The following is a 288358-nucleotide window of genomic DNA, read 5'->3' as shown; positions in this document are numbered from 1 at the left end:
CACACACACACACACACACATTTTCTGCCATGTTGACACTGGATTTTCTAAACTCCCACACAGAACGAGCCCACGTTTTACACTGAAGACGGCACTCCGTTCACAGCGGCGGACCCGGGTAAGGACGAGAGCATCTCGGAGACGGTGTTTCCTTTAGTCGCAGCAAGAAGCCCCGGTGTTGCGACGTAGGTCGTGATCGGATTATTGCTGTTTAAAAAAAAAAAAAATAAGCGCCCTGGGTTTTAACTGAAATTTTACACGGAGGAGCTGTGGCTTACGGGTGCACCGACTTGGGAGTTTTACGAGTTTTTGGGATTCGTGCGAAGATCTGAGTTTGTCGAAGTGGCGTTTAAAAACACTGAGACGTTTTTGTCGGTGAGATTCGGCGATCGTTTTAAAAAGAGGAGCTCCATTCTGTCCGGCGCTAAATGTAGTTTAGCATTAAGTGTGTAGCCGTGAAGTTAAGGTTAAAGAACCGAATTAAAATCTCCCCATCCTTCGCTGCCGGCATCATCATCCCATCTTCATGGTAGATACACTAAATAATAATAATAATTATTAAATAATAATGTCTTTCCTACCTGAGGCTATCAGACTTTTTAATTCCTCTCCCTTCAGCCGCAGGGAATCTCAAAATATTTGTACTTAAGACACTTTATAGGCTTGCCTTGTTACGTTGACCATTTATAGTTTTATTTGTATTTCTTATTCTCCCCCTTTTTTATACTATTTATACAATTTCCTACTATTATTTATTATTGTTATGTTTCACTTGAAACTCTGGCACAACAATTTCCTTCGGGATACATAAAATTGTTCTTATTTGTATTCTTAAAACCAGTTCATTTCATTCCATTCCCATTTATGAAGTGTTGTTATTTTTTACGCATTTTTTGTTATCGATAAAGTACATTTTTATTATTTAAATACACGTAACAACAATTTTCTTCAGGATAAATAAAGTTATTCTTAGTCTTAAAACCAGTTTATTTCATTCCAATCCCATTTATTAAGTGTTATTATTTTTTACACCTTTTATGTTATCGACTAAGTACATTTTTATTATTTAAATACACGTAACAACAATTTTCTTCAGGATAAATAAAGCTATTCTTAGTCTTAAAACCAGTTTATTTCATTCCATTCCCATTTATTAAGTGTTATTATTTTTTACACCTTTTATGTTATCGATTAAGTACATTCTTATTATTTAAATACACGTAACAAAAATCGGGATTAATAGCGTTTCAGTTCATGTTAATTGAATTTGATATAACAGGACCAAAGTGTTTCCTGATCTATTTGTTTTGAGAAAATCCCGTATTTTATCGCCTCCGCAGAATACGCCGAGAAATACCAAGAGATGCTGGACAAGCAGGACTACTTCCACGACAACTGCGGGGAGAACGGCAACGAAGTGTAAGTCGTCCTCGTGACGTGTTATTATTTGAAAGAAAAAAAAAAAAAAAAGGAAATCCCTGATTTTACTTCCTGTTTTATTCATCTGAATCGCAACGGAAGGCGGGGTGTGTTTGGCGAGGGCGAGCTCACGCGAGGCCCCCCGACTCGGGTTTTTCTTTTTTTTTTTTTTTTTGTGAACGCGGCCGGACGGTTTCAGTCCAGTCAGCAATGGAGCGTGAAAGAGGGGGGCCGTGACGTTTCTGGTATTTGTCTCGCCGTCGACACGCGCAAAAAAAAAAAAAAAAACCCCGACCCCCTCCTTTTTTTTTTTTTTTTTTTGTGCCGCAGGTACGACTACGAGGACGAGATGGACCCCGAGATAGAGGAGGCCTTCGAGAGCTTCTGTTTAGAATCGGAGAGCAAACGGAAGCAATGACGGAGGTAGAGGTGGAGTGTGTCGGGGTGTGTCGGGGTGTGTCGGGGTGGGTCTCCCAAACTGGACAGGCAGACGCCGCGGCGTCCCACCCTCCCCCTCTCGCCCCCGGAGCCGCTGTAAGGACGAAAAAAAGAGACCGGAACCGGGGAACGTTCCGGATGTTATTTTACCGCAAACAAGCATTTGAGTAAAGCCGCGCATTGCACTTCTGACACTTTGTTTCAGACTTCGACCCGAGGTTCGGGGGGGGAATCAGGGGAAGCGTCCGTCTTTTGTGTAAACTCGGAAGCTCCCGGCGTCGGTTTTTGAATTCTTCCGCTCCCTTTTTCTTCTTCTTTCCTCTTCTTCTTCTTCTTCTTCTTCTTCTGCAACCCTGTTGGCGCCGGGAGGGACGCAGTTTGCTGTGGATTTATTGCTGTGGAGGTTTTTTTTGTTTTGTTTTTTTTTTCCCCCCCCTTGGATGACTGATGGGTTTCCTTCAAACGTGTGAATAATTTTGTCAAATACTAATCCTCGCCGCCCCCCCTCCCCCGCCCTTTCATAAAAGCAGGCCATTTATTTTATCCTTTAGGTGGTGGGATTTCTTTTATTTTTATTTTTATTTTTAGCTTTACGTGAATAAAAGCATCGTACAGCAGCCGAATCCATTACCTGAATGTAGCTTTAAATCCACACATGTTGCAGTTTGTGATATTTAAAGAAAAATTAAAAAAAAAAAAGTGACAATAAAAAGGCCTCCCAGTCATCCGAAGACACAAATTCACAGATCCCATAATGAGAATGTTGTTTTTATAGTGTGTACATATTATTTATAGCATTGTTTGCCTGCAATAAATCCTTTATGATATCGTTTCGCTTGTGTTGCGTATCTGAAACGGAAGCCTCCTTTTTCTCTGAGTAAATAACTTTAAATCTAGAAAAAAAGGATGACGTCAGCTGTTTTGAGGGTTAAATCCAGCACGAGGGTGAAACGGCCGAAGTGACAGAAAGTAACAAAAGTGCTTTGGATCTTTTGGGGTCGTCGGACGACCTTTGGCGTTTTTAAAAAGTGAACTCCGCCCTCCTCTGGCGGCTTTGGGTCACTGCGGCGCTCCGGAGATAAAACCGCTCTATTCATCCATTCGTTTATTATCTTTACAGCTTATCCTGCGCTCTGGGTCGCGGGGGGGGGGGGGGCGGGCCGGGCCGTGATTGGACGATCCAGAGTCTCACCCCGGACCGGTGGATCACGAATACAAAAAAAGAAAAATCGAGCCATTTGGAGATATCTTGGGAAGATAACTTGTGGGAATCTAACCGGCGACCTTCTCGCTGCTCTGAACCGCTTCCTTCTTTTTAAAAACCTTTATCGAACGCATGAAACAGTATTTTGGATTAAAAAAAAACAAGTCACGTGCGGGTTTCCGGCCCTGGTTCCAAAACGAGTCCTTATCTCGGCAGGAGGCTGGATTTCCATCCTAGTAATCTTTTTTTCTTTTGATAAGAGTCATGGCTGGTTTAGGTTTAAGCTGCAATTTTGAAAAAAAAAAAAAAAAAGGTGCGGAAAGAGGGTGATTACGGTTATCAGACAAAGATGACACACACTGTGCGATTGCTACGCTGATAAAACCACATGATTTAAAAACAAAAAAAAAAAAGATTTCCTTCACTTCCAGAGGCACCTGGTTCTCACACTAACAAAACAAAGTCCAGTGGGTTATTTTGAAAATTCAGACATTCTCTTGTGTCAGGTGGTGTCAAGCTAAAATGTCCAATCAATTCAAACAACAGTATAAAAAATAAAAAAAAAAAATTTTGAAAAACTTAATTTCTAAAGCCCTCGCAGGTAAGAAGCCACACCTGGACAGGCTTCTTTTAGACAAGGGTAGTCTTGGATCGTGTGTGTGTGTGTGTGTGTGTGTGTGTGTGTGTGCGGCCGCTGCCCTGCGAGGCCCCGCTGGACGTCTGGCACAAAATACAACAGGGGGGAGAAAGCGGAGCCTGACATTCTCATTGGTCAGCAGATGGGTGTGAAAGAGGGATTAGTGCTGTGTTACAATCCACTCACCCGGAAGTGTGTGTGAGTGTGTGTGTGTGATCGCTGCCTAGATCGCCCAGTTTGGGTTTCAAACGAACGAGCTGCTTGAAGGGAAGTTCTGGACATTTCAATCTGGACTTGGAACCTTCAGCCTTCTTCTGTCTGCATATACCTTTATATATATATATATGTGTGTGTGTGTGTGTGTGTGTGTGTGTGTGTGTGTCAACCCTGCTCTGTAAGGAGTGGCACCTGTTGCAATAAGGTTTCTACTCATAATCCGTGCATCCGATTCAACTTTTCTCCACTGACCTGAATAAGAACTGGGTCGGTTTATTCATAAAGAGCTGTGTGTCGGAGCCAAGTTTCCGCCTTTAACCATCAACTATTAACACGGAGTGTGAAACTGCGGCCGTAAAACACTCCCTTCCAGTTTGAACTCGGCCTGTTGGAAAAGCCGTTCCCCGGTGTGTGTATATGTGTGTGTGTGTGTGTGTTTTCTGCTGTCATTCTGGGAAGTAATTGCCACGGTAACACAGTCAGGCAGTTGGAAACCCGAATAATTCTCAAATACGTCTGTAAGAGCCACCAACTCACTTTTTGATAATGACAATAATGAACTGCGTTCTTGTTTACGTTATTTTCTCCGTGATTCTTGATAGCGACGAAGCGCTCGCTGTTCTTTTCATGACTGCAATTTATAACTTCTGATCGTTGTTATTTACCATAATATTCTGCATATCATCTTGAGTTTCCCTTTTTTTTTTTTTTTTTGCAATCTTTCTACGAAACGGACATTTTCAAGTAAAGTGATTCTTTGGTATCCGCCACAAAAAAGAGGAAGTGTGTTGCAAATCTGCGTCCCAGAGACGAGGTGAGTCGGCGGTGAGTCAGTGTGATGAAGAGGAAGGTCCAAAGAAGGGCTGCCGTGTCACCGCCTTCCCCCGAATACATAAATTACTGCTTAAAGGTAAAATTCAGCTGCCCCCCCCCTTGCGACAGGAGCGTCTCGCACTGAATGGCTTGTAGAGACTAAAAAAAACAGGAGCGGATGGAGTTGTAGTCCTCCCATTTCAGATGGACTACAAATATGGCGGTACAGCTGAGGGACCCCTGCGATGACCCCTCTGACCCCCTCTGACCTTTCACGTCAAGAGACAGATGCAAATGTGATATTTATATCTACCCCCCCCACACACACACACACACACCGGTTGCAGTGTCACAAGCTCCGCCCCCATCTTCCCCAAGCTCCGCCCCCTTCTCAACAATGCCCGCTTTTACAGATCTGTAATCCCAGGCGCAGATGATGTCACCGGGGTCGCTCTCTCGGACTTCCTGTCGGGTCACAGAATCGGTGCTGCCCCTCGGACGCTCAAACAATGCCCCCTGAACACACACACACACACACACACACACACACACACACACACACACACACAGAGTTCGGTGGAAATTCCCTCTAATGACGTCTAAGGCCACCGGCTCAGGATCCTGACGCCCTGAAACAAAACCTTTGTGAATTGGCCCGACTCAAATCAGTTCTTCCTTCTTTGGTCGCCATGGCAACAGGCGCCAGGACACACTCGGGGACAAAGGGTGACCCCCGATCCGTGGAGGGGGCGGGATGTGGTGGTCACTCACTTATTCACTCATTCATTCCTTCCTTCATTCATTCATTCATTCAGTGGTTCATTCACCCAGAATGCACTGGGTTTAACACACACCTGTCAATCACAGGGATTCTGAAGGCCTTCAAGCAAACCCATGCAGGGGGAGAACACACACACACACACACACACACACACACATACGCACACACACACACACAGACACACACACCTCTTTTTTTGTTTGATTGAAACAAAGTAAAATTTTTTGGTAGTACATGTTAATGTCAGCAGTGACTGTTTTTCTGCACACACACACACACACACACACACACACACACACACACACACACACACCTCTTTTTTGATTTAATTTTAAAAAAGTTGAATTTTTGGGCCCCACATGTTAATGTTATCCATGACTGTTTATCTGCAGACACGTACACACACACACACACACACACACACACACACACACCGCTTGTTTGACGATTTGATTTTTAAAAAGTTGAATTTTTCGGTCTTGCGTGTTAATGTTATCATGACTGTTTATCTGCACACACACACACCTGTTTTTTGATTTAATGAAAAAAAGTTGAAGTTTTAGGTCTCGCATGGTAATGTTATCCATGACTGTTTATCTGCACACACACACACATACACACCTCTTTTTTGATCTAATTAAAAAAAAAAAAAAATTTTTAGGTCTCGCGTGTTAATGTTATCTGTGACTGTTTATCTGTTTATCTGTAGACACACGAATGTACAAACACACAAACACACACACCCCACATACAAACACACACACACACACACACACACACACACAAACACACCTCTTTTTTGATTTAATAAAAAAAGTACAATTTTTCGATTTGCCTGGTAATGTTATCTGTGACTGTTTATCCGCAGACACGCACGCACACACACACGCACACACAGAAATGTGTCTATATTATTACCACATTTCTGGTGTGATACATCAGTTGTGACGCGTATGAGTGTGTACGTGTGTATGTGTGCGTGTGTGTGTGTGCAGGTGCGAGGAGGAGGAGGAGCGTGTCCTGCGCGTCACCGCAGACTCCCCCACGCTCCCCCACGCTCCCCCACGCTCCTCCACGCCTCCACGCCCCCACCCAGCCCGCGGCGGCGCCACAGCAAGTGCGGCTCCCGTCGCCCCGCTCCTGCACATGGACTAACGCCGAGCATGGAGCGCCTCCTCCTCCTCCTCTTCCTCCTCTGTAAGTAAACAACTTTATCCGTGGATCTCCTTCTTCCGGGGGGGGAAAAAAAACTCGCTAAATCAATAATCAGGTGCGATCGATCGAAACGTCGCTCTGATAAATCGATTAAAAAATAGGATTCAAGTGAAATGGGGATGTTTATTGCCCCCCCCCAACACACACACACACACACACTTTAAGAGGAAGCAATCCTGTAACAAGTTTGTTGGAGGTAAATAGGCGTGGCATGCGGGGGTTGCGGGGTCTGCGGTGTTGGCGGGGGGGGGGGGTTGCCGTGTCCTCCAGAGTCCGGCTCCCCGCCACATTCCTCCCCGCGCTGCAGGTCGGGTCCGCGGCGGGTTCAGAGCTCTGCCTGTACGGGCTTGCGGGCCGTGCGGGCTGCACGGATGCACGCCGGTAAATTCCATGTCCCGGGGCGGGAGCAGGAAGGGGGAGGAAGGGGGAGCAGGAAGGGGGAGGAGCCCCTCCTCCTCCACAGGTAGGTATTTTTTATTTTCCTGATTGGGCGGTGGAGTGGAAGTGAACCCAAACCTTATATTTAATTATCTGTTCTTTCTTTTGTTCTATAATCACATTTTTTTATGTTCTAGTTAGACATCAGAAGACACCTATAGTTCTATCTGTATCTTCTGTGTCATTGTTGTTCATAAACATCTCTATCATATCCTTCCTGTAGAGTTACTGTATAAGACGGGAGAAAACACTGATTTATTCAATAGATACTGCATTTATCCTTCAATACATCTAAATTTCTGCTTTCCAGAGTGACAAAATGCATTTCTGCTTTTTGCTAAATGCATTTCTTTACTCTGTATCCTTACATGATGAGGAAATCTGATCTTACATTGATAATAATGTTTACACGTTTCCTATCAGCGCATGTACAAATGCACTGTGGACTGAAAAATACACAGGAAGACAGGTTTCTACTCCACGCGTGTGATAATAAACATTTTGAATCTTGAATCTGTATCCTTAGCATCCGTCGAGGTTCAAGGCCGGTGAGGCGCTGACCTCCCTTGGAATCGTATTTACAATCGCAAGACCTCGAAAGAGTTTTTTGTTCCAGAGACTCTGATTTTTTTGTAAAACTGAAAACAATTTGTGGCGTTTTCTTTATTTCTGTACAAGTCCACCCGAAAGTCCACCTCTCCACCTGAAAGCTCTGTTACTTTGTTGCAAACTCCTCTTTGTTTTCTCTTATTTATCTTACTTATTTGATCCTACATTGCTTTTAGAGGGACAGCTGCCGACTCGCATACCCCCCCCTACAGGTGAGGCACAGAACTGCCTGCCTCACCTCGTGACTTTTCTCTATGGTTTATTTTCCAATCGGCGATAATAATTGTATCCCTTACGCTAAAGACATTACATATATAATTACATAACAAATCTTTCTACAAACATTCTACAGGCGATGTGCCGAGAAACAGAAGCGAGCACGTGAGGCCTGTTCGGCTGCCGCACCTTGGCTTGTACCCGATCAGGAAATTATCAAATTCAGCGATTTGATCTTGGGAACATTTGAAAAAAGATTGGGATCATACAGATAATACAATTATAAATCAGATAAGAGGAAAAATGTTAATATTTATCTTACATCGTCATTGTTTTGTTTTTTTTTTCATTATGTCAGGTGAGGCGAAGGCTCACCTGCCTCCCCTGGCCGCACATCACTGCTCTCTCTCTATATATATTTATATGTATTGACAAGTAACGGTTCAGCTGCATGTGATCGGTAAACATTGAGCCTTCAGGCGAACACAGTCAGCAAACAACAACACAAGTGATGCTCTTTTATGCAGTTTATCTACGTCTGCTTTTACAGATAATCACTTTCATTTTCCGCCTGTCCCACGCTCAGGATTGGACGGGGGCTTGAGTCGATCCCAGCTGTGATTGGCTGAGAGGCGGGGGTTTGCCCTGGATCCATCACAGGGCCACAAATAGGGACGAACAACTGTTCACCCTCTCATTCAAGCGTCATGTAGAGACATACGACTATGTACATCAGGGAGCAGCTCTGAACCCCTTTTATCTTCTACCGAACATCTAGAGAGATGGAGGTATGACCTGGAAAGGAGAGGAATGAAGGTTAGTCGCAGCGAGGCAGAATGAGAGGAACCCAAGTGGAATGGAGAGGCTACAGGTCGTGGAGATGGAGAAGGTGGAGGATTTCAAGTGCTCGGGGTCAACAGTCCAGAACATGTTTTGAAAAGGGGTGAAGAAGCGGGTTCAAGCAGGTTGGAACGGATGGAGGAAGGTCTCAAGGGTGATGTGGGATAAAAGAGCATCAGCTAGAATGGAAGGAAAGGTATAGGAGACAGTGGTGGAACCAGCAGCACTTGAAAAGACAGGAGGCAGAGCTGGAGGTAACAGAGATGAAGATGTTGAAGTTCTCTTTGGGAGTGACCAGGATGGATAGGATCAGGAATGAGTCCATCAGAAGGATAGCAAATGTCTCGTAGATGGTTGGGTCATGTACAGAGGTGAAGTAGTGAATAAAATGGTACAAGGATGCTGGGGTTTGAGCTGCCAGGCAGGAGGTCTAGAGAAAGATCAAAGAGAAGATTTATGGATGGAGTGAAAGAGGACATGAAGTGAGTTGGTGTGAGAGAAGAGGATCCAGAGAACAGGGTTAGATGGAGGAGGTGGATTCGCTGTGGCCTCTGAAGGGAAAAGCCCAAAGGAAAAGAAGAAACTAAGTTCACTCGCACATTTGTTGGTGTTTTCCCAGTCCAAGCATGGGTCGGGCGTCCTGACGCCGCCAACAAGCAGAGGAAGGATGTTGATGTGGCTCCATTTCCTCTTGTCAGCTCCTGGACGTCGTGACTCACTGTCTGGATGTTTATTGTTAGACGCAACCTTGGGCCTCTTAAAAGGCTACGCAACATTTACCGTTTCAGATGCCGTCGATCGCCGCGAACGCTAAGCTATCGGAATCACTTCTATTTGTCCATTTGTTCTGTTTTGGAGTAACCTCACCTCTCTCCCCCACCGGTAGTTGGCAGGATCGAGCCCTCGCTGCCCTTCAACGTCGGCACTGCGGGCGCTAAGATTTTCAACGGCCCTGCGGAGCACGAGTTCGGCTACACGGTTCAGCAGGCCACCAACCACGAGGGCAAATGGTAGGAGCTCCGGCGTCACGTGATTTCTCGGGCTTGCCAAAAGGCGTGGGGGAGGATAATCAGTAATCGCTTACCTCATTCGCCCGATTGCTGTAAATCCTGGAGTCCTGCTCCTACATGTAAACCCCGTTTCCATGTAGAGCAGGTCTGGACCACAGTACTTAAGATGATCTGCATAAACCCAGTATTAATACTAAGAAAAAAAAATCAATGGTGGACGCCTGGCGAGACGCCCCTGGGGAAGCTGTGACGTAAAATTGGGAGGAATGAGAGATGTTCATCATGTGATGTCCCTTAGTGGTGTAAGCCAATGGCTGCATAACAAAGAGCTAGCCTAGCGCTACATATAAGCAAAAAGAGCAGTTGTAGGCCTGTTCTTGAGCAAAGATGTCCACGCCTTCGAGGCAACCACTTTAAAGGGGTCAAGGGTTTTCTATGACGGCACCATCTTGGTAATTCTGAAGAAAGGCCTTCCAGTGAAATGACACAGGTGACCTGTTGGCATCCACGATGAAGATGACCAGGTCCAACGCTAACGCCCGCACTTAGCTGTGATTTACCTCTGAATAGCCTGTTTTTTTTTTTCTGAACTTGAGGCAGAGATGAACGCATGTCGTGTTTCTGCAGGCTCCTGGTCGGCGCTCCTTGGAGTGAATACAACAAGAACAGGAAGGGGGATCTTTACAAGTGTCCAGTCGCGGGCTCCAGAAACAGCTGCGACAAGCTCAATCTGCAGGGTAACCTGGCCTGGCACCGCCTTACCTGTATTCCCCAGATCACCATGATTTGTTGAGGTATTTCCCAGGGGTTGACCCGTCTGGGTGGGCTAATTTGTCATCCATTTGCAGATTCGGCCAGGATACCAGATGTCACAGGAGTCAACAAGAACATGTGTCTGGGTATGACTCTGGCCCGGATGCCCGCGGTCAGTGGCCTGATGGTATGTTTGTACCAGTCTGACGGAAGTGGCCGGGTGGACTCTTTCTAACTAATAAATTGAACGCCATATTATTGTATCATGAGTCCTCCAAACTGTGCTCCTCCGCTCCAGATGTGCGGCCCTCTTTGGTCCCAGCATTGCGGCACTCAGGACTTCTATCCAGGAATCTGCGCAAACCTGAGTCCCCTCTTTCAACCGCAGCCTGCCATCTCTCCCGCCATTCAGAGTGAGTTGTCCGGATGCCGCGTGAGGGGGGTTGCTTCCAATCAGCCTCTTCTCGCTCATTTATAACCAAGTAACAATACCGTCTTACCGTCCATTTTCAATATCTCTAGACTGCGGAGGGCCGATGGACATCGTGATTGTCTTGGATGGCTCCAACAGCATTTACCCTTGGGGTCCCATGACCGACTTCCTCCAGAAGCTCATACCGGCTCTCGACATCGGGCCCAAGAGCACACAGGTGACGCCGCCGCTCTGGTTTCTATCAGTGAATCAACCATCTCTGTTCATTCACTCCACGCTATCGCCAACTTTATCCCTGCCAGGTCAGTGTGATTCAGTACGCCGTGGATCCTCACTTCGAATTCAGGCTGAACCAGTATCGAACCAAAGAGGAGGTGGTCAACGCCGCATCCGTGATCACGCAGAAGTACGGACACTCGACCAACACCTTCCAGGCCATACAGTTCGCGAGGTTTGTAAGGGAACCGCTAAGTTCCCTGTACCTTCATATTCGTAGACTGTCACTTTTATTGAAATACCCGTCTTGCCCCGTGCTTTCAGTCAGTGGGGGTACCGTCGGGAGAACGGGGGTCGCCCGGGAGCTGCAAAGGTCATGGTGGTCGTGACTGACGGCGAGTCTCATGACGCCGCTTTCAGGGATACGGTTATCACTGACTGCGAGAAACAAGGCATCACCCGCTTCGGCATTGCTGTGAGTGCTGCAGAAAACAAGTACCAAGTACCGTCATTGGCTCGCCTAAATCCTGAAACGTCTTGGTCTGTCTGCTCCCCCAGGTCCTTGGATACTACACAAGAAACAACATTGACACAGGCAACCTTATCAAAGAAATTAAATCCATTGCTAGTTTACCCACAGAAAAGTTCTTTTTCAATGTATCCGAAGAGGCAGCCCTCTCCACTATTGCTGGGACGCTGGGGAACCGAATCTTCAACATAGAAGGTGCGTGTTATTGTGACCGCCTCCCTGTTTTGGTGCAAGCGCTGTGTGTAATTGAGCTGACTTCATCTGAAACCTACTTGAAGACTTCACCCCAGCTTGTCTCAACCTGCCTGTTACAGTTTAAAGATCTCGAGGGGAGATCGGGAGGCACGGCGCCGTCTAAACTCACGCCGCCATTTAGCAATTCACTGCCTAACATGTTCTCTCTCTTCGCAAGGTACCGGAAAAGGGGGCGACAACTTCAAGATGGAGATGTCCCAGGTGGGGTTCAGCGCACACTACTCCAACAAACAGGTGCGGCACCAAAACTGTTCCCATGACTTGTGTTGAAAACAAAGTTTCGCCGTTCCCAGACTTGGACGATAAATGAAAAGAAGTGAAATACTTGAAGGAATGTCAGAAAATTGCGTTCCCACGGTCAATCGCTGGATCCCGAAGGTACAGCAGCAGATTGGAAAGGAACAGTTTGGCAGGTTCTCAGGGGGCGTGGCTTGATCTACCATTGCTATTTCTTTTATGAATGTTAAAGCTATTTTTGAGTAATTTAAGCTACTACCATATAACCGTCAACTCTACTGGCATTAGTTGAAAGAGATCATTTATGTCTCCTCCAACCTTCATACCCCATCTCGCCTTCTTTCTCTCTTTCCTAACCCCGACTGATTGAGGCAGAAGGCCGTCCACATTGATCTGGGATCTGCCCCCTTTTCTCTGCCCTGCAAAAGGCAGTTGTCAAGGGGAATTTGGGGTTTGGGTAAATTATCTGAAAGAGCAAAATGTAGGCATGCTCTACATGGAAAGTGTTATCAGACCACCATTTTGTGATTTGGTGCCACATAGATAAAACCTGACTTGACGTGATTGGGCTAGGAAGAATCGGAGCCGCACCTACATGTATGCCAGAAATTTCAGGAGATTGTGGTTTCAGGCCTCCAGTTATATTCCTATCTAAGCTGTACAACGAAATCAACTGGAGAAGATGGTGTCTCAATCAAATAGAAGGTGGAAAGGGTTTCCACCCGACACTGAAAGCCAAACAAAGACAACGCCTGCTTTCCCATTAAGAGAAGTAACCGTCAGAGATGACTGATCTTGGTTCCAGAATCTGATGATGCTGGGCGCGGTGGGAGCATACGGCTGGAGCGGGACCGTTGTCCATCAAAGAGGCTCCAAATTCGACATTTTCCCAGTGTCAGCCTTCATGGATATCCTTCAAGACAAAAACCACAGCTCGCTGCTTGGTAAGAAGTCCTTCTGGTGGATCCCGATTTGTTTTCTCCCTAGAATCCAGCCATAGCTCGGGTGACAAATCCTTGCCCTTATATCAGGTGCCCAAGATCTAGCTGCTGCCATCTAAGCACATCCTCTGTTGATGTTCCCAGGTTACTCCGTCAGCACACTGAGCGATGGACCTACTGAGTACTTTGTGGCTGGTGCGCCTCGATCCAACCACTCTGGACAAGTCATCGTCTACAGCATCAATGCCAGAAAGGAACTCACAGTCATTGATTCAGAAAGAGGCAAACAGGTACATTTGCTCACGTCACCTAGCGAGGCTGCGTTTCTAGCATGGAAGTAAGGAGTTCCAGCCCAGCGTTTTGCGGTAGCTAGTCTGGATCTGGCAACCAGCGTTTCATACCGTACGCTTCGTCGGCTCGAGTCAGCTGAACTCCGTTGTCGCTCCAGATCGGGTCCTACTTCGGCAGTGTCCTTTGCTCCCTGGATGTGGACAACAACGGCGTGACCGACCACCTGCTGGTGAGCGCGCCAATGTTTATGAGCGAGCTGAAGAGAGAGCAAGGCCGAGTCTACGTCTACTCTGTCACCAAGGTAACTGTCAGCACAAACCCAGGGGGAATGCAGCTCTTTCATCCAGCCAATCATCGTCCTCCATCTAACCTTCTCCTCTGCATCCTCTTTTCTCATGCCAACTAACCTCCTGTTGTCTTTCCTTCCAATCATATACCCCCCCTCTGGTCTTTCTCTCGACCTCCTACCTTGCAGTTCCAACCCCAGCATCCTTCTACCCAGATCTTCACCATCGCTCCTCTATGTGTCCAAACATTGTCTCCATCAATCTCGTCATCTGCATGTTTATTCTGCTATTTAAAGGGCATCCTGAATGAGCAGGGTTTCCTCAACGGACCGCCGGTAACCGGTGACGCACGTTTCGGCATGGCCATGTCTGCCGTACCCGACCTGGACCTGGACGGTTACAATGACGTCGTTGTCGGCGCTCCGCTGGAGGACAGCGGCCGGGGTGTCGTCTACATCTACAGGGGGAACAAGAAGGCATTAAACAAACAGTACTCGCAGGTGCGGCGGGGCTACCGTCTTTAAAATGACAAAACCGGAGAGACAAATATATTCCATCGCACGATTTGCTTTTGTTTATTTTCGTTCAGAGGATATTTGGCTCCAAGTTGGACCCCAAAGTGCAGTTCTTCGGGAGGTCTCTCGACAGCTACAAAGATCTGAACGACGACAAGCTCCCTGACATCACCGTTGGTGCGTACGGTAAAGTGGTCCAGCTCTGGTGAGTTGAGTCTGTAGTACTGATAGTCCAAATTTATAATCTTGGCATAATCTGGGTTTGGGTACCTCTGGTTACAACTCTCGGTACTTCCTGACTTCCAGGTCGAGAGGCGTGGCATCAGTCACCGCAATCGCCTCTTTCAACCCCGACAAGATCAACATTTTCAACAAGGCCTGCAACATCAACGGCCAGATGCTGTTCTGTTTTGATGCCAAAGTGTGTTTCGTTGCGGAGTTCAGGCCCGCCAACCCAGTCGGGCCAGTTGGTAAACATGACATCACGGTCTGGAGACTCGTCCCGTAGTGTAATGAACCGCCTCACACCCCGTTCCCGTTTTTCAGATCTGTCCTACACATTGACGTTGGATGCCGACCTGCAGGCATCGCGGGTCACCTCCCGAGGGCTGTTCTCGCAGAACAATGACCGCAGTGTGACAGCGGCGGCAAAAATATCATCCCCGCCTTTTTGTCACAACTACAAAGTCCATGTTCAGGTAAAGGATTGCTTCTTTTATGGTCTTTCATGGTCCACTGTGAGTTATTCATTGATCCTGCTGTCATAACACTTGTTTTGTTTCTCAGGAGACACCAGATTTTGTCAATTCCCTAAACATGAAGGTGGAAATAGAGCAGAAGAATGCAGATGCAAACCCGGTTCTGGACACCTTCTCCCCGACCGCCTGGGAGTTCTTTGTGAGTTGCATTTCGTTTGTGTCTTGTTGCTACAGGCCTCAGGGTCCTGGAGTTGTGCAGGGACAACTGGTCGCAACCAGTCGCCCTCTTGGCCCTCTTGGCCCTCTTGGCCTTCTTGGCCCTCTTGGCCCTCTTGGCCTTCTTGGCCCTCTAAGCCTTCTTGGCCCTCTTGGCAAGGCCGATGGCGGGTTCATCCCTGCAGTGGCAGCAGCTCACTGGGTAGCGAGGTAGAAGGAGGGGTTGGACTCTGTGACGGCTGTGTTGAAGAGCACCGCCATCATTTTGGCGGTTGCCATGGGAAGTGCCATTCAGCGCTATGGTTGTACTGGCGCCCGGGAAGCAGGTTGACTCCACATTGACAACTCGGAGGGGTTCAGGCTCCTCCTAAACTCTACAATCATCTCCACTGTTTGAAGAACATTGAGGTTCAAGTTGTTCCCGTTGTTACCAGACGTTCTGTCTCCCACCTGAGGAGCCGACTCATCCCCTCCAGCCGTTTTGCAGGAGTGTCAGTACAGTCATTGGAAATGACATGTTGTGTGTGTGTGTGTGTGTGTGAGTAATTGCTAGTCTGTTAAGGGCGTGTCCCTCTACAAGCCTTGCAAGTCCTCAGATTCACACGAAGCAACCAACCAACCAAACTGACCAACATGCCAACCTCCTATTCGCTAAACCAACCAACTACCAAAAAGAGCGAACTATCACCAACCAACCAGCCAACCTACTACCCACCAAATCTACCAACCAATTAGCCAACAACTAACCAGCCAACCGACAGCCTGTTTCTGGTCCTCTTGAAAGTCCATTCGTGTGTTCATGGTCCATGGTCCTATTACCTATCCTGACAGGTAATAGGACCTCAGCCAGCTTGACCATGAGCACGGGAACTCCTCAGGGACGTGTCCTCAGCCCCATCTTCTACACCTTGTTCACCAAAAACTTCGACGCCTTCCATGAGGACATCATCATCCTGATAGGATAGTGATAGGACGCATCACCGGCTGAGACGAAAACGGCCTACAGGATGGAGGTAACCAAGCTGGTGAAGCGGTGTGAGGACAACAACTTCACCTTCAACAGGGACAAGACCAAGGAGATGATAGTGGGAGACCTCATCAGTGGGAGACCTCATCAGCTACTGTTCCTCCAAGGTCTTGAGGTTGAGAGGGTGAGCAGCTTCAAATACCTGGGTGTCCACATAAGCGAGGACCCTGCTCACCTGGTCCCTAATGGTCAAGAGGACTCAACGGCGGCTTCTTGAGGAGGCCGAGGAGGTTTGGCTTGTTGTCTGAGATCCTCAGCAGCTTCCACAGCGGCATTTTTGGGGGCGTCCTGGACGGCTGCTTCACCGTGTGGTACGGAAGCACCGCTGGTGCGGCTTCAGTAAGAGGTCAAGACTGCAGAGAGGTTCACCAGAACCCCACCGCCTTCTCCGCAGAGCATCCACCACCGCAGAGTCCACAGGAGAGTAGCCTCCATCTCCAAGGACCACACCCAGCCTCAACATGGACTGTTCCTACCCTCCGGCTGGAGGTACAGGAGTGTGAAATGTAGAGCGACGCGACTGAAGAACTCAATCTACCCGACTGCCATCAGATTCCTAAACAGCTGACCCTTATTCTTCTTTTCAGCACTTTACATGCAGCACTGCACTTTTAACTACTTCTTCTTCTCCTTTGGGCATCTCCCCTCAAGGGACACCACAGCAAATCCACCTTCTCCATCTAACCTCTGTATCCTCCTCTCTCACACCAACTACCTTCATATCCTCTCTCACTACGTCCATCAATCTTCTCTTTGGTCTTCCTCTAGACCTCCAATTCCAGCATCCGTCTACCAATATACTCACCATCCCTCCTCTGTCCATGACCCAACCATCTCTGACCTTCTCGCCGAAACATCTAACATGTGCCGTCCCTCTGATGACTCATTCCTTATCCTGATCCATCCTGGTCACTCCCAAAGAGAACCTCAACATCTTCATCTCTGCGACCTCCAGCTCTGCCTCCTGTAGACCAAACTGCTCAATGTTTTACTTGCACCTCCAACACTGTTTATATTTATGATAATAATGTTTACACTACCTTTTTATCGTCAATACATCAGATCCCCTTCACCAAGGACTGCGGCACGGACGAAGTGTGCGTCAGCGATCTGGCTCTGAGCGTGAACACCAACACCAAGTTCTCCAGGTGAGCACGAAGATCCTTGGAACTTCTGCTTGTCCCCCTCGCTCGCGGATCTCAGGCGACGTTCCCCTGATCTCATCTCGCAGCGCGAAGCTTCACCTGGTCAGCGCCGGCGAACGCGAGCTGTCCTTCGACGTGGCGGTGAGGAACGCCATGGAGAATGCGTACAACACCCAGGTGGTCGTATCCTTCTCCGGGAACCTCTACTATTCCTCCATCTTTCCTCCGGTGAGTGAGAAAAGCCATCTGACGAGAGTTCCAGTTCAGATCATGAAGGGAGATGTTACAGATGGTTGTTTTGTCACGTTCTACCGCTGTCACGGCACTGCTGACCTCTGAATGTAATGTCCAATCAGCTTTCAGCGCTGCTCCGCGGGGAACCGCCCCTTTTTGGGTCCATTTTCAATCCGGTTGAGTCTCTCAGACCGCTAAGGGCATTGCTACATTGCGTTCACCTTCTGCAGTGATTTTAGATCGCGGATTCGTGATATAAATATATTTTTTCTATTTAGTTCAGTTATTTTCATGGCAAAATAAGCATTTTCTCATCAACCAGATCATGGTGTCCTGTACACTGGGCACTGATTGGCTCAGCGACGGTGGCATCCCCTTCATGTAGCCTGCATACTCGTAGTGGTACTCTGCTGTGGTGTGTTTGGCAAATTATATCGGAAGAACTTAATAAAGTTTTAAAATATATATTAAGTAAGTAAGTCATCTTTGTTTATTGCGTCCGGTTCTGGACTGTCACCCCCGCCATAAATGGGTGACTCCTACCGATGTACCGTAATCTCTGGACTATTAGGCGCACCTGAATATAAGCCGCACTGGCTAGGCAATCGCTATATTGGTCTTCCCCCTGCGCACTCCCGCGTGGGAATTGAACGGCCTCAGAATTTCACAGTAATTTCATTGGTCATGATGTGACGAGGCTAAATGTTTTGGCTTGTTAGCCCCCAAAGTTCCATAAATTAGCCGCATCGTTGTTTAAGCCGCGGTGTTCAAAGTAATAAAAGTAGCGGCTAATAGTTCGGAAATGACGGCAACTCGATGCACCTTCGTAGTAGCTTAGAGAGAACATCTTCGTGTTCGTCTTGACACCCTTCTGTCACAAGTTGTCCTGCTTTGTCATTTTGATGAGACAAACGTAAATTGTGACAATTATTGTTCCCCTCTGATTGTGATTCAGACCGAGGAAGTCAAATGCGCTTCGTCTCAAGCCCAAGTCGTCACCTGCCAGGTGGGATACCCGGTGCTCAGGAAAGACCAAGAGGTGAGCAGAACATTAAACCCCATTTGGCAGCACCCGTCACCTCCAGCCTGGAAAACAACTCCACCTCTGTCCCGTCGCAGGTCAAATTCAGGATCAATTTCGAGTACAACTTTGAGCAGCTGCAAAATCGCGTTGACGTGAAGTTTGAGGCCAAAAGGTAAACCCGAGCTGGAAAGGCTACGCGCGTGTGTTATAAATGTGTAATAAAGGTGTAATAACACTTATTACACGTGTAATAACACTTTTGTTTCTTTTTCAGCGACAGTAAAGAGAAGACACCCGCAAACAACAAAGTGGACATTTCCTTTCCCATCAAATATCTTACGGGGATTGTTTTATCAATGTGATTTTTTTTTTTTTTTTTTGCTCCCAATTTCTGTTGAAGTTTAATGTTTTCCCTTTTAGACTTAATTTTTTGTTTTATTTTGTTTCATTCCAGGCAGTCCAACACTAATTTCTACACGGCGGACGCTTCATCTCCCGTGGCGACGACGGTAAAAACGTTGGACGACATTGGACCCGAGTTCAACTTCACGGTGAAGGTGCGGCGGTCGAGCGGCTGAAAGAACAAAATCCTCACGTGATTCCTACGAGAAATCTCATTCTTGCCGTCTTTTTAAGGTCTCGACAGGAAACTTCCCCGTCAGCCTGCTGCACCTCAACATCGCCCTGCCAACGACCACGGCCGGAGGGAACCCGCTCCTCTACCTGACCGGCGTGGAAGCCCAGGCGGTGAGTAACTGTGGATGCCAACGCATTAACGTGTTATTACCGTCTTATTAACGTGTTATTACCGTCTTAGTAACGTGTTATTAACATGTTATTAACCTGTTATTAATGTGTTAGTACCGTCTTATTTACGTCTTATTAACATATCATAAACATGTTAATATGGTATAAACGCGTATGTTAACATTTTTACAAACCTGTTGTTATTGGTTTTGAAGTGTTAGAAATGTGTTATTAATTATAATAAAATACATTTTATTTAAGGTGCCTTACATACAGTATAAATATATATATATATATATATATAGAGAGAGAGAGAGAGAGAGACAAAATAGAGATTTAAAAGAAATAATAAAACATGTTTTACTAACCTGTTCTAGACTTGTTTCTAAAGTGTTTTAATTATTTTATTAATAATAATAATGAATAATAGTAGATTTGATTTAAAGTGCCTTACTCGACTCTTAAGGAAACCGTACAAACATATAGATATACACAAAATACAGATTTAAAATAAACAATAAAACGTGTTATTAACATGTTATGAACATTTAGTTTACAGGTCATTAATGTTATGACATATTTACAGATTATGAACATGTTATGAACATGTTATTAATGTGTTATGAACAGTTCTGAGCGGGTTATTAACATGTTATTAACCTGTTATGAATGTGTTATGAACATGTTATTGATGTGTTAATAACAGGTTATGAATGTGTTATTAACATGTTATTAATGTGGTATGAATGTGTTATGAACATGTCACTGTGTTAATAACAGGCTATGAATGTGTTATCAACATGTCATTAACGTGTTATGAATGTGTTATGAACATGTTAATCACACAGGTTATTAATGTGTTGTGAACAGGTAATGAATGTGTTATTAACATGTTATTGACACGTTATGAATGTGTTAAGGACATGTTATTAACAGGTTATTGACAGGTTATGAACATGGTATTAATATGTAATTAACAGATTATGAATGTGTTATGAACGTGTTAACAGGTTATGAACATGTTATTAATACACTATTAATATGTTATTAACAGGTTACTAATGTATTATGAACCATGGGTTATTGTGTTATAACATGTTCATAATGTGTTATAAATGCGATGCTGTGCGTCAAAGTGACTCTGACATTTGATAGCTGAAGAAGCAAAAACGTTTAAACGATTAAAGAGGGGGTGGCCGGACTGTTGCCATGGCGACAGGCACAGATAAGCCCCCCCGATCGTATCCGGCGTCGGACGTCAGAGCCTTTCCCCTCCCGCAGGGCGGCCCCATCAGCTGCGACTCCGGCGGCCTGGTGGACCCGCTGAAGATCGGCGTGAAGACGCACGACGCCTCCTTCTCCGAGGAGAGCCTCCGCGGCACCGACAAACTGGTGAGCTCCATCCCAGATCCGTGGAAGTCGTAGTCCAGGTACCTTCATCCGGACCTTCACGGGCGGACCGGGTTTCCATCTGTGACCTCGCCGCTTCCGACCGACAGGACTGCAAGAACGCCAAGTGCCAGACCATAAAATGCCTGGTCAAAGACACCGAACTGGCGAGCGACGTCTTCGTGAGGGTGAAGACGAGGATCTGGACGGGGACCTTCATGAAGGTGACCTCCTCGACCGCTGGAAATCGGGCGATCTCCGTCCCGCCCTGACTCCCCCGGTGTCCCCTCCAGGCCACCTTCCAGACCACGCGGCTGATCTCCACCGTCGACGTGGAGACGGCGAACCCGGACCTTCTGATAGTCGGCCTCAAGGAGCTACAGGTAAGGCGGACATGGGAGAACGTCACGAGAGGTCGGACGTCGTTCTTCTCCTAACGTGGACCTCCTCCCGCCTTCAGGTGGAGCTCACTGTCAGCAAACCCGGGGAGAAGGGCGACATCCCGGTGGGAGTCATCGTCGGCAGCGTCACCGCCGGCCTGGTGCTGCTGGCGCTCGCCGTCGGGCTGCTGTGGAAGGTCAGATCCAGTAGATCCAGGTCCTTCTGGACGCGCCCTCCACCGTCTGAACATCTCCCCTCCGCTCTCTAGTTCGGCTTCTTCAAGAGGAAGTACCAGCAGCTGCAGAAGGAGACCGAAGACGACGACGAGAGGGCGCCGGGGCGCTCGCAGACCGACGATGTGCTGTGAGGTTCGACCTTTGACCTTCTCCGCGGGACGTCCTCCGAGCTCCTCCGCCAGATGTTCGGCAACGTCTGATTCGGGAGTGGTTCTGTTTTCCTGGAGCGACGGCGGCGGCGGCGGCGGTATCCGCTTCGCTCGGACGCCGAACACCCTTGTTTGTCCATATTGTAAGATAATTGGGCTTTACCTTGGCGAGGATCTCCGTTCTTCACGCCGGCGGCCGCCGACGGACGCTCTGCGCTCTGCGCTCTGCTCACGGGATGTTTTTTATTCCAGGACCAGAAACCTGGAGACCTACCAGCTGTTTGGTGCTTCTTCGCTTGAAAACGGCTTCATTTTCACTGATTCGGACATTTCTCCTCCTCAGATGTGTGTGTGTGTGTGTGTGTGTGTGTGTGTGTGTGGATAGGCGCGGGGTTCTCAAGTTCTCTCTCACGTTCCCGAGCCGTGGACCGAACACGATTTGGAGAGAAAACCCGTCACATCGGTGGTTTTTGGTTCTTCATCGCGTCCCTCAGCTTGCCTGGCAACACAGCTGGGCTGTTTTTTTTTTTTAACTTCTAAATAAAAAACATAAAAAAAACAAGTAAATATCATGTTTACCTTCTGCCTGAAGTTTTGAGGGTGACCAAAACACACACACACACACACACGTGTGTTTTTGTTGCACAATCAGGTCCATCTGCTTCCTGGATTCCTGAGCTGTAATTACCCACATTGGCCACAAGGGGGCGCCATAACATAAATCCAAATAGTTTTCCGCAAACTTTTTCTTTTCTCTCTTTTTCACTCTTTTTCTCTCTCAAACTGTCCATCACTCCATCCTCTTCAGCGGTTGCTGGTTTGAACCCGCAGGGATGAAAATTGACTGAACACGTAGAATAATAATATTTTGTTTTGTGAGAAAGAGGGACTTGAAGCGTGTTATAAAATGTGTGCATCTACCTGGTCTGGGGAAACAGTAATGTGGACATAATGAGTGTGTGTGTGTGTGTGTGTGTGTGTGTGTGTGTGTGTGTGTGTGTGTGCAGTGCTCCCTCAAATCCACAGTGACGTCACTGCAAATTATTTTTATACCCAATTTTCACTTCCGGAGTCTCTCTGTTGCAGTAACGTTTGTTTTGACCTGCTTGTGTGTGTGTGTGTGTGTGTGTGTGTGTGTTTGCACAATCACAGCGTGGAATTTAAAAGTCCACGAGTGGGTTGCCTGCGACAGGCGCTGCGGGGACATCCGGGGCCTCCTCGACCGGTGACGCCACTTCCGGTGAGGGACGTTCTGCGCCCGGAAGTCATCTTCTACGTCCACTCGCATCAGTTTTCCATTTTTTGCAAATGCTTTTTCGTGTGTGTGTGTGTGTGTGTGTGTGTGTGTGTGAGAGAGAGAGAGAGAGAGACAGGGAGAGATGCTTTGTGTCTACACACACACACACACACACAAAACATTCAGGGCTACCTATAATTATTTTATTAATTTTCCATTCATCCTATTGCAAATGTGTGTGTGTGTGTGTGTCTGTATAGTACACACACACTCATAGACGTGCAGAGCTGAACACACAGATCACACACACACACACGCATATATATTCACAATCCATTAAATTCTGTCTAGAAACCTCTTATCAATTGACTTTTTATTTTTGCAAAAGTGTGAGTGTAGACGTAGAACGCACATGTGTGTATGCGTGTGTGTGCGTGTGCGTGTGTGCGTGCATAGCGTATTCAGGACAACAACGCCCGTTCTGTTGCAGACGGAACGAATTATAGTGAGATTATAAATCCGATATCTCACATTCGACAGGAAGGTGTGTGTGTGTGTGGGTGGGGGGGGGGGGGTCATCACCTCGGCGGTGAGTGTGAGTGTGAGTGTGTGTGTGAATCAGTGTGTGTGTTGTAACCAGAGTTCCGCTGAAGAGGTCGCGCAAGGACTTCTGAAAGACTCCAGCTGGTCCGCCTGCGTGTGTGTGTGTGTGTGTGTGTGTGTGTGTGTGTGTGTGTGTGTGTGTGTGTGTGTGTGTGTTTCATTGAATGAAACGTAACACCCCTCTCCTCTGTCTGAAGCCTCTTCGGAAACAGGTTTGATTATATTTAAAAGCCTGACCCGGGAGAGAAACCCAAACAACTGTCTGTTCTAATATTAGCCGAGCGCCATTCCTTCTATTATGGTCTGCGCTCGGATGCGCTCCAAACGGCAACTCTCATCAAAAGATTTACACTTTTGTCTCCAGTTGATGGAGAAATCAAAAAAAAAAAAAAAAAAAAAAAAAAATCACTCACCAAATCATAGTAATAGGCCTTTTATTACTCTGTAACAACAGCGTTATTACAGTGTAACAACTACGTAATTACACTTTTATCCCTATTGTTGTTTACTGTGATTATTATTATTATTATTATTGGCAGGTCTTGCGTGCAAATGCGATTTCTGATCCTCTTCATCACCTGGTCCCGCACAGCTCCTCCACTCCCGGCTGGGTTCGGACCGCCCCGCCACTCCGTCACGTTTCATTGGGAGGTGGGATGGGTGGTGTATGCGTGTGTGTGTGTGTGTGTGGAGTGGAGTGGAGTGGAGTGGGTGGGGGGTTGGATTCTGACATATTTCTAGATATTCCCCTCTCCGCGCCTGCAGCAGGAGAGAAAGTTTCTTCGCTGTCGGGTCACCTGACCGGCACTGGGGGGGAACTTTGGTAAAGAGAGAGGAGGGAAGGGAAAAAAAAAAAAAAAAAAAAAAAAAAAAAAAAAAAAAACTCTCCCCACCCCCACGGAAAAAGGAGACCGCCCACCGGAGACAGTCGACCCGAGACCCCCTTATAGATTTAAAACGAGAGGCTGCATTCTCAGACTGACACTTATCCAACACCGCCACCTTAAGCAGATTACTCCCCGCGCTGCCCCGCGTCTCCCAAGACCGTGCGTCGCCGCAGCCGCAGCCGCCGCCGCCGCCGCCGCCGCCGCCGCCGCCGCCGCCGCCGGGCTCCATCATGTTCAGGATGCTGAGGCAGCACCTCCACCCGGGCGTCCTCCTGCTGTGCGTGTGGCTGTGCCACCTCATGGAGCGGCAGAAAGTTCAAGGTAAGCCCCCCTCCGCCCGCGGCGTGGGGGTGGGTGGGGGTGGGTGGGGAGGCCGGGGCGGGACGGGACGGTGGGTGTGTGTGTGTGTGTGTGGGGGACACACACACACACACACACACACACATGGGAAGGGGGGGCGCGCACCGGCGGTGGACACCTACTCACAACTTTTCCCCTTCTTTAAAAAAAAAAAAAAAAGTGTTGCATGTGTGTGTGTGTGTGTGTGTGTGTTTCCATTTTCCCGCTTGCAAAACACACACACGCACGTTAAGCGCCCCCCCCCCCCCCCCCCCCCCCCCCCGCTGTAAAACAGGTGCGGCGGGACACCTCCGAGACGGACTAGTTGTGCACACACACACACACACACACTCTCTCACACACACACACACGTTTACGCGTACTTTTTTTTGCGGGTCAAACTTGCAGCCAGCTTTCAGCGCGTCCTAGAAATTGAACTTAAAATTAGATTAAAAAAAAAAGTGTGTGTGTGGTTGTGTGTGTGTGTGTGTGTGTGTGTGTGTTAGATTAATCGCAATCTGCGTTCAATTCCAGAGTCGCTTCGCTCCAAGTGCGCGTCACGTCACGTCTGTGTCGGATTAGACCTCACGCTGCGCGCCGGATCAAAGCATATTTCGCGCCATATAAAGAGAATCACTCCGTGGAGGAGAAGAAGAACAAGAAGAAGAACAAGAAGAAGAACAAGAAGAACAAGAAGAAGAAAAAGAAGAAGAAGAAGAAAATAAAAAGTTTGTCCTCTCGATGCGCAAACGCGTGGCGCTTTGTTCCCGGCGGCTGTTTCACGCCGTCTAGACGCTTCACTTTCAGTTTGTAATGAAACCGAGGGAATAAATGTCACCCCCACACACGCACACGCACACGCACCTCCATTCCTTCCTCGAAGCCCCCCCCCCTCCTCCTTCCCCGACTTTTCCTCTTCTTCTTCTGCTTTGTGCGCGCTGTCACTCTCAGACCTCTCAGACGTACATGTGTCTGGGAGGAGGACACCTAGGATGTGGCGCAAGGGTTGGTGTTTTCGTGCGTCTGACGTCCATCTGTGTGTGTGTGTGTGTGTGTGTGTGTGTGTGTGTGTGTGTTCCAGCTGGAAACTGCTGGCTGCAGCAGGGGAAGAACGGCCGATGCCAGCTGCTTTACATGCCCGGGATGAGCCGGGAAGAGTGCTGCAGAAGCGGCAGGTTGGGCACCTCCTGGACCGAGGAGGACGTTCCCAACAGCACGCTCTTCCGGTGGATGATCTTCAACGGCGGAGCCCCTAATTGCATACCATGCAAAGGTGGAGGTGCACTCATTTCCCTTCGTTTCCGCATCACCGAAAAAAAAAAACCGTGTGTTTGGAGTTTTTTTTTTACGCAATGGCCTAACAAGAAAATCACCTTCTATTTGGGGGTTTGACTCGTAGAGTCGTGCGACAACGTGGACTGCGGGCCCGGGAAAAGGTGCAAGATGAACCGGCGTAGCAAGCCGCGATGCGTGTGCGCGCCAGATTGCTCCAACATCACGTGGAGGGGCCCGGTGTGCGGCTCCGACGGCAAGACCTACAAGGACGAGTGCGCGTTGCTTAAAGCGAAGTGCAAAGGGCGGCCCGACCTGGACGTGCAGTATCAGGGCAAGTGCAAAAGTGAGTACACTCACACTCACACACGCACACGCACGCTTACCCCCCCTCCCCAATTCATCCCTACCCCCCCTTTTTTTTCTTTTGCAGAGACGTGCCGCGACGTCCTGTGCCCGGGCACGTCCACATGCGTGGTGGACCAGACCAACAGCGCTTACTGCGTGACGTGCAATTGGATTTGCCCCGAGGTGACGTCCCCGGAGCAGTACCTGTGCGGGAACGACGGCATCGTGTACGCCAGCCCGTGCCACCTGAGGCGGGCCACCTGTCTCCACGGCAGGACCATCGGCGTGGCCTACGAGGGGAAGTGCATCAGTAAGTCCCGATCCGGTTTTTTGCAACTCCTCACATTTGCCAACATTCCACCGAGGATGGAGACCAGGGGTTTGTAGGCCTGTTTGCTCAAGAGATGATGGACACTTTATTGTTTCCTGATGTTGGCAGAGCTGTCCCGTAGGGGTGGGGAGGGGGGGGGGGGGGGGGGCGACTGGGTAGGTAAACAGAGCGAAAACACAACCCTGCCGGAGGAGGGGGGGGGTTGCATCTCCGGCGAAAGCTCCTTCCAGAAGCTCCAACCCCCTTCCGATCTTGAGAAGGAGGCCAGGAACTCCCGTCTGAAAACTCCTCCGACCCTTTTTCCTCTCTCCTCGCAGAGGCCAAGTCGTGCGAGGACATCCAGTGCACGGCGGGGAAGAAGTGCCTGTGGGACGCCCGGATGAGTCGAGGCCGCTGCTCGCTGTGCGACGAGACGTGCCCCGAAAGCAGGACGGAGGAGGCGGTTTGCGCCAGCGACAACACCACCTACCCCAGCGAGTGCGCCATGAAGCAGGCCGCCTGCTCCATGGGGGTCCTGCTAGAAGTAAAGCACTCGGGATCGTGCAACTGTAAGTAAACAACTTAAAAAAAAAAAAAAAAAAAAAAAAAAAAAAGTGCGGGGGTGGGTGGGTGGGGGGGACAACAGAAAAAAAAAAAAAAAAACAAACAAAAAAAAAAAGAACCCACACCCACACCCTCCACCCCACTTCCTCCACCCACTCCCACTCCCAACCCTCCGAGCGAGAGACGACGTTCCGTGTCCGAAAAGACACCCCCTTCCTTCCCTTCTTCACCCCAAACCCTGCCTCACCACCGAGCACAGCTTAAGCAAGCAGAGAGAACTTGGGAATGGAAGACCTTGCATGACGTTGTCCCTGTCGCTGGCTCTTCCTCTTATTTTTGATTTTTTTATTTTTTCCTCTTGTGTTCTTCCTCCTCTTTTTTTTTTTTTTTTTTTTCAATTGTACTTCCATCGACCCTTCCCGGGAAGCAGAAGGTTGTGGCGTAGAAGGTACGGGGGGGGCGGGAATTTGTTTGCAGCGGAACAATCCTGATATTTAACCGTCTGAATGAAAGGTCACGGCCGTGACCTGCGGGAGCAGGTTGCCTTAACTCTCATAATCAGCCATGGACTTTTCTATACGGCCGCGTGCTTGTATTATTTTCTATTATTTCAGTTCTTTTTTTTTGGGGGGGGTTTATTTTTTGGGCTGTAACCAATCACCCCCATTTCCCACGCCGCCGGAAACGGCGTGCATAAGGTGATTGTAACACGGCGACCGGGCTGAGCTGCTCACCGATCCGCAGGGTGGGGGATTCTGTCAAATTCAGCCTTTTAAAGGGAAGTATCAGATTTACATTCCACGTTTTGCTACGTGAGAGAGCATCTCCGCTCTTCCCTCCCTCCGAGCCGAGTACCTTTAACGTCGCGTGCCTTTTTTTTTTCGCGATGAGATTCCACGGGGACCAACTTTGTGATCACCTCATGAGCTAACTCTCAATGTGATTTATTTTATTTTATTTTTTTTTTTGTCTCGCAGCGTGCAAGGATACCCCCGACCTCGCGTCCCGCTATTCGTTATTAAAAAAAAAAAAAAAAAAAGAGAGAGTGGGCGGGGCGGGTTTTTTTGTTTCGCGAGAACGCCGGATGTGTCGTTTGTTTGCAGAGTGTGTCGCCTGGAAAATCGCCAATCGGATTCATGAGGGACTGCCTGTTTGATTATTTTGTATTGTCACTCTTGCTTGTATGCATTTTATTTTATTTTTATTTTTTTAACATGTCCGATGTAAATCACTCCTGTAAAAAAAAAAAAAAAAAAAAAAAAAAAAGGATATACCTCAGAACTGTGTTACGGATCTTTGACCTGCTTGCTAAGGCCAGGAAGCCCTTCCTCCCTCTCATGAGAGAAAAAGCCGTGAATTTAAGAACACGAGAGCACTTTCCTTTATGTGTGTGTGTGTGTTCGGTGTGTGTGTGTGTGTGTGTGCGTGTGTGTGTGTGTGTGTGTGTGTGTGTAGAGCAAGTCTGCTTTGCTTTCAGGTGTTTGCCCCCTCCCTCCACCTTTTCCACCCCCTTCCACCTCCCCACCCACCCCCACACACACCCACCCACCCACCCACACACACACACACACACACACACTTTTCTTTACTTTTCTGACTTGCTTGATTATATAAATGGGAGTTGCATTATTGGGGATGCCACGATGATAGTTGATGGCAAGTAACACAGACCCCCCACACACAAACACACACACCCACCCACTCAAACACACACACACACACACACACATGCAGGAAAAGGCAACTAGAGGGAGGCTGTGTGCACCGGTGGCTTTTCTGTGAGCGTTTTTTTTTTTTCTTTTCTTTTTTTTTCTGTCCTGTGAGAACATTCTGCGCTTTTGCGGTCCATATTCATACAACAGCTACCATATATTCTCCCATATAGCCATTACAGAAGACCAGGAGGAGGATGAGGAAGATGAGGACTCAGACTACAAGGCCTATGTCCATTTATCTTCTATACTGGATGGATAGGCCCCCTCCATCACTAGGGGAACAGTCCCAGGGCAAAGAATCATGTCCATACTGTACATTATGTGTATGCTTATTTATTTTTTAAAGAAAAAGGAAGTATACATATAGTTCAGTCTGCTAGATGTTTATTTATACTTTTTTTGTGTTTTATAATTTATACATTTACAATGTCAGGCTTACAATCTACCATGATATATTATGTTACCACTCACCCTCCCACCATCCTACCCTTGTTGTTGTCTATTTTAACTCTCTCTTGGTTTTTTTTTTTTCTTTTTTTTTTAATCATGAAGAATTATATTTGTCCAAAGAGAAGCAGTGTTATTTATTTGTCATGTTTTCTATGTAAGTAGACGTCCTCTCCAAGCTGTAAATTGCATTCCCTAGGCTGTAAAGAGAAAAAAAAAAAGAAAAAAAAAAAAAGAAATCTGCTTGTTCCCGTCAAATCTTCTATCACAGATGTTTATGTCACACATACGTACGATGCATGTTCAGGCTGCGTGTTTATTTATTGGGAATATATCAATCTTTTTTTTTTTCTTTTTTTTAAATGTACAGAAGTGTTTCTGGTTTTGTTTACAACTCATGATAACTGACCAAAGGGATTCTCTCAATGGTTTTTCTTTTTTGTTTTTAATTTCAAAAGAGCATTCAAAGGGTGCAACGCAGCTGTGATGAAATGGAAGAGAAAGGAAGAAAAAAAAAAAGAGCCATTTGTTTTTCTTTTCCTTTATTTTATTTCTATTTTTTTTTCCCGGCGATTCTTCAGTTAGACATTTAAGAAATGCTTCCACGAGGAGACATTTTATTTTGTTTTTTTTTCTTTTATTTCATTGTAGTTAATTATATTTTATTTTATTTTCACTCTAAGAGGGATCGGTAAGTTTTGGGGCGATACTTGATTACTTCGGAAACAACGTGCCATTACACATGTGTTGTCTTCTTTGCCAACATGCTCCGTGTTGCTCTCGCAGAGCCGAGTAGGATTAACTTTCTGCAGTACTCGATGCTCTATATCACAATTCATCACTTTGTTTCTGCTTTTATTTGATTTTTTTTTTTTTTTTCTTTTTTTTTTTTTCCAAAAACACCGCAAGAGAAATACAATTCTGTTCTGAATATATAGTTTTGTATTTTTTATGTAAATGTCATATGTACATACAAAGTTTGATGGTATTTGTACAGATATGAAGAGTGAAACAATAAAAGTTTTTTTTTCCTTACGCAGTTTCCGATTGATGTTTTGCTAAAGTGTTTATAGCATGTCTCGGTATGATGTGTGAATGGGTGAATAAATAAAGTGTGAATGAGTGGGGGAATGGCTGCATGTCTCTATATAGATGGATAATATAGTATAGGTGATGAAAAACAGGAATAAATTCATATTTTAACAACAAAAAAAGCAAGACACTGACTTATACGTGAAGGATCTAAATGGCTTCATTATAACAATTCAGTTGATAGAGACTTCATATCCTCTAGTCATACTAAAAAGGAGTAAATACTCGCAATCCCGACATCTTATCCTGACTATAAAAAGGTTTAGAAGCGACGTAAACACCACAGGAGGGGTAATGTTTAATGAAATCACCCGTGCCAACATTGCAAAATCAGACTTTCAATCAACGTCAGACATAATAAACATCCCGGAGAAAGTTTTTCCTTTAAAGGTTTGCCTTTCTTTGGCTTTTCCTCACCTAGTTCCTACATCTCTTTGCAGAAACGATATGATTTTAATGCATCACATTGCAAAGGTTTGACTAGTTGATGAACCTTTGCAGTTTCAACTGTCGAAAACCAGATGCAACAGCCACTAAATTGCAGTTATTTGTGATATGACGATGTGTCCGGACATGTCTCCCCGCGGATGACGCATCATCGCCGGGTCGTTTTTAGCCGCTGGTCCGCCGTCTTCTTCTCCATTCCGCGAAGTCGCACGGTTTGTCCCTCCGCGGCCGCCGTACGTCATTGTTGACAACAATCATGGCGTCCTCAATGTCACTTCTGGGACTGAGACGTTTCTCTCCGATAAACGCGGCTTTTAGGATGCTGCAGAATCCTGTCAGGTAATCCGATATTAATTGTTTGGCTTTTTACTAGTCTCGCTTTTGCTATTACGAGTCATTCTGGAGAAATGATACGATTTCCTTGCGGTTAAAGACCGAGCATTGTGGGCCGCCTGTTCGGCAAATCATGAATTGGAGACTGCCGGCTCGTCGGTGCCGAATCTCCAGGGACCAACACATCTATTTTAATCAGTTATATTTTATTTTTCACTTTAAAACACAAAGGCAAAACGTATGTAGTTATTATGTCTGTCTAAATTGTGCTTAGTCCCTCGCTACCATCGACATTAGCCCGAGTCCTTTAAGCACTCTGCTAGCTGGCTAATTAGCTAACGACTAGCGTAGCTATATTGATAATAACTTCTATTTATTAATGACCTATTATTATCATTATTGGCTTGCGTAGAATTCACTTTTGAAATGAACACAATTTAAAAGTTACAATCCGCTCTAGGCTGCAATCCATCTCTTTAGCTGGGTGGGTGAACGTACTGAATCATAGACCTCAATGTAAAATTCTCTATGATATTATGGCTTAATACAGTGGACTGGAATAGTTGAACAGCATTATCACATTTTCAATCATTGCATTTTTACGTTAAAAGGCACATATCTCAGAAAATAAGTGCTCTATCTCCGTTGCCATGAGTCACCTGGTGATAAGTGAGCATTTGACAAGGTGTGCCGCGTATTCTTTGCTTATAAATGTATATACTCTTAAGTTATAAATTGTTACACTGGCGTTATGCCATTCTGTCCCACATCTGACTTTATTAAGTTAATCAATGCGGCCAAACTTTAAAATAAGATCACACTGACTTCTGGATCTGCACACATTGACGTCAACTACAGTGTAGAAACGTGTGTTTTCAGTCAACGTGTCCTTGTTTCCATCGATAATAACATTGCAAGACTTTGAGTATTTTATGAAAACTCAGCGTCCAGATATCAATTATAGATCCCACTTACTCCCAGAGAGGGATTTATGGGTGTAATGGATGCGTTTAATGTTCTGTCGTAAAATAGAAAAGCAATGACATAATTGTTTGCTCTCCTGGACAAAAGCATGACGCAGTAAGTTCCTGCAGAGTTCTGAAGCAGTGGTGTTTCTAACATACCACAATAATAGATTTATAAAGGTATGTGAGGTTTTGTGTTCACCAAATCAGAATCAGATCCTGTTTGTCAGACAAGTTTGCCAGCACAAAATGATGTGCATCTGCCGCCACACGTACAACAACAACAACACAATTGAAGAAATACTTGAAGCTATTGTTGGAAAATAGGATAAAGAATCAAGATGTATCAATAGAAATATTTGATTAGTTATACACTCTTTACATCTGTATAGTTGTTCTTAACAAGATGTATTTTTATTGGCTATTTTGAGATTTTATCGATTTGTTCAACTGCATTTCCTTGTCTTAACAATCACTTGTAGATATATTTGCTTTTGAAACTGTCCATCACACGCTTAATGGTGTTTTTACTGGATTTGTAAATGCAGTGATGTTCTCTCCAGTGCACCGCAAAAAAAAAAAAAATGTCCAAATTCATCAAATCACGCCGCCTTGCTCTCTCCGTTCGCGTTATACAACACAAGGAAGCAGCCGGGAAAGTATTCCCGTGACAGCCAAATTCAAGACGTGGGGTTGGACATCCCATAACTACCCTAAGGAATGTTTCCATCAAGATCCTGACCTATCTCCCTCTGATCTGCTGGTGACAGTGAAAAATCTTGAATGGTGGCGTGAAAACTGTGTTCATTGTGCTTCACCATTCGGATGACGGGAGAGAGAGAGAGACAGTTTCCACTGGGCCTCTCTCTTAAAAGATATTTAGCATTTAATGCTTCATTTAGCCTATGTTTAGAATAATTGCCACATGATTTAATATGGTTTTACATTTTTTTTTTTTCCCCTGCTCAATAATGTGGAGTAGATTTCACAGACCACGAGCTGATGCTGGTAACGTTCGGGCGGCCATCGTGTCTCACATAAAGCTGAAATGAAGCTATGTTTGGGATCAGATTGTTTGTTGTTTTAATAATACAACTGACACCAGATCAGTGGAACCCAAAAGTTGCGGTCGAGGCGTCCGGTGGTGAACAGCAGTACAAAAAAATTCAAGTTGTTGTTTGTCTGTTTTTGAACCGGCGCTGTGTTTGGGATTAGTCAGTTTGCGTGGGGAATTATGAAAACAAGCAACGGTTCAACAACACTCATGTGGGCACAAGATGAACTATTTATTCCAGCGAAGGCCGGGGTTGACGTCTTTCCCCCCGAAAATCATCGAGTCGACAGTCGGAAGATCAAGGAATGTCAACTACACTGCCTCTGCAGGGAGGAGGAGAGGAAAAAAAAAAAAAGAAAAAAGGAAGGTCATGATTTACTTTTGCAGCTGTATTCGACATCACGCGACACTCGGAGTCAAAACTGTTTTTATTCGTTGCGAACGACAATTTACGTCGCCGCCTGGAATCAAACGGGGGAGCCATCCTTTTACAAAATAACGTCCCTAATTCCGAACTATCAAACCGGCGTCTTACGCCGCGAGTTATCCGACACGTTGGCCCCCGTGGGCGCGACTAAACTAGAACGTGTCTAAGCGGAATAGGTCCCGTCTGACTGAGCCATGATGGTTGCTGTTATGTGACAGGACGCGGCTGCACATTCACAAAGAGCTACACAGTCCTCGCCTGACAGTTGACCACAGCCAACATTAAGCACGTCCTGTCATTAGGATGAGAGCGAGAGTCTGCCAAAGATTCGCCAGACAGAACTAATATGTGGCGGGGGGGATTCTCTCCTTGTCTCTTCCTTTTCATTCTGTCCTCGCCCGCCGCCTCCTCCAAGATAGTCACTCGGCTGTACGGTGTAACTTGCTTGCCTAATTGTCATCTTTGTTGTTTGTGTGCCTTTCACGGATTTTGATTTGATTTGCGTGTAATGTGTATCTAATGATTTTTTAGGTCTACAAGCGCATCGACACAGAGGCTGGCAGAGAAACCAGGACAAGACACGCAACTTATTACTGTTGATGAGAAATTGGTAAGGATGCCTCCCCGTTCAACGTGACACACAAATTGATGTTTGTCTGATCTGCTGTCTTCCAACTAGGCGATGCTTATCAGACTGTTCATTGTGTTTTCATTTTGTCGGGGGGGAAAAAAAAAAAAAAAAATGGACAAATTTTGCCTCCGTCAGCAAGTGAGGCTCCACGGAGCGTTTCGCCCGTTCTGGAGTGCCACAAAAAAATCATGACAAATTATTTTATTTTCCCCTTTTCAATTTCTAAGATTCCTAAGAAACCTCACGCCGGACCACACACTCGGTGTTTATCCCGAATGATTTCAGAGGTGATTCCAGGGACTTGATCTGAGCAGAGGTTGCCTTCAAACACGACTCTAGATATCAACAAAACACGGAGGAGGACTGTTTTCGGGCTGCTCGCGCTTGTGCGTGCCATGTTTTGCCGCAGAACCAAACAAAGAATCTTTGGATGAAATCAAGACTGGCTGGAATACGCCCGGTTTGATTTGCGTCTTTGACCGGAGCTCAGTTGGAATGAAAACATTAGCGTCTTTTGGCTACTGCTAGCTCCCGCGCCAACGCTAACTCAGTCGGATGTGAAGCGCTACGTCGCGCGCGGCTAACGTCTTTTATCGTGTCGGGCCAAAGCTTGTCAGAATGACGTCGGTTGTTCGGCGGGGGTACGTTTGGAAAAAAAATCCTCAAAACGCGGCACGTGAAACCCTCCGGACGCTGGAGAAATATCCGGTTTTAACGTCGCGACGGATACCTTTCGCCGTTCCGATTAGCGTCAATCGTCCCAAGTCTTCGGAAAAGCTGGGAGTTTTGTCTGTTGCGGCGCCGAGGACGCACGGGAGATATCCCTCTCCGTAAAGGATGCGATACGGTCGTATTCAATATTTCACCAGTCAAGGTCGCCGGTGCCCGACTTCATTAAGTCTAAGCCAAAACAATGATAAGCATGCATTTGAAGCGGCCAAGGTTAGCAACGCCCCATCTGTGGAAAACAAAGGAGGATTTCTGCAATGGATGTCATTAAAAGACGACGGAGATGGGAGATAAGGTAGACAGAGGGAGTTCGGGGAGAATGTGGGAGTCTGTTGTCTGATGTGGACTTGTTTTGGGGGGGGTTGGGGTGCTGTGTGTGGGCAGCGTCAGTGCGCTTTTGTCCCACACCAAAGCTTGACCATACTGGCAGACAAACCTTTGGCTGGGCGGAGTGTCTGTCTCTGTCCTCTCAGTAGGGGCCACTGAGAGGAACAGCAGAGGAGAGGAAAAAAGGGCCTCTAAAAGTGGGGAGGGTGGGTGGGTGAAAGAAAAGAAGCTTGCATGGAAAAAAAAGTTTGTGAGACACCCTGAGACTCACGAAAAAAAAAAAAAAAAAAAAAAAAAGACAGTGGCCACTTCAGTGTTGTCTGCCACAGAGGTTTCTTTGTGGCGTGCTGTAGCTGGCGGCGGCGGCGGGAAGTACTAATGCTCGCCCAGACAGTCCAGAAAAGAGAGGCCCTCAGCTGTTTACAGTACAGTGGTCCCCGTCTCACATGGAAGGGGGCAACGAGAGCACTTTCCCGCCGGGCGTTCGGCGTACGCCGGCGCGCTCGACGCCCGACGGCCCGCAGATAAACGCGAATTCTCCGTCCGCGGTCCCTCTCTGACGGCCCAAGGAGACACCGCCAACGTTTTCTAAATAACCTTCCGTGGATGAGATTGCGTTTCGGCACGCGCCGGTTGATATTTTGTACGACTCTCATTATCATGTCCTTAGTTCTCGTCTGTCCGGAGAGCGCGGCGCTCGCGGGAACCCGTGTCGTTGGGTCGTCTCCATTACACCGGGATTTAGGTCGTGAAGGACACGGAGATCCCCTCCCCTCTTTCCCCCCCCGTCGCTGCTTGAAAATATGAACTTCTCCCGTTAAACGGAATTCAGCAACCGTTTTACAGCAGGCGGAGAAAAATCGCCGGATTAATATTTCAAGTGATCGTAAAGTGACCGGAAGCGGTCAAAGTGCAAGAACCCGCTTTCTCTTTCTGCTTGGGGATATTTTGGTTTTGCTAGTTCTGGAGAAGTAAACAAAAACGGTTTAAAGTTCCTGAACAAAAGCCTTTTGGCTTTGAACCGCACTCTCAAAAAAAATCACATCAGAAAAACCCCTGTTTTTTTTTCTTTTTTCTTCTTAAATTCCATTTTCACCGCGTGAGGCCTTCTCCCACCCTGCCTCCCCGCGCCACGTCGTTCCAGAGCTAAAGTTTAACGAATAACGCAATTCCATCTGCCAGCTGGACGCAGAGCGAGGAGCTAATAAATGCTAATGTTCCTTGTGTTGTGTAAAGACAACTGTTTAGTATCAAACTCGCCGCTTACAATGAAAAAACGCTATCTCCTGTAATGCAAAAATAATATGATTGAATTTTTTTTTCCCTGCTCCCTCATAATTAAGATTAAAGAAATCCCAAGCCGCGTCCAGCTTGACCTTTTTTTTTTTTTTTTTTTCCCGGCCAAATCTTTGAAAGCATTGTCCGAGTATCCGAAGCGTTGCCAGAAGAGAAGGACCTGCGTGATGGAGCCCCGGTGCCCAGAGCTGTTCCCTCGATTGCCCATGCCGACCTGCTTTTGTTTGTAATTACTGTTTGATTAAGCATGCTGGGCAGCTCCCAGGGCCCGGCCGGACGGCCACTGATACACGAAATGTCTGCGCCCCCCCCCCCCCCTCTCGCTCCGAGTCTGGTTTCCGCGGAGGCGTTTCTCGGACGTCGACCACGGCGTCCCCTCGCACACGTCCCCCCCCCACATAAAGACAACACCATAATCTTAAAGTGCTTGTGAAGCCTTGTTATAGAGTTCTCTAAAGGCACTAGGGTTTTACAAGACAGAGACGGAGGGTTACTGGAGTGCAGGGAGTTGAGGGGGGGGGAAGGCGTGGAGAAGACGACGACGGGGAGCGCGGGGGGAGGAGGAACGTCGGCGTGTTGAGCTCCCTAATCTGAAATCCTCGGTTTTTCTCCGCTTGGCAAGTAGCGTCACATCTGGACAAAAGATGTGGGATTAGATTTCCAAACTAAATTGGGTCTTAAGGTGGGATGTTTTTTTTTTTTTTTTTTTTTTTTTATTTATTTTTTTATTCTGTAAATCTTAAATGGAAGTCAGGATGGAAGGACCTGAGGTCGGCGGCGGCGAAGATTCCCCGATCTGAGAGTTTTCCTCGCCTTTTTACGCAACAACAGTTAATACGCCCGGGACGAACAGGACTGCGGCCAAACTGAAATCTATTTATTTTTCCGCGGATATTTTCACAAAACTTCACGGTCAAAGTGTGTTTTCACAACCTTCGGTTCGTTTGCTTCACCGCCGGTGAGGTTTTTTAGCGTTTTTTTTTTTTTTTTTTTTTTTCGGCTCTTCTTCATGAAAACCCGTCGAAGTGTTGAAGCCACGGAGAGGGGGGAAAAAATAAATAAACGGGAGTGAGGAATTAAGGGAATTGACGTGCCGTGACGTTCTTCAGACGGTTTCCAGAAAAGAAGGGAACTTAGATATAATGCGAATTCTCTGATTTTTTTTTTCTTTGAATATCTGATATACCACTTTCACTGCTGAAACATTATATCAACAAAAGTGTCAGGATATGATAACGGATTTGACGTGAGCTTATCGGCGTAGATTTACACGATCTTTACCGTTTTGGGGTCAGTTTTGAGGAACGCTCATGTCGACGCAGAACGCTAAAGATGATTAAACTGCCTGTTTTAAGCACCGAACAGTTTCGAGATCGCATGGATTTTCGACGCGCTGATGTTTCTTCAAGGCAAAAGCGTCGGGCCTCGAGTACAGCTGGAGGTGCTTGAACGCAGTCTGCGGTAATTTATTCCGAAATACAAATCATAAGACCACCCACCCCGCTAGCATGACGTCAGAATAACCCCTGCTAGAAGTCACCGGAAAGAGAGAGAGAGAGAGAGAGGCGGTCGGCGTTTACACGAGATCACACCGGAGAACTCAATTTCCAGGTTTTTTAATTGGGCGCAAAATACCCGCGACGGTTTCGCTCGGGGAACTTGCGGTCGTGTACGACGAAGGAGCGGAATCACAATAAAACACAGGCTGTCCAAACTACGGGTTATATTTAGCCTGAGCAGTTGAAGTCTGCAGCACAGGGGTGTATATTCTCCGAGCCTGTCTAGTCTCAGACGCCCGGCTGACCTACAGTGCTGCAGACCACATTCACAACTCCACCCTCCCCTCCCGTCCTGCTCTCCCACCCTTCCTCCCTCATTCGCACATAGACAACTTAAGTGTCTGTTTTGTCTGGTTGCCCTCTCGTACGGCGCGCTTACGCCAAAAAAGAGTGGAGAAAAAAAAAAAAAAATCCCTCCGCTCAACTTTGGAGTGGCGGGTCAGAGGATGTTGGTCTTTGAAGAGCGCCAGACAAGAGGCTTTATTATGTATCATCCACTAAATAGTATTTCATTCATTAACACTCTCTTCCATAGAGACTAAGCCTCTTAAGAGGACTCCTCAGCCCCGTCGGTTCTGTAGTGTTTGCAAGAGCGAATTAAAAAAAAAAAAAAAAAAAAAAGCTGCCGGCTGCTTCCTTTCTGCTTGCACGCCCATTAATTATTCGCGAGACGGACGCTTTTTTTTTTTTTTTTTTCTTTCCGAAATAGCCGCCGTCTTTGTCCGACCCGATCGATGCCTCAGCTCATCCGGAAAATAACGACAAACGGCCGTCAGAAACCGCACAGTGACGTGTTCCTCACACACACACACACACAAGTCAGAAATTCATTTGGTTTCGATGTTTGTTAGGGAAAAATCTGGTATTAATTTTTCACAAGCCGCAAAAAAAAAAAAAAAAAAAGAAAAAAAAAGGCAATAAAGAAACCTAGCGTCATTAGGCTTAATCTAACGAAGTCACGCGGAAATAATAATATGAACATTTACAAACATGAAATTTCAGAATCATCTTTTTTGGCCGATCATTTTGCGAATCAGACCGATACCTAGACACCACCTTCCCTTCCATCCGTGGTCTTTCTGGACAATTCCGCGGATATTAGCGTCCTGCGCGCCCGGACAAAGCTAGCATTGCCGTCCCGCTTGCTAGCTCAAATGTGTTTAGCGTTGAGATGCTAACGGAGGACGGAGGGGCTCTTGTGATGCTAAAACACCCGTTCGCGTAAAGTGCAAAGAACAGCAGAATTTTTTATTTATTTTTTTTTACTTCTACTAGCGTCGTCTCATCTGCTTCGTCCTTCATGCTATCACGCCATGAGTACCGTCCCCCTGGAAATGGTGCACAGGTGATGCAATTAAGTACGATTCAAATTCTTTAATTTCGTAACGTTATTTTTTCCTGTGATCGATCGGTCGAAATTAAATAAAATGAACGCGAGGTGTTTGTATCGTTCACAAATGCCCGTCAGCTCTTCAAAATAATGCTACTTCACGAGTGAACGGTTGTCACTCTGCAGAAGAGCCCCGAGTTCGGGCCTTCACGTTCAGCTTCATAGTGCACATTTCATCCTTCCCCTCGACGCGTGGTGTTTTTCAAGATAAAACTCAAGCAAAGTTGCTTTCCAGGGACTAAACAGACACATTAGCAAACATGAGGCTAACATGTTTTGGGTTCTGCCACCTGTTGAACTCCTCTTTTCCAACGTTCTCATTGGTCCCATCCCGTAAATTCGATGTCAAACCAACTGCGCCGGAGCTTTCGGCCGTCGGTCGGTGTTTTTTTTTGTTTTTAACCCCCCCCCCCCAGAAAAAAAAAAAACAACCGGACGAGACGTTCATACAGAATCCCCTCCGTTCCCCCTCTCTAGCCGTCGTCATCGGTATGTGTAACGTGAGATTTCAGACGTCCCTCGCGCCAGCTGCTTCTCGTTCTCCCCCGCCGGACCACTCCCACACATGAGCAAGCAACCCAATATTTGTTTCTATTAGAGACGCCCCCTATGTCCAATCAGTAATTGGCACGCTCTTTGCACTTCAAAGATGTCTGAAGGTGGGAACCGGCAGAGACTGATGAGTGAGGTTCTTGGTCTGGGTGTGGGCTGGACACCGGGGGGGTTAAGGGTGATGTGTTTGGGCTTTCACCACACGCTGACTCAACATGATTCAGCTCGGCTGACCCCGTGACCCCAGACCCCCTGCCCTTTCGCCCCCCCCCCCCCCCACCATCTCCGAAACTCCCGCCTCCCTCGGCTGCCGGGCCGCGGTTTTGGCATACGGATGTTTGTGCTTTTGATAGGCTACTTGGCGTCACGACTGGTGTAGCGTTTCGTGTTCGTCCCGTTCATTTCCGTATTTCGCCGATATTCTATCTTGGCTTTTCCGCTACGGTACGTCAGTCGGTTTGAAAGACTCGTTGCTAAACACCTTGGCGGCCTGGAAGGCAAGTGTTTCTTCGCCGTTGATCCCCACACCAGCTCCGCCTCCAGATCCTCATCAATCGCCCCCCCTACCCCTGCATTTGGTTGTACAGCGATCCCTCGCTGTAACGCGGTTTACTTTTCACGGTTTCGCTACTTCACGGATTTGCGTCGTGCATCGTGTTCTGCATTCTGATTGGCTAAAAAGTCACTCCGCTTCTTCTCTACCTGTGCGTCAATAACGTCGCAGTTTAATATGTACACGTACGTAAAACAGCTTGCCGAATTTACATGACGTACGTGCAAATTCTCTTGCAATTTCGAGTTTCTCTAAAACCCATAATGTTGACAAAACGCTCTGGAGCGACAAAAGGGCCCAAAAGGCAGCGGAAGATGCTATCTATCGCAGATAAAGTTAAACTTCTGACATGCTAAGGGAAGGTCAAAGCTATGCGGCTGTAGGTCGGCATTACGGGATTAATGAATCTTCCGTTCGTTCCATAAAGAAGGAAGAAAAAAACATAAGGACGACAGCAGCAATGTATAATAGAGTATTTCATTGTATAATAATTGGAAAAAAAAAATAAAGGTTTCTACTTCACAAATTTTGCCTATCACGGGTTCTTTTTGGAACGTAACCCCCTCGAAAAACAAGGGTAAACTGTACGTTCTTTATCAAACCGAAAACCCTCCCTCTAGGTTTCACCCAATGTCTTTGGCTTCGAAAGGCACCGATAATTGAGCTGTCATTGCAGGAACAGATTTTTTTTTCATTTATATATATATATATATATATTCCAAGATTTGTTTTAGGCTGGAAATAATCCTCTTTTTGCAAATGGGCGCAAAGGGAGTATCAAATGGCGGAGTGAAAAAGACGGGGCAGAGCGGTTCACTGAGCGAACGAGCAGCAACGCGTCGCTCGAAAAAAAAAGCCGGATCGAAATCGTCCGCGGAGAGAAATTCCGATGATTTGTGTTGTTTTATTTCAAACCCTTCTCAACGACGTGTGATATTTTCTCGCCGCTTCCCCTCGTAATTAAGAGTTGCTGGAAAGATCTGTGAATCGTATCAGCCGGAGTTTGTCGGGCGTATTTTGTGTCGCCGAGCAGGAAAAGCCGGGTTCGGTGTTCCGCTGTGTAAACTGTGGGAAACGAGCTGCGGGGGAAACGCAGACGTCCACCTGTAAATCATCCGGACAGGGCGGGGACGGCGCTGGCCGGACGGCCGTCTGGTTCGGCGTCACACACGACGCTTAACAGAAGATGCTTGTCTCGGGCCCGAATTCATGATTTACCAAAAAAAAAAAAAAAAAAAAATCCACAGTTCTGAAGTCCTTTCACAATATCAGATTTTTTTTTTTTTTTTTTGACACTGCTTTTCCAATTTTGTTTTGTTGTAGTTGTTGTTGCCATGGTGACTAAACGTCTTACCTAAAGGTCATCTGCTGTACGGCGACACGTCTGATACTAAAGATGCAAATTGTCACAGCTAGCGTAGCGCTCCAGACTGGAAAGCATTCATCCATTCACACACTGATGGCGGGCGGTAGAGCTGCCTAGCAAAGCGCTAACCGCTCCCAGTGGGAGCGACAAGGGGGTTCGGTGTTTTGCCCGAGGCCGGGAATCGAACCATCAACCCTGTGTCTGATTGGACGGGCGCCCACTTCATCAACTCAACCACAGCTTCCCTAAATATATATATCCCTATATACATATATCTATCTGTGACGTGCAGTCAGAGGAGGCAGGAGAGGCTGTGCCTCACTTGCCAATCTTGGAAATAAGAAAATGTAATTCAAAATAAGAATTTAATGGTTATAGTTATCACTATAAAGGTATTTTTCATGGCTGGACTTTCACATTTAATGTTCAAATACTGAGAAGAGACATGCGGTGAGGCTGCGGACTGTTGCGCCTCAACATAGATTGAGCTATGACAGCCGTCTGCTGGCATGCTCTGCACGAAGACCGTTTTGCTGTCCCTGCATGTCATTGTTAAAATGTTTAAACACTTTTGCTCTTATGATCTGCATTTCCAATTTGTCAACTACTGTATGTATGTTACTAGTTTCTGAGCGATCATGAAACGGCTGCCAAATGCCACTAGGTGAGGCACGCAGTTCTCCTGCCTCATGGCAGGATCCTCCTTGCGACCCCTCGGCTTTTCCAGTGAATAACTGTAGGTTTCATGTGTTTATTAATCTGATTGTGCCGAAGTCAGCGCCTTACAAGCCATGAACCTCACCGCACATCACTGATACATATTAATATGTATTGCACAGCATTCACTCATAATAAATGAACAAATACGTATCGATATATATGCAGAATAGGACAGCATGGCGTTGGGAGATGCAGGATTTGTGAACGAGAGAGTGAATGGTCTTATGATGTCCGCCTCTTGCCCAATGACAGCTAGGATAGACACCCCCCCCCCGCCCTTTGGTGTAGGTGATGAATGGATGAATGAATAAATATATACAGTATAGAAGTACAGTACAAGAGTCATCTGCTGGAAAGATGCTGTAATGTTTCTCGGTTTGAGAAATGTACCGCGTGTACAAGAACGATCCTTGGGACGTTAGAACGGGTGTAGGCTTTAATGGCAGAGCATATTCCAGAGTGAGAATAAGAAGAAGAAGCCCCACTGTCGGTCGGAGGATACCGCTGATATAGTATACATATCATCAACATTAAAGGCTCAACATTAAAGGATCAAACTAAGGCATCAACCTTATGACATCAACATTAAAGGCACCAAAGGCACAGCTTGTTTTGCTGTCGGCCGTCCGCTGAATTCACGGTTCAATTTGCGTTATCCCGCTCTGGAGTCGACATCGACGCTAATTGCGATCTTTTCAAACGTCAGACGCTTCGGAAGCGGCCGTTCGAACTTCCCGTCGTCCAAAAACACGCCGGTCGGAAGCTAATCTCGCCGTCGTACCTCCGAGCGTCCCCCCCCCACCTCCTTTACATAAAGAGGCGAGCGGGTCCGGGTCCCAGTTGGAGCCGGGGGTACCGGGCTCTCAGCATTCTGGTGGGCCCGGCCGCCCCACAGCAACAAGCCCCTATGCTCTTTATTTTGGCACGCAGCCCGGAGGTGTCACAAATATCGACACGCTTTCACGTGACGGAGACTTTACCAGCCTCCCCCCTCCCTTTCTTAAGCTCCGCATTCTGTCTGCCCAGCCAGGTATTGTAGGGCCCCGTGAAGGCCCTGTGAATAGTGTCAAACTTGATAGTTCTCATTTTGCTTCCTGTACATGGCAGGAGAAAAAGTGCCCACCGTGTGGGTTTTCCCTTTGTGACGGCCTTTTCTAGTCCTCCTGGGAACACAGCACATTCCAGCCACAATCGTTCCCTTTGTGAATCTGGGCATTGTGGGCGAGTCCGCGGCGCCCGTAGCCCCGCTAGCTTTTTCCCCGCCGTGCATGCGAGTATCGTCGCCGTCTAGACCGGCATCCGCGCACCGCTAACAGGCGTGTTTTTGCTAGCGGGTGCGTTTCGGTTTGATTTTCAACGGAAACACGGACCGTCGACGCGCGGCCCGGCGAACTCCTTCGGAAGCTCCGCGCGTCGTCCAAAATGGCTTCGTCTTGCCCGACCTTCATATTTTTTTTTTTTTTTTTTTACATTTTGATTCAAGGAAAACAAACAAACAACAACGGCGCCTGTTAGCGTCTCCCTCGCCGTCCTCGGTGTCACCGTGTCGTGAACCCCCCCCTCCCCCCCTCCGGGCGAGCAGGACATGTTTTTCTCCTCTCTGTGACAAGAAGGAATTGTTAAGGTTAAGTAGATAGGGCAGCCGGAAATAATTACCAAGCACTTGTGACCCCCCCCCCCCCCCCCCCCAACAACCCCCACCTTTTTTTTTTTTTTTTTTTTTTTCTTTTCCCTCTTTTCCTTTTTAACAATCTTTTCAATGTGCAGATCTTGTTTATGATTAAATTCACCCTCGGTGCTGCGTCTGAGCACGGCAAAGAGGGGGCTCCGGTGGAGGCAGCGGCGGTTTTAAGCATGGGATCTGTAATTTACAAGGCTTAAATGCCATTGGAAGCTCCCTCTGCCAAAAGGGTGGAGGGCGGGAGGGGGGGGGGGGGGGGGGCTTTTGTGTGGGGTTCATGCAAAACGACCCCCTCTCTACAAATCAACTGGCAGATGACAGACCGCGATGAAAATTTGATTCTTTGAAGTCGTAATGGTCACTGAAACGTGTAAAATTCTTGAATTGAAGGTGGGGCGGCGGGCGGGCGGGCGGGGGGGGGGAGTGGGGGGGGCGGCGGCGGTCCCGGGTGGCTGCTGCCGGCGCGCTGGGAGGTTCGTCTGGGTTTTGTCGCCCACTTCCCATTGCTTGTTTGCTAATTCCCTGAAGAATTGGACCAGGTCCTCGATAGAAGCTTGAAGGGGCACCAGTTGCACAGGAATATGCATTTATAACCCCTCCTCCACGCTCCTCCTCCCCCTCTACTTGTTGCGCTGGCCTACTTTCTGACGGTCTGGAATAAATCACATCACGTAGCAGGCAATAAATTCATCCGTGAGATGCAAAAACACCACATTAAATCAGTCGCAATATTATTTATCCCTTTCGCAACGCCGGCGAGGAGCAAAAAGGGGGAGCGGGGCGGGGGAGACGCAAGGCGTCGCACTTTTTTGAAGTCTGGAAACCGCTTGAATTTCCAGGCTTTATATCCAAGGTCCGTGAAACACTCTTGGACGTCGACGCGCTACAATGTAAGAGAATAAAACAGTCCCGGCAGGACAGGAGAGATTCGCGCCGCGGGGAAGGGGAGGGAAGAAGAGGAGGAAGACGTCAGTCCGTTATCTCCGAGGGAAAACCGCTTCCAGGTTCGGAGTCCGGCTGGGCGCCGCTGCTCCTTAATAAATAGCTAGCATGTCGCGTTAGCCCGGTCGCTACGACAGGAGGCCACGTGAAAACACATCATCGTCACTGTTGTCCAGGAAACCTGCGCATCTCTATATATTCAGCCGCGGCGTTTCCTGCTTGCAACGAAAGTCTTGTTCCACCATTCCGATGTCGCCACGTTAAAATCGCGAGAAGCGCGGCGCTAAACAAGGAGACAGCTTTGTTTACATTCGCCAAGTTTGCTTGTGCTGCTTCTTTTGGACACTTTTCGCCCTTCACTGAAGCTCCCGCGCCTGTTTTTGTTCCTACCTGAGGTCCGACTTGCGGCGAGAAACGGGATACACTGCGTCGTAGGAAGGGAATTCAAGAACCCGGCTGTGTACACACACACACACACACATTCTGAGTCTTCCTTTTGTGTGTCTTCAGGACATCACCACGCTGACCGGCGTGCCGGAGGAGCACATCAAGACCCGCAGGGTTCACATCTTCGTCCCGGCTAAGTCCGCCATGCAGTCGGGAATCAACAGCACCAAGAAGTGGAAGATGGACTTCGACACCCGTGAGCGCTGGGAGAACCCGCTGATGGGCTGGGCCTCCACGTAAGTCCACCTTCTCCACCTTCTCCACCAGGCCTGACAGTCAGGAGCAGGTGATCTGGGGTCTGGAAACCAGCTGGACGGACCTCCTCCGCTCCTCCGACCTCTCCGGACTTTCTCATGCCTGGGCTCACTTTCTTGCAGACCGTTACTCCTCACCCGAACCCATGGGCTCACTATTTGGCAGGGGTTCTTAATCGCGTACAGGGTCTCGTCAGCAGATCGTGAAAGGAGAACGTGGAAACCCCAACGCGCGGATACGCCGCTGATGGAAATCCGCCTCCCGACTCTTTGTCTCGATCTTGTTTATCGGCGTTACATAACAGTTGAAGTCGCCCGCCCCGTCCGCCCTTTGTGTCGTTTCACCAGCTGTGTTTTCTTTTTCCCCCCCCTTTCCCCTCCAGCGCCGACCCCTTGTCCAACATGGTGCTCAGCTTCTCGTCCAAGGAGGACGCCATCGCCTTCGCCGAGAAGAACGGTGAGCGCGAGGACAGAAATCGCCGTTTTGGATGAAAACGTGAAACGTCTTCTGACATTTCCCCGACCCGCAACTCGCCGCGTCCTTGGATTCATTTATTTTTTTACCCGTTATGTAAGCGTTTGCGTAATTGCGCCGATTCACACCTAAATCACGACACGTAAATGGATAACTGACACCCTCTCCTGTTTATTATTCTAAACCAATATTAACATCGCGCTCGGCGACTTCCCATACAGCCCATAATATCCCCAGACGAGGCGGAAATAGCCTTCCAAACCATCTGGGTTAGTTTGTGGACCTCGGGGCCGACCGCTCTGTTTATCGCACCATGAAAGCGATTAGCGCGGCCCCGTCTGCAGAACACCTCGCCGGGCCTGCGGCCTCCCCATCACTCACGCCGATGTTTCCCTCCGCCGCCAGGGTGGCGTTACGACGTGACGGAGAAGAGGAGCTCCAAGCCTCGCGTGAAGTCTTACGGGGCAAACTTCTCCTGGGACAAGAGGACCAGGAGGTCGGCGAAGTAAACGGAAGACTCCCCCCGGTCCGTTCCCTCCCCCGTCAATAAATACAAATTATATACGTTTAAACCAAACTTTTGAGCCATTATCGCTTTATTCCATCAAACATTCACCTCATTACCCGCTTCCTAATGGTTTCTGCTTGATTCATGAAGTGTGTGTGAGAGTGTGTGTGTGTGTGTGAGGGAGTTTCGCAACTCAGGGATGTATTATTTTAATTACAGACCGTTTGTAAATACAGATAAATCCATCCGTTTTCGCATGTGTTTCCAGACGCTCACCTGGAGAGGCTTTTTGTTTTTCCTCAGTTTGGGAAAAGATGGTAAAACATCTGCAGGGCGTTCAGCCGTCGGCGTTCTGCTCCGGCGCTCACGGCGTCCCCTGACGTCACGCCGCCGGCGCCGTTAATCTCCGAGGGGTTCGAGCGGGGATGATGTCATGAAAGGATGACACCATCGATCCCCGTCGAGTTATTAGCGCCGAGACAGGGCTTTCCTTTGTCGACCTCCGTCTGGGAAACACTTCCACGCAGGAGCGATCGGTCTTAATCTGTAAAATCCCATATTTAAAGGGGCGGCGCGGCAGTTAGCATTTCTGCTAGCATATGTGGAGTCTCAGCGTGTCTGCGTGGGGTTCCTCAGGGTTCTCCGGGTTCCTCGCTCGGGCCAAACATATGCAGAAGGTTCACTGGAGACCCTGGATTGTCCAGATTAGAGGGTGGATGAATGAGTGATGTATTAAAGAGTATATAGTAGAATTTAATGTTTTTTGACTCTGCAAACCCAATCAATTTTTCCCGTTGAGATCGATGTGAGCCCCATTGATTCGTTCTCCAGCCCCCAAAAACATGCTACGCTCTTTTAAAACCTTTATATGGGCATATTTGTGGCAAAAATAACTTCAATTACTGCTGTGCTTCTGGTGTTCGGTCTCTTCCTGACAGCACTTGTATTCCCTTCACTAAATCAGCAAAAGTGAAGCCCTCTGGCATATGAGACCCTTGCTAACGCTAACGCTAACGCTAACGCTAACTCCACAAGCTGTCTGTCATCCGTCCAAACTAACAATCACTTTTCCACTTCTTCTGAGACTCGAGACCTTTGTTTCGTTAGCATTGTTGCCCCTTCGGCCACATCCGCTGTCTTTAGGACACATTTGCTCTTCAGGATGGTGCAGATGGTCGACTTAGCCGTTTCGTAGCGCTTGGTGAGATCTGTAACACCGCTCTCACCTTAAGCTATTATTTCCATCTTCAGATCGTCTGTTATTCTTAACTTCGTCTTAACACCACAATCCCTAGCACTTTTTTTGAGTGCCGTAATGAAGGCTGGCTTACTGAAAACAGCACAAAACAGCGTTAGAGAGCACAATGATGAATGATGTAAACAACCCGGAGTAGCACGCTACGCTACAACGCTACAATGCCAAAATGCGGAAAGCCCATGAGTTTGTCCGAAGCTTGTTTGCAGCTCGATTCAAAATGTGATTGAAATCGTATACGGATTATTTTGGGGCGCTGGTGAGCCGAGAATCTACTGTATGTCGATATGACAGGTTGCATGTGAGTGAAAGAGTGAATACTTGTATGTCTCTGTATGCAGCCCTGTGATTGGCAGATCCAGAACCCCGCCTCTCACCTAATGTACGCTGTGATTGGCTCCGGCGCTGTACATCTTGAAAGGATGAATGAATGGATTTGATGCCGCATTTTCTTAAAATAACGGCGGCAGATCGCAAACATCTGCGCCGTTTTGCACCAAGACTGATTTGTTGACCTCCAAGGCCGTCGCGTCCAGGAAGCGGCCGATCAAACATCTCCTATCTTTCCCGTTAGTTACATTTGCGAAATCCCCCCCAAAAAAGTCCGGAGAAGACGCGAACCCTCAGAACGGCGAACCCTTCTCCGCCGTAAATTCTTCGACAGGCTCACTCATTCACACTCGGCGCCGCACTTTTGCTGCCAGGCCTCGTTTGCGGTCTTTGTGTGCAGTAAACAGTGGTGTTACTCTGCGGCGAGTCCCGAATCTGCGTGACTGCACTGATATTCACATACCAATCATGGGCTCCTAATTGTCGTAGCCCTCCGTTAATTAACGCCCCGCATTGCAAATCTTTCACAGGCTTGTGCGCGCCATTTACCGCGGCCCGGCCGCCGGCACATCAAACGCCGCCGTCTGATATGAGCGTAATGGTCCGTCCGAAACGCCGGGGCATGAATGACGGCATGTGTTGCTTTTTACTCTTTGAAATGCACTCGGCGAGGGGCGGCCCTCGGCCCCCGGGGAGGAGGAGGAAGAAATCGGGGGGCCGCGGCGGTCTTGGCACGACTCGGCATCATAATAAGGTTGAGAGCGTGTCTCGGCCCGCGAGCCGGTGGATGCATGGGAAGCGTCACGTTCGGAGTCCGACCCGCTGGAATCGGAGGTCGGAGGAGGACGCTTTGGCGGAGGAAGATTCACACATTGGTTTTGCTTATTTACCAATTTTTTTTCCCCATAAAATCGGATTTTTTTAAATCCTGTAATTAACATTAGTTGATGTATTCTATCTCATATATATATATATATGAACGGATATATATGTCCTTTTTTATCAAAATTTTTCTTTTAGAAATTAAAATATGATATATATCAAATAAAAATGAAAAAAATATATTATAGGATTATTATATGATCACCTTAAAATAATTGCTTTTTTACCAATTTACAATTTTTTTTTTCCCATAAAATTTGATTTTTTTCAAATCTTGTAATTAACATTAGTTTATGCTTTCTATCTCCTTTTTTTATTTCAGATTTTTATATATAAACTTATATATATATATATATATATATATTTCTTTTTTAATAAAAAAAAATATTTTAGAAATTAAAATATGAAATAAGATAATATAAAAATAAGATTAAAAAAAAATATATTATTAGATTATTATATCATCACCTTAAAATAATTGCTTTTTTACCAATTTTTTTTCCCAGAAAATTTGATTTTTTTAAATCCTGTAATTAACATTAGGTTATGCATTCTATCTCCATTTTTTATTTTATATATATATATATATATATATGTATATATATATATATATACATATTTATATATTTCCTTTTTAATCAAAATTTTTCTTTTAGAAATTATTATATGAAATAAAATCATATATCAAATAAAAAATGAAAAGATTATATTATTAGATTATTATATGATCACCTTAAAATAATTGCTTTTTTACCAATTTACCAATTTTTTTCCCATTAAATTGGATTTTTTTAATCCTGTAATTAATATTAGTTTATGCTTTCTATATCCATTTTTTATTTCATATATATAAACGTATATATATATTTCCTATTTAATCAAAATTTTTCTTTTAGAAATTAAAATATGAAATAATATAATATAAAAATAAGAAATCAAATAAAAAATGAAACAAATATATTATTAGATTATTATATCATCATCTTAAAATAGTTACTTTGCCTAGTCCATGGTGTTTTCTGAAAAAAATAAGGCGAAAAAATGGCATGTGCAATTCATTTAATTAATTTAATATCCATAATTAATAAAATAATGTTAATATGATTAAATATTATTTGGAATTTACATATATATATATATATATATATATATAATTTTTTTTTTCTTACTGTATCGTCAAGTGTTTCGTCCCACAGTCTTTGGAGAGCCTGAACTGTGAATGAGTTTTTAAACATTTCTAACTTTATAATGTTTATTTAGCTAAACACCCTGATGTCCAATAATTGACCGCTTTATCTTTTCTCATTTACAATGTTCAATGCGCCTCTTAAAGGCCCTGATTGTTTTTAAACGATTTGTTATGTTTCTGACTTCTTCTAAACTTGACGTGTTCGGTCCGACGCACTGGAATACCTGGAGAGCTTTGTGAAAAATTTCCATGACACGGATTTTAGGTCACGAATAAATAAGTCTTGTGTTTCCTGGAAAAACATTTGACCTCCCTCCAAAAAACAATCATCTGTGTTTTGAGAAGGAAATGGGTCGATTTAATTTCCCAGACCCTTCTTATTTGATTACGCACAATGTTATTATTCAGTTTCTTCAATATTTACAATATTTCAAGGGTGAGATCAGTGATTGCCTGTTGGATTATTAGTTTGGTTATTATTTTTGTTATCTATTATTATTAATATTATTATTATCATCATCATCATTATTATAATTTTTATTCGATTTCACATGGAAATTAATACAAAGAATTTAAAACAAATCATGCTGCCAGAAAAAGAGCCCGTATGCCTGATTTATGACTTTACAAATATTCTTTTGAATATATACACATATTTATAAAGACATATTGAAACATCTAGACAATGTGATGAAACAAATTATCTTTCATATATATATTTATACAGAACAAATCATCTTTTATGTTTGTGTATGTATACAAAAGATGAGCTATACATTTATATATTAGATATGTTTTATATATATATATATGTATATATATTATCTATAGATGTGAGCTATACACATAGATATATAAATGTCCAAGGCGGGGTATATATATATGTATATATACATGTATATATGTGTATATATATATAGAACAAATCATCTTTTATCTTTGTGTACATATACAAAAGATGATTTGTGCTGCATATATATATATTAGATATAGATTTTATATATGTATATATATATATATATATATTATCTATAGATGTGTGCTATACACATAGATATATAACCGACCAAGGCAGGGCATACCATATACATATACATATATGTATATATATATGTACCAGTATGTATATGGATATATACGGGTGTATATATATATATATATATATATATATATGCACTTACAATGTATATATATATGTATATACACACACACATACAATATATTTGAAATATATATACAAAATATGATTTTTACTATACATATGTATACATATAAATAAAGGAGCATTCATATAATTCATTATTCATTGTTAATATATCTTATGCAACCAATGCACATACAGACATGAATCTGTTTATGTATTTATATATATTTATATATATGCATATTTAGTCATATATACACACATTTATGTATGTATGTATATATGATGTATGATATCTTTTATCAATATATATAATGCATTTATGACATTCATTTATTTGGCTGAAGAAACCTTCAAAAGGCTTCTTTGTGATTCTAAATATAATAAATTACAATAAACAACTACAAATGATCCAACATATCGGCTGATGTGTGATATTTTAATCCACCAGCTGAATCCACTGATGCTATTTATTTTCATATCTTGGTTGAGCCGACACGCCGGCCGAGTCAAGAGTGTTTGTGTTGTCACACACTCCGGGTGAGTAATACTCTCTTATAATACTCTCAAGTGTTTGTCAAGTACAACAAATGGATGCAAGTTTTATTTGATTTTTTTTTTTTTTCTCCAGGTGTATGAAAGAGTATGAAAAACCCGCGGATAGCGTGTATCGTTCTCAAATATTACTATTTGTTTTTTGTTTTTATCAAGACTCGATACACAAATACTTTTGAGTGCTTTTAAGTATGATTTAATGTACTTTTGTGACACAGTGATTGGTTGTGTGTTTGTATTTTTTCTCATGTGAAAAAACACATTGTTTCTGGGTTGAAATTCAAAAGCAGATGATAGAAAAATTTCCATCATCGTCAATTGCTCTCTTGAGAAATGACAAAATATTTGGTTTACTTTTGTTATTTTTAGTTTTTGCCAAGTTCTTTGTACACAAACAAAGAATGCAAAAATTGTATTTTCTTTAAAAAATTAACAATATAAACAATTTTTTATATTTCTTAAGACCAAAAATCCTAAAATCATTTTTATGAATGATATCCCCTTACATTCATACAGCTAAATACACATTGTTGTGCAATTTTATTTTAGTTCCTTCTCTATTTTTTTATTGGCCTCTTTTCCACTCAATTTTTTTTCAGTTTTATGATTTATTTGATGTCCACTCATGTAGTCAAGATGTTTTCCAAGTAAGTTTATCCATCCATCCATCTTACCCTGCTTCTCCGGATTGTTTCCTCATGTTTTATAAGTTAAATAAAGTTGAAAAAAAGGTAAATCAAGAAAAAAATAAATAAAGAGAAAATAAAAATAAAATAAAGAAAATAATCACATGACGGTATTTTGGTGTAAAAAATAACTAAAATAAAAGAAAAAAAAAACCTCTTTACCCCGAAGAGGTTGTCTTTGTTTCAAAAATGTAATTTAATAAAGGATAAAGACAAAGGGCTTCTTGCCATTGCAATAATAATAACAATAACAACAACAGCATCAACAATAATACAATAATAATTATAATTTTGTGAAAAAAGATCAGTTTAGAGTAGAAGTAGAAGTATAAATTTTACATCTATCTGATCGCGAATTTATGGATATATTTCCAGTCGGTAAGTTCTCTATCTATCTATCTATCTATCTATCTATCTATCTATCTATCTATACATACGTACATATATGATATACATATAAATATATCATATATATATGATTTGTTATTGTAATATTTAATGTCCATCTCACTGTTTATAAATAAATACCATATAAATACTATATACATTATCTATTGCTTTTTTATCTCATATGACCCTTTTTGGTGTATATATAGATATATATCATATATACAAAGCTCAAATGCAAAGTGAAAGTGAAAAAACACACTACAGGCTGATCAGACAATGATATAATGAATGAATGAATCAGTGAATCAATGAATCAATGAATCACTGATTCATTCAAAATGAATCAGTGTTGCTTCCTCAGTGGCCACATTTTGGAGAAGTGTAATTGACTTAAGTTGTTACAGTGTGTTGTTAAATGCACATACATTTATATATATGTACATATAAATACACATGCAGGTATACATATAGATATATGAATATATACATTTACTTATCCATATGTACATATATATACATACACATGTACATTTACATATGTATACGCACATACACATTTTAAAAATGAATGCAAAAATTGATCTACAAATATAATAATATGCATTAAAATATATACATATAGTTATATATACATTCAAATATTCATATACATGCATTGATATACTAATAGGAAAATATGTTTATGTACATTTATAAATGTATATATACATATACACGCATATATATAAAGGTATTTATATGTATGTATACATATTCGGTATATATACACACATATATACATGTATATATATGTACATATATGATTTACATATATAAACATTTTTACATATACCTATAAATATTTACATATATACTTATATATATTGTATATATATGCATATTAAACAGATCACCGTAATAATAGTACTAAATACTATAACTATAATAGTTTTTTCTTCCTGAGTGATCAGTTTGAATTCACGGATGTGTGATTGATTTGTAGTTGGAGAATTTGGAGAGTTGTATTGTATCGGACATTCTCTTTATTTTTTTTGTCAGCAGTACACATACATATACAAATTTAAATATGTAGACATATATGCATATATATATATAAAAATATATATATGTACATACATTCTATGTATACACATACAAATACACATCTATACAGTCACATACACAAATATATTCATACATTTATAAATATAAATAAATACATACATATATACATATATATATACACACACGAATATACATAAATGTAAATACGTATGCATCTATACATATCTGCATGTAGATATATATATGTACATTCACATGTATATTGATTCATATAAACATATGTACATATGTCTATATCAAAAATATGTAAATTCATATATATATACATATTTGTAAATACATTCCTATAAACATACATATATACATGTATGTATAAATATACATATAAGTACATATATGAACATATACATATAAATTCATATACACATACGTAAATACATTAATCCAAAAAATATTCACAGACATATTTGTTCATATGTATACACGTGATATAGAAATAGATAGAGATGTACGTGTATATATACATATACTTACACCTATATTTCTATATCTATACACATTTACATATACATGTATAGATTCATGTATACCAATATATAAGTTCATATAAAAAGATATACATTTATCTAAACAGAAACATATATTTCATATATATATATTTGTTTACAAATACATACATATACATACATAAATACTTACATATATAAATTTACATATTTAAACATATTGACATAAACATATAATAAATATATACATATATATCTGTATATATTAAATATATATCAACATATATGTATATATTTACATTTAGTATTTACATATAAATGTAGATATGTATACATATATGTATACACAGATTCATATTTATTCCTATACATTTATACACATACACACATATATGAATATATGCCTATATACAGGAATATATATTTACAATTTATTCTTTAGAAATATATACACTTGTATAAATTTACATATATATGTTTACATACATTTATAATTATACACTCATATATACATATGAACAAAAACCTGTATATATAAATATACATATCAACATACACATGCATTTATATGTAATTACATATATGTATTTATATATATATACATATCTACATATATGTATACATGAACATTTATACATTTACACATATACATTTATACATATACATATATTCATATGCGAACATTTATATATTTTTACATACATATAAATCTATACACTTATATATACATATAGTATATAAATATTTTATACATTTACCAATTTTATAAAATAATTCATGAAAAAAAACATATATACATATTGTCATAGACAAAAACATATTTTGTATGTAAATACAGTCTTTAGACACAGAAACACAAATACATATAAAGTTACAGATGTACAAACAGATATATGTTTATATATATTCACATACACGCACACACATATATATGTTTACATATATTCATATATAAACATATATGTACACATATAAATAGTTATATACATACAGCTACATAGGTACAAACAAATGTACATTCATGAAATCTACATTCATATATACATATATATATATATATGTATATATCTATATACATATATAGATATATACATACACCTATTATACATACACCTATTTAAACACATACCTATTTTTAATATTTATGTATGCATACACATATATATTCATATACATATATGCATATATAAATATATATAAACGCAAAAATATGTCTATACACACATATATGTTTATAAATAATTATATGTTTGTATACATATGCAAATATATGTATACATACAAAATTCATACATATATTTCTTTTTACAAATAAAAATATTCATACATATATATATATATATCAATAAATAAAGACAAACATATATACATAAATGTATATATATTTATATATCTATATTTACATTTGCATATTTACATACATTTATACAAACATATAATCATATATATATATATACGCATTTGTTTTATATATATAACACAGACATATATATATAGATATATATATAGATATATATATCTATAATATACATAAACATATCAGGGTATCAGTAATCGATAATTCTTCAAAGGTGGATAGTTTGATTTCACAATCGTACGATTGATTTAGAGTATGATATATATGTATACATATATATATATATATATATATATATACAAAAACATTCACATGCATATATCTATATGTACATATGTACTTATTTATCTATCTCTATATCTATATATCTATCTATATATAGATATATAGAATTGCACGTTTTGTAAGTTGCTTCTGATAAAAGCGTATTTCAAATGACTGTAATATAAGTTAATGTATACACATTTATACACTTATATACATACACATATATATACATATTTATGTATACATATAAACACTCACATACATTAATTCATATATGTTTACATATCCATATACATATATATTTACATCCATATGTATACATATGTATTAAGACACATATACATATTGATATTAGTGTATGTATATATTCATAAATATATATAAACACACACATACATACACATACATACATATATGCAGAAATATATACATATACATATATACACACAGACCTAGAGTACAGACCTGGCTCGGCCTTATAGTACATAGAATACTATAGTGTATGTACATCCATGCTTATATATAAACAAATATATGTACCCATATATACATTTATATATCCACATGTATATGTATACATGTGTACATTTACATAAATACATACACATGTATATACATCTAAACATACACACATATCTATACATATATATATATTTATATGTTGACATACACACACACACACACACACACACACAAAAACACTTACATATAAACATATATATGTATTCATGTACATAATCACATAATCAAAATGACACAGAAATGATCAACAGCAATCAAACTTATTCACCCATGTAGGTCTGGATGTGTGGAGTCATACTAAGAATTAATTTGGAAAAACACATTACAGGTTGATACAACTTTGGTTTTACATCCTTAATCAAGACCAAATCAATCAGAGTTGCTTTTTAAGGGGACAGTCTGATTTCACAGAAATCAGATTGATTTGGAATTATATTGTAGGTATATATATATATATATATATATATATATGTTTATTTAGTGTGTATATCTATACATTGATATTCATATAGATTCATATATATGTATATATCATATCTATTTGACACCTATATATAGACAAATAAACACGCAAATTTGTTTATACACACACTCACATATATACATTTATTTGTATCTATGTATTATTGTATTTTATGTTTTATTTTTATGTCATTCACTATTATGTATATATATTTTAAATACTTCAGATGTATTTTTTTGAATACAAATATAGTATATATACATTTATTTGTATCTATGTATTATTGTATTTTATGTTTTATTTTTATGTCATTCGCTATTATAGATATATATTTATATATTTTAAATACTTTATATGCATTTTTTTGAATAAAAATATAGTACATGTATATATATACATTTTAAATATGTATAAATATATATTTGAGTGTTTGAATATGTATTTGTTTATATATCTATGATATGTGTAGATGAATGCACATTTGTATATGTGCATATACAAATGTATATAAATACTTACATATATATGTATATGAATATATATGCATATGTAAAACACATAATTATATAAATATCCATATATGTATAGATATATCTGTATCTATACATATATGTACAGATGTAAATAAACATATATTAAATATTTAAAATACATATATAAATATGAGTGTCTCTATATGTATGTGTATAAATAGATACAAATTCATATGCAAACAGTCATACACTTTTATATATATATGTATTTAAAATGCATGTATATATGTACATCAAATATATATATATATTATATATTTGTATATATATATATGTATATATACGTATAAAGTATACAAAATATTTGAATATACATATGTATAATAGCTTATTAAATAAAAATAAAATATTAAATACAGTAATACTCTAATAAATACTCATACAAATATTCATAAAAAATTAATTAAAAAAAAAAAGATTCATTTATCAATCAAAAATACATCATTCACAATTTTTCCTCCTGTTTTTTTTTTTATGCCGGCATTCGATCACTAAATTGTTTTTTTTCCACTTTATGATTTTTAACTTCAGATTTACTTTCTTGTGGTGTCACACTGCTCATTCCAGCCTCTTATACATGAAAACTCACTTTATTTTACTTTAATATTTTACCCTTAAACGTGAAACTTTTAGTATATTTTACATAGATAGTAAAAATATACTTTTTCAGACAACTCCCAACTTTTTCAATTTTTGCATGTTTTTTTTTAAAAAATGGGAACGATGTCGCAAATAAAAGAAAAACCACTTTACCATAAATAAACAAATATGAAACACCCTCTTAGTGTGGTCTCCGGGACGACAATCCTCCCGGGATAATTTCATTCCCACAGGGAGCCGAGCCTCATTTCCCTAAAAGTAAAACCCGCTCAGATTTACAGCCGCGTGCCAGGAGCCGCGCCGGAGTAGCGGCAGGAAATATTCGAGGCATGCCGCTCGCTCTCGGCCCCGAGCCGTCTTCAAAGCGGCGCTTTCAGATGGCGCGACGTCCCCCTCGGCCTCCCGGGTCCCGGCCGGGGCCGAGGGCCGGGGCCGAGGGCCGGGGCCGAGGGCCGGGGCCGAGGAAGGCCCCGCTCTCCTGGGAGCGAAGGCATCCGCCGCACAACACGCTCCTGTTACGCCGTTTATCCATCGCCGGATTCGTCTTTTGCTGCCTTGCCATTCGCACCGATATCAGGTTGGGCGTGACGGCGCCCTCCCAGAAGGTCAGGACACACACACACACACACACACAAACACACACACACTCCACTGATGTGAGACAAGGGATCCCCAAAATCCCCGAACGACCTCCGGTCCGTTGCGCTCACCTCCCTTATAATTTAGACCTCTGAGCGGGTTGTCAAGGCTGAAATCTGTGATGCTGGTTCCTGGTTACCAACTTTTTATTGATTTTTCATCGGCTTTTAATAGTACAAAACCAATCACTCCAGAAAATCATCTCGCCAGCAGATACAACGTGTCCTACCTTGCACCGCTTTGCACAACCGACCACGATCGCTCTTATTTCACTTATCCGATGCCTCTTACATGTTGACTTTTTAGCACCGTCAACCAAAGCAAATTCCTTGTCGTTGCAAAATTACTCGGCGAATAAAGAAATTCTGATATCTGTCGAGGTTCTCAGTCATCCAGGTCACGGTCAGTTCTTGTCAAAACCTTCTCATGGCAGCAACCGGGCTTGATTTTCTTCCGTTGAAGATGTTTCGAATAGAAACTGGGTGCTAATGGGGTGTTGCCTGGTGGGAATGAAAGTACACCTTATCTGGATTCAGGTGCTGGTTACTAGTGTTGGATCTTTCTGGGTTGTTTGGAGGTGGCAGATGGGCCCGGTCTGTGCAAGCTAACCTGCCATGGGAAGGATGCCGACACGTCTTCGTACGTAGGCTAACGTTGTCAATCCTCGCCCAATCCTCGCTTTTTCTGATTTGACAAAGACGGCCTCTTTGACTCGTCTCTGGAACCGTCTGTCTACAAACATGGCACATACAACCTGTTTACAAACGAGTGCCAGATACAGCACGGAAAAAGGAAAGTGCTCAAGTTTGCGGACGACTCTGTGATGTGTTGCTCTTAAAAAAACGAGATGCGATCCACGATGATTTGAATTCGGCTTGTTTGACTCGCGTCCCTCACAGAAAGAGGCTGGGCAACGAGTAAAAAAATGTGTAGCAGGATGGCGGGGATCCATCTGGTGGAGCTTTCTGTCGGGCCGAAGCCACCAGGGAGGCGGTGGCCATCCTCGCCCACTTAGCACCGGCCCCTAGCATCGGATCGTCGGTACACGGTTCCGACATGCCGGCTGAAGAGGTACCGGGACTCTCCAGAACCGAATCCATCGGACGATCATTGCCGATCGCCTCGGTGTGCACCTTTGGTTTGAAATAGATGGTGGTTTCGCGGTGGGTCCGTGTTGTTGTCGTCGTCCATGTCGTTGTTTGTTTCCTGACGGGGAAAATAAAGTTAAATTTCACACGGACACAGCAGAGTAGCAGAGTTATCAGATGCTTGTCGGTCGGTGAAGAGTTCGGCGGCTGCCCCCCCCCTTATTTCAGCGAGGTTCCGCCGCCGAAGGTTAACGTCTTATTAATGTCCGCCTGGACGTTTCCGCGGACGACCCCGAAAACGCGTCCCTCCGGCGTTTCCATCAACGCCGGGCGTCGTTCCCCTCCGTCGTCCCGGACGCCGAGGAATCCGCCTCGATTAGCTCACCGCCGAAAAAACCAAATTGCAGGAGAGTCCTCAAAAGTGTCTGGAAAAGTAATTCATGGCGTGGCCGTTTGAAGTCGTCTGGCACATGGCGGGCGACGATGAATTGTCCCCCAAAGAGTTAATTGATGGGGGGGCGGGAATCCTTCGGGGAGGGAAAAGTTCAGTTTTCTACCTCCCCGTCCCGTTTGAAGGAGATGTGAGTTGGCAGCGCAGGAGAGCCTTGAAGATTAATGTTGCAAAAGGGGGCTCTGACAGCCTTTCCGCCGGTCGCGGTTCTCTTGGGTGGCCCGATTGGTCTTGGATGTCACTTTTGCTACTTAATCTTGTGTATGTGAACCCGGCTGATTCAGAGGGGCTAAGGGCGGACGAGGGGGGTGGGGGGGTTGGGGGTCCGTCCACTGGGCGGCAACACCAGCCGGGGAAGGAGGCAGGAATGTCACTCCTTCAACTTTAACCAGATACTTTCTATTTGTTTTGTCCCGCCGCCCCCCCCCCCCAGGACCCAGCCAGACGAGCTCTCAGGTGCTGGAGCCGGCGGTGTTTACGCGCCCCGCGCTCCCCGCGGCTTATCAATCAATATCATCAATCACGGCAGACGCGGTGAACCTTTCCTGGTGCATTGAGAAGGCAGAGGAACCAGAAACCATTGGAAGTACCTTGGTACATCGGATGTAGGGAGTACCTACGCTATCAGGTACTTCTTGCGCACGGTGGAGCGCCATTTGGAAAAAAAAAAAAACTATCGTCAGATGTTTTTCTGGTGACAAAATGGACAGAAGTGGTGAAAAATGGAGGAACAAAGAGATCATCTGGCCTGCTACGTCTCGGACGGTTTCCAGAGGAACGTCTATGTTTTGGCCTCGAGCTTAGCTAACGGCTAACGGGGTTCTTCACGGTGCAGGAAGAAGATAAAAACCCTTTAACCATCTGATTGTCCGTCGTTATTAAGGCAGCTTCCACCTCCATGGTTGTCCTTCTCGTCGTCCTGAAGGCGAACCTTGCAGGCACTCGAATCACGGCGGTCCCTTCCGGCTCCCTCACTGCCAGAGGGAGTGCAAAGCCCGAAGGCTTCCCCGCGGAGGAGGCAACTTCCTGGGACGGAACTGGAGTTCTGAGAACTTTTCTGACATCTGCGTCCACGATGGATCCATTAGACAGTCGAGGATCTTTGACTGGAATCATGGAATCCATTTGCTTTCAAGAAAAAGGGGGATTCAGTGATCTGGGCGAAGAGGTCAAATAGTCGTGGGCCAGTGATGGATCCAGGGTGAACCCCGCCTCTCGGCCAATCACAGCTCAGGATAGACACAAACGATAGAAATTATTAATGATGTAATTATTAACAACTGCTTAGGATAATATTCTGATAAAGTTTGGACATACCCCCCCGGGCTTCTACTATTGGTTTAATGCCATTAGAAGAGGTTTAGGCTCATACACACACACACACACACACACACACACACACACACACACACACACACATGCAAGCAGAGCGCGCAAACTGCAAAAAAAAAAAAAAAAATTATACAAATAAATATATAGTGTTACTGTCTGAAAAAAAAGACTTTTTGAAATTATATATTTTCCAATTTTTCCAATCATGTGTTGTATATTGAAAAAAAAAATCTGAGCTTCAAAAAAAAGTAATAATTTATTAAGGTGACAATATATTATGGCAAGAATAGTTAATAAGGCGAATTTCTACATTGAAAATTTATAACTATTCATTTTTTTCAGGGATTTTTGAATCGGTCGCCAAGGCGTCTAGATGAGTCCCGTGCGTTTTTTCAGCCGAGCTCCAGCCGTCGCCGCTCCTGGCCGATTGTCCGGCGATCCTCCCTAAGCCAATCTAAACTGGTCTCCGACTTGACCTCTCTGACATTTAACCCTAATCCCCAACACCTTAAACACTATTTCTGGCGGCGGCTTCTAAGCTTCTTGCCGCCGTCCAGCCCGTGTTTGCGCGGCGCTCCTTCCGCCCCGGCAGAGCTGACTCATCCCGGGTCTTGTCATCGACTCCAGACCACACACTGACGCGGCGGCGATCCGTCCGTCCTCCCATTGGACGACGGCGTTGTTTACTTGATGGCCCCGGCCTTGTTTCCCCTCGCGGCGCGTTCAGAGACCGGCGCGCCGCCCACGGACCGTCGTCGGACCGTTCCCCGTAAACTGTTTGCATTCGGAAGGGCCGATACGCCTCCGGGGGGCCCGGCCCGGAGCCGCCCGGAAGGAAGACGACATATTTACGGCATATTTAATACGTATTAGCGGCGGATGAGTCACCTCCGGGTGTCATAGTAAACATGGCGGCTCTTTTTACAGGAGATGCTTTGTTTACAGAGGAAATCTGTTTGGATCCGGTTGGTCGTCGCCAAGAAGGAGAAAACACAAAGGCAAATAAGACCTGGAACCCGAATCTGAAGAATGACCTAGAAATATACCGTGTATATATATTTATATGTGCCGTACCGCGTTATAAGGCAAATGATAAAACATATGGTATATAAAGACAAACAAAACGGTCGTTTTAGTCGAACTAAACATCTCGCTCGGTTCCCTCGGAAACTCCGTTTATTCTTCTTTACTCTGCGCACTTCATCTGGTTGCTTCCTCCACTTCCGTACCATTGATTGGTTCATGTTGAATTCTTTGGCGGCTGCTGTATTCCCAACATCTACTGCCTGATAACCTTGAGTTTGAATTCCGCTTCGTGAGCATGTCTCTTAACAGGTGCCATTTTGGGGTCCTCATTCACTCAAATGTACAGTAATATTCTGTTGAAGCAGAGTACGTACCGCTATTCCAAAAAAGTGGCAGAGGTAGGCGTACTACTTACTGTTCTCTGATTGGTTTATGGTTGCCAGCAATAGTGGACACCTGAAGTTAGTGTGAGGTTGGAACAACATTGTATTCCAGCACTACATCATTACTTGTCTGATGTTGCGACCCATATTCAACCGACTTTAACACAACGTCTCCAAATCAGGTGGAAACGGTCCGACAATCTTGGTCGCTTACCGAAGTCCCACGAAAACATTTTGATAGATGTTTGAGTGCAGTGTGCCACATAAAATTGGTTGGAGGTCATTAAGCACAACAAGAATTCACACGAGAAAATGTATGGATTCGCCTTATAGTGCGAAAAATATGGTAGTATAAGCATATGAACACATGGTGTGTCCGTGGTTCGCACCTCCAAGTCGCAGCAAGAAGGTCCCTGGAAGACGGTGGTCCTCTCAGTGTGGGGTCTCCACTCTCACCCCGTATCTGCACGGGTTCTTCCGGGTTCCTCCTGTAGATCCAAAAACCCGTCGGGCGAACGGAGCCCCGGTGAATCCTGGACAGGCTCCAGCCTCCCCGCCGCTCCGAGCGCAGGATAAGAGTTGAAGATAATGAAGGAATGAATGAAAGTATCCCAAGATGGCTCCTCTCCACCCTCCAGATCACTCGAGACGGCATTTTGGGGTTACGCTCACAAAACTCTGCGAGACGCCGCTCAAAGAGCCCTGGAAGGGGGATCACCTGCCCAGATGGGTCGGGGAGCCGCTACCGGGCCCCATTGCACGGCCCGCCGGGGCAATCGCTTTCATATGCGGCGGGTCGTGAATCAGGCGGCGTGCGGTAGGTCGACGGCAGGTGTCCGAGGAACACCGAACGCGCCGCCTCGGAGGGGGATGAATCACGAGGGTCTGCGCGGTTTAAGACCCTCCGCGGATGGAAGATCTTTCAGTGGCCGCCACGCAGGAATGCAACACCTTCTCCCTGACTGACATTTGCTTTTAGCGACTCCTGTGGGATGGGTTGGAAGGCGATAGCGCGCCGGGGAGGGGGCGAACGGAGGGGGTCCTCCGGAGATAAACCGCCGTTCGCCCCCCCCCCCCCCGTCCCTTCGCGCCACAAAGAAAAGCAGGCCACGTTCGCCTGAAAACCAGGAGCCGCCATCCCCGCTTGTTTTGATGTGTGGGCCACCTGGGATGCCGGCCTCCGTCAGCGCCGGCCTCCGGAGGAGGGGAAACACGACTCACGCAGATCCCGTCAGCAGGACAAACAATCCCAGTGACAGGGAGGCCGGCGGTCCCACGGCGGTCGCCCGACAAGACGGGTCGTTCGGACGGCGCTGGAAAAACAGGAGGCCTGGAGGACGGCCCGGACGGAGAAGGGAATCCTGATCCATCTTTAACGCCGCGCATTTCAAGAACGTCCAAAACCGTCTCCGACGCTCTGGATTTTATTCAAACGGCGCCAAATCACAGGCCGGTTGTCTGATGACACTGTCAGATGATCTAACTCAGTTTCACCGAGGGCTACATCGGCAAATGTTACATATCGTCACCCTCTTAAAATAATCACTTAAAACAATGAAGTCAATTTTTTTTACAATTTTTTTTTTTTTTGCCTAAATCATCTCCTCATGATGCTGACCACCTCTGGCAAAATTGCCTACATTCTCAGTTAAACAGATTGTGCCATTCTACCCCTTTAGTAGAAACTGCCTATGTCAAGAGTGTGTCAAATGGTTCAGTTTTTTGAAAAAAAAAAAAAAAATGAAAAAATTACGATTATTTTAAGAGGGTGACAATATGTTAGACAAAATGTCACATTATGGAAAATTTTGGCTTTTAATTCCCAGACAATCTGTTGTTTTTTTTTTTTCTTTTTTTTTGGAAGGCTAACATTAGCATACTTAGCATACGTGTTTGGTGTCAAAATGCGTAGATTGTACTCTTTCACAACTGACGCAAATGGCGGGACGGTGCGTTAACATTCTGCCTCAGCCGGCACAAACAAGCTCTTGCTGATAGCAGAAGTAGCGCTACCAGCTACATGCTAAGAGCCCAGATGAAACAATCGTAGCTTTAACGTTCACAAAAGAATAAATAAGGGCAAACGCCTGGCAAAATGGCAGGTCAAACCAAGATACCAGGTTACGATGGAAGAGTGCATCATGGGATTTCTATTCTAATATAGACATTGCCTGTTTATTTGTATCATATATCCTTTATTTGTTTACTTTTTCTACACTTCTCCTCCTGTAAGGCTGCTGTGACAACTGAATTTCCCCCTTGTGGGATCAATAAACTTATCTTACCTTAAATCCCTCAGCAGAGTAAGCCCATGACAGGCCGGCTTGGGGCTAGCTTAGCATCCGCAGCGGGCCCAAACCGACCAGACTTTAATTTCCCCTCCTGATTTGAGCAGTGAGATATCTTCAGGAGGTCGCCACATTTGACCGCTGAGGAATTACAGGTCGGCGACGTGCAGTCAGGGGAGGCAGGAGAGGCCGTGCCTCACTTGGCAAACTTGGACAAAAAAAAAAGTCAAATGAAATGGTTATACCTATCAGTGATTTGTGCTATAAAAGTATTTTTCATTTAACTTCACCAGTTTTTTCACTCAAAATGGCTGAATTTTAAAATTTACTGCTCAAATACTGAGAAGAGACGTGCGGTGAGGCAGCGGACTATCGAACCTCAACGTAGACTGTGCAATGACTGCTAGCATGCTCTGCACTGAGAAAGGATTGCCGCCTCTGTATGTCAATAAAATGTTTTAATATGAACTACATTTCCAATGTACAGCGTTTTTTTTGTCAACAACTGTATATGTGTTACTAGTTTCTTATGATGAGCAATCATAAAAACGCCACTAAGTGAGGCATGAAGTTCTCCTGCCTCACCAGCCATGAACCCCACCACAGGTCACTGGTCCAGGTCAGATGATCGTTTGGGGTTCCACATCTACGTCCGTCACGTGCAAAACCCAAAGTGCTTTCATGTTTTCCAAAGAATGCTTGAAAATAAAAAAAACAACAAAAACATCGAAGACGCGACGTTTCTCACAACCTTGATAAAGTCCTTTCTTTTATTTTTTCTTCTTCTTCTTGCCGACATGAACGATCTGTGGAACAAATTACTGGAAGTTCTGGAAGTGATCACTTGGAATGATGAAGCTCTCAGCGGTTACATCACATGGATGCATTTCCGTCACAGTATTTGTTATTCGAACGGGCGCGCGTGTGTATGTGTGTGTGTAGGTGTGTGTCCTGGAAGCTGGAGGTGTTGAAACAAAGAGGAAACACCTTAAATGAACTCAGAGAACCCCGTCTGATATCTCACTGCAATCTCTTCCACACACACACACACACACACACACACACACACACACACACACACACACACACACCTTAAGTGCGGCCCCTGTGCCGTGAGGGGCGTCCTGGCCGGCGCATCAGCTGCAGGGAAGGCAGAGCAGGGGTACGAGGCCCAGATGGATGTCGGGGCAACATCTGTTCCACCTCCTGGCTCGGCCTTATCAGCACCGACACACACACACACACACACACACACACACACACACGACGGACAGGAGAGCGGGAGAAGAAGACGGAGGGCAAAATGGCATTCTTCGCAGAGTTTAAGAAAACATGCCGGCTTTTGTTTGCCTTGCAAACGAACGCGGGGTTCCCTGTCGGGTCCCGCGTTTACATTTCACAAAGCTCATTTGGCGGGGTTGCCGAGTGTGTGTGTGTGTGTGTGTGTGTGTGTGTGTGTGGATGCGGCTCGTTCACATCGCCTGTTTTTTTTTAAAATGCCAGTGATCCGACGGCGTGAGGGAAAAGGTTTCGAACTTTGCAGGAGAACCACTTGTTCACACGAATCCATAATCTCGCCTCATTGGGCCGAGGCGGCCATGTTTGTAGTCCAATCCAGCGTCCGACCCCGTTATCTGAGCCGCCGCCTCCGTCGCAGGCCTCTCCTCTACGTGCGTTTAAATCTCATTTTTTAAAGACGTAATTGCGCGCAGGCCGGTATCGGACCGCGGCCAGCGGCGGCGCGTTACGACACCGCCTGATGGATGTCACAAGGATCGCGATCCAAACGCCTCGTGATGCGTCTAATGAAGAACGAATGAGAGTTCTTGTTTACTCCTTGTCATGGAGACACTCGCGAAAATATTTTGTTGTTTCCTCGAGGTCATTCGTTATTGTGAAGTGCAAAAACACAGGATGAAACCTGTTTCCCTTTAAAGGGGAACCTCAGGTCTGCCATGATCCTCATCCAACGGGAAAAGATGATCATCCAGGTTTCCTCGTCATTGGACGACAGCTGTCCTTCACATCCACAGGTGGAGATCATCCACCCTCGAGCTTAAATGACTGGATAATGAAGTGTCCAATGGACCTCCAGTGTGTTTTTGGATGGTGTAAGGAACCCAGAGAACCTTTAGGAACCCCATGCAGACACGGAGAGCCTCCACACAGGAAGTCAATCATGGAAAGATTGAAAAAAAAACAAAATGAAAAAAAAAAATTAAATGGTTATATTTATCTGTGATTTGCACTATGAAAGGTATTTTGGCACATGGTAGATGTTTTGGATAGAGGGTCAGAGAAGCCAGAATAAGATGGTTGTGTCATGTACAGAGGAGGAAGAGTGGATATCTTGGTAGACGGATGCTGGAATTGGAGGTCTAGAGGAAGACCAAAGAGAAGATTGATGGATGAAGTGAGAGAGGATATGAAGTTGTTGGTGTGAGAGAGGAGGATCCAGAGAACAGGGTTAGATGGAGAAGGTGGATTCTCTGAAGGGAAAAAGCCAAGGAAAAGAAGACTTTGGTCACATTGGTGCAGGACATGTATGACCGAGACAAAGTGATGACTGAGATGGTTTGGACCTGAGCAGTCTCCTCTGTGGTGAAGATCTGAGTAGAAGGTTGCTGAGGGTGGAGCTGCCAGACAGGAGCGCTTGAGGAAGGCCAAAGAGAAGATTTATAGACTAGTGAGAGAAGATATGAAGTTAGTTGGTGTGAGAGAGGAGGATCCGGGGAATAGTGTTAGATGGAGAGGGTTGATTCACCTTGGCGACCCCTGAAGGGTAAAACCCAAAGGAGAGGAAGAAGCACATTTACTGTTAAAATACAGAGAAGAGACGTGCGATGAGGCAGCAGACTGTTGAGCCTCAACGTAGATTGTGCAATGACGGCAGACTGCTGGCATTCTCTGCACATGTTACTATTAAAATGTCACAATTCTGCTCTATGAACAACATTTCCAATGAACCGTGTTTTTTTGTCAACAACTGTATGTGTTTTATTAGTTTCTTGCGCTGAGCTATCATAAAATGGCTGCGAAGAGTCACTAAGTGAGGCACGCAGTGCTCGTGCCTCACCAGCCATGAACCTCACCAGAGGTCACTGATCCGGATCATGGATGAACTAGGAGCTGTCCGTCAGCGGCAGGGGAGACGTTCAGGATTCGGCGTCTTGCTCAACAACACTTCGGGGATCGAACCAGAAACGTTGGGTTCCTGCTCCACGCCGCACAAACGAAAGGGAACGCCGGCCTCGCCGGCCTGATCCACCGCATCACCCCTAGTGATCACTGGGATGAAAGATGTCGCTGCCAGATCCCGGAAGTCCTTTCAAGAAAATAATTGAAAACACGGTTCTAGTCCCACCCACACCCAACCTTATTTCTTCACCGTTCGTCAGGACAGACGAAGGAGAACAGAAAGCGAGTGCGACGGTGATGTTAAAAAAAAAAACAAAAAGAGAAGAAGGGGGGGTGTTTGCTGGCGGCGGCGGCGGCGGCGGCGGCGGCTTCCAGAGGCGGTGTGCAGCAGACTGAGGAGAAGCACGTCTGCCCCGGAGGCAGAGACTGGAAAACAGGATCAAAGAGTCGCCGGGGCAACCTGCGTGACACACATTGTATTAAAGCCACACGGTTAATTCGAGAAGAGAGGGAAGAAGGGCGGCGGCGGGAGGAGGAGGAGGAAGGCGTGTTCTCCGGGAGCTCCTGTCTCACTCGGTTAACTTCCCGCTCAGAACTTTTCCTTCCACCGCGTCCACTTTTTTGACTTTGAGCGTTTCTCTTTCAACTTTGGCTCAACCTCCGCCGCCTGATCTCCAGACCCCGTCCCCCCGTCCCCCCCCATTCCACCCTCCTCCACCTCCGATCATCTCCCTGCATCTCAGACGTCCACAGGTCACCTTAAATCACACGGGCGCTGAGGAAAATGCTTCCAGAGAGGTATGCGAACATCTGAGCCGCGCTGATACGAACGGCATGAGCGCCGACTCCCCTCCCCGTCCCCCCCGACGACCTTCTCCGGCGGAGAAATTAGCCGCGGCGGCGGCGGCGAGGAACCGCGCAAACACCCCAACATCGGGACCAGACATCTCCGACATCCAGGCTGGGGGGGGAATAACACCGAAGCAGCGTTCGGGCGGGTTTCACTTTTTAAGACTTTAATTGCCATTAGACAAAAAAAAAAAAAAAAAAAAAAAAGTCATGATTGGAAAAAAAAAAAAAAGAAAAAACCTAACAAATAATTATATATGTAAAGGTAGAGAAGACAGCGGGTGATTGACAGAAGGATCTAGAATAAATCTATAAAGGTTATACGTCAAAACCGCAGGTCACACCGTCAGGTGCAAAAGGGAGGCTCGGGCTCCGGATCAAACAATACCGAGCGTCCGATGGCGGAGCACATTTTGGGCACGAGTGTGTGTGTGTGTGTATGTGTGTGTGTGTGTGTGTGAGCAAACACACACTCAAACACAGTCACGCCGTCTTAGCCGGGGATGCAGGGGTCCGTGGTAAACAGCAGACAGGGAGGGTCTTCACAGACAGTTGGAAGGCATTAGGGTGTCGGACAGGGACGTGTCAGATGCAGCTGTTGCCGCCGCTGATTGATAGAGTTTGTATTCCACCCCGATGGGAGAGCGGGAGTCGCGAGCCAGTGCCGGGAGGGATTACGGCAAATTAAAACAACCCCCCCCCCCCCCCCAAAAAAAAAAAAAAAAAAAAAAAGTAAAAATCCCACCCCCCCCCAAAAAAAAAAACAAAAAAACACTGAAACGCGGCTGATGGGTGGAGGATTCCCGGGGATACATCCAGCCTGGTCGATCTTCTGTTTTTGGTCGTTGTTTTTTTTTTTTTTTTTTTTTGAGAGAGAGAATTCACATGATGTGTTATAAAAAATCTTAATCTGAGAGAGAGAGAGAGAGCAGCTCCATGAGATTAACATACGAGCCTAGAAAATATACCCTAAGTCGGACATTTATAAAAGCGTTCTGGAGCACCGACCGCGTGGAGCAAGTACTGCACAAAATACTCCATTAGATACTCAGACTACAATACTCAGATTAGATATTCAGACATTTTGTGTGTGTGTGTGTGTGTGTGTGAGACACGCCGATATGTAACGACTGTACATAACACACTCGACACCTTACAGGACTCCTCGGCAGGAGAACATCAATTGTGGCCACCAAACATCCTGGAAAGTAATTAGTGGAGGGGTTAAACTTATCTACAGACAACCTGGTCTCCACCGCGCGTGTGTGTGTGTGTGTGTGTGTTTGCAGGGGTGCAGCTGGAGATCCAGGGGCCCCCACAAAGACAGAAAGTACAGGGGCCCCCCGTCAACCATTCATTACTGTGTCGTAACGGTTCAGGCGGCCTCGGAGTCCGACGGCGGCTGAAGGAATGCCATGTCCCCCCCCGAAAAAAACACGCCGCTGCTTTAATTCCAGCGGCAGTAAACAGGATTTTCCATTTCTGGCCAAGTTTGTGTGTCGGGGTCGAAGTGGGTGAGTCGTCGGCGGCGGCGCCGGCGGCGGCGATCCGATCGGGAAAGACCAGGGCGCGGTAAAGGGAGGACGCCGTACGGGAAACATCTGCCGAGGCGTTTGCTCGTGTGTGTGTGCGTGTGTGTGTGACCGTGCGCGAGGGTGTGTACGTGAGCTGGACGCGAGGGAAGGGGGCTCCTCGCCGTCGGCTAACATCCCACGCCAGTCGGCCTCATATCCTGGCGGGTTCGGTGTCTTTGTCCTCCAGCAGAAGGATGAACTGGCCGAAGCTCTCCTTCACCGCCTCCATGTTGTCCGTGGTGCTTCCCTCCAGGATCCAGCGCTTCCCCCGGGCCAGCGGCTCCAGCTCGAAGTACTTCTTTATCTGCCGAAGATAGAACGACGGAAATCGCGTTACGGCCCCGTCGTTAAATCCGCCTTCTATCCATCCCCCCCGCCGCCATCCTGTATTTTCGGGGAACGGCGCAGTACCCAAAGCGTCCACAGGGGGCGCTGCTGCGCGGTATGCTCGAGTGCGACCGGCGGAGCAACAGAAAAGAAGAACAATAACGAACCCCGTTCGCACATCTTTTCCGAAAAATAGACATTATCGGCGGCTCCTCCTTCTTTTGATTATTTTAACATATAAACTTAAAAAACAAACAAACTAACTTTGCATAATATCTGAGTAAAGAGACAGAGAACAGCGGGTTTATCAGACAGCTAACTCATCGTGCTGATATCAGCTTAAAACAAGAAAAAAGTACTAAATAGTCATATTAATACTAATTACAACTCAATTTTGCAATATAACTGTGAATACTAACCTCTCGCTCACAGGAATATTGACATTCTGTATTTAATTATAACAATGTTTCACCAGCGCCGTTTATTATTGTTATTACTGAAACTAAGAAGTATATATGGGAAAATAGGATATTTTATTGATCCCCATAGGGGAAATTCTTCTGTCACAGCAGCACAGCAATGACAATATCAATAAATATGAGTATAAATATAAATAAAAGAAACAATTAATAGATAGCAAAAGAAATCCACAAAAAATAGACGACAAAATGAATAGCAACAAGAATAGAAATAGACAACAGAATGAGAAAAAACAACGGCGAGGGTGAGAAGAGACGACGAAAACGACGACAACAAGGATAGAAAATTAAAAATAGAGAAGATAAACACTTTTGTGCAAATAAGAAAATAAATAGATCAGAATAAGAAAACTTTATGGATTCCCCAGGGGGGGAAATTGCTGGGGAAAAATCAATATAGATTATATATAGATATAGATATTTTTTCTATGAAAAAAAATAAAGACTAAAAATAGCGAATAATGAAAATAAAGGAACGGTAAAGATCAAAAGAAATAGAAATAAAACTAAAGGTGTGAAAAAATATATAATATATGTAACATATACAGTAATTAAATAGATGTTTTATTAAAGAGAATCACTGCTAGTTACAACCTGAAAGAAACGAGTGGGCCAGATTCTCCTTCTATTCCCCAAGATCAATATCTAAAAAAAAACTAGTGACTTTTGGCTGTCGGATCGCCTACGCCGATGCAATGAACCTAATAGCATCGCTTTCCAAAAAAACAAAATGTGAAAAAGCACAAGAAAGTGTCCATAAACAGGTGTTGGGGGTTTAATTTACTGCCTGCATAAAAAGCGCGAGAAGAAATGGCGCCGTGTGTGAGATCGCATTTGGGGGGGGGGGAAAAAAAAAAGTCTGGTCTCTCATCTGGTCCCGACGCAAACATGATATATTTTCTTTATCTTGCACAAACAAGCCGGACCGCGGCCGCGACAATGTCAAAATAACACGTCCTTACTGGAAATGCAATCAGACCTCAACAAATAAACCAATACACGGATGTAGGTGACATGGACATCTTCTCACACACACACACACACACACACACACGGCCTTTTAACAGTTCATAAGTCGGGTTTCTGGCGGCTCCTGACAGTTGGGCGAACTGTTCTTGAGAACCAGAACCAGCTGTTTTAGGCAAAAACAAATGCTGGCAGAGAGAAGCGATGACTTAGAGCTCCAGCGGAGGAGCTGCAGGTTCTGAGCGTTTCTGACATTTTCAAGCTGAGAGTCATGGAAGCGATTTGATTCGCCCGCCGCCGAGGAGGTCCGGCCTGCTCCTCCTGTTTGTCTCACCAACGGCGGGAGAGGAACACGGGGGGGAAGTATGCGGCGGCGTGGAAAATGCTGCTAATATCCTGAAATGTGTTCATTCATTCACCCTCTCATTCACGTGTCGTGTAGAGCAGTGTTTCCCAACCTTTTTTGAGCCACGGCACATATTTTACATAAGAAAAATCACACGGCACACCAGCAAATAAATATGTCAAAAACACTTTTTAAGGAATTAGAATGAAACCCTAGTCTCAATTTACTCAGTGTGAAATCTAATATATCCAATATCTGTAGATTCATTAAGTTGCAATGCAAATTTCACACTGATGTGCAACTTTTCCAGAACACTTTTTTCAATGTCTGAAGACATGTCATCAATATGTCTGAAAATGGTATTATTGGAGAGAATTCTGGCTATTTCTTTATCAACGCCAGAGCCGAGCGTTTCATCTACAATGATTTTGCCGGCAGGTAGTATTAATGTTTTGCTGTTTGGATTTAGAGACGAGTTCAGCCACTTTATAGCAGCTTTCACTGCTTTCTCACTCGTCTTGGTCGTTTTCAACAACGCTGCCTGTTTGTTTACGCAGATACAAGTACTTTTTATTTTAAAAATGTATCACGCAAAGCGTCACTAATCACTCTGATACACAGATGCACAGGTTAATTCACTACCTGCTGCCATGGAATGGTCACGCTATAGGAAGACACATTATTTGCGTTGGATAAATAATTTTCGGACCGATCGGGTGAAAGTGGGCATTTTTCCACGGCGCACCTGATGATCTCTCACGGCACGTCAGTGGTTGGGAAACACTGATATAGAGACATGCAGCCTTTCAATTTGATTTTCATCCAGGAACGGATGATTCATCCATTCACCGACCATTCACTCGCTCATTCAAACATCATTCGGAGACATGCCGCCATCCGCACTTTCATTTTAAAGTTAAAAGAGACTTACGACCATTCGCTGGATTTCTGAAATCCTAATTATTTCCATTTAGTAACGAATTCATGCATTCATTTGCCTACGGAGACGTTCAACCGTTCACCTTCTCATTCACACACCAGAGAGACATCCTGTGGATCAGGGGTGTCAAATGTCATTGCTTCTTAATGTTAAATAACTCCAGAAATGATGGATGGGACTACAAACATGGCCGCCTCGGCCCAGTGAGGTGAGATTATGTAAAAAAATCCAGAATGTTACATATGCATTGCCATTTTTTTCTTGAAACAGCCTGCTTTTTCTCTTCCTTTACATTTAGGGATCATTTGTATATCTCAATTCCACTTTTTTTTTTTTTTTTTTGTATTTATATTTATTAATGCGATGTTGCACTGCATCGATTTCGTGTTTGGGAAATTGTTTAAATTGTTCAGCCATAGTTCCAAGGTTATTGTCCAGGAGCTGATGCAGAAAAATACTTAAAAAGTGTTATAAATAAAATCTGAAAATACTTAGAAATGATTAAATATTAAAATACATAACAAATAAAAATTAAAAAGGAAGTTACAAGTGAATCACTGAAAATACTTGGAAATAGTCAAGTATTCAAAATATTAAAATGCTTAAAAAAACTAAATAGGAAGTTACAAGTTAAAATATGAAAATACTTAGAAATGATTAAATATTCAAAATATTAAAATGCTTAAAAAAAAGCAAACATTCTGGCTGCGAGGCTGAAGCGCAAACCGCTAACCGCTAATCGCTAATCGCTAATCGCTATGAATGCTTCCTCTCTGGTTCTTCAACACACCATTGCAAAGGAATGGAATATGCTTGTAAATGAATGCAATTTCTCATGGAAATACAAATAAAATTGTAGAATGTTAAAAAATATATCAGTTCAAAAACAGTGCGGTAATGGGAAAGAATGGATTTAAACAAGAAAACAATGCCTTACAAACAAATCTGAAAGGATTGTGGGGCACATGGGGTAGCATCAAGAATAAAATTTAAAAACAGAAAAAAGAGATTTTTATGTATATATATATATATATATATATATATATATGAAGAAAATATATAAAAGAAAAACTAGAAAAAAAGAGAAGAGAATATAAAATAAACAGAAAAAAATAGAATTTTCATATATATAAATATATATATATATATATATATATATATAAAAGAAGAAAAGAGAATATATTTTTATTTAAATATGATAAAATTATAAATTATTATATATTATAAAATTCTCTTTATTCTGTTTTACATAAATATATATATATATATATAGTATATAGTAAGAAATTACTGTAATGGAGCTGCAGAAATGGGCGTCTATGCATCCACATTGACGCAAATGTTTTTTTTCCTTTTTTTTTTTTCAACTTTTTTGTGAAACGACTTATTCCTGGACCCGGCTGCGCTGTCTGGCCGTGCCACGGTGTGTGGCACGGAGATGCCGGGGAAGAAGAAGAGGAGGAGGAGGACGAGGAGGAGGGGGTTCTTTGTGTCTGCTAAAAATCCAGCCAGCCATGCCAGCGAGCGGCGGAGCGAGCGCCATTTCTGCCCCCCGAGCGGCGTCTCTGTCCGGGTGTAATGTGAGTTTAATGACAGATTAAGTCACCTCGGACGCGTTTGGCTCGGAGGTCTGGCCAGAAAGCCGAGCGGACCCAAACACTGTTAACAAATCTGTCTGGGTAACCCGAGCCGCCCCGGTCCAGGCGCTGGGCTCAGACTGCAGACGATGCGGCCGGACGCCGGTCTGTCCGGGGGCCGCCCGTATGGAGGCCCTCTTCTGGAAGACTCGGGCCCCTGCGCTGGCAGACGGGTTCCCGTTCCCATCCTCTCCGCCCTCCGGGGCTCCGGACGCGTCCGAACCCCACGTTCACATCCGTCAAAACGGCTTCTTCCGACAAGCCCTGAAGACGGCGTCCGAAGGAACCCCGTGACCCGTCGGCCCGAAACCGGTTTCTCTGAGATTAAGTCCTCCTAAGAGCACTTATGCTTGCTTAAGGAGTTGCGTGAGGCGGTGGGAAGGGTAAGCCACACAAGACCTGGTGGCCAGATGGCTCCTGGAATGACCAGTGGGTCATCCAGTCTGGCTTCTTCTAGGTCATACCAGCCTCCCGTACATGGGAAAAAAGCAGCTTATACACACATGAGAGTGTCAAAAAAATCTGTTATCACCTGTGTGTGTGTGTGTGTGTGTGTGTGTGTGTGTGTGTGTGTGTGTCGTCGACGTCCCCCGGTGGAGTCCAGCCTGCTGGGATGAATTATCCGACCCAGGAAGGCACAAGTCTTTGCTAACATGCCACGCTGGTTATAATATCACAGAGCGAATGCACAGGCGAAACTACATTTCTATTTACATGAATGATAAAATTAATGTTGATAAAAAGAATGACTGGATCAAAATGATGAGAAATTCACAAATCCGGTGAATTTGTATGTATGTCTCTAAACGACCTTTAAAATAAAAGGGTAAATGGCGGTGTGTCTCTGCAAGTGAGAGGATGAATGCATGAATCATCCATTCCTGGATGAAAATATGCGCGAATAAATGAAATATTAAAATCGTAAAAATCATTATCAATTCAGGAATCGAGTGAATAGTTGGATACCTTTACATGACACGCAAACGAGAGGGTGAATGAACGAATGGATGAAAATATGCGGAATTCAGGAATGAAGCAAATGGTTGTGTTCGATGAATAAATGAAATATTAAAATCGTAAAAATCATTATCAATTCAGGAATCGAGTGAATAGTTGGATACCTTTATATGACATGCAAACGAATGGATGAAAATCATAATAAATCCGGATGTCCCGCGCCGAATCCTTTTTCTTTTTTTAAAAATACGGTTTTCAAGGACGCTCTGCTGGCGACGCCTCAGGCCCGGGAGGAGCCCTGCCGTGGGTCCGTGTGGGGAAAAGAAAAGAAAAGCTCACCCAATAAAATGTCTGCGCCGCAGACGGTGCATCACATCACAGCTCGATATTAAAAGACCCCCCTCCCTCCACGCGCCGCTTCGCCTTTCCATTTCCAAAAAGGTGCGACCGCTGGAAACGAGACGTCTCTTGGTTTGGAAACCGAAGCTTCGCTTCTCCGCTACGGGAAAAAACCTCCGACCGCCTCCGGCCGTCAGGTCGCTAAGACAAACGCCGCGAGCCGCTAAACATCCTTTCTCGCTGAAAAAGGAAGTGATTCTAATTCCACTGCGCAAATTGTTTTCTTTTGAGAACCTTTTTGGCACTTTTAGCATCTTGCAGCGGCGCTAGTCGGCTAAGCTTAATCTCCGACGCTGGCGAAGGGACCCGATGGCGGCTCAGGACAGCCGACGGCCGCGCACGGCACCTGGCCGCCTCCCAGATCGCCGGCGTTTGGCGCGGCGTCAAGGGAAGAGGATATCGCGTCGGCGGAAAAGAGCCTTTGCTGCCGTCTGCCTGCGAGAGCCCTCCTCTGGCCTCGTGGCCACCCAAACACCGGGGGGAGGAGGGAAGGGAAAAAAAACCCGGCGCCGTGTCATCTTGGCGTCCGATGAAATATAAGGGAAAAGTTTATCCTCGGCGCGTTCCTGTTACAACACGAGCCATTACTGCGCGACTGTTTGAGCGACTTGTTCGAATGACATCACGCGTCTGCATCCGGACGAAGTCACGGTCGTATCCCACCTGTGGGGATCGTGTCAACAACAGCGCGAGCGCTTGTATCTCCATCTGCAGCCGCGGTGATCAGTCGGGATAATTAAAGACTTACGCCCTGCCGTTGGTTTGGAGTTTGCGGTTACCATCACGACGACGCCGCTGAGCTGGCCTAGGATAAAAGACGTGACCGTCGCGGTGCTCCGCGGTTGTGTTTTTGTGTCTGAACAAGCATCTGTCACAGATGTGGTATCCACGCTGTTCCCAGCAGTTTAATAACTTCGGAGCTGCAGTTCTTCTTCCTCTAAGACGATCTCACACACACACACACACATGCTCAGAAAGCATAACAAAGGAAATAAGACAAATATTATTCTTGCATGTCTCGAAGGAAAATGACTAAATAAAAATAATTGGTTGATAAATGCAGCTCAAGATGTATTAGTATCAGTAAGCAGTTACTGGTATCTGATGATCCTGACCCGTGACATTTGAACAAGAGCTGGCAACACCGAGACAAAAAATGGCTTAATTCTCAATGTGAAGCCTTGTCTGATGGACCTTTATGGCAGCGCTTGGAGAGGCCACTTTGGGACAGAACGGGTCTAAGATCTGTCCGGCTCGACTTTGGTTCCAGGAAGTAAAACCAACAGCTACACTAAGGGACCGCGGTATGGGTCTGCAGTGCGCGACCACTGTAGAGGTCTGCAGTAAGGGACCATGGTAGGAGTCTGCGGTAAGGGACCATGGTAGGGATCTGCAGTAAGGGACCAGAGTAGGGGGTTTGCAGTAAAAGACCGCGGTATGGGGTCTGCTGCGAGGGACCACGGTAGTGATCTGTTGTAAGGGACCTGGGAAGTGGTCTGCAGTAAGGGACCACTGTAGGGGTCTGCAGTAAGGGACCAGAGTAGGGGTCTGCAGTAAGGGACCACTGTAGGGGTCTGCAGTAAGGGACCAGAGTATGGGGTTTGCAGTAAGGGACCAGAGTAGGGGGTCTGCAGTAAGGGACCACTGTAGGGGTCTGCAGTAAGGGACCAGAGTAGGGGTCTGCAGTAAGGGACCACTGTAGGGGTCTGCAGTAAGGGACCAGAGTAGGGGGTTTGCAGTCAGAGAATGCGCTATGGGGTCTGCAGCGAAGGACCACGGTAGTTTTCTGCCGTAAGGGACCGGGGTAGGGGTCTGCAATAAGGAACCAGCTGAGGGGTCTGCAGTAAGGGACCAGGGTAGGGGCTTGTGTGACAAAAACGTCTGTAATGTGCAGCTGAAGTACCAAGCTAGAAAACATACTCCCAAAGAAGAAGAGGAGGAGGATGACACGGACGACATGGAGCTGGAAGTTACCACAGTGTTTATGTTCTGCATGGCGGGAATAATAAGTGTCAGATGGGTGGAAGTGTTTTTATCTTCTCCCTGCTGTGTGAAGAGTCCTGAGCTAACTCTGGACTTATATTGGCCAAAATGTTGATGTTCTCCTGCGAGCCCCGGAAACCCCTGTGAGTCGTAGCAGGCCAGGAGAAGTTGAAGAAAACAGCCGAGCAGTGACCACCATAGCTCTTAATGGTGGCTTAGGAGCACCAAACATCATCAAGCACCTCCGTCGCATGAGTTCCTATGGAACTGTAAAAAGACCCTGCATCGGAGAAGGAGCAAAAGCAGTTCTAGGAACCGAGGCCCGGTCCCGACTTCCTCCGCTGTCCCACAGCTTCGGTCCTGAAGAGTTTCCAGGAACTACAAAAAGTTCCTACGGCGCGAAAGCAGCAAACGATGATTTATCGCACGAAACATAAATCCCTTTTTCTTCGGGCATTCTTCGCATTCGTACTCCGCGTACATGTGTGCGTCGTGTCCATTTCCCGCCATATAATCCAGGTTGTGTTTTTCTCAAAAGAGTTTGCCATGGCAGCCGTCCAAAGCGCGAGCGCGCTTGGCTGACCCGGCGCGCTGGGGATTCTTTTATTTTTATTTTTTGATAAAGACTCACCGCGGTTCAACGCTCTTGCGATATGTACACATATGTGGGAATTCTCGGGCTCTTTTAAATCTTGAATCTCGAGTCAGGTCTGGCATTCCCGCTAATAGCGAACCCAGATGGAACAGATGCAGGTTTCGTTGGATACACTCCGCGGCAGATCAGTATCGTAAAATAAAGTTAAATGACCTGCGCTGTCAACTCTCAATTTCTCATGTAGAGCGAGTTTCCTCGTGAATCCCCGGCTCTTGCAGTCGCCCGGGGTTCCAAAAGTATGAGAAAAATATCACAGCTAAATTAAATAATATCAAATCATACTAATAATCTCTTCCTGCTTAGGTAATAAGATCATAAAAACGAAGAACAGGAAATGTTCACTTGAGAAGATTTTGCCTCTTAGCCATGCGTGAAGAAAAAAAAAGAAAAAGGAAAATAAGAGGCTGATAAAAAAAGACCAACTCAAACGGATAAGTTTCCCTTCGAACAGCGTTTTCCTGCAGGGCGGCTAGCGAGGGGCTGCTTCGTGGAACGAGCGGAGCTTTGCTCAATAAACTCCTCCGAGAGCTCATGAGTTCAGCCTTGAGGTTTTCATTTGGACGAAAACTTTGGCGAGGAACCTTTTCAACAAAAACAACATCCTTCGCAGGAAGGCTACTTAATAGCACATGTGTACAAAACCACCTCCAACCAAAGCAGCCGAGAGGCCGGTACACTTTGACGCGGACGCTTTTACTCCGATTAAAACCCGTTATCTATTGGACCCGACGCCCTCGGAGACCGAGGGGAATTCAAAAATGAGCGGCCCGCAATGGTACATCGCGCAAGTACGGCTATAAAACCGGAGACGGAGGCGTTAGGGGGCTCCCAACGAGGGGAAAGTGACATACTGGAATATCCAAGACAATCAATTACACCATCCCTTGACACGTCGGCCCCTGAGAAGATATCAGTCACCTAGAAAGTGGCCGCGAAGGTAACACGAGATCCATTTACCATATAATAGATATGGCTTTGTTTGCTTTTCCGGCTCACCTAAAGAGCCTTAAAGACTCGAGGAAGCCCGGAGATCCCCGGGAGAGGAACACTTTGGGAGCTCGGTGGGGAAGAAAAAAAACAAACACCGCGCCACAAACCGCGGGAGGTGTCAAGTGAAAACGGGCCGCTGGCGAGCGGGGAAAGCCTTTGGAAGCCGGGCCGCGACACCTCGGGAGAAGGACCCGAGGTTTGGCGTACCAGCGGGTCGAAACCGTCCTCGGGTGACGGAGAATCAGGACCTCGTCATTCGATGCAGGTGAGAACCGGCGTGCGCTCCGAGGGAAGCGCAGACGCGGGAACGGCGGGTCAACCGGTTAGCTCATTGGAATTCATTCATTCATTCTGGCAAGATGGCGGGCGGGAGGACGCTGGCGCGTTTGGCTGCCGCTTCCCGCTCTCCGACCAATTAACCAAACCAAAGACAAAGGCTCACCTGGACAATCTCCAGCAAGCTACCAAACTAGCTTGCCGACATGAGCAGGCCGGCTGGCTAGCTAGCCAGCTAGCCTCTCGAAACTACGGATCCCGATGGCGCCTAGCAAGACGGCATTTCCATCGTCCGAAATCTTCTTGCTCCTCCTGCTCCACCATCTCTCCCTCCACCAAAAATCCATCTCCGACATCCAGCTCCAACACTTGCCTCCTCACAGCGGCACGACACTCAGCCGCACACCGGCGAAGCTCCTCCAGCTCGTCCCTGGACTGGCGCTCGTCGCCACACTCTGCAATTTGGACTTCTTCCCAATAATTCTGTGTATGTTCTGTTCCCTCTGTTTTTTACTTGTGAAGCGTCTTTGAGTGTCATGAAAAGCGCTTTAAAAATCCCATGTATTATTATTATTATTCTCAATAGCGTTCATACCGCAGTCAAGGTTGGAGCTCATCCCTTGCTGCCACCGCGGTTCATCATGGCGCCATCGCAGGGTCCCAACATCCAAGCGTTCGCACGTCAAACGGAGACTTACAACTATAGAAACATAAAAACACTCAACCTCTCATTCATGCGTCACATTGAGACTTACAAACTCGTGCACACGTCATACAGAGATACAACCTTTCACCCTCTCATCCACAAGGCATTAAGACACTTACAACCATGTATGCTCTTGTTTACACGGAATATGGAGACGAACATCCACATTCAACTATTCACCCTCTCATTCACATGTCATAGAGACACACAACTTTCATAGGATCAACTTTATTGTGTAACTTTTACAAAAGAGAAAAAGCTAGATGTCCCCAAATAAATAGACAGCAGAGAGAACAACAACGGCAATATCAAGAACATAAGAATGAACAGAACGGGGGACGACAACATAGACAGTGACAGTAGCAACGGCGAGTATAAAGTAAATAAACCAAAACAGACGGGCGCCGATTGAGGGAACGCCATAGAGAGACCGACAATATTCACCCCGTCATTTCCACATCGATGCAATTTCATGTGTCCAGTGAACCTCCGGCATGTTTTTGGACTCGGTGACTCCAAAACAAGGAGACGTGTGTGGTGGATGGAAACGGCGTGATGGAAAGCGAGTGGCGCTCCGGGGCCTCCGCCGCGCCGCCCCCCCCCCCGGTGGAGCCGCGGCCTCGGCACGCATCAAATTAAGACATACGTCCCGGCGTCGCGGCGCAAAACCTAGCTGCGTTAAGATTTACGGCGCCGGTCGGCCGCGGTGGGACGGCGGGCGTCCCTCAGGCGCACGTTCAAAGTGATTCACTCGCCGTGCACTTCCCTTCAAAGCCAACTGGCCACCGCCGGATCAGAGACGTCCTCCCAGGCGCTGTAAATCTGAGATACGCCGCACTGGGGACCGTCCTGACGACCCTTTTCGGTGCGCGCCTTGGAACAACGCTATTGCACTTAAGAGCCTCCGCAGTGATAATGTCCTTTCCATACAGGCGGGCGTTCTGAAGATACATCTAAAAGATGTGCCTGAGAAAGATTCCTGTTTGGAAAAGTAGCAGGTTGATTTTTGCTATTTTACTTCCAAGCGCAGAGGCCTTTTATTTATTTGATTTTTTTTTTTTTTTTTTTCTCTAACGGCGGATCAGATGATTTCCAAAACACTGCCTGCTGTTATGTCGGTTTATGAGCCGTACTTCAGGTCAGGTAGTGGAAACAGCAGACGCGCCGTGTGTGTGTGTGTGTGTGTGTGTGTGTGTGTTTGCACAAAAGAAAAACACTTATCCGCTGGAATCCGAGGCGACGATTGGCGGACGCTAATCAGATGTAGCCCGGCAGCTCAATAGCTCCCCATAAATGTTGGTATTCTATTATTGATCACACACGGATGGAGAATACGGACGCCGAGCCACGGACTCGATATGATTTTAGCAAAGAGGAAAACGCCAAGCACGCATTCATGCATTCATTCGGGCGAAAGGTCGGGTTCACCCTGGACCGGACGCCGTCCATAACAGAGGCGCTCAACCATTCACACGTATGAGACATACAACAAATAAAGTGCGCATTTCTTGAGTCCGATGGACATGTTTTTGGGTTGGGTGAATCCAAAGCGAGGGGATGTTGGATCTCCGGTGTGCACGTGGAAAGAGAGGTAGATGGAAAGTGAGCGACGCTCCGGTTCACCCCTGGAGCGCCAACAACGCCATCCATCACTGAGACGCTCAACCATTCACACGTTCTGTAGAGACACACAGTCGTTCACCCTCTTATTAACACATAAAATAACCTACCTATCACCGTCACACTATATTTATCATTACAACTGCTACGCTGCCGCGACAATAGAATTTCCACTATGGGGATCGATAAAGTTTATCTTATCATTCGCCGTCATTAAACGTGTCATAATGACCGTTCGCCCTTTCATTCACACATATAATGGAGACTTACAACCATTCGCTCGCTCATTTGAACTCATTGGACAATGAAGGGTCTCCAATGAACCTCCTGCATGTGTTTGGACCGTGTGAGGAACCCGGAGACACGTGGAGAACATGGAGACTCCAAAATCCAGCTTGGAAAACGTCGAGGTCCTCTGGCAGAACGGAAGCGACCAATGAGGCGTCGGTAAATTCTGTGAGAATTTGGATTGAATCACTTGCGCTTGGATTTGTCACACCGGAGAGGTCTGATGTGCTTCCTGTGAGAGGAGCGGCAGATGTGTGTGTGTGTGTGTGTGTGTGTGTGTGTGGTGTGTTTTTAATTAATCAAGCTTCACTCTGAGACAGAAAACACACCCTTTATATTTTTACCTCCAGTCGGCTGATCTGAGCGCGCAGATGAGAAACGGATATGAAAAAGAGGAGATTATTTGAACTTGCTTGTTTAGTCTTTATCTTCTCCTCCGTCGCGTGACGACAAAATCGGAATCGCACCGAGGAAGCTTCGCTAAAACAGATATCGGGCCGCGACCCGATGCGTAAACGTGGGCTTCGGCGCAGGCGGGCGCCGAAAGCGATCCGACATCCGCGGAAACCGGCTGACAACACGTTTTCTCAGCTTCCTGTTGTTATTTCTCAGCTTCCTGTTGATATTGTTCCCGGTTAGTCACTCTGGAATGTAAGACTAAAAGAAAAGGCATGTGACGGCCGCACACGTGCACTACAGAGTGTGTGCCGCCCTTTTTGTTACACGGGTCCCAATTACCCGTCACATGAATCACAGGTTTAGAATACGGCGGCGCAGCGGTTAGCGCTTGAGCTTCGCAGCGAGAAGCTCCCCGGTTGGATTCCTTTTCCGTGCGGAGTCTCCATGTTCTCCATGTTCTCCACGTGTGGTTCCTCAGGGTTCTCCAGGTTCCTCCCAGCGCCCAAAACCCAAGCAGGGGCTTCACTGAGGATCCTTGTCCAGCGGTCTTTGTGGCGCGTGAATGAGAGGGTGAGTGTTTGTACGCCTCTTGCCTTGTTAGCATGCCTTGTTAGCATGCCAGGTTCAGGCGAATCCCAGCGAGTGGATTCACGAGCAGAAGCGGGAAAAAAAACAGAATTATACCGACGCCTGATCCGCTGTGGGTCCACGAATCCGCCGGTTTGTGAATCAAATTCATTGTGCGGCCGATGGCTTGTTTACCAGGCTGACGTCTCCGCCCACAAACAGCCATAAGCGGAGGCCGACACGCCCCCAGAGCTCATTTCCATATCAATGACGGCGGCTGTTCTTTCACTCTTTACAAACGGCAAGAGACGGGACACCAGAGGGAAAGACAAATAAAATTCAATCAAAAAAAAAAAAAAAAAAAACAGCGCAATTTTCTCATGTTTGAGACGAGGGAAGGCGGGTTTGTTTGACGGAAACGGAAAACCAACATGCCTGGCGAAGGACGGGGGGGGTTCAGGAAGAGGAGACCGCTGAGAAACGTGACGTGTAAATGAGCGCCCGTTATGACCATTTTTGGGGTCCGAATCATTGACCGACTGATTCGCCGTTCGATTTGTTTGATTATTTTGACTTTGTGTCCGTCTATCACAGCGTCTGGGTACCAGAGCGCGCAGAATCGAGGGGGTCGGGAACTCGGAGACGTTACAAAAGCGCGAAAAGGAAAGGAAAACATCTCCCGTCGCCCAGCTTCGACCGCGGACACCGAGAGCCTTTTTAGACGTTCGCAAAAACGGGGTCCCCTTCGTTCCGACGAGGAACATCCGGCGTGTGGGACCTGAGCTGGCGTCCGTCCGAGCGCCAGAAGCCGAGGTGCCGGCACCTTCGCTCCGACCGCCCTCCCCTCTTCTTTTCTTGTGAAGAAGACTGCCATGCTGCGGCGGCCCACACAGAGGGCCCTCCGAGCCCAGGCGGTCCGTCGCAAGCGGCCCCTCCTCCTGCGGGACCCCCCTAGTAGGACCCTCCAACCTCCCCCCTTTTCACTCGGAGGCCCCCCTTTCATGCACCGGGCCTGACAGTTGACCGGCTTGAAAGCTGCAGCAGGACCCGCTTCGGCACACAGCACGCGGCATTACAATCAAAGTGTTCCCCTCCTGCAAAAGATTTAAACCATGCACAAGTCCACACACACACACACACACACACACACCGAAAAGACGCACATTCTCTTGCCATAGGATCATCATTTTTTTTTTTTTTTTTTTTCCCCCCACGATTCACGATCCGGCTCTGTCTTGCATACCTTCTCCGCGCTGCACGTTTTTAACGTTTCGCTGCTTTGTGTTAGCCGACGTGTCTGACTGTGTGTGTGTTTTGTAACGGTCCGGTGACACACACACACACACACTCTGCGGTTTGGTCCCCGCCTGTTTAGAGTGTGTTTTCTGGCCATCCCTAACGTATACGCGCGGTCGAAGTGCTCCATGTGCTGAGCATCAAAAAGTCAGTTCTGATGTTCCTTTAGGGAAATGTGTTTATTTTTATGCGCTATTAATTCCCTGTGTTACAGAACTGACCCTGATGGTTTTAATCACTTCCAGGAAACCCAAAGAGCCGCCAGCGCCGCGGCCCGAGATAAGCACAAACACCGAAAAGCCCGACTTTTCCACGCGCCGCGCGCGGTGAGGGCGAAGCCGACGGTCTTCGCCGAAGAAGACGTCTTTGCAAACGTTTCCAAAGTACGACCGGGAGTCGCGACACCGGGTTTTTCTCCAAATGGCGTTTCAATGGCTGAGAACCGGCGTGGAAGCGAACCCCCCGAGGATTCCCAGCGTTTGATCCCTGCGAGTCAGCGCTGGAACCTGGGGGTGGGTATCACGCGCTGAATAGGCTTTTCGGAAGTCTCGTCCCGGCCGGCGGCGGCCGGTCGCGCGACCCCCGCTTGACCGGCGCACAAAGGGGAGGGCAGCCGCCACAATTGGATGGCATTCTTTTTATTTTTTTTCCGCCAATGGAAAGTCCGGTTGCGAATGGGGGCTGAATTGGATTCCTCTCTTGATTTTGAAATGACCCGCCGGGGTCAGGGTTCAGTTACATTTGACGCGGGCTGTGGGAAAAGGGCGAGCGGCGTGCCCACACAACCTGCACGCGCCGTGCCCCTTAACCTCCCGGAGGGGCCGACCACCGGCCCGGGGATGACAGGATGAGAAAGGCAGCATGGGTGGGAAAGGGAAAGAAAGGGAGGATGAAGACGGGGTGGGAGGGAGATCTGCTCCGGCCGGGCGGACAAAGATGTAGGAGTGATAGAGTCGTCCTGAGCACAGCAGGTTTGGAATCTGAGTCCGTTTGAATGGGTACCAATGGACAAAGGGCCAAAAGGGGCAGGTGACTTGTCCCGATCTGACTTGTATGCTCCGATCGATCCCCCCCAAATAAGCTGAATAGTTCTGATCGAGCGAGAAGTCGGGAGCTGTTATACAGGAGGTCCTCCACTTCAGTCGTGATGCGATTTTCGCCGTAAGTCGGAACTCCGAACGACGACCACGGAATGTAAACAAACCCCCGTGAAGCATTGATGTCCCGTGTTGGTTCGCTCCCCTCGCCTAATAGTTTGTGCAAAATTTGCCGACAACTGGAAAACGCCAAACGTCGGAATGATGGAACAGGACTCACTTCATAAATTTATGGGCGTCACAACAACAAAGGTGGAGGACTTCCCGTATTTTACAATGAAGTAGCGCCTCGTCCACGGTGTGAATCTTATCTGAAGGCTCGGAATAGCTGGAATGGTACTTCAGCGCTACATTTCCTAGAAAAGCGGTACGAGGAACGACCGGGCGAATGGGTTTTCTCTGAAGATGAAGCTCCGGAGCCCGACAGCTTTCAGATGCCACAATCAGCGGCTGAGCTTTGCTTTCGGCGGGAGTCACAACCTTCCAGCGATGTTTGTTCCATGAACTGTCGGGGACCGGACGGAAAACAGGACGTAACCGCGTTACTCCGCTTGTTGACCGCGTTTCGGAGAATGATTGCGAATGAGGCGTCGTCATGACGACCATTAGGGGATCTGACCGACGGAGCATCGGGCCTATGTCGGCGCCGGCCGAGGCAGAAGGCCGCCACCATTGAGCCGGGATCCGTCCAAGGTTTCTGCGCCGGTCTACGTGGAAAGCGGCATCAGACGAGCGGTGATTTGACCCCGTAGAAATAAAACGTGATCTTCGAGGATATTAGGATTCGCTAACTACTTCCAAAACAAAGTCAAGGGCGGACGGAACGAGGGAGGAGGTGAAAAGTTAACAACTGGAACCTGTTAATCGGGACCTCTCAAGCCGCAAATAAGCAAATAGCAAAACAACAAAGCGAGTAGGGCTACGTGCTAATAAACGATTCACGACACGTCCTATTCGTGTACATTTTTCAGTTATTACCTTACACCCGAGGGGGTGCTGGAGTCCATCCCAGCTGTCATTGGCCGAGAGGCGGGGTTCACCCTGGACGGAGCTGCACTTCTATTCACCCTCTCATTCAAAAGTCACATTGAGACAAAACAACCATTCACACGTCATGCAGAGACATACAACCGTTCACACGTCTGGTCAATACAGGGTCTCCAGTGAACCTCCAGCACGGTCTGGGACTGGAGGAACCCCACGCATGGAGACTCCACCCAGAAAGGCCCCTTGTGGGAATCCAACCGGGGATCTTCTGGGTGTGAGGCTGGAAGCGCCGTGACGCCCTTTTCACGCAAAACTTTTCACGTTCAAAAATCTCTGGTTTATAGCGACCGAGCTGAAGGTCTGGAGCGCCGTTGCCTTGAAGGCACGTCGGTCCGCGAACCTTGTTTCCGGAAAAAGGTAAATCCAGATTTAATCTCTAGCTTTACATTCTGCCGATTTCCGACGAAAAGAGCTCCGTACTTTCCCACCTCACCGGGGGATCGCGCTTTATTTTAATTTTTTTTCCCCTCCCTCGACCTATTTCTTTTTCCCTTCCGCTTCCTTTCCGTTTCACGGCTGCGATTTTCGTTCTTGCAACATTCGAGGGCCGTTGTTATTATTTGCCCCTGCCGTGCATTGTGAGGTAATACGTTTGCATTTTTGTGTGACAGGTACAGTGTAAATAAAGGCGCAGATGGAGCGGCGCAACAATAACCGGAGTCAGCAAGTCAGTTTACAAAAAGAATCCGCGAAGTAGAAACCTTTATTTTTTTTTTACAATTATTATACAATGAAATACTCTATTATACATCGCTGCTGTCGTCCTTATGTTTTTTTCTTCCTTCTTTATGGAACGAACGGAAGATTCTTTAATCCCGTAATGCCGACCTACAGCCGCATAGCTTTTACCTTCCCTTAGCATGTCCAGAAGTTTAACTTTATCTGCGATAGATAGCATCTTCCGCTAACTTTTGGGCCCTGCAAGGTGCTTCCGTCAGTCCAGAGCGTTTTGTCAACATTATGGGTTTTAGAGAAACTCGAAATTGCAAGAGAATTCGTAATGTAATGTAAATTCGGCAAGCTGTTTTACGTACGTGTACATATTAAACTGCAACGTTATTGACGCACAGGTAGAGAAGAAGCGGAGTGACTTTTTAGCCAATCAGAATGCAGAACACGACGCAAATCCGTGAAGTAGCGAAACCGTGAAAAGTAAACCGCGTTATAGCGAGGGATCACTGTATTTCACTTTTCTGTCGCTGGTTTTGCAACAGACGCCGCCATCGCTAACAGGAGACACTCTGATCACTATCAAGCATGAAGTGCGCTGGCTTGTTGCTACCGGCTAACAAAACAGGAAGTTAAAAATAACCCGTAAAAAAAGAGACAAAATCAAAAGAGTACCGACGCGTGGGGGGGGGGGGGGGGTGTGTTTTATCTAGAGAGTGCGCCCTCGTTGTAAAGCTAACACCTTGTAAAAATAAACAAATAGAAGGAGGGAGGGCAAAGGGCAGGTCTGCGCCAATAGAAACGCGGAACACCGTTTCGCATTTCCTTGAATTTCACTGGGAATGAAACGACCTATTAATTCCCACACGTGATGCTTCTCCCCGCAGGTTAGCTGCTCCAGAAGGGCTTCGTACAATCGGGACGGAAACGAGGGGGCGGAGCCCAGCAAGGTCACTCGCTCCTCGTCTGTTTTTTTCCACAGCAAGTCACAGGTCGGGGCGGCGGCGGCGGCGGCGGCGGCGGCGGCGGGCGGAGGGCGCTGACCGGCTTCAGTCTAGACGGCTCAATACGCAGTTGACTTTTTAAACCCGCTGGAAAAAGAGCAGACGTGAGGTAAGAGGCGGCGGGAGGAAGGGGGGGGGGTTGGCTGAGCTATAGCGGAGATGTGGTGGCGCATTTTGGCAGGCTGGACTTCGATAGAAGCGAGCGGAATGAGGGGACGAGCGGGGGAAAGGGAAGCGAGAGGGAGGGAGGGAGGGAGATGCTATCTGAGAGAGCGATCCCAGTCGCTGTCTGCAGCTCCATTGTCAAGGTCAGTGAGCCGACGAGTAAAAAGTCACGCCACCTGACCCCCCCGTTCCCTCCCTCCCGGCCTCATCTGCTCGCTCAGCACACACTGCGAGGGGATACGGTCTCCGCGACGTTCCAGACAGGTGCCCCCCCCCCCCTCACACACACACACACACACACGCTGGAGTCACGTGACGTTTTTCCGCCCGCCGTTCGGTGCGGAGATGGCGCGAGGGCCGGGGGAAGCGAGGAGGGCGTTTTAAAAACAAAATCAGCGCCCTCCTGCCGAGGCCCCTTCTCAACTCCGCAGGAAACCGGGCGTCCAAAGTTTTTTTTTTTTGCCCCCCCCCTCCCCCCTCCTCCTCTTCCTCCTCCTCGAGCACATTCATTTTCATTTGGCATCACGAAGACAGGTTTAAAAGGGAAATTAGCAGAATTCAGAAGTAATGACTGCTGGAAATGCTGACTGCACTCGATTTGCAGTTTTCACCAGTCCCAATCTTTGGCAGTCTAGCTGATAAAAAAAAAAAAGAAAAAAAAAAAAAAAAACATCTGACATTGCACAATGATCTCATCTTTACAGGATTGGCAAAGAGCCCTTTTGGAAGTTTTCTTAATTATTATTCTGCAGAGAGGAGAAGAAAGATGAAACTGGCTCACTTCAACTTTTGCAACATTACTTAACTCTCTCAAGGCAAAAGCGAGCCACTGAAGGATACGGACATCTGCTGAATCATTTGAGGGGTGTGTGTGTGTGTGTGTGTGTGTGTGTGTGTGTGCAACAATCATTTACTGATTGTTTTGGAGGGTCTGAATACTACTGATGGTTAAATCTTCACATTGAGGCTGCAGCTCATGGATTGACCACGAAGCGCTAGCACGAGCTAATTCCTGTCGCTAACGCAGGTAATTTCACTGGTTAGCGTTCACACACACACACACACACACACACACACACACACACACAACTTTGGAGGTCCGGCGTTTTGCCCGAGGACCTTCAGCGTCCAGGAGGAGCCGGGAATGGAACTGGCAACCTTCGACCTTTTGTGGATGATGCAAACAAGCCCCGCCTCCAGAGTCTTCACCAGCCTTCCGTCACGTCTTATTTCAGACTACACACACACACACACACACACACACACAGACACGGGACGCATCGCGACGTGAGACGGGAGACGGTTTCCTCTCGAACAACATCTCCAGCGACCGGATTGCTCCAACATCAATAGCGTCCTTGGTCTGACCGGCGCCGTCTCAGCACCGGCCCGCAAAGATAGCAGATCTCTTAAAAGTCGGGAGATTTTTCTGCGGCGAATTCCACTTGCTAATCTAACGTTTCGCGGCGGGAGAGTTTCAGGCCTCCGGGCTGCAGAACTGACTCCTTGATATTTTTTTTTTTTTTCGTCGGCAACAGACCGCATTCACCAGGAAAATCAGAGGAGCCGAGATAATGCCGTCCGCCCCGTCGAGCCGATGTGATAAACAAGGATCACCAAAAGTTATCTCCTCAAATATTTCGAAAAAGTGAAACACCATCCGATATTTTATTCGTGACTAATGCGCGACTTTGGCTCTTCTTATAACTCTGATTAAGCTGGCAATAATTCCCGCTTTCCACTCAGTCGTGACGCAAGTGAAAGGTATCGTAAGAGCGAAAAAGCCAACGGGCCGGAGTTGCCGTGTCGTCTCTGTCCCGGGGTCCCGTCGATTGGCCGTTACCTGCGCCTCATCTCCCGAGCAGCCAATCGGCGGCCGCCGGGGAAATTTTAGAGCCACCAGCGTCACGGTGTCGCAATGACACACACACACACACACCATGTGCCAGACGTTTGACGAAAGTTTCAGACGCCGGGCGCCTCGTGAGTCACCGAGCACAGCCACCACCCAATGTGTGCCAAGACCCGCAAGTTCACCATGTGCAAAATGTGACAGGACAGTGGTTGACTGGCCACTTCCGACTCGGACTTGGCCGAAAAAAACAAACAAAAAAAAAACACGGATTCATCGCGAGCGGCGGCACGGCGTCGAGTGACACGATATCGATTCAAGGCGCCTGGATCGACACGCAGGACGCGGTTGCAAACATGTTGCAAACGTGTACGCGTCAACTAAAAACGCGCCGATCCCGCGGTTATTTACGCGCAAATTGAATCGCCTCTGAACAAAACGTCACGCGCGGGACGATCCAGGTTACCGCACGAGTTCTGTTAAAAAACAGATAACGTGACGGACGGCGGGTTGGCATTGTTTACGGGGAGGATTAACTACCTACAGGTTGCACGCTGTGAGAACTTATGACCAAAGAGCGCGCGGTCTATCGGACGTACCATTCGTGCCGCCATCTGGGCGTCTACCACCTGTTGAGGGTGACTAAGAGGAGGGAAGAGGGACGAAGGAGCGAGATGCGTCACGCTTCAAACAAAAAAAAAACCTCACACTTCATCCGGCTAACTTTATCCACCGAGGACATTTCTAACGCTTCTCCCGAATCGGCGCGAATCCATTCGTCCGTCCGCCTGTCCGACCGAGCGAGATGTTTGGCGGGCTGCGCCGGGTGATGTCATCCGAAAGGCACGATTGGATTTCTCTTTCGGAGGGATCTTGAACATGAGAAACCCCACGTTGCGCCGCAAAGCTAATAAAGTCCGCGGGTTGAAAACAAACCGGTTCTGGACTCGCTCTGGTACCGGCTCTCCACCGCGTTCACCGTCTTTTGTTGACAAAGAGGGCAAATCTGTGTTTTCTTTGCGCGGGAGGCCGAAGGGGACAAGGGGAGGCGTCGCGCTCGCGGACAGGAAGTGGGTGAGACCCTTCGGGTTGGGAGGATATCGCGCCGACTCTGTGAAAGTGCAACGGGGGCCGAATCCCGCTGGACGTCAAAGGGAGAAAAACCAAAAAAAAAAATAAAAAAGGGACAGCCATCGCAGGCGCGCAGTTCACTCAAAACACAGATGCTGTTCGGTTTACATATTGCGCCTCAGCTGTGGAACGCCGGAATACCACATAAATTCACATGCCGGGGCGGCGGAGCACCTGCTTTGTTTGGGTCCCTGTAAACAGAGCAGGGCATCGCTGCCGCGCTTTTATGGCGGTTAGGACGCTCGCGAGTATAAAACACAAGCGCGCTCTCCGAAACCCCCCTTTAAGTAAGATACCTGTTCGGGAAAGCGTCGGGTTTCCGGCGGAAGCGAAAAAACATTTCCTGTAAAATGATCGGTGAGTAACCCGTGACAGAAAACGTCGAAGTACCGAAAGGGGCCGACGTGGGCGCACAGGTTCGCGATGACATACTCGGGAGGGGGGGTTCGGAAATGGAAATACCCCGGGCGGCCGTTGGCGCTCGGAGAAATCCGATCCGATCACAAGTGTCGGGGGGTTTGACGCAGGGAGGGCATATTTCAGTGCCAGGTGAAAGAGGACGCACTTCAAGCTGTCGCTCAGGACGGCTCGCCGTGCCGGGTCCCGGTGAGGTCGTGGTTGCGGCGGGATTTAGGAGGATCCACGTGAAGGAAGGGGGGGGGGTTGTTGATCAACCCGGAGGACGCGTTATTGTCCGTTGCATCATTTCTTTTAGCTATTACGCAACGTTCTGACAAATTGCAAAAACCTGACGTATTCGCGGTAACGTGTTGCGCAAAAGCCTCCCGCCCGGGACGTGCCAAGTCCAGAACCCGCGCGTTCCAGTTCTTTCGATTCCCATCGCGAGGAAGGAATCGGTACCTCCCGCCGGGCGGAATGACGCGTCGGGAAAAAGGGGGAAACGCTCGCCGTGTTTATTTGCATGCGGAGCTTCGGGGAAGTGAGATCCGATCAAGTGGTCACACGAGATGCATTAACGGCAGGTGTGAACGCACGTTTTTTTTTTTTCCAAAACTGTCCGCTCGTGATGAAGATACGTATCCGTGCCAGCTCCGTGTCAAGGGCCCCGGGTTCTCAGCGTCTCAGTTTCCCAGTTTGGGGTTTTTCCTGACCAGAAAGCCAGAGGAGAGGCCCGAAACACAACCGCACATAGCGGGACGCTTGAACCGTAAAGAAATTAGGGCACGGCCGAAGCGTCTCGTGTTATTTTTAATTCCTGGATCGGACGATGTCGTGTACTCGGTGAATTTAGTCCGGGGGTACGATATCGAATTCCGATAGGAAAGAAAAAAAAAAAAAAAAAAAACCTTTCAACAACACGCCTGACATGTTCGGGTTCCTTACGGAAACAAGGATAAATGTGGTGGAATGTGCGCAGCTGAGATGTGGGGTTGCACCACCGTCCACCAGGGGTTGGATTAAACGGAGCTGCAGATGTTTGTGTTTTTCCTCCAGTCGGGGGATTTGGGAAATCGATACACCTCGGGATAATGTAACTCCACCAATTCAATGTCAGACCGGGGTACGGCTAATTTTTGAACGTATTACAAAAACAGCGCTATTTTCCTCGGATGTCGGATATTTGAAAAGCGTCGTAACGAGGCCGCGGCCTCGCCGACTCCTTCCGGCGAAGGAAACGCCTCGGAGCGACCGCGAGAAACACCTCGCGATCCCGTCATTGAAACTCGCTTGACGTCGCCGCCGATCTCGGGAGGAACGTCGAAGAAAATAAGTCAAATCCAAACGAAACGAGGAGGCCGCGGATGGAGATGCGCTTCCGAGCGAAGCCGGTAAAACCGACTGCCGTCAGATGAGGCGGGTATCCGCGGTAACGAAACGTTAGCGCTCGGCGGTAACTTGACACGTCGGCGTGCGACGCTTACGGTGAAACACACCCGATCGGCGGCGGAGGTGAGAACCTTGAGAAAGCGCTTTTCTCGCCGGCTGATTAAATCAAAGCGATTAAGTGAGGCCTTCGCCCCCGGCGAGCGCGTTGAGCGCCTTTCAGCCCCCGGAGTCCAACAACTGTAAATAACTAAATCGAGGTGATAATCGATCCGAAGCTCATAAATCGTGGTTTGCGCGTCGCGGCAGAATTGGACGATACGGCCGCTTGTCGAACGCGCCGAAATCACCGGAGGTCAACCCGGAAAAATCGGCGGCTCCGACTAATCAGCAGAAGTACAGTGTTCCCGGAGAAGAGGGGTCGTAATGCGGGGCGGCGACATTGACCGGACTTCCCCCCGCAAGCTAACCGCCGTTTGATTATCCCGGGCCATGCTGCGCCAGCCGCCTTAATCATTTTGCCATTAGCCCCCCGTCCCGGGTGTTATTCGGCTTAACCGTCCACCGAGACATTTAGTTAATTCCCTCGCAACCGTCGTTTAAACCCGAGGGTCAGCGATTTGGACTCCGGAGAGCGACACGGCGTCCGGATCTTAAGAGTTACACGCCTTTGTCATCTGGTGTTACATAAAAAGACCCGCTATTCAAAAGCGCCTAAGTTAACAACGCCCTGCCAACCAGAACCAAAAACAAGCCATACCGCCAGCCCACAGTTCCTTCATGGTATAATGCGAGATGGCACACACGGGGGAAAAGCTTTAAATCGGCGCTCACGTATCGCACGACGACTTAAAAGGGATGAATAGAGGGGTTTTGCAAATCTGGTACATGCCGGTGGTACACAAACAATTACGTGCTAAAGCCCTCAGTTTAAGAGGTAAAACTGTCAACAGTTCCCGCCACCCACTTGGGCACTGGAGGGAACAATGTTCTGTGTGGGAAATGAGACGGGATTTTCTTTTATATCGGCGGCAGGAATAGCATATCGGACATGACGAAACACGTCCGACCAAAAACAAACACGCCATTAAGAGTTCGCCCCGGCGAGCGTCTCGGCGAGTACCGCGCGCTATCGATCCGGCGTCGGCTTAAAAAGCGAAACGCCGCGACGTTCGACGCGCTTATCGTTTGCGTCGGCCGTACTTTCGGAGACGGACGCAAAAAAAAAAAAAAAAAAGCGGTCAAAACTTTCCACCGTCTGCCGTTTTCTCTCGTAGCAGACGAGGTTTTTTTTTTTTTTTTACTCGACCGGCTTTGAAATTTTTTTTGTCATTAAAAAAAAAGCAGATAAACAGGGCGGATCAGAGACTTCGGCGGGTAAACAAGTCGATCAAACACACTCTCAGATGTACATTACAGTAGACTTTCTGTTCGGGTCGAAGAATGTTTGCATGGACGAGCGGGACTCGGGTTCAGGTGCAGACCCCCGGGCTGGTCTAATCCTACTTGAAGTGCCGATCACATTAGACCATGTAATCAGGAATGCGCTGCAAAGCAGGTGTGTTAATAGCGCAGATTAAATAAACGCCCGTACGCCGCTGTCTGCTTCGGATACCTGATGTCGCTGACGTCATGACAGACGCGAGATGGGGAAGAGGAGCGGGGAGGTAAGTTTAGTGCAGAGTATTTTCACAGACTTGCAAGTCCAGACACAGGCAGAGCGAAAATAGCTCAAGGGGCAAACAAGGTAACCTTTTTCAAAAGGCGCTTCAGGGGGTGTCTGCCAAGACCCACACAATACTGTCTGCAGTGAATATCTGTGTTGCGGTCGTGTTGCACCCGCCGAACAAAATATCTTAAAATGTCTGGATGCGTCCTCTTAAGGCGGATCGGACCGAGTTGAAACAGTCCGAAGATGTTCGTCTGAATGCCAAAAGCGACGCGTAACTTCACGTCTTCCTCGGAGAAACGGTTGCTTTGCCTCGTAAATCAGCGGCGGGTTCCACGTGCGAATCAAACCGGCCTGGAAAGTAGTTTGCTCCGATGCCGCTCCCTACACGGACGGACGGGCACGAAAAACTGTCCGACGACCGCACGCGCCCATGCACAAATGCATGATCTTGCGCACTTATGTTTGCTAATCATGCTAATGCTAAAAATGCTAAGCGGGTTGAACGACCGACGGGGGACGTTTCTCGTATCACGTGGTGGACGACCTAGAACTACGGCACAAGACAAAGCTTCAGCGTCTCCCCGATTCGATGGACGTGTTACAAAGCTTCACTACCGATATCAACGGTCAATGCGTTCGCTTGTGAAATCGCGCGCACAAGTACGTAGAAGGACCAAAAAGCCTTGAACGCGAGGTTGGCTAACAGCTGGATTCTGTGCAGAGTCAAAACGTGGAGACAGAGAGACGGAGGGAACGGGCAGCGGTGGCAGAAACAGAATCGAGAAAGTGTCCACCGCGACTCGCTCAAAGAAAAGCCATCTTCCGATAGGGGGAAAGCGGAGACCTTTATGAGTTCATACATGACGGCGGTGTGATACCAGAACCTCTGACAAGGGACACCCGTAAAAGCGTCCAAGCTGTCAACCGAGATGAAGTCACGGTTCGGATATACGGAGGGGACGCCTCGCTCTCGGCCGCCGCCCCCGGCCGAGGACTGGCACATCAACACGCTGAGGTCATGGACATCACTTGAGTTCATGACAGCATAACTGCAGAATAGGCCATTTATGGCGCTGTAATCAGATCTTGTACATGGCAACCGTTGTCAAGAGGAAGGCCCGATGCATAACAGCGCCCAATTTATTGAAAGACGAGCATATCCCTCTAAGACATGTCAGGGATTCCCCTGTTGTCGGTTGGGGGGCCGGGGCATGGGCTGTGCAGCAAGTCTGGACACGTTGATGCCAGCGAGGACATCCCCATTAAGGGGCCACTTGGCTCTATAATTGGGACAGAGATGGTACACGGGGATCAAATGACCGGTTGTTTACAAGGTGTTTGCCCACTACGGAGAGGACATTAGGGGACAGTACCCTAACTCACCCTGCGTCTTATTCTTGGGGTAGAAATGAGAAAGTCAAGTTAGCCAAAAACAAAAAAAAAAAAAGGAGATCAAAATCGGGGAAGGTCCCGGAGACTCCTTGGGTCTCAGCGCTTCAGGACTGAGATCTCCATCGATGCCTCGCGTCATAGCTGCACTCCAATGATACGATCCTGGCCGCCTTAAGGCACATTCTGATGTATCACAGGACGCTGACTTCCTGATACCCCCCATTTAACAACTGATATGTAACAGATTGTTGCTGTTTCTGATGAACTCATGATAAATAACAATCCCAGTTTGATTAATCGGGGTCTGCGAATTAAAAATCGGTACCACGTAGTGCTCTGAAGAGTTTCAAAAATGAAATACAGCATCACCACTCGAGAATTCCTGGGTAGCTCAGCAGGGACAACAGCTCACTTCAGCAGGCTTCTCTATGACATAGTCCAGACGTCCTTGTAGAGAATCTGTGATTTTACATCAGCGGAGGCCAACGGTAAGCGAGCTGGGGTCGACCCACGCCGCTCCCGTCCCCTAGCGATGTATCCTTGCTGCTTCGCCCGGGGGCGAGCGTTGAGCTTCTGGTCCTGTCCGGTATGCTTGAGCGCAAAACCATTTCTTCGCATATATGAGCAAAAGGTCCGACGTATCTCTGACTATCAAGAAACACTCCGATGGCTAGAAGGTCAAACATTTGTCTGGGGCGTCACAGAAGACCGGAAAGTGAAAAAAAAAAAAAAAAAAAAGAAGGAATAACTTGACTTGACGGATATGTGGAAGCGGGAGTGTTGGATTTAAGTGCTACAAAGTGACTGGCCTTGCCCTCCTTTTGTGTCCTGAGGCCAGAGTGCATCCTCTATGAGTCCCCCGACGTGCTCAAGCTTCATTCATGGGTAATGTACCAGACAGAGCAGATTACTCTCCTTTCTTTATCCTCTACGCTCAGCTGAGGAAGCCCTCCGCCTTTTCGCCCGCCGTCTCCGTTACCCTGTTTGTCGAGCTGACGGGGATGCCAATCGTGCGCGGGGAAGTCGGCGTTATCGGAAAATACACCAATGTGGTTCCCGTTGCTACAAGAGCTTCAGAAGTTTAAGAAATGGTTCTGGTCGTTGGCTCGTGATCTCCGGTCCCAAGAGTTCTCAAGAGTTCCTCGATGGTTCTGCACTGAGAACTCTATGGCGACGGAGGAGCGTTGGGCGATGAGGCATTCGTGTCCAGCTCGCGGCCTATTTGTCTCCAATCAGCAGTGGCTGCTCGGACGGAATTGGCTGAAATAAATATATTTATCGGCCTTTTGGACCGCTGCCTCCGAGACGTACGGTCAAGTATGGGGTGAACTTGGGATTCGTGTGGCATCATTTTCCATGGTTTCTTTCTTGATAAAAGCGGGTGATTTCCATGTCTTTAATTTAAATCTATGCAGAATTTTGGGATTCTGAGATAAGGATGCTGCCATCATTTACCACATTTTATGTAATACCACTGAATATCTTATCAGACTCCCGATGCAAAGGGTGTAAACGGAAAATCTGTAAAACTAAAGCACGACAAAGCAGCGAGACATGGAAAACGCCCCGTCCTACAATTCTGAACTTGGAAATTGAGGTCATCCAACTTAAATTCTGGACTTCTACGATCAATCGATGGTGAACCGGAGAGTCTTGGGTGAAAGACCGACGCCCCGGGACTGGAGTGAGACACTCCGCGAGGGCAGAAGGATGCTTCCGACATCGAGTCTGTTTACCATCTGCGACATGGGCTGGTTCCTTTCAGCTTATCTTGTTGACCAAAAAAAAAAAACAAAAAAAAAAACGGAACAAAGACATTTAAACTGTATTTTGCGCTCAAGTGTGAGGCCGGTTCAACAAATTAAAGGCCCTTCGGAGAGTCCAAAAAAATCCTAATTAGACGGTAATTGCTCTTAAAGCTCATCGATTCATTCGTGAGCTATACGACCCCTGATTCATACAAACGTTCACTTCCTCATCCACACTTCAAATTACGACATGCAACCGTTCACGTGCCATTTCGAGACGTGCGTCCATTCAAACAAACAAAAGCACCAAAGATACCGTGCGTGCTCCTTCCCCATTTGATTGGCTTTGCTAAAAACAACAACGTTGCCAGGCAGGAAAACCAAATCCGCACAGAAACGACTGTATTATGTGAATTTTCCAAGCGATGAATAACAGCGCTGTTGCCGCTCCGGTCGGCTTGTTCTGCAAAAGGAGCGCAAATATTTACTCTTTTCTACTTAGCATCGTTCCCGAACCCCGTGTGTCACATTAGTACGGTACACTGTGAGCGTAGTTGAGGCAAAAATTATTTGCCAATAATTTTGGGGGGCGGGGGAAGAGCCGAGTCGGTCGTTACACCGTGAAGAAGAGAGAAATTTCGTCGCGAGCGGTGACGGGTCGCCGAGACACAATGCGACGGCGGACGGAATACGGACACACGAGACATAAATAACGTGTAAACACGCATAGCATGGTTGGATTAATGATTATACAAAAAGCATATCCAGACAAGAGATCAAATTTTAGCCCCCGGGGATGTTTGGGGTTCATGTGTACGGGCCAGATGAAATAGTGAAACACATGCAAGTAGACCACACTGGAGATCCCACTAAATATAGAAACGCTTGTAATCAAGACCTCGGCGTGACACAACCCTCTACGGTACGATTCGACGACGGAGCGCCGTTCAATGCCACGCGCAGGACGCTAAAAGATTAGCTAATAAAGCTCGGAGTTCTGCTGTTTCTTGGGTGCTACCGCAGACCTGCTCGCGGCGCTTAAAGTGACCCGGTACTCTTTGCCCTTCTTCCCCCGGCATCTAGCGGACGCCATTCGGTCCCGGCACAAAACCCCTCGCTCTGTGTCCGCAGAAAGGTTCGACGACGGAGCGCTGTTCAATGCTACGCGCAGGACGCTAAAACATAAGCTAATGAAGCTCGGATTTCTGCTGTTTCTTGGGTGCTAGCGCAGACCTGCTCGCGGCGCTTAAAGTGACCCGGTACTCTTTGCCCTTCTTCCGCATCTGCACAAAACCCCTCGCTCTGTGTCCGCAGAAAGGTTCGGCCATCTTGGATTTGGCTAGGTAGGTTCGGGAGGAACGCTGGACCGTTGCGCCGCGTTGACGTCCTTAAATGTTCTGCTAGTACGTAGAATTACACACCCGCCGACCCCGGCATAGCCGCCGAGCTCAAATTTCATTTCGCTTTGATCGGATCGGATCCGCCCCCTCGCATCTCCCCACCCATTCGCTCCGATTCATGGCAGTTTCAGTGATAAGGGGCCAATCACAAGCCGCTACCCCGGGCGCGGCATGCTTGCTATGAGAACGGGCTAATGGCTATCATGGTACGGGAATGCCCTGTGGCATTTTCACAAACACTAGGTGGATTGAATGACTCTGAGGGATTTGTTAATTCAGAAGACGGTCTTTAAGATCTGCTGGGAATAAAACGTGTTCGCAAGACTTTCAAAATAGCGGTAAACATCGGTTCGGATTTATCCCCAGGTCTCAGCTCAGGATCGTGCGCGCCGTCGCCTTCTCCGTTGTCGCACCACATGTTCTTCCACCGCGATTGGCCGCGGCGTTGCCAAAGTTGCTAACAACCAATGAGAATCCGAAGCAAAGCGTGGGAATGCCAGGCAGCAGAATTGCCATAATAATATGGAATAATCCCAACTTCTCGAGTTCATTCATCATCTTCACCGCCTCTCCTGCGCTCAGGGTTGCAGGAGCGCTTTCCCAGCAGGGATTGGGCGAGAGGCGGGGTCGACCCTGGAACGCTCAATCGGAAGGCATACGAGTCTTGGGTCTCCGTTGAAGCTCCTGCATATTGTAAGGCGCGGGGAAGAAACCGGAGACCCCGGCACCGGGGGGGCAGCGCGGGGTTCAGGGCCTCTGCCAACATGCAGACATGTATGTTTTGTGGCATCGGGCTATCTGGAATTTTTCCCCATCTCGTTTTCCGTCAGAATCCATACGATGGGCGTGCGCAATTCCAAACACATAAGCGCTTCGCGGGAACGCAAATCTCATCTTTTGCGCCGACGGTCGTGCACGAAAGCTTCCCGATTCATAAAAACGTGCCGGCGGACAAAGCGGGACTCAAAGAGTCTACATGCAGAATCACGCGCCACCTACTCCGCTCTTGACAGCTGTAACAGGTAAAGGCACATACTGTTTACACGAAAGACGACGCTCGCCGATGCAGATGAGCACCTCCCACGCAACCACCGCGCTCCCGCCTCCCTCTTGGCAGGCCATACCGATTTCCACCTGGATGGTCTTCAACTATGTGCCAAGAGGATATCACGGCAGCTCCATATCCTCTGTGTGACAGTGTAATTCCCTCTGCCCTGCAGCCATGTCTGCAAAACTCAGACAGTTTACATGTTCATGTAGCTACATTGCACTGGGGGGGGGGAAGAGCGACTTGCCAAGTATTCTGTGCATTCATTTAATTTCTGGCACACACAGATTAACCCCTCTAACATGAGCTGTCACAGGTGTGACACAGTCAAAGAAGGAGGCGCGTTTGATCTGTCGTTGGGGTTCGGGGGAACGAAGGCCGCGTCCCGGCGTTCTTGACAGATTGTTGAGTCTTCTGCTTTGTTAAGTTTTAATATTTTGTAATTGCCAGAGATGCCGGGCTCCGTTTTACGGCGCAGCGCCGCGGTAATTACCCGAGAATACGTCGATACAAAGCAAACAGTCGTAGACGTTATTCGATGCAGGTATGCTGCGGAGAACATCGGCCGTAATTTGCCAATATTGTATTTCACACTTGATTAGAGAACAAAGGGTCTTGTAAATACATTTCGGCTCGACCTTTAATTGAAATGTCAGCTCGCTGACAGGAGATATTTACGGTCTGCCGTGAGATTTGACGTCTTCTCGGTCGAACCCCGCGGTAAACGATACGGGTATGATTACACGTCGCAAGAGCCTTTGGGAAGGGGCCGGCATATCGGGACAAGTCGGAGTATAATGCCGGTTAAATTGGGAAATTTGGTCGGCCTCGTAAGTAAATAAACAAACTAAGACGATTTCTCAAAGAAGTTTCCTTAAGTCCAAGAGATTAGGCTTCCGCTAAAACAAAATGCCGAAATACAAGCAATCCGCAGACCCCATGACTCCCGCTGCGTCATCTGAACTGAACGGGCTAATCTATTGGAGTTTAAAGCTGCCATCCATCAGGAAAGTCAAATCTAATCCTTCTCTAAATGTCTCTGGGAATGGAGAGAAGTGACACACACACACACACACACACACACACGACTAAAATGGTGTGTGTGCACGTGCATCCGGGCGTTTGCAAGCTGAGTCAGCTCTGTTGACATAAGACAAAGGAGGTCCGGCTTACCTGGTGAAAAACCAGCCACTTCCTGTGAAATGACGGAGCGCTCGCTGCGATAGTGACCGCTTTGCCGCCAAAGTCGGACGCGAGACGCTTCGGAAAGACCTTCACAAGGGCCAGACTTCCTGGTTTTTATTTCTTAACCCCATGGAGAGGATATTTGAGGTTTTCATCAAGAAGGACAACCCACGAGCAGACCTTCTTGGGCTCCATGTGGCGGTTCAGGGGGGGCTTACCGGGCTTCCAGACAGTATGAAAATCGACTGAAGGATTTTCAGAAAACAGGATGTCACACCCTTTGGTATTTGCCGGAGGCAACAAACAAACACACGACGGAAACCGACACGGTCGCGTGTTCGTCTTGAAAACAACATAAACAATTCGGCATCATAGACGGGCAAACTCAGAGGCACCCCCTCCCCGCCCGCCCGCCTGCCCGCCGCCGCCGCCCTCCACACCCCAAGCTAAGGCTATCAGACAACTAAAGCTGCAAAAGTAAAATGACCTGGTGACTGTTAAAGCTCTTGGGAGAGTTTATGTCTGCTTTCTGGGCTCATCTATCAATCCCGAGACAGGATTATATATAGTTCCAAGTTTAGCGCAGACAAAGGCTGACGACTGACTTTGGATGCAGAGACCTGGCAGGAGGACGTACTTGTACATCTTGGAGCGCAAAAATTCTTCGACAGACGTGACAAAAATGCAGTTCGGCCGTGAATTATCGGCTAAAGCAAAACCCGCGCGCGCGTTGAAAATGTACATTTTGAGGATGCGGTTGTTGGCGGCCGGATTTTTTTTTTCCTTTCCCACTTCGCGTCCTTCCCTTTTCCCCGACGCACACTTTGGCCACGGCACTGTCCCGATCTTGCCCTCCGAGCCTGCAGGTCATCGGACGCGCCGATTACCCCCAAGTCCTTGACACAAGACAAAGCCGAGCGCTTTCATCTGTGTCGGTGGGTCGCCCCTCAAAGCCTTGTTACAGGATTGGCGTTCGCCAATTAGCACAATTAGCTTTTGGCAAGCCGCCGGGGGCGTCACATGGCACCGGCTTTGCACTGATGGTACCTGACAAGCCCGCAGATCAGTCATGTCTGCCATCACGGGGGGTCAGTTGGTTCCAGCGAGGGGTGGAAAAATGAAGAAAGGTGGACGCCCGCAAGCAGGTGGACAAAGAGACGAGTAATCCGTCGAACCGTCGCTCGAATGTTTACGAGGAGGAGCGGATCAGGAAACGTAACAAAAAGGACCGGGACATCGGAGCCCGACTTGCAGGTCCAGATAGAACGGCACGAATTGCTGCATAATTTTGGTAACCGTGCATCGAGGTACATCTCAGGCGAGGCCACGCATTCATAAACTCCGTGTTGTTCATTTGCATCGTAAACTACCGTGAGATAGAAGTTGCTCCCAAGTCGGGTCTTTTGAAAAGATGCAAAACACAGACGTACGGCATGGATTTTACCCGAGGGGATCCGACCCGAGACCAGAGGTTCTCTGCCGCTCCTCAGAAATATACTTGGACGCGGGCGCAGTGAACATCTGGAGGTGGTTGTGCCATGAAAAAATGCAGATGCTGGAACCCAGAGGCTTTGGACACAGTGCAGAGCATCGCTACATCACTCTAAAAGTGTGTCTACCCTGTGGGCAGGAGTGTGTGTGTGCGCATTTGTTTGTGCGCAAGAAATCGTCGGAAAAAACATTCCCTTCCATCTGAGCAGTCAATGATGACGCCCCGCTCGTGACCAGGTCCTGGACCAGCTGAGGACAACCCTTCTCCTTATCAAAACAGTGCTAATACAGCACAGGGAGGCACCCTAAGGCCGTTTAAACGATCTGTTTTAAAGCACATGGAGCAAGGTCATTGGAGGCATGTCCAATCCATTCAAATTAATTAGACAATGTGTAATCTGGGCACAAAGTCAGGCGCGAGCACAATGGCATTGTAATTGGTCTCTAAATTAATCAAAGGTATGTTTTGGATGTAGCCTCGGATCGGATCGAGCCTGTTTCCTGTGAGTCCTGGCTGCGCTTCAACTCCGGTGCGTTGTGCAATTTAAAAAAAAAAAAAAAAGGCTGGGTGAAGCAAGAAGTTTGGCCGTTGAAGAAACCGGCGTTTGCGCGAAGCCGGGTTTGGTACCGTCGGGGTCCTCACGCGCACCACCGTATTTGTTGGAGATGCCATTTGAAAAGCGCCGTGGAGGACCGCTCGATAAAAATGGATAGAAGACCAGTTGAAAAAAGTCGTCTGGAAACACGCCGATCTTATCGGAACAGGGAGTTGAGTCGACGCAGACGTGCGTCTTTGTGGACGCGTGGATGTCTGGGCTTCTGCGGCGCAAACATGCATCTTCTTGCGCAAGTTCTGCTTCGGGCGCGGGGCGAGCAGATCCAGCTCCGAAGCGCGGGGGCTACGGTCACATTCATCCCTTGGATATCGCAATGCTATATTTATTTTTTATTTACGCACCTGTGGATCCCCAACCGTAGTGTGCGCGCCGAGCATACAAGTTTTGCGCTCCCGTATCTGTTGGCTGCTGCGGCGCAAACATGCATCTTCTTGCGCAAGTTCAACCCCTGCTTCGGGCGCAGGGCGAGCAGATCCGGCTCCGAAGCGCGGGGGCTACGGTCACATTCATCGCTTGGATATCGCAATGCTATTTTTATTTTTTATTTACGCACCTGTGGATCCCCAACCGTAGTGTGCGCGCCGAGCATACATGTTTTGCGCTCCCGTTTCTGTTGGCGCCTCTCGCCGTCGGAATAATTCACCCTTTAAATAGGGGGGAAAAAATACCTAAGTGAAACCTCAAGACTGTTCTAACACGCCTACCAAACACGGCTCCGAATGAAAACACAAGCCGAGCCCTCGGCCCTGGGTACTATTGGTTGCGCTGATAAAGGAGCCCCAGACGATGGGCAGGGAGATAAGTGGAAGGGAAGGTCTGGGGCAAGACGTTCTACCACAGTGCCTTTCTGTTGTGGAATTTTCTTCCTCCCCAGCCCTCTCGCTTTTCTGAGTAATGGCGGGCTGCAATGTGTATCTTAGGTAACACTGTTTGCGATCGGTATCTCCGCCGCCACCCCCCCCCCTAAAACAAGAAGCCAGGAAGTGTTCCGTCTGTCATTATCACAATTCAGCCAGCGCTGTGGTTTTCCTCTTCGCATCAACTCCATTCTTTATGGTTTCCTTCCTCGGGATTTTCTCCGAGTCAGTTATTTAAACCTTTTCCAGCTGAGGACAGTAAAGGCGAGGTAGACTGGTGTGTCTGCGCGCTGTATGTGTAATGTAGCCGCATTCCTGAGGGCGAGCGGCGAATTGACCACGCAACCCCAAAGTGTGTGTGCGTGCATGTGGGAGTGTGACACAACAAGGAAGCGAGGTTCGTGTAAAGCGCGACTGTTTCATTCCAGCCGGTACTTTAGCGTAGCGTAGCGTGCATGAAGGTTCAGCCGGAGAGGCGTGTCGGAGCGACACACCTGGTCTTCCCGAGGTCTCCGAGACGACGGGAATTAAAAGAACCGCTGGCTTGAATACCAGAGTCGCTCTAAAGAAAACATTGTCGTTTCCTGATCTCCTGAAAAACAGGTTGATGTTCAGAAAAAAAAAACCAAAAACAACCCTTATCTTTACGTGTTAATTCCTCTTGCCAAATTGTGATCTATGTCGCTGAAAAATGAAATCGGACGCAGGAGGCCATCAGAATTTACGGACGATAAGCCGCGACTTTTTTCACGTAAACAACGATGCGGCTAATACATGGGCTTTTTTTGAGGGGGGGGGGGGGGCTAACGAGCTTCACGCCGCTAAAACATTCATCCTCGTCACATCAGACCGATGAAATGATCGAGAAATTCTGAGTCCGTTCAACACCGAAAAAGACGACTTTGACTGTTTTAGTGCGCGGGAGGAAGCCCGAGATAGCGATCGGCTAGCCGGTGCGGCTAATATTGAGGTGCGCTCAATAGTCCAGAAGTTACGTTTCACAAAAATGCCGTTTCCAAACAACTTTGAGTGAGGTTCTCGCCGCACTCCAATAAACCCGAGGACCAAATTTGATCGTCTCCTCAATCAAACGGCTGTTTTGGACGCTTATCTGCTATATCCGGGCCGGCCGCCGCAGACAGAAATCCTGCTTTAAAGTATTACACGGGAAATATCTCAGAATATCAAACTTCAAAAACAGGGCCGCCTTGGCGGTCTTTCTCTACGGAAACATGCAGGAAGTTCATCGGAGACGCTAAACTTTTTACATAAGTGGCCCTAAGATGGATCCAGGGTGGACGCCGCCTCTCGTCCAATGACGGGCCGCGTCCCCGAAAGCACCGTAAGCTGTAGAGATAATCAATGAACGAACCGATTCGCTTTTTGGCAAAATCGAGCGAGGTAAAATTAAAAATCCAAAAATGTTGTTATTTTGAGCTAAAACCAGATTTGGCTGAAGAGCAGGTGATAATTAGCAGCTTGATAAAACCAAAACCGAATAACGTTTTTTTTTTTTTTGTTTTCTGCACATGCACGCAGAGAATACCTCACGGGAACGCCTGCTAATGTGGCTACCGTCCCATACGCTACAAGTAGGTCAACCGAGGCGCGGACGTATGCGGAAGGGTGAAGTCCGGGGTGACTCGTCACGACGCTCTAAAGAGTCAGACAGTATTATCCTATTATTGAGATGGAGAGTGGCGGCCGGGAGAGCCGACGGCACAAAAGGCCGGAGAAAAGTGAGCTTTAAATCTTCTCCGGGGGGGTCGGAGCCGGACGTTTGCATGATGGAAGGGTATCTTCAGAGGAGGTGTTTAGACGTAGGGGTTACGGTAGCTGGATATTTATGACCTGTGCTCTCCACTACCACCACAGCACTGTTAGCACTGATGTGAGCTAACATTGTGGTTATGGGGTTAAAAAGCGACGGCGGTCTGCACTAATCCCATACTGTATTTGAGGCTTTCATGCTCCATTCATGCCTGTGTGTGTGTGTGTGTGTGTGTGCATGCACACACACATGCAGTCACATAACTTCCAGGCTCATTACACCTCTTTCCACTGGAGTGGAAAACGCCCCCATTACCTTCCCCATAGCATCCTCACTCTCTTGATTCCCAGTAAACGTTCACCCCTGTCACCCTTCCTCAAAAAACTCCTCGAGGGGGTCAACTGAGAGATTAAGACCCTTTACATGGGGTCACGGAGATCAGTGATCAAACAGGAAGCCCGGCCCCCCCACCGCCCCACTTCACCCGCTTTATTATTAGACTCGCTGAAATGGAGACAAAAAAGCCGGCTAACAATTACACTCCTAAAGCGGGGGCCCAGCCTCCGTCTTCATTAGCGTTGGAGGACTCACCTCCAGCTGTCAGCCGCAGTCCGACCAATCACAGGGTAAGCGGATTAAATAAAAATGAAGAATAATTGATGAGCGATAGGAAGTCCCCCGGAAAATTAAAGGATTCTGTTGCAAAATATTCAAGTAATTCACGCGTTTATACGTCCATATGACGTATACACAGTGTACCCTCGCTTTTTTTGGGGGGTTACGTTCCGAACCTCTTTGCGCCTTCTGCTTTACCGCTGTTTTTCTGGTTGAAAATGGTTTTATAAACTGCCACGGCCTCGTCGACCGAGTTACAAAAGTGGACCGACCGAACCGTATCGCCGTCCCGATCTTATGACATATTTTACGGGGCTTTTGCGGCAAGTCGTCGACGGATTTTCCGCCGTCAACGGATCCGAACGGCGATCTGTTAAGCCAATGCGTGCAGGCAAAGGAGACCTTGATTTTTATTTATTTTATAAAATAAATTTTAGTTCAATCTTACTGTTTTTCTTCTTAGGCAGGAGTATGGCTATTTCATAAATAAAAAAAAAAAATCAAATACTGCAAAAAAAAAAAAACTGCGAAAGAATGATAGATGGCGAGAACAGAATTCCAAAAAAGATTTCCAAAGTAGCGAGGGCGCGAAAGCCGAACCGCGAAGTAGCGAGTGTCCACTGTATACATATATAGAGCTGTCAATCGACTCGAGGCGGAGTTCCAACCTGGACCCATTGCCACTTCGGCACAGATGAACATATAGAAAAGTGCAAATATCCACTATCTTATTCACACCTAAAACCAAAGCAGGAAAGCCCTTGGTCCGTCCAAAAAGCCGCACCAGCCCACTGCCGTGTTCTGATACTCTTGATTTGAGTAAGTCCACCGTTTTGAGTATTCCAAAGAACAGGCTTGATATACCTTGCGCTTTAGCGAGGGGAACTCTGCGCCAAAGTCTCTTTGGAACCAATGGACAAAACCATTTGGGGTAGTTTGAAAGAGCTAAAGTCATCAATTCTAATCGGGTAAATGACAAGAGTTTCTTACAGGGAAATTAGAAGCAGGAGTCAATGCAAACGCTAATAATTCACATTTATGCAGGTTACGGTGCGGATGCCTTGGATAGTGCTGACTGTTACTGAAGTTTGGAGGTATCCTTAAGAACCGGGGTCACATCATCTGCCAGCTGACTCATAGATATTTCACTGCTGGCAACAGCGAGGCCCTTCAGACGACTGGCTGCAATCTGTACATTAAGAAGGCTCTCATCTATAGGAAAGAGACATACAAAGGACACGATGGCGGGACCTCCAGCGCTTAGTCTAATTGAGTTGCATCCATTAGTGTATAACATTTTGACTGATCTGCAAAATAGTTCACAAAATCCAAATGAAGTTTAGACTCATCGGCACAAAAACATGCTCCGAAAGTACAGGCAGGTCTCAGGGACTCTTCTAGTGCTTCGGCGGCGACCTCCTCATATCGATTGTACCCGAGTTGCGCGAGGGATCACTGGCCACGCACCTGCAAAGGTGTTTTTTAAAAGTCCGTGTGTGTCCACTTGCCGGCGCAAGGACGATTCGGCAGCTTTAGCTTCTTGTAGTCGTGAATAAAACGTGTTAAGTCACAGCACGGAAAAGTTTGGACGCCTCTGACTTTTAACGCTGCCGGTTAAAGGAAAACTTGCAAATCCAAACAATTGCCGGTTGCGGGTTTCCAACCCCCCGTCACCATGTGAATTAAATGTGGTCGAACCCTCTCCACTGCAGGGTTACTGAGGTTTCCCTTTCCAGAAAAGCGTAACCTCTAAGGAGGTTCTCTCAAGCTGTAAGCATATTTTTATGAAGTGTTCAAAGAACAAATGACACCCGCTTTGCCAGACCACACTCGGAGGGAGTATCCATGACATGTAGCTTTGTGTTCTCCATTTGTCACGAGGGCCATGCGTTCATGACAGAACGGTGTCAGAGTCGAGTCACGACGACGGTCTTCAGCAACTACTGTTGATGTCCAGGAGGTTCGGCAGGAAAGGTGATGCCCGGTATGCTTTAGGGGGATTTTCAAATTGTAACCAACGATATTCTATTCGTAAGAATGTACAACCCACATTATTTATTCCACAATAAGGAGCTGCAAGGTTTACAATGAGCTACTTCTGGCGAGTCCTTTTAGCTTACGCGGATAATGTGCGGCTTCAGATATTAGCACACACGCCATCGGCTGGTCGCAATTGTGGGTGCCGTGTTTTTGTGCGGAAAGCAAACCGACAAACGAAACCGATGCCTGGTTTTGTCATTCTGCAACGCGAGCGGGAGGAGCTAGCCATCGGTACTGGCTAGCGGACCATCTGGCGGCTGTCGCTTCTCAGTATGGAGCGGTACTCTCATTGGCCCACCGGTGCTTCTGGCACTCCGGTGGCTCGGTGGTTAGAACGTCGTTGGAAGGTGTCACAGGGGAGCTTTCTGCGTGGTATCTCCATATTCTCCCCCGTGTCTGCGTGGGGTTCCACCGGTTCTCCGGGCTCCTCCGACAGTCCAAACACATGCAGGAGCTTTGCTGGAGGCCATACATTGTCAAGTTGTGTGAATGATAGGGTGAGTAGTTGCATTTCGTCCAGGACATACCCTGCCCCTTGCCCATTGATAGCAGGGATAGGTCCAGCACCCTCGCAGCACATCTCACAGCAGCATAAGCTCTGTCTGAGATGGTTGGAGCATTTACAGGAGTGGACAGTGAAGATCTTGGTAGAAGGATGTTGGAAGTTGGAATTGCCAGACAGGAGGTCAAAAGGAAGACCAGAGATGAGTTTTATGGAAGGAGTGAAAGAGGTCAGGGAAGTGAGTCGGTGACGGAGCAGAGAATGCAGAGGAGAGGGTTAGGTGGTGGCAGATGATTGGCTGTGGCGACTCGTGAAAGGAGCAGCCCGAAGGCAATGAAGAAAACCCGGACAAGAAATGGAGCGCTCTCGAATGAGAGGCTCTGGCGATGAGCGGGGATTCGACGGATCCTCGCGGTCCAGTTCACGGTAGCGGCGCTTGCAGGAGAACTCGGGAGGCTTTCCCTCGACCCTCCGAAGACGACGGACCTCCCGACAAGGAACGAGGAAGTGATTTGGCGCGTAATTGTGTCAACGGCGGTCAAGAGCGGGCGAGTGCGGAGCGAATTCTCCTTTTTTGTAGAAAATCGGATCGACGCCGAGAGCCGAAAACACGTCCCGGGGGGGAAACAAAGCCTGCGTCAGAGAGCCGATGTGTGTCCGTCTGACTGTCTCTGTCAAAACACGGCAAATCGATGATTAATGGTATGTTTGCATGCCGGTTGGCGGAGAGGTGAAAATCTGTCACCGTCTCCGTTCTGCTCCTCCGCCGCCGACGTCTGTCATGGCGAGGAAGCTCAGACGGCGTCATTTCAAAATGTAATAACATCTAGCGGTCGCCCCCCCCTCTTTTGCAATTCACTTGATTCTTTTTCGGGGTGCCACGAGTGCACGGCGCATCTGAGCGCCGCGACCCTGTCACAACGCAGAAGCTTCAGACTCCCCTTTTGTACACTGGAAACAGATGTTTCCCAAATCCACACCGGCCGTTCGTCTCCTCGGAACGGGGGTTCGAAAGTGTCGGCGGGTGTACGGGAAGGATTGCGGGGGAATTCGAAGGGGCGTGATCACGGACGGCGGTATTATCAACTCCCTCTGAATCTACCCCTCGTTTCCGCCCCTTCGGCTCTTCTGAAGATCTAAATCCAGCCTGTTCCCCGTTGTTTCCTTTCTCCGTCCTTCTCATATTGTCAAACAGGCGTCGTGCGACGGATCCCCCCCCTCGGCTGTCCCTTCCACCGGCGAGGCATCTACTCACGGCCGCTGACTCGGACAACATTTTCTCAAACAAGTGTCCCGCATGGACGCACTCCATTAAGCCCAGCCATCCAAACAGACCTGCTTTGTTGAGGTGTTATATCAACAGGGTGACCTCCCCTCCGCTCCTCCACAGCTTCCTTGGGCCTCCCAATGGCAGGAGATTGATGTCAACAAGGAATTTTGTCCCACGTTTCCTTCCAACTCCTCCAGACCCACCCTGCTCCAGCACAGAGGGCCCCAGTGAGGCCGTAACAGGCCCGCCGAGCCGCGTTACCGCCCGCCACCTTCCCTCGCCCCTCGCCCTCGGCGTGCCAGAAACACCCAGGGTCACTAATGCGATGTCGTAAACGAGGAGCGCCCCAGAAAACGGCGCTAGGAAATAAGCCACCTTTTTTTCCCCTGTCAACAGAGCGGTCGCTGTGAGACGGAGGCCAATACAGAGACGTCATTTGTGTACGGCGTCATCGCCGATAGAATCGAGACCGACGTCACGCGGGGCTCGTTTTCGCGGGCGGTGCTTGTCGGACCTTCGCGAGAACCTGCAACGCAGCCGCCGTCTTTGGGGGGGATTAGCGGAATTCGGATGAAAACCCGTCGCGGGCGTCGGGGTTCTGCAGCGAATCCGAACCATGTACCGGTAAAACCCGCAGACTATATAATTTCATTCATCTGCCAGGACTAATTTAATTTCGCAGAGCGGCTCAGTTTCAGAACTTCGGTGACGGACGCTCGACATGGCTCTCTCTGGAGACGTCCCTCGCCGGGTGTAACTGTATACGCAATCCGCGCTGTCGTTTTTACACGCGCCAACCTTTTAAAATTTCCCGTGGAGGATTTTCACCTAATTTGCGGAAGTCAACCTGAAAGCTTGTCGGTCAGCGGCGAGGCTCGGGTTCTACCAGATTACCGAGAGAGAATCTAGATAAAACGATCAAATGAGCAACCTGAGAACGCCGGCTCCTGCCGAGGCGCAAAAAATCCCCAAATTTAATCAAATGTCAGCGCGCGTAATCAGACAGAAAATATAGCCAATTACAAAAGTTATTGATCGCGGTAAAGACTGAAAGACAAGACCACAAGACTGCGTCCCTCGGAGCCGAGACCTATTTTGGATTTTCAGGATCATTCCGGCGCCTTCGATTCGGACCTCTAGCTTTGGTGGTTCGCTCGACGCCCCCCTTCGAGGAGCTTTTTGGTAAAAGAGAACGGCCATCATCCACAACAGATGACGAAACTCCTGTTTTTGTATCCCCTTGAAATAAAACTCCAAGTGCACGCTTCCGGGAGATTTTGCGGAATCTGGCAATATCAGAAGAACGATCATGGGATTCTCCGTGACCCCGTGGTGACCTCTGAGTCCAACGGAAATCAGAGCAGAGATGCTAATAATAATATTAATAATGTAGACGGCGCAGATATTTGCTGTAATTTCACGACCGGATTACTTGACTCAGTTGCCCCCCTGCGCCGTGACTTGTACACATGAGAGTCAGGACTGGAGGCGGAGCTTTTGCTCGATTTGTTCTCACAAACAGGTGGACAAAGAAGCATCTTAGATACGTAAACCCGTCGTTGATACTCCGGGTCAAGGGATCGGGAGATTACATTACATTACATTACATTTGGCAGACGCTTTTATCCAAAGCGACTTACAATAGAGGACATAAGCACTGCAAATAACACTTGCAAATACAAGATGCACAGGAAATAGACAGAACAGTAAGCTGGGGTTAGTGAGGTTTTTTTTTTTTTTTTGACAAAGACATATACAAACGTACACACACACACACACTGCATAGCCTAACTTGGTGCCTAACCTGATCTGGGGCATCAGCGCAGTAAAAAGTCCTGAAAGAGAAAAGTTTTTACCTATTTCTTGAAGGTTGAGAGGGATGATGCTAGTCTTGTTGCTTCCGGAAGTTTGTTCCACCACTGAGGTAGTAGAACTGAGAACAGTTTTGCCTGAGATCGCTTAGAGCGAGCAAAAGGTACTGCTAGTAGGTTTATTATTATTATTATCATTAGATTATTCGTTCAGACGCAGGATCACGATTTAATGTTGTAGGTCGATGATGTTCAGCAAAGTTATGGCGCTTTGGTAAAACCCGTGGAAGGATCGCCACTCGGGTGGGTTTCAATGTTTTTTTTTCCAGTAGTTTGCCCACAGCGGCGGGTTGACAGGAAGGGCCGGGAATTCAACCGACGATATTCCGACCACTCCGGCCACAGCCTCTTTTTCCTGACCCGATTGAGGGCGACTTCCGTATTACATCTTTACGCCTCAATCATCCGCTTAAATATAGGAACTGCACTCGTATCTTCACATACTACAATTTGATTTGACTTCTCGGAAGCCGAGCCGCTCCGTATCGGACGCTGAATCTACTATGGAGATCTTGAGGACCTCCATCGATGAACAAGAGCGCTAGCGAGGCCGCACTCGGTGGAACGAGTAGATCCTGCGACCTCTCCGGTTAATATCCCGGGATAAAAAGACTGTTCGCCGCCACGAGGTCCCCACGAAACCGAGGCCACGCTGCGAGAGCTTCTGGAAGAGTTGAAGAATGCCGTGGGAGGACCTGCAGCGTGGCGTCCATGTATCACAGGCCGTGTATACAAAGCCTCACGTATGACTTCTTGTTTTAGGCCCGAATGATCAGTTTGATAAACATTCGGAAACGCTTACGTCGTTTAAACATCTCAAAGACTTTCCAGAGGACAGTTGTTGAGGTGGTGCAGGGGTTGTGACCTCAGCTGAAAGGGTTATTTTCACAGGGTCACGGATTAGAAGAAGCTTAAACATTATCTGCTTATGAATAACAGTATTACATTGACTTAATAGATCAGAAAACCTGCTGACAACGATCGAAGATTTAAACTTTTGACCTTTACAAGACCGCACCTTCGGGTCTCCAAAAAGTAATTTGGAAAAAAAAAAAAAAAGGACTTGACATCTCTAGTAGAATTACAGTATTCACGCGGTCCGGCCCTCCGTGAAGAGGTGACGGTCCAACGATGGCGGTCGAGCTTCTGCGGGGTAAAAGTTTCGTCGAAGCGGCTCCGCTGGACGAAACGGCGCGAAAGCGATGTGCACTGACCTCGACGAGCGTTTACTCGGGGAAAAAGCTAATGGAAATTCTGATAAATAATGAAAAGATACATAACATACGAGGCATATATGGTGTCCCTTATGATACTTTTATAGTCTACATGTGAACATTTGGGTCTGGTGAAGAAGGCTGAGCTTCATGCGCATCCCAGAGTTCAGACATGATTTAGTCCGAAAGATGGAGAAACAAACGATCTATGTTTGGACTGACTGCAACCGGTGATATATAACATATATATGTAGTTGAATAAAAACAAACAAACAAAACAAACAAACAAAAAGTGCAACAACTCTGGGAACACTCATTCAAAGATGCTCCGGGTTTCCTAGATAAATAAGTCATACGGCGCGTGTTTTTAAAAGATGAGGCTTGACACATTGTGCGCCTCACCTGACGATTGCCGGGGTTGATGCCGAGGTCAAGTCCTTCTTCTGGGGAGGATGAAGCCTTGGAAAAAGGAAGTGCCAAATTTAATTGCAATCCTATCATCAGCTGAGGAGAGGAGACATAACCGCTCGTAAGCTGGACCAGCCAGACCCGGGCTGAGACATGTTTCTGACATGTACCTGGGTACTTTTAGTCCGACGCTCATTTAATATTAAGCACCTCAGTCGAGCATGTTGACAACCTTTATCAATAATTCACCTGAAGACATAAATATTCCCAAATGGTCTGAAGACAAATAGAACTGTCGAACAGACAGATTAAATTGAAATGTTTAATGTTGTGCCCTTTAGGTAAGCTGCTTTAATTGATGGGGGTGGGGGTTCACATGACCAGAGGTCAAAGGTCACCCAATGGAATGCCTGTGGCACTTCCGGACGGGATGAACGGTGAGAAGGTTTGATCTTTAATAACTAGGGCTTGGATGTTATAAACGCACAAAGTGCTCGGGTTCCGGGAGGGGCCGATAACACCGACGCTCGCCGGGATAGCATGAAGGGAAACATAAATAGCAGAAACACAAAAGCGGTTCTTTTGGATTTTAAGCGAGAGGGAGTTTACACGTCACGTTGGACCGCGATGCTAATTCTGCTACGGAAGACAACCGTGTCGCTACAAGAGCGTCGCTAGTCAACACTCGACCACACGTCGGGATTCGGATCCAGGGGCGAAACGTCCGAGCCCGCGTTGGATAAATCCACCGATCCGCTGGCGAGACGGATCGCTGTGGGAAGGAGGCCACTGTCTTCTCGCTGGTAAGAGATCGGGGCTTTCAGGAGGCGCCGCAGATGGATTCCACTCACGAGAGTTACGACGACCGTCCGGGAAGACGACGTCAAAACGAAAGAACGTACATTCTGCGGTTTAAGCTAATGTACGAGGACTCATCCGTCAAACAAACAGAAATGTCCTTTTTCTCCGGCCTAGTATTGAAATGCTATTAAAATCGGATTATTTTTGATTCATTTCTTGCACTGCCTGGAATTAATTCGATAAATGTTTCCATTCCTACTAATATATCTTCTGCACATGGTCCAACGGACAGACGTAGGGCATCTGTAGTTAAGCTTTTAGCATTTTTTCAGCGTTTTATTTCATTTGACAAGGACATTATTAGATTTAATTTACACTCTTCACATCTTTTGCGGGGACGCTAATTTAATGTAGCTTGTTCAATAGCCAACAATGACTTGAGAGACAAACAAAGAGGCCCATCTTGTAGATATATGGAATTTGACTCAACAGATTAGAAGTGAATGAAGTATCAAGCAATATTTATATGAAGCGCTGCCATTTTTCAGAACGTGCAAAGGAAAGAATAAACAACACAACACAGCAAAACCCATGGAGTGAACTCCCGGTCATAAACTGCTAATTCAGTCTGAACCCCGTGTTTCCTGTTTAAGTTTAAGTGTGCTGTTGTTTTACCGGGAAAAAGTTATTTTGTCAATTATGTGTGACATAACGTAATCACTCAGCGTCTCTTTACTTTACGGCAACTTTTAAACGGGCGCTTTTTGCACCCGGTGGCGCAGCAGCGTAGCTCCTGAAACATCTACTTACTGTTACTATTCGAAGCTAAGTGAGTCTGTTGTGGATAAATAGAGGGAGAAAACTATTGTTTCATCCTTTTGGGGGGTCTTCTGACGGTGTTTGTATCCAGCATAAACACCGAAGCTTATTTAATAACTACTGATTGATGCAAGGGTTTGTTTTTTTCCCCCTCCAAGTCCGCTAACTGGAAACAGAAGTGATCTTCGGTGGACCAGAAGTATCGGGCGCAGAAAAACAGGGGAGAAGTGAAAGTGAATTCCGATAAACTATGGAGCTTTAGAATAGACCTTCTACCTGCATTCTCCGGGGGTAAAGTTATGCTTTAGTCCGTCGAGAGCCTCGATCGCGTGAAACCGAGGGAGATTTCATTCATGGGACTCGTGCATACTACGGAGGCTACGAACCACATGGAGCCCATTATTTCTTCTTACAGCGAGAATTTGTTTCATCTTTCGCGAAGCTCATTTCTGAGTCACCGGGCACCGAGTGACGAAGCCATGAGTCAAGAGATAATATGCACGGGGTTTGACGGCACACACACACACACACACACACACACACACACGCTGGCTCGCGGCTGATGCGCAACTCCGAGCGGCAGAACTTCTCTAATGACAAAGGAGAAACCAAAACCGGGAGCCGTGCCAGGAATTCAACGCCCACGACGGAGCTCGACCGCCAGAACTTGGTCCAAAGGAGGTCCTGTAAAAAGTGTTTTATGGGACCGAGAGTGGAATTTATTTCATTACGTCCATTCAGGTGTGTTTTATTCTTCCCGTTTTTAGTGGGATGTTAGAAATTCACAGGAGGTGCCGCTCAAACTTTGGGTGTTAATAACCGACGGGCGCCAAGCGGCGCACGGCTGCAGCTATTTGTTTGGCAATCCCGTAATCCATCGATTATTCTGACGAGCGATCGGATAAGAAGTTTGCTGACGCCTCCCGGTGAGACGGAGCGCTAACTCCGTTTTATAATAAACACATCGTGTTCTTACTCCGTTTACTAGCTTGCAGTCCATTGGCGCTGACCTTGGCTCTGCACTTCGCGACCTCGTTAGCGTCATTAGCGTCGAAAGCTAACGTCCGCCGAAATGAACCCGATCGGAAATAGCCATCCGGGGAGGAACGCCGTATTTAAGGATTAGTCGAAGCAGATAATTTGCCTCGAGTAATGTTTGTTCTTGAATTCCCGAGGAACGGTTTCAGCCATGAGTCATAACTTGCTTGCTATTGAAATTGAAAATCTGCTTGTCAGATGTAATTTGGAGATTTCCCCATTTCAGAGTCACGGTTCACGAAGTGAGTGAGATTCTCCGCCTGGGCGGACACTTTTACCAAAAAGCAAAAGTCGACATCGGTTTTACCGCAAGCCTCCGCCTCCGGTACAGGATGGAGGGTAAATAAAGAGTCCATAAAGAGCCTGATTCTAAATAAATAAATGGGAAACAGCACTGTGGCCATAGAGAAAGTGTCAGCAGGCCCGCTTGCAGATGTGAAACCTGCACCGGTAACACCATCAGCATCGTCAGACCTACTTTACGTCTCGTGAACTGACACGGCCTCCGCAACGTGGCGCGAGAGAGCCCTTCGGGCGACATGCACCTCGTTCTCCCGTCCCCATAAGCCACTCTCACGTGTCATCGGTGTTTGCAAACAGTTGAGCAATGTCAATACTGCCAGAGACTGATACAATGACGGGTCGAACATGGCAGAGGACACGTCACGCTACGGCCGGTGGGCAAGAGTGCGCGGTTCACGCACTGGATTAACCCGCTGCGTTATGGGGGCCGACAAAGGGAGCGGTGTTGTCGGGCCTGAAACGAGCAGGCGTCATTTAAAACATCAATAAGATGGGTAGGTTTCCGTGACTGCCGCGGCTTGTGTTCGAACGCAACCGATCCATACAGGTGGGCCGGACCGAGTCAAACCGGCCCGGACGCATTCCAAGGTTTGCCTCAAAGCGTTCGGTGTGTGTCGCAAAAAAAACAAAAAAAAAAAAAACAAAATCTGGAATAGAGCTTTTCTCACTATTTATCCCAGTTCAAATTTCACATCCCTAAAGAGTTGCAACACCGGTGGTCTGGGCTTGGAAATACAGATGATCCTCTCTCCAGGCATCAGTTATCCTTCAGAAACAATAAAATAGTCCTCTGTAGATTGTGTGTGTGTGTGTGTGTGTGCGCAGGAAAGTGAGGCTCCAGGTTTTGAAACATGAGTGAGAATTGCACCGGGAATGTTAGCCATAACATCCTACTCCAAGAGACTCCTCCTCTGAGGGAGGTGAAGTAGGCTAGCTGGGAGGACAGCAGAGATGGCGAGAGAGACAGAGGGAGAGCGAGAGCGAGGTGGAACAGACTACCCTACTTGTTTTTTAATCACTGCCTCCACAGGCAGTGATTAATTCTATCCTGAGGGGAGGTGATAACATGACCTACTGCTCCATGACTATTCTATGACACTTGCACTGTCTTTTTAACTATGACAGCCCGTCTGGTGGTGGCGTGGCAAACCGCTAATCGAGACAAAAGAAAACTAAAACAAATGACTTGCAACTCCGTCAACTTGCAGTGAGACTCAGATGGACAAAGCCTGTCCGTTTAGCAACTCACAGTTTATACGGTAAATGTGAATGAACATAAAGCCCGAAGAGTCATGGGGTTATATGTATATGCATATGTATATGTATATATATAGATATATATGTATATGTCATGAAGCCCAGAGAGTCACATGGCTTTATGTATATGTATATGTATATGAAAATGCATGTGTATATGTACACATATATGGATATATCATGAAGCCCAGAGAGTCACTGGGCTTTATGTATATGTATATTTATATGAATACAGATATGGATATGTTATGGAGCCCAGAGAGTCACAGGGCTATACGTATATATATATATATATATGGATATGTACATGTATATGTATATAAATATGTATATGTATATGTACATGTATATGTATATGTATATAAATATGTATATGGATATGTTATGGAGCCCAGAGAGTCACCGGGCTATATGTATGTGCACAAACACTATATATATATATATATATATATATATAGTGTTTGAGATTGCAATTTAACACCGTGACATGAAAATGCAGTTTTTCAGTTATCCAATGAGCGCTGCTAACTGCTAAGGATTAGCCATTTAGCACAGCAGATGGGGCTAATGCAGCAGATGTATAAAAGCAGGAAATGACTCGCAATGCGCATTGAATACAAGTACACACATATGTTTATGTAAACATACGTGTGTGCGTCTGTTACGTTAGGTAACGGCTTTGGGGAGATTCTTGGGTTGTCCAGGATAACGTGACAGGATAAGATAAACACAGCCACCCAGAGCAGTTCTTAATCAAAAGTAAATCATTTGCAAATGCAGAAATAACGCCAAAGTCTGTGGAAAAGCCCAGAGTCATGAATTTAAAGGGGGAAACAATGATGATGCCGGATATTGGGCTCTATGACGATACCGATTGGCTGCTCTCGACAAACACCGACCTCTGCGAAACACCGCGGCATCTTCATATGTAAAGACTAATGTAAAATCACACAAGAGTCAATTTGTTTGGTTCAATATCCGGCCTGAAGTCAAACTCCTTCCAGACCAGAGAAGGACCGGGTATTTGCAGCCGCGGTTCTGCAGAAACATACATACTATTATTTCTGGATAGGAAAACATATCCATGCAAACTTTGTAAAAAACAATCAAATAACCATTTTCTCAGATTCAAAGATGCAGATTGTAATTGGAGATCAGTCTTCAAACCCCGAGCTTTTGATGGACGTCGTGTTCGGGGGGAGTAAATAAAAACACCCGACGCCGGACAGTAGACGTGTAACTCGCGTACAACGAATGCATCAGAAGCGAGCCCGGGTTACCTGATTTGGCGTCCTCGCGGCAGGCTTGTCCTGGTGGTTGGCGAGGATGAGGAAAGGCAGTGTGCAGAGCTGTGGGTGCTGCAGGGCTGAGTGGAGCTCGTTGCGCGCCGCCTCGAGGTCCTCATCTGACGACGCGCTGTCCAAAACGAAGACGACACCCTGCGAACCCTGGTAGTAGCGACTCCAATATTTCTTTATGTTGTCGGCTCCTGTCGAAAGACGCGATAAGGAGTGAACTACCGGACCGAGTCACCGTATCACTGGTCACACCACCACAACGGCTTATTTACAGATAATTTCCTTGAACATAAACCTGTCTTTTTTCAGGTAATCAAATAAAGTTTGCAGATCATTGGAGTTCACGGTAAATGGTCTCCACCGGAATCATCAAACTTTGCTGTTCCAAAGTGCTAAAGTTGTACACTTAGTTGTACACAGGAGATTTATGGATGGAGTGAAAGAGGACATAAGGGAGACTTTTCCCACAGTTTTTTTGGGACTGCCCTAACCTGATGAAATTCTGGGAAGAGGTAAAAAAAACAAATAAGTGAGATTTTAAAATTAAACAGACCAATCGATCCACAGCAATTTATTATGGGTACGGCATCAACAAGCGACTTAAGGAAAAACCAGGTGTTTTCGCTTTGAGTTCTTCGATTAATTGCACATAAAATGATCACAGTAAACTGGCTCAAACCCCACAAACCTACCCTGGACCAGCGGCATCAGAGGCTTAAGGATGGAAACTGCATGGAACGCAAAACAGCAAACTTACGACTTCAGACAGACCTATATCTTGACAAATGGGCATCCATCAAAAAACATTTGGAGAGTTGAAGATATTATCTCTATTTGACTGAGCTAGATGTTTTGTTTTTTTTTTCTCGCTTGCAAGTGAGGAAATAAGTGACCTATAAAAGAATATTGTAAATGTGTATCTTGTCATGAGGTTTTGTAAGAATGTGTGTGACTCTGTCAAGGAACCTGTTCTAATAAATGTTCAAAAAAAAAAAAAAAAGAAACCCTGTTGAACCCTGAAGTGAAAAGAGGTTGTTTAAATAGGGATCCAATCCTGAGGCAGAAGTATACAACATCCCCCGTATGTTCCTCCTCTGCCTTTTCTGTCTTTTGATATGAAGTTCAAACGGCATCATCAATGAGCTAAAACAACAACACACGGTATTTTAACACCACTGATGGATCAGAGACCAACATGTGCTTCTCTTCTGTTTGCTAATCTGACGCAAGCGGTGGTTCAAATACGGGAAACTTTGCACAGTTTTACGCCGATTAGGGAGGAAACTGTTTTGTTCAAGAACTAAGACGGGACTGGATGTTCCCAAATTGTGACCCAATTATTGTCACATATTAGTTTTGGTTCGATATTTTAGGTCTCATGGCTCTCCCTGGTTGGGGTTGCGATGGTTCCTCGGCGCCGGATGTTTTAGTTTTGCTACAGTCCTGGCATGAACTCATCCACACAAACAGAAACGCAAACACACACTCGGGAGAATCCCCCCCCCCCCCCCCCGACGCTCGCTGCACAATAACACATGGCTGAAGACCATTTATCTCCAATCTAACTCTGATGTTTATTTCTAGAAACACAAGCATCACAACACCATCGAAGACTTCCATGAAGCGAATGTCCTAAAGGGACTAAAGTAATGAATGTGTTCCTGCGCAGGTTACGACCATTACTCTCAACGGCAGCTCATATTTTGGTCACTGGTGTAAAAAGGTTTGTTTATCGGGTTGCCATGGTGATTTCCCATACTTCCCCAGGTTTCTGAACAAGCATCCGTATGGTACAAAACAACCGGTTTACAAACAAACGCCCACTTTCTCTGGTACATCAACAACCCTTGAGATGGTACCGTGCACGCCACTTTGCGCCAGAAGTGACGTGAACATACGAGAAGATTCCACGGAGAGAACAGTCAACGTTTGGATGGACTTGGTGAAAAGAACGAACGCGTTATATTGCTTGGAAATTCAGAATATTTCCAAAGAGAGTGGACTTCACTGGAATTCAATTGTTGGCTTCTGGAGGACGACCTTCTCACTTCTCAGAGCGGTTTCTTTGATTCTTTGCAGTTTTAAAAAGATTGAAAAGACAACATTCCCTTTCTTTATAAAGGTCCATGAATATGGCAGATAGCGCCTCGCCTCCCAGAAAGGAGGTCCCTGGTTGGGTTCCCACAGGGAGGGCGTTCTGTGCGGAGCCTCCATGTTCTCCCCATGTCTGCGTGGGGTTCCTCAAGGTTCTCGGGTTTCCTCACACAGTCCAAAGCGAAGGCGAACGGTTGAATGCCTCTATATTCGAGGCGGTGTTTCTCGGTTGTTCAGGGCGGCCGTCCTGCGCAAGAGAATATTTGATGGTTCGATTCCCAAGCGCCTCCTTGAGCAAGACGCTGAACCCCTAAGTGGCTGCCAACTGTTCATGGATCATCCACGATAGGTTAAATGCAGAGAAAAAGTATTATAAAATAAAATTAGAAAAAAATAAATAAAATAAATGTGGCCCCGTGATGGATTGGATTGGCTACGCGCCCCCCCATGACCCCGAATGCAGGATAAACAATATAGTTCAGGGGTGTCAAACGCATTTTCGCAAAGGGCCACATTAGCATAATGGTTGCTCTCAAAGGGCCACATGTAACAGCAACAGTATGAATATAACTCAATAAAACCTAATGGTAAATAAATGTAACTTCTCCTTAATGTTAAATAACTCCTTCAAATCCAAAATGTTATATATTCCCATCTTTCTTGAAACAGCCAGACATTAAGGGATCATTTGCCACTTATTGAAAACTGCATTGCCGTGGATACGCTGCGATCTGATGGCGGCATGCCGTCACTTCCTGGGTCACATGATCTGATGAATTGTGGGAAATGTAGTTTAAGGAAAATTCACACGCCACTTATTTTAAGACCTTTTAAGACGTTCTCGCGCGTCACATAAGATGACGTGACGGACCACATTTGGCCCGCGGGCCTTGAGTTTGACATATGGTACGGATAAAGAATGAATGAAGTCCGTTCATATAGATTATACTCATTTAGATGATATCTATTATTAGCAAATCAGCTGATGGCAAACATGGGAAAGTCCTTTCCGTTTAATGTTGCGACTGAGTGACGACTTCTACCCCGTGTGTTTTGAGGTCCAGGTCTGACCTCCGTGCCGGGTTGCAGCCCTGCAGTCTCCGTGCCTTTATCGATGCTAATTAGGAACAACTGGAACGTACGAGGACAATGGTTTTCATCGCGCGCTAACAGATGCGAGCAATTCTGTGGTTTGAGAACACTTCATGGATGTGACAAGATTTTTTCAGGGGGCGAAATGAAAAACAAAATATATAAAGACATTTAGGAGAAAGCAAAGAAGAAGAAAAAAAAAAAAAGTTGGGAGGGTTTTGATGAATGAGTCCCATTGTGTGTTTGCACTGGCAGCTTCCTTGGAGTAGCTTTCCGCTACAAATCAACTGGTTGGGATTCTAAATACCCCAGGCTTTTTGATATTTGGTTGCCTTTTCTTGATATTTTTGGAAACTTTTAATCGCCGATGATATCAATCTCAAACATTTGGCATAATTCAGTTACAAGAATTTGTTCAGTTCTCGTTAGCGTTAATGTTTGTTTAAGTTCACCGCGCGCATTGATTAAATCCGTTAAAGTATGGCGTGCGTAAGAAAAATTTATCGTCGATCACCAAAGAAGTGCGCCGACACTTATCAGCTGAACTGTTCAGCTCATATTTGGTTCCAGGAAGTAGCCTCCTTCGGGGGAACTTTTTAGTTTTGCATTCCCGCAGGCAATGAGGGACCACGGTAGGGACAGATGTGAGGCGCACCTCCAGCTCCACTCCCAAAAACAAAGCACCGCGAAGAAGTCGACAACGACATGGACAATGCCGTGTGAAGAACCCCATTAGCCGTTAGCTAACTCCGAACTTGTTTTGGCCAAAATGTTGATGTTCTCCTGCAGGCCCCGTAAACCCCTCTGAGGGGTAGCGGACCTCTTTGTCGCTTCATCTGTCACTGCCTCTGTCCATTTTGTCGCAAGAAACAGCTGACCGGTGGCCATAGCTTGTAAAATTGCCCTCCGTAGTCTACACCAAGTATCTGGCAATGGACTTCTAAGTTCCACCAGCACAAAGCACCCACGTCACGAGTTCATATGGAATGGTAAAAAGACGCTGCCTCGGATAAGGAACTAGAACGGTTTTGGAACTGAGCTTCATTGTCCTCTGTTCTTAGGCTGCCCAGATGCACCGGGACAAAACCTTGTTCTGCAAAAGGAACCCCAAAAAATTCCTCCGGTGTGAAAGGGACTGTTGTCCAATAACTGCCCCGTTCTTACCTCAAAATGTACTTTCCAATTCAATTGCTGGTGAGCGTAGCTCAATGGGCCCGACCGGCCCTGATGCACGGCGGCTACAGAGGCCCTTCCTTGAAGAGGATTTGCCCTCCCCGATCGGGGTGACCCCCTCCGGCTGCAGAGGTCACCTCTTCTGCAAACGGGTGAGCTGATGTTTTGTTATTGTCGCTCACTTTAAAGTCGCTGCCAAGAAGCAACAAAGTGAAGTGTTGGGCGGGTAAATGTTGAAACATCACAAAATGCTCACGGCGTCCGTCCCCACACCCCCCACCTCTTGCTAAGGAGGAAAGCTATCAGACAAAGTGGCACTTCAGAGATTGGCTAGGAAGTTTCCCCTCATCTTTGCCTGGAAACGGAGGCATGTCCGTCACATCTCATTGGACTGTCTGCCACCTATTGGCCAGACTGGAGGATTTTCCAAATATGACATCATGGCTCTTTGGGGATTCTTGCAGTCCAACTGAATATAATTCTTAAAAAGTGCACCGCAACCAAGATGTCACTCTACTCTCCTGCCCTTAAGCACTTATATTTATATATTATGCAATTACAAGAATGACTCTTACTCTTAAATTCTAATCAGAGATGATTAGCCAGAAGTCAACGCTGCAGCTGAAGAGGCAAAGACTTGGGAGACAGATTGTACCGCTTGGAAATAGACCCGTTTCCACGTGCAGGTTTGTGACAAATTCAAACACGTCATTAGTTTATGATTCATCTGAATGACAAACGACATCACTGGAAGCGCTAGTCTCAGAGTGTCAGGGATGGGCGTAACCACAATTGGAAAGAGACAATTTGCCATATGATCTACTTGGATGCGACTACAGGAATGGAAAGCGTCCCGAAGACCTGCTTCAAACCTACATGTCCAGGAACGCCCAGAGGCCTTTGTCTACCGCAGTGGTTCTTAACCTTGTTGGAGGTACTGAACCCCACCTGTTTTACATGCGCATTCACCGAACCCTTCTTTATCGGATCGAGGATCGGTTCGTCGATGGGTACAAAGAACAGGCAGAGTAGCCTTTTCATGGAATCTGGCTCCCTTCACCTTGAATTCAGCAAGCGCTATGTTCTTGTAGTTCCCATCTCCATGCAGCTGAAGGAAGCCTTCCCTTAGTTTTGCCGGTGCCGGACTACAATTGCTCATCTTGTCTTTGCAAATCATGCAGTTAGGACATCGATTCCAATCACGTTCCGTCATACATGTGAATCCGTATTGTACGTGTTCTTCCGACCGCTTTCTTTTTTTGCCCGACATAATTAGTATGAAGGGATTAAAATATTAAGAAAGAAATCACATGACGTACCATCACGACAGTCACAAGTTACTACAACTGAGCGCGCCAAAATCCCCGCAGCACGGATAGGCCGAGCTATGTAGCGTGATCACCTGCGGCCAGTGATGTCATCACCAATGTGTGTCTTGACCTCCGCCGAACCCCTGAGACTGACCCACCGAACCCCTGGGGTTCGATCGAACCCTGGTTAAGAACCACTAGTCTACCGGGATGGTCATCCTCTCCATGTGGGGGTAACGCTATCGGTGTCGTCACGGCTGGGGTTCAGACGATCCTGCCGTCGTCCCCATTGGTCTAAAACTGCCGGATATCGGGCTTAAAGTGTTACCAAACATTTATTAGTGAGTCCATCTTTCCCGTTGGATCTTCCGACACAGCAGAGTTGCGCAGCGGTTACCACTTCCACTTCCGACAGGAGGCCTGTTCATAGTATTTACGTTGGTTTCCTTCCACAGACCAAACTCATAAGGGAGCAACATCGGAGACTCTAAATTGTCCCGACGCGTGAAGGGTTGTATGTCTACGTATGACCGGTCCAGGGTGAACCCCGCCTCTCGGCCAATGACAGCTGGGACGGACTCCGCCCCCGCGCGACCCTGAGTGCAGGATAAGCGGCAAAGATGATAAATGAAGGTAGGAAAGCGACGGCGGCCGGCGTCACTCCACCTGCCTGATGGTAGTCGGGGCGGATGACGCCACCTTACCCGTCAGCCGGATAATAGATGTGAAATTGTTAAGACGCATTAGTGACTTGTTTGACTTTCCCCGACCGCTCCTTCACGGCAGAGTCCATTCAGGATCTTCACGTACGATCTCACATTTCACATCAGACTTGTCTGTGTTGCACACAGCACAATGACTGACCTCCAAGTTAAAAATATTCCAATTCCAAAATTAGCTAACTATGTTGAAAGCTAATACCCTACACTTCCATTTGGGCTTGTTGCCGTTCACTTGCTTTTGGGTTCCGAAACAACGTCTTCTTGTAAGTTGCCGCCTCGCTAACCCACCACACTTAACCAGCTCTCAGCTCCGGCATGCTCTTCATGAAGTCATTATTCTGTGAAATAGCTCTTGAGATAATTATTAGAAACTAAAGACGGGGGTCTGGGATGGAACCGGTGACGAGGGGAGCTCTGGAAATGACATCTACTCGCATTGCTGAGCTGTCGATACGCCCGTCGACCTGCCAGGTCCAGTTCATGTGAAGCTCGAAGGCCTGAACGAGTTCCTCAAACATCTGCAAAGGAGCGGCTTCCATACATGTGAGCGCAGTAGCGGCGTAGGGTGAAAATACGCTGGCTGAATCTTTAAAGCTTTCCCCGCATTGGGTGAACAAGTTGAATCGCATGCCGATGTAGCGTCTTCGATTGAAACGTACCGAGTAAACTGGAGGTTTTAGCAATTTAAGATAGGAACAGCTTTATTTATCCCGAAGGAAATTGTTGTGCCAGAGTTTCAAGCAAAAACATAACAATAATAGATAATAATAGGAAGGAGGGAGAATAAGAAATGCAATAAAATATAAATTGTCAAGGTTAAGGCTGTCAAGTGTTTTAAGGTCTTAAGTACAAAGAAAGAAAAGAGAAAGAAATGGAAAAGAAATGTACAAGAAAGGCTAAGAAAGTGATAGTTTATCAAGGTCATCCGAGAGGCTCCTTCAGGTCAGGGTTGCCATGACGAGAAGATTCACCGTGACAGGGATTTATGGAGGTATGGATCTGTCATCGCTCCTTGACTGCAGCCCGATGAGCAAAGAGCGTCGCCTCAAAACCCGTCTTGACCTTCATCATTAGCAGAACTACTCGCCTGACCTTTCAGGAGCTACAACACACAGGTCCTCCTCCACCTCCAGTGAGTGAAAGATAAACAATCAAACTCCCTGATAGTGGATGGATCACACAGTCCTTTTTTTGTAGAACTCATTCCCATCTCATACAAACATTCAATTATTTGTCTTCTTCCATCTCATTTTTCTTTTTCTTACATTTTTTTGTGTAAAAATAGTGTGAATCCAGGAGACGTACTGTATGCTAGGAGGTCTTTTCTCTGAAAACAAAAGCAAAGAGCCTTCCGTGTGAACATCTCCAGCACGGTATGTCCAATCCAAAGCCTGAATTCTTTGCCTCAGCCCCAACACAGAGGAACAACAGGCAATTATTTGGACCACTTCTTCATCAGCTGTCATTGCATGGCATAAATGCAGACTGTGAAATGGCCTGTCTAGACTTGACGTCATGTCACTGTCCAGACACACACACACACACACACACACACACACACACACACTGCATCCTCCCCGTGTCCCCCGGAGGAGCCCTTCCCACCTAATCCCTATACCTGGCAGCAGCTGAGCGACAAATGTTTGCCGCCACTCTCAGACATAAAAAAAAAAAAAAAAAAAAAAAAGGACTTACGGTTATTTATTCAAAGGAGTGTGAAGAAGTCTCGGTTTGTGTTAATGCCATTCGGTCCCAGCTGTGCTGTTTGCGATTAAATGAACAGAATCATCCGCGGCGAGGGGGATTTTTCCGGTGACAATGACGGGCACGTGGTTCCGCCTGATGAGTTGTGACCTGAAACTGGACCGTCTCTTCCGGATATATTCGTTTATCCGGAAGAGCAAGCGTTTTCACACTGATCCCATAAACCTATCTATTCCTTCATGACGCCATTACAGCTAAAGATTTTGCTCAGATCTAGAGACTTCTTTTTAGAGTTTCCAGTTTCTTACATCTAAAAGACTCTAACAGACATCGAAGGGACTTTGAAAAGATCTGGAAAAGACTTGTGGAAAACGTCAACTGGATTCTTTCAGGATTTTTTTTTTTCCCACCATGCAATGTTTTCCCCAGGTATCTGCAGATCCGCCGATAGTTTGTCTACCAGGTTTCCTGTTCCCGATTTTGTTGGAGCTCATCTATTGGTTGTTGATTACGTTACATCACCGTAAAGACCGAAAGACTCGCGATAATATCCATCGCATTCGATGTTTTCGTGAAGACCAAGACTAGGAAAAGACTAATCTAGATTACCAGCTTACACTTGACCACCGGAGCGCTGAGACTCAAGTAAGACTCTAGTAAAACTCCAAGATTTCTGTCCGCCTTTTCGAAAATCGTACGTTGTAAGAGCAGCAAAGGAATACACTCTGGGACGCCATCAACTGGGTATGCTTTGTGTCAACTCCATTTTCACATTAGCCTTTCATACGCGAGGACCTTTTTGCAGGGATGTTTCTCCATGCATTTGGACGGCAGAAGAGTCGGGGACCGTGGACTTCAGACCCGTAGGTCGATTCATGATTGGCGGAATTCTTAAGCCGCTTCGTGCTCCGTTTTTTAAAAACTATCTCCGGTCGGCTGTTTTCATGTAACATTAATGGACAGAAGCAGCAAGGAATGGAGCAACAAAGAGGTCCGAGGTCTTGTGGTCTGCTCTTTCCAAACTCTTGGCCTGAATAAGAGCGGCGTTAGCGAACGGCTAACAGCTAATAGGGTTCTTCCCACGGCGAAGCAGTGCGAGGAGAAGATAAACATGCCAACTGATGGTCCATGATTACAATTCCAGGTACGCTGTGGCGTTCGGTGATTTTTTTGGGGGGCGCAGCGCTTGAGGTGCACGTCGCGGATGCTAGCTTGCTCCCCATCGTGGTCCCTCAACGCCAGCGGGAACGCCAAATGAAAAGGTTTCCCATAAAGGAGTCTCATTCCTGGGACCACATTGGACTTGGGCAGTTCCTAGAACCCTGTTCTTAGGATACATTTTCCCAAAAAAGAAGAACGGCTGGGATTATTTCTTTCAGGACCACCAAAGGGGATCCTTCGGTACGTCGACCATGTGCGTTCACGGCCTCCTGCCGCCCATCAATTATCACCACATCTAGACGCAAATATCCGGTCCAGTTTCTGAATAAGAAACAGATAAATATGTTGCAACGAAGCACGAATTATACGCTCACAACCGGCCCTCGTTTCCATTTACAACATGTCAGGGTGCATTGTTAAACATTTGTATTCGTCCCACTTGTTTATTTATTTGAGTAAAAGATGCAGGCAGTGACTCTCCCCGCAGTTAAAAAAAAAAAAAAAAAAGGAGCTCAGAGTTTTTATTTGAGTGTGAATGTTAGAAGCAGCGTGCCGCTCAGCTGTGGAGACCAAACAGGCCCACGCTTCAGCTGGATGTTGGTCGTAATTTCTTTTCTTCTTTGATCCCGCCTCGCTGATATATTAGTAAAACATGTCAACATGGCTAAGATACTGGCTTTTGTTGTTTTGTTTTTTTTTTCTTTGGCTTAAATAGTCCAGCAACTCCACATCCTGCGGTGACATTCTGTCGGGGCCGAGGCCAGAGCAGCCTTCCTGTTGCGCAGCGCTGGCTAATATCAGCGCGGCTCTTTCTCCCAATATGGTTCCGAGTGTAACCGCCGCAGACTTCTTACTGAATCACCCTCGACCTCGCGAGACGCGCAACTTCAGGTCAGCTTTGCCTCTCTGCGGTCTAAGACTCTGTTAAACATCAGTTTCGGAACAAGAATCTCCATCCCGGCGCTCCGGTACCTTCACCGTCCGCGGGCTGCCGGCTTTTCTGGCTTTCCGATTTCTGATTTGCCGTTAGCTGCGTGCGTTGTTTTCTTCGCGTGTTTGCGTGTGGAGCTGCTTTCCAGCTACAATCATATCTTGACTTACAAGTTAAATCCGTTTTATGCCGGAGCTTGAAACTCATTTTGCTTGTATATCAAATTCATTTCCCTTCATTAAAATGAATTGAAACGCTAGTTTTCTTGTGTGTTTTTAGAAATATGAAAAATGTAAAAACAAATACTGTATATAAAAAAATGGCGATACATAATAAAAGAGAATGTAAACAAGAAAAGTGGTTTTATGAAGTGTATTTTCCGTCCTTAATTGAACTTACTAGCTACACGCTTAATTCTACAATGGGTTGCTAACGTAACGTGCACACTTTGCTGCACTTTATGAATAACTTAATTTAATGACGGCGTGAACTTTTTTAAATAACATCAAATCGTCCCTGACTGATTTTGAACAATTGTTCCGACGCTTCGTCCGCTAACGTTCCCGTCGTCCGCCGCAACGAATCGGAGTCCACAACACGCAACACGGCTTCAGGGACACCACGTCGGTGCTAAACGCTCATCCCGCTCGCGCCGAACTCAGATCCGGCTTGTATCTCAAAGCGAAAAATCTACCGAGCAACGACTCGTAAGTCGGTGCGCTCGTACGTCAAGGTTCCACTGTATTATCAACGATGGAGGCCAAGGAAGACCGGTCCGAGCCGACGCGAACCGATAACCACGGCACTCGTACCGAAAGCAAGCTGCGACAAGATTAGCCGAGCCGATGCCTTGTAATGGAAAAAATAGCTTAAGGTGTGCGTGTGTGAGTGTGTGTGAAAACATTAAATGACACGACGGACAAGTTGGGTCAGGAAATGACAGCAAAGGTTGGGTTCTTTATCGGGGCGAGACGACGCGTTGAATCAATAAACAAGGAGAGCTCAAGAGATGGCGTGACGATTGAAAGCGGTTCTATTGCACAAAAGGAAAGACAGATCTGGAAACGACGGATAAATAGGGGTTATCGAGGAAAGCGGGATTCTTAGAAATCGAAAACAGGGGACGGCGAAAACACAGGTAAGAGACATATCTCGGCGTCTGAATAATTCCTGGCATACCAGGCTTGGGTCGCCGGCACGTAAGCCGCTTTGAGCCTCCGCTTTAAAAGGACAGCTTGAGCTTATGACAATCCGGGCCGGCGCTCTGAAGGCAGGGAGAGTTAAAAATGCATTAACAGGCCGAGCAACAATACAAGTGTTGACCGAGTGTATCTATATTTCATATACGTAGCGGAGGAGTTGAAATATTTATCGAATACGAACCGCGTACTCTTGAACGACCGGCGCATTGAAGTGGACTCCTTCATTCAAGTGCTGAAAGTCCCGGTTCAACGTTACGGCGTCCAACTCCGAACAGCTGCCGGAGTTAAGATTCAGAGCGTCTGGGCTTCTGGCGGGGCTGCAGAGCCGGGTTGAAGTTAAAGCCTGGCTCTTACGGCGACCTCACAGCTAGAAGCTCCACGTTCCCACCACGTCTGCGTGGGGTTCCTCGGGGTTTCGCCGACAGTCCGAAAACAACGCAGGAGGTTCACCGAGGAGCATAAGCTGTCCAGACGTGAGTGAACGAATGAATGAAAATAAAAGACGCCTACATTTGTTAGTTATCTGGCTACAGGCATGAAACAAATCCATGATTTTTGGGGGGTAAATATAAAAGAAATGTATAAAATGTCCTCGTCGTGCTCCCGACTTGGATGTGACCTCACCGCCTTCGGAGAAAAGACTTATGACTCCGCGGACGGCGGCCAAATCCAATCCTGGCCCGCCATCCGGCCACTCACGAGGCTGATGTAAATGAGCGAGAGGCCGATACGACCGGCTGCCCGCAAACGCCCCGCTCGGTGCCAACAGCGCGCGAAAACCTGCAAGCTCAATAGTTTCTACACCGTGACCCCTTGCCAAGGAAAGGCAAAGATTTACAGAGGGAGTTTGAATCAATTTGTGTTTTGCCACAATTCTGGAAAATATGAAAGATGTGCTTTTGTGCAAAGAAGGACCCGGTAGAGCTCACGTGTCAAACACAAGGCCCGCGGGCCAAACGTGGCCCGCGAGAGCGTCTTAAAAGGTCTGATCGTCTTGAAATGAATACGTCCGACCATAAACTACATTTCCCACAATTCCTTCCGGTCACGTGACCCGCAAAGTGACGGCATGCCGCCGTTAGATCGCAGTCTATCCACATAAATGCCTTCTTCAACAAGCGGAATAAGGAAATACCCTAAATGTCCAGGATGGGAAAAAAATTGATGCCGATGGAAGGCTGTTTCAAGAAAGATAAAACATTTAGGAGTAGTTATAGTAGTTAAAAGACTTTGACACTTTATTTGTATTTCTTATTCTCCCTCCTTCCTACTATTATTTATTATTGTTATGTTTTTACTTGAAACTCCGGCACAACAATTTCCTTCGGGATAAATAAAGTTGTTCTTAATCTTGTCTTTATTACATTTATATTGTTACCATTACATGTGGCCCTTTGAGGGCAACCATTAAGCTGATGTGGCCGTCGGTGAAAATGAGTTTGTCGCCTCCGTTTTTAAAAGCTGATTTGTCTTGCAGAGTGAACGGCATTCGCAAGAGCGTCTCTAAAATCCAGGTGCAGGAAGCCGTACGACCAGCCTCGTCTTTGCACAGGAAGTACTTAACCCTCCTCTTTGCCCCAGAGAGCGAAGTTAAAGTACCGTGCAGGTTTTTGGGGTCAGTACGCCGACGTACGTGCGTCACATCATCCATCAATTTTCTGCGTCATCCACGCCGTTCAAATTACGACAACTCAACCAAGCATGCGCGCTTGTTTGGAAACCGCGAGGAGAGGAGGGGGCGCCGTATTTACAGGAACGGCGGGGAAGATATTAAACAATGACGAAAGAGTCCGCGGCGCTCCGGAGGAGGACCCGAAACCCCTCGCGGTTCAGGAAAAACACCGCGCACGTAGCTCGCCGCCCGGATGCTTTCACTCGGGGGTCGACGGAAACCGAATCCGGCGTTGTTTTTCGACCCGTCCGTAGCGGATGGCGCCATAAATCGCTCAAATTCTTTCACTCGGCGTATTTACAAGAAAAAGAGCCGGGGGGGGGGGGGGGGGGGGGGGGAGGCGGGGGGGAAGGTCTAGGCAGGGGGCGAGCAGAAGAAGGGAACAGATTTCAGCCTATACTAACTTCTCTAAATCAAATGTGTCATCCGTGGGACCAGTGTTTTTCCAACCACAATAATGTCCCACCAGACTTGCTTTGACCCAATCCAGAAAACCCTCTTTTGAAAACCCCCTAATGCGCTCTGTCCAAATTTGGTAGCACTCTCCTTGGTGGTCCCCCGGTGCCTCTTTGTGTGTGTGTGTGTGTGAGTGTGTGTGTGTGTTTCATCTTTTCATGAGGCTAGGTTTGGTTGAGCCTTACAAACATGCGCTGCACCTGTCAAGTGCCTGGTGTGCAGAAAACAACATAAATTATTTTAGCTCTTTGCAGAACGATACGTTGGCCTAAGTTGCGTTTTGGAAAAGGGAAGGAGAGGAAGAAAAAAAAAAAAAAGGGAAAAATCCTGATTTATCCTCAACCCTGAGGGGCCAGAGGGCTCCCATCGCATTTGCTCTGTTTACGTTTCTTCACCTCAAGATCCCTCATCTGTGCTTATTAAACGGTTTCCTCGAGCGCGGCATGTTTTCCAGGAATAACACCGCGCAGATTGTGCAGCCACTTCAAAAAAAAAACATTAACAGTTCTGACGTCTGCGCTCAGATATCGGACGCTAATTGGAACGAATGATGGAGACGGGGACAAAAACAAAAAAATACTTCTGTGTCAGTTGTTTACACCTGCGTGTATGCACTTAATGTTCAGACGGGACACGAAATAACATATGGAAGCGAGCCTTACTGTGAAGGAGGAAAAACAGACGGACCTACAAAATGTGGGGAAAAATTTGATACATATTGTAAATGCGCACAAACACTGCTAGCAGCTAGCAAGCGCTATGTGACATTGTCAGGGAAAAACACAGTCGTTCTTAATGTGAATGAACTGAAATTCATTTATTACAGAGTGTGTAGGACACCGAAGAGGGTAGGACATAAGAGTGTAGGACACAGGGAATGAGTGTAGGACACTGGAAACAAGTAGGACACAGGGCACGAGTGTAGGACAAAGGGAACGAGTAGGACACAGCAGAGTGTAGGACATAAAAATGTAGGACACAGGAAAGGAGTGTAGGACACAGGGAACGAGTAGGACACAGCAGAGGGTTGGACATAAGAGTGTAGGACACAGGGAACGAGTAGGACACAGGGAACTAGTGTAGGTCACAGGGAAAGAATGGGAACTGGAGAAAGCTGTAGGACATATGAAAAGAGTGTAGGACAGGGAACAGGCGTAGGACACAAGGAAAGAGTTTAGGGTAGTAAAAAGTGTAGAATATAGGGAAAGAGTATCAGCCATAGGAAAGAGTGTAGGACATTGGGAGAGAGCATAGGATCTCTGTGAAGGACACAGGAAAAGGTGTAGAAATTAGGGAAAACTTCAATATATAGGGAAAAGAGACTAGAACATAGAAAGAGTTTAGGACACAGGGAAGGGGTGTAGGACACAGGGAACGAGTAGGACACAGCAGAGGGTTGGACCTAAGAGTGTAGGACACAGGGCACAGGTGTAGGACACAGGGAATGAGTGTAGGACAAAGGGAACGAGTAGGACACAGGGAACGAGTGTAGGACACAGGGAACGAGTTGGACACAGCAGAGGGTTGGACATAAGAGTGTAGGACACAGGGCACAGGTGTAGGACAAAGGGAACGAGTAGGACACAGGGAACGAGTAGGACACAGGGAACGAGTAGGACACAGCAGAGGGTTGGACATAAGAGTGTAGGACACAGGGAACGAGTAGGACACAGGGAACTAGTGTAGGTCACAGGGAAAGAATGGGAACTGGAGAAAGAATGTAGGACATATGAAAAGAGTGTAGGACAGGGAACAGGCGTAGGACACAAGGAAAGAGTTTAGGGTAGTAAAAAGAGTAGGATATAGGGAAGAGTATCAGCCATAGGAAAGAGTGTAGGACATTGGGAGAGAGCATAGGATCTCTGTGAAGGACACAGGAAAAGGTGTAGAAATTAGGGAAAACTTCAATATGTAGGGAAAAGAGACTAGAACATAGAAAGAGTTTAGGACACAGGGAAGGGGTGTAAGGCATCGGAAAGAGTTTGAGACAGTGGGAAAGAGGGTAGGACAAAGGGGAAGAGTGGAGGACATGGGGAAGGGAGTGATTCCCAAGCCTGAGGTTCTTGGATAACTTGTACATCCACTAAGGGATGATTTAATTTAACCCCAAACACCGAGATCTATGGACTTGTACATTAGTCCACCACAGGACAACACAGTGTCATAAAACAGACCCCACGCTTTGGAAAGCAACATGGCCTCCAACATGGGATGGCAGAATCATAAAGGGAAGTTTCCTTACCTCCGAGTTCTTTTACATTCAAGATGGCGTTGGGAAAAGGCACTGCTTTAATGCTGAAACCTGAGGGGGGAGAAAAAAAAAGCAATGGCCCATCAGCGTGACAACGGTGACATCATGTTTGTGAGGACAGCGAACAAATAAAGGTATGAGGTGGACTCATTGGGAGAGGTAGCTGAGCTTTGAAATTTCTAGAAAGTCCACTTGACAGACTCAACTTGACCACCAGGTATTTGAGCTCTGTGCCCGGAGTCCCAAGCAGAGCAGGAAGAAGATCCGAGCAGGACTGCACAAGGACTTTCCATAAAAATACAACTGTGTAAATAATGAAATGAAAAGAGTGCGGAGGGAGGGGGGTCACAGGAGACCGTTGTTCTGCTTGATTCTTCCCCTCCGATGTTGGCAGATGGACAAAGTGCTGACAGCTGAATTTTGGTCCAGAGATGTTCAGTGAAACAGTTTGCCGCTCGGTACATCAATCTCCCTATCGCTTCCATCATGGCCGACTGGCGGACTCAGACAGGTGTTTGCTACCTTCAAGCACCCCTGCGCCCGAGGCAACACGACGCTATCCGCGGCACATTTGGGGGTTTTTGTCTTTTTTCAAATCTCACTTCAGCTGGCTCCAGAGCAACCGTGACTAAATCTAAAACGGACTCCTGCAACAGCTCAATGCTGACCGCTGACAAAGCAAAGAGGAATGTCCGCGTCCTTTGAGGGATTGCACCGTGATGCGAAAAACATGGCGCCGACTAGCAGGAGACCCATGCGCTCGCTCTTCTGGACATACTTAACACCAGCCTCCCACCGGACCAGAAGGAAGAAGCCGAGCGTCGGCCGGTGAGAGTTCGCAGAGCCCTTTCTGGCGGGGGAACCGCCGGGCAGACGTGCGGAAGACACATCTCCACTCCGCAGGACATCGGTAATATCTGGACGGCATTATTTATCGGCGATTCCGAGAGCGTTTCGGAAGAAGAACTTGCGGGGAACACAGGGGAGTACGTGTCCACCTGTGGAGGGTGAGTGCTTCTATTTAGGTATCTACATCTTTGCTCCGGGAAATGCCCCGTTTCCCCGTGACCCATATGTTAAATGCATATACCTGTGGTAGGAACAATTCCGTCGCTGCCCTCACTGCAGAGGCGCGAGAGCAGGCTGGTCTTTCCAGCACCTGTCAGGCCGATGCACACCACGTCATACTCCGGTCTTGGCGGCGGGGGTCCTTTACAGCACAGAGCCCGGAAACACTGAAATAAAACAAGCACGGCGGTGAATGCGCTGGAGAGCGATTCCCCCCCGCACCTCGGAAGGCGAGGGGGGGGTGTTATGATTAAAATTCAACATTGGAAAAATGAAAACAAAGTGCGAGAACTAAGACGAAAGGGGTCCAACTGTGTGGAAAGACTCTTCTGGCCCTTCCGGCTCACTTCATGTGACCGGGGGGGGGGGCAAGAAACACCGGTACGTACGGGAGAAGAAAAACAAAAAGTCTTCGTTTACTGAACTCTCTTTCACACCGAAAAATGACAAACCAGCAAATCTTGTTTTTACTTGCTTTAATGCAATTATGTCACGCGGAGTAAAAAAAAAAAAAAAAAGGTCCCTGCAGAGGATGTGGAGGAGAAGGTTAGATGCATGCGTCCCAGCGCTGGCACAAATTGTTTTTGTCTGGAGTTTGTGTGTGGACCCTGTCTGATTGGGCCCTTATGGCAGCCAGAGGCAGACCTGACACTCAATGAATCACGGCCTGGGACTGAAGGCCTGCTGTGAGACATTAAGGGGCAAATGCGGTGTGAACCGTGAATGAGATCTTTTTTACTCGTGTGGGGAGATCAGTATCCACAACTAAAAAGAGATCTTTTTTTATTAGCAGACAGGAACCAGTCTGGACAAGGCAGGGCAGACACACACCCTCGCTCCTCCATCCACGATATCACGTTTCAGGTGGAGGAACATCACAACAAGATCCGTCGGTCGCTCTTGTCGGGAAAAGGGGGGGTGGTGGTGGGGGACGGACGCTCGGAAGAAAAACAAAAACAAAAACAAGGCGAAGAGGGCGTCGACTGAAAGGGGAAAACAAACAAACAGACGGACGTATCGGCTTTCCGTTGTTTTTGGCAAGGGACGGCAAAACAAAGTGAACGGGGACCCCGAGACACCGGCGACGGCCGGGGGGGGTCGTCTTTCGGCGCCGAGCGCCAAAACGCCGCCGCCGTTTGACGGAGACGCGGGGAATCCGCTTCAACAGAACCAGACGGCGGCGGAGCAACCCAACCCCCCCGACTCCTCGGTGAACCCACCGGTCTGCTCCGACAGGAAACATTCTCCTCTTCCAGAATAACACCGAGATCAGAAACACACACACACGCGTGTCAGATGGGAGAACACATGTAAAAACCTGGTTTGATGAGGTCATTCTATTCTCGGGAGGCTACATGTAAAGATTTCTGTCGAGGGTGTCGATCTTTGCGCGTTCGCGACTTGTCTTTCGGGGAAGAAGCCGTGAAGACGCGTTTATTTTGCGTTTGGCAGCAAGTTAGGCTATGCAGTGTGTGTGTGTGTGTGTGTGTGTGTGTGTACGTTTGTGAAAAACCCTCACTAACCCAAGCTTACTGTTCTGTACATTTCCTGTGCATCGTGTATTTGCAAGTGTATTTGCAGTCCCTATGTCCTCTATTGTAAGTCGCTTTGGATAAAAGCGTCTGCCAAACGTAATGTAATGTTTATTCTGCGTACAGTGTGGGTTTCACAACGGATGCTAAAAAAAAAAAAAAAAAAAAAGCATCCCAGGCGTGACCCCCGGGGTCTCCGGTCAATGGTAGCTCCCACCTCTGGCCCTCCTTGACAGCGCCAGATTGACGAGGGGGAGCTTCGGTCAAAAGACTCACAGGAGAAAAATAAATACGTCCTGGAGGCCTTCGCTCACCTCAGGAGATCCCCGGGATCCCCGGGAACGCTGCGCTGCATCACCCGCAGTCGCATGATGGACCCCGAAACCCCCTTCGGGAGTGAAATTAAAGGAAAACTTCCCGTTGGCGACACGCTGAGAAGCGTCCAGGACAGGGATGGGCAATTGTTTGGCTGGTGGGCCGCGTTTCTTGTTTAATTTTTATGCGTGGTCCAACTAGATATATCGTGTAAAATGAACGAAATGAAAATTGTCATTTAAATATAACATTTTTGGGGCATTTTATTTCAACTGTAAAATCATTAATGAATGATTATTTTGTATGTAATCATCCATACACAATTAAACGAAAGAAAAAAATGAGCTTCTAAATTCAATATTGATTGAAAATACTTATTAAAATTGAAAACACACAAATATATATATTTCTTTCTTTTTTTTTTTTTTTTTAATGAAAAAAAAAAATTGTTTGGCGGGCAGTAAAATGCCCTGGTCTGGTTCAGAAGCTTAAAAAAAGGAAATAAAAATAAAAAAATAAAATGAATAAAAAAATTAAAAAAAATGAATAAATAAATAAAAATAAATATTAAAACAAATAAATAAATATTCAAATAAACAAAATAATCATAAAAAATACATAAAAATAATATATAAAATAAATGAATAGAAAAATTAAAATAAATAAATAAATATATAAATAGAATAAAATAAAATACATATTAAAATAAATGAATAAATATTCAAATAAATAAAAAAAATAATCATAAAAAAATATATAAAGATAATAAATGAAATAAATAAATAAATATTACAATTAAAATAAATAAATAGATACATAGAAAATTATTAAAATAAATACATAATAAATAGTAAAATAAATAGATAAAAATAATAATTGAAAATTAATAAGTTAATAAATAAATAAATACATCGAGAAAAACTGACAGGGTAGCACTGAGCTGAACTCAGAAATGAACTTTGTTCTATGTCTTCGTCTTGCTCTTGAAAAAAAAAACTCTGATTTCTTGATTATGTTATTGGTGTTTTCGGGTTTTCCAAGTAAGACCATTCATGGTTGACCTTTAAGACATTTACGGACGACCGGGAAAAATTTCATGTGTAAGATAAAAAGTCGATGTAGCAATGATTTCAAAGTTACGTTATTTCTCGTGGAATTTCCCGAGGATCTCAAACGCCCTTCCGATTTCTGCGCTGCGTTTTCACGTTTGTCACGGGGACCGAATCAAAAATGAATTCCCGATTGTTTTTGAGTCCAGAAAGGCCTGTCGGGTTTACATCTTCGCTGGAGATATCAAAGTGGAGTGCAGGCCAGCCTTCGGAAAATCTCAAAAACGCCATCGTATTCCTTTCCGTATACGTCTGCGATTTGTAGATCCAATTGAGCGGCCGGCCTTTTAAGGGATTGGACGTATTTCCAGTGCGCTTCAATCGAGACGTTACCTCAGTGTTGTTGTGAAAACTGATTAGCTCGGCTTTATTTAAATGAGAAAACTGTCAGATATAAATATCGCAGAAGACACGGCCAGACTTGTTTTTTTCCCCCCCCGTGAAACGCCTCCTTGAAAAGAGTCAGGACAGAAAAAAGGGGACGTGTGACAAATAAATAGCTAGATAGTTCAATGAATAAATAAAAGGACAGGTTGAAAAACATATCGAGACGTGTAACGGGTGACGTAACTGGACCTCTTGGCCGAAGACGTCGCCTCTTTTTGCAGTTCCTAGAACCCTTTCTTGGGAGAATTGGACGATAGACCTCAGTTCCTAGAACCATTTTTTAGCTTCTGGGGTCTTTCGGCCCAGTTGCTTGGCGGAACTCGTAAGCTACACCCATTCGGACACTTCTCCAGGACAGAGGACGACTATGTGTGCGACAAAGCGGCCAGAAATGGAGTTTCCGGGGCAACATTTCGTGCAGAGTTAGCGATCGGTTGACGGGGTTCGGGTGACGGAAGACAAACAACTCAACCATCTGATGGTCTGTTGTCATCGTCCTCTTTTTTTGATCGTTTATTTTTGAGTTCGGCGTTAATTGTTCCGTACCTTTCTACCTTTGAGAAACTAAAAGGAGCTCTGTTACTGGATCTAAATTCGAGCTGGACCATTCTCAGAACTTTTCTGTCTGGAAGCCAACCATTGTCTACGGTTCCTACAGCCGTTAGCTTTGGCTATCCGGTCCAGTCGCACCTGCTAGCCACGTTTGTCCAAACTTGAAAGTTTCCGCTCATTTGAGGGCAGATTTTGAGGGAATTGAACGCCTTTGAAATAAATGATGCCCTCGAGGTGCTGCTGAGATGCCACCGATAAAACGCCTTAGCGGACTGTTTCTGAAACGAGACTTCAAATTGACGTCGACTTTGGATGTTCTGGATGGAAAACGTTGCCGTTTCATTTGGATCAGAATCAGAAGGACATTATTAGCAGAATTATTTTCTCCTTTAACCCTCATATTATATTAAGGGTCAATTTGATCCATTTCACCCATTGACCCAATGGGTCAAATTGACCCTTAACATAACATGAGGGTTAAAAGAACCGCAATCATTCACGTGCATTCGCTCTCGATTTCCCTTCGCAAAAATCTGGCAGACGTATAAAATCATGGTGAAACCGCCCGATACCAAGTCTTGCGGCAGAAAGACGAATCGATCACTCGGTTGTGTTTTCTCCCGACGGTGTCGCCGGTCACACCATGTAACAGACTGCAAACCGATCCCACGGACCGCGAATGGCCACCAGTCGTCCTGCACGATCTCCGGTAATCTCCGGGATTCGATTCCCGTCAGTTGGTGTTCGGCAACGTCGGTGGGAAAGGGGATCCGCCGATGAGTCGCACCTGATGCGGCCGGACGAGGCAGGAGCCGGGCTCTTTTTAGAAAACCGCTTTGTATTTTTAGAGGTAATAAATGTGGGTTAGAGGGAAGCCGCTAGCGCCGCCGCGGCCCGGTTCATGTTTCACACTCCTACTCCAAGGCTACCGTTGGGACACCGAAGACCTGGACGGGGGCACGACAGCTCGTCCGAACTGAGGCTCCCTGACAAGCTTCCAGTCGGTATTTGTTCCCCAAAACCCCCTCTTCTCCGGTAGGGAAATAACTTTTCGACATTCGGGGTCATCGAAGGATAGCGTACGTCCAGCATATGGGCTCCCGACAAGCGCCGGCAAGCTATTTCTAATCGTGTGAATACTTATGTTCTGCATCAGGACGGACATAACTCACCGCGCGGGACATTTGGCTATTCTTTCTTAAAATTCCATATCTAAATGTACAGTCCTGCTATAATTACCTTTAGCAAAGAGGTCAGGGTGGAGACGCCGTCGGCGCTGACATTTATCGGTCCGTGTCGAGAGAAACCAACAGGAACGCCGACGAATCGTTCATATAATTCACCTTCACCCTTCTGCGCAGCAGGTATGCGCTCTTAAGGCAAAATAATCGGAAAAAAAGGACTTCTTGGCGAAACGCACCTCAGTCGAGGCAGATTTTGAAGCCCAATCGGTTCATGTTTTGCTAAACTGGGGCAGCAACGAATGAGAAAAGGATTTGGACTCTTCTTCGCGGAGCTTTTCGCATGGAACATGGAGGATACGTCAAGATCTACGTGAACATGTCTCCTTCTGGACAACGGCGCGATGACTCCCGGAAATGATTTAAACAACCGTGGGCATGCAAAGACGCATCTTCTCATTCACACGCCCAAATAATTCAGGGTCTCCAGTGAACCTCCTGTATGTTTTTGGACTGCGTGAGGAACCAGGAGAACCCTGAGGAGACCCTTGCAGTCACTGGAGAACATGGAGACTCCACATAGAAAGGTCCAACTTCTCACTGTAAGGCAGAAGCGCCACCTATTATTTCTTCTTTGTCTTCCGGCCCATTGACGTTCACGTCTGAGACAAATCGTGACAAAAAAAAAAGTAATGTTTTTGAGTGGCACCATCGAAATGAATAAAACCAAAATCCACGGCGTTATTTTTTTATAATCATCAGCCCATTCCATTGCAGTTTGGCTTTCACGTCCTCGCTACTTTGCCGTTTTTTTTTGTTTTTTTTTATTCACTTCTCGTGATTTATTGCTCTTTGGCATTTTTTTTTTTGTTTGTTTTTTTCTTTGCAGTATTTGAAATTTTGGGGGGGGAATAAAATAGCCATATTCTAGCCTTTTTCTAGAAGAAAAAAACTGAAAAAAATACAGTACAATTAAACTAAAATTCATTTTATAAAAAAAAACAAACAAGAGATCTCCTTTGCTAGACAAAGATACCCAGCATCGCCAACTCTCGCTGCCGCCATTGTCCCCAAGCCAGATCTCAGACAGAATAACGTCGGCTAGGTATAGCTTCCCCCACGCTCTAAGATGCCTCCTAAACGCCCAGCATCTCCACAAGAGTCTGGCAGGAAGATGTTGACTATGGCTGAAAATGTCTCGATATGTTAAAGGAAGACAGATGTTTTGCTGAAGTTGTCCGCCATAACAACACCGAGGGATCTGCGGTTTGTTACACGAAGAAAGACGAAGCTAACGCGAGGAAGACGGCGACCTTAAGCGGCAAAACGAGTAAAAATAAATGAATCGTACGAACTGTTTGCTGTACGTCACAATTATACAAATGTGTTTAGTGGGTTGGTAAAAGGTGGAGCGAGGTTCGTTGAGGGTTAATATTTCTGGAAACACCATCAAATGTTCACGTCTCTACTTCGCGGAAGGTCTTGGAACGTAACTCCCCCTAAAAATGAGCATCCACAGGTCCGGAGAACGGGGGAGGTTTCAAGCGTCTGATCACATGAGATATCAACAATCTTAGAATAAACGTCCGGATCGGCCACGCCGGGAGACGATCTGCTCCGGTTTCTAGCGGGAACCTTAAAAACCGCCGCCAAACTTCCTCCTCTGGTAGAAGCGAACCCATAAATATCAGGCCTACGACCGCTGTGCTCAAATCCATCGCACCTGGTCTGGTCTTTGTTGGAGGCGCCGGTGGCGCGGCGGACTTCCGCCCGAGAGATAGGTTACACAGATACGCCCGAGCGGTCTGCGCTCGGTCCGCGGCGGCGCTAATGTGTGCGATATCGCCTGTTAGAGCTGCGGTATCGCATGTACGCGCAGACCTTTCCAATAAAACGAGCGTACCGAAAAAACCTAATCACGACTTCCTGCGCCGGCTGCCAATTTACACATGCCGGGTGTCTCGTTTAGCGGCGGCGCGGGGCGAAAGGGAAAAAAAAAAAAAAAGGGAAAGGACACGTGAGACACAGACGGACGCGGCGGGACGGGTGTGTTTTTTTTTTTTTTTTTTTATTTTTCCAGACCGAGTGTCGGGACAACACTTGCGCGCGGCTCACGCCTGACCTTTGCAAATGACAGCCCTTTATAAGGGCGTCCTGACGGAGGAGTGGCGCGGGGGAGATTAGCGCGCGCACGCCGTCATAACACGGGCCGACGGACGGACGGACGGACGGACGGATCGGACGGCGGGTCGGCCGGGGATGGAAGGAAGGGTAGAGGGGAATCGGGGGCAGGGGAAGGTGGGAGGCGCTCGGGGGTGGGGAAGGGGATGGAAGGGGCGCATTCATTCATCCTCATTCATCTTCTCCCCCTTCAGTTGTTGTTGTTATTTGCCGCTTTGAAGCCGGACGGGGGGTGCACGGTGGGACGCTGTGGCTCGGTACAGTGAGGGGAAGAGGGTGTGTGGGGCGCATTGCATGCCATTCTCATTAAGGGGTGAGAGAGACATGCTAGACACATAAGGCCGCTCGCCGGACTCTTCCCATGCTTGCTTGTAACCGTGCCAACCGCCCCGCCGCCACCGCTATCCGCTACACCTCGCGCTATCATCCACCCGGCTTGGTATCCACGCAACTATTTCCCGTCGGGTCGGATCTTTGCCGTTTCCCTTCCCGGGGGCACGGGCATCGCCGACCGGTTTCTTAAATCCGTAATTGCGAGATAAAACAAACAAAGCGGGGGGGTTCGGTGCGGGGCGCTGTCACAACCTCTCAACTGTGGCTGCGGGTGATGAAATGCAGGATTTACTGCACTTCAAAAATGATGGCCAACTAAGGACACTAAACAGGTGCCAGTCATTACCCCCGCATCAGAAATAGATCGCTGTACAAACACAGACACCTACGAGCAAGCGCGCACGAACACACACACACACACACACTTCGTCCGTCCTAGCGCACATTCGCGCGGCGAATGTCAAATATGTACATCAACGGCTTAAAGCGGGATTTCTCAGGGAGCTAGCGGGCTAAAATGACAGGCGTGCGGCGGTAATAAGATGACCCTGTCTGCAGCAGTTCAATTTCCCGTCTGGTGAAGTAGACCGTGTCTTACTTAATTCGACAAAACACCCCACAACCCATTATGCCTTCGTGTCTGCGTGTATGCGGGGAGGCCCTGCTTTAAAGCTGATTTTCTTGTCACTGTTTTGCAGGCACATCATCCCCTTATTCTGAAGCAACATTGCCTCTCTCTCCCTCTCCTATCGCACCCGCTACCCAATTCATTCACCCCACTTCTGTCTGTCTGGCCCTCATTTCAGAGCCTGAACACTATTGCTCTGACGCTAAGGTGTCTGGACAAGGAGACAAGCTACAACACACACACACACACACACACACACACGGAGGAGGTGATAGGGTGAAGTTAGAGCGCCCCCCAGCTTTTGGCTGGGATACATTGCAACATTGGGAGCAATGCGTTGCAGCAGCTCCGTGCAGATTAAATTATGGCTATTTCAGAATTGGGGGAAAAAAAAAAAAAAAAAAAAAGGAAAATAATCTATAAATAAATAAGTAAAGTTCTTTTTTTTTTTAGTAATTAATTGCAAAAAAATATAAAAGTAAATATAACAAAAAAATTGCAAAATAAGACATCCATTTTAGTCTTGTGATTATTTTAAACAAAATTATTAGAATTGGGGAATTTAATTTAATTTCACTTAAACAACGATGCGGCTAATATATGGATCTTTTTTGGGGCGGGGGGGCTAACAAGCCTGAAACATTTATCCTCGTCACATCGGACCGATGAAATGACCGGGAAATTCTGAGTCCGTTCAACTCCGACACTGAAGAAGAGGACTGACGGTTTTAGCGTGCAGGAGGAAGCCCGAGGTAGCCATCGGCTAGCCGGTAGCCGGTGCGGCTTATATAGAGGTGCGCTCAATAGTCCAGAAATTACAGCTTAGTCACCAAAACATGTAGTGGAGCAGTTTTTGGGAAGTTAGGTTCCTTTCCAGAGCTCCTCCTCACGTGCTGAAGGGCCGTTCAGCAAGAAGCCGAACCCCAAATTGCTCACGTTAAATGAACGGCCGACACACACACACACACACACACACACACACACATGTACATGACAGATTGTTCTTATTTATGAACAACACGGAGGAGAAAAGGGTCTGAGAAGATTCGGGCTGAGCGATGAACTGGATTTTTTTTTTTTTTTTTTGAAATCTCACTATATTTCAGCGTCGGCCTCTGCTGCCTCTGCTGTGTTTGACAGCAGCCTGGACGGACCAACGAGGGTTATTTCAAAATCGCCGCGGCGAGATGAGCTGCCGGAGGCTTTTCTCACTCCTCTCTCCAACTGTTTTTGAACCTCCGACACAATTCGAATAAATACGCTCCGGGCGTGAGAACCCGTGCCGCAATCGCGTCCAGACTTCAACGCCGCCGCCGCCGCTGCTATCAGTTAGCCGGAGTTACGTGACGAGGAAGGAGAAGGAAGGAAACTTCCCGCGTCGATAACGAAAGCGGCGACGGAGGTTCTCTCCACGTCGGCTACAACCGGACGCCCTTCCCATCTTTTCCATCAGAAAGGTGGGATCACCTTGTGTCCTGGAAACGGCGGCGAAAAAGGCGGCGTCTCCGAAGCGACCGTCCTGGACCTCCAGTCCGCTCCGAAGGCCCCGCCAGGCTGGACTTCGGGGGACAAAGTTCGCGCGATCGCTTTGTTTCCAGTAACAATCCCGGCGTCGGCGGACGGATGTGGACGCTCGTGACCCTGTGTGTGTGTGTGTGTGTGGGTGTGTGTGTGTGTGTGAGGGGGGGGGGGGTCAGATCAAAGGGTGAGGAGAAGCCTTGGAAAAACATTTGGGCTGAGAATGGACGAGATGTCTGTCAGGGAGCCTTTCCCACTGGGCTCGCTAGTGCCGGGGCCGAAGATCGGGTTACCACCCCGAAAAACGCCAACATGAAAGGGAGGGTGACACTTCCACTCAAACATGGAGGTATCTCACTCTTTCTCACTCTTTCTCACTTCTTTTAACACTCTCTATCTTTTCCTTTTTTTTTTTTTTTTTTCATCCGACGAAGCCTCTACAACCGAGTATTGAGATGAGATCAGAACAACTTTATTTATCCCGAAGGAAATTGTTGCGCCAGAGTTTCAAGTAAAAGCATAACAGTAATAGATAATAGTAGAAAGGAGGAAGAATAAGAATTTTAGTATTGAATTTTATAGAATTTTTGTATTGTTTCGCCGCCGCGCAGACCCAACTCTTCCCCCGAATAAGCGCCACGCCGCCGGCTCACCCTCCGGGCCAAACCCTTCACCCCGAAAACACCCGAGCGTCATCACAGGGGATTAACAGGAAACCCTGACACCATCCATTGTTGGGGAGGCAGAAGGGGCTTGGGTGGTTTTGCCACCCCGAGCGAGGCTTTTTTTTTTTTTTTTTTTGTTTTTTTTTCTCCCCTTAAACCGAGGCTGTGATGCTTTTCAGCGGAGACTTGGGGACCTTATGGTCTCAGCCTTCTCACTAAACTCTAAAAAAAAACCCACACACACACACACACACACACACACACACACACACTCCCTCCGACTGCATAGTTAGAGATGGGGCCAAGAAAAGAAGGCCGGGCGGAGAGGGGTGCGCTAGCGAGAGTGTGTGGGAAAACGGGAGTGCTCAGTATGAGGATAGTGTATATATGTGTACGTGTGTGGCAGGGGGAAGGGTGGGTGTCGCTGCTGTAAATCTTGATGTCACTGACAGGAAGACTGTTGCGGACCATTACCATAAATCTGACAAACGCTAATTTGATGGGAGGCTGTATCTGTCTGGTAAGGGACCAGTCTAGACGCTCCTATTGAGGGGTCCTACAGCGTAGCCCTGTTTGTTTCCAGCACCATCTGGATGTGGCAGTAAGTGTCCGCTGCTATTCACACCCCCCCCCCCCCCCACACACACACACACACACACACCATGTACAAAAAGTGAGAGCCATTCACAAGTGCTAGCAAAGGTTTTGACCTTTAGAATGCCTGAACAATTAAATTTAATTTATTTGCGTTAAGCATTGACATTCATCACACCCTTAGCCGACCGGTTTACCGATAGCATGCGATATTTATGTACGACGAAAGACGTTTAAATTAACTTTAAATAAGACACAGATTACGCCGCTTTGAGTCGAGGGCCTTCTATAAACTTTAAATTGTTTTGTTTTTTCTTTTTTTTTTTCTTGGCAGCGGTTGACGGTGAGTTGACCAGCTGGGAGATGAAAGCTTGGAGCTTGGAACGCTGACAAAATCATTTATTGTAAAATATCGAGTATAGCTGGTAAGTCTGGTTTCTCTGCAATAAACAGACGCCGATATCGACCGCAAAATCCAAACATGATGTGTTTTTATTGGGTAAAATTGCACCCCGCCCCCCGCGGCCCGACATATTTGGACTGCGGAATTTGAGTGACATACGGGTGTGTGCGCTGCATCCTTCCCACCCCGTTCCTCTAAAAGTGGAAAAGTGAAACGCCACAAGTCTTACCTCATGCGGAAAATAATAAAGAAAGCATCTCGTATCTAGAAATCGAGACCAATCTGAAATAAATAAACAAACAAACAAACACAGCGTGTAGCGTAACGTCAACATGTAGGCTTAAAACAATCGCTTCTTTGCACTTTAAACTCAGTTATATCTATTTCACCCTTCATGCCATCTGTACCGTGTCTACAGCTACGCACTATGTTAATAACTTTTCCGTCTATTTATGTTTATTTTTGCAAAAAAAAACCAAAAAAAAAAAACATGTTCCGAGCCGAGAGCTCTCGTTGCAAAATGTCACTGTGCCTGCATGAAAAAAAAATCAAAAAAAATCTGATTCTTCTTGATTCCAGTTCCGTAAATCACAATTTTCAGTCGGATCTAAATTAAAACCGGCACGGGTAAACGTTTTTTTCAACGGCATATCATCGGTTTAGCGTGGCTCTGAATCTACACTGCTCCGTCAACCCGTTGGTGAAAAGCAAATTCCGTTGAGATACCTTCGGCACGCTGTTTTAAAAAGAAAATAAAAACTGCGGAGGGGCCAAACACAGCCGGTACTGTTTCCAAATGCACCAGACGGTCCAAAAGCGGCGAGGTTTACAAGCTGAACCCCAGCTAGCGTCACCCAGAAGAAGAAGAAGAAGCTCGGTTCAAAAACGCTTGAAAATCAGACGGCTCGCACAATGGATTCGATCGGTCCGATATTGATAAAAGAATTCAAATCCGCCAGACCGAGGGGGCCGCGAACCCCCCGACACATTTATCTGTCTGGAGCCTACCTTGCAGCCAGTGTGTGTTTCTGGAAAAGTACATTAGGTGGAGAATGACAGGGGCAGCATTAAGGGGCCCACCCACGGGACTGTTTTCATGTTGCCCTCTTTTTGTACAAAGAAAGCTGGAGGCTGAGGTGGTGGCATGGCAGCTGCATTCAAGGACAGAAGACACCTTTGCCCCATGGGACATCCGGAGTGTAGATAAGGGGGCCACAGAACTGAGGGGCTCCAGGGGTACCACTGGGCGCCATGACGGTATATAAATCTTGTAATTGGGAAGGGTGATTAGCTCGGCTCCATTAGCATATGACGGCGGCAAAAACTTTGGTTTCCTGGGCGCAGTGTACGGCAAAAAGATGTTTTTTCCACACCCATATAGAGGATCAAAGCTTTGGGGGCCCCCTTTTGAAGGCCCTGAAACCAGTGTGCAAGAACCAAGGGGGGTGGGGGGCGCCCCATCTCATACGCATAAAAAGGGCGGACGGGGCGGGTACACGTCCCGCTTCCATCACTTATAGCGCATTTTCATACGGGCAACTTTCGATGACAAACTAAATTTTTGATAAAAACAAATCTTCGGGCCCCCGGCGCTTCCCGAAAACAAGTGTGGGAAAGTTTCGGGCTTAAGGACATTGTCATTAAACGTGAAAGACCCCTCCCGTCAACTATTTCTAGGCCCCACTGAGACAAAAAAAAAAAAAAAAAAAAAAAAGACCCGATGGGGACCGACCGAACAATAAATCTGTTTTTGTACATTGTGCGGTAGCCAAGAATTGGGTTGATAAGTGGGTCTAACAAAGTGGGAAGAGCTTTTTCAATGCAAATAGATTCCCAAAGGATGAGGGAAATCTTTGATTCTTTAACGGGGTAGACGACTCACATTACATGACATAAACAAGGCCGTTCCACAATGATCATGTTTACCGTCCCAAAGGACCTTGTTTAAACACGTCAACGTGCGCGGATGAGGAGAAAAGAGAGGAGGGAAGGTTTAGCTTGCCGTCTATGACATACTGCTGATACCAGGCAAGAATCCCTGCTTTGTCCAAACTCTGACTGGGATTTTTAAGATAGGCCTCTGGAGCCTAATTAAATCGGGAAAGGAGGATAAAAAAAAAAAAAAACAAGTAAATCCAAAAAAAATAAGCCGATAATAGGATCAGACTGTTAACAATGACGGCAAGAAAGCAAAAGGGGGGGGGGGGGGGGGGGCTTTCAGGAACCACCGTCGCCATTAAGTGTTATTAGGTAATACGGGAGAACCAAATGCTTCGGGGAGAGAATTATGAATTTAGTCATAAAACAATAAAGACTGCTGGAGTCTGCAGACACAGGGATCGTAAGACCCGTTAGCCGTTTGACTTCACGCGGAAAGCGGATTTCGAGTTAAACTATTGACGGGAGCGATTTGACAAACAATAGCGACTGAGGCCTGGACATTACTTGTTTACTTACTTATCATTTATTACGACTCAAACTCGGTATTTTCAAAGCTCAAATTGCCATTTAATCACGTAAACAAAGAGGCTGCGATTGGGATTGTTTGTTGTCCAACGCGCACAAGGCGGTTTCTGTCTGTTTATTAGGTTTTTATATCGGCCGAACTACATTTGATTCATTTCAAGGGGGATTTTCTTAATAAATCGTTAAGCTTGACAGATCTTCAGAAGTGTGTGTGTGTGTGTGTGTGTTGGGGGGGGGAAACTCGGGAATGCCAAAAACTGCACTTCCCAGAGTGACCGACAGAGCCCGGGCACAAAAGCGAGTCAATCCCTATAGGCCTCGTGTTAAATTCCTTCCCGGCGAATATAAACATGTTCACAGGCGAGCACAAACACAGCTTTGGTCCCCGTTGTTAATTTCTCAGTTTAATAACAACTGACTGGTGAACTTGAACTGACCTGTTAAAAAAAGCCTCAGTTATATATTATTGAGAGTGCGGTCTCTTTGCCATCATAGGAGTCCCTGCACAACTTGTATCTCAGACACATCCGCCCATCGCTACTACAGTTAGCGGGAGCTCCAAACTAGCAAAGACAGGCGTGGCGAAAAAAAGGGTTTCGAATCACCTTTTTTGATGAAGAAGCGCGACTCACGCGTGCGGTACCTTGAGACGGATTTCCAACTGGAAGTCGGCGGCGACCTTTCTCGTAACTCCCGGCTCGGTAACTCGCTCTCGGGTACTCGACGGCCACGGATATCGGGAACCCGAGTGAATATTTGTTGCCCCACTTCACGAAGCGCCGCGTCGGGACTTCGCCGAGAGAACCGGGACCAAAGGGATCCTATGAATAAATGATCTAAAGAATGCACCTAATGTGTTTTACATCAATCAAGCATCAAACTTCCAGTTAGAAATAAAGTGCATCATTTCTAAATGGTTTTCTAACGACAGCGAGAGCAGCTGAGCTGCGGCCGCCGCCTCTCTTAGCAGCCCCGGCGTGTTCAGCAGAGTGATGCTAAGTGTCTGAATACATTTTTCATTCCTTTCACGGTTTTCGCTCCGTGGCGCCTTTCGTCTTTTTTTATTCAAGGTGACAAACTTTCACGAGGTTTGTCATACCAGCATGTGTGTGTGTGTCTGTGAGTGGAGTTGAGGACCGGAGTGAGGACATCTTGTCCGGTACCTACATGGAGGGTTCGTCTTTTGGAGGTCAGGGTGTGAATTAGGTTAAAGTTTGAAGTTAAGAGTTACGGTCTGGTCTGAAGAAAGCGTCGCATTTATCTCTTCGCGATGCCGCGACTGTAGAAGCGTGTGCATGTCGGCCGCATGTCCGAAACAGATGCTCGGCGTTACCAAGAACGGACGGGGCGATCCGAATCCCTTGGTTACATCGAGTTTCGCGTCCACTGACACCCCAGCCCTGAACTACAGAGCCAGAAATTGGTATAAGAGGACTTCAAATCTGCGAGCGACTGATGGAGTTGCCACAAAGATCATTTGCGTTTCACTTCAATCAAGAGTGTAGTTGGTTTCATGATAAAGACCACGTCCACATCGGGAGACCTCTCTGTAAAGTCCAATATGTGCACGGCACTGTTTTTGCACAAAGATACAAATTCAATAAATATGTGCTGTCCCTATGAAATCAAGTGTTACCTCGAACATCGCCTTCCTCCTACTAAACTCCCCAAAACTATAGATATGCGAATACATGTCACTTGCTAAAGTGGTGGGCAAACTAATCTTGACGCTTGACTGCTTCAACCGCCGGCTAATGTGATTCTAAGGAGATTCATTGTCACCTAAGGATCATGTTGTTTTCGTTCTAGCGTGATCCCGTCTCCGCATAACCCCGGGACGTTCTGTCATCTCCGAAGTTCGGAAAACTAAATTCCTACCAGGGCGGTTTCGGTCCATCCCTGTCGGGCGAATCACGCAACAGGGACAGAGCACAAAAAAAGGGATACCAGCTTCTTTGCCACTACTTGTTCAGGCTGTAAACAAAGATGGTCCAATGGCGAGGCTGAACGCTAAGATCGCGGCCATAATCTAAAAGGTCTGGCTTGGCGAACTCTGTCCGTTCTTTGGCTTTTTGGTGATACGACTCCTCGCTAATGACAGATGTACACATGCCGCCCCGCGTGACCCGTTCCCCAGCCTCCGCTCAACGGCAACGCCGGCGTCCTTGCTTTAGCAATTTTTTCCACGTACTGCCGGGAACATGTAGACTATGCAGACAAGAGATTTATGGGAACTAGCCAGGGCATACGGTACTATCCGGGAAATGAGGGGTCGCTCGGTGCCGCAACCCTTTAGATGGAGTATGAATCTTTGGGACTTTGGGGCGTTTCGGCGCGTTTGTCAGAAGTTAACCAGACACATTGTTTTAACCTTTGCTGGAGGAGCTGCTGTCTCATTCCCAGGGGCTGGCTGTGTAAAAGGGTCAATGACTTCAATAGGCCTTCATTAAGCACAGTTAGTGTCAACAGTTAATTATGCAAATTAGGAGACCCCTTATGTGGTTTGTGAGTCCCTGGCCTCCCCCTTTCACTGCCGCCTCACATACACAAAACGTACCACTGTGCGAACACACACTCCGTATAGCACATATGTTCTCTTGCACACAGTGTACCTCCTTGGGCGCATTGCCTTTCCTGCTCCTTGCTCATTTCTTGTCAGGAATCAAAAACGGAGCGTTGCGGTGCCGATACATAAATGGAGGCCGATGAGGCCCCTGAGGTCTCCAGTGGCTTTTCTTGCCATCAAAGAACCTCCGGAAGGTTCTTGCTGGGTACGGCTGAAAGCCCACCAAGTTCTCCTCATCAAGTCTGGGGAGGGTGTGCGGGGTGGCGGTGGGGGGAGGGGGTTGTGGGGGGGGGGGCATTGGTGCCCCCTCAACAACAAAATGGAGAAGAAAAAATCTTGCATCAAAACAGTCAATTAGGCAAAAATGCATGACAGCCAAATTCGAGCATTGTTTCTGTGATGGTAATGACAGCCCTTTCGCTCCTGTGCCTCTTCCACACATCTGATGTCTGTGGCCCCCGGATTTTCAAAGGCTGGGAAGCCATCAGTAATTAATAATCACACGCCTCGGGCCCCTCAGTTGTGACTGGTGGATTCTTTATAAGGCCAGCCTAACGACATCAAATCCATTTTCACCTAGCTCTTCTTGTGCCGTCTTCGCTTGTTTGTGTCCGTCGCCGGGCAAAAATGACCTCTCTTTCCCGACGTTTAGTTCAGGTAGGATGTTCAGCGGCCGTTCGAGGGGCTCTCCTTCATTGTGCGGGAATTTTTATGGCTGCTGATTAGAACCACGTCCCCCTTAACCTCCCTATGTTAAACCCATTAACCTCTGATTAATTGTGCAGAAGTGGGGTTTGGGGAGGGGCGGGTGAAAGGGCATGTAGATCAAACTGTCTACACACTATGTTTTCTTTCCATCACTTTCCTTGTTTGTCATTTTACTTTTCCTCCTCTTGTGCAATCCTAAATCAGAACCAGACTCGGCCTCCGCCGCTCCAGATCTGCGCAAGAGAGAACAGGCTGTGGCCGTGGGCTCTATTATTGTTTTTGTTTTGTTTTTTTAAGCTGGGCTACAGGTGTCGGGTTCTCGTTTATAGGAAAGGACATTCAGAACATTTAACACTGAGACTGTAGACTGAGTGACGGTCCCGGGATTATGTTTAGATCGGTAATATGGGGGGGACAATCTTAAATTCCGCCAGATTCATGGCCAAGCATGAGGACAAGCAGCCCTACAGGAGAACGTTGGACTTTTCCGCTGCGTATCACCTGGTCGGGAGGGACGGCAAACAAAAAAAGATTTGATAATAATAAGCACAGGGAGGACGCCGCTGTAAGGCCCCGCACATCATCGCCAAAGGAAACACGACGAGACCTGTTTTGTGCCAAGTGTAAGACAGATGTCTCCGCTAGTTTCCAACAGAGGCTTGTCACTTCTTTGCCCGGCAACCATGTCGTTTAAAGGTACCTCGCGCTCATTGGTCTGCCGAAGTGTTGTCGGCGCAGTCCCGTCCCCGATGCCAACCTAACCTGCGCTCAGCGGGAAAGTATTTAACAGCGAAAGGTGCAAAATAAAGCCAGGTTCACAATGAGGAAAAATGCCCCGAAACAACCCCACAAACTCTCCGTGAAGGTGCACAGACGTTCACACACGGGACCCCAAAGTACCTTTCACTTTTCCAACTCATTTAAAAGCCGTACCGACGAGATTCTGGTTACCGCTTTTACTTGAGTACTTTTACCACAGGGCTGACAACGGCAGCTTTTAGCGACTCGCTATTCTGAATACATTGTGAACTAAAGTCCACCTTGCCTTTTCCCGCTGAAGGCGGCGTCCCGATTTTCTGCCGCAATTGGAGTAAAACGTCCCGATATCGTTACGTAACGGGGCGCCTCACGATACGCGCCGATGCTTCTCACACTTTGCTCGCAGCCATGGGCCGTACGAGGAAAACATGTGTGTGTAGACTGCTACTATACAAACTGTTAGGCTAGATCCCACACAGGGCGCATTCGACTACAGCCAATGGACTCCACATGTCTCTCTTACTTCAAAGGGGCCAGAGATGTATCACATCATACAGACCTTTCCTCCTCCTTCGCAGAGGCCGATATAAAAGGTCAACCGGGATGCGAGTGCATTTTACCGCCGCGACCGCAAATTACAGCGCCGCTTCACAAGACGTGCCCGGTGCGTTTGAACCTACAGGCTTTAGAAGACGGAGAACAACATCTTTGGCGCCCCTCGGTTTGGGCGTTTGGTCTGCGTTATCCTGACACCTACTGGATGGACGAGCGCTCCTACAACCGACCGCCGTCCTTCCCGTTACACTGACCGACGCTGTCGGACGGAAACGTGAACGCGAACCAATTATGATATTGCAAATATGCGGCGGAGAAATAATTAAAGCCAGGCGAGGGAAACACCATCTGGCTTCCAACGACATCCTGCTGTAAGCCACGATGAGGGAAATAAGACGACACCTTCGCTCGCGCTACTAATAAAACCATGCGTCACGGGAAGAAGAAATGGACATCAGACAAAAGAAAAAATGGAAAAGGCACATGTGCAAACATACAGAGAGTAAGAGCCAAGGCTGATGGACAGATGTGCGTCTGGAATTATTGTGCAAAAGGAGCTTTCGTAAACGACCGAGCACACAGGGAAACGTTTACTTAGTCAAAGACAGGAAAGAACAAACCGGGGTCAACTGTGCCATGATCCATCACAGGCCTACCTGTGACATTGCACAGTGCAACCTCATTCTGAGATAGTCCGAGCCCTTCCTGATGCATGGCTCCCGGGAGAGAGTGTCCAGCTTACCTATCAGGGGCAGAACACGTATGATAGTGGCTTGGGACATATCTGTATGTTGCAAAACTCTACAAAGAACTCCTAAGAAAGAAAACCCTTCTTGATAATCTGTCTTGGCAAATGGGGGGAGGGAGGGAGGGTTATTTCAGGCTGCAGATTCTAAATTGAATCTGATGTTATGCGGGGATGTGCCCAGTTCTCCAGATCACCAATGTAAGAGGGATCTGATCCCCTTCGGTTTATTTCAGATCTCCAGAGGTGGTTACCGTCGGAGGGCCAGCGAACACGGGTCTCCCCCCGAGCGGCGGTCCAAATGCGTCGTCGTTCGTCCTTTCCTATAAATAAAAGCCTTCGGGTAGCTTACAACAAATTTATCAGTCCCCATATCGAGGTATGTCTGGTATCCAGGCTCGTTGACACTACTTCAAATTTCTCCTAAGATCCCAACCTAGAAAGGTTTGACCAAAAACGACCAACGTCGAGGTCCTGCTCCCTGGAAGCCATTGAGACCCTTCTCAACTCCCTGATTTAGAAAAAAAAAATCCACACACACACACACACGACTAACTGCAACAGGCCCTCGCAGAACACAAATACACTCTGACAATAACTCATATCTCCCAGATAAGAAAAAAAAAACAACCTAAAATCTCACCGCCGAGCGCTTCAAGAAGACAAATGGTTTCTCACTTTGGAAGGAGTCTCACGTATTGGCGCCATGCGGCGGTGTGGAACGTCAAAGGCTGTTAGCCTCAGTGTCACATACTGCAGATGAAAACAGAAAGAGGGTCCCGGCTGATAGTGCCGGGAGGCTCCTTTTGATAGAAAACAAACTCCGGCCCGCTTTGGGAAAGAGAAAACCTCTTGTCCTCTCAGGCGGCTTCAACGCTTGATAACATGTCCGCTAGACGGGTAGCAGGGACGCGCCTGCTGGTTGTTACGGCCCCTCGATGGTGTTTTTCGGCGACAGTTGATGTTTGCGAAGGAGGTAACGTCTTTCCCGCAACTTTGCAATTGCATCAAACAGCGAGGAGATAGATTAAATGCTCTCCGTAAGGGATTATTGATAACACAGATGGTTACGAAACGTTTCATAAGCTTAAGGGTGTATTTACGTATTGCTTAATTTCCGGTAGTCTGTTCATTGACGAGCTTCATTAATGCCCCCGAGAAAACGGTCGCCCAGAAGGTGACTTAAAGGCTAGGGATCTCCGTATTAAACATTACCGGCACTCAGTTTGCTAACAGTGGCTCAATGATCCTTTTAATGGGTTAACTTTATTTGTGCACGGCACTAATCGCTCCTGGTAAGAATGCGGTCGGACTGGAAGGTAGAGTCTGATCAGTGATGACATGGCTCCACCAAGAGGACGCTTCCCTGCATTACAAAAAGAAACCCGCGCCCGAGGCTTCGGGTTTGGGGCCAGCTCACGGAGAGCGAATATTTTAAGTTTGGTTGTGGGAGAAAAAAAAGAAAAAGTCTTGAGCGCCAATGACCGAAAAGCAGCGTAGCAGAAAATCACCTCAACACATTTAGACATTTATGGACTTGTTACGATGCCCGGGTTGCTCCTCTGGTATTTTAATTTGCTGTTCCGCATTCCGGTGCAATATTTAGCAGGGGATTTGTCCGAGCCAAGATCCAAAGTGTATTTCTTAAGTCACATTCTTAGAAGAAAAGAACACGGGCAAGTTTGTCTTTGTTTTTTTAAATCTCTATTGTCTGTTGCAGCACGACATTGGAAATTCATGTTGACGTGGCTCAGGTCATACAAGTAAACAGGCAGAAAACACAGCAGCACCAAAATTTGGACATAATTTATGACCATTAGGACCTTATTTTAAAGGGTGCAGAGCAGGACTTGTTACCGGTGTTAAAAAAAGCTAAAATCATTCATAAGTTCACCTTGTGGTTGCAAGGTGTCCACATAGGTGAGGGGTCCTGCACGATGCTGGTGGCTTTTTCTTGATTGCTTGTGTATGAAGGTCTGGTACTGATGACTGCAAGGTGCCTGATATTTTACTTTTTGGTTATAATTCAAACGTAACCTAAAGAATCTCCCCTTTAGTCACTTTTAAGGTTGGGGACGAGAAAATCGCAAACAGGACGAATCCATCCTGCCTCAGAGTAGCGTTGGGGGTGAGTTGACCAGAAAGGCTTGAGGACCAAAAGGTGGAGACTTGGAACAAGATTGGGACCGACCGTGGATGGATGGCAGAAGATAAAAATAAGGTCAGTTGTATAGACCTCTGAGTAAAACCAAGCTTTTACAGAAAGCAAGAGAAGTGGCTGGAAGAGGGGAGCGACGCAATAACTCACGGTGGCTTAGTGACATGGTATCGATGTAGCGAACGGTATGATGACAGATGCTGAACATCTTCTGGATATTTTGGTAGCTTAGCCTAAATTATTCTGAGAACAAGTAAAGCAACATAAAAAGCCATTGGAGTATCAAAAAAATGTTAGTTTAACCCATAAAACATCTTGTAGTGCCTACATCCATACTACAACGCAATAAATATACATTTTAGCAACCAGAAAGAGTGACTCCCATGTTATTTATTTGCCCTTTGGGTGGATTCGACTTGAACCCGTGTTGGTTCATTCACTTGCTGGTTCATTTATTTGTAATAAACAGGAAACAATGCCAACGATGTCTTGCAGCAGAAGCGGATGAATAAACCTTCATGTCAGCAGACGGGACATTAGACTTTCCACCCTTCAGCCGCAACAATGTCTATTCTACAACAAGAGAGGGCGCCATTACCCTTCTTTCAAATAAGCAGCGCCTGTAAAAGCAACAAATATGTCCAGATCACTTTACTAAAATACTGGGATGCACATTGTTGGTGACATTGGATACAAGTTCATGCAATGATACTCAATGCACGATAGCTCAGATCTTCATCCTTGATCACAATTTGGCTCGACAAGTAATACAGGACTTTGAACATCTCCTGCGAGTCACCTAATCTGAAGATCTAACAGCGTGTCCTCAAGGAAGGCTATAGATTATAAATGGCGGAAACACTCCTACACACACCTCCTATGGCTTCCTTTCAGTGACTCCACTGAATCGGAGTATAAATGTCCACTCAAATTAGACGATCTCTTCTTCATCGGCAGAATATATAGTTTCAGAGCTTCGCAAGCTTGCAGAGACGTCATAAAATCAGGCCTTCCTTGGTGGGAGGAGGTGGCAAACCGACGGTGCAGAGAAGCGCTTCTGTCAGGAATAGTAATCAGAGCGTGCGGCGGCTCCATTGTCATAATTAGAAATCCCTCGGAGATCCACGAGGACCGTCACAGTCGAGCGTCAGACCGGGAACGCGGCTGATCGCCGTTCACCTCGAGTCCCTTCCAGCGAGCTTTAATAAGGCGTCTTTTCCCCCCAACCAACCTGGCTTCACAAAAAAAAAAAAAAAGCATCTTTCACTCGAGCCAAAACCCATTGCTTGATGGTGCTGCCGCTTTCTTCTGACACGGCGTTCTCACTTTAAATAAGGATCCAGGAAACCAGTTGCCTCGACAAGGAGTCCTGAATGTAGTAGACGGTACGGATCTGGCACAGGAAAGCCGATACATCAGTTTACTTGCCTCTTTGAAACCAATTTCTACTCATTTAAAGTTAACTACTAGTTAATGTTCACACTTTTTGCTAATTCTAAGATCTGTCTGTCGGGACGTCCTTCTCCGTTCCCTTTCATCCAGACCGCCAACAAATACCGTCTTTGTCGCCAACACCGCTCTGGTGATTGTTTGTCTATCAGGTTTCCTGTTTGCGGTTACGTTGGAGCTCATCTATTGGTTGTTTATTGTTTATGTCGACGTAAAGACCAAAATATTGATATTGTCCAAAAAGACTGTGAGATTACCAGCTTACGCTGAACGCCCGAGATGACGGGAGCGTGCTGCGACTTAAGTAAGACTCCAGCAGGACTCCTAAGATTTCCTTCCGGCTTTCAATTTTAAGTCTGCAATTGTAAAAACCGTTTGGTGTAAGCCCAGTATAATTCTCATTTTGTTTATTTTCAAAAGGTATTAATGTAAATCGGTCTTTTTTCCCCCCATACAACCATTCAGTCGCTCATTCTTCGACCTACAAGAGCTAGCCACTGCGTCACAGGCTACCCGTGAAACAAACGCTTATTTTTTAAACAATATTTTCAAAGCAATCCCTGTATGTACCGGGACCCAGGCGAAGAAAACGCTGACGGTTGAATTTAGAGTTTCGTGTTAGTCCATCATCAAGCTTCTGCCCTTGCTTGGCCCTAAATTAGCGATACCAAATTTCCTGGAAAACACCTGTGCCCAGTCAGATAGGTGAATATGCCAATACTTAACATTGTTCCCGGAAAACAGGAAGTACTTCACTTCACTATTTGAGGCATGTTGGACCGCTTGAATTGTTCCTGATATGAATGGAACAGTGTGAGCGCGATGCTGAGTGATGGTGAGTCTACATTTCCTGAATCCCTTATCCATGAGAAACTGGACCGACGAGCGTTACCATACATTAACATCTGCTTCCCCTTCTTTACCTTTCTTTCTATACGGGACACACATAATGCACATTGTTAAAACGGGGATTTCCCAACTATGGACTCGGGGGGCCACACCGCTTGAGACAAAATGAAATGAAGAGTTATATATAAGGGCTAAAATGAGTCGCTACTACCTAACAGCCTGATGGCAGTCTTGATTTCAAAGGTTGTGTAGTTTTTTTTTTAAAGCATGGACAAACGCGTGGGTTGTAATGTTTACATTCACCCCGGCTTGTGAAACACTTCAGTGAACACCTTGCTTCAAATCAAATGGGTTTTTTCTGCATCGACCTCAACTGGACTTGGTTCACGGCTCTCTAATGCGACCAAACCGATGTGTTGGGTTTCTGCGTCGCCGTGCTCCCAATTCATACGGTTCACCTACGCAAGGAGTAGTCGACTTCTACAATCAGATGCAATGCACATCTAAGAAGCAAAGCAAAAATAAAAAAACTATTTTCCCCCAACAGTCCAGGAGATTAATTGGACACCCCAAATTGTCCAGGTACCGTATTTTTCGGACTATAAGTCGCGCTTATATATTGAAATATAGAATTTCCCATTTGTTATTTTCACACTGAGAGTCGCGAAAGTGCTCTCGAGGCTTATGTGCCAGTAGCTGCTACTCCTATGACTCCTCTGCCGCTGAAAATTTAAAATCAAATCATCAACTTGTAAAGCCAACTGAGAAAGACTGAACACAAATGCCCCCAAAAGGAAAATCATACTCTGCAGATTGCAAGCTGCAAGTAGTGAAATACGCAGCCGAAAACGGTAGTCGAGCAGCAGAAAGTTCACAAATGGGTACTTGAACAACGCGCTCCCTGGAGAGGCTTGTCAACGGTGCAGTTACGTCTCCACGCCCAGGTCGTTGCTGAGGCGATGAATATAAATGAATTTACGGGAGGAACTTCTTGGTGTAAACGCTTCATGCAACCCAATCGCCTCTCAATCGGAACGAGGACAACCATGTCCCAAAAACAGCCAAGCAGAAGAGGAAGCGGGGCGACGTCTACCTCGGAGTTGGCTGAGTTGCCCAGAAGTGACACCCAGGATGAAAAACTCAATGGATTTAGAGATTTGGAGAAAAATTCAGAGTTTTGTAAACTTGTTAGCTGTGTTGTTTATGCTATAGTTATCTGAATAACTGTTAATAAATTGTGTTACCACACTAGACTGTTCTTTTGTTATCATTATTGTTACAACCCTGCGGTACAGTTTGGAAGTATGTTCAGAGTTCTGTGAATTAAATGGAGCCACGGTTGCTTAATTGATCTACTAAATATAAGGTTTAACCGGCAAATCATCATCGTTGGGTTCTGGACATTACACTACAGCTTGCCTTTCAAGGTGAAACTTCATTTTATCAAATAAATCCCCCCTCCCTCCCCAAAATGCAACACATACCATAATTTCCAGACTATTGGGCGCACCTCAATATAAGCCGCACCGGCTAGCCAGTCGCTATCTCGGGCTTCCTCCTGCGCACTAAAACCGTCATTTGTCTTATTCGATGTTGGAGTTTCATCGGTCCGATGTGACGAGAATAAATGTTTTAGCGTCGTGACGCTCGTTAGCCCCCCTATAAAGATCACCCTATAAAGATATATCTATAAAGATATACTTTATATTTTATTGATTCCCATAGGAGAAATTCTTTTGTCACAGCAGCGTAGCAGTATTAGTATCAATAAATATGAACATAAATATAAATATAGAGAGAATTAGAAGACAATTAAAAGATAGAAAAAGACATCCACAAATAAATAGACAGCAGATTGAACAACAACAACATCATAGTATATATAGACAGAATGAATGAAGAAAAATGTAAGTAAGAAAGTAAAGAAAAATGAATGAAATTGGAATAACATAGAAATAAGACGCAAATCGGTACAGTTTCGAGGAAACTGCAAATCCAATATTAATACACATTTAAATCAGATTATGCTGTGTGTGTGTGTGTGTGTGTGTGTGTGTGTGTGTGTGTGTGTGTGTGTGTGTTTTGGAGAGATTTGTCAAGTCTTAAAGGCGACCATGACAGACAGAGCAGTTTTTAAAAGCGATCCCGACTGATCACGATCAGTCTCGCCCTGGCCAACAGCCCACTCTCATAAACACAAAAACAATTTAAAATTAAAGAAAATTCAATGTTAATGTAGACATTTATCAAAAGGCCAAGAATATTCTGCTTTACTTGTACTGCATGTGAGATGTTCGCCGTCCAGCGCTCATTAAGCTCCGCAAAGACAATGAAAGCACGATTGTGTTTTTGTGACACTTTGGTGAAAATTGGTTTGTTTTTCTTTCCTTCACCCCCTTTAGCGTCTCAAATATTCACCCCATTTGGTTTGGGGGCCAACAATAACTGGTTGCGTTACGACCGATAGAAAGAAAGAGGCCGTCTGGAGTGGATTAGAAAAGGCATCTGCGGACCACTCATGCCTTATAATGTCTGGTGGATAAGCACATTACAATACGCCTCGGGCCCTGAGCCGGAGTGCGAGGACGGGTCACGTCATATTACGGGTATAAACACTATTGTATTGCCGAAAAGACGCTTTAAGGCGTCTCACAAACAAAAGCCGGCGGGGAGACGTTTCACATTCAAGGGTACAATAAAAGGAGGGGGTGCGGAGAATGTAGGCCACGTTTACTCAGATAGAAGTAACATCACCACAGTGGTTTACAGCAAAACTCACTTTACAAACCGCTAACAGTGCGAGGAGATAGTTTAGTCCACTCTACAGAGTATTCTTATTCACTAAAAAATTCACAAGGGTAACTGATCTTCTTCTTCTTCTCCTCCTTTGGGCTTTTCCCTTCAGGGGTCACCACAGAAAATCAACCTTCTCCATCTGACCCTATTCTCTGTATCCTCCTCTTTCACACCAACTAACTTCATATCCTCTCTCACTACGTCCATAAATCTTCTCTTTGGCCTTCCTCTAGATCTCCTCCCAGGCAGCTACACCTTCAGCAACCTTCTTCCCAGATCTTCACCATGGTTTGGACATGTACAGAGGAGACTGCCCAGGTCCAAACCATCTCAGTCATCCCTTTGTCTCTGTCATACATGTCCTGCACCTCTGTGACAAATCCTTCTTTTCCTTTGGGCTTTTCCCTTCAAGGGTCACCACAGCAAATCCAACTTCTCCATCTAACCTCTGTATCCTCCTCTCTCACACCAACTATCTTCATATCCTCTCTCACAATCTTCTTCCACAATCTGTTCTTCAATCTTCTCTTTGGTCTTCATCTAGACCTCCAATCCAGCATCCGTCTACCAGTATATTCCCCATCCCTCCTCTGTCCATGACCCAACCATCTCAGTCTGGCTTCTGGCCCTTCCCTCCGAAACATCTACCATGAGTCGTCCGTCTGATCGAATCATCCCTGATCCTATCCATCCTGGTCACTCCCAAAGAGAACCTCAGCATCTTCATCTCTGCGAATTCCAGCTCAGCCTCCTGTCTTTTGGTCATTGGCACTGTTATTTATTTATACATATACATTTTATTTTATTTTTAATTTTATTCTTTGACGCTACGGATTCTGATTCTAATCAAACCACCATAACCTTGACCAAACCCTGACAGTTACTGTAATTTCCGGACGATAAGCCGTGACTTTTTTCACGTAAACAACGCTGCGGCTAATATATGGACTTTTTTGGGTGGGGGGCTAACGAGCTTCACGCCGCTAAAACATTTCTCCTCGTCACATCGGACCGATGAAATGACCGGGAAATTCTGAGTCCGTTCAACTCCGACACCGAAGAAGACGACTTTGACGGTTTTAGTGCGCAGCAGGAAGCCCGAGATAGCAATCAGCTAGCCGGTGCGGCTTATATTGAGGTCCAGAAATTACGGTATATTGGGAAACTCCCAACCGGTCATCAGAAGCCTCTCGGATGAGGGCTGAAACGTCTTCAAGAGAAGAAATTCAAGAAGATTTCGACGAGAATCATAGAGACCGACAACCGTGGCCATTTCATCGCTTTCAATGAACCTACTTCATGTTTTTGGATAAAGGGGCGAATAAAACAGTTTAACCAAACCTAACTGGCACATAACTGATGTTTAACCGGGACTAGAAATGTTGACATCATTTATAAAGCCTGAAAACAACCAAATAAAACAAAAGACAGACGGCTTTCTTAAATGCCTTGCGGTTTTCAAATGGATGGATGTTTATTTGTAGTGAGGAAAACTTGAACGTGAGCAGCCACATAATCAAGGCTGGTATTTGAGAGCTGAGCCAAGAAAGTACAAGAAGGAAAGCGTACCTTTGGCAAGGGCTGCTTTTCGGCGGTGATTAAACCTTGACTTGGAAAAGTAAATAAATTGAATTTCCGTCATTATTTCGTTTCGTTTGTCTCCCTAGCCTGAGAAAGGACACGCTAAAAAACATTTCCACCGACACTTCCTGTCAATAACCCGCTTCTTTGACCGTCTTCCACCAGGAGTAAACACACAAAGACGTTTACTGTACATATGACTGATGACACAGATAACACAAACCCCGAGGGCTTCGTAAACAGTCAGAAAAAACATTTGTTTTGGACTGAAAACACGCTTTTCCCCCATGTTTCTCCCCTTGTTCCATCATGTAGCACATTACTAACTCGCCATTTTTTACAAAAAACGAGGCTCCACGTCTTCTGTCCATACGAAATAACAGAATACAACCAATCAGCCGGAACTCCTGGAGTTTGCAGGTTGTCGCTGCACTTTAACATTGCGGACAATTTGCAAGGCCTTTGTGTAATTTGGCAGGAAATTTTGAGATGATAGTCGGAGATACAAATTCCGGATGTGAGTGGCAAATGATCTCTACTTAGTAAATAGGGTTCAGTGATCCCTCGCTATAACGCGGTTTACTTTTCACGGTTTCGCTACTGCATTGTGTTCTGCATTCTGATTGGCTAAAAAAGTCACTGCCAAATTTACACTAGTACGTGCAAATTCTCTTGCCATTTCGAGTTTCTCTAAAACCCGTAATGTTGACAAAACGCTCTGGAGCGACAAAAGCACCTGCAGCAGGGCCTAGAAGGCAGCGGAAGAGGCTATCTATCGCAGATAAAGTTAAACTTCTGGACATGCTAAGGGAAGCTAAAAGCTATGCGGCTGTAGGTCGGCATTACGGAATTCAAGAATCTTCCGTTGCTTCCACAAAGAAGGAAGAAAAAAACATAAGGACGACAGCAGCAATGTATAATAGAGTATTTAATTGTATAATAATTGTAAAAAAAAAAAAAAAGGTTTCTACTTCACGGATTTTGCCTATCACGGGTTCTTTGTGGAACGTAACCCCCGCTAAAAACAAGGGTAAACTGTATTGCATACTTTAACTCCGTTGGTATCCCCTCCAATTTAGGGGTGTCCACTCATTTTGATCCAGGGGTCTCATACGGCCTTATTTGATGTCAGTGGCGCCGGACCAGTAAAATCAGAGCGTAATAACCTGGAAGTAACATCTTTTAGTGTAAAGGAGAACAGGTAAATTTATATGTCATGAACTGTTCCTTCAAACAACAACCTAAGATCCATAAAGAAGCTCTATCTTCTCAGTTTTCCGTTGTATTTTTCGCCTGGGTGAGTCTCATCGTGGCACCGAGCATACAGGTTTCTTTTCCCCTCAACCAACAAATAAAAAATGGTCCATTTTTCCCGGAAAACCCCTCATTCCATGTCCACTATTCTCTTTTTTGACAACGGAAAAGCAGGTACATTTCGAACAAGAGGTAAAAATGCTATTTACAGACCCGATCTGCTGAGTCATATAGTGTTGTGCCGTGTTGCTAACACTGACTAAAACAGCGCACCCCTAACAGACAATATAGGAACTGACTTTTTATTTAAAGAGTTCTTCATGATTTTTAAGTATTTTTTCAAATTGTAGGTTGATTCCACGGGCCGGATTGGATGTACTGGCGGACCGGTACTGGCCCGCAGGCCGTACGTTTGACATTCCCAGCTCCACCTGTTCGCATACCAAAATGTTCTCCGGCAAGACGGCGAATCCGCGGTTCCTCCAGCACCAATACGTGAGCTTGTGAGCGACTAGTTGAACGTTATCTAGCGTAACCCAGTTTGAAAACACAAGGCGGAAAAAAAAAATGTTGTTAAAGTGGAGAGTATTTAGCATTTTCCCCCCCCGAGAGCTTTTCGCTCCTTGTGCGGCGTTGCTTTTGTTTTCAAGTGTGAGGTACTTTGTGGAGATAGCGCAGTATGAAAAGAAATGCATCCCCCCTGGCTCACAAATGTATTTGTAAAATAAACATCTTAAATATAAAATAAAAAAAAAAAAAAATCCTGGAAACCCGGAGCTATAAAGCATGTTGGCAATAACAGCCATATTGTTTTTATTTCGCTGATAGGATACAATACCGTGCGCTCGCATCGCCGACTCTTCTCCACGCTTTAGAACGGTGCTGGAATCACAGAGAAAATATTACGGCGTTTTTTTTTGCAAGCGGTCAACTTTAAATGCTTGTTTTTGTGAATGGAGTTTGGCTCAGCAGAACGCTTTCAATCTCCTTCTCCATCAGTCTGTGTTGTCGCCGCCCGTTTCCCCCCCCTCCCTCGTCGCTTTGTCCCTCATCTGCATCCTGTGTGTGTCCCGATAAATTCTGCGGGGATGTCCATTATTGTGGTCGCCATGACAACAGCTGGTGAGCTTCTAGAGTCAGCTGCTCCCTTGTGCATGTCTGTTGGGTTGCTGTGCAAAAAGCATTCAGCGCCAGCAAGTGTAGGGGGGGAAAAAAAAAAAAAAGCCCACGGTGAAAACAGAGCGTGACGCTGGTTCCCGGCTTTCTGTGAGCGTCCAAAGGAGGTCGCAGATACGATATGATGGGCTCATGAAAAAATGATTCATGATATAATATTTATTTTCAGCCAACACGCCTCCACGAACCCCAACACGCGGCTCCTCTAAAATATTAAAAATCCAAGTGAATACAGATTTGCCGGTCAAAACAAATTTCTCAAATGTCTCACGCCGGAACTCAATTTGTTTTGTCTCGTCATCACCCTTAAGGTCGCCGTCTTCCTAATGTTAGCTTCATCTTTCTTAATTTAACGACTGAGCTAAAACTTATGCCTTCCTTCTAGTCAGCATCTTCCTGTTACGCTTGGGGTGTATATCAGATTTTTGGGTAAATGCTGGGCGTTTAGGAGGCATCGTAGAGCGTGGGGGTATCACTTTCACAAACTAAATAGCACAAAGTGGACAGTATTCATGTTTACGCCAATGGTAGCGAACTGGACCAAGACATGTATGCTGGAAACAACCTGCGAGGAGATCAGACGCTTCTCTCCATGAACCAATCAAATTGAGGAACGGAAAAACTTGCTCAATTAGCCAATAGCATGCAAGTACAGATCTACTTAGCCAATGATATTCCATATTAGATCTGGCGTGGGTACAATGGAAGGAGCGAGAGTTGGCCATGCTGGGTATCTTTGTTTAGCAAAGGAGGTGTAGTGTTTTATTTATTTCATAAAATGAATTTGTGTTTAATTTTACCATATTTTTATTGTTTTTTTCTTCTTAGGCTAGAATATGGCTATTTCATCACGAAAAAAATGTTTTAAATACTGCAAAAAAAAACCAAAAACACTAAAGAATAATAGTTCGCGAGAACGGAATCACAAAAAACATATATAGCGAGGGCACAAAAGCCGCACCGCGAAGTAGCGAGGGTCCACTGTACTCCCTGAAAACAAAATAATAACCTCTCCCCCCCCACCTCCTTCTAAAGAAAAAGGTCTGACCAGAAAGGAAGTGCACCTAGAAATTCCAGTTCCAGTTCCTGAAGTACACAAAGGGCAGATGTGGCATCGCCCCACTCAGTCTGACAATAAATCTAAAACAGGAAGTCACTGTTTGTTGTTTTCCAAATAACTAAAAGACGAATTCCTTTCCAGAGCGTCCTTGACGGCCGCCGCAAAGCAAAAAAAAAAAAAAAGCAGAGAGAACCGGCTCTCGGGTCGAAGGAAAGGGTAGATAGCGGGTGGGCGGAGTTCTGGTCATCCCCCGGTTGTCATCTCGCCAGGTTATTTTCAAGAGTTGGGTTATTCATGGCTCAGGGCGGGCCAATGGCTGCTCCCATCCTGCTTTTGAAAAGGACGGAAACAGGTTGGAAATAAATGCTGCCCACACACACACACACACACACACACACACACACACACTGTGAGAAAAAGCTTTCATTTGCCATCCCAGAAGTTTCTACCGGTTGTCAAAGTGAACTCTTTATTCACGGTTTTTGACGAAACGCTCGCCGCTCAGAGTTCGTTTCGTTATCGACGGAGATAAAGATGAGATGATAAGATGCGTGATTACATCCAGCACTTTGAAGTTCCTCAAGAAGTCTAAAATACCCCCTGGTCTAAAAGGGGGGGAATGAGTTCGGCCTCCTGTTGGGTACAAATAAAACCAGTAAAACTGGAAGTAAGGTGATGGAGTTTTGAGAATTGCGGTCAACAATTCGCCAATTTGGGGAATGCTGATCGGGTTTATCGTCAATACCACGCGGTTGTGCGATTTCACCGCTTTTCCAGAAACAACTGGACGGGATTTTAGTTTACAAAACATTGTAAGCTGAAGGCCTTCACTTACAAAGGTTTTTTCAGTCCCCATATGTAAGATATCTGTACAAAAGTAAAGAAGTATCGGCGTGTCGTTTCTTAAAAAGTAGGGAAGACAATGTTATAATGTTAAAAGGACATCATACGTCCAAAAAAAGGCGTGAAAGAAAAACTGAAAAAAAGGAGGGGTTCAATCACATGATCATTCTCTTCTTTTTAAAAATGGCGCCAAAATAACATATTTGTTAACACATATTTATCTCCGGTAAGCATCCGAGGAAGAGCCTATTTTTTGCTTGAAACATCATGTATGTGAGGACGAGTGTTATTTATGTTACAATTAAATAAAATGTAAAATAAATCATCTGTTCTTTTCGGAGCATTTCTTGGCGTGGGGATTTTTTTCAAAACAACCTTTTTTTTTTTTTTGGTTCCAGCACCCATCCCTAACTGGGCAGTGGATTTGCGTTTTTTTGTTTTTTTTTTCCCGTAACATTTTAGTTAACAAAACAACGACAACAAGAGGACGAGAGAACCCGAAAAAAAAAACCAACCCAGATCTATTTGGACTTTTCCAGCCTGAGCGTACGCGGAACCCGTACTTGTTAATCCCGGATCGGGTACAAGGAAGTTTCCAAAAGCCTGAAAAATCAGGCCTAAATATTTAAATCCCACAGGCACATTGTTTGACAAGCTAAACTGGTGACACCAGACGTTTGACGTGGCGGCTCACAGAGCGCCGCGGTCAATCATTTGTATTTTCTGAACTTTGATGCCACCGGGAAGCAACTTTTTTTTTTTTTCTTTTTTACTATTTAAAACGAATACAGAAGCGAGAACGCGTATGAGTCATTTTCCACGCCGAAGCGGCCCGCTTCTGGCTTGACTCCGATCAAAGCGGGAAATACCAAAGAAAGGCTGCAGATCAAACGGGAGACGCGAGGCTCAGAAACATATGCCGGTCAAAGATAATCGCAGCAGCTGTGGGCAGTTCGATTTTACTGCAACGTCTCTAAATAATTCAACGTCCATGTTGGGGCGTGCATCGGTACCAGTTATGTTCATTTTAACAAGGGGGGAGCCGCGAGTTGACGCTGCTGCTCCCGTTAAAGATATCAATCACGATGGTTTTACAGGATCACAAAACATTTATCTCATACATTGTGGATAAATGACAGGAGGAAAAACAAACGGAACGAAATATTGGGTTTGTTTCTAAAGCCTCGGCCGGATCGGACACGCTGACGGAGGACGATCCGAAACGACTTTCTCTGCGGGCTAATGTGAGTGTGCACAAGAAGCAAAACAAGAAAAAGAAAAGAAAGCAAAGGGATGCAGAGTTCCACATGGGCCGAGCTGGGATTTCCTACGGTGTTTCTCTGGCAGCGAATGCACCGAGGACCACAAAACGGTACCCCGATCAAACTTTTATAAGACAGAAGAGCCACTTTACAGTCCTGCTCCAATTTGGTTGATGAGTTCACATCGAAAATCCTTTACACTCCTTCATTCATACATTATCTATACCAGGCGGCTGTCGTCGGGCGACCCCGGACCGCTCGATCCCACATGGAGACGTTCACGTGTTTGGACGATCCGGGGCTTCCGATGAAACTCCGGCACGTTTTCGGAGGAAAAAAAAACGGAGAACGCGGAGGAACCCCGAGCAGACACGGGGAAAACATTGAAAAAAAACCCTGGAATCAAACTAGCGGAAGCGCTAACGGCTGCGCCGACTCATTCATATCGTGATGCGGTTTAGCCCCCTGCTAGTTAGCAGTGTACACATTTAGCCCTCTACTCATTAGCAGGAGGCTAAATTGAAGGCCGGTGATGGAAACGTCACGTATGGTTGCTCGATGTGCCTCACCATCCGAAGATCCGAGGATTTTCTTGCACCCCCACGCGCAACTCCAAAAATAAAAAACAGGGCTTGCATCCGTAATGAGCTTCTTTCAATATGACGATTCATTTGGGATTCTTTTTCAAGTCAAGAGGAGACAAACAGGAAGTGACTATAATTTATATTAGTTTGTAGAGGAATCAGATAAGTGCAACACCGGTGTGGTTTTACTCATTAATATTCAAGTTAGCTAAACTTATCAATATGCACACATTGCAGCTGAACATCTCTGATATTGCAATAAATGATGGCAGCATGGCTTGGAAAAAACATATTTAAAAAATAAATAAATATAAAAAAAATGTAGCGCTGAGAAGCAATTCCATTTCACTTCAATATCCCACTCCTGATTGGCCGATGTCTGCGGCGTGGGCCTTGTGTGGCGCTGCTCGGTACGCCTATGAGCTTGAATTAGGTCGTTCAGAATCTGCACACTCCATCGGGTTCCTTTCCGAATGAAGCACGGAGCAGCCGCCGGACTTCTGGGCCAAAAGATGTGGCCCGAGGGGGGTCACGGCCGGCAAATGGGCGGAACGGTCATTTTCCAGTCAATTAAAAGCATAATGAGGCGACCACAGTGTGGCTAATACCATCATTTAAGGCCTTAATGGGGAAGTCATGCTACAAAAACACAACCCGGAGACCCACACACACACACACACACACACACCAATTCAACCAAAAACATATCATTTCACGGGCCTTAAATATGAAAAATGAGAACGGTGAAATGAAGAGTGCCGCCCCGGAGAGAACGGCAGGTGTTTGGGTGGTGATGTTGTTCACATGAAGAAGGTGGTCAGAAGATTTTAATTCTATTTATCTATTTAACTGGTTGGTAATTGGTTAATTCAACACCAGCAGCAGCCTGACGTTTTATTTCATTTATTCATGATAAGAGCTATCTTTTATACACGTAGCTTTAGTTCCTTTTGATCGTTTTACTGCTGCAGAAGTGAAATATTCGCAAAGGGCACAATTTATTTTCCTATTAAAAAAAAAAAAGAGGAAAGGCTGCTCTGATGGGAATGGAGATAAGAGAGAAGAAAAAAAAAAAAAAAAAAAAAAAGACGTCCAAATCTGACATTGTATCCCTTCAAGTTATATTACAATAGCCAAACGCTGTTAAATCAAATATTGAGAAACTGAGATTTGAATGCACCAGAATGCGCCGTTATTACAGCTGGATTTGTTGCCGCTCATCAAAACTACACCCTGTCTTCTACTAGTGTCGCCCCCCCATTGGCAGAAAGCCCCAACTGCTCATTTAAATTTTAATGAAATTCTTATACAGTACACCCTTGTTTTTTAAGACACGGGGGTTACGTTCCACAAAGAACCCGTGATAGGCAAAATCCGTGAGGTAGAAACCTTTTTTTTTTTTTTTACAATTATTATACAATTAAATACTCTATTATACATCGCTGCAGTCGTCCTTATGTCTTTTTCTTCCTTCTTTATGGAACGAACGGAGGATTCATTAATTCCGTAATGCCGACCTACAGCCGCATAGCTTTTACCGTCCCTTAGCATGTCCAGAAGTTTAACTTTATCTGCGATAGATAGCATCTTCCGCTGCCTTTTGGGTCCTTTTGTCGCTCCAGAGCGTTTTGTCAACATTATGGGTTTAAGAGAAACTCGAAATTGAGAGAATTTGCACGTACGTCATGTAAATTCGGCAAGCTGTTTTACGTACGTGTACATATTAAACTGCGACGTTATTGACGCACAGGTAGAGAAGAAGCGGAGTGACTTTTTAGCCAATCGGAAAGCAGAACACGATGCACGATGCAAATCCGCAAAGTAGCAAAATCGTGAAAAATAAACCGCGTTACAGCGAGGGATCGCTGTGATAGCCCTGTACGGAGTGCGTCGAGCGGGAAGTAGCTTAGCTTGAGTGCGTCTCTGGAAAGTTGTGGCGACAACAGCCAAACCCGATTCCCATCAGACACGTCTTAGCAGGAATTAAACACCCGACAGATTCGTCCGTCTAGCTCTGTCGGCGTTTCAAAGACGTATTCACGGTTCTACACATCGACGCTCAGCTTTTTTTGCGTAAATACCGAGACCAGAACAGGATATCCTTCGAACCGTCACGTTGGGTCAATGAGCAAGATGATCCGATTTATGATGTTGATAGTCACGGATCTACTCGCGCCAGCTAAGAGAACCAAACGCTAATAATCGACTCGTGTCGAAAACAGCCCACATGGAGAGCGTCAACTACATCTGCCTCAGAAGGCTGCGATAAAAGGAACCCGGCGTCTTACACTCAACCTTATATCTACGCCCTGCATTCAACAATCTCGCCATTCACATTTGGCGAAGAAGATGAGTCACGTATGGAAAACAAATTGGGAAAGAGCCTATCAAACGCGTCCGTTCCCTAAATAAGCCTCGCATCTTCACGCGGATGCTGGTTTCAAAAGCTTAACCGATTCGGTTAGAGAATGACAGGCGACCTGACAATACGCAACATGAGTCATCAGCTGTGGTTAAAATACAACTCAAACATGCCATTTGCCTTTCTCACCCCGCCGCCATGCAAAATGAACAGGTTGATATCACACACACACACACACACACACACACGCGCGGTAAAAAAGCCATTAGTACACGTGTTGCTACGGCAGAACTTCAGTATTCATAAACACCCTGTACTTTAGACAATTTAAAGGATGCGAGGAGGTTCCCGTCAGCTTATCCGCCCCTTCACTCTCTGCAGATTTATCTCGTCTTCCACATGACCGTCGCTCCCCTGGTTCCACCTCAACGTTACGTGAACACCCAGCCGTACGAGTCCGGCAACAGCCGGGCACCCTCCGGTGTCAAAAGAAAGAGGGAGGAAGAGAAAAAAAAAAGAAAGAAAGAAATTAACCCCGGCGACCGCGTTCGTCTCGCACAAACGCGACGCATCCTCGCCGTCCTCCCGCACCGACACGCAGCGGCACATGTGAATTTCCTTACCGTGTAGAGCCCGATCCTGCACAGGGCAACGGAGAGCTGCACGCGCTCCGACATTGTGCTCGGCAACAAGCGTAACCCGCGGCATCAAACGAGCCGAGCCTCCAGAGTAAGTGAATGGACGGAGGAGGATTACGAGTAGCTGAGCACAATGGTGTCAAGTCAACAACGCCGGTCCAGCCCGTCAGTATCTCGCCATCGGATTTAAAGGTGACTTCAGCGGTTCGACGATGAGCTCCGTGGAGGGTTTTTTTCGTGTGTTTACTTGTTTGCTCGTTCACAAAAACGGGGGGGGGGGAATATTTACGCCGCGTGGATACACGTATATTACCACCACAGGGGATCAGCGAGATTATTTGGCGAGGATCCTCTCTCCGTGGAGATTAAGGCCTCGGTGACAAGCGGGGATCCAGAATAAGACCGCAAATTGGATTAGTCACCATTACGCACCCACGCGCTACGGCCATACTGTGCCCGCCATGTGAGCCGGGGTTTTTTTCTGAAGCACGGAGGCGGATGAAGAGATCCACCGCTTCAGCTCGGCGGCGGCCGGATGCTTCGCCGGCATCCCGCCTCTTCGGAGACAACTGTGAGTCATGGAGGGAAAGCCTGATTTGGTCCCATGCCGATTACTCCTGAACTTCTAGGAAATATTGTCATACACCCGCTATACCGATGCTTGGAAGCTAATGAGATTAGATTGACTCTTCCTGAAAATTTAATCTGAGAGATTTAATCTACGGCATATACACGCTGAGAACGGCCGCATTAAACTGAACGGACTGCTGTTTTTTCCTTTTAGTTCATCCAATACATGTTTCTAAAAGTGTGCAGACGCTTGCTAACGACAGTTAGCTGCTCACACAAAATGTACTGCTCAAAAAACATAAAGGGAAGACTTAAACAACACAATGTGACTCCAAATCAATCGCACTTCTGTGAAATCAAAACAGTCCACTTGCAAAAATAAGTTGAAATAAACCCGACACGTCAGGCCTAAACATAATACGGTTAACCGCCTTTGGATTTTATCATATTAATCGCAACATCAATTAATACTTCATGGCTAGATACAAGTTGTAACGAGGAGCTTGCAACAGCAAAACAAAACACGGAAAAATTGACCATTATTGTTCATTATTTCCCTCCCCCGATACATTAAAAAAGGCCAAGATGTAAAAGAATAAACAAATATATAAGATTATCAACCTGTAACTAGGGGACTATATATATATATATATTGCTCAAAAAAATAAAGGGAACACTTAAACAACACAATGTAACTCCAAGTCAATCACACTTGTGTGAAATCTATCAATATAGGAAGCAACACTGATTCATTTGGACTTGTTTTAAGGACATTACATCCAAGTTAGTGTGTTTTTCCACTTTTTTTTTTGGGTGTGACTCCAAATCCACACCTCTATGGGTTCATACATTTGATTTCCATTTATCATTTTTGTGTGATTTTGTTGTCAATATATTCCACTATGTAAAGCATTTCAAAAGACTATTACATTCATTCAGATCTAGGATGTGTTATTTTAGTGTTCCCTTTATTTTTTTTTTTAACAGTCTAATTACAAAAGGGAACTTTGTCAGCCAGCTGATAAAAATAATCACACCAATAACAAGAAAAAAATAATGACTAGAGACGCTGTTTACTGAACGTAAAAACTAGATAAACTTTCATTCACATTTTAGCCGGCCGAAAGATCCCACATGGCCGAGGGTAAACTTGTTGCTCCTAAATGTTTGTTTTCTTTTCCAGAAGATGTACAAAGAGTGCAGCGTATGAGCTGTCATGTCCGACTTATGTTAGCGACTAATTAGCTACGAGCGCCTGTTTCTGGCTAATCTCAATCGACAGCGTAAAATATTCCGCTGGATTTGTTGCGGCGGCTCCACATTTCCATGTGTTATCTGCAATGTCGCCTTTAACAAAACAAATTCCCAGTTGCTTCTTGGATATAAAATGAAATACTTCAAAAGTGAGAAGCCCGTCCGTCCCCTCGCTGCGTTCTAGTGAGTTGGTTGTTTATTTTAATCCTATTCCAATTACCGTAATTTCGGACTATTGAGCGCACAAGCCGCACCCCCTAAAAATAACAAAATGAATCTTCAGCAGCAGGTGTCCACGTTGTAACATGAGATATTTATACAGAAACATTTTTTAAGCCTTTCATTAAATACATCCAAAAGTACTGGAAATGCTTTTTTTTCTGCACAGTGCCTGTCAGACAGCTGATGAAAAAGAAGAAGAAGAAACAACACAAGAAAAATCCATTTTCGCTCCCTGCTTTGTCTCGACTCCAGCCGATCACTATCTTGGTCGGTCGTCGTCGGAATCGAACGTCAGAATTTCACGGTAATTTCATCGGTCCGATGTGACAAGATTAACTGTTCTGGCGGCGTGAGGCTCGCGAGCGCCAAAAAAAAATCCATAAATAAGCCGTATCGTTGGTTAAGCTGCAGTGTTCAAAGCGTGTGGAAAACGTAGCGCGTTATAGTTCAGAAATGACGATATATGTCATTGGTTTTTCCGGCTTGTTGATTGAAAATAATGGATTTCTGCAAGAAAAAGACAGTAAACCTGAACATTTCGGTCCAACCTCATGATATCAACCAAGGCCATGACTTTCTCTGTGACAGAACGACCATTTACAGTCACCAGAATGTTTTTCCTCACAATAACTCACCACTTACCGCAACAATCAGAGGAAATAGCTGATATCAGAGAGTCACGACAGTTAGGAGACTAAGTGAAAAGAAATGTACTTTTCACATCAATTAAAAAGAAACCTTCAACCAAGACGTCCATTGAACAAATATGCATTACATCACCGAAAAGCCATTTTTGTCGTGTTCTTCCTAAAGCGACACCGAATTAGAAAGAAGATAATTTCACCCAAACGTTTCATCTTTAGATATTTGGGGTAGCTATCACTGTTGTTATTATTCCGTCTTCTGAATCGAGGAGGCCGTTGAAATGAAAGTGTAGGAGTAAAGGAATCAATAAACAATAAAGATATATATGCTTCCTTCATTGATCATTTAACAAACGTGAATGTCAACAGACGAGCAAACTCTTCATTAGCAACTTCAATCTAGTCCTGGCTGAAGATGTTGAAGTCCCTACAGGTAGAGGAAGGGCTGTCACCCCAGTAAGAGTTACATATGTGACCACCAAGATGGAGCTGGTATGACCTGGAGAAAATGGCCTCCAGTTCTATCGCACTCTCACACCTCGCCGTCTCAAAGCGCTCAAACTGGTTGGCGTCGACCCGAGTAAGAGCTGCCACGGTAACCTCGACATGTAAACAAGGGGGAGTCGGGGATCACGAAGGAAGCGACCGCGCCGCTGAACGGGTGGTTTATCGACGTATCTCCGGGGTCAACCTGAAAGTGTCCCTGAACAAGTCTGATAGAGTTTGAAAAAGAGTTTGTTTACTTGGAACGGAGCTTGTTTACATGTTCGAAATACAAGTAACACTAATATCAATTCAGACTGTAAATAGAAATCTTGGCAATTTGATGGAGAACGCGGTTAGCATGTCGCTAATAACTTTATAATTCATGCTGCTTCTCAATGCCCAATGTTACGGAGGATATCAAAAAGCTTTCGGCCTCTGCGATGTATTTTTGGTTTGCTCTTGTGTGAAACAGGCGTCCGTGCATCTTCTCCATCTCCGATGTCACCATTTCTTGCGTGTTTGCCCCTCGGTTTGGAGTCGACGAAAGGATAAACACCATTGTGATAGCGCTTATCCGCAATTGCAGTCGTATGCTTTTGTCGAGCAAGGTCACTTGGAGTTTTGTCAAGCTGGCGTCATGAAAGAGGCCGCTGACCCGCTCTTGCACCAACAGACCAACTGTTTAATAAACAAATACTCGACAAATATGCCGGCAGATAGCTCATGTCGCAGCCCCGGTGTCACAGATTGGGCCACGAAGAAAATCGCTGTTGTGGGAACTCGTGCTGGCAAAGCAGAGCGTGTTTGGGCGAGGGTCCGTGCTTGGGGTTGAGGGTGAACCTACGGAATGCTGCACGCTCGCTCATTTTGCAATATATTGTAACTTCCTTGCTGGTTTTTGGGAAAACTTTTAGCGAAAAAATCATCAAACTATCGAAGAATTTTTGAAACAAACAAAAAAAAGACGTTTCTCTGTTTTGTCTTTTACAACAACTGTGCTTAAACAGGATATTTTAAGTTCTATTAAACTTTATTACATCACTAGAAATCATTTCACAACCTGAACGACCAGACATGAAATCACAGCCAATATTAAAAATTAAATTATGGAGAAAACTGTTATCTTTGATTCTTTTATGCATTTTTCCTGATTCTTCTCCTTTGGACTTTTCCCTTCACAGGTCGCCAAAGCAAATCCTACTCTCCTCCACCAACTACTTCATATCCTCTCTCACTAGGTTCATAAATCATCTCTTTGGCCTTCCTCTAGATCTCCTGCCTGGCAACTCCACCTTCAGCAACCTTCTTCCCAGATCTTCACCGTGGTTTGGGCATGAACAGAGGAGTGTTCATGTCCAAACCGTCTCAGTCATCACTTTGTCTCAGTCATACATGTCCTGCACCCCTGTGACAAATCCTTCTTTTCCTTGGCTTTTCCCTTCATAAGTCACACACGGCAAATCCACCTTCTCCATCTAACCTCTGGCTCCTCCTCTCTCACACCAACTATCTTCATATCCTCTATCACGACGTCCATCAATCTTCTCTTTGGTCTTCGCCTAAACTTTCAATTCCAGCATCCATCTACCAATATATTCACCATCCCTCGTCTGTGCATGACCCAACCATCTCAGTCTGGCTTCTCAGACCTTCTCTCCAAAACATCTACCATGTGCCGTCCCTCTGATGGACTCCTTCCTGACCCTATCCATCCTGGTCACTCCCAAAGAGAACCTCAGCATCTTCATCTCTGCGACCTCCAGCTCTGCCTCCTGTCTTTTGCTCATTAATTCATGTATTATCTGAGCTGCTGATCCTGCACGCCATTCACCCTCTCATTCATACATCTGTGCAATGAAGCGTTGTGCCACCTCTGTGGATCAACTGCCAGAGCAACATATGAATTATTTGTTTCTCTTTCCAATGCAAACCGGTGAACTTGAACTAAACAACTACATTGGGATCTATTATTCATCCTAAAGTCTTTTTTTTTTTAAATCAGGATACAGTGCAGCAGCGCTACAGGGCTAACATGCAAGCGTCACCCTGAGGTTCTTTTTGTTCTGGAAATATATGAATAAGGCTGAAGAGAATACTCAAAATGAAGAACGTTCGCCGGGATTTCAAGTAAGCGTCGTAAAAAGGAAATACGAGGTCGGTCGAGGAGGTACTTCCAAAGGTGAGGAGGTGTTGGGCGGCCAAACCAATCAACTAACAGCCGCGGCAGCACAGCATCGTGAGAAATAAAGAGATCGGAACATAAACAGCCTGACTTTTTTGACTACATTTGAGCAGCAAGACGTTTGTCATGGGACTCAGTAATATCTACAAAAAGGTTGAGCTATTAGCCCGAACCTTCTGTGTCTCTAGTCAATCTTACACCACGTTGTTATCCATTTACTTCAAAGTGGAGGACCGGGCGCCGAGCCTTTTTGTGTTGCAAGCTAAAATGCGCCCGATGCATGAATTAACTCTTTACAGAATGCTTATCGCGCATAAAAAAACAAACGAATGAAGCGCAGGCCGACGGCCGCCTCAGGTGAAGTCCATTCTATTTGTTCTCCCCAGTGGAGCGGAGCTGACAAGAGCAGATGACTTTCAGAGTTGTTGACGTGCCCGTCATTACGAGTCCTCGGGTTTGATCGGCGTCTCCGGGGAGGTTTCTGGCTGAGCCTTTCAAAAATGATTTGTTCCACAGGTGCGAAGCCGTCACAAAACCGGAGCCCGAGTTAAAGCCTGCAGATTTACTCCGAGCGACTAATGCGTATTGACAATCTCTCTTCGTCGGGTCCCGCGAGGCCCTTCGTGGTCCGACGGAGGGCGAGCGGGACCGGAACCATGTCAATAAATGTCTTCGGCTTGGACAAATTCAGCAGGCTTTGCCTCTCGCTGGGGCGTAACTTAAAATTCCACCGAAGCGCACTGGTTGTTTTACACCGAACGACCGGCTTTTTGGAGCCGTTGTCTTCCAGATATGTTCCCCCTTCAGCTGAGGTCGTTTGACGGTAAACTACAAAAATGGAACGTCTACCAACAAATGCGGAGCGCGACCTCAGCTGGCAACACGCAGATCGAACACATGGAGTCGCGTCGTCCATGGCGCACTTGTAATTTGGTAAGGCTGTATCACGGCAACAGCCAGCACCAAATTCCAGCGGGTCCAGACGTTTTGTGCCGTCTTTTTTAACACCGCGCTGACTCTGCAGGAGGCTCCTCTACGTGCTTCGTTTCACAGCTGAAACATAACCTCTATGGGACATATATCATGTGGACCAGATATCATTCAGACACTGGCGTTTTTTAGAAATTGTGTTCTCTGCTACCTGTTTCGAAAAAAAAAAAAAAAACTATCTTTTCACCCTTATTAGGTCAGAGCTGATATGAAATGTGACCTAAAAGCGTGAATAGGACGGCAGATTAGCTTTATTCATCACGTGTTTGGCAAGAGCGGTTGTGGCCTGGGTTTTGTGCCAGATCTCCGGCGTTTCACAGCACGAAAGGAGGCCCCGCACCAAGCGAGCGGCTGACCTCCGCGGACGGACGAGCTCCGACGGTCCACAGAGTAACAGCTGCGCTTTCCACACAAGTATGTCCAGAGAAAAACCTTTTCATCTCCCTCAGTCAACATCCGGCTGAGATTTGGGCTATTAAATACAAAGGTGGCATTGAGATCAGTAACAACGTGCATTATCCTCGTTCGATAGAGAAAGAAAGCGAACAATGGTCTTTTAGATCCCGCTCGCTCCTTCTCGTGACATTTCTCCTTCTGTCTACACGACATCGCATTGTGGTGCAAAATTCAAATCGAACCCGCCGGTTCTTCCTCGGTGGTGCGGGCGAGCGAACATTTTTTCATATTCACACTGAGGGTGTTAGAGAATCGCCGTGTACTCGCGTGCTGAACATACTTTGTACTGTATCACCAAATTATATGATTTCTGTATTTGATTTACTGTATGTATACATATACCCGCAGTTAGCTTTAGCTAGGTATGATGGAAAGCATCTCTTCTGCTGTATGTGGAATTAATGATATTGAAAACGGTCCCTTGGCAAATAAAACTAAATAAACGGAAATTAAATGAGGACGATAAATGCTAAATGTAACTTTGTGGCACACCGCTGCACAGTATGACAATAATCACCCTACTTCCCTTTACAAATGATAACAAAATCTGTTTTATATAGACACTATTTAATACACATTTGACTCAATCTATACAGATATTTCCATTTCCATCTGATATTGCAAATAAAGCTTGATTTTTATTTATTTATTTTTTTTTTTATATCAAGTGTTTCTTTGAGTAACTCCTATTTCTATATATAACATGTTCTCTGTCTTTTGCCTTTTTTTACTGCATGTTGTGCGGCCCTTATACTTCCCCAGTTGGGATCAATAAAGTGCATTTATCCATGCATTGGGGATCAATAAAGTGCATCCATCTATCTATCTATCAATTTCATCCATCGATAACCAGGTAAAAAAGCCTCATTGACATTAAAACTATTTTCGTGGACACAACAGCAGAGCAACAGCATGCTTACAAAACATAGAACTGGCAAAAAAAAACAAAAAAAAAAAACATCACACACAACAAACCCGCAAACGGCAGCAGCATCGGGGCTTTTGTGAGAAACAGGTGCAGAAAGAGAACGCAAGACGAAGCATAAAGAGTTTAGCCCACGTGTCCGAGGGGAGGGGATCCCTCGCAACAGATCACAACAGAGAGCTCAGACCTGACCATTCCAGATCGGTCTGTAAATGACCCCGCGAGCAGCGAGCAGCAGATTTAAAAGCGCCACTAGAGTCACGTTCTCGCTCTCGGCACGGCCACCTGCAGAGGAGACGGCGGGCGAAGGCCGAGCTGGTTTTGACTACTACACGTGTAGGTAGAGATAAGGAGGAAGTTTTATACGGAACATCAGCAGAGGCGAAAGCCTGTGCGCACAGAGGGGGAGGTTTGGCAGCGGCATACACTCATGGAGAACTAAGCATTTTAATGTGTATTAAAGAGCACGGACAGATGTGGAAATATAATTTTATGTGTGATCAAAGTGAGGGCGGGAGTAACAGAAGCTGGTTGCTCATTTCTTAAATGTGTGAGGGGACGACAGGAGGAGGTCTTGGGGATTGCAGGAACTGAACGTTCACACCCAAAATTGATTCCCTTAAAGGTTTGCATGATTGGCTGAACTATAGCAGGAGGTATTGGGTTGTGAATTGGGAGTGAAGGTTCCCCACTCCCAAATGCATTTCTTAAAAGTCCGCGTGAGTGAGTAAACTACCGGAGGAGGTCTTGATGAGTGAAGAGAGTGAACGTTCCCACTCCCAATACTCCATATAAGTTTCTGTAAGGCCTGTGTGTGTGTGTGTGCAGGTGACCTGCAGGAGGAGGTCTTTGAAGGCCCTGGGAGTGAGTGTTTCCATTGCAAATGAATTTCTAAGAGTGAGCCGACTGCAGGAGGAGGTCTTGGGAGGTGCAGGGGATGAACGTTCCCACTCCAAATGCAACGGAAGTTCAAAGCTCCCCGTCTCCCTGAGGCTTACTATAAATAAGCTGATAACACTGGGTGGGCGAGTTCCTCCGCATTTCACACCCATCACCTCCCTCCTCCCAACTTGGCACAATCAGCCCAAGGCAAAAGAGACCCACTTCAAAATTATGAATGACATCTACCCATCTAAGGAATTATTGGGGGTACGCTTTAATTTTGAAGATAATATTTGTACATTTTGTGAAGGCAACATTGAAACCACTGACCGCATATTTTTCTCATGCAAAAAAGTACAGGGCTTTTGGGCTAAAACTCAAAAATGGGTTAATGGTAATTTTCCATCGTCACCAGTTTCCTTCTCAAGAGATGACATAACATTTGGTTTACTTTTAAGCAACAAAAGAGATGAACTCTGTGTCAATGTTATTTTAGGCCTGGCCAAGTTCTTCATTCACAAAAACAGAATGCAAAAATGTTCCCCAAATTTTAATTTCGTCATAAACAATTTTAAATTATATTAAAAAAATCCTTAAAACTTATGGAAAAATCCAAAAACCAGAAAATATAAAGTTGATATTCCCTGTGAATCACCAACTTAATTACATGTTATATTCCCCTTGCAAGTTTTTTTTCCCCCCTTTCTTTTTAATTCTATTTGTCTATCTATTTATTTAATTATTTCCTTTTACTTTCTTTTTTTTTTGTCTAGCATTATACATTTCTCACAAACCGTCAACACTATTAACTTCTGATTACACACAGGACGAATGTCCTTATGTCCTTTGCTTCCTCATCCCTGGTTGTTTCATTGACATACAGTTCTACCTTCCCATGTTTAATTGTACACATGCATATTTGTGTGTACTATTTATGTTAAATAAAAAATAAATAAATAAACCTTTGCACAATCAGACCGTAAACCACGGTGCAAACTCCCAGGGAGGGTCGCCTGCTTCCTCTTCCATCACCTCCGGGGCTAACGACTAGCTCCGAACGGGGACCTCCACAAACCCGGTGTCCGGTGCGGCTAGCCCGGACCGGAGGAGGGTGTAGCTAGTCGGCTAGTTATCGCGTTGTGGGTGTAAACAGACGCGGGCGATAAAAGCTAGCCGACCCGGGGATGACATGCTACATCCGGGCATTAGCATACAACAACAACCGGTACTTCCGCCGAGCCGACACACCTGAGGGAGATTACCCCCGCCGGGGGGGACGAGCCCAACTGGGCAGAACCGCGGGGGGGAGGAGGGGGGCGGCTTCGGTTGGAAATCAACAAAAGCGAGGCGGCGACACCACATTTCGGGGGGAATTTTTACTCACCAGATAATCCATGTACTACTATTGACCGGCACCAGCTGGCTTTGAAATAATCCCGTGTTTTGTCCCCGAACGAGTCCAGGATGTAGTCGACCTCCCCTCCCCGCCGCTCGCTTCGTATTCCCCGCCTTCCGACGGCCACAGTCGGCAAACACCAGCCTTCCCTTCCCCGGCGGCTCTCTTAAGCGGCGGCGGTGGGGAGGTTTCTTCGCCTCCTTTCCCCGGCCTTCACCGTCCGTAGCGACAAAAAGAGGCGCCCGGCGCTTGTGTGAGTGTCTTCCCCCGGGTTCCGACGCGCTCTCGCCCGGCGCTGACTCCCAGCTTTTGTCGCCCACAGCCGGAGACGGGTGTTTGGTTGAGGAAAGCAGCGAAGCCTCCGGCGCTACGTCACTCACGTCGCGGCTGCGCACGCAGCCTCGGTCACATGACCAAACACATGGTGGCTATTTTCATTTTGGAGCTGCTGCTCAGAGAGGGGCAGGGAAGGGACAGCTTTTCTGCACTTTTAGGCGTGCAAGAGACGATTATAATCACCGTGTGTAAAGAAACACAGTCCTCTGGGTTTGACGTCGTCCTAAACAGCTGGCACTCCTTTTGTTTTTGCACTTGAAGTCACTGCCCATTCAAACTGCACTCAACTTTGCACCTGCACTTTGTGAGTTGCACACCAAGCTGCACTGGTGTTTATAATATTTATTAAATGTTTACTCAGATAAGATATATTTTATTGATTTTTGTCACAGCAATGCAACAATAACAATATCAATAAACATGAGAATAAATATACAGAAGCGACAATTAAAAGATTGCAAAAGAAAAATAAGAATAAGAACAACTTTAATTATCCCAAAGAAAATTGTTGTGCCAGAGTTTCAAGTAAAAACATAACAATAATAAATAATAGTAGGAAATTAGGAGAAAAAATAGGGGGGGGGGGGGAATTAGAGATACAAATAAAACTATGAAGTGTCAAAGTCAAGGCTATAAAGTGTTTTAAGGTCTTAAGTACAAAGATTTGAAGATTCCCTGCGGCTGAAGGAAGATGAATTAAAAAGTCTGATAGAATAAAGAACAGCAGGAATAGACAACAGGAAAAAAAAAGGCAAGGGTGAGAATAGACAACCAAATGACAACAACAAGGATAGGAACAAAAACAGTGACAACAACAATAACAAAAATAAACATGATGCCAGCAGAGTAACACCAACAAGGATTAAAAAAATTGACAACAGAGTTAGGGGCATGACATGAAGGAATAAGTGAGGTTGTGGTAGCACAGTTGCACTTCCGGCCGGTCAGTTTTGTGCCGTCCAGACCGCTGTTGTACAGTCTGATGGCCGTGGGCACAAAGGAGCGTCTCCTATCATTATTCGTCATCAGTTCATATCCAAAAACACGTTTCCATGCTGTGTATGTGACTATAAACGTTTGGAATCTTGCACTAGGTAGAGGGGTTTCCATGCTTGGTTCCAGCTGTCCGGAGCAATGGCGAGTGTGGAAAAGAGGTGAAGAAACACGCTCAAACATGTTGGAACGGGTGGTAAAAGTGCGATGAAGAGCCAGAATGACAGGAATGGCGTAGACCAGGAGTGTCAAACTCATTTTCACCGACGGCCACATCAGAATAATGTTTGCCCTCAAAGGGCCGCATGTAACAGTAACAGTAGAACTACTACTTAATGTTATATAACTCTGAATTTATTACTCATTCAAATCCAAAATGTTACATATGCATTTCCATCTTTCTTGAAACTGCCTTCCATCTGCATCAGCTTTTCTTTTCCTGGACATTTAGGGATCATTTTGTATTTCTCAATTCCAGGATCAGGAATGACAGCACATATGAGACGTTTTGAAGATTAAGTCAGACTGAGATGGTTTGGACATGGATGGAGGAGGGATGGTGAAGATCTGGCTGAGGAGGAGGGGAATTCACATAGATTTATGGAGATTTAGGACTTGAAGTTAGTCGGTGTGACAGAAGAGGACGCGGTAAGATGGAGGCGGGTGATTGGCTGTGGCGACTCTTGAAGGGAGCAGGAAAAGGAAAATACTCAGAAAATACATCTGTGTACAAGGAAGACGCACACCACCTACAAGCAAATTGTCCAGAAAATCATTTTCATCTACAATTCTTGAGTAATTTACCACCAAAAAAATTAAAAATGCAGGAAAGGAAAAAACACACATCTGCTGCCCAGTTAGGGATGGGTGCTGGATCAAAAAAGTCAACTGAATAGAGGTTTGAAAAGATCCGCATACCAAATTTACTTCACATACAGAACAGAAAACGTAATCCCGCATAACGAGCAAACATAGGCATTTTTTTTTTAATGTATTCATATATTTCTTATTTATTTTTTTCCCCCTAATTTCTGACATAACTGTTGCGCCGCAGTTACAAAGGAATTTCCCCTATGGGGATCAATAAAGTTTATCTTATCTTTCTTAGATGCTTACCAGCTATATATTTGTGTGTGTGTGTGTGTGTGAGTGGGTGACATAATCTGGTGTAAAGCACAAGTGTTATATAAGGAGAAACCCCTGTCACTATATCTAATTAACAAAAAAATGAATCAATATAGGGACGACACGGTGGCGCAGCGGCTAGCTCTCCCTAGCTAATGTGAGCAAGCGCCATATCTAATGAATTAAATGAATAAATCAAGATAGGGACGGCACGGCGGCGCAGCGGCTAGCAGTTCGACCTCACAGAAAGAAGGTGGATTCCAACTGGTGGAGGCGTCTCCGTGTTCTCACTGGGTCTGTGTGGGGTTCCCCCGGGTTCTCGGGTTTCTTCCCACAGTCCTAAAACATGCAGGAGGTTCATCGGAGACGCATGAATGAGAGAGCGAATGGTTGTGTGTCTCTATATGTGGCCGTGTCGTACTTGCGACAGGTCCAGGGCGAGTTCTGTCTATCGTTTTCCAGCCGCACCATAGAGAAAGAATGAATGAATGAATAAATAAATACATAAAATCATAGTGAGGCCTTCACGATGTCTTCTTTCGCACTAAAGGTCACTAAAGGTCAGTCGGCCCAGTAAACACGAGCGGTTATCCATGCTTGGAAATAGGGTTCGGCTTGAACGACGAAACAAAATCCTTCCTTCTCAATGCAAACGCGGTAAACTTGAAATCTTCCATCAAAGATCTTGCTGGAAATAAAACACACTTGTGTTATCATATTGTGGCCCTCTGTGCCGGAGCACTGGTTAAACTCATTCTGTCCTGGTCGCTGAGCAGTAGCTGTCAGAGAAATAGAGTGCGAAGAAACATAAATATTTAAAACACCCACCATCAGATAAAAAGCCACGTGCTCGGCTACATTAGTCCGGAGGAATAGCAACCATTTCTGGGAAAAATATCAATGGTGAGAAAAGACAGCGGCTTCAATATGGAAGAATCTGACCTGATGCATTCCTGCGAAGTAAAAAAAAAAAAAAAAGTCCTGCACTGCGGAAAACACTCTGACACAACACGTTGCGCAACGTTAATGGCTGAGGAAGGGTGACGGTCAAAGTCAAAGGCTGACTCCTCAACCAGAGATATGGACAGAGGAAAGGATGAGCAGATAAGCCGTGCACTCGTCCTGCGAGATGTTCGGTTGCAATGTGGGAGGAGTGACCTCTGGTGGGCTTCCAGAAGACAACACCCTTTATGAGAAGTGTTTCCAGAGTGGGAGGCTCAGCCTAAAAAGACAGATGCAGTGAGAGACTGAAAACTGAGAAGCGCTTGAATTAAAACTCACCCTCCTCTTCTGCTTGGGCGACAGCGAAGCCCGAAGACCTGCAAAGGAGGAGAACGTCGTGACCTGCGGAGCACGAAAGGTCTCAAAGGCCAAAAGCGGTGGGATTGATGAATGAAGATGATGTCACTGACGCACTGTGATGAATTTACACAACTTAAAGCACTTTTAGTTTGCTTTAAAATTACATTTTGAAACCAACTCTCTGAGCAGGCCGCTAGAGGGCAGTGTCTACCAGGCCAGCCCTTCCTGAAGGCCCGCCAACCCAGGATGGTGAAGGTCTTTCCCCAAGGACACAACAAGGAATTAGAATTTAACAGTATTGACGTACAGCATTATGTTTAAATTTTCCAGATCACTATTTGGCGGATATTCTTTTTACATTTTCAGGTCGAATTTTTTTGGCAGATTTTTACTTAATTCCAAAACACTCAAATATGAAAAACAGCCAAAAAGATGCTCACACACCAGTTCCACATCTTAGACTAGAATTTTCCTTTATGTGTCCTCAGTGGGGAAATTTCAACCACACACAGCAGAAGTGGACAGTGAAAGAAAAGTAAACATTAAGAATATGCAATTAGCAGTGCTAACAATACATATAAAGAGGTAGGTAAACAATCTGACAATATATAAACGGTATAAACATGCAACTAGCAGCGGACCACAGCAATACATGTGGTGGTAACCACGTAGCGATGACATATTTATAAATATTTTTTTGTTTTAATTCTTTTTTTTTTTTTTAATTTATTTAATTTAATTAATTTAATTTAATTTATTTTTTTATCATTTTATATATATATATATATAAAATTCTTTTTTTTTTAATTTTTTATCATTTTATTTTATATATATATATATATATATATATATTTATTTTATTCTTTGATGTTCACAATTTGATGCTGCTAGCCCATGTGACCCCCCATTGTCCCTCGGGGGACAAATAAAGTTTTTTCCTGCTTGTGATTCTAATTTCTGAGGAATTACATGGGACTAAAAATGTTAAAGGTGAGTAATTCCCATTGTGTCAGTGAAGATCCATCCACAACCGATGGGGAGATGGATATCGTAGAAATCTGGTCACACCGTGGCTTTTTGAATTAGCCACTTCAGTTCCGAAGAAGCCTCTCGGTTGAGGGTGTGAAACGTCTTCAAGTGAGGAAATTCAAGTCCAGCTGCCAAGACAAGACTGTACACTCCTACCCTCCGGCCGGAGGTACGGGAGTGTGAAATGTAGAACGACACGATAAAAAAAACTCGTTCTACCCGACTGCCATCAGACACTCATTCATGTAAAGTCTACTGCCACTTAAATTGCACTCAAATTGTACTCGTCCTTGCACCTGCACTTTGAGAATTGCACATCAAGCTGCACTCAAAGTCTTATTTCACTGCCACTGTTCCATTACAATGTTCATATCTATAATCATATTTTTAATAATGTTTACCCTCTTTGACCAACCAGCACATATCCCAATGCACTGCAAAGTAGGAATTTCACTGTACACGGAAACATGTTTCTTCACTGTACACGTGACAACGAACGCTTTGGATCTTGAAGAGGTTTCACCCGCCATCCGAGAAGCTTCTTCAGTTCCTCTGGTGCGAAGGGTGAAACATCCCTAAGCGACCACATTCGGGTCCAGTTGCCAAGATGAGAAGATTTCGACAAGCATCGTCTGTTTTCTGGTTCCCCAACGACACGATGTAATTAATTTAATCCCGGACATTCCTGTGTTGTCAAAACAAATGAACGAATGAGTCGAGTAAAGTTGTGGATTCACCCTTTCATCTGTCCCAGCTTGTTTACCTATTTTCTCTTGTGGAAATCGTCTTGGAAAGTGGACTTGAACGTCTTCACTTGAAGACATTTCACCCGTCATCTGAGAGGAACTGAAGAAGCCTGAGGAAGAAGGGTAGAATGTTGTAGCCAATCACGAATGTTGGGATTTATGTTGATGCTTGTTTTCTGTGTGATTTTTAGGGTTGCTGAGAATTTTGTGGGTGTGGTTTTGGGTGCAAGGAATTCTTACCCGGAATTGAGCGTGAACATTAGTTGTATTGCAGTCTTGTGTGGCGTGGCTGTGGCCAACTACAGCTATTGCTCATAAAACATACGTTTTACCGTCAACCGGGTGTTTTCCCCGACTAAACCGCTACAAGTAAAAACATTCAAGTCCAGCTGTCAAGACAAGAAGAATTCAACATGACCTGAATGACTGAGAACATCCACAGACATGTTGCAGCCACTGTTTATTTGTTTTCTAGTTCACACAACACAATATAACAAGTTTAACCCGGCGTTGTCCAAATAAATGAACGACTGAGACGAGTAAAATTGTGGATTCACCCTTTCACCCGTCCCAGCTTGTTTAGCTCTTTTCTCTTGTCGAAATCATCTTATCTTGGAAAATGGATTTGAGCGTCTTCACTTGAGGACGTTTCACCCGTCATCTGAGAGGAACTGAAGAAGCCCGAAGAAGAAGAAGAAGAAGAAGAAGGGTGAAATATCTTCAAGTGATGACATTCCAGTCCAGTTGCCAAAACAAGAAGAATTTACCGTGACCTGGATGACTGAGAATATCCACAGACATGTAGCACTCGGTGCTAAAAAAAAATAGCACTCAATGCTACATGTAGCGGCTACTGTTTGTTTGTTTATTTGTTTGTTTGTTTGTTTTCTGGTTCCCCAACAACACAATGTAATAAATTTAACCCGGCGTTGTCCAAACAAATGAACGACTGAGTCGAGTAAAGTTGTGGATTCACCCTTTCATCCGTCCCAGCTTGTTTACGTCTGTTCTCTTGTTGAAATCATCTTGTCTTGGAAAATGGATTTGAGCGTCTTCATTGGAAAACATTTCACCTGTCATCTAAGAGGAACTGAAGACGCCTGAAGAAGAAGAAGAAGGGTGAAACATCTCCAAGTGACGACATTCAAGTCCAGTTGCCGAAACAAGAAGAATTCACCATGACTGAGAATATCCAGACAGTTAGCACTCATGCTACAAACAAACAAATAGCACTCAGTGCTACATGTAGCAGCTACTGTTTGTTTATTTGTTTGTTTGTTTGTTTTCCGGTTCCCCAACAACACAATGTCACGAATTTAACCCGGCGTTGTCCAAACAAATGAACTACTGCGACGAGTAAAGCTGTGGATTCACCCTTTCATCCATCTTAGCTTGTTTACCTCTTCTGTCTCGTACCTTTGTAGCCGTACCGGGGTGCCGTAAAGCAGGTCTTCATCCGGGTTACGACACTTTGAGGCGCTTTACGGCAGCTCGCGCCCCCCGGAAATAAAACAACAACGGGACGGAGCCGCGCGCGCGGACGGGCTCGCGTTCGGCCGGTAGCCGGAGGTTGACCCACTTACTGTAAATTGTAATAATTTATCAATACATATGCTCATAACTGTGCAATATTTCATAACAGTTGCAGGTATAATATTTTTTTCATACTCTTATGCACTCCTTATCTTTCACTTGGTACTTAAGACCTGAAGACTTTATAGTTTTTTGTTTTTTTTTTGCTGTTTATACTATTTTCTACTATTATTTATTATCCTTATATTTTTCTCGTAACTCCGGCACAACAGTTTCCTTCGGGATAAATAAAGTTGTTTTTTATTTGTTATTCTTATTCTGTTGTGCTAAGCCCCGCCCCCTGGAGCCGAAGCCACGCCCCCTCCTCCCCCCCTCCCCTCCTCGCTGACTCCCGGTTGCTGCGCAGAAGCGTCCGGACCGAGTCGGCGAGAGTCCGCGGATCCGACCGGGACCCCGCCGTCTTCCTTTTCACCCCCACACTCGGTGAGCGAAACCCCCCTTCCTCTTCCTCCCCCTCGATTTATTTCCCCCCCTTCCGGATCCGGAGAGGAGCCCGTCGTCCGCGTCCCCCCCCGTCCGCCGCTCGGCTTTTTCGGACCGCAGGGGGGAAGTTCGGGGCTCGGAGCCTCCGCTCCCCTTCCTTCCTTCCTTCCTTCCTTCTTTCCTTCCCGCCTCCCCTACAATGGCGCTCAGAGCCAGAGCCATCTACGACTTCAACTCTGAGAACCCCGGGGAGGTGTCGGTGCGGGAGAATGAGATCCTCACCCTGTACAGCGAGCAGGACATCGAGGGTTGGCTGGAGGGGGCGAACAGCCGAGGGGAGAGGGGGCTCTTCCCGGCGTCCTACGTGGAGATCCTGAGGAGCGACGCCGCTTCCGCGGTCAACAACAACAGCTGCTGCACATCTGGAGACTCCTCCAGGTATGCCAACATCCCTTCGGCGGGGTTCGACGGTGCTTACAAGCCGCAGGGCAAGGCGGAGAACTTTCCCAAGGAGTCTCCCCCGGCGTTCTCCAGCCTCCAGCAGCAGCAGGTCCCCTACCAGCAGGGGAGCGACGACGACTGGGACGACGACTGGGACGACAGCTCCACCGTGGCGGACGAGCCCGGGACGGTCGGCGGACGCTACCGCGACTTCGAGGGCAACGGGCCGTCCACCTATAGGGTCTCCACGTCCTCCATGTCCAGAGGTAACGCGCACCAGGCGAAGAGCTCGGCCACGGTGAGCAGGAACCTCAACAGGTTCTCCACCTTTGTGAAGTCCGGAGGGGAGGCGTTCGTGCTCGGGGAGGCGGCGGGTTTCGTGAAGGACGGCGACAAGATCTGCGTGGTCCTGGGTCAGTACGGGCCCGAGTGGCAGGAGAACCCGTACCCGTTCACCTGCGCCATCGACGACCCCACCAAGCAGACCAAGTTCAAGGGCATGAAGAGTTACATCTCCTACAAGCTGACCCCGACGCACACGCAGAACCAGGTGAACAGGAGGTACAAGCACTTTGACTGGCTCTACGCCCGGCTGGTGGAGAAGTTCCCCGTCATCTCGGTGCCGCACATACCGGAGAAGCAGGCCACCGGCCGCTTCGAGGAGGACTTCATCTCCAAGAGGAGGAAAGGTCTCATATGGTGGATGAACCATATGACCAGCCACCCCGTCCTGTCCCGCTGCGACGTTTTCCAGCACTTCCTCACCTGCAGCAGCACGGACGAGAAGGCCTGGAAGCTGGGGAAGAGGAAGGCGGAGAAGGACGAGATGGTCGGGGCCAACTTTTTCCTCATGATCAGCACCCCCGCCGCCCCGCTGGACTTCCAGGAGGTGGAGAGCAAAATCGACGGCTTCAAGTCGTTCACCAAACGCATGGACGACAGCGCCTTGCAGCTCAACGCCACCGTCGGCGAGTTCGCCCGGAAGCAGATCACCGGCTTCAAGAAGGAGTATCAGAAAATGGGGATGTCGTTCAAGGTCCTCAGCCAGGCCTTCGAGATGGACCAGCAGGTTTACTCCGCCGGACTCAACCAGGCCATTTCCTTCACCGGGGACACGTACGAGGCCGTCGGAGATTACTTTGCCGAGCAGCCGAACAAGGATCTGGATCCCATCATGGATTTGTTAGCTCTTTACCAGGGACACTTGGCGAACTACCCGGACATCATTCACGTGCAGAAAGGTAAGAACGTCGGAGCGGATGAATCACAATTTTACAGAGGCGACCGGTTACTTCCGGAGATACGGAACGGTTTCAAGCGTTCCAGGGTCGTCGTGGCGAATTGTCTTCCGACCGTCGAACCCGAGTCTCCGCATCCTCCCCGCTCACGCCAAGCTAACTTCTTGTTTACCGTCCTCTACACCTTTCCATATCCCTGGCATTCTTCTCCAAACTGTTCCAACTTACGATTTTTCACCTCTTGTTCGCATTCGGAAATGTTACGATCGGTTTGTTACCTAACTCCAAGCAAAGATAAGATAAGATAAGAACAACTTTATTAATCCCGAAGGAAATTGTTGTGCCAGAGTTACAGAAAATATAACAGTAATGAATAATAATAAGAAAAAGGCAGAATCAGAAATAAAAATAAACTATAAAGTGTCTCAGTGAAACTATAAAGTGTCTTAGTAAACAAGTGATAAAACTATAAGTGTCTTAGTAACAAGTGAGGTAAGGAGTGCACAATAGTATGATAAAAGGAAAAAGTGTAGTGTAGCTGTTATGAAATGAAATAGTTCTGAATATTGCACAGTGAAATGAAATATTGCAGTTTTTGTTTTTTTTTTTTAGGTTAAAGATAGGTTTTTAGGGTTGCCGGCGGCTGATGTTCCGGTTTTGACCTTTTGCTCCCGGCAGGTTCAGTCGCGGTGTTTACGTTGCGCTAACTAGTCATATTTGACCACTTTAAACTTTTTTACGTTCTTTTGCTAGACTCGACTCGTCCCGTAGCTGGTTTGTGTTTACGTCGTGCGAGCCGATCGTAACCGACACCTTTAAACCACCTAAAACCAAACATTTGTCCAAAGCGAGGCGTCTCGTATCCCGTTCGGATGCTAAGCGCTTCACGTGGTCGTGTTTGCGGATGCTAAGAAGGTAAACGGCTCGGTTTCGTCTGAAGCCACCTTTAGCTGTCAGAGCCGTCGGGTCGCTTTGCAACGTGACGGAATAATATTTGCATTGGGAAACTGGTTCGCCGCCTCCTCGCTTTCTTCCACCCGCCGCTCGTTCAACCTGCTGATTCAGATTAGCGGTGATGAGTGTTTGAGTTTCCATCACGGCCGACTCATTACACATTAGCGCTGGAGATGGAGGAGGTCCTCCCTGACTTGTTTACCAAGCCGGCGGCGCAAAGTCACATCTGACCTTCCGCTGAGCTGAGCGTGCCGATGAATGTTTTCTATCCTTTGTGCGGAAAGTTGCAGCCGACGACGGCGCCCGTTTGTGTTTGCAAAATGTCACCGTCATGAGAGGCTGTTACACAAGAGGCAGGGCATTGTTGCGTCGGTCGTTGAAAGGAAAGACCACTCTGTTGTTTATGGCCACAATGGCTTCCTTCTGAAGGCAGAGAGAGAGTGATTATCTAAATAAAACATGCAAGGCAACTCCCCCTCTCTCCCCCCTAGGTTTGAACTTTCTGATTGCATGGTTTCCTGGATGTAGCTTTTGGGACACAAACATGGAGGTCGCTACCAGGTGGGGCAGGACTACGCCGACCCGTAAGAGTTTGTCGGATGACCCGAACCGTTCGCCTTTCGGATCAGGATGGGAAAGTAATCCCCGCCCCGGCTCGGGGAAAATCACGAACGAGGAATGCACACGTAGCGGATGTGCGGATACAGGTTTACTATTTTGGCGCTAACTTTGTTTTAGCACCCCTCCCTAAACACCCGGGGCCCCACTGGGTCCACAAAAGGCAACTCTGGAAAAACAAACGCAGGGTGTGCTCAGGCTGCAGTCCCGGTGCGTGGACACGGCCACTCGGGCCGGCGTGATAAACCCGGGGCAATTCCTCAGATAAGGAAGTCCTGTGTTTCTTTGCCGCCGCGCACAGAAAATGTCAGCGCGCTGCTGAGAAAAGACAAAAGATCGGGGTAAAACAAGGTGAATTCGAAGGAACACAAGCTGCTAGTTTGTAACCCGCTAAACTATAGCAACGCTTGATTTGATTATTCTTTTGAGTATCTTTGAGTTATTTTCGAACGTTCTAGCGAACAGCTAGAAGACAGGATTGCAGGAGCTTTAAAAGTCCAGAGGAAGATCTTAAAATCAATCCCGGCGACAGGTTGTAGATTCAGAAGCGTCCTCAGCAGCCGCAGATGTTTCGAGTTCACTTGAGTTGCTTAAAAACTTATCTGGCGGTGAAAACACTCGAGCGAGTCAGCCGGCGTTATCAGGGATCGTCTGACATTTGCTTTCAGACGGAGGAGATTATTTGAGGTTAGAAGTTCCAAGTTTGAAAGGCGCTTTCGTAAAATGCCACCGTTGACTGGCACAGCCGCGCGAGGATCTGTTCCGGCCGATAAACCCGGCCGGCGGCGATAGCGATATGGAAGCCGTTAATCGTATAATTAAATGAGATCCCTCCTGGGGAACCGCGGGCGCTCGCTATTCCGGCAGCCTCCGAGCTTTCCAGGTGTTCCTTAAATGCGAATTCCTGGCGCGAAGCATACAAGTCCCGCCCCGCCTGGCTCAGGGTGTCGTAAAGTCGCCCGAGCGCTCGACGACTGTTAATGGAAATGACTGTAATTACAGAGAAGGCGCTCGGCCGTCATTGTGCCAAGACAAAGCCTCGCAGCCGGGAGACATAATTCTCCCAAAGTCACCGATAGCAGCGCTGGTTCGGAGCCAGACGGCTCTCCTCTGTCTATTCTCACATAAACCCCCTCTTTGTTTACCTCTTCCTTTTCATCTCTCATAAGTTTAATAAGACACTTCCCTTTTCACCTCAGTGAACAAACCTTCCCGGCACACGTTTTAAAAATGTCAAGAGCGCTTTTCCGCCGTTCTCTCTTATGAGCTCGCCGGGTCGGCAGGCTAACGCGAAGCACGGATTTTGCGTCGGGAGCGGTCCGACGAAAAACTCCTGATTGTCCTGGGCAAAGGCGATGGCTTTTTTAAGATATCTTTGTATAAATGTAATCCTCCGTCATACTTCATATCGCAGGGGTCTCAAACTCAATTTACCTGGGAGCCGCTGGAGGCAGTCTGGGTGTGGCTGGGCCGCATCGGAAAAGCATTATTAAAAAAAAAAAATTCAATCTTCTCAAATCTCCATTTTTATTTATTTTAACACAAAATAAGATGAAAAAATAAACAAATTCCGAATTAATAAGAAAATAAATAAATGAATGAATAAAATAATAATAATAAAAATAAAACAATAATAATAATGAGATAATAATAATAATGAAGTAATAATAACAACAATAATAACAATAAAATAATAATAATAATAAACAACAATAATAATAATAATAATAATATCTAGATATCTCTAGTCAGCGACTATATGTGGTTTCTTCAGTCTTCTATATCTGCCTTATTCAGATTCAAATGTCGGTGTTAATGGTTCTCAGCGGACGTCAGAATGTCTAAAACATGGAGAACGTCATTTCTGTTTTCTTTTTCTTGTAACGGCAGCACGGCGGTCGGCGGATAAAAGCCCGGTTTTAATCTCCTTTGTTTTTACGCTCGATGTTCATGTCTTCCATGATGACATGAACACCATGGTATTTGTAAATTGTTGAAAGTATCGGGATAGCCAGCGCAAAAAAAGGGCGGACTGTTGTTGCAGGAAAAACTTGACTAAATTTGTCGTTTGACTACTTCTACATAATATAGAAATACATGTAATATTCATATTGTGAGGCAATGCAAATAAAAACAATGACCTACAAATAACGGTTCCAGGTTACCGGGGACTGTTATTTCTGATGGACAAGTGTCGCTATGTGACTGCAGACCACATTAGGCCGCATTGAGTTCCTTACTTTTCCTTTATCCCACTGCATAGATATCATTTTAATTTATTTTGTCAGTGAAGTGCCATACATATCAAACTCGCTGGCCGCAAGAACATTAAACTTTCATATTAAGGCGGGGGCCACAAACTATCGGAGTTCAAGACCCCTGTCATGTAGAGACATACAACTCTTGCCCCTCTCTCTGGAGGTCCTCCAGGTCATGGTGATTTCTTGTCACGGCAACTGGACTTGAAGACTTCAGTTCTGAAGAAGCTTCTGCGTTCAAGGGTGCAGAACCCTGGTCCCCGAAGAACCGAAGAAGCATCTCGGATGAGGTGGTGAAACATCTTCAAGTGAAGAAATTCAAGTCCAGTTGCCGAGATAAGAACGCACCCGTCGTGCAGACACATTCAACCCTTCACCCTCTGACTTGACGAATAACTTTGCAAACTACACTCTCGTGAAGAATGTCAAAACTGCCAGGAATCCGCGCTCCCTCAGACGGCGTTCTGCGATTGGCCGGGCTTCTCACGGAGCGGCTCCGCTGGCAGTCCGGACGGAGTTTGCTGACACAATCGGATGATTCTTCGTGGACGCGGGAGTACCGCTGTGTGGAATCTCAGCCCTCGTGATCCACCGACTCTCGCGTCAAAACAGATCTAATCATCCTCGCCAGCGGTCGAATTCCGCCGTCGTGGACCTCCGTGCTCCAGACGGGTTTGGTCGGTCCCGCAGGTGGCGGTGAAACCCGAGCCGTCGCGCGGTATCGGCATTGATCTTCACCTCCGCGCAGACCCATTAGCGTGTAGCCGCACTGTTAGCCGGGAAGCAAACGGGACGTTCGGATCCGGCGTCTCGAGCCACTTTTTTTTTTGTTTTTTTTTTTTTACACGCTGTTATTCTCGGCTCAAATGGACGGCGATAATTGCATCGGGTGGCTGTTTTTTTTTTAATTTTATTTTTATCACAGCTCTTGAGAAAGAGGCAGCGTGCACTGTTTACCCACCATAAATAGTGTGAAAATAAACCGAGGTCTGGCCGATGACCAAAGAAAGCACTTTTGTTTTGACGGATCTATTTAGCTTTCCGGGGCCCGGCGAAGGATGGCTGTTCGGGCGATGCGTTCAGTGATACCGAGAATATCAAGTTCTTGATATGTTATACCCGTCTTTACGCTCCCTCTGTTAGCATCAACGCTCCACCGCATCACGCCGTTCCCGTCAAATACTTACTGTTTGTCGTCATTTCGGCAGAGACGCCGAACAAGTTCCCTTTTTCTTTTTTTAATGTTCAGAGTAAAGGGGCCGCCCCTGTCAGAATTACCCTTTTCTCAAAAACAATATCTCCTGTTTCCTTAACGGGCGGAGGAACATTACTCACCACGATAGCAAGTGGGCGTTCCTGCGGCGTCGCACGAGTAAAGATTTCGGCTGAGGTGATTTCCTGCTCATGTAAAGGGTTGTTTCGGGCCGCTCTGAGGTCTGAGGTATTTTTACGCATTTATTTATTCATCCGTTATGAATGCAGCCAATAGTGCACTCCGGGTTGAAGGGCTCCCTGATTTTGATGTCTTACGGAGGCATACCGTATTTTGCGGACCATAAGGCGCGCTGCGTTATAAGGCGCACGATAAAACATAGGGTACATAAAGCCAAACAAAATAGTACGTTTGGTCAAACTTTATTCATCTCGCTTTGTTCCCTCTGAAACTGTTCTTTACGTTGTATTCCAGCACTACATCATTAGTTATCTAGCGTTTTCTGACGTTGCGACCCATGTTTAGCCGACTTTAACACAACGTAGCCGTGTCAGGTGGAAACGGTCCGACAATCAGTCACCAAAGTCGCACAAAACATTTCAACAGATTTTTGAGTGCAGTGTACCACTTAAATACTGGTTGGAGGTCAGTAAGCAGAACAAGAATTCACACAAAGGGCACATTTTTGAGAATTTTAAGGATTTTAAGCGCGCCTTATAGTGCGAAAAATACGGTACAACCATTCACTCCCTCATCCAGACATCATTAGACACACAGTGAACACGAAGTCTCGCCACAAAAAGGCTCTCTAAGTCGGTGTTTCCCAACCACATTAGCGTGCCGTGAGAGATCATCAGGTGCGCCGTGGGAAAATGCCCACTTTCACCCGATCGGTCCGAAAATTATTTATCCAACGCAAATAATGTGTCTTCCTATGTCTGTGTGGGCAGCGTGACCATTCCATGGCAACGGGTAGTGAATGAACCTGTGCGTCTGTGTATCAGAGTGATGAGTGATACATTTTTAAAATAAAAAGTACTTGTATCTGCGTAAACAAACAGGCAGCGTTGTTGAAAACTACCAAGACGAGTGAGAAAGCAGTGAAAGCTGCTATAAAGTGGCTGAACTCGTCTCTAAATCCAAACAGCAAAACATTAATACTACTTGCCGGCGAAATCATTTCAGAAGAAATGCTCGGCTCTGGCGTTGATAAAGAAATAGCCAGAGTTCTAACAAATAATACCATTTTCAGACATATTGATGACATTCAGACGTTGAAAAAAGTGTTCTGGCAAAGTTGCACATCAGTGGCAAATTTGCATTGCAACTTGACGAATCTAAAGACATCAGATATATTAGATTTCACACAGAGTAAATTGAGACGACGGTTTCATTCTAATTCGTTAAAAACTGTTTTTGACATATGTATTTGGTGGTGCGCCGTGTGATTTTTCTAATGCAAAATATGTGCCGTGGCTCAAACAAGCTTGTGAAACACTGTTCTAAGGGACTCCAACCAGGGACCTTCTTTCTGCGAAGTGCTCGCCGCTGCGCCGCCATGTTGTCCCCGTCCCGATTCATTATTTTGTTGACATTAGATACAGCGACAGCGATCTCTCCTTCTCACAGCCGACGGCGAGATTTCATCGGCAGTCGGTTTCCTGCCGAGATGAGGATCGATGCCGGAACCCTCGGTGAAAAGTTAGCGGCGGACCTTCACTCGACCCCTTACGTTATGTTCCACGCCGCGTTCAATCCGTCCGGCGCGCCGGCTGCGTTTTGTCTGACCTCACGGCTTTATCAGCGGCCGAAGTGATAAAAGTGGAAACACACAAAGGCGGGCGAGTAAGAGAAAGCGGCGACAAACAAGGACGTCAGGTTTTCCAGCTGAGTCAGCCTCCGGCGTCGGCTCCCGTTTGAATGTCCTCTGAAGCGCAAAGCGGCCGGCGTGCCGGAACGGCGGGCGGCGCAGATAGGGATTGTCGCTCGGGTCACACGCTCGCTCGCGGCTGTTGTGTAACCGGGGGATTACGTAAGAGCCAAAGAGCCCCGTGAGCTCGGGAGGGCTCGCCGCCACCGCCGTGCAGGATTTCACCCGGTGGCTTCTGCCTCCAGGAGAAGAGCTTTCCACTTCTGACATCCGCCGAAGCTAAAGGTCTGGCCTGCAGGGCTTCCAACCGTGCCAAAGGTCTCCAGAGGGGAGGTTGCGCTAGTTCCGCTATCTGCTATGTTGGACACGGATACAGTGGAGTTTGATTTGGTCTTTGAGTTTGTTCGCGAACAAAATGTTTCCCAAACCCGATCAATGTTTCACGTTGTAATCAATGTGAACCGCATTGATTCGTTCTCCAGCAGCGAAAACGTACCGCACTCTGTTGAAACTTCTTTTCTGGGTTTATATGTGGCACAAAAAGGAATGAAATATAACCTAAATTATTGCTGTCTTTCTCCTCCTGCTAGCTCTTATGCTCTGGATTTCCTTCAGTAGATCTGCAAAAGTAAAGCTAACAGGCTAACGCTAATGCTAACTTCAGCTGGCTGTCTTTCCTTCGTCCAAACTAGCAATCGCTTTGCTTCATTAGCCTCATCAGCCGTCTTTACTGCATCTTTACTCTTCAGGATGGTTAAGACGGTTGTAGCCGCGTCATAGCGCTCACGTTTAGCTAATTTCCTTCTTCAGTTCGGCTTCATTTTTAACTCCTTCTCAACACCGCTAGCACTAGCGCTAGCACTTTTAACCTTTCTGGGAGCCATAATGAGGCTAGCTTCCTGAAAAAAAAATACAAAAAAGCATTATAACACAAGAATGAATGTTTTAAACAATGTGTGACAGCATGCAGGAAGCCCCTGAGTTTGTTTGTTTGTGTGTTTGTGTCGTGTTAGCAGAGCGGTTTTTTTTTCTACGTATCTAGAAAACATCGTTTTTAGATAAAAACGTCACCCAAACAAACAAGGAACCCCTCAAACATGTCACTTCCTGTGTCCAGGTCGGCGTGATGTCATCACATCACCCGCCGCCGGTGAACTCCTGACTCCTGTCATTGATCTCCATGGCAACAGTTATTCCTCCTTGGTCCATTAGCGGGTTTTAAAAAATGCAGGAAGCCGGAGACCTTTAAGGTTGTTATTTAAATCTTTTGACAGCTGTGTTTGTTCTCCCCTCCTCCCTCCCTCTCTCTCTTTCTCTGGTCATGCGATCTGTTGCTCATCAGAGGAATTTCAAAGATTTGGGTTAAACTGCAGCTGAAGCGACAGGAAGCCAGAAGGCGAAGTGGTTAGCTTTTTTTTTTGTATTTTGTATTTTGGCAGAGGGGTAAGGGGTGAAATGCCTCAAAGTGGGAGATTTGTCAGCGTTTTTTTTTTTTTTTTTCTTCCGCCACCTCCTCCAGGTGCTGGAGCGCCGATAAGGAGACGGTCGGAAAACCTGGAAATAACCCGGACCGTTAGGAAAGTTCATTTTGGGGTTTTTCAGGGGAGAAGAATGTCTGATAGACGCGCAACCGGTGTGTCGGGCGCGTTTGTCGGATTATGACGAGCCAAAAAAAAACAAAACAATGGCTGTCGTTTAGATTTATCGGAGTAAAATCAATTTTTTTTAATCACATTAAAGTTTGGCAAACAAATATTCAATTGAATATCCAACAAGTAGTGCAGTAAAAATTGTTTTCTCTTCAACAAAAGTGCATTTTACGCCCGTATTTTTATCAAATACTCGATAAAATGCGGTGGAACTCTGACTTTTCCGAGTTTTCCGAGCTACCGGCCGTCGCTCATTGGATTCTTTGCGTCGCAATACGAGTTTGGAGTCAACAGGATGAGCGTTTGACGCCCAAGTGGTGTTTAAAAACGGTGGTTGACTCGTCCGTGAGGAGATGGAGGAGTTGACGGTGACGGAGAGCAGAATCTGTGACGAGGAGTCGGAAGAGTCGTTCAAAGCCGGTCGGGGACGGTTTGATGGTTTCCGAAAGATTAGCGGCTTCGCTCCGTCGCTACGTGAAGTTTAGCCGTAAAAGTGTCGGCATCTTTGTCCGATTTTCGCGACTAATGCACTCCGGTTCGATGATCTTCAGTGCCGTTTTGGACGATTTCTTAGAATGAGGTCGTTTTTCGGGCCACTTCCCTTTACGAGTGCCGTTCAACCCCGGCCTTTTCACATAATATGGAAAATAATCACATTTAATGATGAAACGAGTTCCCGAGTATTGCCGAGGCCACGTGTCTTGACGTCATTCGGACGTCAAACGGCTTTTGCGTTGTCAGCTTTGACGAACACTGACAGATAAGTGTCCCGTCACCGGACGTAGTCCCGTTTTCCCACGTCGGCGATTTGTCATAATAAGTCGTTTCCCCCCCGGTTGCCTTCCGTTCCCACGGCCGACAATTTGACACATCATCTCCTCCCTCGTCCCGTCAGCTGGTTCTGTCGCGGTGGAGGAACGTACGTAGCTCTTACTCAGCCTCCAGAGAACCCGCAAGGCTTTGCGCGAAAAGGAAGTAGCCGCAACGGGAAGCTCTGTTGCCAGAGATTGCTTTTTGAAACGCGCCAACTCTGCCGCAACAGGCGGGTTCGCAACCACGGCAAGTTGAGAAACCGTCGTTACTGATGGTAACGATGGGCGCAAATCTGGGGTCGACGCAAGAGCAAGAGGAGCGACTCTCCATAAATCGAAACTCTCAAGGAAACATCTGTTGAAACGTCAACGTGGGTCGGCCGTCTTTGCGAGAATTTCACTATCTTGCATTTAACCTCAGATCCCCAACAGCTCCGTCGACCATGAAACCAAATCTAACACGTCTAAAAAAAAACCCGCGGCTCAGAAACCCCCCCAAAACCCCCCGGGAGATCAGAACGGTGGGCGGTTTCAACCTCCTTCGGTAAGAAGCAGAACCACCAGAAGTGTTGCGCGGTGAGCTCAAATTCGACCGGCTAAAGAACATGTTCTTGCTCTTCTTCACCGCCTGCTCCTCCGCCCGCCGCCGCCGCCGCCATGTTTGTTTTTGTCTGAAACTCGGCCTCGGACTCTGCACCGCCCTCTAGTGGACGATCACGAAACGCGTCCGGTGACGTTCTATGTTTCGGACGAAAACCCGAACGGAAACGAGTGCAAGCGTTCGTCCAAAGAATGCCGAGCCGTGACGTCGGTGGGAAGAAAAAACAAACAAGCGGCTGAACGGGTTCATGTCTGGAAATAGACGGCGGTCTGGATAGCAAAGTGCCAGAAAATGTCCCTAAAAGGTTTTTTTTTTTTCGAATTCTTTTTTTTTTTTTTTTTTTAGAAGTGACGTAACGGCGCAGGCTTCGAATGTTTCCAGCCGGACGAGAAAGAACGACGTTTCGAAAACTCGAAAAAGTTACGCCAAGTACGTGGCGACTGATCTTCTCCTCTCGGGTTTCCAAAAAACAGGTGCGCTGACCAAGGTGAAGGAGAGCCAGAGGCACGTGGAGGAAGGCAAGATGGACCCGGCGCAGGCGGACGGCATCAACGAACGCTGCAACATCATCTCCTGCGCCACGCTGGCCGAGATCCAGCACTTCCACCAGATCCGCGTCCGCGACTTCAAGGCGCAGATGCAGCACTACCTGCAGCAGCAGATCGCCTTCTTCCAGAAGATCACCGGCAAGCTGGAGGAGGCCCTGCGGAAGTACGACGACGCGTAACCGGAAAAAGGGGCGGAGCTTCAGCTGACGTTAAAAAAAAAAAAAAAACGGCGCGGCGCCGCGGAGAAAAAGACCTTTCGACCAAAATCCAGAGTTCTCAGTGTGTTTGCCGTTCTTGGAAGAGGGAGGGATGGTGGAACGGAACGATGACGCTTTTTCCTTGGAGGAAAGGTTTTCACGCCTTCGCCGGTGCAGGCGGAGAAGACGTCGTTTCGGCGCCGGCGCGCTTTCACACCTTCTAAAGCCTTATAATCTTTTTTTTTTTTTTTTAAAAATGGCGGCGGCGTTCACCTTCCACGGCGTCGCCTCCTGATGTTTGTCTCCTCCACAGATGTTTACAGCCTCCCGCCGACCGGCCAACGCCGCCGTGCCTTCCGACTACACCTCTGGTCGTGTTTTTTTTTTTTTTTTTTTTTTTTTTTTTTTTGTCACTAGCTACTAAAAAAAAAAAAAAAAAAGAAAAAAAAAAAAGAAGCTTTATATAACATGTACGTAGAATTATATTCTATTTGTTTTTACAAAAGCTGCACATTTAGTCGTCTTTTTAAAAAAAAAAAAAAAAAAAACAGGAAAAAGAGGGGGTCTGTTTTTTGGGAGATAATGCTGTTTTTGATTGTGCCAGAGAGGGAGGGGGTGTTCAACACACACACACACACACACACACACACACACACACACACACAGAGGGGGATTACCTGCTCTGACAATGGCAACACGTGCTTTTTCACACAGCACAGCCGCTTCCAAGAATGTGTGTGTGTCCATGTGTGTGTGTGTGTGTGTGTGTGTGTGACGGTGGCGCTTCACGCGCTCACAGGCCGGCATCCGTGTGGAGAAAACGCCGGGTCGGTTGGAGATGCGCCGCCGCCGCCGCCGTCGGTTTCGCGGTGAAGAGATTCATGTAGTGGCGGAGAAGCGAAATAAACTCCTGCACAGAAACCCTTCGTGTCGGCGTGTGTGTGTGTGTGTGTGTGTGTGTGTGTGTTCCGAGGGCCGCCGGGTCGCCGTGACCTTTTAGAAAAAACAACGGACGCTCGCCGTCGAAGAACGCAAACCTCAGAACCCTCCCTTCTCCACGCCGGAGGCCTGGCGTGCCGCGTCAGTGTTTCACAACCGCACAGATTTGCTGACGGCGCAGAAACCGGCCAGACATCTGGGACATCTGCTCACTTTAACGGCCTCGTCGCCGAGCGTGTGTGTGTGTGTGTGAGAGAGAGAGAGAGAGTGTGTGTGAGAGAGTGTGTGAGTGCAGCGGAACCAGAAAGAAAAGGTCAAAAACAAGCAGAAAGGGTTCGAATGCAAAGCGGTGCCGGCTGGAGACGAACCCGGCACAGATGGGGATTGTTTGATGGTTGTGTGCGGCTCCTTGTTCTCCGGCTGGAGAACCCGTGGAGACAAAGGGACGTCCGGCGGATGCGAACGCCGCTCCGGCACGGCGGCCGGCAGCGACCTACGGAGAGAGGGGGGGGGGGGTCTCTAATCACGTATCCATGGTGACGGGACCCGAGCGGCGGATTATCTGAGAAGAGGCGCCCTGTTCCCCGGAGAAGCTGGAAGACCAACCTCTTCCTGTCAAGATCCAATGCTTAAACCTCTGTATGTGTGTGTGTGTGTGTGTGTGTGTGAGTGCTGTAAAAATACTAACATGCTGAGCAGAGCCTGTGATTGGCTGCTTCTCCTCGCTTCCATTGGTTCCTTCCGTGAGAAGATCCGTGTTTACGACGCTCCTCCCGCAAAAACATCTCAGCTGATTAAAATGCCCAAACAAACAGCTGATTTGGAAAAAAAAAAAAGAAAAATAAAGTTAATTCATTCATTTATTGATTCTTTATTCTGCTCATCACACACTCGGGGGTGCCGGAGGCCGATCTCTGCTGTCATTGGCTGAGAGGATGGAGACGTCCAACCAATCGTCTGTCTCCCATGAACCTTCTGGCTGTGAGGCGCCTGAAAAATCTATATTTAAAAAAAAAAAATAAAAAAAATTAATATTGTAATTTCCCAGACTATTGAGCACTTTTGAATATAAGCCCCACCGGCTAAAAATAACAAAATAAATCTATGTGTACATATACAGGCTGCACTTGTCTCTAAGCGGCAGGTGTCCATCAGATATTTACACAGAAATATTTTTTTTAACTTTAAATGAAATACATGTTGATAAGAGCTACAAATACGTGCTGGAAATGTTTTTTTTTTTCCTGCACAGCCTGTAAGACATCTGATGAAAAAGATGAATAATAAATAAGACAAGGAAAAGTCCATCCGTCCATCCATTTCTACTCCTGCGCACGAAAACCATTCAAGTTGTTTTCTTCGGTGTCGGAATTGAACGCCTTCGGAATTTCACGGTAATTTCATCGGTCCGATGTGACGAGGCTCAATATTGAGAAGGTTAACCCAAAAAAAAAATTTGCAAATTAGCCGTATTGTTGTTTAAGCTGCAGTGTTCAGAGCGTGTGGAAAACATAGCGGGTTATAGTTCGGAAATGACGTTATACATCATTGGTTTTTCAGGCTTTTTCATTGAAAATAATGGATTTCAGCAAGAAAAAGACAATAAACCTGAACATCTCGGTCCGACTTCACGATCAGCGAATCGGAAAGGAAATAATTTGATGATAACAGCACTCAAATCAGAAGATGGATCCGTTTCATCTTTAGATATTTGAAGTAGCTATCAACGTCTGCATTATTCCGTCTTCTGATTGGTGGAGATGCTGCAAGCTATTCGTGCACATCACGAGTAGATACAATACGAGGCTGCGGATTCCGTGCAAACCCGCATGGAGGTCCTGAGGCGCAAACAGACAAATACAAGATATCCTCAGGAGACGCGTGGAGGTTGCCGTGCCTGCAGGTGGAAACCACCCAGAGGAGCTTCTTCCCCTTCCTGCCCTCCGTCCTCCATCGTTCCTGCCGTTTTTCTTAAAACCCCAGATGCCCCTCCCTCAGGCCTCCCTCCCTCTCGCTCCCCGGCGTTGCCAACGCCCGAGGAAATGGGTGATCCTCTTTCTCCGACCGACCCATCTCGCAGGGCCGGGTCTCCGACGCCGACGCCCGAAACCCCGGAGAAGAAGCGCAGAAGGTTTGACGCAAAGGTTTGTTCCCACAGGAGAGCCTCCGTCTTCACCCTGGGGTTCCTCAGGGGTGCAGGACGTCCAGAGGAGACGCCGACGTGCGAACAAGAGGGCGAACGGTGGGATGTTTCTACATGACATTTGAATGGTTGCATGATGTATTAATGAGATTAATGTGTCTTTGTATGATGTGTGAATCAGCGGGTGAACGGATGTTTTTTTTTGTTTAACGTGTGAATGGATGAGCAAACTTTTGTTTGTCTATATAAGCAGATCGGATCATATACTGCTCAAAAAAATAAAGGGAACGCTTGAATAACACAATGTAACTCCAATCACACTTGTGTGAAATCATAGTGTCCACTCAGGAAGCAACACAGATTCATTTGGACTTGTTTTAAGGACATTACATCAAAGTTGGATCAGCCTGGAGTTTGTTTTTACACTTTAATTTTGAGTGCGATTCCTAATCCAGACCTCCATGGGTTGATACAATTGATTTCCATTGATCATTTTTGTGTGATTTTGTTGTCGGCACATTCAACTGTGTAAAGAGCAAAGTATTTCATAAGAATATTTCATTCATTTAGATCTAGGATGTGTTTTTTAAGTGTTCCCTTTATTTTTTTGAGCAGTGTACATGAATGAATGAATAAATGAATGAATGAACGACAAAGGCCACGTTGAATCATACGGAGCGGCGAGAATAACACTCGGTCGCATTGATGTTGCATCGCGGCGCAGCAAAGAGGGGAGGAAGGGGTTTTTGAGTTTCGGGGCAAAATCAGGTGGAGGTCGTAGATGATCCAGAAGTTCCCCACGTTCTGAGAGGCTCGAGCAGAATGACGAGAACCGATGACGAAGAGACGAAGCTTAACCGAAACGGAAGCTCAAAAGGATGAAAACATCGCGGCCGAGGCGGAAAGTTCTCACGTCTCACGGTGTAAAGACTCCTGTTTTACGCTCCCCGACTTTGGACGAGAGCCTCTGGACTTCGGGTGCTCGCACCTTCTCAGCATGCGGGCGACCGCATTTTCTAGACTATACGTCGCTCCGGATTATAAGTCGCACCAACCATAAAGTGTGTAATAAAGAAGGAAAAAACATATAGAAGTCGCACTGTAGTATAAGCCGCATTTTGGGGGGGGGGGGATTTATTTGATAAAATCCAACACCAAGAATAGACATTTCATCCTGTAAGGCAATTTTAAATAAAAATAGAATTGAGAACAACAGGCCAAATAAGTTTAGTCCAGCGGTCGGCAACCCATGCGGCTCTTTCATCTTCACACTGCGGCTCCGAGCGGCTTGGGAGAATAAATAATAAATATTTAATTGAAGTGTATTTCATTTGTGTTAATTCTTTTTTTTTTTAACTTTTAGTTCTAAGTTGGAAGATTATTGTGATCTTGAAATATTAAATAAAATGATATTTATTATTTTTCGCCGCTCAAAATAACGTCACACTCGCGGAAGCCGGTAAAGTCCCGATTTGCAGATGCTGTGCGCAGAAGTTCAGGAGCAGAAGTCCCATAAACCAGGTAAAAGAAATATTTATTTTTTATTGTTTACTGACACAGTGATTTTTTTTCCCAATTTATTTTTAAAATTCAGGTCAAGGCTCCGCTACACGCTCTGAAAGCCCAAAGCTCAAAATGAGTTCATTACATAAATAAAATTTATTTTTTTCCGTAATACTTTGTGAATTTCAGAAGCAACACACTTCCCACTTGTTTATACAAAGTGTAAAGGTAATAAAAAGCAATAAAAACAGTGGTACCTTTATTTTAGACGTCAAAAAGTAATTGCGGCTCCCGGTGTTTTCTTTTCCGAGGAAACCGGGTCCAAATGGCTCTTTGGGTGTTACGGGTTGCCGACCCCTGGACTAGCCTATATGACGCATGAACAACCAACTGAGAACGTGCCTGCTAGGCTATGCTAACGGTAAGAGTCATTCAAATAACGATAGCATATAGCACATGCTACAACCAAACAATCTGTGTCACTCTTAATCACTAAATCTTCTTCTTCTTCGGTGTCACTTCTGAACAACTCCGCCAACTCCGAAGGTAAACAACGCGCCGCTTCCTCTTCTACCGCTACGTCGCTACGTCGGAGTCATCGTCACTTGCAGTTCCAATTATTCCGGCCTTTCTGGATCCCGACAGGACGGCGTCCTCGCTCTGATAGAGAGGCGATGGCGTTGCATGAAGCGGTAACACCAGGAAGCTCCTCCCGCAAATTCATTTCTATTCATCTCCATGGCAACTACCTGGTGTGAAGACGCAACCGTCCTGTTGACAAGCCTCTCCATGTGTGAACTGGTTCCTCTAGCTGCAGCCAGCTAGCTTTTAGCCCGCGATTAGCTTTTTTAGTTTTATTCATTTCAGTAAGAGTTACCTCCGCTTTTCTCCAGTCCCTTACAAGTTTCTCACTAACTTCAAACTTACTTTCTGCTGTTCGATCGCCATTTTCGGCTGCATATTTCACTACTTCCGGCTTGTAACCTGCAGAATAGGATTTTCTTTTCAGTGCCATTATTCTTCAGCCCTTCTCAGCTGTTTTTAGAAGTTAGCACAAAACTATGGAAAAAAACGCGACTTATAGTCCAGAAAATACGGTTCTTACAATGTACAATGTATGTTGCATAACCGCACGAGCCAACATTGCACAACAAAAATGATGTACATTTTTTTGTCATGACCCCAGTTCACTGATGCCTTGCACTGAATTGCATCATCGTCCGGACAGTAGCGTGACTCCCAGAACGATGCTTCGGTCGCGGTTTTCGCTTTTGAAGTTCGTTGTGTGAAAAGTGACCGCCGTACAGAACAAATGGGATTTTAATTCCTTCATCTTTCTCTTTCTCGGCTCGCTTTTCGGACGTATTTTCCGCGATCGGTCCGAAAACCCTGTGTATTGATCAAGTGACAGGATGGACGATTGGCTGACGTCTATATTTTTCAATGTCATACCATCTACCGCTATTAGCTTTGCGATCGACGTCTTGAGCGCCCAGCCTGCTCTGGGGCGTCCGAACCCGCACAGGAAGTCCGTTTTCCTGCCAGGGTTCAGACTCTCGCTTTCGAAAACACACATCCGAAGTTGCACTTCCTGCTTCGGACTCGTCCACGAGTGATTTGCGAGCTTGCGGCGAGATGAGGAACCAACCCCGAGACTTAGCATGTTTTCATGCATTGGTTTTTTTTTGGTCTCCTGTTGTTGACGTTCATCTGCAACCGAGGGACGCCACATCCGGTTCCCCGAATCATCTCACGCTTTAAATTATTGCTCTGAACTTGTCGGAAGTCGGGGTCCTAACGGCAGGAAACCGCGGCCTCCGAAAAACCACGGCTTAGATCGGAACAAGAGTCAGACCGAGACGTTTCTATTGAGAGGAAATGTGTGATTCGAATGTTTCAAGTAGTTTAGGCGACGCTGACGTCGGAAAACGGCCGCAGAAGAAGGACAGGTTGCGGTGGAGAATCTTCTTATCTTATCTCAGCCTCATTTACGCGACGGTTGAATCAGCTCCTTCCGAATCTCTCTCAACTCCCACCAGGGACGCTAATGCTAATTAGCAGCGGTTAGCGCTTCTGACTCACGGCGAGAAGGTCCCTGGATGGATCTGTGTTCTCCACGAGTCTCCACGTGTCTGCATGGGGTTCCTCAGGGTTCTCCAGGTTTCTCAAACAGTCCAAACACATGCAGGAGGTTCACTGGAGACCCTACATTGTCCAGACGTGAACGAGAGGGTGAATAATTGGCTGTCAACATATATATATGTATATACATATATACATACATATACATATATACATACGGACACATATATATATATATATATATATACAGGAGTGTCTCAGAAAATTCAAATATTGTGATAAAGTTCTTTATCTTCTTTAATGCAATTAAAAAAACAAAAATTACTTTTTCATGATATTCTAATATTTTGAGATAGGATTTTTGAGTTTTCTTAAGATGTAAGCCATAATCAGCAATATTAAAATAACAAAAGGCTTGCAATATTTCAGTTGATTTGTAATGAATCCAGAAGGTATGACATTTTTGTTTTTGCAATTGCATTACAAAAGAACTTTATCTCAATATTCAAATTTTCTGAGACACTCCTGTATACATATTTATATGACAAGTTGCTGATAATTTGTTTCTCTGTGAATGAATGAGTGAATGGATGCACGTCCCTACATGAGGTGTGAATGAGAGGGTGAATTGTTGTGTATCATATGTTTGTGAATGGATTAATATCTCTATATGACACTAATGTAAGTTTGAACGCATGAGTAAATGGTTGTATATCTCTTTTGGACATGAATGAGAGGGTGAATAGTTGAATGTTTCACACGAGGTGTGAATGAATGAATGGTTGTGTCGCTACGTGATGTGAACAAGAGGGTGAATGTTTGTATGTTTCTGATGAGAGAATGACAGGGTGAATGGTTGTCATATGAATGAGTGAATGTTTATATATCTTGAAAAAACACGAATAAGAGGGTGAATTCCTGTATGTCTCTGTATGATGTGAATGAGAGGGTGAATGGTTGCATGTCTGTATGTACGACAGCTCGTAAAGTGCAATAAAAGCTATAAATAAATATATATATAAATAATATAAATAAATATAAATAATAAATAATATATAAATAATAAAATAATAATATAAATAATATAAATAATATATAAATAATAAAATAAATAATACATTTTTTTTATAAAAAATAATAAATATAAATGCCGCTATAAATAATAAAAGGCACCTGCGCTTCTTAAAAAAAAAAACAAAACAAACAAAAAGGTCTGGATGTGCGCAGATGCCTGTGGACTGACTCAGGCGGAGATCAGGTGGCGGCCGTGTTTGCAGCCGAGGCCTCGCTCTTTTCCCGTCCGTCTTTTTGGCAGAGCGGCCGCTGGAATGCGAGGCGTTTGCCTGAACTCAGCGTTTTCCTGCCCGAGCGCCGCGGTTCTGTTTTCAATTACCGGCCTTTTGATGGGAGCCGGCGGCCGACCGTCCCGGATCTGAGGATCCTGGTTTTTTAACAGGATGCCGAAGTACAGGATGTGTACTAAAACCTGCCAGAGATGGAAAGTACACACAGTTTTACTTCATGCGGTAGTTTTTTTTTTTCCCCCTCGCTGCGAAGCTCTGCGCCCAGCGGTGAACAAATTAATGGGAAATATTGAGTTAATTAGATTAATTAATCTATTCGTTCACCTTTTCATAGTCTAGTTTTCACACACTTGGGGTCGTGTAGGACATTTTAACAAAAGACACCTCAGACAAGTATTTAGTGACTGCGATTAATTAATCTATTCTTTCACTCCCTCAAGAATTAAGATTTTTAACGGTCATCGTGCAGCACAGTGAAATTTTGCATAGTCTTTACTTCTTATCTCGCATTCGGGGTCGTGGAGGCCATTTATCCAGAGAGACATTTGGAATCACTTCGATTAATCAATCTATTCATTCACTCCCTTAAGAATCAAGATTTTCATGGAAGCCATTTATCCGGAGACACATTTGGAATCACTTTGATTAATTAATCTATTCATTCACTCCCTCAAGAATTAAGATTTTTAACGGTCTTCGTGCAGCGCAGTGAAATTTTGCATAGTCTTTACTGATTATCTGGCACTCGGGGTTGTGGAGGCCATTTAGCCACAGGCGTGTTTGGAATCACTTCGATTAATTAATCAGGTTAATTAATCTATTCATCCACTCATGAGTTCACTCAGTCTATGCTACTTACCCTGCACTCGGGGTCGTGTAGGCCACTTAGCCAGAGACACGTTTGGAGTCACTTCGATTAATTAATCAGATTAATCAATGTTTCTTTGATTAAGTAAGTATATTAATTAATCTATAAATTCATTCATTCACTCACTCCGTCTATACTGCGTATCGCAAACTCTGTGTCTTGTAAGCCATTGAGCTAGAGACACTTCAGAGTGACCATTGGTTCATTTATTAGATTAATCGATTAATTAATCAATCTATTCACTCACTCACTTCACCAACTTGTACAAGATTAGAAAATCCCTTCAAAGGTTCTTCAATACTTTCTGAAGCCTCCTGACTCTTATGGACACACTGGCTAACGTGTGTGTGTGATGAAAGTTAATTAAGTCTGACAAGTGTGTGTGTGTGTGTGTGTCCCAAGGGTGGCCTGCTTCACTTCCAGTCCCTGAACGAATCAGAAGCCGCTGAATTCCCTTCACCTTGTGTTCCTGCTCTGATTTTGGACCGTTCCACTCTCTGACCAGCTTCCAGAATCTGGCAGGATCCGGTATGCAACCCAGCTGGAAAAAAAAAAAAAACAAGATAACAATGTGCCCTGTTTCTTTGGCCGTGGTAAACAAGCAGCTCTTGCTCCTGCAGGAAGTGTGATTAGGCAAATGTGGGCAAAGTCAGCAGCTACTATGAGATCATCGGCTGAGCTCAGCGCTCCCGGTCCAGGAGGACCACGCCCTCCAAGAAACCAAACATCTCTAGTTCCGCGTCTCACTTCACGGGTCTGGAATGTGATATCCGGCTTCGTCCGCAATGGTGTTTTTTTCATGCTATTGCTAGCCTCCTGCCGCACCCAGTCACCATATATCCCTGTGATGATGTCTTGTGACGACATCTACATTGGAGAGACCAAAGAACCTCCGCACAAACGGACGGTCCAACACAGGAGAGCCACCACTTCAGGAAAGGACTCCGAGGTCCAGCCACACCTGAAGGACAAGGGTCAGCAATGAACAGAAGAGGGGGCCTCAGACACAACTTTTCACAAACATACAACGCCGTACAAATGTACAACGACCTTCTGCAACGTCCAAAAAAACAGTCATTTGGCGGACACTTCTATCCTAAGCGACTTACAAGAAGCGCAATTCAGTCACCGAAGATCCGAGGTACCAGTAGTCGGAAGTCAGAAGTGACCACTCAAGGGCTTGGTGCGATTAGTAGGGTAGTGCTTGGTGAAGAGGTATGCTTTCAGCTCACGGCGAAAGATGGGCAGCGACTCCGCTGTTCTGACCTCTTTTGGGAGTTCGTTCCAGGGGCCGGGGGGTCTGAGTGACGGGATGGACGGTCGCCCACAGGTGGCAGATCGGAGGGGACGGGTAGGGACACGTAGCTCGACCATATCCTGGGGATAAGACGGGGACGTCCCATTCACCGCCCGGTAGACTAGCACCAGGGACTTGAACTTGATGCGAGCGGCTACCGGGAGCCAGTGTAGGGACATAAGAAGGGGAGTTGTGCAGGAGAATTTGGGATGGTTGAACACCAGGCGGGCTGATGCTTTATGGATAAGCTCCAGTGGTCTGATGGTCACCGACCAGGAGGGAGTTGCAGTCATCTAAACGAGAGATGACAAGTGCCTGGATGAGTAGGACCCTCTTCCAGAGGCAGCTCCCGATAACGTCCACATGAGCCTCAGTTGACGTGATCCAAAAGGTTTCACTCCTTTGTTGAGCTTTACCTTCTCACATTCCAGGTTGCACCAAGTTGCCCTTTTGTTCCAACGACCAACACCGCCGTTAGCATAACAGCCCCTCCTGCACCAGCTTCTCCAGATCAACTCTTCCATTTACACAACGAACCACTATAACCTGGATCCGCCCAACAACTGGTGGTTATACTGGGAAACTTCCCGGAGGTTATTAGAACTGGAGAAGCCTCTGGAAGGAGGCCTGAAACCTCCTCAAGTGAAGACATACAAGTCCAGTTGCCAAGACGAGTTGATTACGAGAAGACGGAGCGAGGAGAGCGGGTGGAGTCGCTGCGACGTCAACTCCGTTGGCCGCTGGAGATACTGCAGGTCAACGTTTGACCAGCTGTTCCTGGACATTCAAAGCCGATGCTTAATAACTTCTGTTTTGAACTTCTTTGCACTGAATCTGCCTTTTCCTGTAAAGCCATAAAAGAATGGAATGGGCTTCCGGACAATCTTAAGAACATGACTGATTTTCACACCTTTACACGGGACGCTAAAAATTGGATTCTGGAGCACCAAACATGCTAACGCTAACAATGCCAGACGGGTATTTTGCCATCAGATGTTTCCCTTCTGGGTAACATCTGATGGCCCCCAGATGACCAAAGTGACAATATCACAACAATAGCACTTTCAACTTGCGAAAGACAGATCTTATTGCCTGTTTAAATATTGTATAGTTATTCTATTGCCTATCTGTATATTTTATATATATTGTCTATTTTATACAGTTTTATATTTGTATTGTCCAGGACTACAGATGGAAATTAGCTATGAGCTACAATCTGGTACAAACATCTCTGCCTCGGTGCTTAATGTATTTGTACACTGTCCTAATAAACTTCTAAACAAACAAACAAACAAGATCCCTCTGGTTGAACCTTCATATGTTTTTAAGTATGAAGTTTCTTTACTTTTAAGTAAAAGTAAAAGGAAAACAATGACTTGATATTGATCCGCTTGGGCTCCTTTTTTATTTTTGTTTTTTCCTTCCCACGCTCCGCGGCATCAAGGGGAGGGTGTGTGTTCTGCCGCCGTCTCAGGGGGGGAAGCGGCAGAATGTCGCGTACCTGGCGGCGCGTTCAGGAATGTGGGAGCCATCGGCGTTCTTTGGTCCCGGTTTTGTTTTTATAGCCTTCACGCAGGAAGCGCTCCAGTGGGGCCTCATTCATGTTGTCTGAAAAACGCTGACTCCCCCCCCCCCCCCCAATCACACACACACACACACACACACACACACCCTCCCCCGCCATATACACAAACACACACACATCCCCACCTCTCTGGCTGCTCTCCAAGACACACACACATTCATGTTATTTTGCCTCTGTGGGCCCGTGCACACATTCTCCCCTCCCCCACCCCATCAGGGTTTCATTTATAGCTCTAATTACAATAAACAAGCGGGGGTCCGGCGGGGGGACGGCACCCCCCCGAACCCTCAAAACCCCCCAAACCCCCCAACGTTTATTCATCGCTCAGATCCGCACAGACAAACATCACCATTTCTGTCCTGAAGAAACTTGGTTGAGACGTGAAGGTCCAACGGAGAGACACCCGCCCACATGCTAGAGTTCTGAAGAGCATCACAACATCATAACATTATTTCTAATTCTGCCTTTTTCTTTTCGTTATTTATTACTGTTATATTTTCTGTAACTCTGGCACAACAATTTGCTTCGGGATTAATAAAGTTGTTCTTATCTTATCTTATCTTATCTTATCTTATCCTATCTTATCTATGTTTGTGTTAACGACACAGGGATTTGTGACATTAGTGGTAGTGAGTCAGTGCACCAGGAAAATTAAATTTGTGTAAAATCAGCACTACTATTTATATATCATATATACACTAAATATATCTTGTATTCAAAGAAAAGCAAAGACGCACGCATAGGCGCGTTTCACTACCTCATCTAAGGCTAAGTTAGGAAGTAGAACTTCATGCACACACACACACACACACACACACACACACACACAGACATACACATACACACACACACACACACACACACAGCTGATCAGCTTCTTTGTCCACTGTGACCCAAAGACCATAGTCATCAAACGCACCCCTGCACGTCTGACCTCTTAAAGTGACCACACGCACACAAACACACACACACACACACACACACACACACACACACACACACACACACACACACACACACACACTATAATTGCACTCCATATCTGTCAAAATCCTACTGAGAGCCTTCTTGCTGCAAGGAAGGCAGAAGAGCTAACCCCTGCTAACTGTTGCTAACCACTGAATGAATAGAAAATGAATTAAAAATTAAAATTGTTGATCCAAATATTGTATGTTACTTTGTGTGAGCCGCTCCTTTATGGCGTCCGGATCGGCAGCAGGTCCGGGCGTGGAGGGACCAGAGAGCGTGGAAGCCGCCAGAGAGGCTTCGGCGCCTTTGTGCCAGATTCCGAGAGCCCACGCGGTATTTTCCACCGGTGGGTGAGCTCCTGCGGGACAACCAGATTACTCCGCTCGTCCAATCAGACGGCAGGGAGAGCGAGATGAGCGGAGTCCCTTAAAAGCAGAGTTGGAGTGATTGAATTAACCATCTGGGGTCGTCGGTGTGAATCCTCATTAAATTGTGCCCCGCAATTAACTGCCCCGAGATCTAATAACCCAGGGTGAGTGCTCGCTCATTATTGTGCTTACTGTCACACACACACACACACACCTTCTTTACCTTCGAGGGTCGCCATGGTTTGGACATGAACAGAGTTTTAATGTCCAAACCCTCTCAGTCATCACTTTGTCCCGGTCATACATGTCCTGCACCCCTGTGACAAATTCTTCTTTTCCTTTGGGCTTTTGCCTTCAGGGGTCACCACAGCAAATCCACCTTCTCCATCTAACCCTATTCTCTGGATCCTCCTCTCTCACACAAACTACCTTCATATCCTCTCTAGCTACATCCAGCAATCTTCTCTTTGGTCTTCCCCTAGACCTCCAATTCCAGCATCCGACTACCAATATATTCACCATCCCTCCTCTGATCCAACCATTTCAGTCTGGCTTCTCTGACCTTCTCTCCAAAACATCTAACATATGCCTTTCCTCTGATGGACTCATTCCTGATCCTCTCCATCCTGGTCACTCCCAAAGAGAACCTCAACATCTTCATCTCTGCCTGCTGTCTTTTGGTCATTGTAACAGTTTCTAGTCCATACAGCATCGCTGGTCTCACCACTGTCTCCTCCACCTTTCCTTCCCTTCTGGCTGATAGTCTTCTATCTCTTCGTACCCCTGACATTTTTCTCCACCCATTCCAGCCTGCTTGAACCTGTTTCTTTACCTCTTATCCACACTCACCATTGCTCTGGACTGTTGACCCTAAGTACCTGAAGTCCTCCAACTTCTTGTTCTCCACTCCCTGCAGCCTCACCGTTCCACCCGGGTTCCTCTCACTCCCAAACATATGCATTATAAACAACCTTACACATCATGGCGTCTTGAAATGTCCGAGTACGACCCCGCCACATCCCAGACGCCAACCGTGGCGTTGACTCTAGAGGTGAGGTGTCCATCATGTGACCCCCCCCAGAGCCGTCAATGTCAGCACTTCCTCGGCTGTTTCCTCTTTTCTGCACCGAGACGCTTGACGTTCGCTCCAGACTGGAGACCTGATGTGTCACATTGCTGACGGCTGCCTTTAGGGATTAAAAATACCCACTTTTTGCCATTCATTCATTCATTCATTCATTATCTAGACCCCTTTGGGAACCCAACAAGGGACCTTCTGGCTGGGAGGCAGAGGCGCTAACCATCGGCGCTAACCGTCCGACGCGCATGAGAAAACATCTCTACTCATTAATTCAATCCTGTGTGATCTGAAGAACAAACATATTTTTGCTGTTCTAGAATAAAGTGTAATTGCACATCCACAGGAGGTGGCGAGGATTAGCGATTAGCTCTATGCTAATCTATGGAGTTTTTGTTTTTTTTGCACAGAGCATGCAGGCATTTAGCACTGAGCACGAGAGCAGTGAACACACCCTCGAGTGACACCATGGAAAAAATATTTAACAGGGATGATAAGAAAGGCGGTGAGAGACGACGGAGATAATGAATCACACGAAAGTCACCCGAAAGCTAAGACGAAGAAATATGACAAAGCGTACACAGATGAAAGTTGTGGTATCACGGTAAACCCTGCTTCTAAAAGTCGTGCACTGCAAAACGTGCTCATTATAGCCATTAATCCTGACTTCCTCGTTTTGATTGAAAAAAAAAAAAAAAAGCCTTAATTTTTTTTTTACATTTATTTTTACCTTTTTTTTTTTTAATTGTTTTATTCATTTTAGTTTTGTGGATTAAAGTGTTTTTTCTATCGTGTTCTTGAGTTAATGTGGCTGGTCGATTTAAAATGATTATTTATTGATTTTATTTAATTTTATTTTTTAGTATCAAATGATTCAGTCGATCTAAAAATAATTATGGTGTGAATAGGGTTTGAATTTTTTTTTAAATTTCAGGAAAAATTGATGCACTTTAAATCTTTTCTGTTACAGACTAAAAAACAATATAAGCCACTTTTGGTTAAAAGCGTCTGCCAAATGACTGTAATGTAATGTAACAATGTTAATAAAGTTGTTCTTCGTTGTATTATTTTTCTTTAATGCTAACAAGGATACAATGTTATTTAGCAGTGTACATAACTTATATGATTTTATCGGCCAAATGCTGCTGGGAGGAGGGCGTGAAATGTTTTCTACTTTGTATCAGAAAATAATTGAGAGGCACAATTACCGTATTTTCCGCACTATAAGGCGCACCTAAAAGCCTTCAATTTTCTCAAAAACCGACGGTGCACCTTATAATCCGATGCGCCTTATATATGGATCAGTATTTGTAAATTCTGGCTACCGTAGTCAGGGGGGCGTCGCCCAAGTAGCAGCGGTAAAAACGGTAAAGGGGGGATTCCAGTCCAACACAACTTGTGTGTAGAAAGACCCCAAAATGGCATTTTTCAAGAAACACTATTATGACGCAGAGTTCAAACTAGATCGGTCACGCAGTAGAACACTGGAACAGAGCAGCAGCCAGAGAATTCAACATTAATGAATCAATGATACGGAAGTGGAGGAAGCGACAAGATGACCAGCGCAAAGTAAAGAAGACTAAACAGAGTTTTCGAGGGAAAAAAGCCAGACGGCCACAGTTGGAGGACAAACTCGAGCAGTGGCTTGTTGAACAGAGAGCAGCAAGTAGAAGCCTCTCTACGGTCACTATTCCAATGAAGGCAACAGCGCTAGCGAGCTAGCTAGCGACATGAACATCGATGAATTTAGAGGCGGCCCTTCTCGGTGCTTTCGTTTAATGAAACGTTTTGAAGTGTGACTAATGGAGTTGGAAAAACATTGTTTTCAACAAAGGCGGGGCAAATACCGTAAGAGCTACCGGTGCGAACGGTACCGTATTGTGAATGCATTAACTTGTTTTGGGAGTGAACAGAGTTGTCAGAACGTGAGTTTGTATTATATTGATAAAGTCTGACTGTTTTGTTGACATTTAGTGGATGAATAACGTAACCCCAGCCACTACTGTAGCTTCTATGCGCCTTATAATGCGGTGCGCCTTATATATGAAATTTTTTTTTAAATAGGCCATTCATTGAAGGTGCGCCTTATAATACGATGCGCCTTATAGTGCGGAAAACGCGGTAATGTTTTTTCTTCAAAGCTCTCTAAAGTTGTGTTGGTTGCAGACATTAAAGTGTGATTTATTTTTAAAGACAATTGAAAAAGCTGAGAAAATATCTATAAAATAGGAGGCAGAGTTGAAGATACCGGCATTTTCTTGCGTTCTGATCTGCACGGCGCCGCTGTGTAAAATGTGTGACTCACATGCAAAGCTGCCCGCCGCTGCTTCCGCCTCCTCACTTCGACACGGCGAACTCTAATCTCTTCGTAATTGGCAATTGCGATTCTGCGGCGATGAGCCAAGTGTGATTAATTGGGAAGGAATAGCGTTGGAGATGGAAGCTGCGGAGGAAGAAGTAGCATTAGCGTCACCTGTCTGCACGGAAATCTGGGTCAGAACAGACAGGGCTAAACAACAATACAAACACGTGCAATCGGGTTGATGAATCTCCTGCAGCTGTGTTTTTTATACCTTTTACGAACCATAAAGCTATCACTGTATCCGTTATTAGCGTGTAGCTGTTAGCGCTCTCCCGGTCGAGGCAGAAGGCGTCCACATTGAGCCGGGTAAAAGCCAGTTTCCTTGCCGCGGTCCTAGGGGGGGAATGTCGGCTTTCTGTGGATCATCCTGCAGAGTGAGGTCCAGACCTGCTCTGTGAGACGAGATGTGTCAAACTCAAGGCCCGCGGGCCAAATGTGGCCCGCAACATCATTTTACGAGGCCCGCGAGAACATCTTAAAAGGTCTGATTGTCTTAAAATGAATAAGTCAAACGACTGCATTGACCAGAAACTACAATTCCCAAAATTCATGCCGATCATGTTCCCCGCGAAGTAACGACGTAGCGCCATTAGATCGCAGTGAATCCAAATTTTCAACAAGTTGATGCAGATGGAAGGCGAATTCATGTTTGTGCTTCAAGGAGAAAAAGCGGTATGTCTTTTGCGTTACGAGGTTGTGAAAGAGTACAAACTACGTCGGCATTTTGACGCCAGACGCGGAGCTAAGTATGCTAAAGTTAGCCTTCCAGAATGTCCAAGAATTAAAAAGTAGGCGTAGTTACATTAGGTTACATTTCTACTGTTACCGTTACATGTGACCCATTGAGGGCAGCCACTATGCTGATATGGCCCGTAGTGAAATTGAGTTTCACATCCCTGATATTCAAAACCGCTGTTTTCTCAAGCCTGTTAAATAAATCATGCAAATCGGATGCAGGGGCTTCGGTGTGAATCCATATTAAACTGTGAACCGGTGAAATGGAGTCGCCAGCTCAGCCAATCAGATACCTGCTCAGCCTGTTTTCCATTCCAAGGTGGTTTATTAAAAATAGGGTATAAATTAACGTGACATTTTACATAGTTGGTTAAAATATTGGACGGGATACAGTGGATGCGCCTTCGTTGGGTATAAAAACGTGACTGTAACGTGTGCGCAGACAGTGGTTTTTTACCCCGTTGACTAGCTTTCAGTTACAGAGAATAAACAACCGGAGAAAAATGAATTTCCCGTCTTAGCCTTTTCACCTTTTCACGCAATACGCGACTCGCTGACGGAGAAACTCGGCGGAGCGATCGTACCAATCGGCGGACGCACAGTGCGCGACTCCCAGTGTTTCCACTTTAGCAGCTCATGACAAACAGTGCTTGTAATTCAACCGGTGTGAAGTGATGAGGCCTGTAGAATATATTAAAAATAAAACCCGACATTTCAGCCTCTCGGGAAGCCCTCCGAGAACCTGCTCCTTGAGCGCCGTTCACACCCGCCGTGTTTGCCTTCGTGAAGGTGACGAAGTAAAATGACCTGAGTTTACAAAAAGATACAGCGTTTGCTAAGCTACACTATATGATACAGTAATACAATATAATGTCTGCACAATCAGTAGCAAAACGTGGACAGAACCCCGGCAGTTGGCAGTTCAGTCGATACCGATTTTGAGTGTCAGCTCACGGGACCATCGGGCGGGAGACGGATTTGACGGCATTTGTAGGATTGTAACCCGTTTGAATATTCATTCATTCATTCATTCATTCATTCATTCATTCATACTCAGTACCGCTCATCAGGGACGGGAAGCTTCGCCAACATCTAAACCGGTCGCCAGTCCGACGCGGGTCCACATGTAGGGACGTAAAACCGTTCTCCCATTCGCACATCCGGGAAATTCAGGGTCTCCAAAGAAGATGTTTTTGGACCGTGAGGAACCTTAAGGAACCCCACGCAGATACAAGAACATGAAGACTCCGCACGGGAAAAAAAAAAAAAACCCGGAGGAATCCCAGCAGGAACCACCCCTGTTTGAATATGAAGATTGTCCAAGTTTGCGTTCTTTCGGTGGTTCTACTTTCCGCGGTTCGCACGTGTCCGAAAAATCCATCACGACATCGGAGTAAAAAAAAGAAAAAAACAAAACGAAACACTGACAGTCCTCCGAGGCGCTTTCGTCGCACATCCTCGTCGACTCCAGTGCTTTCCGTAAGGTTCACACTCCAGCGCCCTGGACGTCCGGCACTCCTGGATATGAGCGTCATGGTCGTTCTTCAACTCCAGTTTCAAGGTAAACAACTTCTCTGAGAACCCCTTCGTCCCACGGCCACTTCTGGAAGTACATCTCGTCCCTTTTGCTCTGCTCAAACCAGATGTTCGCCCGGTCCACCGCACCTGACCCGCTGTCCGACACCTCCAGCCGAGCAGCACCTCGTTTTCAGACGGACGTCCTTCTGCTTCCTCTTTCCCCTCCTGAACAATCTGCATCCTGTGAAAACCGCTGGATGGGTTTTTGCTGTTGTTCTCCATTGTCTCTCTGAAGCTCCTCCTGGAAACCCTGGCATTTGTTTTCCCCCCTAGAGTTAATAAGACCTTAAAGGCGCCCCCGTTGTAAACACACTGGGTAGAACGGAAGTTTGCGTCTTCGTGCGGCTTCTTCTGGTAGGAACGTTCTCACTGAGGTTTGACCTCCTACACCTGTCGATCAACGAACTCCCATCTATTGCGGGGTTTTTAATTCTTCGAAGCTTTGGGCTTTTTTTTTTTTTTTTTGTTTAAATCCCCTCCTGCAGCTCATCCCTCGTCTTCATCCTGACTGACAGACGGCTCTGGATTGCGTTGATATCATTTCCGCAAAACGTTCTTTCTCCAGAACTTCGTTTCCAGTTTTTGACTCAATTACTTCCCTTTCCAACTTTTTTTAAAAATATGTATTACTAAAATGCCGCTTTCCCCTTTCAGCTGAAATCAGGTTCCAGGAGGAAACCAGGAACCAGCGGCTGCGGTACCCCTCCAGCTCCGTCTCCAACTCCAACTTCTAAACTCCCGCTCGCAACACGAGCTCTGGAGAAAGGAGGTTTCCGCCCGTTTCATCTCAGACTCGACTTTCCGAAACATGGCCTGGTGTCGGGTGCAACTGTACGATTTGCTGGGAACCACAAAGCAGGTTTCGGTGTCTTTTTTTCTTGCCCCCGTTGGGCCGTTGGGATATGGGATGCTACTTCCGGCTCCTTATCAACGACCTCAGGGCCGCTTTGAAACTCGTAAGGAGAAGCGAAGACGCCAATCTAGGAATGACTGAAATTCTTGGAGCCGGCGTTCTGGGTTTTGCGCGACGCGGCTTTACGACTTTGTTTCTTTTTACTCTCTGTCCATTACGCTGATTTTAAAATCTACGGTTGTCGTTTATCCGATGCCGCATCCTGTCGGTTTCTGCTGCGGTCGGATCGGGGACGATCGAGTTCTGGCCTTTTCCCGCCGGGTCATTTTGTAAACTGTTGCTTTCAAATGTGCTGGATAAATAAAACTACTACTGAACTACAAGTTCATGTTTTTAGTGTTATTTGCTTTCAATTAAATACAAATAGAAATACTGTTTAATGCGGATTAAAGCTATCGATAGGAAAAAGGCTATCTATTTTATTTAACGCGAAGACGTCAAATTCCAGGCGACGCAGAGGATTCCCAAGGCTATTTCTTTTTTTTAATAATAGTTACCGCTACAGGTTTTGGCATCTTCTCCTTTCTCTGCCGGCGGTTTTCATACCCAGTACTGGTTCTTCCGAAGAGTCGGCGTGGCGGTTCGGATCATTTGCGAGGACCCTCCAGGGGAGCAGTTGCTCCAGGAACTCACGAGCACGTTGGAGTCGATGGCGTTGTAGGCGGAGCTTTGGTTCGGCGCCGCGGGGCGATTGAAAGCGGGGCTCCCCGGGCAGGCGGGGTTCAAGGGGGTGACGGTCACCCCGGGGACGGTCGTGCTCCTCTGGGTTTGGCCCTCGTACGACCGGGCGGTCGGGAAGCCGGCGGGAGGCGGCTCCTTGGGAGTCGGCGTGTTCTGCTTCCTTTGCCTGTGGTGCCGCAGAAAGACGACCAGCAGAACGAAGATGATCACGAGCAGCAGCAGGGCGAGGAGCGGTAAGATGACCAGGAGCGGGTTGGAGCTCCGGTGCGGGTAGGACTCCACGCGAACCGGCGTGTTCCTGTAGGGAAAGTGATCGGTTCCGGTCGTCGGTCTGCCCGGGGTCGTGCCGAAAACGCTCGTCCTGTTGGAGTTCCCCCAGCGGTTGCGTCCCTTGAACCTCTGTTGGTTCTTGCTCGGCTGCTGGGTGTGAAAGAAAGCCGTGGACAAGCCCGGCAAGTCAGTTCCATTCCTGGAGGTTCGGGATGTCGTCCGGAAGGCGGGCGCCGTGGTTTGGGGAGGACTCCTCGCGGTCGGGAAAGCCGCCGGATCGAGCGGCACCACGGTGAAGCCGAACTCCCCGACGGCGGGTTGCATGTTGTCCGCTTTCAGGACAAACACCAGAGTATCATTGAGCTCTTCCACGCCGGTCATGTTGGCGCTGAGCTCCAGGGCCACCTTCTCTGCTTCCACATCCCTGAAGGTGAAGGACTCGGCCGGCGCAAACTTTCCGGTCGCCTCGTTTTTGGCCTTGACGACCCTGCCGTGCTTCGGATGTGAGACGACTTCGAACGCGGGGTCGCAATCGCACAGGTCGGCCAGCGCGGAGGCGTTCAGGAAACCCGAGTTCAGTGCGGCGGCGATCCCGTTGGGGATCTTCGCGCTTCTGGCGATCCGGATCAGAGGCGTGACGGTGACGTTCAGCGATTGGCCGGTCAGATTCGCCTCGGACGTGAAGACGGTGAACTCAAAAGTGTCCTCCGTGGCTGACGGGGCCACCATGTGGTAGGACACCCTTCCAGTCCGGAGATCTTCCTGCTCAAACCGCGTCACCTCCTGGCTCTCCAGTAGAATCTTGCCCAGTTTTGGAGGCTTCGTGATCCGGTAGTGGATGGAGACGTTTTTCCCGTTGGTCCTGGCGGCGAGATTGTGTGGCGCCAGCAGCACCGATGTTTTGCCTTGCTCCAGCTCCAGCGCCGAGTGATTCACCAGCGAGATGGTGATCTGGGTGACTTCCAGGTTGAAGAGCTTGTAAATCGGTTTGTGGTGGCCGTCGGTGACGCTGAAGTAAAACACCCCGGACGCGGGGCTACCGTCGTGGACGAAGTAAACACTCCCGTCGTTGATTTGGGCTTGGCTGAAAGACACCAGGGATTCGTTCAGACGCCCTCCCAGAGCCAGGTAACCGTTATTTGGCGCGCTAATCACTGAGAACTTGATATCATCAGGGGGGTTATCCAGGTCTTCCACCCGGAGGTTCTCGGGTTTGAGGGCCACCGTGTCGCCCTGGACGACCACCAGACTGGGAGCTTTGGTCTTCAGCAAAGGCGGCTGATCGTTCACGGGCGTTACGGTGATGTTGAAGCTCTCCTCGATCACCTCCCCGTCGTCGGAAGGGCGGCGTGCGGTCTGGCCTTTGGGGTTGACCCACGCGCTGAAGACGAAGGCATCGCGACTCGTCTCGGAGTCGTCGTGTTTGTAGGTGATCCCGTATTTGCTGACGATGAACTGGGAGAAGTTGGGCTTCTCCTCGGTGAGGTTTCTCTCGCCCACCGCGATGACGCCGTGCCGAGGCAGCGTCGTCACCTGGAACCAGACTTCGTTGGAGCTCCGCCGAGGCGTCGGCAGTCGCGACATCAAGTTCCCGGCGTCCAGTTTGGACTGGTCTATCGTGACGCTCCCCCCTTCCGCCACTTCGGCTCCTGCCGTCCAGAAAAAAGATCGAATCAATCGCCCGAGACGACGTCGTCGGACCTTCTATTTCGGCGGGCGTTACCTGTGTTGGAGAGAAGAACCGTGGCGTGTTCCGGTCCGGTGTTCTCGTAAGAGATGTCTATTTTGAAAGTCTGGCCGTCCAAAGAGGAGGGCGGGGATGAAACGGTGAAGGTCAGGGAGTCCACCGCCGCCCAGCCCACCGATTCAATGGGGGCTTGGATGTAGAAGACCTCTTTCCGGTCCACCTGAGGTACGAAAACAAAAAGTTCGGTCCGAATCCGAGACGAATTCTCAACGCGCGGCCTCGGACCTGCGCTCACCATGTCCTGCGTGAACGTGGAGGCGTCCGTCGTGGAATTATCGGGCCGCCTCGTCACCAGACGCCCCAGTTTGGGATGTCGTATCACGCTGAAGGTGATCACGCGGTCGGACGTGTTGCTGACGTCGTTGGTCACGGCTCGCAAATCCTCATTTGTGATCGGTACGGAGGAGCCTGGATACAAAACGGGAAAACATTAAATCACATGATTTTGTGATGAATAGCAAGTTTCCCCATGAGGTTGATTATTATGCATTGTATCTTTGATATAAGATTGCACAGATGAGACCACAACTCTTATCGAAGCACTATTTATTCTATATTTATACATTCTCCAGGACACCTTACCTAGTAACGTTTCATTTTTACCACCCATATCACGTATCACATGTACCAGGAACCAGTTTTCTGCATGACAATGTTTCCGCGGACCCCTTAGAGGCGCAAAGTATTTAATCAGAATACGAGCGTTACATTTTATATTAGGCAATTCCAATCATTTTGCACTATAATATCAATTCACCATAATGTAGAGTCAGTGGGAGCTTTGGCTCGTTTCCCTCCACCAGACGCTCCCGGACAAATTGTGCTACATATATCCGGTCTAATCTGGTATCACCTGTTGCGATGAACCTGTAATTTAAATAGAAATCTTGATATTTTCTTTTAAATGCAGCTTTCTTTTTGCACGCACTTCTGCGGACTCGTTTCCTCACGAAAAAGCTCTCCGGAAGGTAGAATGAATTTGTCCCAAGGAAGATTTTCTTTGCAGCGAGGTACCAAATGATCTGTTCGAGTGTGAATATTGCTCATAGTTCTTGTTCATTTTGGATCTATATTGTTCTATTATTGTTATTTGCACACTTTTCTACTCTGCATGCTGCTGTGACAACTGAATTCCCTGTCATTGGATCAGTAAAGTCTATCTATTCTTAAGGCTTGTCCAGTCACGTCAAACTGCACAGCGGTGCTTTTCCATTAAGAAAAAAAAACAAAACAAAAAAAAAAAAATTAAAGGAAAATCATCTGCTTATGTTTTATGTTATGTTTGCTTCTATGAGAGTTGGAAGAAGTAAAACCCATCAGAATCAGTAAACCTTTATTTGGATAATTGTGAGTGGCAGCGTCAAAGTTGTGAAAATCAAGAGTTAAGTTTCAAAAAAATGAATGAATGAATCAATTAGTTAATCAAAATAAAATCAAATTAAAAAATAAGAATTATATTCATATTACAATTCTTATTTTATATATTGTTTGTTTGTTTGTTTAGAAGTTTATTAGGACAGTGTACAAATACATTAAGCACAGAGATGTTTGTAGCAGATTATAGCTCATAGCTAATTTCCATCTGTAGTCCTGGACAATAGAAATATAAAACTGTATAAAATAGACAGTATATGTAAAATATACAGATAGGCAATAAAATACTATACAATTTTCCTGTACATCATGTATTTGCAAGTGTATTTGCAGTCCCTATGTCCTCTATTGTAAGTCGCTTTGGATAAAAGCGTCTGCCAAATGCAATGTAATGTAATATATAAACAGGCAATAAAATATGTATTTTGCAAGTTGAAAGTGCTTTTGTTGTGTATATATATGTATATAAATAAATTACTTTACTAAATGGGACTCAAAGGTGGGGGAGAACCATTCATTTATCCATTTATTCATTAATTTATCACTCTTCATAAAGACTCCCGCCATCCTTGCCTGTCTCTCCTGGGGGTGAAGGAGGATTCTTTGTTCCTTGAGCGATAAAAAGCTGTAAAAAAGTCTAAAGCGAGAGATATGTGCTCTGCAGATTCAGACATAATTCATGGATGAACTATGTCGAGTTTATTTGGCGGAGTTGTTTAGGTCACGTCTGCATTCATTTTCCAGGTATTTCCATCTCAGCCGCGTGGAATGCTTTCATCTGAGTGATGCCTTTTTCCTGATTAAACACGTGCAACCCATTACGAGGAGCCCGAAGTTGAGATGCAGAACGTCCCGAGGTCCGAGGGGCCGAGGCAGGGAGACGCAGAAGAAAAAAAATAAAAAAAATAAAAAAACGTCTCACGTCACGCCATCAAAACCCCTTCGTCGGCGGCGAGCGCTCCCATTCTGCGCCCCCTTTTTTCTGCCCCTTCTGGCCGCCTCTGACGGACCGACAGTTTGTTTTGTTTTTTTTTCCCCACCTCACAAACCAGACCCTTCTCAGAAGAAGCCTGAAATTTGTTCGCGGAGACCGATGCTTATTTTTAGCGCGACAGGTTTTAAATAGTTATAAAAGCGTTAGGTCACCGCAGCGCTGAGTCACCGGTCTGGTATCTGGACAAATAATGACTTTGCGCTATAAATGCCACGTTTAACCCGAGACATTCTGGAAAGAGAATTAAAAGAATCGTGTGAGCAGGTTGAACGTCCGGGGGAAGAAAAGGAACCAAGCGAAAGCAGTTCAACAAAACGAGAGGAAGTTCTTGTTTGTTATGGTTCTTCATTGTGGCGCTGCAGAAAGTAGAACCGGGAGCCAGTGTGATTGCATCATATACACACACACACACACACACACAATGAATCACACTGACTACCATGCTCTTATTTATGGTTATTTCCTCGGCATTGTCAACAAAGATAAAAGAAAAAAAAAACAAATGAGCTCATCCGACTAAATGGTGCTGGTTTTCCTTCCTTAGATGGTCTGCTCAACCTGTCACCAGCGTTTGCTACTAAAACTGGGCAGAAACGCTTCGGGGTTTCGAAAATACACAACCAAACCAATGTCTTTTATAACGACGGGGTCACGGCTCGGTTTGGAAAGTCCCGATTTAACGTTTTTTTGTTTTTTTTTCGAGGCGGTTTACCTGGGAAGACTTTGAGAGGACGATTCTTTTCCAAAGTGAGGACCAAGGATCTGGCAGTGATGCTGAAGATCTGCCTGGGAGTGAAATTCACACCATCGTTGACCTGGAAGTTGAAGCCACCAGACATGGCTCCTGGAAAGGAAAGGATTAGACAAAAAAAAAAAAAAAAAAAAAAAAAAAAAAGAAAAACTATCAGACTCAACGAGGTCTCTCTGGGTTTCATCTTATCCTTTGGCTTAGCGACATTAGTCGGATTTTGACCTCCAAAAAATAGACAATAAAATCAATTCTTCTTTTCAAAACAATGTTTGTCAAAGAAATATTCAATCCAATATTCCACAAGTATTGCAAGCTGAGATAAAAATGCTTTCCCTTAGAGGAAAGTGCATTTTGCGCCTGACAAAGTTTGTTTAACAAATGACTGAATACTTAAAAGAATTGCAATCGGCGATAAAATACAGTGGAACCTTGACTTACGAGTGCATCAACTAAAGTAGCTCGGTCAACTTTTTGCTTTATGATATGAAAAATGGAGGCTAAAAACAGTGGAAGGCGACGCCCGTTGCTAGCTAGCCGTGCAAAAATCATGGAAAACACGAGTGAATTGTGGACTCGTCCATGAAAAGATGGCGAAGTTGTTGTCGGTGATTCGTTGACGGGGAGAATCGTGAAGTTTAGCCATAAAGTGTAGCAAAGTGTTTATTATGTATTGTTGTTTTTTGATGCGTTTCTGAATTATAAAGTGCATTTATCATATTTAAGAACACGTACGCAAACCAGGAGGCTGGTAGAGAGAATAGTGTTTCGGATAATTGTGAAATTGAATGCGATATATGAGCAGATTGTTTTGACCTCAAGGAATCGATTCACCTCTTCGGTCGAGGTGTTGCTGCAAAGGGAAAGCAAGAAAAGCTAAATCCGACACCGGTAATACTAGACGGCACAAACTAGTACCTTTGTGGACAAAGAGAAGCTGTCCCTGGTCTATGTGGGCCTGAGTGAAGTTGAGCACCGCCTTCATCGGTGCGCTTTTCAGCGAGAGCTGTCCGTTGCTGGGTGGCGTCGCCATGAAGTGGAGCTCGTCGGCGGGCGTGTCGAGGTCTTGCGCCCTCAGGTCCTCCGGACTGATCTCCGTCACCGCGGAGACCCACACCTGCACACGGGATTAACCAAAGAGCACGATTTCAAATTCAACCACGATTTGAACAACCGGTCGCGGAGATTTTGGCGCCCACATCTGAGCTTGCATCTTGTTTGTGAAGCTACGTGGTGCACTTTGCACGATTGCGGATCTTTTTCCGTTCGGACGAAAACGCCAGCTCGCAGAAGCGATCTTAAATGCACTCCCGCGAGGAAAAAAGTAAATAAAAAAATGATTTTTATTACAGCCTACTGCTCAGTGCATGAGAAACATGTCAACGGTAAAAAAATACAATGTGTTAGTGCCATTTTCCATTTTTTGTAATTTAGTCTCAGATTTGGATATAATATTATTGCATTATATTTTGGTGATTGTTGATTATAGCATAATTATTTATAATTACTTTATTGTATTTAATTTTGCTTTTTCGTTGAGTACATGCTTATTCATGGCATATGTATTTATGTTTATGTTAAGCAAATAAGGTTCGGAGCGGGCGCTGAGCTATGACGTGATCAGTTCAAATGTGTAAAAAGGTAAAACTGTTGGATACCGGGTCGATTCAGTAAAGGACGGAGCGAAGACACTGTTTTCTACCGTCGTCAACAGTAAACACGCGTAGAGACTCGTTCTTTCCGTCTTAGAGTGGTTAAATGAGTGAATACTTTGGCAAATACTTATAACACTATAACAGCAAATACTAAGCAAATACTTATAACACTACAACAATGCATCGGAAGAAAAAGTAAAAAAAATTGCACAATCCAGTCATTCAGATGACGGTAAATGCATTTGAGTCTGCACAAATATTAACAGTTGGAACAGAAGCAAAGCCGAAAGAACCATCTGAGCGAGGCGACGTGACCGAGTAATACATCGCTAAGCATAATTGCCGCGGAGCCGCGTTGGCGTTTGCTGGACTCCCTCCCCCGTTCATCCATTCCCCACTTGTACGTCACCCGCTGGAGCGGAATGACACGAAATTAACTTGGACACAAAGGGACAGTGAAACAGTAAAATCCAACAGGAAAAAAAAAAAAAAAAAAAAAAACTCACTCGGATCGCCGTTAAAGTTACGTACATGGGTGTAAAATCAAATTAAGGACATCCGAGCGCGGCCGGTGTAAATACGCTGTCGACGAGGCGAAGTCGAGATCCGGCCTGTAATGGGATTTCTGCTGGCTTAAGTTGAAACGGCGGTCAAACATCTACGCGGAGGGACGCGGGAACTCATCGACACGGAGAAGTGGGATCTACTGGGCCGTGCAGACGCGACAAAAGACGGGCTTCGGGTTCGCGGTTGCGTAACGCTACGTGCGACCGCTCCTCGTACGTGCCGCGAAACCCGAGCGACGCAAAAACGATATGTCGCTCCGAAATCGTGATCGTTTGACGTGATCCTATTCGGGAAGTTCACGTTTGTTGGCGAATTTGTGTAGGTGGATAAAAGTTCCACCGCTGGAACAAATAGCGATGTTTATTGTACCTGCGGTTTACATCCGAATGTCCGAACTTGGCAGTGGCTGCTTTCTTGTGCGATAAAAATGTCCGACAGTTATTTTGGTACCCCATAGATCATCTCCGATCACCTCTGCGTGGGTTTTCCTCCCGCAGTCCGAAAGCATACAGGAGGTTCATTTGAGACCATTGTGGAATGAGATTGCGACCAACCAAGTAGGTACTCTTAATATTTCCTTTTTGCTTTTTTGTGTCCATTTTCGCGAGGGTTAGCTTGCTGACTTACTCAAGCGCAAGGATGGGGATCATTTTCTAAATAAAAATCAGACGAACGAAATTAAATACATTTGATTTTAAACAAAGTTCTTTGCAGCCTGGTGGTGTTTGGCGACCGCCGTTATATGGCATGTGAATGAAAAAGTGAATGGTTGTGTGTGTGTATCTCTCTACATATATAAACTGCTCAAAAATAAAGGGAACACTAAAATAACACACTCTAGATCTGAATGAATGAAATATTCTTATGAAATACCTTGATCTTTACACAGTGGAATGTGTTCACAACAAAATCACACAAAATTTATCCATGGAAATCAAATTTCTGAACCCATGGAGGTCTGGATTTGGAGTCACCCTCCAAATGAAAGTGGAAAAACACGCTAACTTGGATGTAAGGTCCTTAAAACAAGTCAAAATGAGTCAGTGTTGCTTCCTAAGAGGATTGACTTGGGAGTTACATTGTGTTGTTTCAGTGTTCGCTGTATTTTTTCGAGTACTACAGTGATCCCTCGCAAGAACGAGGTTTACTTTTCACGGTTTCACTACTTCACGGATTTGCATCGTGCATTGTGTTCTGCATTCTGATTGGCTAAAAAGTCACTCCGCTTCTTCTCTACCTGTGCGTCAATAACGTTGCAGTTTATTATGTACACGTACGTAAAACAGCTTGCCGAATTTACATGACGTAGGTGCAAATTCTCTTGCAAATTCCAGTTCGAGTCTGTTTTTCGAGCCGTATTTAATTGTATAATAATTGTAAAAAAAAAATAAAGGTTTCTACTTCACGGATTGTGCCTATCACGGGTTCTTTTTGCAACGTAACCCCCGCGAAAAACAAGGGTATACTGTTTATATGGTGTAAATGAGAGGGCGAAGGGTTGTTTGTCTGTATGTGCGGTCTGGGATTGACTTGCCACCGGTGAATTAATAAATGAACATCAGTAACAGCGAAATGACCGAGCAATTTGTCAGAAATTCAAACCACTACCGTAATTTCCGGACGATAAGCCGCGACTTTTTCCACGTAAACAACGATGCGGCTAATATATGGACTTTTTTGGGTGGGGGACGCTAACGAGCTTCACGCCGCTAAAACGTTTATCCTCGTCACAATGACCGGGAAGTTCTGGGTCCGTTCAACTCCGACACCGAAGAAGACGACTGACGAATTTAGTGCGCAGGAGGAAGCCCGAGATAGCGATCGGCTAGCGCAGGGGTCGGCAACCCATCTTTACACTGCGGCTCCGAGTGGCTGGGGAAAATAAATTATATTTAATTGAAGTGTATTTCATTTGTGTTAATTCTTTTTTTTTTTACTTTTAGTTCTACGTTGGAAGATTATTGAGATCTTGAAATATTAAATAAAATTATATTTATTATTTTTCGCCGCTCAAAATAACGTCATACCCTGCGGAAGCCGGTATACCCGCCAGACGGTAAAGTCCCGATTTGCAGATGCTGTGCGCAGAAGTTCAGGAGCGGAAGTCCCATAAACCAGGTAAAATAAATATTTATGAAGATATTTTGCAAATTTTTTTTTTTTTTATTGTTAACTGACACAGTGATTTTATTCCGATTTATTTTTAAAATTCAGGTCAAGGCTCCGCTACACGCTCTGAAAGCCCAAAGCTCAAAATGAGTTCATTACATAAATGAAATTTAATATTCTCTGCAATACTTTGTATAAACAAGTGTATAGTGTGTTGCTTCTGAAATTCACAAAGTGTAAAGGTAATAAAAAGCAATATATACAGGGGTTCCTTTATTTTAGACGTCAAAAAGTAATTGCGGCTCCCAGTGTTTTCTTTTCCGAGGAAACCGGGTCCAAATGGCGCTTTGGGTGTTACGGGTTGCCGACCCCTGGGCTAGCTTATAGGCCGGTGCGGCTTATAGTGAGGTGCGCTCAATAGTCCGGAAATTTCGGTAAATGAAAGTGACTTGCTGCCCTAGTAAAATACACTGCTCAAAAAAATAAAGGGAACACTTAAAAAACACATCCTAGATCTAAATGAATGAAATATTCTTATGAAATACTTTGCTCTTTACACAGTTGAATGTGCTGACAACAAAATCACACAAAAATGATCAATGGAAATCAATTGTATCAACCCATGGAGGTCTGGATTAGGAATCACACTCAAAATTAAAGCGTAAAAACAAACTCCAGGCTGATCCAACTTTGATGTAATGTCCTTAAAACAAGTCCAAATGAATCTGTGTTGCTTCCTGAGTGGACACTATGATTTCACACAAGTGTGATTGACTTGGAGTTACATTGTGTTGTTCAAGCATTCCCTTTATTTTTTTGAGCAGTATATATGCCAAGGATTAAGAGTGAAGAGTGATAAACTGGGTTATCTGACGTGTACATTCGCATTGCTGCAGCTCCTCGTGTAACCAATCTTCATGTAGCTTCATGTAGCTTTCATGCAGGGTAAACAGCAGTGCAACAGCATCAAGAAAAGGTGTTAACGCTGCATTCAAAGTGTTGCTTCACTGATTTTCCATGAATAGCGAGGTGTGATATTTCTGTGTAGTCGCCTTTCTGGTTCCCATCATAAGTCATGATATGAGTCAAAGAATGACAGAGTGGGTACAAAATATGTAATACTTTGTTGGATAATAGCTGCTGAAAGGTATAGATACTAACGATGATCAGAAAATAGAGCTGGAATTGAATCTAAAACGGCAAAAGGCTGAGTGGTTTGCTTGTAATCCGATCGCTCTGACTGGAAAAGAGGCAGGCGTGGGGTATTTTTTTTCCAATTAGCACCTGAAAACCAGCGCAGCTACCGACCATATGGGGTATCAAGCTTCACCCATCGGTGCAACGGCAGAACGTCACAACGGCACTGACACGCTTTTTTCTTTTACGGCATGTTTCTCTAATGAGAAAAGACTGCTGCCCCCCCCCCCCGCAATTCATTCGCCGCCACCCGACAGGAAGCCACAGCGGGATCGGTCTGATGTTCAGCATCCGGATTGACTCACCGAAAATCAAAGACAAGACACGTGAGATCAATTTACACAAAAACCCTATTAAGAGTTACGCTAGAACAGAGGTCGGAAACCCGTAGGAGCCATTTGGACCCGGTTTCCTCGGAAAGCCCTTAGCTTAGCTTAGCTTAGCTTAAATAGCTAGCATCAAACGTGTTACAAATTGTGATTTTTAAAGAACTAACAATTCTTCATGCCGTTTTAACAACACATTCTAGTACGAGACGAGCATCTAAGCATGTTCATGCCCGCAAGTCCTCCATTTGGACCCGGTGTAAACACTGGGAGCCGCAATTACTTTTTGACATCTAAAATTAAAAAAAAGGTACCACTGTATTTATTGCTTTTTATTACCTTTATACTTTGTATAAATAAGTGTGTAGTGTGTTGCTTCTGAAATTCACAAAGTATTATGGAGAAAATTAAATTTTATTTATGTAATGAACTCATTTTGAGCTTTGGGCTTTCAGAGCGTTTAGCGGAGCCTTGACCTGAATTTTAAAAATAAATCGGGAAAAAAAATCACTGTCAGTAAACAATAAAAAATAAATATTTGCAAAATATCTTCATAAATATTTATTTTACCTGGTTTATGGGACTTCTGCTCCTGAACTTCTGCGCACAGCATCTGCAAATCGGGACTTTACCGGCTGGCGGGTAAACCGGCTTCCGCGAGTGTGACGTTATTTTGAGCGGCGAAAAATCATAAATATGATTTTATTTAATATTTCAAGATCACAATAATCTTCCAACTTAGAACTAAAAAAAAAAAAAAAATGAATAAACACAAATGAAATACACTTCAAGTACATATTTATAATTTATTTTCCCAAGCCGCTCGGAGCCGCAGTGTAAAGATGAAAGAGCCGCATGGGTTGGCGACCGCTGCGCTAAATGAATAGCTCAATAATATGTGGCATCCCAGGTTGAATTATTAGCGGCACGGAGGATGTTTCTGAAGTAAATCTACCCCTGAGCTACAAATGTCCAAGCATTCTAGGAGTTATTGTGACAGCACGGAGGGAAGAGGCAGAGAGCCACCTTGTGGACACCAAGAGTCCCGTCGCCTGGAATTCTTCCTGCGATCGCCGTCTAAGACAGCAGATTGGCCTGATTTGTAAAGTAGCACTCACGTGGAAGTGGCCGCTACATGTTTCTTTGAAGGTTCGCGGATTAAGGAAACACATGACGTAGCGACGGTGCTGTTTCCAGGCCACTTCACCACGTCATTAAACTGTAAGATTCTCTGAGATGGATTAAATTTGACCGCCGTCTCTGGCAAGGAGACCTTATGTTTGTACAATGCCCCCGGAGGTTGTTTTCCATTTGATTTAAATTCACTTCTCCGTTGAAAAAAAAAAAAAAAAAAAATTAAAAATAATTTCCAGCATGGACTTGGTGAATTTATTCCCGCCGAAACGGGAGGAAAATAAAAATACGATTCATCTCGGTGGAGATGGCGTCTCACAAACTGACCAAATGAAAACCGCCTGACGGTAAAAAAAAAAAAGTTTTTAAGTTTAAAACATATTGCGGCGGTGCGGACTCACCCTGAGGACCCGGTTGGCTGTAATAACAGGGGGTTCATCGTTGACAGCCGTAACCTGGACGTGCAGCGTCTGGACCGCGCTTTCCTTCCTCAGGCCCGAATCATTGGCCACCACGGTGAAGTTGTCGGATAAGGTCTCGCTGCTGTCATGTACATAGTAGATAAATTCATGCTCCACCTGGGAGAAGAAGATGGATCGTTATCGGGGAGAAAACAAAGTAGGATAGAACGGAGGTCCGATTCTCCGATCGAATAATTTGCGGTATGATTAACGCGGGTCGGAACACGTCTCACCTGCCTTCTGGTGAAAGAGGTGACGGGCACATTGGGATGTCTGGAATGCTCGATGTGACCGTGCTTGGGGGGCTCGGTCACGCCGATGAGGAAGTTAATTCCGGAAAAGTGCCGGTCGGTGACTCGGAGCACGTCTCGGGTGAGCGCCTTGGAGCCGCCTTCCGTCAGGGTGAAGTTGAAGACTTCCAACGGGATGAGGCGCGGTATGACGTCGACCGACATCCCGATATCGCCGACGTCGGTGACCCCATTGGTCGCGACCAGGACGAAGGTGTCGTCGAGTCGGTCGGGTTCCGCCTGCACGTACTGGATGTTCCCGCGGTTGACGTCCTCTTGGGTGAACGTGTCGACGGGTGACTGCTTGGTTCCGATGAAACGCTCGTCCGATTCCACGAAACGCCGGAGAAAGCCGTGAGAGGGGGCTGCCTTGACACTGAATACAATCTCAGATGGCAGATTGTCCTCATGGGTAACCTGGGGCGACGCATCGGTCATCAGCCGTGAAACATGCGGTACGATACGGTATCGTCGCAAACAAAAAGGGATATTTTTTCCTCTCTCTAAGCCAGTGGTTCTTAACCTTGTTGGAGGTACTGAACCCCACCTGTTTTACATGCGCATTCACCGAACCCTTCTTTATTGGATCGAGGATCGTTTCGTCGATGGGTACAAAAAACGGGCAGAGTAGCCTTTTCATCGAATCTGGCTCCCTTCACCTTGAATCCAGCAAGCGCTATGTTCTTGTAGCTCCCATCTCCATGCAGCTGAAGGAAGCCTTCCCTTAGTTTTGCCGGTGCCGGACTAGAATTGCTCATCTTGTCATTCCAAATCATGCAGTGAGGACACCGATTCCAATCACGTTCCGTCATACATGTGAATCCGTATTGTACGTGTTCTTCCGACCGCTTTCTTTTTTTGCCCGACATAATTAGTATGAAGGGATTAAAATATTAAGAAATCACAATGACGTACCATCACGACAGTCACAAGTTGCTACAACTGAGCGCGCCAAAATCCCTGGATAGGCCAAGCTATGTAGCGTGATCACCTGCAGCCAATGATGTCATCACCAATGTGTGTCTTGACCTCCGCCGAACCCCTGAGACTGACCCACCGAACCCCTGGGGTTCGATCGAACCCAGGTTAAGAACCACTGCTCTAAGCTGTTCCATCCTGATGAACTAATGATTCCGATTATTCTGTAACAGTCCGTGTTTTTTCCAATTTGGACTGACAATGAGAACTTTATAAAGCACAGGAAACCTACGCAATATGAATGGGATTAGATTTCAACAATATGTCCCTTCACATTTTTGAACGAGGCTCCCCATAAAATACAATGACGATTGTGACTTTCTTTGCAGACGATACACTAAACGTGACAATCGAATGAAAATAAACTCACCTCTAGTTTGGTTTCGTCGATCCGAACCGGTTTCCCCTCCTCCACCAGAAGGCTGTTGTGATTCTGCACGATGGGTGGCCGTTGATGACTTTCCAGGTAACCCTTCACACCGATCTTCACCGCGAGTTGAACTTCCTTGGCTTTCACGGTCAAGTTGAAATAGTCCGCCAAGTGTTTGCTGTCATCGTGACGGTAAGTAATGAGGCCGTTCTCGAGGTCCGCCTGTGTGAACGTCTTCGCATTTGTTCCATTGAGATAAAGATGTCCGTATTTTGGAGCCTCGTCTACCTCGAACTCCACCTCCTGGTCGTCCCGGATGTCCAGATTTGATAGCACGCTAATGTTCCAGGTGGTAATAGTCACAGATTGTCCTTTCTGAACCAGTACGCCAGTGTTGTTGCCTATTTTCAAGAACGGATCGTGTGCGCTGATGTCCAAAAGACCCGACACGAAGTTTTTCCCGTCTGAGACAAACAACACGAACCTGCCAGTGCTCGCGCCCTTGTGAACGAAGAGCACGCGTTTTTCTTCTAGATCTTTTTGCCGAAACCGGAACAGTCGATGAGCGGTGTCGTTGACCAGAACGAGATCGCCCACGGGGATTCCTCGGCGGGTGTAAATCAACTGGTCGTCGTTGAAGTCGGAGTCTGCGTCGTGGTAACGCAAATCCTCTATCGTGAGCAACCTCTGTCCGTCTCTTACGACATGAAACACCTTGTCAATGACTCGAACTGGTTTTTGGTCGTTGACCAGCTGGATGGATATGTTAAAAGTTCCCTCTTTGGCGCCTATTTCATCTTCTGCAACGGAGGGTTTAAATCCTTTGCTGCTGGAGGCTACGAACGTAAACTCATCCTGCATTGTTTCGCTGTCGTCGTGGATGTACATAATCCGTTCTTCTAAAAGATCTTGGTTACTAAAGGTGATGATATTCTTGTAGCTGGAATTTGAATTTGACTGGCTAATGCGGGCCAGCTGTCCGTGTTTGGGACTGATTATCACCGTGTAATACAAATCTTTTGTGCTCAGTGTTTCTGCGAATAGCTCATCTTTTGTGATCAGTTTACTGTCGCCCTCCTGCAGGGAGAGACCGGCAATTCTCATAAAAACATTATTAACGTCGGCTTTTATCGACAGCTGGAAATCGTAGTTCTGAGACTGAGCGTGTTTGGAAACCAGGTGGAACTTAAACCTATCGGTCGTGTCTTCGTACGGTCTGTCGATCAGCTCGTAATGTACTTTTAGATCCGTGACATTCCTTTGGCTGAAGGTCGAGTTCCTCGTCAAGACCGTCGTGTCCAATAGGAGTCTTCCCTTCTTTGGCGTGGTGAGCACCCTAAAATAAAGATCATCCTCAGAAAGCACCACACCCGCAGCTTTGGCGAGTAGATGCCCCGAGTCCAGTGTCACTCTTCTATCTTTATCCGTGTCCATCATTACATTCCTTGCCAGGCGGTATGTAACCCACTTCACAGTGATCGGAAAGAGTATTTCCGTGGTCGCCCTCGTGGCCACGCTGACTTTGCATTTAAAGTAATCGCTGGCGTTGGATGTCTGGATGTCTGAGAATGTGCTGACATACCTTAGCCTCTCTTTTTCCAAAAGCCTTTGGGAAAAGGAATCAGCGGGCCTCCATTCGCCGCTGGAGTGAAGCCTCTGAAGTTCTCCGTATTGCGGGGGTTCGATTACATCGAAACGGACCTCGACGACTTGTTTCACGGCATTAGTTTGCACGGCCAGATGCTTCGAGCCGATAACGGCTGTTTCCCCTTGAATGATCTCCAGGCCGGTGTTGTTGGCGATCTTATACTCGAGTGCTACAGCCATGACTCTCAGAACCACGGTGTTGCTGACTTTTTCCCCGTCGCTGACTCTAAGAACTATCCTCGAGTTTCGAACCCCTGTGTGAACGTAGTAAACTCTCAGCTCCTCCAAGTCTGAACGCGAGAATGCCGTCACTGCCGTTCCTGGTTCGTTCTCGATTTCCAGGTATCCCGCATCCGCATTCAGGTTTCCAAGAACAGAGAAGACGAGATCGGTGTCGTTGCTGTCAATGTCCGTGGCTTTCAGGACTTCTGTGGTGAGACGTTTCTTTGAGTTTTCCAACAAGACGAAAAGATTTCCTTCAGGGAGGCTCAGTTCAGGCGGATCGTTGGTGGGCGTGACGGTAATATTGTACCGATATAATTTGACGCCGTTGAGATAATCGGGCACTTGTTTCCTGCTGCTGGAGTAAACTGAAAACATGAAGAAGTCGTCTGGCTCTTCGGAGCCTCCGTGGATATACATGACTCGACCGTGCCAAAGGTCCAACATGCCGAAAGTGTTCTCCGCTTGGTCCTGGTCCACATCGAGTCTGATCTGACCTCGCACCGGTTGCTCTTGAATTTGGAACATAATCTGAGACTGTCGAATGCCGAGCTTTTTGAAGTCCAACAGTACCTTGATGTGTTTGGCCTCGAGAGAGGCTCTGCCGCCCTCTTGGACCACAAGTGTTCTTAGTTGCACAAAATTGAAGCCATACCTTTTGTCCAAACCCCTTGCAAGTGTTGACATGTGAAGCGAAGGTGTCGGGGTCACCGAGTGAAACGGGGACTCCGGACCACTTGTTGGACTCGCAGTCGTCAACGGTTCTGGTTCTCTCTCTGGCTCGCAGCCGACTGAGATATCTTTAGTGACAACGGCACTGGCGAGACCCATTTTCACTCCATTGACTTCAATATTCTTCATACATCCCTTAAACGAGCCCCCGCGGACTCGCTTTCCGGACACGGAAACCAGCCCCACCTTCCTGGCTTCTGATCTGGTGCTGTCATCAATACCGCCAACAAAAAAGTACCCTTTCAGCGGCAGTCCCTTCGAGCGAGAGCCGAGGCTACTTTTTACCATTTCTCCATCTATTGCTAGCTCCAGACTCCTGGAGCTGAAGCGCACCTTGAGAGTATGCCACTTCCTGTCATTGATAAATGTGAGCGACCGTAGTTCTGTTTTGGTTCCACCTCTGCTAACGATGGCCACGGGCAACCCTTCCTGAAGCTCCACAGCCACAAAGCCGCCCTCTCGGGCAGAACTGTACAGGATTATACCCTCTTTGGCTGAGGTGTGCACAGTACACTCGAACGCCGCTCCCTGCTGGGCATTCCACGGTGGAAGGGAAATGTAGGCCTTGGAGCTGAAGAAGCTAATGGGGTCTTCCTCAGTGGCGAAAAACTGCTGACTGCAACCTAAAGATACCTCATGGACATTTTTGAATCCTGTGTATGGCCTCAGTGACGACAGCAAGTCGTGTTGGTTGAAAGTAACATCGTCCATGCAGCCTCGAAAGCCGATTGGATCTCTAGGGAGATAAAGTCTGTCCAGGCCACCCGTGCCGCCAACATAGAGACCGTCCGACAATTTAAGGACAAAACGGGACCCTTGGATCTTTAAAGTGGCGTGAGAGTTCTTGTCTACGGTCAAAGTGACTGTTTGTTGCAGGTGGGAAACCTCCACCGAGTGCCAGGCCAGGTCATTGAGCTGAGAGCCTCTTTCAGACTGTAACAGTCGCTCCCCGGATCCAAGGTCCAGTTTCAACTGGGGGAGCAAAAAAAAAAAAAAAAATCACTTCAGAAGAAGATATATTACTTAGTACCTTCAAGTCTTGGAGAGGAAAAGGAAGACTTCAATTGCAGGTGAGAATTTTTATTTAAAGACATCACATCCGACTGAAGGCTATGTCTTAGATAACCTTGTCACCATCTCAAGCTAATGCTGCATTTATACGACAGTGTTTGCTGCTGAGTCCTTGCGTTTCGTGCACGGGTTCCCAGGTAGAGACACTCGTGTCTGACTCACGCCGAGCGAAGATAACTTGACCCAGCGAGTGGAAGCTTTTTCATAACCTGTGCCGCTTTAAGTAATAGGACTGAGCAAGTGAGCAGAGTTTGATGCACAAACGCAATGATGTATTCATCAAAACAGGGTTTTTCAGGACGTCTGCAAGATATCCTACAGTGCACTTGTCAATATTGTTTGCAGATTTAATGTGACAGAGCTGCTTACGTGACTTTCTAGAAAAACAAGCTGGAAAGGACACATATTTCATCCTAAATCCATTTAGCTGAGCTCTTCTTGTGGGCAAAAGAAGTGTATGCCGAGATATCAAAAGGTATAATTTAAACTATAGTGGAATTTGGCGACTCCATGAGCTCCAAAAATGAATAAAAAAAACAATAAAAATTAACATTTGCCTGCTTACAATGTTCAAGGTGTAGGGAAAAATGAACTATTATGACCATTTTAAAAATTTGACAATGTTACTTTTTTCAATTGCTTTCAAGGCATCTTGATTTGTTGTATTTATTAAATAAAAATAAAAAAAAAATACCCACATATAAATTGACCATAAAAATTGGATTCTATGTTACTAAAATTATTGACAAAAATTCAAACGTCTTTGCTAACAAAGACGTTCCCTAAGCCGCAGGGAATGTTCAAATCTTTGTAGTCAACAGTTAACACGATTTATATTTCATTGTATTTCTTATTCTTCCTCCTTCCTACTATTTCTATTACTGTTATGTTTTTGCTTGAAACTCTGACACAACAATTTCCTTCGGGATAAATAAAGTTGTTCTCATCTCATCTCAAAGGCTTCGCTCTATCATAGGACAGTACAATACCAGCATGCAAGAGCAAACAGACTGTGTGCACTTGCAAATTTAATAGCGTTGATAATTAAAAGCAAACTTCCGAGACCGCGAGCTTGCCATCATGGGCTCAGCGGTAAAGCTATGCTCGATTTAAGAGCGAATATATAGAAATATTCATAAGACCTCAATGTGAAAACAAAAAAAAAAAACACAGATCTGGGTGGGATCATAATTCCCCTGGATTTTTGGCGTGACAAGAAGTGACGGGTGCGGCGTTGACGCTCGGTTCCTGTCACCCAGGCTTGTCTGCTTGTGTTACTGCGCTGAGAGACCGACTCTGTCAACTGAGATGGAGATATCGCTCAGGGTGGTCAGCGGGTGCACGTGACTTTTTTTTTTTTTTTTTTTTTTCTGGTGCGTGCTCGTCATCGTGCCCAAAGACGTGTGCATATGTACATATGTGCGCTCATATATGCTTCGGCACATACGCTCGTGGACCGAGGCCACGGATGTACCCACCTGCAGGCGGCCGGCGTGGAGCTCCAGTAGGAAGTAGACGGTTTGGCCGGCGGCGAGAAACAGCAGGCCACTGGTGCTGGAAGTTCGGAAGCGAATGTGGAGCGTGTTATGGTCGGACGACTCCGTCGCCTTCAGCTGTACAAAGCCATCGCCATAAAAGGAAGCTGGGGAAAAGGGGGGGGGGGGGGGGGATATTTGAAGGACATTTATTTTCAGAAAACGAACAGTCGTTTTTTTTTTTTTTGTCGCTGGCTGTTGAGGTTGTTAGCTCATCCGAGCTGATCGCGATGTGCTCCCGAGAAGAGCCGAAAAGCGGGAGATACACACACACACACACACACACACACACTCACTCACTCACTCACACACACACACAGTGCGAGGAAAGTCAAGTATTGCGGTCTTAATATAGCCAACATGTGACATTTAGATGTAAAAGCCAGGCTAATTATCATCCTCTTTGTGTCTTAGTAGGAACACACACAAACACACAACCTACACACATAAACACACACAGTGTCTCATTCTAAGGAGTATTTGGATCTGCTCAGCTTCACCTTGCTGGTGTTGAGTCTTTAAATTCTCAACTATGATAATTTGCCTTCATGCCCACACACACGCACGCACACACACACACACACACACACACACACGGTTCACAGTGTCTCCAGCTCCACACAAAACAATAACTTCCTTTTGGGTAATAATAAATACCATATCTAGTACATTCTGGGATGATTTCAGGTCCGTGGCTCCTGCGGGAGGAGGTTGTTTACGGACGATCCAAAACCGATGCCACGACAAAACCGGATCTAAAGTTATTTGACTCCAGTGCCACAACAGCGCTGCGCAGACGGAGGTGGCGGACGTGGAGTCGGCTCGGAGAGGCAGACATGTCGGGGCCTGTCTTGCCCTGACAGGAACCTTCAACCTGAACATGAAAGGCTCCGACATCCCCACATTGTCTGCGGCCCGGTGTTCCAGTAACAGCATGACCGACGGACCCAGCTGTTTCTTCGACGTCTACCCACCCCTTCGCCCCCGCCGTTTCACGTCGCCCTGTAATCTGGGCTAATGAGCTCTGAAGCGTTTCCATCGGAGCCTTCGTGCCTGGGCGCCACCGGCTCGCTTTCTAATGAGCTTCAGAGTTCAGCGCGTAATCAAAGGTTAACGTTCGTCCCGGGCGTCGCGGAGACGCGTCTACTCCAGGTTTGTTTTATTTGTAGCCCGTGAGCTCGGGGACAGAGAGCGGGCCGCCGCTAATGGGCCGGAGTGACTCATTGGCAGCGCTAGATAAAGTCAATGCGATTTAATGCGTCGTTTTTCTTTTTTCCCAAAAGGTTCGATGCGATAACGCCTCGTCGGACCGACTCATTCGGACTTCAAATGATGAAAATGAACAATTCACCCGACACCTTTTCCACAATCAACAGGACAAAGATTAAGTCATACGTTTTCCTGCCAGAAGAATAACACCACAACTACTCGGCAGGGCTTCTCGAGTATCGTGAGATAATGCCACGTCAGGCATGGGGTCTAAACGGCAAAAACATTTAAAATGACAAGATGCGTCATTTTAAATATTTTCAAATATCATTTTTTGTGGTTTGAAATGTCAGAGGGGGGCCCACCAAAGCCCACCAAACTCAAAAATAGGACCGAAATATTAATTCTTTGTTACATTTATGCTTACTAATACTCAAATTATCCCAACTGGATTACTTGATAATTGGAAAAAACTGGGCTAAAGCCAGTAGTTGCCATTCACACCAAAGAAACAGCTGCAAAACAAACTGCCGGCATCTTTCTGGAAGGTTCCCATTCATTTTCTGCCAGTCTCACGAGAACCTACACGCGTCGCCGATTCCAGACAAAATATTGTGCATTATCGTGCCAAGGCTGGGTTATAAGGTGCGGAAAGGAAGGCCAGGATGGGCAAAACACATTAACTATCCCTTTATTTATTGTAATATATTGTTCCTGCACAGTAACAGGATGAGTCGGTCGAGAAAAAATCTCATATTTACACTAAAAAGTTTGAATATTTGCCCTTTGACTTTTTTTTTTTTTTTAAATAACATTATGCACAATACTGTACGTCAAATCAAATCCAAGGTAGGATTGCTACTAGATGAGAGCAACACCTCTCAAATTGAAGTGAATCCCCTCTGTGTGCAGACATTTAATTAGAAGCCAGTGAATGAGTGATTCAAATAGTCCATCAGGTGTAAATGGTCCTTCAGCGTCGCTTTAAAGTGGCTCAACAAAATTGAGCGGATTGCAGGCAAACAGCATTGCATGATCATTTTCTCTTATTCTGACCGTGAGTCAGAGTGACGAGATTTATCACGCTTTCTCATACAGTGTTTGTTCAACTGACTGCTTTTGTGGGCATAACAGGGAGGAATTCTCTGAAAACTGACCGAGAGGAAACGCTCTTGCATTTCTCCCTTTGAATTCACTAGGATGGACACGAATGCTGGCTTGGATTTTGTTGCGAGCACAATGAAGTCTAAGTCATCTGAGTGTACGTCACGTTTGTTTAAAAACAAGGGTCTCCACCGGGGCTGGATTCTCGAAGAGCCCTAGAGAACAAACTTTACTATAGTATTTAGAAGAAAGGTTGTTTGAACTCTTTTGACAAACTGCTGGAACGTGGGAATCCCGAGGGTGCGTAAATGAGAGACTGCCAGAAAACAACGCCTAAAGTGCTTTTGGAAATATTTCTGGACACTGGCGCTGCGCGTTCAGAGGCAAAAACCAGGAGGTGTTCTGCAATCTACATTTCCGCGGGGCACTTTGTGTAAGCGGGACATTTTTGTGCGATTTCAAAAGCAAAAAAAAAAAGCAATCCTCCAACATAGCCACTGACCTTTGAGTGAACACCCGCTCACAGTTAAACCGAGAAGCAAGACCAGTGCTTGTCACTGCCTGTGTGCCCGGTTTACCCGGCAAACAGGAGATTCAACTTGACTGAAGTGCCTCTTTTGGTTTGTTGACTGTCACGCCACCCCGATGCACCGCTAATGTCTGTGACGCGACTGTCTTCGGCGAAGGCTCGTTTCATAATGCCTCGATCGCTACGCACGGGAGATAAAAAGACGCTCTATCTAACGCTCGTTGGCAGCGAGTGATATGGCAAGTGTGAGTAATTGGGGAATATGGTTTGTGATCATCATCGGGAAGTGCGGCCTGGATGGACGAACCCCGCTGCATTCAGATGACACATGCCCAGAATCAAATCAACCAACAAATGCACACGAGGGTGTAAATAATGTACATCTGAAGCTTGGGAGAGGGAAAGGGGAGATGGGGGGGGACGGCATATTTTGCCCTCAAGTCTCACAACACAGCAGTGGTGCATTTCCTTGGACTAATTCGAGTGCGCCACTGTCATTGTCACACACTTCTTCCAATGCAGTGGGCATCACAGTCCTACTGCTGCAGCCTCCCGATAAGGTGAGACTCCTGTGGGTGCAAATCATGTCCTCTGTGTGCACCGAGCATGCAGAATATAAAATGCAGGCAATAGAACAGCCGTGGATGATGTCCTCTCTCTCCTGGAAACACGGTTCACTCGTGGAAACCCACGGTTAATTCAATCCCATTAGCTGTTTGCAGGAAGGTGAGGACTCGGGAATCACAACGAGTAAACATGAAAAGTGACACCGCGACTGCTTTTAGAGACGTTGCGGGGATAGTTTTGTAACTTATATATATGTAGATGGAGATTAAAAAAAAAAAAATCACAGACTTAAAATTAATTTAAAGTTAGCCGGATTCCAGGTGATGTTTCACTTGTTGACAATCTTTGATAGCGTTAGCTTAAACAGGTCTTCGTGAAGTACAGTTAAAGGGAGGGGGGAGTTTTAAAAAGGGGACTGTTTTTTTTTTTTTTGCGGGTATATTTACAATGAAAACAAAACTAAAATAAGTTAAACGCCTATCCAGGTACATGACAGAAACAGAAATACGAAATAAATCACGATTTAAAAAAAAAAAAGTATCGTTACCTCCCGACGCTAGCCCGACCAGGAGCGACCACCAAAGCAGACCGCAGAGCCACAACTTCTCCGGGGTGTTTCTCCCAACAGAGTCCATCTTCCTTCCCTTTCGACGAAAACCCCGGTTGCGGAAATCACATATTTGCAGGAGTCTTACTTTAAAAATAACAATAATAATTATCTTCTGCGGGTTTTCCGCTGACCGCTGCGGTCCGGAGGAGCAGTCCGGAGCGGAGCGGCGGAGGAGCCGAGTGCCGCGGGATCTCGCAAAAACTCGTGCGCGCGCCTCTTTCCAAACGAGACAGAGCGAGAAGGAGAGACAGAGAGAAAATGTCCTTTTCAAAATAAAAGCTCCTCTAAAAAGTGAAAACAATTGTGAAGTTATGGATTTTAATCCTCCATATTAATTTCTAAAAATCATAAGGTTATATTGGAATATATTTGAGTGTCCTCACACACGTTTGTATATTTCTTTTAAAAACAAAGCACCTGTTTTTAGTCATTTTGTATCAGTATTATTGTTTTTATTTTTGGTTATCGGTCTTTCCTCCATCCATCTTCTGCACTCAGGGGCAATGCTGGATGATCTTCCAAAGGATGATGGAAGATCTTTCTCATGATCACTCCTCCTTTAGGAAAAACACTAAAAACAATGAGCAGTAAAAGGGAAGAAAAGTGGTTTAATAAATTCATGATTGCAAAGTCATTAATATTAACACGTCAAATATACACGATAGGGCAAAACACGTACAATAAAAAGATCTTTCTTTGAGAGATTTACAGTAAGAAACCCTTCAGGATGGATTCAGCGGTATTTAAATGGCTCAATAGTGCTATTAATATTACTGTCAGAAAAACGCTATTAAGGAGCGAGTTAGTCAAACTGAAGACGCCTCTCGGATGAGGCGAAAGGTCTTCAAGGCCAGAAATTCAAGTCCAGTTGCCAAGAAAAGACTTTGGCAAGGATAAATCGACAAGTTAGTACTTCCAGAAGTTGTCAAAAGGTGAGTTGGAAAGTCCAACCACTGCAAACCTCACACTTTAATGCACATTATATCATAATGTATTTACCAGACAAAACGTTTCACATGTTAAGTCCAAGCGTCAGATCACGCAGATCCACGTCGATCAAAAGAACGGGCACTTTTTTTCGTACTTCCGAACCGTTTGGTCAGACTAATTAGAAATCCAACCCGGAGTTTCGAAATGAGACAATTAGCAATCTTAACGAAATCAAAACCGTATGAGAATCCCCACATGATCAAAGTGTAACTATGAGGTATCAAGAGTTACTGTAAACAGTTCATAGTCATGAATGAATTCGGGTGCAACGTCAGCATTGTGCAACAAGTTTGCTGTACTCTTGTTTAATACAGCTGTAGATGGGATGATAGAAGCGCCTGTCCGACGCCATGAGGTCGGTGACGATCTCGATGTGGTCGACTCTGGGCAGCAGGTAGAGCGACGCTCTCACCGACAGCGACGTCAGCAGCTCCGACAACTTTGCAGACGATTCGACCGGAACGATGACATCGCTGGTCCCGTGGAGCAACGTGAACGGAGGCAGTCTGGGAAGAAAGCAAGAGCGGAAAGAGCGGAACTCAGCCAAAGGGGGGAAAAAAAAACGAAGCGTAAAAAGCCGTGACGGCCTTTTGAGCATGAAGTCTCAGCTGGCGTTTTAGACACCTGTTTAGTTTGTCCCGGCTGAACGTGCGCAGCAGGTGTGTAGGCGAGTAGTAAGGGAAGTTCTCCACCCCGTTCATGGCCTTATGCATGGTGGAGACAAACTCCACCGCTCGCCTCTGCTCGTGCTCGTAGTGCTCCATGATGTTGTACACGCCACTGAGACCTGATCGATACGACATTTCTCAGCCGCTAATAATTGTTCAGGTGAAGATTTTTTTGTTTGTTCCGGGCGGACGAGGACGGTACCGAAAACGCCTCTTATCGCCGATGCGACGTCCTGCTGCACGCCCGGTTCTATCAGGAGCTCCTCCCTCGCGTCGACGAGAAACAGCGTTGTGAGCGCGCACAGATGCGCTCCGGCCGAGTGGCCGATCAACACGATGCGGTCCTGCGAGAGACGGAAAACACACGCTGACTCATGTTACCTCCGTCGCTGACATTCGAGTGAAAGCTGAATTAAATTATACCGCTGATACTAAATTTATTCGCCTCGTGTATCCGACAGAGCGACATGACAAGACTCATTACATCACGGGATGCGACTTCGAAGGATCTTAAGGAACGGATGGTTGATCTCGGCCTCGTAATTGGGCACTTTCCTGAATTCCTCAAGACGACTGGGCGAGTATTTCTTACTTTGTTAAAGTTGAACTCCTGCCCGCACTCCCGGGCCCAGACCAAGCAGTCAGCTATATCTTGCACCATCCCCAAAGCGTTCCCCTGGAAATTCAGAGGAGAGCTGCTGTCACTTCGGATCACCGCAGTAACGACTCCGATTGCATTTCTCGTACATCGTGTTTTTAGACTCGGCGTAATTACGGCCCGGAAAAAACGCTCCTTTTTCTGCCGTTCCTTCGAGACGCTTCACAAAAGTCGTCGGCTGCGTGGATTTGAGCTCTCACCTTTGGGTAAGTGCAGTAGTCGGGGCAAACCACTGTTGCTCTTAGTTCCTCGGCCATCTGTCTGGCAAGCAGGCAGTAAATCGATCTTTCTCCAGATCCCCATGCGCCTCCGTAGATGAAAACCACCAGAGGTGTTGGCGTATTCTCACACTTGGCTTTCGTGGGAGGGTGGTACAAGTCCAGCTTGTTGCCCCGCCGGCCAAATGTGATGCCCTTTTAAAGGACAAGACAAATCTGAGAATTCTGACACGGCCTCAAACGTCACGATTCGGTCATAAGGTTATGAGGACGCTCATTGCGCTGAACTTTACTGAAGGGGGGTTTTATTTGACAGAGGCCAGGATCAGGGATCAACTGAGGTCCCATCCTTGTTGTACCTCCAGTTCTCGTACGCAACTTCAGCAAGTCTGCGCCGCAAGTTTTCGAACACGACACGACTCAAATCGAAGGAAAAAAACGCACCTTTTCATAATGCTTACGGTTTTCATCATCCTTGTACCACGACTTCCACTGAACGTAAAGCCTCCCATACTGCAGATATTTAAGTGTTTCCAGCACCGCTCTAGTCAGACAGTATATTCGCCTGGTAGGAAAAAAATAAATAAACACTTGGTTGAGATCAAAAATGAAAATCGCGTAGATCTTTTGTAGATGACGGGCTACCTGGGTTTTAGAGCTTCAATGTACTTCTTGTATCCGGGCTTGTTCGGCCATCCATACAGCCACTGGGCAACCAGAGAAATGGAGTAAGGGAGGCCCACCAACAGGACGCCCACAGCCACGGGCAGCGAGACATGGTATTTTAGCCCTGACCTTCAAAAGCGAAAATGAAATGACATTAACTCCGAGGGTAAACGCGTTGGTTCTCTTACTCAAACATCTTCATAATGTCGTATATAAAATATTCTTACATATTGTGGTTCAGTCTGACTGCATGTCCTGCAAATCAAACAGAAGATAGGAGAGGGTTTGTTAGCGTGTTATCGGACATAAAGAAGAGCAACGTCAGCACTTTTAACACTGTATGAATTTGTCCCGTCGCTTTGTATCGTTTCCAATATTGCATTACTTGAGCGCCACCTATCTAGATAAAAATGTGGACTTACAAGTCTTTTCACACAGCCCACAATGACATGTGGGGGTTTTAATTATTAACTTTTTACAGGGCACATCCTTAAAAATACCTAAGCTATTTCTATTTCATCACATGGGGAGATAAACAAGGCTCGGGGATTGACACCCACGTGCATTTTGGTGCAGAAATCATGCAAGGATTTTAATCGGTTTTATTTACACATATTTTGTAAATTTACCTTTCCACCCATTTTCTTATTCCTGCTTAATTAGACTTTAAACACACAGAAGGTATATTCTACAGACTTGTAAGCCTTGTCAAGCAAACTGGCTTGCAAAGGAACTTTTGTTTTTCAGCCCCAGCAAAACATCACATCCTTCGATGGGGAAGTAAATGATTTATAACAGCTTTTTTATTTTAGTCATATATAATAATAACACTGCAACAGATGAGTGTTTTGTCCTGATCTCGCTGGACCGCCGGTGGATGTCCAAATACTTCACATGACCTCTGACCCAAAAAACAATCAGGCAGGTTATACCAGCTTAAACCAGATTTTCAGGTACTGCAAACATGAGTTGCAGTTGCAAACAAAGTTTTACAAGAAAGTGAGAGAGATGTTAAATTTTAAACCTGATAAATGAGTCACTAAGCAAAGCAAAGCAAACTTCAGTCAACCTCCAGAGGGCGTCGAATTCAAGGTGACACCCATAACTATCTCAAAGAGTTGTAAGGTCGTCCTCTAGTGGGCCTTTTTAACACAAGATAACAAAAACAATACGAAACAAGGAGTTATTTTTGAAAAGCTGTTTATCGCTCGCTTTGAAAACCACCGAAAATAACACAAAATGTCATTTCAAACTAATGCGCTCGCTAGCTATATAGCTAACCGCACGGTTAAAACAGCGAAGTGGAAACAAGCTAGCAGTCACTCCGAGGAAAACATTAGCCGCGTCTAGATGTTCTAAAATGTCTTTTTTTTTCAGTTTTGAAGGTTCGGAAATCATCGAAAAAAATAGGTGAAACACCGCAAAAACGTACAATGAAACGGTTAGCTGAGTAGCCAATGTCCGGGTGAGGGCGGTTGTTTTGTGGAAATCTTTGTTCGAAATGAGAAAAGATGCTCTGGATGGTGATGCGTCAGGGTCAGGTGTCGGTCAGCGCCAGACACGATCAGAGAGTAGCGCGTTACATCAAGATGGATCACCCAACCTACTTCCGCTTTCGTCACGTTTAATAAACGTGACAAAACTAAAAAAAAGCAATTGTTTGTTTTTTGTTACTTTAAACTCCATGCGCTTTATTTCTTTATAGATTGTGGATTATGAATCGAAAACAGTCAATGGAATTTTTTTTTTCATTTGTAGTGTACAGTCCCCTCGGTGTTCATGTTGATATGACGGGATAGTTTTCTTGTCTTTAACATCTTTGATTCAACGATAACCCGGAAGTACATATGAAGGACTGGCATCCAATTTTAATAATAATAATGATAATAATTGTAATTATTACTATAATGTTCTGATATTATTATTGTATTATCATTATAATATTAGTACATTATAATTTACCTACAGAATAATATAATATAATGATTACAACAATAACAATATTAATAATCATTCTTATTGCATTTTTCTTCTTCTTCCTCTTCATCTTCTACTTCTTCTTCTTATTATTATTATTATTATCATTACTATTATTATTATAATTATTATTACCATTATTATTATTATTGTTGTTGTTGTTGTTGTTTGGTTATAAAAAAATATTATCATAATCATGTGGTAATAATAACATTATTATTATTATTATTATTATTATTATCATTATCATTATTATTATCATTGTTATTGGAAAATTGGCAAACTGTGTTTTGAATGTGTTTTAAGTTGATATATTTAATCAATGTATCGATCAATATATTTATCGATATATTTAATAAATGTAACGATCATCCACAAGGTTCACTTTATACCAATAATTCTGACATGTGTAAAAAAACAACAATAAAAAAACGAACCTCATGGTCTGAAAATATTTAAGCTTTTGTTGCTTTTTTAAGGTCCTTATATAAGGAATTTAATCTGTTTTAAATAATAGTTATTAACAGTGTTAGTCAGAATGCATTAAGTGCTCTGTGTTCAGCTCAACCATATCTTGTGTTTTCTTTGTTGGCTTTTGCTCTTTGTTTTTCCACCACTGAAAGACTTTGCTCTCAATTAGTTTGTAAGCTAGTGAGAAAATGACAATGACTTGACTAAAATTATTTTTATTGTATTTGCTTAATATGACATTTCATAACCAAAGTAATCTCAAAATTTAATTTTTACTTTTATCATCTGCACATAATGGGAGCCCACTATTCATGCACAAATAAGTGGCATTAGTACAAGAAAAAAAACTCCCTTTTTACAGGAAGAATATTTCAACAGCACCCGTCACTATGCCGTGTAATGCGCACCCGGTCCATTTTGGATTAAAACTTTGTTTTCAAATAGACTTACAGCAGACAGCAACAGTCAGCTTCTTAACCTTAGCTTGCAGGAAACCTCAGGCTTGGTTTGAGCTTGTAGCGCTGCCGGTGTGCGTCCAGCAGAGAGAGCCAGAATCCTTTCGTTCGCTTTCCTGCAACAATTCACTCAGGTGTAATTATTCCATTAAAACATACCTGTCCAAAACAAATAAAACTTGGAAATATAAAAATATCCAAGTCCTTTTTTGCAGAGAAATTCACCCTTCTCCGCAGCTCACCTCACATGACCCATGATGGCGATTTCGATCTAAAAACAACATGATTTCTCACCGATATCTTTCGATAAGCCCTGAATAGATATTCGATTATCCGCGCTTTCTATTAATGGCCATCTTGAACGCATTATCCGGCCTCTTTGCGTGTCACAACGCGCAGCTGCGGACGCAGCTGTTATTGGCTCCTGACCGCGGAAAAGCTCGGATCCAACGGAGCAATTTCACGGAAAGCATAGCAGCGTAGGTGCAAAGGACCAATTCAGGGGTTATTGTTATGTTTGGCCCCACAGAGCGACGGCTCCGGCCCCGAGTGGGTGTGCGGTTCCTCCATCTGCCGCTATGTGGGGAGTCCCAGGTGCTTCTCGGATGCCACGGCGAAAACGAAGCCAGTCAGCGAGTGCAAAATCAGGCGCTGGGTGGGCATGATGAGCAGCGTCAGCCCCTTTTCAACACTGCGGTAAGAATTCGCAGAATTTTCCTGAGCCCGTTTGAGAATGATATTGTCCCTCACGGAATGATTATATGCATAGCGGTATTATTATTATTATTATATGTTCTGCGTGTGCACAGTGAAGGCCCTGAAATGTGTTGATGGAATAAGGTGTTGTAGCAGGCGGGCATCCAAACACTGACCGCGGTTGCTATATTTAAATCAAAATTGGAGTTTGAGTGCAAACTTACAAGTGCAATAACTGTGTTTTATCGATTGTTCCCTCTGTTTTCCACTGGAATCACGAGTCAAAAGGGCTTGAACTGTTGCCTAATTGTTATCCTATCCCCTTGTTTTTATTGAAATACAAGAAAGTTGGTACGGAAAAGGCAACAAGAACTAATTGGATTGTAAAAAAAAATAATAAATTTTTTTTTTTTAAAAAGCAGACAGGAGCCAGAAATCACCTGTCGCCTCACGTTAAAGGTCAAAATCCTTGGAAAAAAAATAAAGAATAAAAAAAAAAAAAAAAAAAACAGCAGCCCTCGTGTGTTTTCGCTCACAAGTGTTTCAGATCAAGTAACTCCGAACGCTGTCCTTGAGCCTGTCCTGAAACGCTCACACACCGCCGTGGAGAAAGCTCTCCCTCCCTATCGTGAACCTGCTGAAGTTCGCATTGAATTCAGAGAAATGCTGTTTCTCTTTACAAAAATACGGAACAGAGAACAGGACCCACACCCCTCCCCCCTATATAAAAAAAAAAATCCACACAGAAGTGATCAAAAAGATATTTCTCATCTCTATTCTCAGCGCAGAGTCGACAATGTTCGGCTTCAGACTCATTTATTTTATTTCTAACTCCTAACTGAACAACATCCTTGGATGTCGCGATCCGAGAACCAGGAAAAACCTGGAAACCAGGAGCGGCCCGTCAACTCCCGTTGGAGCCGATCGAGGCGTGGGATCTCGCGTGAGTCACTGCGCGGGCGCGTCCGGCTCAACGGTGCGTGTACCTTCTTTTATGTGTAAAATGAAAACACAGGGAGTGCCGACTGTCAACAGATGAGTCATGTGTTTGAAAAGGAAAGACTCAACGGTGATATGAGGGACGCCACCGAGCGGATATATCGCCCGTCGGCGTCGGAACGTCCACAGTGGTAGGGTGTGCTGTAGGGGTAGCACGGTGGAGGTGGGACTCCATCAGGGATCAGCTCTGAGCCCCTTCTTGTTCGCAATGGTGATGGATAGGCTGACAGATGAGGTTAGACAGGAATCTCCATGGACCATGATGTTTGCGGATGACATTGTGATCTGTAGTGAGAGCAGAAAACAGGTAGAGGAACATCTAGAGAGGTGGAGGTATGCTCTGGAAAGGAGAGGAATGAAAGTTAGTCGCAGCAAGACAGAATATATGTGTGTGAATGAGAGGAACTCGGGTGGAGCGGTGAGGCTACAGGGAGTGGAGATCAAGACGCTGGAGGATTTCAGGTACTTAGGGTCAACAGTCCAGTCCAGTGTGGAAAAGAGGTGAAGAGACGGTCCAAGCAGGTTGGAATGGGTGGAGAAAAGTGTCAGGGGTATGAAGAGATAGAAGACTATCTGCCAGAATAAAAGGAAAGGTGTACAAGACAGTGGTGAGACCAGCGATGATGTTTGGACTAGAAACTGTTCCAATGACCAAAAGACAGCAGGCAGAACTTGAGGTTGCAGAGATGAAGATGTTGAGGTTCTCTTTGGGAGTGACCAGGATGGATTGGATCAGGAATGAGTCTATCAGAGGGACGGCACATGTTAGATGTTTTGGAGAGAAGGTCAGAGAAGCCAGACTGAGATGGTTGGGTCATGTACAGAGAAGGGATAGAGAATATATTGGTAGACGGATGCTGGAGTTGGAGCTGCCAGGCAAGAGGTCTGGAGGAAGACCAAAGAGAAGATTTATGGACATAGTGAGAGAAGATATGAAGGTAGTTGGTGTGAGAGAGGAGGATCCAGAGAATAGGGTTAGATGGAGAAAGTTGACTCGCTGTGGCGACACCTGAAGGGAAAAGACCAAAGGAGAAGAGGAATTTGTCAGAGAGGTGCAGGACATGTATGACTGAGACAAAGTGACGACTGAGATGGTTCGGACATGAACACTCCTCTTATCATGTCCAAACCAGGGCGAAGATCTGGGTAGAAGGTTGCTGAAGGTGGAGCTGCCAGGCAGCAGGTCTAGAGAAAGACCAAAGAGAAGATTTATGGACGTAGTGAGAGAGGATATGAAGGTAGTTGGTGTGAGAGAGGAGGATACAGAGAATAGGGTTAGATGGAGAAAGTTGACTCGCTGTGGCGACCCCTGACGGGAAAAGCCAAAAGAAGAAGAAGAAGAAGAAGAAGAGGCGTCGGCACGTCCACGCCGGCGTGTTTACTTCCCTTCAAACTCCCTCCACGAGCCCCTAACTGATGCGTGGCCCCGAGCCAGGACCTAAACATGCCCCCTTCTATGTTTCCCCTCCCTTCAGTCCGGCACGCCGACTTCAGTTCGACCCGACCCGTCCCGGGGGGAATTCCGCTGTCAGCGGCTGAGGGACCTCGGGATACAGAGCCATCTTTTCACGCGGGGGTTTCACAAACACACCCGGCCCAGAAAGAGCCTCCCTTTGATGGGATGTAGGGGACCATGGAAACTGGTATTAACCGCAAGACCCCCGGTTTCTAGGTATCCCAGAGCGTGGAATCACACCCGGAGTCCTGCAGACGCCGGAGGAGCGGAAAGACAGAGGTGCTGGCGTTCAGAGGGCAACGGCGTTTTTTTTTTTTTTTTTTTTTTCGGGGGCCCTCTTTGATTGATTGGATAGAAACAGAGTGAGCATTCAGGGTGAATGCTAACTAGCCCGCGATGATGCTCGAATGCATTCCCCCCCTGCCGGTGGAAGGAGTGAGGAGGTTTGGCAAGGTCAGGTAGTTGATGGTGGAAACTGACAAAGCCCCATAGGATAAGCGGCCGCGTGTGTGTGTGTGTGTTTTGGTGGGGGGCGACGGGGTTCAGAAGTACAGCGACAGTTTTGTCTTTAAATAGTCCGAGGCCTTCGCGCAGGCCAAGGGGTCGGGTTTCCGCGCGTCACGTCTCTTTCCGGCGCCGACAGAAGGTGGGAGCTTCCCTCCAAAATCTACTGGATATTCAAAACCCGACGCAAGGCGAGGCGGGTCACCTAATATAGCACGCTTGAAAAAAAAAAAAAAAAGGGATATGTTACTTAACAAACACATGAGCGGATGAGAAAAACGCTCACCGGATACAAAAAGGATGCAAAGTGACAACTTTCCACATTGGGAATCATAAAAACTCTGTGAATAAAATCAACCTTTGTCCCCTGAACCGTCCGGCTCCTCAGTTCTCAGCAACCCTGCAAACCCCTCATCGCCTTCCTGGCCCCCCGACCCCCACTGCAAGGCTGCCCATGATATGGTTATTATATGAATGCACCGTGAGCTTACTTACAATTTGCACAATTCTTGAATTGTGAATTAATTCATACATACACACACACACACACACAAATATATGCTATTTATTTATTATTTATTAATTCATTTTTTTATTTATTTTTTTATTATTATTATTTTTAATCTTTGGTATTCATTACTTGATTTACTTACAATTTGCAGAATTCGGTAAAATGATTTATTCATACACACATACACACACACACACACAAATATATATTTTATTCATTTATTTATTTTTTATTTATTATTAATTAATTCATTTTATTGATTTTTTTTTTTTTTTAATTTAATCTTTGGTATTCACAACTCGATTTACTTACAATTTGCACAATTCTGTGCAATTTGTTTATACACACACACATCTATAGATGACTTGTTTATTTATTTGTTTTTATTAATGAATTCATTTTATATATACATATATATATATATGTATATATAAAAGTTAACAGTTAAGACAATTTATATTTCATTATATTCATTGTATTTCTTATTCTTCCTCCTTTCTACTATTATCTATTACTGTTATGTTTTTTACTTGAAACTCTGGCACAACAATTTCCTGCGGGATAAATAAAGTTGTTCTCATCTCATCTCATATATATATATATATATATATATATATATTATTCTTTGAAGTTCACAAGTTGATTTACTTACAATTTTCAAAATTCTGTGGAGTAATTTATTTACACACCCATACATATGTATACATATATATATATATATGTATGTATATACTTTTACATGTATTGTATTTTATTTAGTCAGTATTACAATTATTATCATTCTTATTATTGTTATTATTATTGTTAATTAATTAATCTTTTTTTTTTTACATTTTTTTTATTTTATTTTTTGATGCTCACAGTTTGATGCTGCTACCCCATGTGGCCCCCAAAAGTTTTTTGACAGTTTGTTTTTTTCTGATTCCGAGTCAGATTCTGATTTAAAAAAAAAAAAAAAAGGTTTGTGTTGAGAAAAAAAAAAAAAAAAAAAAAAAGAGGAAGAGGTTTGCAAAGCGTTGAGTCCAAAGTGAAGCTGCTTCCGATGTAATGACATATAAATAGAGCGGCGGCTCATCTGTGGGTATTAGATATCAACCCGTGCCGGGTCTGTCGTCGGGCGAGTCTGCAAATCCCATCGGCATGTGAACGGTTGGATGTGTTGAGGTAAAGGCCATGAAAGCACCATTTAAGCAGAGACCTTCTACTTCTTCTGTTGGCTGCCGGAGCCAATCATCTTCCTCCTCGGCCCGAGACATCTCAACCCTCATGTTTGATAAGATAAGATAAGATAAGATAAGATAAGATAAGATAAGACAAGATAAGAACAACTTTATTAATCCCGAAGGAAATTGTTGTGCCAGAGTTACAGAAAATATAACAGTAATAAATAATAAAAAGAAAAAGGCAGAATTAGAAATAAAAATAAACTATAAACTATAAAGTGTCTGACTCGTTCCCGCTCCTGTCCATCCTCCTCAAGTCCCACTGATCGGAAAAAAAACCTTCACTTTTGCAGTTCACCCTCCCGTTTCTCTTCAAACATTCTGACGATTTCCATGCAATTCTCTTTTATCCGGCTGATATCTGGCGAGGGAAAACCCACTTCGACGTGTTTCAATTTGTCAAACGGGTGATGTTCCACTTTTTGCATTATCTAAACATCCGCACATGTCCAGGAAACCAACAAATAGCCGAACTGTTGGTCCAATTTTTATCCCTTCGGCGAAAATGTACGACAATACGCACAACGCGAGCACCTGCTGTTACTGCAATATGGGCTAACCCGATCCCTGGTATGCACCTCCTGTTTGCTTTCCAGCTCCGTGCGTGCAGCGCTCACGGCTGGCCTCCAAGAGCATTCTTTCCACCGCTCCCCGGCTGGATCGGATACCGCGGCGCGGGCACACATAAACATTTCTTTCTGGAAATTGCGGTCAGCCGACGTGTTTTATAGATTTTTTTCAGCGGAGAGTGTCACCGTGTAGTCTTCGACGCGCACAGGTTCAGCTTTCAACAAACTAGCCCCGCTTGGCTTTCGTCCCGCGCTGAAAATTGAACGCCGGACACAGTTCTTCCTTTGTCCGGCCGCCGGATTCCTCACAGGAGCCTCGGCGAGGACAATCAATCACTCCGGGACGCTCTCATGGTGCGAACGCCGTAAAGGCTAACAATGAGATTCGGCAACGGCGCTTCGGAGGCGCGGCAATGCATCAGTGAGGTTGGCATTTAGGGGGAGGAACCAGAGCATCCCAAGTTCATCTCGACTTAGCGTTCCCATCTTCTCTGGTGTCCCTCCATCGGCCTTGTGTCTTCTCCCTTTCACAAACCGTATTTTCACGACTATAAGGCGCACATAAAAGTCTTAGATTTTCTTCAAATTATACGGCGCGCCCTATAGCGCAGTGCGCCCTATAGTGCAGTGCGCCCTATAGTGCAGTACGCCCTGTGTGTTGTTGTTGTAAGGCGGATGTAGTTGAGAACGCCATGAGAACGTTAAAGGGGGAAGTGTTGGCGTTGATTGTATATAAAAGAACAGGTATGTGCGTTATGCAGAGCATTCTTGTTTAACAACCCTGAAAACATTGCTGACAAACACATCCAGCCACATCACCAACATGGACGAGGTGCTGCTCACTTTCAACATCCCAGTGAGTCACACTGTGCAGAAGAAGGGGACCAGTACGGTAGCGAGACGCACAACGAGGTACCAAAAGTCTTCTTGGAGACCACGGCTTCACGAAGAGTGGAAGGCAGCGCTGGGCGAGTTACGCCACAATTTGCGAATGGGTTGTAGATGCTCGGGCTAACGTGTCCGCCGGCACTGTTGTTCCAGCTTTCGCAAAAACCGGCATCATTTCCGAGGAGCCGCAAGGCACGGAAAGTGACTCTGACAGTGAAGAAAGTGAACCCGGCATGTTTGATGGAGATTTAGCACAGCTGTTCAAATCAAGACTTCCATGGGTTCGATTGATGACGATTACCGGCAAAAAATGTGAATACAGAACTCAGTTTAGCTCCCGCTCTATTTACACATACCCAAACTTGTATGCTTGTGTGTGTGTTGTCGTGTAAGGCGGACGTAGTAGAGGACACCATGAGAACGTTAAAGGGGGAACTGTGGGCGTGGATTGTATATAAAACCCGCGCCTTATAATCAGGTGCGCCTTATATGTGTGTGTTAAATACAGCAATGGCATACATAACTGAGATTGCGCCTTTTAGTGCGGTGCGCCTTAGGGTCGTGAAAATACGGTATGTACAATTCTTGTCGAAATAATTTCTTCATAAGCAACTATGTCGGATCCGACAGGTTTCGCTCCTTTGTTTAGTTCCCTTTCCTCGTTCCAATCCAGGTAATCCCACTACGTTGCTCTTTTGTTCCAACGAACGACATCCCCGTTAGCATAACAACACCTAGCTTCCGCAGATCAACTCTTCCGTTTACACAACAAGCCACCGTAACCCAGGCGCGCCCAAAACCTCAGCACTTACATCGGGCGGAAACTTCGGAAATTCAAGTCCAGTTGACAAGACAAGAAGGTTTCGAGAAGAATTCACCATCACCGAGAACCTCCACGGACATTCATCTATACTATCAGCTATTAGCATGTACTCGGTCGAGGCAGCACCCAAAGACACCCAAAGAGCCATTTGGAACCGGTTTCCATGGAAAAGAAAACACTGGGAGCCGCAAATAATTTTCTAAAATAAAGGTACCACTGTATATATTGCTTTTTGTTACCTTTACACTTTGTATAAACAAGTGTGTAGTGTGTTGCTTATGAAATCCACAAAGTGCTACAGAGAAAATTACATTTTATTTATGGAATGAACACATTTTGAACATTTTGAGCTTTGGGATTACAGAGCGTGGAGCGGAGCCTTGACCTGAATTTTAAAAATAAATTGGGAAAAAATAAAATCACTGTGTCAGAAAACAATAAAAAAATGAATATTTGGAAAATATCTTCATAAATATTTATTTTACCCTGTTCATGGGACTTCAAATCAGGACTATACCGGCTGCCGGGTATAAATATAATTTTATATGAATATTTCAAGATCGCGATAATCTTCCAACTTAGAACTAAAATTTAAAAAAAAGGAACTAACACAAATAAAATACACTTCAATTAAAGTGCGTCAGGAGTCTCTCTTGTTGTTTGGATGGTTTGATTGCAAATAAAGCACGATCGAAGCGGTTCGACAAGGCAATGGGAAGGATCCGGAGAAGCGACAAATACGAGCGATACCGACGGTTTCCAACGACGACCGGGGGTTGTCCACGTCTTTAGGGAATGCAAAAACACATCTGTAGACTCCGAAGATTAGCAACAGATGGTGAATCCCCCGATTGACCGAAATGGAAACGATAGTTCTCACCGCGTTGCTGTGGTTGACCTACCCGCCTCCTTGAATAAAAAAGAAATAGCAGTTTTCCGTCCTGCCTGTGATGCATTTTGCCCGAGGGGTTTCCACCACACGGGACTCGCTGCTCATTTCCTCTTTTCTTAAATGTGCCTGCCAGCAGCGGTCTAACGAAGAAAAAAAAAAAAAAAAAGTTGGCATTTTCATTTCGAATTAGCAGTTTGTACATTTGCACGCAGGCCACCGTAGGCTTCAGTTCATTTCTGCTGTCTACCTGTTATTACTTAAAATATAAGTGAAGAATAAGTTGAATCATAGTTGAATTTTATGATACGCCGACGGACTCAATGGGAAGGAATGACGTGTAGCTCTAGTTTGAAGCTCAACCCTGGAGCCTGGAGGAAAACGGTATCTAAGATACACATTTCTTACGACAAAAGTTTGCTGTTTGACTGGATTTCCATGGAAGCGCTTTTCCCTTTGTTTGGCGTGGGTTTGGCGGCACAGAACTCCAGTCTGAAGGCCCCCCCCCCCCCCCCCGCAGATGTTTGCAGAGTGGGAAGGACACGGGATGATGTGTCCGAAAAGATGACGTTTTGGCATTAGACGGTTAGCATCTAATCAAGAACGGGTCACGGATGAAGGCAGACACAACTCGTAGCCTGAAAAGCTGACATCAGATTGTAGTCATACTCCTGAGTACTGACTCATTAACCACCAGAAAACGGCCTGCACATCTGGTAAAGATGTCTCCAGGATGAGTCTTCATGGTGAGGTCCAAACCAGGAGAAGACCCAGAACCCACTGGTTGGACTCTATCTCTAACACCTCAAGGGTTCTCCAGTAGAAGCTGGACCAATGGGTGGGGAAGGAAGGAAGTCTGGATGTGCGGTCGTGCAGGCGTGGTATGCGAGGTGTTGCAAGAGGTGCGGTTTTCTGATGTTATCACCAAGTTCCCGACTCCAGAAGCTTCCAGGTAGATGGAAGTCATACGAGTCTCTTGCATTCCCGTCCGACCCGCCTGGATACCGAAGCGAAACCCGTCGATTCTTAACTCCGGCGCGGAACTGGATCGGCAGCTTCGGAGGCGGGTTGAACCTCCTGAGGCGCCGCGTGAAGCTCAACCTCTGCCAGGCCTTTTTGATCACATGACAAGGAACACGTCTTCTCCAGAAGTGGAGTTTCTCCTTTGTTGGTTCAACAAGTCACATGAAGGCGTTCTGTTGTATCAACTGACTTTTGTTTTTTTTTAATGTCATTGACAAAAACAATAAAAAAACGATCAGTGTCTATTCTGCTTCTCCGGAACCCACGTGTTAATTTTACGGTGAATTTGATTCGACGTTTTTGCACAACCACAAAACTTTGCCAGGAAGTTTGGCTGCTGATCGGTGACTGTTTTTCTTTTTCGCGGTTCGCTTAGGTGTAAGGACGCGGTGCGCTGCCAAAAACCGGGGTCGCCTTCCCGCCGGCGTGAATTGTTTAGATAAATCAGCCGGTACAAAGATTGGTCTCGTCCGATTTAGCGCTGCCGCACCTCGCGGTTTTCAAAGTACTTGGCACTAGATAGCTTTCGCACGCACTCAGCAGCAACGGCAACAGGTGGACGTGTGAGGAAAACAAACCAGACGAGACGCTCGACCGCCTCTTGCTTCGCTTTTCCTCGATAAGCACATCGGATCTACCTTCTCCGCCATCCGTCCAAACGCTCATCTGGCCCGCCTTCATCGCTACCTTCTCCTCCACATTAGTCTACATTACATTACAATCATTGGCGGACACTTTTAGCCAAAGTGACTTACAAAGACCGATTTGACCGACTCCTGGACCGATCAGTCGAGATATTAGGTCAAATGTATACTGCTCAAAAAAATAAAGGGAACGCTTGAACAACACAATGTAACTCCAAGTCAATCACACTTGTGTGAAATCAGGAAGCAACACAGATTCATTTGGACTTGTTTTAAGGACATTACATCAAAGTTGGATCAGCCTGGAGTTTGTTTTTACACTTTAATTTGGAGTGTGATTCCTAATCCAGACCTCCATGGGTTGATACAATTGATTTCCATTGATCATTTTTGTGTGATTTTGTTGTCAGCACATTCAACTGTGTAAAGAGCAAAGTATTTCATAAGAATATTTCATTCATTTAGATCTAGGATGTGTTTTTTAAGTGTTCCCTTTATTTTTTTGAGCAGTGTATAAGGTGTAGACTGAAAAGTACTACCACATGACCGTACAAGAACAATCAGGTTAAAACTCATTTATCCAAGTTTAAAATGGTGGATCAACGGGAGTTGAACCTTGAATTTTTACATCTTTCCAGCGGTCGAGTGATGTGGCCGTTATCGGATCTTCTGGTCATGTGTTACCTGCATTACATTACATTACATCACATTACATTACATTACATTACATTTGGCAGACGCTTTTATCCAAAGCGACTTACAATAGAGGACATAAGCACTGCAAATAAGACTTGCAAATACAAGATGCACAGGAAATATACAGAACAGTAAGCTTGGGTTAGTGAGTTTTGTTTTTTTTTGTTTTTTTTGACAAAGACGTACACAAACACACACTGCATAGCCTAACTTGCTGCCTAACCTGATCTGGGGCATCAGCGCAGTAAAAAGTCCTGAAAGAGAACAGTTTTTACCTGTTTCTTGAAGGTTGAGAGAGATGATGCTAGTCTTGTTGCTTCCGGAAGTTTGTTCCACCACTGAGGTAGTAGAACTGAGAACAGTTTTGCCTGAGATCGCTTAGAGCGAGCAAAAGGTGCTGCTAGTAGATTTGTATTAGAGGAACGCAGCTCTCTGCCGGGAACGTAAGGTCTTATCATTTGGTTCAGATATGCTGGACCTGTTCCTGAGGTGGTTTTGAAGGCCAGGGTCAGGACCTTGTTCTTGATCCTGGCAGCAGGCAACGGTTGATCTTCGATGCTTCCCGTCTGACTTCAGGTCAACATCGGGCGACACGTATTTTGCGGATCATAAGGCGCGCCGCGTTATAAGGCGCCATATCGATGAACGGTCCGACAATCAATCGAGCGGAGCGGTTTGGTCGCTCACCGAAGTCCAATGAAGCATTTTGGCAGATGTTTGAGTGTACCGCATAAAATTGGTAGGAGGTCAGTAAGCACAATGAGGACTCGTACACAAGGCGCGACCGATTTTTGAGAAAATTCAAGGATTTTAACCCTATTATTATGTTAAGGGTCAATGGATGAAATGGGTCAAATTGACCCTTTACATAATAAGAGGGTTAAGTGCACCTTATCCTATGAAAAATATTATTTCTCAATGTCTCCAGATGAGCGTTAGCTAAAGGTCGCAAGACATCATCCGGTGTTTTCTACGATTAGCATCTCCTTAGGAAACGTAAACGACGGAGAAATGTTCCAGAAATGTGCGGAAACGCTGCATTTTGAAGGCATTTCGTCGCCTGATTCGCCGGGAACCCGAACTCGTACCGACTGTGAGAATCGGCGAAGCGGTCGGGGGGTCGGCGGTGTGGATTTCACAGGTATCGAGTGTCGGCAGAGTCCAAACAGACAGAAAAGTTAAACCAAGAAAGTACGGGGGGAACCCGTTGCTAAGGGATACGGGAGGCGCTCGGCAGAGTTGAAGAATTGAAACCCAAGCGGATCCCCTTCGATGCACTTTCGTGGTTTTTGCACGAATGACATGAATGAGACGCAACGACCCGGCATGTCGGCGCACGAAAAGCATCGTTTCCATCGAAGGCCGTAATCCGGCGACGCCTCGGGCGACGCTGTTGTTTTTTTTTTAACATATTCATTCATTCAAACCTTTATTTATACTTGTTAGACCACTGAGGTCTCCCTCATTTTCAGGGTCGACAAGTTTACAAGCACAGCGCAACAATAAAATGAGATCAAGTTAAAAAACAGGAGATAAACTAAAAACAGGTGAAAATGAGATTAAATTAACGACAGTACGGAAGCAGTAGATGAAACTCGAAACAAGTAAAAAATGAGATCAAATTAAAAAGTACAAGGAGGAGGATGGAAATAAAAACAAGTACAATTGGCAGTACAAATTAAAAAAACAGTAGATAAACTAGAAACAGGTGCAAATGTGATTAAATTAACGACAGTACGGAAGCAGTAGATAAAACTCGAAAAGTATGAATGAGATCAAATTAAAAACTACAGGTGGGGTGGATAAAACTAAAAACAAGTACAATCGGCAGTACAAATTAAAAAAAAAAACAGTAGATAAACTAAAAACAGGTGCAAATGTGATTAAATTAACGACAGTACGGAAGCAGTAGATAAAACTCGAAACAAGTAAAAATGAGATCAGATTAAAAAGTACAAGGGCAGTGGATAAAACTAAAAACAAGTGCAATTGGCAGTACATAGATTTTTAACCAAGTGTTTAAAAACAGCGGCAGAGGAGAGGGCATCTAATTTCTTATAAATCTTATTTATACATTTATAAAAATTTTATTTTATCTTATTTTTTTTTAATTTCATTAAAATTCTATCCAGTAATTAATTTACACATACATTTATTGAATTTCTCTATTTTTTTAAAATATTTTTCAAGAATCTTATTTCTTTATTATCCAAATTTGATTTATTTCTAATTTTTTTCTTCTTTTTTTTTCTTGCCCCATTTGCCCTTCAGGGAAAAATAATTTTTTCTCCGATTCTGAATCTGATTCATCGGAGGTCAGCGAGAGTTGTCGGTGACCATGCAGACGTTGTTGTCTGCGAATGCGACGGGAGACAATAAATAAACCAAAGCATCTTTATCCCGGGGAGATTTTCATCGACGTCAAGAGGAAATTCTTCTTTCCGCGCTCTGTTTTTGTTTTGTTTGTAAATAAACGGTAGTTGTGTGTCAACGCCGCGCCATCGGTAGACAGAAACCCGACGTCTTCATATTTGTTGTTGTTTTACCCCTGATTTTGTTGCAGCTGTCTATTTATTTGTGGATGTCTTTCTATTCATATTTATATTCATTTTCTTTTTTATTTTTTTTTATTTTTTTTGGACATTTTTTGGGATCAATAAAGTTTATCTTATCTTAGTTCCATTGCTTTTTGTGCAATAAGTGTTTTACTGCACAACAACCCCAACGTATACACATCATTACTAGATGAAATCATCAATAGTAATACATGCACATATATAACATATATATATTTTACAAACCTTTAACTTTATTTTTATTTACCTATTTTGACCTTTACTGCTCGTTTATTTCATTCTTATTATTCACTATTTTATTATTATTATTTTTTTTTTTTAGATATAGTTTAATTTTGATTCTTGACCCCACGAAAAGCAATTTCCCCCCTGGAGGATCAATAAATAATTCAGATTCTGATTCTGAATCAGTACGCCAACGAACGAATGAGCAAATGAAATTCAGATACAGTTGAATATTCGTCAGAGGAGGTCGTAACACCCCGAAATACCAAACGGTCATTCACACCACCAAAGTTCACCATTTTAAGTTTTTTTTTTTTTTTTTTTTCAAAATTGCTGAAAAATAAAAATCACATTTAGCGTTTAAATATGAAGAAGAGACGTGCGTTGACACGGCAACCAGCGGAGCCCACTATGGATTGCGCAATGATTCTGCTAACTGTGCTAGCATGCTATGCGGCTGAGACCGTATTGCTGTCTCTGTGGATGCCACTATTAAAATTTTCACTTCAAGCACTAATATATGAACTAAATTTCCATACTTTAGCTGACGTGTATAATTTTTTTTTGTCAACAACTGTAACGTGTTTCTTGTGCCGAGTGATTGTAAAGCGACAGCGAAGACACGCTAAGTGAGGCACGCAGTGACGGTGCCTCATGCTAGGGGGCACCGCTGATCCCAGGGAGCCTTTTTACTACTCGGCTAAAGAATAATAGAATTTGCAATAGCAAGCTAATGTAAACAGTTAGCAAGTCAAGTGCAGCCATCCAGTTATTTTTTCCTCTTGCTTGGCTTTGTTTCCAAAATGGAGGATTTCATAGCTGAACTGAAAGAATTGATAAGTAAGGGAAGACCGACGCCGGCGCTAACAGATTCACTTCAGACTACGAGATGGGATGTCCAGTAAGAAAGCGCCTTTTCTGCTTTTCCTGCATTCTTTTCTCAACTTCTGACAACGTCTGGAGTCGGCCACTCACATTTAAAGTCAAATCGCGCTAAAAACATTCTGGATGTCCAGGATAGATTTGGCTTTGAATGAAGAGCAAAGACTCGACATCAGCATCCGTAATGCTAAGCTAAAGCAAAACCCAGAGATTTATTCTCAGCACTGAAAAAACTCAAAACAAACAGTCGGAACAGGAGCGGCAGTGATTTCTATTAAAACAGAGAGACTTTTAAAACTCGAGAAAGACAAGATTCCTACAAGTAAGTTACTTTATAGCCTTGACTTGTTACTTTGACACTTTATAGTTTTATTTGTATTTCTTATTCTCCCCCCTTTTTTTATACTGTTTATACAATTTCCTACTTTTATTTATTATTGTTATGCTTTTCTTGAAACTCTGGCACAACAATTTCCTTCGGGATAAATAAAGTTGTTCTTATTCTTATTCTTATTCTTATTCTTATTCTTATTCTTAATCTTACTGATGCTTTTCTTCAGAGGGAGCAACGCATGGATTTCATTTATAAGTAAAGGTAAGAGACAATAAGATTTTTTTTAAACGTGCTGTTTTCTATGCGATGTAAAGAATGCTGATATGGTATTTTTAACAAAACACGTCAACTGCTGCCAATAAAATGGTAAATAAGCCACTCTGATGACGTCAGTGTCATGAACGTCAGCACGCGTCACTGCGAAGGACGTTCAGGACACGGATCTGCAACTTACAGGAAAAGACCTGGACTTACATAACGGACACATGCTAACACACACACACACACACACGCACACACACACACATACGTAAGTGTTTATCAACCGATGGTTATTTTGGACTGCTGAAACGTCCAGCACACGTGGCGGAGATGTTTTTAAAAAGTCCGTCGCCCGCGTTCATGCAAATACAGGACTGTCTCAGAAAATTAGAATATTGTGATAGAGTTATTTATCTGCTGTAATGCAATTAAAAAAAAAACAAAAATGACTTTTTCATCATATTCTAATATTTCGAGATAGGATTTTTGAGTTTTCTTAAGATGGAAGCCATAATCAGCAATATTAAAATAATTAAAAGCTTGCAATATTTCAGTTGACTTGCGATGAATCCAAAATGTGTGACATTTTTGTTTTTGCAATTGCATTACAAAAGAACTTTATCTCAATATTCAAATTTTCTGAGACAGTCCTGTATATAATGAATGAATGAATGAATGAATGAATGAATAAATGAATGAATGAATGCATGGTTGTGTGTCCATTTATACAGGACTGTCTCAGAAAATTAGAATATTGTGGTAAAGTTCTTTATCTCCTGCATGTAATGCAATTAAAAAAAACAAAAATTACTTTGTCATGATATTCTAATATTTCGAGATAGGATTTTTGAGTTTTCTTAAGATGGAAGCCATAATCAGCAATATTAAAATAATAAAAGGCTTGCAATATTTCAGTTGATTTGCAATCAATCCAAAATGTATGACATTTTTGTTTTTGCAATTGCATTACAAAAGAACTTTATCTCAATATTCAAATTTTCTGAGACAGTCCTGTATATAATGAATGAATGAATGAATGAATGAATGAATAAATGAATGAATGAATGCATGGTTGTGTGTCCATTTATACAGGACTGTCTCAGAAAATTAGAATATTGTGGTAAAGTTCTTTATCTCCTGCATGTAATGCAATTAAAAAAACAAAAATTACTTTTTCATGATATTCTAATATTTCGAGATAGGATTTTTGAGTTTTCTTAAGATGGAAGCCACAATCAGCTATATTAAAATAATAAAAGGCTTGCAATATTTCAGTTGATTTGTAATGAATCCAAAATGTATGACATTTTTGTGTTTGCGATTCCATTAAAGAAGATAAAGAACTTTATCACAATATTTTAATTTTCCGAGACGGTCCTGGAAAGCGGTCTTCGTCTTTGGAAACGGACGCCTAACAACAAAACACCTGCTGCCGGAGACTCCCCGACACCCAATTGGTGAGAAATGGTGGTGAGTGTATGAGGTGACCGGGATATGTGCGCGCGTGTGTGTGTGCATGCATGTGCCTATGTGTGCAAGGGAGGGACAAAGCAAGCGTGTGTGTGTGTGTGTGTGTGGTTGCGTGTTGGTGGGCGGTGTGTGTGTGAGAGAGAGGGGATTTGCAATTTACGTGAGAGGCAGACAGAGTGGTGTGATATCAAGTCTATCTTTCAGATGGCTGCACATACGCTCTCATGCACACACACAAAAACACACACACACTCGCTGTGAAAACGGCGGTCCGATGGGAACCCTCGTCCGCCGCCAAACGTTATGTCACGGAGAACAAAGGTGTTAAGCCCACCAAATTTTCTCCGAGCAGTCTGATCTGATGAGCGCATTCCTTTCCACCGCTGACATTTTTCTCCATTATCACCGACACAATGCCATGTGTGTTTTCCGGGTCGGCGTAACCTCGTCACGGGCGGGCCGTCCAGGAAATATTCAAATTAAATATTCATTATTCCCATCGTTACAAGTTGGTTCTCCGATCGGGGTTCCCATTTCCGGGTAAATGCGTCCCCGAAAGCGACGCAAGATGGCCGCCGCGGACGCTCTTTTCACGTTATATTTCAACCGGTCGCCCCCGTTGAGTATCCCGCGTCCCGATTAGCCGGCTTTTAAAAACCGAGCGTCCGCTACATTCCCGGGGAAAGAGGAGGAAAGGGAGATTCTTGTTCCCGCGGCGAAACTTACAATCCCGCCATTGTCTTTCTTTTTTTTTTTTTTCCTCATCTTCTGTTGTAATGGACTTCTGTTCTCACTTCTTTATCCGTCGTATTCGTTCCAGAAACCAACCCAGAACCCTGATATTACTGAAAAAACTCGCCGTCTGCTGCACGCATCTGGTGCAGACCTTGAACGTTAGACTGTAAATATTTGAGACGGTGCCCGCACAGTTGCCTTCTGTAAAAGCAGATTCCGTTCCAAGCGCGGGGCGTGCAAACTCCTCTTATTTTCTATTTATAACGGCGGCGGCGGCGGGGTCGGGGACCGGTTTTCGCCGATTTGGCGGATTGGACCGGCGGTGTGAGCGGCGCCAGCGGGTCACGCCAGGTGAGCCGAGAAGGGTTCGTCCAATATGGTAACAATGTTCCTCCTCAGGGACGGAGTCACACTGACTGTTTCCAGCTGTTAGGACACCAAACCCAGTGCATTTCACAAGGCGTAATAGTTGGAGGGGGCGGGGCGGCCATTCTGCGGCGAGCTCAAATCTCTGAGGAAATTCAAATTTAATGATTAGGAGATGAAATGAGATGTACGTTCATGATCCCATGTTGGGGGAAATTGTTTAGCGGCAGCGGCGGGAGCAGTAAGGCATACAAGACAGTGGCGTGCTAGCTAAAAATACAAGTAAATAAATTGAGCAATAAATAAATAAAAATTTTAAAATAAATAAAATAAAATGAAAATAAAGTGAAACAAAGTAAAATAAAATACAACAAAATTAAATAAAAGAAAAGAAAACAAAATTAAATAAAATAAAACAAAATAAAATGAAATAAAATAAAAGTGAAATAAAATAAAGTGAAACAAAGTAAAATAAAATACAACAAAATAAAATAAAATAAAACGAAACGAAATGAAATAAAATAAAACAAAATAAAATGAAATAAAATAAAAGTGAAATAAAATAAAGTAAAACAAAGTAAAATAACATACAACAAAATAAAATAAAACGAAACGAAATGAAATAAAATAAAACAAAATAAAATGAAATAAAATAAAAGTGAAATAAAATAAAGTAAAACAAAGTAAAATAAAATACAACAAAATAAAATAAAATAAAACAAAACGAAATGAAATAAAATAAAACAAAATAAAATGAAATAAAATAAAAGTGAAATAAAATAAAGTAAAACAAAGTAAAATAAAATACAACAAAATAAAATAAAATAAAAGAAAACGAAATGAAATAAAATAAAACAAAATAAAATGAAAGAAAATAAAAGTGAAATAAAATAAAGTAAAACAAAGTAAAATAAAATACAACAAAATAAAATAAAATAAAATAAAATAAAACAAAACGAAATGAAATAAAATAAAACAAAATAAAATGAAATAAAATAAAAGTGAAATAAAATAAAGTAAAACAAAGTAAAATAAAATACAACAAAATAAAATTAAATAAAAGAAAACGAAATGAAATAAAACAAAATAAAATGAAATAAAATAAAGTGAAATAAAATAAAGTAAAACAAAGTAAAATAAAATACAACAAAATAAAATAAAAGAAAATAAAACGAAATGAAATAGAATAAAACAAAATAAAATGAAATAAAATAAAGCGAAATAAAATAAAGTAAAAAAATGTAAAATAAAATAAAATAAAATAAAATAAAATAAAATAAAACGAAATGAATTAAAATAAGATAAAATAAAATGAAATAAAATAAAGTGAAATAGAATAAAAGAAAATATTTTATTGTTGGTAGCTTTGACAGCGGTACAGTGGCGGTGAGGTTAGCGTGCTCATTGCTTAGCAACTTAGCAAGAGTTTGCATGTTCCTCCTGCTTGGTGTGTAATGATGTTTTTCCAGCTTTTTTCCCCGCAGTCCAAATCATGCAGCAGGTTAAGACACTCGACTGACATTCATTTATTCATTTATTCATTATCTGTACCGCATGTCAGTTTGCTGGAGCCTTTCCTAGCTGGCGTTGGGCTGCAGGGAGGGTTTCACCCTGGAAAGCGGCGAACCCGGAGGAGCGCAAGCCTCCGATAGCGTGCATTTTAACACCTTTACGATAATGTCTCGATCAGATCATCAGATCGGTCCTCATGCAGGCGACCTTCCCCTGACGGAGCTCAACGTCAGTGGACTTCTGATCCAGGAGAGATATATTTGATAAACGTAATCCTCTGCAGCTGACGCTAAGAGCTCAAGGTCAACGCTAGCAGATAATTAGCTTATGTACAAAAAATAGCATTTGACCGTCCGGAAAAGAATGTCAAGGATAGCTGCGCTAACTATGGAAGCGTAGTGTGGCTAATGACCAGTTAGCCTACGTAGCCGAAGGTTCCGTCTTGTGCCGAAGTGTGGAAACACCTGGTTTGTATATGTTTCCAGTGCACGTGCCGCTCCTCTTCTGCGTAACCAAGGGGAGATGATTTATACATACGTATGGATTTACTGCATACGTATCCTTTGAGGGGAAACGCAGCCGGCGGCTTGTGTTTTTGCCACGTGACGGTTGTGAAATCTCTTGCCAGAGATCATCCCTTTTCTTCTGCACGTTACCGTGGAGATGTACTGACATACTTTGGCGAGATGGAACACGCCTGAGTTTTTTTTTTGCGCATCCGCCCTCGGATCGCTTTCAAACGCCGCCGTCCTTGAATACGCGTCGGCTTTTTGGATAAATTATTTATCGCGGGGACAGAATTTCACGCTGGACAAACACCAAGCGAAAGCTTGACCCGTCTTTCCCCATCCAGTGTTTATTTTTAAAATCACCGCCAACTCCAAGCAAAGGTTTTGACCTAAATTGCTTGGGATCTCTGTGGCCGGTAAGTAATAAAAAGAAAAGACAAGGCGTCTCCCTTTTATGTCCCGCGTTTACGGCACCAAACTTAAGGCTAATTAAAACTCAATCGGGCGGCGCATTGATAAACAAGTGAGGTCGGCAGAGAAATTCGGAAATAAACAAACGGCTGTATCTTATTTTGGTTTTCCGCATCTTGCAACGTGTGCGTTCTGCAGCGCTCCTTCAAAAACCCCTTGGGTTTCTTCGACATTCCTCTCAAGGAGACGCCTCCCGTCTTTCACGGCGCTTTTGAACTCGCGCTGAGATATTTGCCGTTTCGTCGAGCGCATCGATCTTTGCCCTCCGGGTCTTTTGGGATCGTCCGTCCCTTCGTTGCGATCTTGCGTCGCTCCAGATTTCATCTGGAAGTGTCGCGTCCAGGGGAATCTCTCGGATCTGCATTCTCACATTTGCGGTAAGAGACCGCTAAGCGTCTTCGATGTGCACCGCAAGCGCCGCGCGCAAAAACGAACTCCCAAGAAGAAGAAAAAAAAAGGTTTTAAACTATCAGATGGGTGAAAGAGTTTTTATCTCCTCCCTGCCTTGTGAAGAGCGTCGCCGCTAGCTAGCCGCGGCGACGCAAAAAGAACCTCGTCTTCGTGAAGCGAAACAAATGTAAACCTCAATGATCCGTTCTCCAAACCCCAAAAACATACCGCACTCTGTTAAAACCTCCATGTTGGTGTATCCGGGCCAAAAAACACTGAAAGGAATGAAAGATAACCTTAATTATTGCGGTTTCTGGTGTTTTTCCTCCTCTTGCCAGCACAGGACCCCCTTCTCTAAACCAGCAAAGGCCTTCTAGCAAACTCCCTTACGGTACCTCCAGCATGCGGGCTTTCGTTCATCCAAACTAGCAATAACTTTCCTTCGTTAGCGTGGTCGCCACATCAGCCATCTTTTGCGCATCTTTGTCCTTCAGGATGGTAGCCATGTGGTATGCTCGGTAAGATCTGGCTTGCTGAAGTTCTCCTGTATCTCAAAGAGGGCGTGGCTTACGAGTTCCACCAATCACAAAGACGGCCTCCGAGCTAAAATAGGTGTTGGAACCGAAGCCGCGATTCCTAGTTCTTGTGCCGTCAGAACGCACAAAGAAATGGCCTAGTTCCTGGGGGGGGTTCCAGGAACCGCCAGAGGCTCCAACGGTGCGAAAATTTTCAAATGTTCGGATCAAACGTGCGCCCGGCGGGGAAGTAACTCGTCAGTTTTCCCACCGAGCACCCGAGTCGGATTTGACACACAAAGTCCCTTTTGTTTGGCCGAGTGCCACGCATTCATTGGCTGATATTCAAAGACAGCGAAGGGTCTGCGGATTAGGGTCAGTTTAAGGCTCGGCTGGATAAAAGAGCGGAAAGGGTCAGGGTTAAGGTTAAAACTGAAATTGGGGGAGGGAACGTGTACAAGCCTACAAATGAATCTCACTTGAATACTTACGTTATGGCACCTAGTGATGTTTTCCGAGGGGTTACTTGCCTTGCCGTTGCTAACTACGCGGACACGCCGCCCACCATACTTGTATGCCCCAAATGCACCACCGCAAGGGGAAGCTATCTGTCCAACCTCGCCAATCAAACTGACGAATCTTTCGTTTTTAAACACTTTTAGGTCAGAGAAGTTTTATGGCGCGCTGGAAGAACCAGATCAAAACGATCTCCGCTTCCTGTGTTTCCACTCCCAGGAGCTTTCGCTCATAGTTTTTGACACTTTTATCTCTTGGCTCGTAAATCATCGCCCTTCCCGAAAGTCCCCGGGCTCTCGCTCATCTACATGTATCGTATCAGCTATTAGCATGTTTAGAGATGGCGGCGTTAAAAATTTAGAGCAGAAAGTTGAGTTTCCCCTTTTGGAGCTGACGGGATCAGGAAGGAGTCCACCAGAAGGACAGCTCACGGTAGATGTTTCGTAGATAAGCTCGGAGCAGGATGCTGAAGTCGGAGGTCCAGAGGACGACCAGAGAGGAGGTGGATGGACGGAAGGAGGGAGGACAGGAAGCGTGAGGCAGATGATGGGAAACACCAAAGGAAAAAAAAAACGCTTTTTTCCAGGTGAGCCGACCTGACCGGCAGGTTGGTTGCAGAGATCCAGCAGAAACTGTGAGGAAACTTGTTCAGTTGTGTAAGTTGGATTACTTCATCCCCCGAGGCGTTTGCATTTTTCCCCCCGTGTGTCACCTGCGGTTGTGAATTCCTTCCTCCGGCCTCCCGACGAGCCCCCGCACCTCGTTCCCCGTGAACAACCCGGCTTTGCACGAGTGCACCGGTCCAACGTTTGCCATGTCATTCATGTTCAGGACCTGTAAAACTGCTCGTGATTTATTTATTTTATAAATGCAGAGCGAGCTTAATTACAAATTTGCAGAATTCTGTACGGCCATTTATTCATACAAATATTTTTACATAAATATATGTACATATATCTAAGTATATATGTATACATATAGATGTAAATTTACACATATATACATACATATATAGTATATGTACATAAACGCATATATATACACCTATACAGTATATATACATATGTATATATATATATACATGTATATAAATATATATATTTATACATATGTATTTATTGGATAAATCCAGAAGATATTTATACATAGATTTATATACATATATTTATGTTTATATGTATACACATATATGTATATATACACATGTATATGTATTTATATGTATTTATTTATGTAAATATATATCTACAGACATACATATATATAAACAAAAATAAATATATATGTATGTATGTATATATATATTCATATATATGTAAATGTGTGTATATATATATACAGTATATATTGTTTATTTATTTATTTCTTATTATTTCTTATTATCACTTTATCTTTGATTTTATTCCTTTGCGTTCACAATTTGATGCTGCTATTCTATATGCCCCCAATTGCCCCACGGGGACAAATAGTTTTTTTCTGATTCTGATTCAAATAAACACTTTGAATCTTGAATATAGATCCAACCATTCATTCATTCAGTCATTCACGCATCATATCGAGACATACCGTCATTTCTGATAAGAAGCCGCTACTTTTTGCAAAAGCTTTGAACACTGCGGCTTAAACATTGACGCGGCTAATCGATGGATTTTTTTGGGGCTAGCGAGCTTCCCGCCGCTATAACATTTAGCGTGAAATTCTGATCCCGTTCAATTCCGACTCCGCAGAAGTCAACTTTAATGGTTTTAGTGCGCAGGAGGAAAACCAAGATAGCGATAAGCTAACCGCTAAAAGAAAATACAGCACAATCATTCACGCTCTCATTCATACGTCATATGGGAGTCAATAACGGTGAGTTGTAAGAGCTGCACTAAACCGGTCACCACACTTAACCAACTATTTAAACTATCTGCATACAAGCCGCACTCGCACACTCAACTTTAACGTTCACGTTTTCCACCACTGTTTACAATTCTATGTATGTTTACAGTTCCTGTGCACTGTTTGCACTTCCCTGCACTTTTACTGCAGTATGTTTACAATTATTCATTTATGGATGCGCGCTGAACGGCAAAGTAGGGAATTTGCAGCTCATAAAATATTGAATATTCTGCTCAAAATAATAAGGGGAACAATTGAACAACACAAGTCAATCCCACTTATGTGAAATCAAAGTGTCCAGTTAGGAAGCAATGATTCATTTGGACTTGTTTTAAGGGCATTTACATCAATTTTAGTGTGTTTTTCCTCTTTCATTTTGCGTGTGATTCAATTTTTGTGATCATTTTTCTGTGATTTTTTTGTCAGCACAATCAACTCTGTCCAGAACAAAGTATTTCATAAGAATATTTTATTCATTCAGATCTAGGATGTGTTATTTCTGTGTTTCCTTTATTTTTATTTTTCAAGCAGTGTGTATAAATGCAATTCTGTGCGGGAATTAATTTATACATACATTTATTTTATTTCTTTATTTTTCACATTTTTTCTAATTATATTTCTTTATTTTTTAAAATTCGATTTATTTTTAATTTCATTCCTTGATGTCTCTACTCCAAGTGCCCCTCGGGGGGAGAAATAGAGTTTATTCTAAATTCCGATTCCAACGATAATAAACATAAATAACAACAAATATAGACCCAACTATTCACTCATTCAGTCGTGGAAATGTGCAATATTCAGAACTGTGCAATATTTCATTTCATAACAGCTACACTACAATTTTTCCTTTTATCATACTATTGTGCACTCCTTACCTCACTTGTTACTAAGACACTTTATAGTTTTATCACTTGTTTACTAAGACACTTTATAGTTTCACTGAGACACTTTATAGTTTATTTTTATTTCTAATTCTGCCTTTTTCTTTTTGTTATTTATTACTGTTATATTTTCTGTAACTCTGGCACAACAATTTCCTTTGGGATTAATAAAGTTGTTCTTATCTTATCTTATCTTAAATCATCTCTTAAATGCACGTTTCGTCCCGGCGGAGAAACATTGTCAGTTTCCCCATCCGGATTAAAAAAAAAAAAAAAAGTCCCAACGTTCTCATCGCTCTCACATTCTTCACATCCAGACTTTTGGATCGGGAGCAGAGATAATTACGCGGATTAATAGAAATCTCATCTCGTCAGTTTCCGACGGCGATCGGAATTTTCTGACGAGCGACGACGCAAAAATATGTGACTGATCCGCACAAAACGCACAAAGAGAGGGAACGACGTGGCGGGTGACGGAGGGATCAGGAATCCGCACAATGCCCGCACATGTCCTAATCTCACCGCTGCCGATCTGAATTACACGTCCTCGTAGCCGGCGTGGGTTTCCAGCGGCAGACACACTCACACGGAAATCTCAGTGTCAATGAACTGCAGTAACCCTCTTTTAAGGTGAGGCCATACCTCTCAGCCAATCGCAAAGAGCTGAGAATCAGGCACCCTGCCCTGAGCCAATCGCCACCGTCTGGTTCCCCCCCCCGCCCTTTTTTTTTTTCTTTTTTCTTTTCAGCTCCTTTTCATTCTTCCTCACATACTATTTCACGAGTAAGTCGCAGCTCCGGCGTGCGGAAGTGCAAACCGTTTGTTGATATGCGCCCGTTTTTTTTTTTGTTTTTTTTTTCTCTCCCCCCCCTCCCCTCCCCCCCCTTCCCCCTCCGAAAGCTTTTTTTTTTTTTTTTTTTTTTTTTCCCTTGTATCTCTTCAGCTCGTCCGCCGCTCCATTGTGTTTGCGAGTCGTTCATTCACAAAATGCACAATAACGTGGGCGGCGTCGGGCGGAGGAGGGATCCCTCGATCTCCTAGTCTGCAGCCACGCTGTGCGTGAACGTCCGACGTTACCGGTCAGCGTCCCGCACGAAGCCGCGGGCGTAACCCGAGGTGGGAACGCCGTCGTCCGCCGTCGACGCTTGCGTAATATATGTCAAGCCAAGACAAGGCGGGTTCTGTTTCTTGGTCGATTCCCGACGGCGAAACCCAGGTGGTCCGTTCCCATACGTTGGAAAGGACGGGGGGAGGTCGGGAAGGCGAGCTCGTCAAAACAAGACGCTGTTGTGTTTGGAGGGGCTCGGAAAAACAAAAGCGATGGGAAAGAAAAGGGTGAGAAAATAAAAATCGATCGGTCGACTCGGTCGAAACACGGTTTCGGACGCGGCGGAATCTCGCTGTTCGTTGTTCTGTCGGCGTTTTTTTTTTTGCGACATTTTCCGACGCCGACGCGGGACGATCCTCGTTTTTTGGACGTCCTTCTCCGTTCCCGTTTATCCAGATCGGCGGCAAATAACGTCTGGGGCCGCCAACGCCGCTCCGGGGATTGTTTGTCTACCGGGTTTCCTGTTCGCGGTTTTCCTGGAGCTCACACGCGCTCGATTTTGTCGGACGAACAACAGACTCCGGATAATCTCCCAAAACGTCCTCCCGGAATTTCGGCTTTCGGAGTCGGCCCGAGCGTTTGGTAAAACGATCAGTTTCAACAACCCGAGGGGGGTTGATTTAATTTCTGGGTTATTTACAAAGAAGCTCAACTGCTGGGTTTGAAGACGGAGGCCCTCAAATGGTGGGCGGGACTCACAAACCGCCTAATCTTTGGGCAGCGAAGGGGCGAAGCAGGACGTCCGGTCGGCCTCCGAACCCTTGGTCGGAACCAGGAAGCGTCAGATAACGGGGTGACCGTTGATCTAAAAAAAAAAAAAAACATACTAACCCAGAACCAGAATTTCCTGCGCTTCCTGTTTCCTTTGATAACACGTGAATGGATTAACAAATATCAACAACTGAAATGTTGTTGCATTAAATCAGGCGTGTCAAACCCACGGGTTTATCTTTGGGCCTTCTAGCTGGCCCGCCGATATGTCGCAAGCACCATTAAGCACTACAAGTCCCGCAGAGCATCGCGGATCGATCGCGTGGCGGCAAGCGCTCGTCAGCTGGCCTTGCCGAGTCACCTGTTGTCAACTGTCAGCCCCCCCCTCCCCCAAAAAAATGCCTTAAACAAAAGGTGGACTTTGAAAACCGCAGGGAGGGGGTTTCAAGACAGCTGCGAGGCAGAGTTTATGTCCGCGGAGTGAGCGGCAACACTTCTGATACTGCGCAGCTGTCGATTCTTACCCGTGGAGTGAAACTTTTGGGGTTAAGATCAGCAACCACGGGAAAGGAGATCCTCGAAGCGGAAAGCGTAAATGAATGCGATGTGAGGTCCGAAGAGGATTCGGGAGAAAATGCACCAGGAAGTACCCAGGAGAAGCAGCCTGACCAACGCTGAAGGCTTTGCTTTCGCGACAAGGAACCCCTTTCTCGTCTCACCTGGAGAGTCAGGTCTACATCGTTCTCTCTAAACCTTGACGAATGAAAGAGGTGTTACTTTTTTGTTTTCTGATGGAGAAATCGCAGTCCTCTGCTTAATAAGGGGGACAAAATAATAGACGCTTCTCCAGGTTCGTTGCAAAAAGACGGAAATGTGTCGGCATGTGATGCCAATGGAAGCTTCCAACACATTGGGATGAGGATGCGTTGCTTTTAGAGACTTTAGAAATACATGCAACAGATTTTTCTTGTATTTCACGTTAATGTTGTTGTTTAGAGACAAGAACTTTGTCAGTTCAAGGTTCTAACTTAGACTCGAGAACAACCGAGAGCAGAAACTGAGCTGTTAACGTTTCCTTGTAGTGCTTTTTTTTTTTTTTTTGCCACCACAAGGAATGTTGGATTTTTCTTTCAAGGAAATTCTTTTTATTTTTTTTGGGCCGTGGAAAAATATTTTCATTAGAAATGACCCTGGAAGCGCTGCAGATAGAGCCATAAGAAATTGCCGCAACTGATTTTTCATTTATTTAATGTTGTTTTAATAGGTATCATTTAGTTTCAAGGTCAATATGTCCATCTCTAAATTTTTCAATAAACATTGAACTTATCCGGCACTCCACTTGTACCGATTTTGAGTTTGACACCCCTGCATTAGATGGTCTCGCGGTTCAGTGCAAGAAGCTAACCGGCCATACTACAATTTGGAAAATAAAACATAACAATCTACTTTTTTAAATAAAAATGTCTGCTCGGGCACATTGTTTTCGTCGATGTTGACAACACGGCATGACACGATGTGACTCAGAACTTACAGCAGATTTCAGCGATGCGGCTTCCCGGGTTTGTAAATAGCATTTTTACCCGTTGTTAGAAACGTAGCTGCTTTTCCGTCGGAACCGACACCCTCATCGGCAAGATGTGGACATGAAGCCTTGGGTTTTCCAAGAAAAATGAACAAATTCTTACTTATTCGTTGAGGTGAATAAGAAACCTGTATGCTCGGCGCGGATGTAGAAAGTTTTGTTGCCACCATGAGACTCGCCGTAGTTAAAAAAAAAACAACAAAATGCACGGAGAACCGAGAAGACACGACTTGTTTTACTTTTCATCGTGAATCTCAGGTTGTTGGTCATGTATTTTTTTTAAAGAAACAGTTCGTGAAATAGAAAGGTTCGTATAATTTACGCTAAAACAAAGGAAACATGTGGACTTAGCGATACTTCCTGGTAATTATCATCATAACTCGTCAAGATGGCGGGCGGGAGGACGCTGGCGCGTTTGGCTGCCGCTTCCCGCTCTCCAACCAATCAACCAAACCAAAGACAAAGGCTCACCTGGACAATCTCCAGCAAGCTACCAAACTAGCTTGCCGACCTGAGCGGGCTGGCTGGCTAGCTAGCCTCTCAAAACTCCAGATCCCGACGGCGACCTGAGCAGGCTGGCTGGCTGGCTAGCTAGCCGGCTAGCCTCTCGAAACTCTGGATCTCGACGGTGACCTGAGCTGGCTGGCTAGCTAGCTAGCTGGCGACCTGAGCCGGCTGGCTGGCTAGCTAACCGGTGACCTGAGCCGCCTGGCTGGCAAGCTGGGCTCTCGAAACTCCGGATCCCGACAGTGACCCGTGCAGGCTGGCTGGCTGGCTGGCTAGCGAGCCGGCCTCTCGAAACTCTGGATCTCGACGGTGACCTGAGCCGGCTGGCTAGCTAGCTAGCTGGCGACCTGAGCCGGCTGGCTTGCTGGCTAGCTAGCCTCTCAAAACTCCAGATCCCGACGGCGACCTGAGCAGGCTGGCCGGCTGGCTGGCTAGCCGGCCAGCCTCTTGAAACTCCGGATCCCGATGGCGCCTAGCAAAAGCCTGCATTTCCATCGGCCGAAATCTTGCTCCTCCTGCTCCACCATCTCTCCCTCCACCAAAAATCCATCTCCAACAAGCTCCTCCAGCTTGTCCCTGGACTGGCGCTCGTCGCCACACTCTCCAATTTGGACTTCTTCCCAATAATTCTGTGTTTGTTCTGTTCCCTCTGTTTTTTACTTGTGAAGTGTCTTTGAGTGTCATGAAAAGCGCTATAAAAATCCCATGTATTATTATTATTATTATTAATTACGCTACGATTGGACCGGTCCGACCCACTTAAAGTAAAAATTAGGCCGAACCAAAGTGAGCTTGACAACCCCGGTATAGATGAATGAATGAATGAGTGAATAAAAACAGAATGCAGACATTTTCCACAGCGGACGAATCGTCGGTGGACAAAACAAACAATGCAAACCTGCAAAAAACAACCGCCACCTCCAGGAGACGTCCTCAATCACCTCCACCTCATCTACTTCCATCTTGCCGAATCGACGGGATCGGCGTTCCCCTCCCAGCCGCTCCCCTCGAACTGTTCCGGCTAAGTTCTCGTCGCCGTCGGTTCCCATCGCGTGACGACACCGATTTTCTTTGGCTCTTTTTCCAGCGCCCACCTGCCGCCGGTCGCACCCATAACAAACACGCTTCCCAGTCGGGGAGGGAAATTTAATTAAAAGAACTCCACGTCATTAGAAAAGTCCTGTTTACCTTTTGATTTCCCAGGAAGCTTCTGGGGTAGAAATAATAAGCGGCGTTTTAAAGAACTGGATCGCAGCCGTGTTTCCGCGCTTCCCTATTTGATATCTGGGTTCTCATAACCTCACGCGCGAGGAACGCGACCGCACGGAAATATAAATAGAGGATTTAAATCCGACTATAAATATAGGTGAGCTGCAGTCGAGATGTTTCCGAGGAGAAATACTTTGCGTTCGCTGACAGTCTTCGGAAGCGCACGTGCAAATTTTCCGTGACCTTCTGAGGAGGTCAAGTTATAAAATCGACGTGAAAGCGGATCCGAACACGAGTCTTGTTCTTATACTTTGTTCCGCCTCCTTGGATTTCATTGTGTTTATTTGCATTTTTAATTATATTCACATAATAGGAGAAGATCTTGTTGCTGCCTTCCGCAAAGGCCGAACCGGAGTTGATAAAATAAACAGCACAAAAGTGCAACTTCAGTAAGTTTGTGAACAAAATCGACTCAGTCGTGGTTGTGTGAAATCAAAGTGTCCACTTAGGAAGCATCGCGGATTCATTTGTTTTAAGGACGTTACATCAACGTTGGATCAGCCTGGAGTGTGTTTTTCTGCTTTCAATTGATCATTTTTGTGTGATTGTGTTGTCGGCAAAGCTGATAGCTTCCATGTAGCCCATAGTTTTCCATCAGAAAACCTCGCTAACTACTTTAGCTTCGCCGCATGTTTCGCAAAGCGGATCTTTCTCACTCGAAAAAGAAAAAATCTCACTCGGTTTGTTCTTCTATTTGCGCGTACTACGACAGCCGTTCCAATTTAAAAGAACCGCGTTTCTTTTTTTGAATTTGGTTTGGTGAGTGGACGGATCACATAATAAGGGGTTAGCATATTAGCATTAGCGAGTACTGTCAAAGCCGTGATTGGCTGCGTGATGTAGTTGCTTCGTATCGTATGATTGGCTGGACACCTGTCACTCACTGAGTTACACAGAAAAAAGAAACAGAAAAAAATGTTATATATCAAATTAATTTGCAGTTGCGCAGCTTAGACGGAACATTGGTTGTCAGGACATTTAAGCTATGAAAAGAACAAAATATTTCAAAAGAATATTTTATTCGTTCACATCTCGGATGCGTTATTTTTAGTTTTTATTTTATTTTTTTGCAGCTGTGCATAAGAAAATGCATTCATTTATTATCTATACAACTTACGCAACTCGCGTCTCATTCCGAGACTCTTCACTTGATGGAAAAACAAATTGTCGTTTTTCGACAATTTCGATTTTTCCGATGCTGAAAAAGAAAAAACAAACAAACAAAAAAAAAAAAACATGTTCAACCCGGTTTGAGATGTTGCACTAAAAGACTTTTTAATTCCTCTTCCCTTCGGCCGCAGGGAATCTTCAAATCTTTGTACTTAAGACCTTAAAACACTTGATAGCCTTAAACTTGACAATTTTTATTTCATTGTATTTCTTATTCTCCCTCCTTCCTACTATTATCTATTACTGTTCTGTTTTTGCTTGAAACTACGGCACAACAATTGCCTTCGGGATAAACAAAGTTTATCATCTCATCTCATAAAAGGGAACGGACGACCCTCACCGGCGCTCTTTCCCCGTTGTCATCCTGGACACACACACTCACACACACACACACACATAAAAAAAAAAAAAAAAAAGGACTTTGAAACATGTAGGTATTAAGAGATTAACAGTAAATCCCCATTCCGTTCCACCGTAGCTCTGATGAAAAGTGAAGTTTCCTTTGAGGTGGGATCTGTCTGGGCCGTAGACGCTCCGCCGGGTTCGATCTGCGGCGCAGGAGAGTCACAATCTCCCGAATCATAAGAATCCCATCATGTGACTCCAAAGCTGAACGCCTCGTATGTATACGGAGCGGACTTGGGGCGCCCAAGGTCGCGACCCCGGCCTCGCCTCGCCATCTCAGCGCCGTTTGTCGTGTTTTTCCTCTCCGTCACGACGCGAGTGTTTCTCAAACATTCCCATGTTTACAAGAGCGGGGCCGGGACGCACACGCAGATTAGACCGAATTAGAAAGCGAGTGTTTCGGGCCGGCGTCAAAAAGGAGATTACTGAATTACGTAGGAGGGATATGCGCTATAATTACGGGAGCAGATTGGTAAAACACACACACGCCGTTTGTTATCACTTATTCTGAGACGTGAGTGTTTAAATGTCAACGCCTTAAACTCTTTACCCCGCCGCCGTTGGACACCGGGTTCCGGAAGGGGGTCTTAACCAACACAGGCCGCTGTTTTGGCACCGGGACGGAAATCCACGGCGGCTGAAATGTGAATCGCGTTACGATCCCAGCTGGAAAGCAAACGTGCCGCGTACACGGCGTCCATGGCGTCGACCCGGAGGACCGAGAACCACGTTCATTCACGTCTTGTAGACAAACAACATTCACCCTTTCATTCGCAAATTTAGACACTCTTTCTTTCGCGAGTCACTTAAGACATATCACTCTTTCATGCACACTCTTATAGAAACGTTCATTAAGAATTGAACGATTCACAAGATTCACTCTTTCATTCACATGTCATTTCGAGACGTACAATTATTCACTTTATTCACAGAGCTTGTCGTTTAGAAACATTCAATAAGAATTGACCGATCACAAAATTCACCCCTTCATTTGTGTTTATAGAAATATACATCCATTCATTCACAAGTCATAGAGATATAGAGTGAATCTTGTGAATCGTTCAATAAGAAATGAACGATTCACAAGATTCAATCTTTCATTCACATCAGTTAGAGACATACAAGTCACATATTATTTAGACGTCCGACCGTTCACTCTTTCACACACAAGTCATATAGAGACATGCAATTATTCACTCTTTCATTGGCACGTCATATAGAAACATACAATTAGAATTGAACGATTCACAAGATTCACTCTTTCATTCACATGTCATTTCGAGACGTACAATTATTTACTTTTTCATTCGCATTTCGTTTAGAAACATTCAATAAGAATTGACCGATCACAACATTCACTCTTTCATTTGTGTTATATAGAAACATACATCCATTCATTCACAAGTCGCATAAAGACGTACAATTATTCACTCTTTCATTCGAACGATTCACAAGATTCATTCATTCATTTGCGTCATTTCAGATTCACTTGTCATACAGATGCAAGATTC

At 45.5% G+C, this 288358-nt stretch overlaps 8 protein-coding genes and 1 long non-coding RNA gene across 17 annotated transcripts in view; 5 read left to right on the top strand and 4 right to left on the bottom strand.

The window, feature by feature from the left end:
* paip1 (poly(A) binding protein interacting protein 1) overlaps positions 1-2687 on the top strand; it is an 8202-nt gene extending 5515 nt beyond the window's left edge. Inside the window, exons 9-11 of the mRNA XM_086169631.1 lie at positions 64-118; positions 1341-1419; positions 1750-2687. Coding sequence (XP_086025757.1) covers positions 64-118; positions 1341-1419; positions 1750-1837 — 222 coding nt within the window. The 3' untranslated portion in view covers positions 1838-2687. The remainder of the gene's footprint in view (positions 1-63; positions 119-1340; positions 1420-1749) is intronic.
* A 3920-nt stretch (positions 2688-6607) lies between these two features.
* itga2.2 (integrin, alpha 2 (CD49B, alpha 2 subunit of VLA-2 receptor), tandem duplicate 2) lies at positions 6608-22106 on the top strand. Of its 2 annotated transcripts, XR_015107889.1 has the most exons (31): positions 6608-6705; positions 9713-9836; positions 10464-10573; positions 10685-10776; positions 10888-11002; positions 11112-11239; positions 11325-11473; positions 11563-11713; positions 11797-11962; positions 12180-12256; positions 13065-13203; positions 13345-13490; positions 13649-13792; positions 14075-14278; positions 14368-14498; positions 14600-14763; positions 14840-14991; positions 15080-15190; positions 17297-17382; positions 17466-17607; positions 18569-18652; positions 18733-18809; positions 18912-18995; positions 19092-19194; positions 19274-19384; positions 20666-20776; positions 20884-20997; positions 21067-21156; positions 21234-21350; positions 21423-21682; positions 21792-22106. XR_015107889.1 is itself a non-coding variant. In XM_086170002.1 (30 exons), the coding sequence occupies exons 1-30, from the start codon at positions 6672-6674 to the stop codon at positions 21519-21521; spliced, it is 3555 nt and encodes a 1184-aa protein (XP_086026128.1). In that variant the 5' UTR covers positions 6608-6671; the 3' UTR covers positions 21522-22106. The 2 variants fall into 2 exon arrangements, 1 of the variants encoding a protein (XP_086026128.1); XM_086170002.1 differs by having other exon boundaries at positions 21423-22106.
* A 2054-nt stretch (positions 22107-24160) lies between these two features.
* Positions 24161-30293, top strand: fsta (follistatin a). 6 transcript variants are annotated; one of them, XM_086170001.1, is made up of 6 exons: positions 24161-24587; positions 25687-25878; positions 26005-26223; positions 26311-26535; positions 26874-27104; positions 28985-30293. In XM_086170001.1, exons 1-6 carry the CDS (start codon positions 24497-24499, stop codon positions 29071-29073), a joined length of 1047 nt encoding a protein of 348 aa, XP_086026127.1. In that variant the 5' UTR covers positions 24161-24496; the 3' UTR covers positions 29074-30293. The 6 variants fall into 6 exon arrangements, with proteins under 6 accessions (XP_086026127.1, XP_086026126.1, XP_086026125.1 ...); XM_086170000.1 differs by having other exon boundaries at positions 25687-25884; XM_086169997.1 differs by having other exon boundaries at positions 24521-24587; positions 25140-25884.
* A 712-nt stretch (positions 30294-31005) lies between these two features.
* Positions 31006-47078, top strand: ndufs4 (NADH:ubiquinone oxidoreductase subunit S4). Its single transcript, XM_086169687.1, has 5 exons — positions 31006-31139; positions 34111-34189; positions 45836-46008; positions 46410-46483; positions 46907-47078. Exons 1-5 carry the CDS (start codon positions 31057-31059, stop codon positions 47008-47010), a joined length of 513 nt encoding a protein of 170 aa, XP_086025813.1. The 5' UTR covers positions 31006-31056; the 3' UTR covers positions 47011-47078.
* Positions 47079-68239: 21161 nt separating this feature from the next.
* On the bottom strand, positions 68240-186203 carry LOC147221274 (ADP-ribosylation factor-like protein 15). The gene is made up of 5 exons (XM_086169995.1): positions 185739-186203; positions 138557-138701; positions 137458-137517; positions 121681-121889; positions 68240-71804 (listed from the first exon to the last, which is right to left on the bottom strand). The coding sequence occupies exons 1-5, from the start codon at positions 185748-185750 to the stop codon at positions 71652-71654; spliced, it is 579 nt and encodes a 192-aa protein (XP_086026121.1). The 5' UTR covers positions 185751-186203; the 3' UTR covers positions 68240-71651.
* A 7104-nt stretch (positions 186204-193307) lies between these two features.
* On the top strand, positions 193308-205687 carry snx18a (sorting nexin 18a). Of its 2 annotated transcripts, XM_086169993.1 has the most exons (3): positions 193308-193735; positions 193832-194979; positions 205425-205687. In XM_086169993.1, exons 1-3 carry the CDS (start codon positions 193497-193499, stop codon positions 205676-205678), a joined length of 1641 nt encoding a protein of 546 aa, XP_086026119.1. In that variant the 5' UTR covers positions 193308-193496; the 3' UTR covers positions 205679-205687. The 2 variants fall into 2 exon arrangements, with proteins under 2 accessions (XP_086026119.1, XP_086026118.1); XM_086169992.1 differs by having other exon boundaries at positions 193308-194979.
* Positions 205688-218737: 13050 nt separating this feature from the next.
* LOC147221272 (uncharacterized) lies at positions 218738-222423 on the bottom strand. Its single transcript, XR_015107888.1, has 3 exons — positions 222406-222423; positions 222138-222275; positions 218738-218811 (listed from the first exon to the last, which is right to left on the bottom strand). It is a non-coding gene; the product is annotated as an uncharacterized LOC147221272 (long non-coding RNA).
* Positions 222424-225893: 3470 nt separating this feature from the next.
* On the bottom strand, positions 225894-249572 carry cspg4ba (chondroitin sulfate proteoglycan 4ba). The gene is made up of 10 exons (XM_086169991.1): positions 249485-249572; positions 245472-245635; positions 240322-243894; positions 238917-239390; positions 238624-238800; positions 232153-232351; positions 231199-231330; positions 228354-228526; positions 228095-228278; positions 225894-228020 (listed from the first exon to the last, which is right to left on the bottom strand). The coding sequence occupies exons 1-10, from the start codon at positions 249570-249572 to the stop codon at positions 225961-225963; spliced, it is 7224 nt and encodes a 2407-aa protein (XP_086026117.1). The 3' UTR covers positions 225894-225960.
* Positions 249573-250135: 563 nt separating this feature from the next.
* LOC147221270 (uncharacterized) lies at positions 250136-256369 on the bottom strand. Of its 2 annotated transcripts, none has more exons than XM_086169990.1 (9): positions 255646-256369; positions 252975-253002; positions 252727-252876; positions 252526-252646; positions 252064-252276; positions 251798-251881; positions 251408-251549; positions 251162-251324; positions 250136-251043 (listed from the first exon to the last, which is right to left on the bottom strand). In XM_086169990.1, coding segments are annotated over exons 2-9 (1110 nt in total). In that variant the 5' UTR covers positions 252977-253002; positions 255646-256369; the 3' UTR covers positions 250136-250808. The 2 variants fall into 2 exon arrangements, with proteins under 2 accessions (XP_086026116.1, XP_086026115.1); XM_086169989.1 differs by lacking the exon at positions 255646-256369 and adding an exon at positions 254180-254317.
* Positions 256370-288358: the final 31989 nt, after the last annotated feature.

The sequence above is a fragment of the Fistularia commersonii genome, chromosome 22, assembly GCF_037954325.1.
Source record: "Fistularia commersonii isolate RoL2024-O1a breed Wild chromosome 22, RoL_Fcom_v1.0, whole genome shotgun sequence".
Lineage (NCBI taxonomy): Eukaryota > Metazoa > Chordata > Actinopteri > Syngnathiformes > Fistulariidae > Fistularia > Fistularia commersonii.
Note: the sequence above shows the minus strand (reverse complement) of the source record. Positions and strands in the feature narration are given on the sequence as shown.

Excerpts from the sequence above, each read along its gene's own strand:
- LOC147221270 (XM_086169990.1), bottom strand. Across the intron at positions 252,277-252,525 it reads ACCGTAAGCATTATGAAAAG|GGCATCACATTTGGCCGGCG; the intron begins GTGCGTTTTTTT and ends GTCCTTTAAAAG. Across the intron at positions 251,550-251,797 it reads AGGAGTTCAACTTTAACAAA|GACCGCATCGTGTTGATCGG; the intron begins GTAAGAAATACT and ends CGTCTCTCGCAG.
- LOC147221274 (XM_086169995.1), bottom strand. Across the intron at positions 137,518-138,556 it reads CGGAATTGTTCCTACCACAG|GTTTCAGCATTAAAGCAGTG; the intron begins GTATATGCATTT and ends CTCCCCCCTCAG. Across the intron at positions 121,890-137,457 it reads GAATGTAAAAGAACTCGGAG|GAGCCGACAACATAAAGAAA; the intron begins GTAAGGAAACTT and ends GTCTTTCGACAG.
- ndufs4 (XM_086169687.1), top strand. The coding sequence starts at position 31,057 with ATGGCGTCCTCAATGTCACTTCTGGGACTGAGACGTTTCTCTCCGATA. Across the intron at positions 34,190-45,835 it reads TTACTGTTGATGAGAAATTG|GACATCACCACGCTGACCGG; the intron begins GTAAGGATGCCT and ends GTGTGTCTTCAG. Across the intron at positions 46,009-46,409 it reads CTGATGGGCTGGGCCTCCAC|CGCCGACCCCTTGTCCAACA; the intron begins GTAAGTCCACCT and ends TTTCCCCTCCAG.
- snx18a (XM_086169992.1), top strand. The coding sequence starts at position 193,497 with ATGGCGCTCAGAGCCAGAGCCATCTACGACTTCAACTCTGAGAACCCC. Across the intron at positions 194,980-205,424 it reads CATCATTCACGTGCAGAAAG|GTGCGCTGACCAAGGTGAAG; the intron begins GTAAGAACGTCG and ends TCCAAAAAACAG.
- itga2.2 (XM_086170002.1), top strand. The coding sequence starts at position 6,672 with ATGGAGCGCCTCCTCCTCCTCCTCTTCCTCCTCT. Across the intron at positions 9,837-10,463 it reads ACCAACCACGAGGGCAAATG|GCTCCTGGTCGGCGCTCCTT; the intron begins GTAGGAGCTCCG and ends GTGTTTCTGCAG. Across the intron at positions 18,653-18,732 it reads TGCTCAGGAAAGACCAAGAG|GTCAAATTCAGGATCAATTT; the intron begins GTGAGCAGAACA and ends GTCCCGTCGCAG.
- fsta (XM_086169997.1), top strand. The coding sequence starts at position 25,437 with ATGTCACCCCCACACACGCACACGCACACGCACCTCCATTCCTTCCTC. Across the intron at positions 26,224-26,310 it reads GTATCAGGGCAAGTGCAAAA|AGACGTGCCGCGACGTCCTG; the intron begins GTGAGTACACTC and ends TTTCTTTTGCAG. Across the intron at positions 26,536-26,873 it reads CTACGAGGGGAAGTGCATCA|AGGCCAAGTCGTGCGAGGAC; the intron begins GTAAGTCCCGAT and ends CTCTCCTCGCAG.
- cspg4ba (XM_086169991.1), bottom strand. The coding sequence starts at position 249,572 with ATGGACTCTGTTGGGAGAAACACCCCGGAGAAGTTGTGGCTCTGCGGT. Across the intron at positions 243,895-245,471 it reads TCCACGCCGGCCGCCTGCAG|TTGAAACTGGACCTTGGATC; the intron begins GTGGGTACATCC and ends TTGCTCCCCCAG. Across the intron at positions 231,331-232,152 it reads GCTTCTCTTTGTCCACAAAG|GAGCCATGTCTGGTGGCTTC; the intron begins GTACTAGTTTGT and ends TTTCCTTTCCAG.